At 42.9% G+C, this 288,358-nt stretch overlaps 5 protein-coding genes, 1 long non-coding RNA gene and 1 pseudogene across 15 annotated transcripts; 3 read left to right on the forward strand and 4 right to left on the reverse strand.

Moving 5' to 3' along the window:
- Positions 14,355–19,310, forward strand: IDH3B (isocitrate dehydrogenase 3 (NAD(+)) beta). Of its 3 annotated transcripts, XR_001919025.1 has the most exons (13): positions 14,355–14,464; positions 14,582–14,662; positions 14,788–14,886; positions 14,979–15,099; positions 16,883–16,943; positions 17,021–17,153; positions 17,258–17,391; positions 17,484–17,586; positions 17,667–17,813; positions 18,013–18,107; positions 18,215–18,275; positions 18,883–19,078; positions 19,174–19,310. XR_001919025.1 is itself a non-coding variant. In XM_018057444.1 (12 exons), the coding sequence occupies exons 1-12, from the start codon at positions 14,429–14,431 to the stop codon at positions 18,967–18,969; spliced, it is 1,158 nt and encodes a 385-aa protein (XP_017912933.1). In that variant the 5' UTR covers positions 14,355–14,428; the 3' UTR covers positions 18,970–19,310. The 3 variants fall into 3 exon arrangements, 2 of the variants coding, with proteins under 2 accessions (XP_017912933.1, XP_017912934.1); XM_018057444.1 differs by having other exon boundaries at positions 18,883–19,310; XM_018057445.1 differs by lacking the exon at positions 18,883–19,078.
- Positions 19,302–24,695, reverse strand: NOP56 (NOP56 ribonucleoprotein). The gene is made up of 12 exons (XM_018057443.1): positions 24,571–24,695; positions 24,327–24,416; positions 23,852–23,966; positions 23,080–23,241; positions 22,732–22,930; positions 22,205–22,392; positions 21,972–22,123; positions 21,685–21,785; positions 21,169–21,317; positions 20,827–20,948; positions 20,507–20,641; positions 19,302–19,758 (listed from the first exon to the last, which is right to left on the reverse strand). The coding sequence occupies exons 1-12, from the start codon at positions 24,571–24,573 to the stop codon at positions 19,384–19,386; spliced, it is 1,791 nt and encodes a 596-aa protein (XP_017912932.1). The 5' UTR covers positions 24,574–24,695; the 3' UTR covers positions 19,302–19,383.
- LOC106502761 lies at positions 24,253–45,289 on the forward strand. 6 transcript variants are annotated; one of them, XR_001919028.1, is made up of 4 exons: positions 24,344–24,441; positions 24,899–25,183; positions 38,225–38,373; positions 44,847–45,289. It is a non-coding gene; the product is annotated as an uncharacterized LOC106502761 (long non-coding RNA). The 6 variants fall into 6 exon arrangements; XR_001296407.2 differs by lacking the exons at positions 24,344–24,441; positions 24,899–25,183 and adding exons at positions 24,751–24,839; positions 37,655–37,766; XR_001919026.1 differs by lacking the exon at positions 24,344–24,441 and adding an exon at positions 24,751–24,799 and having other exon boundaries at positions 24,899–25,162.
- Positions 38,396–138,179, reverse strand: TMC2 (transmembrane channel like 2). The gene is made up of 20 exons (XM_018057442.1): positions 137,985–138,179; positions 137,381–137,428; positions 112,305–112,623; positions 108,804–108,956; positions 94,274–94,364; positions 87,519–87,600; positions 87,068–87,174; positions 77,685–77,783; positions 73,422–73,564; positions 70,768–70,915; positions 65,716–65,904; positions 64,255–64,434; positions 62,691–62,840; positions 60,328–60,456; positions 58,603–58,670; positions 57,381–57,620; positions 46,451–46,576; positions 43,121–43,199; positions 41,949–42,060; positions 38,396–39,239 (listed from the first exon to the last, which is right to left on the reverse strand). The coding sequence occupies exons 1-20, from the start codon at positions 138,016–138,018 to the stop codon at positions 39,022–39,024; spliced, it is 2,715 nt and encodes a 904-aa protein (XP_017912931.1). The 5' UTR covers positions 138,019–138,179; the 3' UTR covers positions 38,396–39,021.
- SNRPB (small nuclear ribonucleoprotein polypeptides B and B1) lies at positions 163,296–171,938 on the forward strand. 2 transcript variants are annotated; one of them, XM_018057447.1, is made up of 7 exons: positions 163,296–163,431; positions 166,100–166,251; positions 167,949–168,060; positions 169,493–169,645; positions 170,369–170,507; positions 170,816–170,941; positions 171,634–171,938. In XM_018057447.1, exons 1-7 carry the CDS (start codon positions 163,429–163,431, stop codon positions 171,642–171,644), a joined length of 696 nt encoding a protein of 231 aa, XP_017912936.1. In that variant the 5' UTR covers positions 163,296–163,428; the 3' UTR covers positions 171,645–171,938. The 2 variants fall into 2 exon arrangements, with proteins under 2 accessions (XP_017912936.1, XP_017912935.1); XM_018057446.1 differs by having other exon boundaries at positions 171,778–171,938.
- LOC102173670 lies at positions 172,908–173,270 on the reverse strand (annotated as a pseudogene).
- TGM6 (transglutaminase 6) lies at positions 194,152–230,210 on the reverse strand. 2 transcript variants are annotated; one of them, XM_005688223.3, is made up of 13 exons: positions 230,053–230,210; positions 221,629–221,802; positions 220,889–221,131; positions 219,978–220,096; positions 218,679–218,807; positions 216,815–216,992; positions 216,151–216,289; positions 213,029–213,132; positions 212,710–212,952; positions 203,906–204,247; positions 197,231–197,385; positions 196,809–196,942; positions 194,152–195,663 (listed from the first exon to the last, which is right to left on the reverse strand). In XM_005688223.3, exons 1-13 carry the CDS (start codon positions 230,057–230,059, stop codon positions 195,510–195,512), a joined length of 2,121 nt encoding a protein of 706 aa, XP_005688280.2. In that variant the 5' UTR covers positions 230,060–230,210; the 3' UTR covers positions 194,152–195,509. The 2 variants fall into 2 exon arrangements, with proteins under 2 accessions (XP_005688280.2, XP_005688281.2); XM_005688224.3 differs by lacking the exon at positions 218,679–218,807.

Consider the following 288,358-nt stretch of genomic DNA (forward strand, 5'->3'; position numbering starts at 1 on the left):
TATAAGGATGGCTCAGCCATGAAAATGTTTATCAATATATACTAACAAACATAGAGATAAATTTCATTCACTCATTTAGCAGATACATATGAGCCCAGGGTTGACAAAAACGACAAAATTCCAGTCCTCATTGAACTTACATTCAAGTGGCAGACACAGACAAAAAACAAAGAAACAAAATATGACATCTAATAGTGACTGGTATAACTAAGAAAATAAAACTCCAGTGAAGTGATGGATATCAGCAGTTTCACATTGTTTGACCTAACATATATGTGGGAATGCTCAGTCGTGTCCGACTCTTTGCGACCCCATGGACTGTAGCCTACCAGGCTCCTCTGTCCATGGGATTTTCCAGGAAATAGTACTGGAGTGGATTGCCATTTCCTTCTCCAGCGGATCTTCCCGACCCAAGGATTGAACCCAGGTCTCCTGCATTGTAGACAGATGCTTTACCATCTGAGCCACCAGGGAAGTCCATATGTGGGAATTTAATATTTGATAAAAGTAGAAGTTCTTATCTGGAGGAACAGATAATAAATGATGCTGGGGCCATTAGCTAAACTTTCAGAAAAAAATAAAGTTAGATATTTATATTTCACATTTTATATAAAACTACATTTCAGATAAATTAATGACCATTACAGCATTTGAAAAAACATTGGAAAATAGACCTTCTGAAATGAAAGCACGGAAGACTAAGACTGACACGTTGCTCTCTGTATCATGTGGGAGGAGAGGAAACGTGGTGTGTGCAACTGGCAGGAAGTGTCATTAAAGGACTGGGGCCTCTGCTCTCCTCCCCTGTCCTTCTTGTTGGCTGGAATATATAAATGGTGGCTGGAGCTGAAATAACTGTTTTGAATAAAGTTGGGAATGGAGGCCTTACATGGTGGATCTACAAGATAATGAAGTCTGAGCCTCTGACAGGATGGAGGCCAATCTAGCCCTGAATCAACTATCACTGAACTTTTACATGAGCAAGAAGTAAACCCTTTTCTTGTGTGGGTTATGGTTATGTTGCACATGGTCGCTTGCACCTGAATCTAATCCTAACTGATAAATCTCAGCCCCAGGAAGAAGATCATGATTGGTGTAAGCCACTGGGTCTCAACTCGGATTGACTTTTTAGTCATACAGGGAGTTTTTAAAAACACCAGTATCTGGAACTCACCCAAGACCAAGTTACATCAAAACCTCTGGCAGTGGGGTCCAGACATGGGTATTTTTAAATAGCTCACCTATGAGGCTAATGGGCTTCTCTGGTGGCTCAAATGGTAAAGAATCTGCCTGCAACATAGGAGACCCAGGTTCAATCCCTGGGTTGGGAAGATCTCCTGGAGAAGGAAATGGCATCCCAGTTCAGTATTCTTGCTTAGATAATTCCATGGACAGAGAAGCCTGGTGTGCAGTATAGTCCATGGGGTTGCAAAGAATCAGACACGACTGAGTGACTAACATTTTCACTTCCATATGAATCTAATATGCAATCAGACTGTGAAGAATTGGTTTAAGCCAATCAGGACAAGTTTCTTCCCTCTTTCTGAGTCTCCATTATAGTAGGAGAGGTCAGGGACCTAGTTCTGGCCTGCAATACCAAAGTGGAAATTTATTGAGATTGTTTCTTGGACAGTATTTGTACTTCTGATAAGAAGGACCATAAATGGCTATGATCTTTCTTCCCCTTTCTAGCTCTGATCCCAGAAGTGATGTCCAGAGCTGCTGCAACCATATGGTGAGTATGAGGCACCAAGGATGAGGATATTAGACAACATACGAAAGTTGGCAGAGTGAAAAGTTAGACAGCCTGGATCTCAGGGTGCATCACCACACAACTAAAGCAGTCCCAGTTACTCCTTACCTTCAGAAAAGAGGGGGAAAAGCCCAACAACCTTATTTGTTTAATGAGTTTCTTGCTCATTGCAGCAGATCATATTCATAACAGAAACATATACATGGGTGTAGGCATTTTGGATGCACTTTGTAACATTTTTCATGTGTACAAAGAAAATCGTACAGGGATAAGCACAGCATCATCACTGGTGATGGCCCAAACTAGAAATCACCTAAGGTTCCATCAACTTGAGAAAGGCTCAATAAATTTAGTAGATTCACACTATAGAATACCATGCAGCAAAATAAAGCAACAAACCTGCCCATTTTCTGAAACGTGGTATCTTAGATCTCTAAGACATGATGTTGAGGGGAAAAAAGCAAATTACAACACAGTAAGTGCTGAAAAAAGAGCAAATATATAGAGTATGAAACATTTTATTCTGAAACACACACCCATGCACTAAAAACAATACTTTATTCTGTGTGTGTAAGGGGGAGGGTATACACACATAGGAAAAAGGTTTCAAAGGAGACAACCAGCTGCATATGGGGAAAGGGCAAAGGATTGGGGCTGTGGCTGGGGTGGTAGGAAACTTTGGCCTTATTTATAATCTATACAATTAAAAAAATAAGTAATGTGATCATTTACCTACAGTCCAATTAAAAATACTCAAGCAAAAGTTTATATTAACAGGAAGGGAGGTGTTGAAGATGGTGGAGGAGTAAGATGTGGAAATCCTCTTTCTCCCCCAAAACACATGAAAAATCAACTGCACGTGGAACAATCCCTACAGAACACCTACTGAACGCTGCCAGAAGGCTTCAGACTTCCAAAAAGGCAAGCTGATCCCTATAGCTAATCTTAATAAAGTGGTAGGGAAATAGCAACAAGAGAAAAAAATAGCGACAAGGAAAATGGGAGGAATCCTGCACCTCAGGGAGAGAGTCGTGAAGGAGGCAAAATTCCTCTGAACCCTCCTCACAGGAGCTTCGGAACCTCAGAGGGGAATGCAACAGGTGCTCTCAAGGCAAATGGGAGAAAATTCAGCACAGAGGTTTTTGCTGACCAGCACTTCCAGCTGAGAAGTAGTTTTCATGCCCACTGCAACAAGTGAGGGTTGGGTGCTGAGGCTCAGGCTTCAGGAATCGGACCCCAGGATGAGGACTGGGGTTGCTTGCCATGAAGTTACTCTGAGGGGACTAGTACAACATGCAGAAAGAGCCCAGGAAAAAGCCTGGGCCTGCCAGAGAGGCAAGAGATCATCACCACTGGGACCATCTAACTCCAAGTGCTCACAGATTGCAGGACTGTGCCTATGTGAGTGTCATAAGCTGGGATGAGCTGGTTGTGGGCTGTGACTCCAGAGGTGGGCATGCCCGTGGACCTACTGCCATCAAGGATGGCACGAGTGTCAAAGGAGGCGGGGCGTGGCATGAGGGTATGGTCTGTGACACCAGAGGTGGCTGTGACGGCTGCCACAGTGGCTGCCAAGCTGTGAGTGGGCGCAGGTCACTGTCCACAACTGCCTGGAAGATAGTGTAGCTTGGTTCTTCCAAGGGACCCAGGGTCAGTTCGCCTGGGAGAGCAGGCGACCCATTTCTGACTCTAGCAGCTTCCAGCAGATCTCTAACTGCCACAGGCACTCCCTCATTGTGTCTGCCCTACACCTTGCACTCCCTAGCCTGACTGAGCAAGTGAGCCCTAATAAGCCTTGGCCTTATTAGGCCCCTCTTGTCTGTGGCCTACACGCAGAGGTGGGGCCAAAACCAAAGCAGAACACCAGGGGCTGTGTGACCAAAGGAGAGGAAGGGAATTCACTCCTGCAGCAGCAGATGCAGCAGATTAAATCCCCGCAATTGGCTTAAGACTGTGAGCTTTGGGGGCAACTGTGAGCTTTGGGGGCAACTGTGGACTTTGGGGCAAGTACAAGTTGGAGTAAGGCCAGATCTCAGTCGGAAATCTGGCCTTATCACCAACATCATATCACCAACATCAGGTCCAGAGACCTTCTGAGAACTTTGCAGCCTGCGGAAAGGAGACCCCAAACCCAGCAAATTAAACAAAATGAGAAGACAGAGAAACATGCAGCAGATGAAGGAGCATGGTAAAAACCACCAGACCAAACAAAGAAAGAGGAAATAGGCCATCTACCTGAAAAAGAATTCAGAGTAATGGTAGTAAAAATGATCCAGAACCTTGGAGATAAAATGGAGGCAGGCACAGATAAATAGAATGGAGACAAGGATGGAGAAGACACAAGAAATAATTTACAAGGACCTAGAGGAACTAAAGAACAAGCAATCAACAATGAACAACATAATAAGTGAAATTTAAAATACACTAGAAGGAACCAATAGCAGAATAACTGACTGAGCTGGAAGACAGAGTGGTGGAAATAACTGAAGCAGAACAGAATAAAGAAAAAAGAATGAAAAGAAATGAGGACAGTCTCAGAGACCTCTGGCACAACCTTAAATGCACCAACATTTGACTTATAGGGGTCCCAGAGAAGAAGAGAAAAAGAAAGGGTATGAGAAAATATTTGAGGAATTATAGTTGAAAAATTCCCTAACATGGGAAAGGAAATAGCCACCCAAGTCCAGGAAGCCCAGAAAGTCCCATACAGGATAAATCCAAAAAGAGCAACATGCCAAGACACATATTAATCAAACTAACAAAAATTAAGCACAAATAAAAAATATTAAAAGCAGCGAGGGAAAAGCAACAAATAACATACAAGGGAATCCCCATAAGGTTAAAAGCTTAATCTTTCAGCAGAAACTCTGCAGGCCATAAAGGAGCGGCAGGATATACTTAAAGTGATGAAAGGAAACGCCTACAACCAACAATACTCTACCCAGCAAGGATCTCATTGATATTTGACAGAGAAATCAAAACCTTTACAGACAAGCAAAAATTAAGTGAATTCAGCACCACCAAACCAGCTTTACAACAAATGCTAAAGGAACTTCTCCAGACAGGAAACAAAAGAGAAAGAAGAGACCTACAAAAACAAATCCAGGGCACTTGCCTTTGGCAGTGGCCCACACTCTGTCTGTGGAGTGTGCTTCTCTCTGAGTCTGAATAAATTCATTTCTTACCTAAAAGAAAAACAAATAAACCGAAATCAATAAAGTTAATGGTAATAGGAGCATACATATCAATAGTTACCATAAATGTAAATGGATTAAATGCTCCAACCAAAAGACACAGACTGGCTGAATGGATTGAAAAAAAAACAAGACTCATATATATATACTGTCTAAAAGAGACCCACTTCAGATCTAGGGACACATACAGACTGAAAGTCAGGCACTGGAAAAAGATATACCATGCAAGTAGAAATCAAAAGAAAGTGGAAGTAGCAATACTAATATCAGATTAAATAGACTTCAAAATAAAGACTGTTAGAAAAGACAAGAGAGGACACTACATAATGATCAAAGGATCAATCCAAAAAGATATAGCAATTATAAATATATAATATGCACCAACATATGAGCACCTCAATAATAAGGCAAAGCTATTACCTATAAAAGAGGAAATAGACAGTATCACAATAATAGTAGGGGACTTTAATATCCTACTCACAACAATGGGCAGATCATCTGGACAGAAAATTAATAAGGAAACACTAGCCTTAAATGACACATTGGATGTGATAGACCAATTGATATTTATAGGGCATTCCATCTAAAACCAGCAGAATACACTTTTTTCTCAACTGCACAAGAAACATTCTCTAGGATAGATCACATCTTGGGTCACAAATCAAGACTTGGTAAATTTAAGAAAATTGAAATTGTATCAAGCATTTTTTCTGACCACAATGCTATGAGATTAGATATCAGTTACAAGGGAAAAAAAACTGTAAAAAAACCCCAAACACATGAAGGTTAAAAAATATCCTTCTTAATAGCCAAGGAATCAGCTAACTAAAATGGACTGGAATGGGTGAATTTAACTCAGATGACCATTATATCTACTACTGCGAGCAGGAATCCCTTAGAAGAAATGGAGTAGCCATCATGGTCAACAAAAGAGTCTGAAATGCAGTACTTGGATGCAATCTCAAAAATGACAGAATGATCTCTGTTCATTTCCAAGGCAAACCATTCAATATCACGGTAATCCAAGCCTATGCCCCAACCAGTAACGCTGAAGAAGCTGAAGTTGAACAGTTCTATGAAGACCTATAAGACCTTCTAGAACTAACACCCAAAAAAGATGTCCTTTTCATTATAGGGGACTGGAATGCAAAAGTAGGAAGTCAAGAGATACCTGGAGTAACAGGCAAATTTGGCCTTGGAGTACGGAATGAAGCAGGGCAAAGGCTAATGGAGTTTTGCCAAGAGAACGCACTGGTCATAGCAAACACTCTCTTCCAACAACACAAGAGAAGACTCTACACATGGACATCACCAGATGGTCAACACTGAAATCAGATTGATTATATTCTTTGCAGCCAAAAATGAAGAAGCACTATACAGTCAGCAAAAACAAGACTGGGAGCTGACTATGGCTCAGATCATGAACTCCTTATTGCCAAATTCAGACTTAAATTGAAGAAAGTGGGGAAAACCACTAGACCATTCAGGTATGACCTAAATCAAATCCCTTATGATTATACAGTGGAAGTGAGAAATAGATTTAAGGGCCTAGATCTGATAGACAGAGTGCCTGAAGAACTATGGAATGAGGTTCGTGACATTGTACAGGAGACAGAGATCAAGACCATCCCCATGGAAAAGAAATGCAAAAAAGCAAAATGGCTGTCTGGGGAGGCCTTACAAATAGCTGTGAAAAGAAGAGAAGCGAAAAGCAAAGGAGGAAAGGAAAGATAAAAGGATCTGAATGCAGAGTTCCAAAGAATGGCAAGAAGAGATAAGAAAGCCTTCCTCAGCGATCAATGCAAAGAAATAGAGGAAAAGAACAGAATGGGAAAGACTAGAGATCTCTTCAAGAAAATTAGAGATACCAAGGGAACATGTCATGCAAAGACGGGCTCAGTAAAGGACAGAAATGGTATGGACCTAACAGAAGCAGAAGATATTAAGAAGAGGTGGCAAGAATACACAGAAGAACTGTACAAAAAAGATCTTCAAGACCAAGATAATAACGATGGTGTGATCACTCACCTAGAGCCAGACATCCTGGAATGTGAAGTCAAATGGGCCTTAGAAAGCATCATTACGAACAAAGCTAGTGGAGGTGATGGAATTCCAGTAGAGCTATTTCAAATCCTGAAAGATGATGCTGTGAAAGTGCTGCACCCAATATGCGAGCAAATTTGGAAAACTCAGCAGTGGCCACAGGACTGGAAAAGGTCAGTTTTCATTCCAATCCCAAAGAAAGGCAATGCTAGAGAATGCTCAAACTACCACACAATTGCACTCATCTCACACGCTAGTAAAGTAATGCTCAAAATTCTCCAAGCCAAGCTTCAGCAGTACGTGAACCGTGAACTTACAGATATTTAAGCTGGATTCAGAAAAGGCAGAGGAACCAGAGATCAAATTGCCAACATTCGCTGGATCATGGAAAAAGCAACAGAGTTCCAGAAAAACATCTATTTCTGCTTTATTGACTATGCCAAAGCCTTTGACTGTGTGGATCACAATACACTGTGGAAAATTCTGAAAGAGATGGGAATCCCAGACCACCTGACCTGCCTCTTGAGAAACCTATATGCAGGTCAGGAAGCAACAGTTAGAACTGGACATGGAACAACAGACTGGTTCCAAATAGCAAAAGGAGTACGTCAAGGCTGTATATTGTCACCCTGCTTATTTAACTTATATGCAGAGTACATCATGAGAAACACTGGGCTGGATGAAGCACAAGCTGGAATCAAGATTGCTGGGAGAAATATCAATAACTTCAGATATGCAGATAACATCACTGTTATGGCAGAAAGTGAAGAGGAACTAAAAAGCCTCTTGATGAAAGTGAAAGAGGAGAGTGAAAAAGTTGGCTTAAAGCTCAAGATTCGGAAAACGAAAATCATGGCATCTGGTCCCATCACTTCATGGGAAACAGATGGGGAAACAGTGGAAACAGTGTCAGACTTTATTTGGGGGGGGGGCTCCAAAATCACTGCAGATGGTGATTGCAGCCATGAAATTAAAAGACGCTTACTCCTTGGAAGAAAAGTTATGACCAACCTAGATAGCATATTCAAAAGCAGAGACATTACTTTGCCAACAAAGGTCCATCTAGTCAAGGCTATGGTTTTGCCAGTGGTCATGTATGGATGTGAGAGTTTGACTGTGAAGAAGGCTGAGCGCTGAAGAATTGATGCTGTTGAACTGTGGTGTTAGAGAAGACTCTTGAGAGTCCCTTGGACTGCAAGGAGATCCAACCAGACCATTCTAAAGGCGATCAGTCCTGGGATTTCTTTGGAAGGAATGATGCTAAAGCTGAAACTCCAGTACTTTGGCCACCTCATTTGAAGAGTTGACTCATTGGAAAAGACTCTGATGCTGGGAGGGATTGGGGGCAGGAGGAAAAGAGGATGACAGAGGATGAGATGGCTGGATTAGGTGAACTCCGGGAGTTGGTGATGGACAGGGAAGCCTGGCATGCTGAGATTCATGGGGTCACAAAGAGTTGGACACGACTGAGTGACTGAACTGAACTGAAAATTGAAAAGCTTTTGCACAGCAAAGGAAATTATAAACAAGATGAAAAGACAACCCTCCGAATAGGAGAAAATAATAGCAAATGAAACAACGGACAGAGGATTAATTTCCAAAATACATAAGCAGCTCACACAGCTCCATTTCAGATAAACAATCCACTCAAAAAACGGGCAGATGATCAAAACAGACATTTCTCCAAAGAAGACATACAGATGGCCAATTAACACATGAAAAAGATGCTCAACATTGCTCATTATTAGAGAACTGCAAATTAAAACTACAAAGAAGTACCACATCACATCAGTCAGAATGGCCATCATCAAAAAATTCTACAAACAACAAATATTGGTGAAAATGTGGAGAAAAGCAAAATTTTTGCACTGTTGGTGGTAATGTAAACTGATACAGCCATTATAGAAAACAGTATTGAGATTCCTTTAAAAACTAGGAATAAATCTATCATATACCCTAGCAATTCCACTATTGGGCATATAGCCTGGTGGTGGTTTGGTTGTTTAATCTCTAAGTCTGCCTCTTGCGACTCCAAAGTCTGTAGCCCAGAAGGCTCCTCTGTCCTCTGTCCAAGGGATTTCCCAGGCAAGAATACTGGAGTGGTTTGCCGTTTTCTTCTATAGGGGATATTCCCGTTCCAGGGATTAAACCTGGGTATGCTGCAATGCAGGCAGATTCATTACCGACTGAGCCACCTTCCATGGACCATAGTCTGCCAGTCTCCTCTGTCTATGGAATTCGCCAAACAAGAATACTAGCGTGGGTGGCCATTTCCTCCCCCAGGGGATCTTCCCAACTGAGCGATCTCTCCTGCATTGTAGGCAGATTCTTTACAGTCTGATCTACTAGGAAAGCCCTTTTCACTTTTTCATATACCTTGCTGCATGCTAAGTCACTTCAGCTGTGTCTGACTCTTTGCGACCCCATGGACTATAGCCCGCTAGGCTCTTCTGTCCACAGGATTCTCCAGGCAAGAATACTGGAGTGGGTTGCCTTTTTCTTGTCCAGGGGATCTTCCCAACCCAGGGATCGAACACACTTCTTTTTACATCTCCTCCATTGGCAGGCAGGTTCTTTACCACAATGTGGGAGTCTCGGGTTCGATCCCTGGCTTGGGAAGATCCCCTGGAGAAGGAAATGGCAACCCACTCCAGTACACTTGCCTGGAAAATCCCATGGATGGAGGAGCCTCCATGGGGTTGCAAAGAGTTAGACACGACTGAGCGACTTCACTTCACTTCTTTACCACAGCACCACCTGGGAAGCTCTGAGAAAACCACAATCCTAAAAATCACATGTACCCCAATGTTCATTGCAGCAATATTTACAACAGCCAAAGCACATGGAAGTAATCTAGATGTCCATCAACAGATGAATGGATAAAGAATATGTCCTACATATATACAAAAGAATATTACTGAGCCATAAAAGGAAACAAATTTGAGTCAGTTGTAGTGAGGTAGATGAACCTAGAGCCTTTTATGAAGTGAAGTCTCTCAGTCATATCTGACTCTTTGCGACCCCATAGACTGCAGCCTGCCAGGCTCCTCTGTCCATGGGATTTTCCAGGCAATAGTACTGGAGTGGATTCCCATTTCCTTCTCCAGGGGATCTTCCCAACCCAGGGCTCGAACCCAGGTCTTCCGCATTGTAGACAGACGCTTTATCGTCTGAGCCACCAGGGAAGTCCACAGCGTGAAATAAATCAGAAAGAGAAAAACAAGTATCATATAGAAACACATATACATGGAATCTAGAAAAATGGTACTGGTGAACCTGGTAAAGAATGGAGTTGTGGACTCAGCAGGGGAAGGCGAGAGTGAAATGAATTGAGAAATTAGCATTGACATACATACACTATCATGTGTGAAACAGATAATTAGTGGGAAGTTGCTTTGTAACACAAGGAGCCCAGTCTGGTGCTCTGTGAAGACCTCAGCGGGTGGGATAGGGGGTGGGAATGGAGGTTCCAGAGGGAGGGGATATGTATGTATATATATATATAATTATGACTGATTTGTGTTGTTGTATGGCAGAAACCAACACAACATTGTAAAGTAATTTCCCATCAATTAAAAAAAATTAACAGGAAAAAATAAGTTTTATTTTGGGGGGCTCTTCTCACTGAAATCACCCTTCTTATTCTCTGCCATCTCTGACCTCTTGGTGTCTCCCGCTTGCCAAGAGCATACTCTAGAACCTGGATCCCAGCCTTTTTCCTCCTTCTGCTGATGACATTATCCTAGGTGACTGTCATGGTGACACATTACCCATCCAATGCTGTGGGTCTGAGTCCTTCTCTGCTGGAGTCTTTTCAAGATCTCTTCTGGATCCACTCCCATAGTCCCATCTGGTACTTCTTTTTCACTGGCATCTGCTCCATTTCCAAAGCAACTGGTGGAAACACCCTCCTCTCCTTCCATCTTACTTGCTCAGTGAATTCCACAAGGTCTTCTCTGATTATTTGGGGATCTTTGGTTCTTTTTTTCACCGGTCTATCCATTAGATCTCTTCTGAATGGCTTCACTTCCCTCCTGATCCCATTTTGCCAATGCCCTCAATGCTCTTGTACCTCTCTCTGGCAAAATACATCTTTAGATAAACCCAAGTTTGGCTTTCTTCATGAAATCACACATAATCATAACATGATAAATTCATGGTCACCATACCAACAGGGTCCTCAGCATTGCTCATTAATCCCTCTTCATTTCTCTTAGCCCTAGAACTTGAACCGGTCTTACTCACTACTCCTTACTGTACCTCATCTCCTCACACATGTCTGTTCTCCTCACTGGAACCATGGTCATTCTTATCTCCACAGAATAGTAGCTGCCTTGTCCAGCTTTTCTTTGCCAACTGATACATCCAGTCCCCCAGCTGCTTCAGGTGTTGGTCATTAACTGCTCACAACTACCCCTTTCTCTAGGAGGGTTGTCTGTGGCCAGTGGAGCCTCCAAGAGCCAAAGAGGCCTGGAAGATTAGGCAATGCAGGGCTGAAGCAGTTATTAAGCCCTGCTTCAAACTGGGACAACCCTGAGACATCATTCCTGCTCCAGGGCTCCCTAGAATAAGCTAAGGTAGACTCCAGCTGAGGTTATATCTTGCTGAGCTCCATCCCTTGTCTTCTTCTTAGGAAAGGATTCTAAATACATAAACTAAAACAAATAGGATTATAAATAAAACTCATTTATGTTAATAATAATATTAATGCAACCTTTTAACATAGTGCTATGCATGATGCTTTATTCATGCATTAAATAACAAAATCTCACATTAGGTCTGCTGCTGCTGCTACTGCTAAGTCGCTTCAGTCGTGTCCGACTGTGCGACCCCATAGACTGCAGCCCACCAGGCTCCCCAGTCCCTGGGATTCTCCAGGCAAGAACACTGGAGTGGGTTGCCATTTCCTTCTCCAATGCATCAAAGTGAAAAGTGAAAGTGAAGTCACTCAGTCGTGTCCGACTCTTCTCAACCCCATGGACTGCAGCCTACCAGGTTCCTCCATCCATGGGGTTTTCCAGGCAAGAGTACTAGAGTGGGTTGCCATTGCCTTCTCCGCACATTAGGTCAAATAATATTAAAGTAGTGATCAGAGTAAATAATATTTCAAGATAACTGTGACAAATGAAATGCAGCATGAATTATAATTCTTATTAGTGATAAAATCAAGGGTACTACAAATAGCACTACACTATCACTTTAAATTCATTTAAAAAATACATTTATTTATTTGGCTGAGCCAGGTCTTAGTTGTGGCATGCAGGATCTTTCTCTAGTTGTGGTGCTTGGACTCTGGAGAGTGCAGGTTCAGTAGTTGTGGTGGTGGGCTTAGTTCCTCTGTGCATGTGAGATCTTAGTTTTCCAACCAGTGATCAAATCCATGTCCTCTGAATTGCAAGGCAGAGTCTTAACCACTGGACCACTAGGGCAGTCCCTCACTTTACATTCGTAATGATAGGAAACACTAAGTTTCAGTTAAAGGTCATTGAGAATAAAGAAGGGATTTTTAAAAAAATTTTCCCCATCCAGGTTCATGGTACTGATTTCTACTGATGGATACCTGGAGCTCTGGTTAGGACCCCTGAACTGGAGTATTTATAGGCCTAGGAAAGTGACATTCAAAAACTATTTTTGAATAGTTTGAAAACTATTAGAACACTAATATATGCTTCATAACAACTCAAAGGAACAAGATGGTTTAACTTCTCTCACTTGTCCAAGAGTCTGGTTAGGGAACTATTCAAGGGTCCAGACTGAACTTCCCTATTCTCAGGTAGTATCAGTAAGAGATGCCTTAATAAGAACTCAAAGTCCAGGAGAGCTCACCAAACTCACCAGAATACAATGACCTGGAACAGTGATGATCACACATTTCCTTGGCCTGAGTCATTTGGTACCATTCATCAATTCCTTTCACTCTTTTGACAGCCACACAGCTTGATATCATGAGCAGATGTTGTTTGTCAGACTGGGCTCAGATTTGTGCAGAATTTAGGTATGGAAATAATGTAGTTGCCCTCAATGAAATTAATATTTTCTGGGATGAAAATTAGATTATCAGAGATTAGACTAAGATGGCACATCTCCTTTCCCGCCCTCAATTTCCTAAAGTAATGGAGGACATAGCTTTGAGAAATTGTAAATCTCCCACTTTTTCTCTACTAGAAAGAGCAATGTTTGGAAGAAAAACAAATGGTGGCAAATGGCAAGAGCAGTGTGTAACTTGGGACTAGGGAGTCTATGAAGGCAAGATGGTCCTGTTCTCTGGTTTCTATTCTGCAGATGGAGGAGTTTGTCACATTAATATTAACATTGATAATTATATTATCAATTATAATATCAATTAGCTATGTTATTAACAGCCTTTTATTGACACAGAACTTTTCATGTGTTCAAGTTTCTTACACATTTATTTTCTAATTTAAATCTTTTCACCTCACAACAGTAGAGAATGCCCTGCCTAAAGGAATGCAAAGAAGAGGCACAAAGCCTGTTCTTGGTCCCCAGGATTGGAACCACTGCATTCTTTCCCTTGGCCTGGGAGAATGCCTTGCACGTTTTTGGAAGGATTAGGTACATAAATCACAGACAACCTAGTTAGTGGTTCTTAAATTTGCGTGTATCATCTGAAGGAGCCTGTTGAATATGCTTTCTGGGGACCCAATCCTGAAATTTGGATTCAGCGAGTCTGGAGTGACCTAAGTCTGCATTTTTAACAAGTGCTCCATGTCCACTTGGGTCAGGTGCTTTAGGCATGTGACTGAAATTTAGAAAATTGGTCTGAATTTTCCTTTTAGGGTCACACTAGATTGAGATAATTTGTCTCTAATTACTAACCTGCTCAGGGGAGTTCAATCCTGGGCCACACTATTAGAAAACAAAGGTCAGAGCAAAGAATAAGATCACCTAGGAAAAAACAACGAGGAAACTTGATTAATACAGATTAATAACTGCGCAGGCTCGGAGACTGAAGAAGCCAGGCGCACACACACCTTCGTCTATGCATTGTGTGGTGTTCATTAACGTCTTCAGTGTCGGACACACGATTGTTCAGCGAGAATTGATGAAAAGAATAACAAATACGAGGACACAAAAACATATAAGACATATTCTCCAGTATTGTTTTTCAACTTGCCCTTAAACTTAGGTCCCCGTTTGATAAAAATGAAACCTCATATTCGCCTTTAATATTATTTTCAAGTTTCAACATAAATACGGTGACTGAAAGTAAAGTAATACATAAAGCAGCTCTCTGCCGCATCAGGGGGTACCGGAAGAGGTGAGCCCAAGAGGATGCCAGCGGAGGAAAACCACCGAGTTAGCTGTTTTGGTTGGAAGAAATAAGGGGTACCGCCCAACATCCCTGCCGGGCCGGAAATAGGGGCCCCGGGCCGCTCCAGCTTCCGGCGTCACTTCTCCGCGACTTCCTGCGAATGACATGGCTGCCTTCAGCCGCGTCCGCTGGCTGACCCGAGTGAGGCCCGGGACCCAAGGGCAGGCGGGAGGGCGGGGGGTTTGTACCGGGCTCACAGAAGTACTCGGGGCCTGAGGCGCCCAGATCCGACTTAAAAGGCTTGTGTGTCTGTTGCAGGCACTGGTCGCCGCTCCGAATCCCGGAGCATGGAGGAGCCTGTGTACCTCAACCGTGGCGCAAGCCTCCTCGCGGACCCAGGTAAGTGCAGGCCTGGCTCCGGTCTCGCCCAGGCCCCTGACATCTCCTCTCCTGGCCATGCCCTCCACCCCGCCCCAGAACCCCTTTCCTCGCCCCAGCTCTAGCTCTGCTGCCCCTGCTCGCAGGGCGAGGACGTCAGGGTGGAGGGCGCCTTTCCCGTGACTATGCTGCCAGGAGACGGCGTGGGGCCTGAGCTGATGCACGCTGTCAAGGAGGTGTTCAAGGTTAGTGGCCTGGGGCGTGACGGGGACGATTGCTTGAGTCGGAAAGGACTTACTCAATTCTGATCCTGCGATGTTTGGCACCGTTCTTGAAGGCTGCCTCTGTCCCAGTGGAGTTCCAGGAGCATCACCTGAGCGAGGTGCAGAATATGGCATCTGAGGAGAAGCTGGAGCAGGTGCTGAGTTCCATGAAGGAGAACAAAGTGGCCATCATTGGTATGTGTGCCGAATAAATGCTCATTAAGCTTCCCTCAGCACACACCGATACATTAACTCTTCTGAGTTCTCACCACTGATTGGTAACCATCAGTGGGAACCCAGTTGGAAACCCAGGAGCTGAGGGATCACGTGCCTCATGCTCTATGCAGGAAGGCTTTATGAATTTGTAGTCTGTCGTGGGGCTACCTCGTGGGTCATCGTGCTCAGTCCCGTCAGACTCTTTGCTTGGACTGTAGCTCGCCAGACTCTTCGGTCCATGGAATTTTCCAGGCAAGAATACTGGAGTGGGTTGCCATTTCCTTGTCTAGGGAAATGGTCCTCAAGTCTTGTTAATTGTGTCTCAGAAATGCCATTTCTAGCTGCCTCTTTTCTGTCTTTCCTTCCGCTTTCCTACTATAACTGCTTCATTAGACTTTTTGGCTTTCAGTTCTGCCCCTACAGTCCATCCTTTACAGCTCTTCTCTTGGAAAGACCACCATGACTTTGCCAGTCCCAGCCGTAGGGTAGGAAAGTAAGTTCGTTATGAGTTTTTCTGCCTTTGTTTATGCAACATGTGTTCTGTTCTTTGGTCACTCCAGACTGTGTTAGTTTCCAGATAATGTGTATTGTCTTGACTTCATCTGTTCCTTCTGCCCACAGTGTTCTCCTTTTGGCTCCTTTTGGTTCCTCCTGTCAGAATCTTCCTTACTCACTGTATTAGTTTCTGAGTGCTGCCACACATTACTATAAACTTGGTGGCTTAAAGTAATAGAAATTTTATTCTTTCCAGTTCTGGAGGCAGAATCCCAAAATTACGGTGTTGGCCGAGCTTCACCTACAGACTTGAGGGGAATCTTCCCCAGCCTCTTCCAGCTTCTCTGGTGGTTCCTGGGAGCTACTGGCATTCCTCAGTGTTTCTTGCCTTGTAGGTGTATCACTTCAGTCTCTGCCTCTGTCTGGATCTGGTTTTCTCCACTCTGTGTCTGTGTATCTGTTTCTCCTCCTTTTCTTGTATAAGGACTTGTTACTGGGTTTAGAACCTACAAAGATCCCGTGGGAATCCATCTCAAGCTCCTTTACTTACTATCTCTGCAGACACTGTCTTAACAAATAAGGTCACATTTACAGGTTCTGGGGTTAAAACATGGACATATCATTTTGGGGATCACTATTTAACCTGGTACACTCACTCAAACTAAGGTCTGGCTGAAGTGCCAGATGTTCTGTGATACTTCCTGGTACTGCCAGATCCCTCTGTGCATCCTTTTCTTCTCTGTGCTCCTGTGCACGTTGGTAATACCTCTCCCATGGTATTTATCATGTCCTTCCTAGTAACTTCCTTCTCCCAGTGCATTGTTTGCCCCTTGAAGACAGGAGTTTGTGTTGTTATTTGGTTGGTATTCGTAGTGCCTGGCACATGATATGTGTTGGTTGAAAAGATGTCACATATGTAGACACAGAAACATCAAGAAGGGTCACAGATCTAAGTTGTTTCTCAAGCTATTTAATCCAGGCCCTTTGAGAACATGAGAAAATTTTTTTCTGTTCTCCTCTTAGGTCATTTTGAAGTTTCAGCATACATCTGGTGACTAGAAATGAAACAGTGGACACAATGTTTCTGGTTTTAACTACATTATTCTTGTTTGCCCCTTGCCTCCAGACACATTTAAGGGTCACTTATTTGGGAGTGTGAGGTGGGAGTCTGGGTTGCATTATGTCACCAAGGGGACACCACTCCAGGTTTCCTTGAACTTGACCTGTGCTTGATTCTCTCCTCCCAACCTCTACTTTGTTTGTGCAGGAAAGATCCACACCCCAATGGAGTATAAAGGGGAGCTAGCCTCCTATGATATGAGGCTGAGGTAGGTGATGGGAGGCTGTTGGTGAGTGGGGTACTGGGGCACCAGGCACAGTATTTATGGCTCTGCCCTATCCCCAGGCGGAAGTTGGACTTGTTTGCCAATGTAGTTCATGTGAAGTCACTTCCTGGGTACAAGACTCGGCACAACAATCTAGATTTGGTGATTATTCGAGAGCAGACAGAAGGGGAATACAGTTCTCTGGAACACGAGGTGAGGTCCTAGCAACTGTGGGGAGCAGGCGTGAAGAGGGGAGAGAGGCCTAGCTCCTTCTTCGCTTCTTTCCAGTGTCACCCAGCTGCTTCTCTCTTATGCAGAGTGCGAGGGGTGTGATTGAGTGCTTGAAGATTGTCACTCGAACCAAATCACAGCGGATTGCAAAGTTCGCCTTTGACTATGCCACTAAGAAGGGGCGGGGCAAGGTCACGGCTGTCCACAAGGCCAATATCATGTGAGGGACATAACTTTGCATGGGATAGGGTCCTGGGAAGGTAGCCCCCAGCACTCTCCCAGCTGAATCTGTTCCCTTTGGCCCATGAACAGGAAACTGGGGGATGGGTTGTTCCTGCAGTGCTGTGAGGAAGTTGCTGAACTGTATCCCAAGATCAAGTTTGAGAAAATGATCATAGACAACTGCTGCATGCAGGTAAGGCACTCCCAGTGTCTCTATTCTCAGTGAGAAGCAAGGCAAGGGCTTGGATTCATGTCTTTTCTCCATGCCCCCAGCTGGTGCAGAATCCTTACCAGTTTGATGTGCTGGTGATGCCCAATCTCTATGGGAACATTATTGACAATCTGGCTGCCGGCCTGGTTGGTGGAGCTGGTGTGGTCCCTGGTGAGAGCTACAGTGCAGAGTACGCAGTGTTTGAGACGGTGAGTGAGGGACCTCCTCCCTCAGCCCTCTTGTGTGTGCCCTTATCTGACCGCATATCCCCAATAGCTCTCCTCCAGTGCATCCCCCTGGCCTGCTCTTGTCCCCCCAACCCTTGCATCTTCTCAGTGTTCCTGGCCTGACCTCAGATTCTGCAGAATGTGTGCTGCTAGTGACTCTGGCCTGCTCATCTGTCCACAGGGTGCCCGGCATCCGTTTGCCCAGGCAGTGGGCAGGAATATAGCCAACCCCACAGCCATGCTGCTGTCAGCTTCCAACATGTTGCGGCATCTCAAGTAGGTCACTGCCAGGCTAGGATGGTGGCTGGGTGGTTTGGGGAGCATGGGTGGGGGAAATCAGGAAGACGACATGGGGGTAATTTAGTTTCTGTCCACATTGGCAGTCTCGAGCATCACTCCAACATGATTGCAGAGGCAGTGAAGAAGGTGATTAAAGTTGGCAAGGTGAGTTTAGAAAGGCTGTGGGGTTTAGGGTCTTGGCACTAATTTCTGGGAACCTGAGTTGGGGCCTCCTTTCCCTCCAGGTCCCCAGAGCCTCTGCTCTTTCCCAAATCCTGTCAGGGCTGTTCATTTCTCTTCTCTTGGCTGTCTCATTCTCTTGATCATCTTTGCCTCCTAGTTTCCCATCTGCTATTTCCTCTTCCATCCACTGGCAGATCTTGTAGCTTCCTATCTAGCGTGGGGGGAGATGGAGGAGCAGAGGGAGATAGCTGACAGGATGAGGCACCACTTTCTCCACACCTGGAAGCCTATCCTTATCTGCCACTCCCCTGCAGTTAGGTATCTTCCTTGCATTTCCCATCTCATGCTGAGCTTCTTAACCTGCTGAGGCTGCAGCAGAGCAGGAATAGTGGCTCTGGCCCTCAGAAGACAGAACACAGGTTTGTGCTTTTCCAAACCTGGCTGCCTCCTTGCATCTCTGCTGCATCGCATCTTGTTTTCCTGGCCTTGTCACCCTCTTTGGATTCCATTTCCATCACATTGCCCTGCCCCTCACCTTCATGGGCTCTCTTCTCTTCTTCACCACGGTTATCGCCGGTGGTGGCTGTAGGTACGGACTCGAGACATGGGCGGCTACAGCACCACAACCGACTTCATCAAGTCTGTCATCGGCCACCTGCACCCCTATGGGGGCTAGAGCCCTTTATTCCCTCCAACCTCACAAGGACCATACACCTCCCTTCAGTACTGTGGACCAGAGAAGAGCCCTATACCTCTAGACCATAAATCTTCTGGGCAGAGCCTAGGTTGTCGGGAGCTGGCTTCCTTAGGGAACAGTTAGGTGGTGGGGGGTTAGGGATGGGGCCCAGGCCACAGAGATGATAACAATTCTCCCCTACAGGTTCGAACTTCTGACATGGGTGGTTATGCCACCTGCCAAGACTTCACTGAGGCTGTCATTGGTGCCCTGTCCAACCCATAGGTCCCACCCACACCCATGTTAAGGTATCCAATAAAACATGGTATGACTCTTGTGAATTTGTTTTTATTTTTATTGGGCTCTATGGGGAATGCCTCTGTTGAGTTATGCCCCACTAGGAAGATGTCCATTCTAACTTTCCTGGGATAGCTTTCGGAGCTTTTTCTTTTTCTTGGAGCCGCTGCTCTTGCTGGCAGCAGCCTCTTCAGGTCCACTGCTGAGTGGCTCCTCCTTGGAAGACAATTTCCGCTTTTTCTTGGGGACCCTCTTGTTTTCTGACTCATCAGGGTCAGTAACTGGTTCCTCTTTGGGAAAAGATTTCTTCCTCTTGGGAAGACTTCCAGTACCAGCTGTCTCTTCAAGATCACTACTAACTAGCTCTTCCTTGGAAAAAGATTTCTTTTTCTTGGGTTTGGAAAAAGAGACAGATGGGTCTTCCACTCCATTCTCCTGAAGAGCCTCCTGGGGCTTTTGCTTTTTCTTCTTTTTGGGTCTTTCACTTGTCTCCTGATGGCAGAAAGGGAAAAATGGGCATGAAGTAGTATCATCTGTTTTATGTACACATACTCATGTTAGAATTCCAGCTGTTAAGTACTCAGGGAACAAAGACTAGTGAAAATGGCATTAAAATTGCCCAGTGTTTCTGGGATGATTTTTAATGAAATGGCTCTAGCTTTGGAAATCCATGTCAAATCAAAGGTAACCCGTCCTGCCCCCCGTCACTTAAAAGGTAGAACACACCATTATCCTTAGGGAATTTACAGAAAAACCTCACCATGCTGGTCACAAAAAAGAATCACGATGCCAAGTTCCAGAGGGGACCCTGAGACACCGGTACTGCTGACAATCCTAGGGAGACTGATTTGACGACAGCAGCACATTGGAGCCCTCCCTGTTCCTCAATCCCAGTATGAGATGCTGTCATCTCTAGATACTTCTGAGAACAAGCAGAGCAGTCTGCACTACCCCTGGTTAAGAACTCCTGGAAGGCAGCAGAGGCAGAACACACTTGCCCAGGGAATGAACAGGTGTTGCTACAGACCAGCTCTCTGGGCTCTTGAATATTCAATTTCTCTCAGCACCTATCTCCTTCCTATAGAATCAAGAGGTAGATTTTGATACTTCGTCTTTATTTCAATCCAAAAGCGTGTACTCTAGACCCTGACTTGAGATGCTATATTCTCTGTTCTGCTGCTTTCTGTCCTACAACCTAAGATCTTTACCTAGGGCTGAGGGCTGACAGTTTACTACTGACCTCACACTCCTCCGGGGCACTGCTATTTTCTGAAGAAGCCAGGGCAATTGCAGCCAGCCTTTTCTTTTCCTTCTTCAAGCGTTTCTTCTCCTGTTTCTCGAGCTTCCTAGTGATCTCAGCAGCCGCTTCCTCTGCCTGGCCAAAGAAAGATGCTGAAAAGGCTCGAAGACTTCTGGTTCCCCAGGTCTCTCTCATGGTTTTGTTGGATCAGGCTCATTAAATCAGTTTTTTGCCTCCACTCTACATGGTCAGGTTAAGACAGTTCATCACCTCCAACAGCCAGCTCTTATTCTACCTGACCCGACCCGACCCAAACTGACCTGAACCATTGCCTCCTTCATGACATCCAGATTCTTTCGGGGAATCTCTCCAGTCTCATAGAAGGACAGCCGCTCCTCAACTTGTTCTCGAAGCTTCTCCCCAAAAACACTGGTGGGCACCTCTGGATGTGTTTATATAAGTAAACAAAGCACATCAGCCCCTAGAAGGACAAACTATTAGTTCAACCTCCAGTATTCCCTCTACCCTCAGCTTTACTCAGACCCAAAGTATCAACACTCACTAGGTGAACTGCTGTTGACGAAAAATACTGCCATCATTGTAGAAGCTGCTAGGGTAGTCAGCCTCCCCACCCTCCCAACTGCCCACTCCCCCACTCATACCAGAGAAGCAATCGATTCGTGAGGCAATACTGCATTTGTTTGCCAGGTATCGGGAGATGCGACCTTTGTTCTTGGCAGCTGCTCGACCAATGAAGGTAGAGTGGAAAATGAGTCCATACTTTGGGGTGTTACCCCTTGTCTTCAAGGCTCTGGGAGAAGAATATTCAGCGGAGACTTTTAAGATCAGAAATTTCAACGATGTTAGCTAAGACAGTGCCTCCCTTCCCTTTCCCCGCAGTTTCCAGAGTGAGCCTCAGGCCAGGTTGGGTTTCTACCCCACCTCATGCCAACCCACCACTCCCAGAGGCAGAGGGAAGGCATCCAATGTCGCTGACCTGGAAACTTGGTCCCTTTGCTGGGCCCAGGGAATCACTCAGACACCAGGACTGGCCATCACCCCCATAGCAGAGGCCTGTATAGGTCAGGGAGCCCTGGTCAACCATCACTGTGATCCCCAAACAAGCAAGTGGGCACCAGAAGTGGCACCTGAGTGTGAGCAGGTGCCCTCACTGGTACCTGAACAGGGCCTTTTCAGCCCCAAGGATCTGCACTGTGGATGCTGGATACTTGGCCAGATTGGTGAGACTGCCAGCGTGAGCAATGAGACGTGCACCTACCTAGAGAAAGAGTCAAGGAGTCAAAGAAGCTGGAATTGCCAATGTACCAACTGCGTAACGTGCTTCAACCTCCTCCCCATCAAGTTCAACCGGGGAAGATATGATAGGTCATGAAATACAACAACAATATGATGACTATAGATGGTAATCCCATAGTCCCCCATCTTTTGGTTTCCCATGACGCACCGCTTCCCCAATTAGGGCAGACAGGCTGGGCGCTACTTGGCTCATCTTGGATCGCAGGTAAGTGTGCAGACTTTGGCGGTACTCTGACAAAGACACCACACGACTGGAGAAGCTCTCGATGTTTATCAAGTCAATGGCTGATATGTCCATGCCTAAAGAACATCAAATATGAATGCAGAAGCCCAATATTCAGAGCTCCATACCTTATTTTCACTGCTAGGCTCTGTACTGACCCATGGAAGACCGCGAGGCATCCAAAATAGCCTTAGCCTTGGCTGCATCCATTGTCAGCTCCTCCAGCTTCTCCAACTTTTCTTCATTAAGCTCCTTCCGGTTTCCAATGAACTGAGCAAGGCGGCAGTACGTAGCATTGTCATTGATGATCTTTACCAGCTCAGGAAAGTGATACCCATACCACTCCCTGCAAAGAACACAATCACTCCCTGGCCCAGCTGCCATGCTTCAAAGCTACACTCAGCCCTCTCCACATCTACTTTATGCCTGGAGGAAATTGGAACAAATCAGATCCAAAAACCTCCATGTCTCCCCATTCACAATACAGACCAGGTAAAGGGCCTGCCTGGGCTGAGGTGTATATGGGGTGGGTTTACTCTGCCTCCTCTTTCTATACAGTCAGTGTAAGAACACAGCCTGTGGTAAGCATCAGGAGGTCCAGCTCTACCAGTCCTGATTTCAGGATTCAAAATTAGCTAACCCACAGACCCAAGACCTTGTTTCTCAGGTCACCCCTGCACTTTACCTGACACGCATGGAGAAGGTATTGATATCCTTATCCAGCTGGTCCAGGAGGCTAATGGACTGGATAATCATATTGTCCACTCGGTTCACATTAAACTTAACTTTGGCACGAGAATAGCTGTGTCCCAGCCCCAGTTGGGCTTTACAAGCAGACAAATCGGTCAGACCTTTCACCAGGTTGTGGAAGTGCAGACGAACTCCTAGAAGAGGGTGAGACTGTGAGTAAGGAAAGGCTCTGAGCTAGTACCTGCATGCATAGGTACCAGACAAGCAGGAGGGCTTCTAAAAAGCAACCTGCTAGGTTTCCAGAACCACCGCCCCCCCACCAGCTCGATTTCAAAACTCTCACCTCGAAGGATCTCGGCTATGACACCTCCAGTCTGGCAGTTGTACCCTAACTCCTCTTGTATAGCCGCACCTATCTTGGGGTCCCCAACCCCCAGAAGTACTTTCTTCTTTTTGGGTGGCAGGTGAGTCTCCAAGAGCAGGCGGAGGTCCTCATGAACAACACCTCAAGGCAAAGAACAGAGCTCCCACTAACATGCTGAAGGACATTTAAATCGTAAAAAGGGATCTTGTCACCTCAACTGCGGATCAGTGAGACTGATCTTACACTGGTCTTGCAGAGCATGCTAAGATGGCCTGTGCCTAGAGCCCTCCTCTTACTCAGAGGCTTTGCTCAGAGACATGGAGACATCAGTGATTACACTCACTCAGGGGATTGACAGACTCAAGTCATCACTGCAAAGCCAGCATCAACCATAGGAGAACAGAACTCAGGCCCCATAACCTAAGTGTAAAATATATTATTGAAAGCTTGAAACACACCCTGGAGCACAATGGATGCATTTAGTACCAGATCTGCCTTCTGGGACTAAAACTTCCTCCAGGTTTTTGGCATCAAAATTGCCCTTTGCAATCAACTGAACAAACTAGCAGAGAACCACATTTGATTGGATCTACCATTATACCAGCCCCTCAACCCCAGCCTGATTTCACTTAAAAATCACTACTACAGTGCCTACAAGAAATAAAGCGTACATCCTAGGTTGTTAAAGGGTTAACAGTAGCAAGAACTACATCTAGGCTCATCTCTCTACAATATTTAGTGGCCAACTCACCTTCAGACACAGCGTTGGCATTTTCCAAGGCAACTTGGGACGAGGAAAAGGGACAAAAGGCCACAAGACGAACGATGTTGTGGAATTTGCCAAGGTTCAGCACGCACTCCTCCACCTGGGGGGAGAAAGGTGATATTCTTCCCTCCCTCTTGCCTCTAGGGGGCAGTAAAGCAGCAGCAGCTCTTGGACCTGAAAGCACTCTTAGGACCAACCGAACACTAAAAATGGACAGATCATGGGTCCCAAATCCCGGTTCCGCTTCATCGGTATGGGGTGGAATCTGGGAAGCTTACTTTTTAATGCTTCTAACGCAATTCTAATCACGAATGCAAGTAAGGACCACCTACTTTGGAACTGTCAGGCCCAGCGCACCTCCCAACGCGCGGCCGGCCACGTGGGAGCGCGCGGTGCATGCTGGGGCCCGCGCGGCCCGAGGGGCTGCGGAGCCGCCGGCTAGCCCACCATGTCCACCCACCTGCGGCAGCAGAAGGCTGATCTCCTCCACCTCCTTCAGCGCCAGAAGCGCGTAGCCGACCGCGTGCTCGAAAAGCACGTGCAGCAGCACCTGAAAAGGGAGCCGGGATACCAGAGTAAGCGCTTATCTCACGTTTGCCCAGCCCCGTCCCCGGGGAAGGCCCTGGTCCCGGCCCACGCTCCAGCCCAAACCCAGGCCTAAACCACGGCCTCCACCTCGCCCGCAACCTACAACCACCCCTCACCATGGCGCTCGCTCCTGGTCCGGCTCGCACTGTGGCGAGCGCGCTCTGGCGCGCGGAACCAGGCTCCGGAGGCCACGCCCCCGCCTCGTCGGCCAATCAGAGGCCAGGGACGGTACCATCCCTTTCCTCGGGAGGGGTCGCCCGGGGTGGTACGGCCCGCAGGCGGGGATAGGGGCGCGAGCGCCGGCAAGTCTGCCTTTTCCGGTCTCTGCTGCGGCATGGTTGCTTGGTACGCGCCGGCCGGAATGGGCCCTGCAGGCTGCAAAACGGTTTGGAAAGGCGCGCTTTTCTGGTTCATTCACTCTTGTTTTCATCCTGTAAATTACAGGCAGCAGAGCTTGGTGGGATCCGGGCTGGAGGCCCCCGCTCTGATCGCGGCCACACTTAAGAGCAGAAACTGTTGCGGAGCCGTCTCCACAGCGCTAGGCATCTCAGGACCTAGGCCCCGCCCCACGCCCCCAGGATTCCAGGACCCCCTGCGTCCCCACCCAGCAATAGGGGTCTACCCTCTGCCGGGCCAGGATTCTGCGCTGGCTTTCCTCATCACTGGGGCGGAAGCTGGGCCTGAGGCGCTGGCGCGGACTCTGAAGTGGTGATTCCCATTGCTGACTTGGTGCTTTTCAGTTTTATTTTTAAAAATACAGGCTTCAGGCGCTGAAGTAGGAAAGAAAGATGATTCCCATCTTTTTCCAGTTCAGTTTATTGTTCCCTGCTTCGGCGGAACCTTCCTTTTGCGGGGCCAAGTGTCATTCGCCCTGGTGCACTGCCCAACTTGTTAGTACACTGTTAGTTCCAAGTGAACGGGAGCTGCTGTCGTGTCCTCTGGGCAGCTTTAAGGCACTCAGGAGACTGTTTTGAAATTATTGATACTTTTGCTTTAATAATGTCTAAGTTACAAGTCCAAAACCTGGTTACCCCCAAATGGTATATATATGTTGGTAAATTTAAAAATAAATCATCTTAAGGGGATTTTTACAACTTAAAATTCCCACAACTAGCGTGCATTTATAAATTCAAGGTATTTTCTTAAGCAGTTCAGTTATTTGACAAGATTCAAGTACTGAGCTCTTAAAATCTAGTAGATTAAATTTAATCATAAATCTTAAAATATCATAGTCTTAATATTGCTTACATATGTGCTTACATTTTTTGCCTGTATCCACTTACAATCATGAGTTCAGACTCCATCTCATGTTTTAAAATGGAATTGCAAAATTAATCTCTTACATGAGAATGTTAAAGCATTATAAATGCCAAATTAAATAGAAGTTTCCAAAATGTACTGGAACATATTAATGCTATGACTGATTTACTTGATTACTTCTATACTTAATCCTAAATATTCCTGGGGTTACAGGTTCTTGTCTACTAAAGTAGGGAATTTCAGAGGAGAGGTTGGAATCCATTAATCGGTTTGCAGAATTAATTTAAACAGTCTTGGCCAGCATTAAAAAAAGTAGGATGAAAAAATAAGGAAATAATAGTCTATCACATAGAGTAAGGAGTATTGATTTGTAAAATTTTTGTTTTAAACAAATATATACATACATATACACCATATATATGTTATGTATATGCACATTTCTGTGGATTATGTACTAGAAGCTTGAAAGTCACTGAGCTGAAAGTTTACCTCATGGCTTTAGATAGATTTGAGTCCTCTGGTTATAAAGGAACTGTGTTAAAGCAATTTGCTAACTTAGAGGGGTAGCTGAAGAAAAGTGCACTTCAACTAGTGAGGTAGAAAAGCTTATAATTAGATAAGTGAAAGTGAAGTAGCTCAGCTGCGACCCGTGGACTGTAGCCCACCAGGCTCCTCCGTCCATGGGATTCTCCAGGCAAGGATACTGGAGTGGGTTGCCATTTCCTTCTCCAGGGGACCTTCCTGACCCAGGTATCAAACCCAGGTCTCCCACATTGCAGGCAGATGCTTTAACCTCTGACCCACCAGGGAAGCCCATAATTAGATAAGCTTAGGAAAGTTGGGTGATTAACTTAAGGTCGTGTTGTAAGCAGCAGAGCTCAGATCTGAACCCAGGTTTGCTGACTCTGATTCATATTTACTGCTACTTAAACATTTTACTGAACATAGGCCAGGTGTGACACAGGTGTGGTACCTGGCATGTAGGAGGAACTCAACGAATATTAGTGGACTTTTTTTTTAATCCCCTTTATCAGTGAATAGTGATAATTTTTTGTCACAGTATTTCATTTTACCTATTCTCAGTTGAGTCCCAGTTCTCCCATCACTTCTCATAAAATCTACTAAAACCCCAATTTTTATAAACCCAGCTACTCTGATTCATTTCTAACATTAACTTACACACACAGACAGAGCACTTCTAAAACTGAGTTTCGTTTCACATGGTAAAACAGTTACGCATTCTGTTTTTCAACTTCCAGTGGCAGTAGATAGACAGTTTACTGATTAAATGTTGAAACCTGGAAAATATGTTCAGTATATAAACCTGCCAGTTATTGGTATCTTGGTTGTTTTTTTTTTATTTAAACAGGGTTGCTAAGAATCTTTCAGGTTTCCTCTGTCTTCTTCAGGTCTTTTCAAAATGGCAGTGGGGTTTGTGGGAGCACTCTTATATCTTAGTTGCAGGGGAAGAGGGGGCATTTCTCAGTTCTCTGTGCTTAGGATCTGGTGCTGTGTCTTGGGACACCATCAATCCCTGCTATAAAATGGCTGCTTTGGACTGGTCCCTGGACCTGTACACTTTTGTCCTCTGAGCCACACTGATCTTAGCCAAATACTTGAAATCTCTGAACTGTATCTTCTTATGTCAGGCCTCTATTGGTGGAAATACTCCTCACTGAGGCATCTGTGGTCTTTGGGGTCACCTGTCTGCCATGTATAGGCTGGGAGGACCATGCTTATTACCAGAGGAACTTTTATCTTAACCCTTTGCTCATGAAGGACATCCCTGGTGTCTCAGACAGTAAAGACTCTGCCTGCAATGCAAGAGATCTGGGTTCCTGGGTTGGGAAGATCCCCTAGAGAAGGGAATGGCAACTCACTCCTCATGAATGCTCTGTAAGCCTTCCTCTGATGCACTGACCGTTGCATTGGGTTGAGTGTGGGACCTCTAGAGCAGGGTTCAGCAAACCATGACCATGGGGACTAAATCTGGTTTGTGGCTTATTTTTGTAGGACCTCAGAGCTAAGAATGATTTTTGCATTTTTAAAGGGTTTTAATTTTGGGGGGTGTGTGTGGCAGAGACTAATGTGGCCCACAAAGTCTCAAATCTTTATTATCTGACAATTTATGCAAAAGGATTGCTAGTCCCTATTCTGAGATCTGATGAGATTGGGCGTTTTCAGGGTCGTATGGCTGTCCCTGTTCTTGGAGGTAGGCAGTTTCATCTGTGCCATGTTTGGGGAACATGGCAGAAGTGAACAGATAGTGATATTTGTAGAAATGAAAAACTTGTTGAAATTTAAAAGAAATGCATTGACTCATTAGCAGATTAGGCACGGTTTAAGAGAGTGTTAGTGAACTGGAAGATCTAACCAAATAATTTATTGAGAATGCAACAAAGATAAAGAGGTGAAAGAGCGGTTAGGAGATGTGGAATAAGTCTAGCCCAGAAAGCAGGAAGGATTTTAGTGAGGGTTCTCTTCAGAGAAACAGAAGCAATAGGATATAGCTATAGATAAAATGAATGGGGCTTCCCTGGTGGCTCAGAATGGAGTGAAGAATTTGCCTGTAGGGCAGGAAATAGCGGGTTTGATCTCTGGAGGATCAAAGGATCGGGAAGATCCCCTGGAGGAGGGCATGGCAACCCACTCCAGTATTCTTGCCTGGATAATCCCATGGGCATAGGAGCCTGGCTGGGTACAGTCTATAGGGTTGCAAAGAGTCAGATGTGACTGAAGCGACTTAGCATGCAAGTACATAGATAGATACAGATAAGAGGGAATTTATCATAGGAAATGGCTCACATGTTTGTGGAAGCCAGGAAATTTCTCAGTCTGCCATCTGTGGGCAGGAGAACCAGGGAAACTGATGATGTTAACTCAGTTTGAACCCAAAGGCCTAAGAATGGGGTTGAGGGCAGCTGATGTAGGCCCAAGTCTGATACTGAAAGCCTAAGAACCCAGAGTGTCCGAGGGACAGGAGGAAATGGATGTCTCAACTCAAGCAGAGATAGGACTAATTTGCCCTTCCTTCACTTTTTTGTTCTATTCTTGTTCTCAGTGAATTGGTTGATGACCGTCCATGTTTGGGAGGGCCATCTGCTTTACTCAGTTGACCAACTCAGATGCTAATCTCTTCCGGGAACACCCTCACAAACACAACTAGAAACAGTGTTTTACCAGCTGTCTGGGAGTCCCTTAGTCTAGTTGAGTTGACAACATAAAATTAACCATCATCAGGAGGAACAATATTTGAATAGCTGGTGGATGTAGTTTCCCAAGAACTGATGGAAAACGCTGAGCCGAAAGGTGCGGGAATGCATCTCAAACAGGATAAAAAGAGATCCGGGCTTGTACCCTTGTAACAAACCAGCAAAACACCAAGCACAAAGAGAAGATCTTGAAAACATTTTAAGTAATTCAAATTTATAATGGTCACAAATTGTTCAGGATTTCTACTTTCTTGTACCATTTTTGTTAGTTTTCTGGGAATTTGTTCATTTCATATATTTTGTTGTTAGTCGTGTCTGACTCTTCATGACCCCACTGACTGCAGCACACCAGGATTCCCTGTCTTTTACTATCTCCTGAGTTTGCTCAAACTCTTGTCCATTGAGTTGGTGATGCCATCCATTTCATCCTCTCTTGTCCCCTTCTGCCTTCAGTCTTTCCCGGCATCAGGGTCTTTTCCAGTGAGTCGGCTCTTCGCATTAGGTGGGTATCGGAGCTTTAGTTTCAGCATCAGTCCTTCCAATGAATATTCAGGATTGACTGGTCTGATCTCCTTGCTGTCCAAGGGACTTTAAAAAGTCTTTTCTGACACCACAGTCCAAAATCAATACTTCAGCACTCAGCCTTTTTTATGGTCCAACTCACATCTATACAGGACTACTGCAAAACCATAGCTTTGAATACACGGACCTTTGTAGGCAAAGTAATGCCTCTGCTTTTTAGTGTGCTGTCTAGGTTGGTCATAGCTTTTCTTTCAAGGAGCAAGCGTCTTAATTTCATAGCTGCAGTCACCATCTGCTGTGATTTTGGAGCCCAAGAAAAATAAAGCATTTCATCTGTGCTTTCACATTTTTTAGTATAGATTTGAATAGATTTTTTTGTGTTTTGTGTAGCATATATGGCTGTGATCTTTTTTATCCTTAGTATTTATTTTTACCTTATTTTCACCATTCTCAAAAAAATGTTAATTTTATTTTCCTTTTCAAACATTGAACTTTAGATTTTGTTGATTCTATTGTATGTGTATTTTTTTTTAACTTTTATTCTTGTATTTATTATTTCCTTCTACATGATGGCTTTATTTTGCTGTGTTTTATTTCTTAATATGGAAGTTTGTTCTTTGGTTTAAAAATTTCTCCTTCAATATGCATTTCTTTCTAGATACTTCTTTAGCTGTATTCACTAATTTGGCATGCAATACTTATAATTCAAATCAAGTTTATTCTAGTTTTCATTATGATTGCTTCAAGGACCCACACGTTGTTTAGATGGGTATTAAAGGGTGAAGGTATTAAAGCTCCTCCTTGCTTTCCATTGCTGCTTTCTAAACATTATTTCCTGTTTCTCTGAGAAAACCCCCAGCCACCCATTACTGCCTGGTAGCATTAGATTTCATACTGGGAAGGACTGTACTTTTTGGATGAGGAGGCAAGATGCTATTGATCAAAACAGTTTTGGGGTCTCTATGCTGTTGTACTTCCTCATCTCAGATTTACTATCCTGATTGTATTGTTCCAGCTTCTGTCAGTATCCACCTAGTTCTCTCTTTAAGTGCTGGTGTGGCCATGACAGCTGGCATCATTTTATGTGTGTGAGGCCCAGGGACTCATTGTAGTCTGCAGACACCTCACAGACAGGAAGCTTGAACTGGCGGGGCTGGTGGGAGGGTGCGTGGAGAAATGAGCCTAAAGCTGCATCTGTTCATCTTCCCAGAAACCTAACTAAGTCATGTAATTCAACTGGTCTTTTTTGGGCCTCTGAGAACATAGCTAAGTTTTGAGCTAGTGGGCATCTTGAAGACTACGTGATCTAACATCTTTTGTGGATGAGGTATCAGCTGTAATGATGTTCAAGAAGCTACAGAATCAGTTTTTCCATTCCTTAGGAGAAAAAAAAAAAAAGGTTTTTATGTGCCCATTGTATGCCAAATATCTTTGTAGATGCTGGGGGTACAGTAGTATACAGAGTCAAGTCCCTGCCACCGTGGAGTTTACATCCTAGGAGACAGGAAATCAAGTAAATATGTAGTACATACTTGGTACCATAGATGTTGGTACATGTTAAGGAAGGTTGCATTGAGTCCCTCAGTGGAGGGGCAACATTTCTAGCAGAGACGTGGAAGGATGATGAAAGCAGTGATAGTACGAACCCGTGGCCTCTTCATTCAGAGACTTCACTACCCATGTGCTAAGATGTAGCAGTGTGGGAGGCTGACCAGGGTTCCTGAGGAAGATTTCAGGGGCAGGAGGTAATTTAGGTATTCACAGAAGGGTGTGTAGGTCATTTAGAGATGGAGGGTGGAAAGAGTTGAAAGCCAATCCAGAGAGAAGAAACTCTTGGAGGTGTGAGATTCATCCTGCTCGGGAGTTGGACGAAAGACGGAAGGATCTAACGTGAAAGATCTAGAATGTATGAAGCCTTGAATGAAGGCCAGGGTGAGGGGCTTGGGCCTGATGACTCTTACTCTCCATAAGGCAGTGTTTGATAGCAGACTAGTTTGGAGGTGATGTGCAAAACATTTCCCACCAAGTTCCAGCTGAGGGAATGGCAGCAGGTCTGAAGGAGGCTACTGGCTTGCCAGGTGTGCTCCAGGCTCAGCTTTGAAAAGCCATGTGGGCCTTTCTTGTCTCTGTGTTCACCCATTGGGAAGGATAATACACTGCAGCATCTCTTCCCCTTTTTATTTAGCCTGGTGTATGGCTCACTGTGTCATTTTGGTGTAATTAAGCCGGAGGTTTTACTCTGAGCAGTGTTAATGGGGACTTACGGAAATGAATGTGCTATTTAAGTTCAAAGGACTAGGCAGAGCTTCAGGAAAGGAAATTACATGAAACAACCACAGGATGGCAGCACTTAACACTCATTTCCTGAATTTTTCGCATCAAATTTCAAAGGTGTCTGGCAATTCCCAGGCCAAATAAACCCTGCAACATTCTTTGGTAACGATTTATACATATTTGCAGCATTTCTTTACAGAGACACATAAGAATGGGAAGCCTTCTAGAAAGATCGTTTAGGAATACTGGGTAAAAGTTTTAATCAGTCAATGCTGTTTGTGTTCATTACCTGAGCCTGAGGATATTTGATCTTACCAGGCCTATGATGATATCTGTTACTTATTGAGAACTTAGCCTAACGCTTGGCACTTAGTCTTATATGTGTCAGCTTGTTGAAGCTTCACAGCAGAATCTGGAGGTCCCTGTGCACCTGTCCTTAGGTTGCTGCTGCTGCGTTGCTTCAATCGTGTCTGACTCTGCGACCCCATAGACGGCAGCCCACCAGGCTCCTCCATCCATAGGATTTTCCAGGCAAGAGTACTGGAGTGGGTTGCCATTGCCTTCTCCGGTCCTTAGGTTAATTCCTGATATATTTTGATTTATTTCTAGTATCATACATGCTTTGTATTTGTGCTGTTTTTTGTTTCTTTGTCCTCCTTTTTCTTAGAGGCACTAGTAACCTAAGATCACTTTATTTTTAATTTTTTAGTAACGTATTTTTTCTTTTTTATTGAGGTATAGTTGATTTACAGTGTTGTGTTCAGTTCAGTTCAGTCGCTCAGTCGTGTCCAACTCTTTGCGACCCCATGAATCGCAGCACACCAGGCCTCCCTGTCCATCACCAACTCCCGGAGTTCACTCAGACTTGAGTCCATTGAGTCAGTGATGCCATCCAGCCATCTCATCCTTGGTCATCCCCTTCTCCTCCTGCCCCCAATCCCTCCCAGCATCAAGTCTTTTCCAGTGAGTCAACTCTTCACATGAGGTGACCAAAGTACTGGAGTTTCAGCTTTAGCATCATTCCTTCCAAAGAAATCCCAGGACTGGTCTCCTTCAGAATGGTCTGGTTGGATCTCCTTACAGTCCAAGGGACTCTCAAGAGTCTTCTCCAACACCACAGTTCAAAAGCATCAATTCTTTGGTGCTCAGCCTTCTTCACAGTCCAAATCTCACATCCATACATGACTACTGGAAAAACCATAGCCTTGACTAGACGGACCTTAGTCGGCAGAGTAATGTCTCTGCTTTTGAATATTCTATCTAGGTTGGTCATAACTTTTCTTCCAAGGAGTAAGCATCTTTTAATTTCATGGCTGCAGTCAGCATCTGCAGTGATTTTGGAGCCCCAAGAAATAAAGTCTGACATTGTTTCCACTGTTTCTCCATCTATTTCCCATGGAGTGATGGGACTGAATGCCATGATCTTCGTTTTCTGAATGTTGAGCTTTAAGCCAGCTTTTTCACTCTCCTCTTTTACTTTCATCAAGAGGCTTTTTAGTTCCTCTTCACTTTCTGCCATAAGGGTGGTGTCATCTGCATATCTGAGGTTATTGATATTTCTCCTGGCAATCTTGATTCCAGCTTGTGCTTCTTCCAGTCCAGCATTTCTCATGATGTACTCTGCATAGAAGTTAAATAAGCAGGGTGACAATATACAACCTTGACGTAAGGTTTCAGGTATATAGCAAAGTGATTCAGTTATATACATATATTTCAGATTCTTTTCCATTAGAGTTTATTAGAAGATGTTGAATATAGTCTCCTGTGCTATACAGTAGATTCTTGTTTATAGCACTGTGTATCTGAGGCTCCAATACTTTGGCCACCTGATGCGAAGAGCCGACTCATTGGAAAAGACCCTGATGCTGGGAAAGATTGAGGGCAGGAGGAGAAGGGGATGACAGAGAATGAGATGGTTGGATGGCATCACTGATTCAATGGACATGAATCTGCACAAACTCCTGGAGATAGTGAAGGACAAGGAAAGCCTGAGGTGCTGCAGTCCATGGGGTTGCAAAGAACCAGGCACAACTTAGCAACTGAACAGCAACAACTTATCTGTTAATTGCAAACTTCTAATTTATCCCCCCTTCTCCTTTGGTAATTATAAATTTGTTTTCTATGTCTGTGAGTCTTGTTTCATAAAGAGGAAGTTTATTTGCATAATAATTTTTTAGATTTCACATATAAATGATATAATAATATGATACTTGTCTTTCTCTGTCTTAGGGTGATAATCTCTAGGTCCATCCATGTTACTGCAAATGGCATTATTTCATTTTTTATGGCTGAGTAATATTCCATTATATATATATAGATAGATGTGTGTGTGTGTACTGGCTCCTTGTATTGAGAGCATGGAGTCTTAGCTATTGGACTACCAGGTAAGACCATATCTTTATATCCATTTATCTGTTGATAGACCTTCAGGTTGCTTCTGTATCTTGGCTGTTGAAAACAGTGCTGCTATGAACAGTGAGGTTCATGTACCTTTTGGAATTAGAGTTTTTGTCTTTTCTGAATACATGCCCAAGAGTGGGATTGCTTGGTCATATGGTAACTCCTTAGTTTTTAAAGGAACCTCTCCATAGTGGTTGCACCAGTTTATAGTCCCAAAAATATTTCAGGAGGGTTCCTTTTTCTCTATACTCTCTCCATCACTTATTATTTGTAGTCTTTTTGATAACGGTCATTCTGACAAGTGTGAGGTGATACCTCATTGTAATTTTGATTTGCATTTCTGTAATAATTAGTGATGGCACATCTTTTCATGTGCCTATTGGTCATCTGTATGTCATTTTTGGAGAAATGTCTACTTAGGTCTTCTGCCCATTTTTTGTTTAAATAGTTTTTTCCTTTTTTTCTTGATATTGAGCTGTATGAACTATTTTGGTATTTTGGAAATTAATCTGTTGCTGACCGCATTGTTTGCAAACATTTTCTCCCATTCTGTAGGTTATCTTTTTGTTTTGTTTATGGTTTCCCCTGTTATGCAAAAGCTTTTAAGCTTACTTAGGTTCCATTTGTGTATTTCTGCTTCTGTTTGCATTACTCTAGGAGATGAACCCAAAAAACTACTGCTGTGGTTTATGTTAAAGAGTGTTTTGCCTATGTTTTCCTTTAGGGGTTTTATAGTATCTGGTCTTACATTTAGGTCTTTAATCTATTTTGAGTTTATTTTTGTATGTGGTGTTAGAGAATGTTCTAGTTTCATTCTTTTACACACAGCGGTCCAGTTTTCCCAGCACCATTTATTGAAGAGGCAGTCTTTTCTCTGCTGTGTGTTCTTGCCATCTTTGCCACAGACTAATTGGCCATAAGAGCAGGGGGTTGCTTCTGGACTGTCTGTCCTGCTCCACTGGCGCGTATGTCCGTTTTTGTGCCAGTACTGTGCTGTTTTGATTATTGTAGCTTTGGAGTATATTCTGAATTCAGGGAGCATGATGCTTCCACCCCTGTTTGTCTTCAAGATTGTTGTGTCTATTCAGGGTCTTTTTGTTTTTTTCCATACAAGTTAAAATTTGTTTTTGTTCCAGCTCTGTGAAAAATGCCTCTGGTAATTTGATAGAAACTGCACTGAATCTATAGTTTGTCTTGGGTAGTATGGTCATTTTAACAATATTGATCCTTCCAATCCAAGAACACTGTAGATCTTTCCATCTGTTTGTGTCATCTTTAATTTCTTTCATCAGCATCTTATAGTTTTTTGGAGTACAGGTTTTTGCCTCTTTAGGTAGGTTTATGCCTAGGCATTTTATTCATTTTGATGTGATTGTAAATAACCTAAGGTCACTTTAAATTAAATTTTCCATTTGAACTTTTTAAATATTTATTTTTTTTGTTTATTTGGCTGGGCTGAGTCTTGGTTGAGGCACATGGGATCTTCAGTCTTTGTTTCAGCATACAGTATCTTTATTTGAAGCATGTTGGATCTAGTTCCCCAATCAGGGGTCAAACCCAGGCCCCCTGCATTGGGAGCATGGAATCTTAGCCACTGGACCACCAGGGAAGTCCTCTTGAGTTTTTCTGACACACAGCTGGTATGGGGATTTTTGATTCTCTGTGTGAGGGGTGTCTTGAGATATAATTTCTCAAAGGAGATTTTTGTCTTCCACTTTCTGCTGAGGTCAGAATAGACCAATGTCCCTTTCTGCATGGCAGGTTTATTCCTTATTGTCCCTTTTACAGCATATGGAACTTTGTTGTCCCAGCTTTGAGTGGGCTCTACAAAGCATATCTGAATTGAGGGTCACCAGTGTAGTGGGTGCTGTTGGTACCCTGCCTAGGTTCCTACTGGCTGGTGCATCACTTCTAGTTTCTGTGAGTATCTGAGTCATGGGGCAATCAGGTGTCCCCCTTGATCTTCAGCAGGAGTGTGTTTTTACTTATATGCTTCTTTGTATAATGGGCCTGTTTATGGACACTAACCATGTAGATTCTTAGAAATGAAAAAATCAGCCTTCAAAAATAGTGTCTGACAGAAAATTTTAGTGTCTTTCATTTCCCTCCAGTAAGGAATGTGCAGACAAACTAAGGTAATATCTGTAAGATAACAATTATAGTTCTCTGGATAAACTATTAAATAGACTTGCTAGTTCAATCAGGCTTTCCTGGTGGCTAGATGGTAAAGAATTTGCCTGCAAGGCAGGAGACCTGCGTTTGAGTCCTGTGTCAGGAAGATCCCCTGGAGAAGGAAATGGCTATCCACTCCAGTGAAAAGCAGAGATAGCACTTTGCCAACAAAGGTCTGTATAGTCAAAGCTATGGTTTTTCCAGTAGTCATGTACGGATGTGAGAGTCGGACCATAAAGAAAGCTGCACGCCTAAGAATTGATGCTTTCAAACTATGGTGCTCGAGAAGACTCTTGAGAGCCCCTTGGACAGCAAAGAATCAAACCAGTCAGTGCTAAGGAAAACAGCTCTGAATAATCATTGGAAGGACTGATGCTGAAGCTGAAGCTTCAATACTTTGGCCACCTGATGCAAAGAGCTAGCACGTTGGAAAAGAGTCTGACGCTGGGAAAAATTGTGGGCAGGAGGAGAAGGGGGTGACAGAGGATGAGATGGTTGGATGGCATCACCGACTTAAGGAACATGAGTTTGAGCAAACTCTGGGAGATAGTAAAGGACAGGGAAGACTGGTGTGCTGAAGTCCATGGAGTCGCAGAGAATGGGGCACCACTTAGTGATTGAACAGCAACAAAATTCAAATCATTCTTAGGTGAATTGAGGAAAGAAAGAGAAAGGAAAGAGGGACGGAAGGAAGGGTGCTCTTCATGGTTGATGATCCCTAGGCTGAGTAGTGAAGCTTTACGATGGAATGAGCTGGAAGATCAGCCCTGAGAAGGCAGAGATGAAACTCCCCTCACACTGTTTTCTAATGAAATGTCCCAGCTATGAAGTCATACCAGATGAACATCCCTTCTCTCTTACCCATGCCTTCTTCCTCTACCCATCTCCCTAGCTCATTTGAAGTTTCCTTTTGCTTGATGGTCCTAGGATCCACCATTAACGAATCCACTGATGGATGTCTTTCAGAAAAGCTTTAGTGTTTTCATGACAGAGATCTGGTAACTATTTAAATTAAGAAACCTGTTAAAATGTGTCCAAAAATTCTTTGACCACTCTTCATTCAAGAGCTGGAGCCTAATTTCCATCTCTGAGTGTAAGCTAGACTTAGTGACTCTGTTCTAATGAACAGAAACTGGTGGAATTGATAGTGTAACTTTTGAGAACAGGTTATAAGCGGTGTTGTGGCTTCCTCCTTGCTGTCAGATCACTGGGGGGAAGTGAGCTGCTGTGTTGTGAGGATACCTAAGCAGCCCTATGGAGAGGTCAGTGTAGGGAGTAAGCAAGTCTGTGGATGGCCAGCAAGGAACCAACACCTCCTGCTAGCAGCCACGAGTGAGCCACTTGTGAATGTATCTTCCAGCTCCCGACAGATGTTCTGATGGCCGTAGCCCTGCCTCAGATTGTGACTGCAGTATGCAGAACCAGAATTTCCTGGTGAAGCCAATCCCGAATTCTTGATCCACAGAAGCTGTGTGAGATAACAAACGTTTACTGTTTTAAGCTGTTAAATTTGGGGGATAATTTATTATGTAACAATAGATAACATACATTCCTTCACATAAAGTTATGTGTCATCAGAACAGGATAATTTGTGTTTGTGGTGGGTGAGTAGGGATATTGGTCAGCCTTGGAAGCCTGAGGGTAACCTCTGGGAGTCCTGGACTGAGACTGGCACCCTGCTGATACTTGTGCCATGCTGGCAAGGCCTCCTCAGTGGTCTGGCCTCCCTGGCTGATGCCCCCACGAGACTTCTGCACAGAACCAGGATGTGACATGCAGGATGTGATCACCAGAGACGAGGCTCTGCACTGTACTCTGCAGAACTCCTCCCCCTCCCCCAAACCCTTTACAGTAAACAATCATTCATTTTAGAATTTCGTGCATGAGAAAGATTTTTCTGCCCTGAGCAATATTTTGTTTCCTTTACCAGGTCTTCCCTGATGGCCAAGAATGTAAAGAATCCATCTACAATGCAGGAGGCCCAGGTTTGATCTCTGGGTCAGGAAGATCCTCTGGAGAAGGAAATGGGAACCCACTCCAGTATTCTCGTCTGGAGAATTCCATGGACAGAGGAGACTGGTAGGCCACAGTCCATGGGGTCTTGAGTCAGACACGACTGAATGACTAACACTCTCAGTTAGGTCAGAGGAACCATGCTGCTCTCTCTTTGTCTTGCTGCCAGCGAGGCTCCAGTGCCCTTTTGATGCTTGATGGCATCAGCTCTCCTCCAGCTAGTTTCTGGAGAATCACCATTTCCCACTCACCAAGGCTGGACTTCATTTTACTTTTATTTTCATTGGCTTCTTGAACCTTTTGTTTACACTGCATCACCCCCTTTGGAAGGAAGTGGTTGGTGGTCAGGAATGTGTGTCCCTCTGCAACCTCTTCCCAGTTGGTGGAGCTGGTAGAAACCTGTCCCCACCCCTGCCCCCTCTCCCCGAGTCTGGAGCTGAGGGAATCTGCTGTGAGTGCAGGGTCCAGAGCTGCCTGAGCCAGGACTCTGGGATGGGTAGTTAGTGAGGGGAAGGCTCAGCCCTCCTAAGAGGTGGGTGAAGCCATTGTCCTCTGGGCGGCTAACAAGAGCCTGAGACTGAGTCATCAAAGTCCCCACAATCGGTGAGAGTAGAGAGAACATGCACGTGTATGAGAGAAGAGAGGAGGAGGGAATGATTTGGGGGGTGGGGTCTGAGGATCAGCCCCAGGACCATGCTCCATTAGTCCCAGCTGTCAGTGGGGTGGTCTCCAGGCCTGCTTTCCAGATGTTGACCTCCAAGGATGAGCCTGAGGCCGGGCTTGGCCAGAGTCTGGTCTGACACCAGGGGCCCGAGATACAGGGAGGTGTTGGGAGGCAGGCAGCACAGTCTTGCCGGCAGAACTGGAGGCCCCAGGGCCCTGTGCCTTCTGGTCCAGGGTCTGGCTTTGGCTAGCAGAGTGATGGGCAGTCCCTGGAAATGAACAAGACAAGAATGAGGATATAGGAGATTTCCCTACAGTGTCCTGGTGTGGAATTGGAGTTCTTGGAAGCTGCCCTGTGCTCTAGGTAGATTCCAGTCCTATTTGGTGTAAGAATGGCTGGATCACCCTTGGGCACCTGGGGGCGCCTTGGCCCATTCTTGGTATAACAGCTGTGTTGGAGGAGTATGATCTGCTGGATAGAGAGCTAGATTTTGAGCTGATCTTAGGCTAGACTCTCTGAGCCTGGTTTTGTTGAGAATAAAATCAGAGCTATAATAACAGCTCATAGATGGCTACCAGGGTCAAATATGATGATAGAAAGGGTTGTAGAAACTGGGTCAACCCCAGGACAGTGCCCTGCTAGTCAGATCCATTTCCAGCTCTTTCACCTACTTGTTTCCCTCCTTTCCTTAACTCTGAGTTGGGGACAATTACTGGCTTGTTCTTCACCAAACCCAGTTCTAGGACACAGAAATAGACTAAATTTCCATTGTGGATAGTATGGCCTGTGGCTGAAGTCCAGGCTTTGATGGGCACTGTATCCATGAGTGACCTCTAGGCTCCTCCCACTCCCAGCCTGATGCAGGACAGGATGAACAGAGCCAGAGTTCCCCACATCACTACTTGGGAGGAGAGTGGCCATCAAGTGGAAATACCCAATTTGGGCTTTATAGAGTGAGAAATTTTTATTGTGTTTGAGCCATTAGCTGTTTTAGGCCTGCTTGTTAGAGCAGTGTCAGTGAATACTTCAAGAAAGAGAGGGCTTCCCTGGTGGCTCAGATGGTAAAGAATCTGCGAGAGACCCAGGTTCAGTCCCTGGATTGGGAAGATTCTCTGGAGAAGGAAATGACAAGAGAAGTTAAATGAAGGCCGTGATAGATGCTGTTGGGAGTTTTCCAGGTGAAAGTTTAACACTCTTCAGTTTCCCCCTACATCCTAGTCCCACTGATGTGTTCTGATAGCCCGTTCATTAAAAAAAAAAATCAAACAGTGCAATATTGATTTAATCAGCATAAAATCGAAAGAGCTTCAGATCTGTAATAAAAAATTCAAATTTGGAGAGGAGCAAACTTTAGATCAGCAGCCAGGAAAGAACGTAGGGGACGGGAGTGGATAAGGGGTACAGGAACCCTGGGACTCTGGGACCATGAATGGACCACTGTCAACCCAATGTTAATTTTTTGCTTTCTCATGGAAAATGTTTTATAAACCTATTTTTTCTTTTCCATTGATGTTCAAATCCATCCATCCATTTTTTGTCTTTTTTTTTTGTTGTTGGTGATATGGCAACATAATGTCGCATTTACTCCATTTCCTACCCCTTGTGAAAAAAATCAGGTGAATTCAAACACTTTCTTCAGGTCCATGATAAATACCAACCACTCGCTCTGCTGCACTTCATCTCTGAACCAGCTGTGGACAGACTGCAGCTGATCTTGCTAAGAGGGCTGTAGCTTTGAAATGCCTTCCTTACATTTTTGAGACTCACCAGGAATAGGTTCTATGTTCACACAGACTTCTTGTCCTCTTCTTGCAACCCCCACTTGTTCATGGCTTATTTTAATACCTGTTGCTATTCCAGTATCAATGAGCATTTGCTAGGAATATCCAAACAGGTGCCGTTTTTCCTCCTGACTTGCTTCCACAGTCACTCTCTGCACTATTGCATCTGGGGAACTGAGGGTTTTCACCTTTGGGGAAATACTGCTGTGGGGCTAGATTCTTCTTGGTTCTGTTTCCTAAAGTCTAGCCTATATGTTATAAAGGCAGCAAATAAATGATAAGTAATTTCCGTACTATAAATTCTAACTAACTCCTAAACTCTCAGCAATTTCTTGTGCATCTCATTCAATTTCCACATGAAAGGTCAAAATTACTGCATACTGATACTTAAATTTTGATACAGGGACAATCCTTGGAAAACAAGAACAGCTCAGAGACGGTCTCTTTCAGTTTGCTTTCCTCACTCCGAAGTAGAGGTGGTCTGTGATTACTCCCCTTTGAAGTTCTGTCACCCTTTGGAACGTGTGTGGCCCTTCCTCACCATGTTACTCTAGTTGTTCTAGTGCTTCTTGTCTTTTAAGAGAATGTGAATTTGTTCTGGTGGGAGTAGCAGCGGCTAGATGCAAATGTCCCTATTTCTTCTCTTAAAAAATGCTCAAAACAGCACAGAAAACAAATAGCTCCTCCATCCCTGGCAGCTGCATTCCATATAAGCCAACCTCAGGGCATCTTAAAGGGATCTGAGTGGGACACCAGCCATGCTCCTACAGTGGTTTAAGTAGCCAGATACTAAGAGGATATGACATGGGAAATGACAGATGTGGAGTGAGATGCAGGCAGAGTCACTTCAGAAATGAAGAAATAATGAAGAACCATCACCATAGACAATGTGGCACGAGACTCAGAATGAGGGAAACAACCCTGGGACTTCCCCATTTTACAGACATTCCTCCTCCCACTGGTTTCAGGAAGTCTGTAAGCACTTCACATGCGTAATCCCACCTCATTTGCACCACCCTGGGAGGCTACCTATGATTTGCTCTTGATTCTTGCTTCTATTTGCCCAACTTCATATAGCTAGTTAGAAGTTGTCCGAATTCTGACTTCAGTCCCACCTGCATCTGATTTCATAGCATTTGCTCTTTTCACTTTCCATGTCTCCTTGTAAAAAGTAATCATCGTGAAATAGAATATACCTTCTTTGGTGAGCTGGGTGTCATTTTTGGAGTTGCTTTTATCCGTGTCCTCTGAATCTCTGGCTGTGGCTCTGCTTTTGACAGATTTATGGCTCTTCTCAACTTCACGGAGCTGCAGGAAAAAAAATGAATGGTTGGTCCTGGCCAGGGAAATGGGTGTTTTGAGTTTCGGACCCCGGGATGGTAAGATCCAGAGGGCAGCCACCTTAAATCACTGGTTCTTGTTCTCACCGCTGGTCGGAGAGGGCACCCAGGACTCAGGTTTGCATAGCATTTGAAGGGACATCTGGCCAGGGGAAGACAGACCCTCAGCCAATCCTGTATTTCAGTGCTTTTCTACACCTGGGCAGGAGGACAGTGAGAGGGGCAGAAGGAAGTGTGGGTGGGGACTGGCAGGGAGGCTGACTTGAGATTAGTTCCAGAAGAGAGGGTGAGAAAGCAAGGAGGACAGGGCTTAGGGAGGGTTGGGGTCCAGCTTTTTCTACATTAAAGGGGTGGGTGTGGGTGTTGTGAGAGCAGAAGAGTCAGGGTGTCATCAGATGTTGAGAGAGGCTGCGCTAGTGTGGAGGGGACTCAGAGAGGCTCCTTAGGCCACGGGGCCCAAGCACTATGTCGTTCTGACAATGTTGTTTTCTTTAGTATTTCTAGTACTCGTTTTAATCAGTAGGAGTTATTGTGGGTACTAGTTTTATTATGTTTGAACACTGGTTTAACCCATTGACTTTTTCCTGTTCTTTAGCAGCTGCTCAAAATTTAAGTCGTTGAAAGAAAGTGAAGTGGTTCAGTCATGTCTGACTCTTTGCGACCCTATGGACTATTGTGTGCCAGGCTCCTCCATCCATGGGATTTTTCAGGCAAGAATACTGGAGTGGGTTGCCATTTCCTTCTCCAGGGTATCGTCCCAACCCTGTGATTGAACCCTGGTCTTCCGCATTGCAGCCAGACTCTTTACCATCTGAGCCACCAGGGAATCATTACTGTCATGTATTCCCAATTACCCTCAGACTATAAATGGGTGTCACTGAATCTCTCAAGGCTGCTTCCTACCATACAGATAACTTGGGGTTTGGTTTAGAAGAAGGCCTTTAAAGAACACAACTTGGCTTAAAAGGTGAATTAGCAAAAGCCAAAAACATAACATTTTGTTTAATGAAAACTCCCGACAGACTTACCGCTTGGATTTTCTTTCTCAGCTGGGCATTTGCTCGAGAAAGGCTTTTGGAAACTGAGTTCAAGTAGTAGATGGCCAGGCTGCAAGAGAAAAGAATGCTCCAGGGGTACTGTGATCTTGGAAAGTGATGAGAGCTGGACACCTTACCTAGGAATCATAGCTGGCTTCTGGGAGTAGGTGACCTACTTTGCCTCTGGACAGGGTGGTGGGAAGTCTAACCATCGTAAGTTCCCCACCTAATATCAAGAAGGTCATGGATATCCCTGTTCTTTCTATTTTATTGAACACAATTTTAGTTCTCTGAGTGTTTAATGAAGGTTAGCTAGAGGAATCAGTCCCCTTCTTGGAAATCTGAAGAGGCAGGGGAGAGGCAGTGTTTCTTGTCTGCAGGAACAGCCTGGGTACCAGGCTCTGTGCCATGTGGATCCCACTCCACATCTCCATGGTTTTGATGAAACCCTATAAAGAAGAAATGATGACTTCCATCTTTAAGGGTCAGCATCCTGGAATGCAGAGAGTTAAGTCATTTGCCCAAGGCCACCTTATCTGTTAGCACTTGTCAGAGGCCACATTTGATACCAAAGCCCTTTCCACAGTCTTCAAATGCAGAGGGAGAAGAGAGAGGTGCTAGGTGACCTGCTTCAAGTTTGCTTAGAAACACAACTGCATAGACCCTGAAGGCCCTCCCCCAGGGTACACGGACAGGAATGTCTGTCCTGGACTTGTGGTTTTCAGAGGCCAGCCCCCGCTGGCTGACTGGGTGTCCTTAAATCTGTAGTCTGGTTTCCCTTTCATGGGACCTGGGATTTGGGGTTATGACCTGGATGTACCACTTGAGAGTGAGGGGCCACAAAAGCCTGGGATGCCTCCTGGACTAGGTGCTCTGACAGCTTGTCCTTATCTGTCTCTTTTCTTCCTGCCTTTCAAGCCTCAGCTGCCCAGCTTGAGTCTTCTGATCCTTGCCCTGGGGCTACCCTGAGCCACTTCAGCAGGGTCCAAGAGCTCTCTTGCAGGCAGAAGGGAGGAACTACATTGCCTTTGGCAGAGTATAGGTCAGAGGTGTCCTGTGAGCCTCCTCAAGCAGACTCAGAGGACTATGGGTGATGAGAGGCCACAGGGAGGACAGGTGAAGGGACCACCATCTGTTGGGAAGGCGCCCGGCAGGCTTTGCCTGCTCTCCTCATTCACAGCCCATTTTTTAGGGAGGAACTGGCTGTTTCTTTTGAGGCTGTTTCCTGTGCAGCCTGAAAGGTCTGGTTTGGCATTTGGGTTGCAGCATTTCCTCAGGTGGTGGTCCTTACCATGTCAACCTTCCCTCACATTCAGACTAGACACAGAAACCAAGGATGTAAGGAAATATACCTGTTTTGGAGAGCAATTCAGCACTGTCTACAAAGATTGAAGAAACACATACCACTTCTGGAAGTGGTCATTCCACTTCTGGAAGTCTGTTTTAGAGAAAACTGTGTACAAGGAGACATATATAAGGAGAACATTTGCAATAGCACAAGAGTGGAGACAACCTACTCTATGCAGAGAAATGGGTAAATTATGGTTTATTCATACAACTGATAAAAGCAATTTTCACATATTAAGGTTTGGGGAAGTCATTCTGGCTTTAAGATGAATTAACTTGAATTTTATGCTAACTGAAATAGCCTGTTTGTGGCCTATGAAGCATACATTACATCTGCTTTCTTTGTTTCTTTTTTTCTCTTGGCTTATAGGATCTCAGTTCCTGACCAGAGATTGAGCCAGGGCAATGAAAGTCCAGAATGTTAACTACTAGGCCACCAGCGGATTCCTATATCAGCTTCAATTATGAAATAAAAGGGTGCATTGACTAGAAGGAAAGAATGTCTATGTGAAAAATAAAGATTAAATGTCTCCTTTCCTAGGATTCCAATTCCAGTCCTCCTTCAATGATAAGACTCCCTTCCCAGGTGCCAAGGCCATACTGACTCATTGTGTATGTGCTGATCTATTTCTTTTTTTTTTGAAACCTCGAAGGAATGTATCCCTGATTTGTTTAATGTTCTTTGTTCTGATAAGATATAAAACTGTGCTGAAAACCAGGATTCTCTGGAGCAGCTTCTCAGAGTTATCTAAGAGGCTGTCTTCTGGGATATATTCTTCAGTTTGGCTCAAATAAAATCCTTTTCTCTTCCTATTATAGATTGTTTATTGATTATTTTTGAGACACCGTGGAACACAGAAGAGTCATTAAAATGTGTGTTCATGTATCCACATGAGAAAGTCCCCCAAACATAATGTGAGTGAGGAAAGCTGTGTAGTCTGAACCAGTCATGAAAAATTTTATAACTCAGAAGCAATAGTACATACATGTGATTAAATGGTTCAGATTGAAAATGATTAAAATTAATCCAAATAGTGGTTACCTTTGGAGAGGGAGGGAGAGAGAAAGATTAGATGGGCTTGAACTGTAATGTTTATGTCTTTTAAAAAGAGACCAATTGGAAGCAAATATTGCTAAATGGTAACATCCGTTGAATCTTGTGATCTTGCACATGATTGTCTGCATATGTCTGTGTGTTGGGACTATTTCATACTGCCCTCTTACTTCCTTGAACGTTCATTGTCTGCTATGCCCCAGCCATGGAGCTGGTACTGGGGACACAGATCACCAAGCCCACTCACATGTTCAGTCTGTGAGGATGATGGTGACAGATGCACTGAATGCTCTCGTGTATGGGGGGCTCTGCAGAGAGATCCTGTGAGCCCAGCAGGGACAGGCTGCATTAGCCTCGGCTTTCTCGAGGGGTGGGTCTTTGTTCTGGTGGATGTTTTGGAGAGAGCGGTAGCTGCTGCCAGACTCCCCTTATCCTTGGGCCCTGTCTTCACTGTGTTCCCTGAAAGACATACATTGCCAGTGCCTGATGCCTCCTCTCCAGCCTGCACAGAAATCATTCTGCCCATGGATGCAGCTGGCCCAAACTGCCGGGAAGTTAACCAACACCTCTCCCCTGCCACATCTCCCAGCAGCACTCAACCCATGATGGATGGGAACTGATCTAAAATGTCCCGATCTTTCACCCTTGAGCAGGATAATTCAGAGGCACACTGTTTCCCAGAGCTTCCATCAGGATTAAAGTCACCGCAGGAGTTAGAATGCACCCTCCTGTCCCTTCTCTGTCTTATGTCCCTACACACACTGCCCCCTCCAAGAAACTACTTGCACTTAAATCCTTGTCTGAGGATCTACTTCTGGGAAATCTAGATTGAGAGGGCAAGAAAGAAGGACCTGCCAAGGAAGTCTCAACTGCAAGGGGAGGTCTCCATGAGGCAGGGCCATGGCTCCTGGCTAACTTACAACATCAGCAGGATGGCTGGAATGATCAGGCCTGGATTGGCGAGGAAGGCAAAGATCTTGCCCAGGAATGTTGGGAAATCATTTTCAACTGTCTCTTGGATGACGTCATACATTCTGTTTTTCCCACTGGAAAGAGGAGAGGATACATTATAGCATATGTCTTAACTCATATGGCATGAATGACTGTGTCCATACCTGGAGGGTCCAGGTTGCCACTCACCACTGCTCTCCTGGAAGAACAGAGCTCTTCTGCATAGGGACTGCAGTGAATTGACACATAGACATCACTATGTATGAAACAGATAACTAATAAGAACCTACTGTGTGACACAGGGAACTCTGCTCAGTGCTCTGTGGTGACCTAAATGGGAAGGAAATCCAAAAAAGAGGAAATACATGTATACAAATGGCTGATTCACTTTGCTGTACAGCAGAAAATAACACAACATTGTACTCCGATCAAAATTGGAAAAAGGAAAAAAGCCCCATGAGGGGATGTCCTGTATGTGAGGGCTCAGGGCTGCTCCAGCATCCTGACTCCCCAGCCCACAGTGCCTTACTATCTCTCAGACTACCTTGGTCTCCTGTGCCTGGCCCCTTTCTTGGCAAGATGAACATGTTTGTTTTTTTCCTTGTGTACTCTCATAGGAGAAAATGGTCTGTGATGTGGCTTAGAGACCAACATGGAGCTTCCTCTGGGCCCCTGGACTTGGGGGCAGCTCTCCAAAGACTGATGTGATGGACACTCTCATGGTGACTCAAAGATACCTACAGTTAGTCTTCAGGTTGTAATTCTAGGAGATTGATTGCCTAGGGTAGGCTCCTGGACAGTTTACAACAGTAACTTTTATATTCTTTGAATGTCTAACAACCATTTTGTAGACTGTCTTCCATAAATACCCGCCCAGAGATTACTGACTGCTGTTGGCTTTTGATTGGTAGTTTGGTGCCAAGAAATGAAATTTGTGTTTTGAAATTCCTGATTTAAATCCTCATTTCTCCATTTATTAGCTGTGGGACACCATAGACAATTTTCTGACCTTCTGCCTGTATTCATACAGTCACTCTCCCTGGTAGAGCTATACTGTCCAATGTGACTATTAAATTAAAAATTCAATGTATTAGTCACACATTTCAAGTGCTCAGTAGTCGTGTGACTAATAGCTCCTATATTTGAGGAGCCGATGTGAATTTTTTCACCTCATCTAGTTCTATTAGGTAGTGTTGCAGAGATTTGATATCTTTGGGTAAGATACTAAAAATTTCTCTGCCTTGGTTTCCTCATCTATATAATATAGTGCAATAATGATATAGTATAATATGGTATTATAAATATAATTACAGCATTTGCCTCAGACGATTGTTTAGAGAATATAGACATGAATTCATATGAAATATTGAGGATGGGGCAAAAGTGCCCTGCAAAATGTTGCATCTAGAAGCTTTGCCTTTCTCTTATGTGTCAGTTAGGACTGGCCAACCAAGGGCCATGGACCAAATTCTGCTTGTTACCTGATATTATAAGGCCTGGGGGCTAAGAATGATTTTTACATTTTAAAATAATTGGAAAAGATAAAAGAAGAGTAACATTTTGAGACTCATAAAAATTCAGTGTCTGTAAATAAGTTTTTTTGGAACACAGCCATGCTCATTTATTTGCGTATCGCCTGTGGCTGCTTTGTACTATAATAGCAGAGATGAGTAGTTGTGTTAGAGATGGCGTGGCCGTCTCAATGTTGAGCACTGCTGCACAGCATACTATAAATTGCAGTGATGCAGTTGTAACATGACAGCATTTCAAGCACCATACATATCACCATATTATGACATTTATTATTTTTAAAATTACCAGTGCATACCCATTTTCCTGTTTGTAAAAACAGGAAAAGTGGACTTCAAATGGTATGCTTAAGTCACAATAGAGTGTAAATTATTTTTTCATTGAATTATAATGTATTAGATGATGTATCAGTTTTCAGTGATTACTGTATAACAAATTACTACATAGGTGGCTTAAAACAAGACAAACTATTCTCTTACAGTTCTGGAGCCCAAAAAGTCTGAAATGGTTTCACTGGACTGAAACCAACGTGTTGGCAGGGCTGCTCCCCTTTCAGAGGGAGGCTCTAAGGAAGACTGTTTCCTTTTTCAGCTTTTAGAGATTCATTCCTTGCATTCCTAGGCTCATGGCCCCTTTCTGTTTTCAAAGCTAGCAGGATAAAAGCTTCAAATCTCTTCCTGCTTTCAAAGTCACACCACTTACTGATCTTTTATAGTCAAATCTCCCTCTGCCTCCCTCTAATAAGGACACTTTTAGGGCCGATCAGGGTAATTCAGACAATCTCCCCGTCTCAACATCCTTAATCAGATAATCAAAGGCCATTATGATATATAAGGTAACATTCAGGAATTAGGACCTAGATATTTTGGGGAACTATTATATAACCCACCAGTCTGCTCTCTGGGTTCAAAGACTCATACTCATTCTACCTGCAAAATACATTCACCACCATCCCTACATGGTTGAAGTCTCAGCTTATCTAACTATCATGGACTCAAAGTCCCAAATCTCATCATCTAAGGCAGATAGTGCAGGAATGCCTAGAGGAGCCATCCCACGTTGAAGGTCAGGAAGGGTGGTGGGAGGAGATACCCCTCATCCAAGGTAAGGAGCAGTGGCTGTGCTTTGCTGGAGCAGCCGTGAAGAGATACCCCATGCCCAAGGTAAGAGAAACCCAAGGAAGATGGTAGGTGTTGCAAGAGGGCATCAGAGGGCAGACACACTGAAAGCATACAGAAATCTAGTCAATCTAATCACACTAGGACCACAGCCTTGTCTAACTCAATGAAACTAAGCCATGCCCGCAGGAACCCAAGACGGGCGGGTTATAGTGGAGAGGTCTGACAGAATGTGGTCCATTAGAGAAGGGAATGGCAAACCACTTCAGTATTCTTGCCTTGAGAACGCCATGAACAGTATGAAAAGGCAAAATGATAGGATACTGAAAGAGGTACTCCCCAGGTCAGTAGGTGCCCAATATGCTACTGCAGTTCAGTGGAGAAATAACTGCAGAAAGAATGAAGGGATGGAGCCAAAGCAAAAACGATACCCAGCTGTGGATGTGACTGGTGATAGAAGCAAGGTCCAATGCTGTAAAGAGCAATATTGCATAGGAACCTGGAATGTCAGGTCCATGAATCAAGGCAAATTGGAAGTGGTCAAACAGGAGATGGCAAGCTCTATACAGTCATCAAAAAAAAACTAGGAGCTGACTGTGGCTCAGATCATGAACTCCTTATTACCAAATTCAGACTTAAATTGAAGAAAGTAGGGAAAACTGCTAGGCCATTCAGGTATGACCTAAATCAAATCCCTTATGATTATACAGTGGAAGTGAGAAATAGATTTAAGGGCCTAGATCTGATAGATAGAGCGCCTGATGAACTATGGACATGGATCATGGGAAAAGCAACAGAGTTCCAGAAAAACATCTATTTCTGCTTTATTCACTATGCCAAAGCCTTTGACTGTGTGGATCACAATACACTGTGGAAAATTCTGAAAGAGATGGGAATCCCAGACCACCTGACCTGCCTCCTGAGAAATCTGTATGCAGGTCAGGAAGCAACAGTTAGAACTGGACATGGAACAACAGACTGGTTCCAAATAGGAAAAGGAGTATGTCAAGGCTATATATTGTCACCCTGATTATTTAACTTCTATGCAGATTACATCATGAGAAATGCTGGACTGGAAGAAGCACAAGCTGGAATCAAGATTGTCAGGAGAAATATCAATAACCTCAGATATGCAGATGACACCACCCTTATGGCAGAAAGTGAAGAGGAACTAAAAAGCCCCTTAATGAAAGTGAAAGAGGAGAGTGAAAAAGTTGGCTTAAAGCTCAACATTCAGAAAACGAAGATCATGGCATCCGGTCCCATCACTTCATGGGAAATAGATGGGGAAACAGTGGAAACAGTGTCAGACTTTATTTTTGGGGACTCCAAAATCACTGCAGATGCTGACTGCAGCCATGAAATTAAAAGACGCTTACTCCTTGGAAGAAAAGTTATGACCAACCTAGATAGCATATTCAAAAGCAGAGACATTACTTTGCTGACTAAGGTCCGTCTAGTCAAGGCTATGGTTTTTACGGTGGTCAAGTATGGATGTGAGAGTTGGACTGTGAAGAAAGCTGAGTGCTGAAGAATTGATGCTTTTGAACTGTGGTGTTGGAGAAGACTCTTGAGAGTCCCTTGGACTGCAAGGAGATCCAACCAGTACATTCTAAAGGCGATCAACCCTGGGATTTCTTTGGAAGGAACGATGCTAAAGCTGAAACTCCAGTACTTTGGCCACCTCATGGGAAGAGTTGACTCATTGGAAAAGACTTTGATGCTGGGAGGGATTAGGAGCAGGAGGAGAAGGGGATGACCGAGGATGAGGTGGCTGGATGGTATCACTGACTCGATGGATGCGGGTTTGAGTGAACTCCGGGAGTTGGTGATGGACAGGGAGGCCTGGCGTGCTGCGACTCGTGGGGTTGCAAAGAGTCGGACATGACTGAGAGACTGAACTGAACTGAAGTCAGATGTAGATGAGACTCAAGAGTATGATACATTTTAGGGGCAAAATTCCTTTCTGTCTGTAATGAGAGCTGTGAAACTAGAAAGCAAGTTGTACATGCATGCTCAGTCACTTCAGTCATGTTATTTACTTCCAAAACACAATGGTAGGCCAGACATAGGAGAGCAGTTATAGACATTCCAATTCAAAAAGGAGAAAAAGGATGGAAGAAAGGAATCACAAATTCCTAGAAGTTTTGAAATCCAATTGGCCAAATTCCATTAGATTTCAAAGACCTGAAAATAATCTTTCCTTGGCTTGACATACCTGCCTGTAGCTCTGCCTTCCCGGTCCAAAACTCTGGCCTTGGAATTATCCTTCCTTTTTCTTGAAGAGTAGCGCATGTTTCTGCTAAGGAGATTTAATTAGCCTGTTTACTGTCTGTAGAATATTTGGAGTCTAACAGCTTCCTTCGTTTTGTCTTTTTTCTTCCTCTTTCAGTCCGAGCTGTGTTACTGCTCATAACACATTCTCAGATACCTGGTGGATCTTCTACCCATGTCATGGGAATTCAGTTCACTACACAAGAGAGTCCTACACAGATCATTCCTGGATATTCTGTTTCTGGCTTCTGCTCAGATGGTTGAGAGGATCTGAGTTAAACAACCTTCTTTAAAGATTCTTAAAAGAATCCTCTGTGAATGAATATTCAGATCTTATGATCCTTTAGAAGTGCTAGCAAAAGGTTGTCCAGCTTCCCCCTTGACTTTCTCCTTAGAGCATGCTTTCCCGACAGAGAATCTGCTCTTAGTGTCTTCTGCAATCTGACTAGGCTGAGAATTTCTAAAATCATCAAGTCCTGGTTCCTTTTTGCTTATCAGTTCTTTCCTCAATTTATCTCTTTCTTACATTTTAGTATAAATGGCAAGAAGTGACAAGGCTGCACCTTCAACACTGCTCAGAAATATCCTCATCTATAATCTCCAAAATATACAAACAGCTTATAAACTCAACAGCAGAAAAACAAACCACTCAGTTGAAAAATGGGCAGAAGATCTTAATAGACATTTCTCTAACGAAGACATACAGATGACCAGTGGGCACATGAAAAGATGCTCACTATCACTAATTATTAGAGAAATGCAAATAAAAATTACAGTAAGGGATTTCCTTGGTGGTTCAGTGGGTGGGAATCTACCTGTCAATACAGAGGACACAGGTTCAATCCCTGGTCCAGGAAGATTCCACTTGCCTGCGAGCAGCTAAGCCGATGCACCACAGCTTCTGAAGGTCGTGTCCCTGGAGCCTGTGCTCTACAGCAAGAGCAGCCTGAGCACTGCAACTAGAGAGCAGCTCCCACTCTCAGCAACTAGAGAAAGCCTGCACACAGCAACGAAGACCCAGCACAGACAGAAATAAAACAAAAATTAATTAATTAAAGAAAACAACAATGTGGTCCCACCTCACCCTGATCAGAATACCCGTCATGAAAAAGTCTACACAAATGCTGGAGAGGGTGTGGAGAGAAGGAAACTCTCCTACACTGTTGGTGGGAATGTAAATTGGTGCAGCTACTATGGAGAACATTATAGAGGTTCCTTAAAATAACTAAAAAATAGAACGACCATATAACCCAGCAATTCCACTCCTGGGCATATACCTGGACAAAACTGTAATTCAAAAAGATACCTGCAGCCCTGTGTTCATAGCAGCACTATTCACAATAGCCAACATGTGGAAACAACCTAAGTATCCACTGACAGATAAATGGATACAGAAGATGTAGTACATGCATACAATGGAAAACCACTCGGCCAATAAAGACAATGAAATAATACCACGTGCAGCAACACGGACACCATTGGAGATGATCACACTAAGTGAAGTGAGTCAGAAAGAGAACTATCTTGTGGTATCACTTATACGTAGAATCTAAAATATAACAGAAATGGATTTATCCACAAATCAGAAACAGACTCACAGACACAGAGAACAGACTTGCGGTTGACAAGGAGTGGGGGTTGGGGGACGGATGGATTGGGAGTTTGTGGTTATGAGATGCAAGCTATTACATTTAGAATGGATAAACAAGGTCCTACTTTATAGAACAGGAAGTTATATCCAATCTCCTGGGATAAACTATAATGGGAAAGAATATTTAAAAGAAGAATGTATGCATGTATATAACTACTTTGCTGTACAACAGAAATTGGCACAGCATTGTAAATCAACTATACTTCAATTAAAAAACAGAGAAAAATAGTTTTTACTAAGATTGATCTTGAAAAAACATCCTCAGCTAAACATTCAAGTTTATCATTTACAAATTTATCTTTCCATGTAATGGAAGGACATAGTTTAGCTAAGCTCTCTGTCTATACAACAAGGATCCCGTTTCCTCTAGTTTCCAAAATCATGTTTCTCATTTACCAGTGATGAAGTAATTAAATTGTAGGAGCTAAAGAAATGTGTTCAGAGAAAATAAACTTAAAACTTCTAGATTTTCCACCAAGAGCAGCTGCTTGAGGAGTTGAAAACATTGAGAACAATGTCCTATTCAGACACAAGGCAAGTGATCTCAAGTGGTTTTCCTTGGCTTTTGGTGAGTCAACATATGTAACTGATACTGCTTGGTTATTTGAGGAGTTAATGCCAAGTCTGAGGTGACTCGAGAATTAACTCCCATGAATATTCTGTGCAGGACATATATGGGTGAAAGTTTCTCAAAGAAATTGAAAACACTAATTTAGTACAACTGAATTGACTGGGATTCAGCACAACTGAAATAAAGGAGAATCTGCTATGATGAGCTATAACTGACAATGGTCAAACTATATACAGTGAAGAAGAAGGCACAACTGAGCAAATTAACATAGCTTGTGAAATTTTCAGTTTGTGCAGACTATGGTTATTCTTATTCATCACTAAGTAATTTGCAGAAAACATTTGAATCTATCATGTACAACTGAATCAACAATGTCAATGGTAAACATTTTCTCTCATGACTTTTAATCATTTTAATATCTGTACATTTTTATTAGGAATAGGAACTGAATATCCTTACTTGTTGCATAGCAGTTCAGTGGCTTGGCAATAATGAAGCTTGTGTCAGTTTTTTTCCCTATGGTGGTAGATGTGTTGCCATGTTACTAAAGTGGATCCAGGCAGCAAAGGCAGCAGTCTGGGCAGGACAATTGACTTTTTTGAGGGGGGCGCATGGCCTGTGGGATCTTAGTTCCTCAACCAGGGATTGAATCCACACCCCCGCCCCCCTGCAGTGGAAGTGCAGTCTTAACCACTGGACCCCCAAGGAATCCCCTAATTTTTGATGATAGAGAATAGCAACTTTGACCTTCTATTGTGTGAAATATCACCTCCTTTCCCTCAGAAGAATTCCATTCTTCTCATTCATAGCCCTGTACTACAAAAAAATTATACTCTATCATTATCATATTTTTAATTTTGTCAATATAAACTTTGTGGATGTTTGTTCCTCTCCTGTTATATAAGTACCTACATAATAGTCTTGATTTTTGCCTCTTGATCCTCAAAGCCTAAAATATGTACTTTCAGGCTCTAAAAGAAAAAGTTAGCTGATCCTTGGTATAGATAATGCTTACCACCTCATAGTATTGTTATGACTACCAGCTACCCCGGATTTGGGCAGGACTGAAACTAACAAACTTGTATATATGTCCTACAATGGATTAGCATACTTCTCCAAGTACTTAATAGATAATAGCCCACTAAATCCTTACAGCCACCCTATGAAGAAGGCACTACCATTATTTCCATCTCAGAGATGATGAATTTGCAGTGTAACTTGTTCAAGATGACCCAGTTGGCAAACAACAGACCAGGCTCTAAATCAAGGGGGTGGCAATTTTTCTCTGAAAAGATTTTAGACTTTGTGAACCAGGTGGTCTCTGTTGGAGCTATTTAAATTCTGCTGTTGTAATTAGAAAGCAGTCATAGATTATATGCAAGCAAATGCATGAAGCTGTGTCCCAATAAAACTTTATTCACAAAAACAAGGGGTGGTCTGAATTTGGTCCATGGCTGTAGTTTGCCAACCCTTACTTTTAACTTCATGCTATACAATGCTGTCCACCTCACTCATTTATGTTGCCTGCCTGGATTTGGTCCAAACCGTAAATCCCTCCCTGGAAAAATGAATTTCTGCAAGGTGAAGGGGCTGCTTCAAGAACTGACCATAAACCAGGTGTTTTCTCCTAGATACTGGGTGTAAACCAGGGAGAAAGGAAGAATAAGAAAATCACACCTTCATGGAGCTTATGGTCTGGTGGGGGAGATGGGCAACAAATAAGATTAAAAAAGGAAAAAGAGTGGCATGCTAGATGTTGATGAAGAGATGTGATCATCAGAAGTAATGATAAGGTGTATGTATGTGTGTGTGTGATTTTAGTTACCATCCCTAGGGAAGGCCTCACTGAAAATGAGCCCACTGAGTAAAGCTCTGAAGCAAGTGGCTTCCCTTGTAGCTCAGTTGGTAAAGAATCTGCCTGCAATGCAGGAGACCCTGGTTCGATTTTCGGGTCGGGAAGATCCCCTGGAGAAGGGATAGGCTACCCACTCCAGTATTCTTGGGCTTTCCTTGTGGCTCAGCTGGTAAAGATCTGCCCACAATGTGGGAGACCTGGGTTCAATCCCCGGGTTGGGGAGATCCCCTGGAGAAAGGAAAGGCTATCCACTCCAGTATTCTGGCCTGGAGAATTCCATGGACTGCATAGTCCATGGGGTCACAAAGAGTCAGACAGGACTGAGACTTTCAATTTCACTGAAGCAAGCGAGAGAACAGCTGTGATGAATGTTCTAGCTGTTGGTGGGTCTTGATCAGAAGAGGGATAGGAAGGAGGTGGCAGCCATATGCTCTCCTGGGCTCCATTTTTGGGTCCCTTCCTCTGCTATCTGGGGGTCGGCTATCAAGGGCCTCAGGAAGCAGATGAAGCAAGAGTGGGGCAGGTGCTGAGGGCCAGACGTGGTACGGGCCCACTCTCTGACCTCCTGCCTGGGACAGGTGGGCGGTCTGGAAAAAGGGGCACCAGCGTTCACTTCCAGAGCCCATCCTTCCAAACCTTGCTCAGGAAGAAGCCAAAAGAGGCTTCTGCCACTTCTGCTTCTGTGGTTGTCCCTCAGCCTGGCATGCAGGCCTCCTACGGCTCAGTTTGGTGCTCCACTCTGGATTCAGCCCCCCTTTTTCTTCTGTCTGGACCCCTTTTCAGCCCCATCACACTCTGCTGTGAGCCCTCCTGCCAAGGACTCCTCCCTTGCTGTGGGGCACAACCACAGGCTTTCTCAAGGTCAGTCCATTATAAACTAAGTTCCAGCTCAGCATTTCCCAAAGCGTGTGGACCCACATTAGCAGGCAGGGCCAGGACTGGAGTGAAGTGGGTGAGGCCTTGGGGTGCACAGCTTAAGGAGGTACTGCCCTTGGGGTTGAACAAGTGCAGGGTGGACACCTTACTTGCCTCACCCTCCTCCTGGCTCTGGATGGTGTTCTGTGAAGCAAAGGTCTGTGGTTAGCGGGCATAGAGGCACCAGCTTGCACACCATATCTCCCTGCACGTTACTACAGAGCCTTGAATAAAGGAGTGTGCACTGCGTATTTCTAAGTAAGGAGGTGGCCGATAAGAGGGGCAGCACCCCAAACTCTTGAACCACAGAGTCTTTTTTTACACAGGAAAGAAAGGGCTTTGTTTTCAGAGGGTGTTGCATTTGGAAGCAGAGCAGTGGATACACGTTACCTCTCCATCCACCTCTTCACATAATTATCTCTTTAAACAGTGTCTCTAAACCTAGTCTGGCCCATACTGCTCTGTAGAGCAGGGGGACCCAGTCAAGAATCTTGGCAGCTGCTTCACATTTGAGTGGCACTTGTAAACGGATGGTCATTTCATTTTCAGAATACTCCCTGTTAACTCATCCTAAGGCAATCCAGGGCAGTAGATTATCCATATGTTAAAAAGTTAGAATTGCACTTTCCAATATGAGTTGGAGAACTATAACCATACCATAACAAATATGGCAGCCATTAGCCACTGCTGGTTATTTACATTAAAATTAATTAAAATGAAATAAAATTAGAGCTTGAACTTCTTGGTCCTCATTTCGAGTGCTCCACAGCCTGATGTGGCTGGTGGCTACCACACTGGATAGCACAGACATAAAACATCTCCCTCCTGCAGAAAGCTCTGTTGACAGTGTTAATAACTTGCCCAAAGCTCCACTCCATGGCCTTTTGCAGGCTGATGTGATATCAGAACTGGAATTCTGGGCCTGAGACCTCTGAGCAGACTGCCCCAGGAAAGGAGCTGCTCCCCTCCAACCGAGACCGTGCACCTGAAAGGCCCGCAGTCGAAGGAGGGCGGAAGGGACATGATGGTGTAGGCCACGGGCAGGAGGCTGAGGAAGAGCACCAGCAGCAGGAGGCCCATGTAGAAGTTGTTGGAGCGGGAGGCCTTGAACACGCGTTCGTGGGGGACGTTGCTGCTCATCACCGCCCAGCACTGGAAGTACATGGAGGTCAGCAGGCGCAGCACATTAATGCCCACCAGTCCTGGGGCATAGAAGGAACCCATCCTGGAAGGGCAGAGATGGCACACCTGGTTGACTAGACAGCAGGAGAGGCCAGGGAAAGATGGCAGAAGGAAATGGGGCCGGTGGGCTAGGGGCAGGAGGCCTTGCTACTTTCCTTGTAGGTCCCAAGGGAAGGGATCTCCCTCTTAACCAGGACCTTTATCACCAAGCCATAGCCATCTATTCCTCAGGACAGGGATGCTCTAAGCATTATTGGCTTGGGTTCTGGCCAGGACTTTACCACTGCCTCACTTCCAGCCACGGAGCAAATTACATGGCTTCTTGTTACTCTGTGGTCTCCATTAAACTGCACTGCTGCTCGGAAAAGTATCTGAAATCCCTAAATTAAAAGAATTGGATATTGGCTTGCAATGAGCCCTTGAAAGCCTTTGCCAGGTTCCCTGGTGGCTCAGATGCAGGAGACCCAGGTTCAATCCTTGGGTCAGGAAGATCCCCTGGAGAAGGAAATGGCAACCGACTCCAGTATTCTTGCCGGGAGAATCCCATGGACAGAGGAGTCTGGTGGGCTACAGTTCATGGGGTCACAGAGTCGGACATGACTGAGCGACTAACACACTTGAAAGCCTCTTGCTGAAGTCAGGCAGCTTCCTTGGTTCAGGTGTCTCCCTCTTTCCTATCTTTCCTCCCCACTGCTTCCTCCTGCCTCCCTTTCTTTCTCTTCCTTCCTACCCATCCTACTTTTTCCTTTTTTCTTTCTTGCTTCTCTCCTCTCTCTTTCCTCCCTCTTCTTTTTTTTCCTTCTCTCTCCTTCACTCTTCTCTCCCCTTGCTATGTACATAGTAGCAGCAGAGTGGGCCAGACACCATCCTGGTTCAAATCTAGTCCTGCTCAAGTGAAGGAAAGGAGCTCAGAGAGGCCAGATGACTTGTCCAGCCTCTCTCCTGCTGACTGAGAGGCTAAGCCTGCGATTCCAGCTTTTTTATTTCCCAGATGAGGTGATGCCCAGAGGAAATGGATAACTCACCAGATCATTCCTTGGTTGAAGATCAAACCAAGCACATTTCCACTAATATCAAACTCAGCATATGAGGGCTGGAGGGAAAGAGAGAAAGAGGAGAGAGAGAGAAAGTCTGTTAGGCGGTGTCAGCCAGATCCCACTCCCAGCCAACTGACCAAGCCACTCCACCCCAAAGAGCCTGCTCTGGTGGCCAGAGAGGAACCTCAGATTCAGGTTCTATTTCTTTAACATGTTTTCAGCTTTTTAAAAAGAGGTTTTTTTTCCCCTTAAGATTTAGTTGTTATTTATTTATTTTTGACTGTGCTGGGTCTTCATTGCTGCTCGCGGAGAGCTTGTTGCTGCTCTTCGGTTGTGGCAAGCAGGGGCTACTTTCTAGCTGCAGTGCGCGGGCTTCTCGTTGCAGTGGTTTCTCTTGTTGCAGAGCACATGGCTTTGCAACGTGCCTGGGCTTTGGTAGTTGCGGCTCATGGGCTCAGTAGAGCACAGGTTCAATACTTGTGGTTGAACCACGGGCTTAGTTGTCCCGAGGCACATGGGATCTGGCCGGACTAGGCACTGAAATTGTGGTCTTGAACTGGCAGGCACATTCCTTACCACTGACCCAACAGGGAAGCCACTAAAAAGAGTTTTAAATTTCTCAAACTTGAAGCATTCTTCAATGTCTTCTTCAATTTAAAAAATGAGAATTTTTTTTTTGGAAATTCCATGGCAGTCCAGGGATTAGGGCTCCACCCTTTACTGCTGGGGGTCCAGGTTCAATCCCTGGTAAGAGAACTAAGATTCCATAAGCCACAAGGTGTAGTCAAATTTTAAAAAAAATGAGAGAGAGAATTTTACCTTTTAGGGCCTGTAGGTTGACAGTGTGTTCTCGGGAGACCCCCTAAGAGAATGTTTTATTAATGCTTTAATCAGAAATGTATCTTGAAATTATAATCAAGTAATCTAAAGTGTAAATAAAATAAATAACAAAATGCAAATAATTAAACGAGGAGTCAAATGTAAACAAAGCTTTAAAAGCAAACAAAATAGATCAATCACTCTTCCAATTCTCTTTTCTCCTTCTCATCTTCCTCTTGGAAAGGAGTGAGCTCAGACAGATCCATATTTTCAACCTTACTCTGATTTTCAGAGTTCTGGAGATTAGCCAACTGTTTGAAAGGACACAAAGTGTGTGAGCACTGGGGAGCTGCAGTGGGGAGCTGGGGTCTTTGTGAGGCCAGCTTAAATCTGCTTCCTGATTTGTCTTCCAGATACGGAGATAAAAAGTGACAGGAATGAGAGAAGAGGAAAACAAAGTGAGGAGAGAGAAAAGGAAAGTCACATGAGCGTGGATCAAAGGAGGAAATATGCCAAATCCCTCCATGGGATTTTCCAGGCAAGAATACTGGAGTGGGTTGCCATTTCCTTCTCCAGGGGATCTTCCCGACCCAGGGATCGAACCCAGGTCTTCCACATTCCAGGCAGACGCTTTAACCTCTGAGCCACCAGGGAAGCCCAAATCCAAATACAGGAAGGTTAAATCTTGGGAATTTAAAATTTGAAAATATTTTTTAAAAACTTCTTTATCTATTGAATTTTGCATCTTGCCTAGAAAAAACTGAAATACTTTACTACTTCACAGAGTGGAGATTGACATTAAACATCTAAAGAAAATAATAGAATGCATCTAACTATATCAGAGAGGATGGTTGGAATGCCTTTCTGCAGAATGTTCAGGAAATGGTGACCTACAAATCCAGCCTCCAGGTCCCAGCACCAGCAGTAGTTCATGAACCGGACAAAACAAGCCCGCAGGAAGTCGCCCAGCAGGATGGTGATATACGTCACCAGCATGTCGGACACTGTCAGCCTCATGAATTCCTGCAAAAAGGAACAAAGCGAAAGGGAGTGGTCAGGGTTTGACCATGCCCACTTCTCCCAACTGACTGCAGCCATGCCATGCCCCCCAACTACATATCCTTTTTTGTGACTCTCTGATTGACGGTAGCAGAATGGTGATGGAGATAGGACTCCATGCTTGAAAAATGCTTACCACAGGTTCCAGTTAAGTTAGTTACAAGTTACTAATTTATTGCTTTGAATAGTCTCTGAACATTTTGATGTTGACATTACCCTTGCAAGTTTACTGGGAAGCTTAGTGATTATGCATACAAATTTCCCGGCGGTTGGCAACACCCAGTATTTGGCAGGTATCAGCACTATTGCACAAATGAAAGATCTGAAGGCTTACTCCTTGCTTCCCCCACCTGCTCTGAAGTACCATCTGTACCAACTAAGACTGAATCTGACCAGTCTCCTTGGGGACAGCTGCTGACATTCTTCACCCCCTGCTGATTGAATTTTTTTTTTTTTTTGGGGTATGTAGAGAAAATAACCTAGGTTTTTTACAGAGGCACATGGAATAAGAGCTCAAAGCAAAGAAACAAAGTTTTCTCTGCTTTGCAGAGTACATATAATTTATTATTTTTAAAAAAAGTTGAAAAGATCTACCAGACATCATTAAAACCTTCAAGACATCCAATAGACTTGGAGTTCCCAGGGGCATAGGGCCTGCTTTATTCATTTTTGTATCTTCCAAGATGATTAATAAATGTTTGCTGGATGAACAGCTGATGAGTTTTTATGGTTTTTCCTCAATCCTAATACTCTTAAGTAAAAGACAAACCAACTTGTATTTGGTCTCCACACCTGCGCAAGGTGATGCTCTGGGGCTTGGGTTGGAGATGAACATGGGTAAGCAGGACATAACACTTCAAACCTATAATCACCAGCAAGCTCAGAAAGAAGCAAGGTTTAATCAGTGATGGGCATTCAGGGAGGAAGTCAAGAGAGATGCCCTCCAAGGATGTGAGGTAGGAAAAGAGAAATTCTACAGCAGAATATTCCAAAGAAATCACGTAGGTAATGAACTCTTCTGTCTTCCAAAGAGGGTGGGTTTTACTCATGTGAAGACTTTCTCTGTTACACAACTGTGATGGGTTTAGAAATGTGAGTTGCTCTTCACATTAAAAATGAAGAGGATTTAATGACAATGGGGGAATCTGGACCAGAGGAGATGAGAAGCAGTGAGTCTTAGCGCTCCATGAAGCAAGTAGAGAGAAAATCCTCCAGAACCCCATGGGAAAGAGACTGCAGCAGGAAAATATCTGCTGGTGGACCTGCAGGCAGTGTTTGTCAGGGTGTGTGATGTAATCCCCTCTTCCACTGGACTTCATTACCCTCAATTAAAAACATTATTTTCTAATGCTCTGCTGCTGCTAAGTCGCTTCAGTCGTGGCTGACTCTGTGCGACCCCATAGATGGCAGCCCACCAGGCTCCCCTGTCGCTGGGATTCTCCAGGCAAGCTCACTGGAGTGGGTTGCCATTTCCTTCTCCAATGCATGAAAGTGAAAAGTGAAAGTGAAGTTGCTCAGTCGTGTCCAGCTCTCAGCGACCCCATAGACTGCAGCCTACCAGGCTCCTCCATCCATGGGATTTTCCAGGCAAGAGTACTGGAGTAGGGTGCCATTGCCTTCTCCGTCTAATGCTCTGGGGGAGTGGATTATTCAGCAGTGACAGGTGAATAGAAACCCCATGCAAAGAGATGCAGCTGAGGAGGAGATGGCAGCTGATCCCTATGTTACCCGTGAATACTTCAGATTTCCGCCTGCGAAAGCAAGGAACACTAGCCTTAGAAATCTGTACTGTGAAAGTACAAGGACAGTGTGAAAGTGGCTAAGCGGAAATGGTTGTTGTTAATTTTTGACTTTCTAATGAAAACCTTTAATTCTCTTTACAGAAAAATGCACAGATGCATATACACACAAAATCCTGTGCCCAGTTTTTACGATTATGTATTTATGATTTCCAGGTGGAGAACCTCAGGCTTTCAGTGAAATCTGCAGTAAAACTCTAAATAAATTCAAGTGGTAAAGATTGGCAGATGGAGGACATAGAGAAATGTGTGGGATGCTGAAAAAAAAGGGCAATGGGAAAAGGTGGAACTTTCCTAAGAAATGCTGGCTTGACATTTTGGAGACATGGAAACATCAAGAAAGGGATAACAAAGAGCTGAGAATAGGGACCACCTTTTCAGGAGAGCATAATTACTCACAATGCCCACAGCCGTCTCCCAGCAAGAACCCCGGGGCACATCAGCAGGGTGCAAGGGGGGCCGGGGGACACTCTCATTCCAACCTGAGGAGTTGTAGTAGTGAAACAGAGTCCAGTGAGTGATATTCTTTATCGTCTCTTCATTAGAAAGCTAGAAGGGAAGATGGAGATGTGGGGTTGGAAAGAGCCAGGGAAGGTTCAACAGTTTCTACAGAAAGAACAATTTAAGCCAGCATATGCCACAACCCTACCATCTAGCCTGTGCCCTATCCCTTAACAGGGTCTCTCCAGAACTGCCCTCCCCAGCCTTTCAATCTACAGAGAAGGGGGAGGGGCAACCGGCTGAAGTTCCTGGGTTTTCTTCCAGGAATTTTTCTTCTTTAAGTTATTACTCATCCATCCAAGTATTCATTCTTATTTTGAGATTAATTTATTCTGGGCATATAAGGCAAGGGAGACACAAGAGTGACGAAGGAGTGAACGGAGTTTAGCTCAGAAAATTGCCAGCCTAGTAAGTGACACTTACACTTCCTCAGTCTAGCAGTAAGTGAGAGAGAGGAACAGACACGTGCAGAACAGAGTGATAAAAGCTGTGGGGAATTTCCTCTGGGGACTGAGGAAATCCACTTCAGACCATGGGGCCCTTTCCTGGAGGTGGGGACATCTGAGCCAAACTGCAGAAAGATAACTCAACTAGTCAAACACAGGGAGGAGAGTGGAGAGTGAGGCAAGAGGGGAGGAAATGTGAGCTCAGAAGGGTGAAGCAGTTTATTAGGGTGGGAGGGAAGTGAGAGACGCAGATGGAGGGCAGGCAAGGGCCAGATCCAGTCACTACTATGCTTAGAATCTTCCAGCAGCTTCTTGTTAATCTCAGGAAAATTCATGAGGAGGGAGGCATGGGAAAAAGGAGCATCACCATCTGATCCTTGCCCAGTTTCATCGTTCACTTCCTGCCCTTCATGCAATTGTTCAGCTAACTCACAGTTCTCTATTTGCATAAGCTCTTCTGTCTGATTTTTTCCGGTGTCTGCTAAGATCCCTCATGGTGGGGTCTGCAGCGCCTCCTGTACACTGTCCTGCTTCCCTGGGCTCACCCCCAACTGAAGCACCTGGCCAGAGGGCTGTGATGAATGAGTCTGTCTCCCCTGGAAAAGGACTGTGTCTTGCTCTCTGCTGTATCCCCAGGGCCTGACTTGGTGGATGTGCCATAACTGGTGAGCAGGGATGAAAGGGTAACTCAACCATCACTTTTCATTTCAATGGACACTTGTCAGCTAGTAAACATATGGCAGCTAAGAAACAGTACTGGAAAGGCTACAGACAAAATATTAAGGTTATCAAATGACTGGAGGAGGATGTGAAAAAAGATAGCCTAAGAAAAAGACAGTAAAGAACTGAAGCAAAACGTTAACAGTTGGGTCATAAGAATCTGGTGACATTTTTTCATTTTATTTTTCTGACCTTTCTAAAATTTACTTAATATAAATCATACACAAGGAAATTATTATATTTAAACAAGCAACATGGTGGACACTAAGAATTGGGAAGAAGTTTGTGGTCTCTACCTTCAGCTGGACATCATCCATCAGGGCCAAGAGAAAGGTGTAGAGGTTTCCCAGGAAGAGTGCAAAGATGCGCCCCAGCTGCCACTTCAGTCCAATGCGTGGGTGGTAATTCTCCAGGGTGGCAATAGTTTCAAACAGAGGGGGACAGAACATCCCAAGCAGAGACATCACAATTTCTACCTGGGAAGTCAGGAGAGCTGGGCTAGTTTGTCATCAATGTCACTTGCTTGTCCACCGTCTCTGTACCCTCAGGGTCATGCATCTCCATCTCCCGGTTGCCTGCCCCCTCCTCTGCCTCTAGAAATGCCCCACCTGGGGTCTCCACAACATGCTGTGTGACCCTGACATAGGAACCAATATGTTCTGGGACTGCTTGTCACAATGATTGTTACCAGTAGCATTGATAGAAATAGCAATCTTTGAGAAGGAAATGAATTAACACATGGGACAGTGCTTTGTGTTTGGTAAAAGTTGTGAATCATTAAGAGTCATCTCATCTGCAAGGAGATCCAACCAGTCCATCCTAAAGGAAATCAGTCCTGAATATTCATTGGAAGGAGTGATGCTGAAGCTGAAACTCCAATACTTTGGCCACTTGATGAGAAGAACTGACTCACTGGAAAAGACCCTGATGCTGGGAAATATTGAAGGTGGGGGAGAAGAGGACGACAGAGGATGAGATGGTTGGATGGCATCACCAAGTCGATGGATGTGAGTTTGAGAAAACTGCGAGAGTTGATGATGGACAGGGAGGCCTGGCATGCTGCAGTCCATGGGGTTGCAAAGAGTCGGTCATGACTGAGCAACTGAACTGAACTGAACTGAACTCTATCATGGTTGTTATTGTTTCACTGACTAAGGCAAGGGATTGGGAAACAGATTTCACCTCTTCATGGGAGGGGCTATAAAATCACATTTCAGAAAAATGTGCATATAAGAATGTGAAGAACTTGTAGCCATTTTTTGCTAACTACCACAGATGTCAAATTCCTGAGATTTATAGGTTCAACACAATCACAATAAAACCTTAATATGTTTTATTGTGAATCTTGATGAGAGAACTCACTCTATCAGGTATCAAGACATACTATAGAGTCACAGTTTATCAATATGTTATTAGTGCAGGAATAAACAAATAGACCAGTGGAACAGAAGGGCAGCCCAGAATCACACCCATGCAGTACTATACAACTGACTTATGATCTACGGCACTGTGGAGACCTGAGGAAAGGACCATCTTTTTTAAAAATTTATGTTACGACAACTGGCTACTTAGCTGACTGACATATTAATTAAATCCAGCTTTATCCAGCTATGAAAGCCTAATAACAGGTGACTGTTCAAGATGTTCATGTACACTTTTAAAAATAAGTCCCACAGTCCAGAATTCAATAATTCAGCTGAATGGCATAGGAACAGGGCAATTTCAGGATATTCACTTCAGCAGGTATAACATCTTACCTCATTTCTTTCATACCAGCTGACATTCTGCATTTTGGAAAATTCCTGGGATCGCTTCACCACAAAGTAAATGAGGTACCCACTTCCACACAAGCAGCAAATGATGAGGAAGTTGGCCAGGACGCGGAGAAATCTTGTCAGATGGACATTTTCTTCTTTGCTACTCTCTTGTTCATCCACTATTGACTCCTGGATGTGCGAAAATGAAATGTGAATAATAACAAGGAATCGTTCGGTTGCTGAGATGACTACTTTTTATATTTTCAGAAATTAAGTAATTGGGGTGGTAGCATTGCGGTCTTGCGGGAGTTAGTACTTTTCTTCGAGAAAATATATTTTGAGTAGGTGAGGGAGATTAAGAGGCACAAACTTCCATTTGCAAAATAAGTGAGTCATGAGTATGAAATGTACACATGTACAAAATGTACAAATATCTTTGGTGACATATTATAACTAGACTTACCATGGTGACCATTTTGAATTGTATAGAAATATAGAATCACTATGCTGTACAACAAGAAGTAACACTGAATTGTAGGTCAGTTATATTTAAACAAACGAACAAACTTATAGAAAAAGAGATCAGATTTGTGGTTACCAGAGGTAGGGGTTGGAGGCAGAGGGAGAACTGGAAGAAGGAGTCAAAAGATACAAACTTCTAGTTATAAGATAAAGAAGTCCCAAAGTACAACATGATGAAACTAATTAACACTACTGTATATTATATTTGAAAGTTTTTAAGAGAGTAAACCCTAAGCTCTCATTACAAGGAAAAATTTTTTCTTTTAATTTTGTATCTATACGAGATGATGGATGTTCACTAAACTTATTGTGCTAGTCATTTCATGATGTAAGTTAAAGGATACACCTTAAACTTGTACAGTGTATAAGTGCTGTACACCTTAAACTTATACAGTGCTGTCTTTCAACTGTATTTCAATAGAATGGGAAGAAAAAAAAGGAATCAAAAACTTACACTTTTTGTTGTTACTGCCATTTCGGTACATGTAATGACAAAAGCTTAGATTTATTGGAAACTTACTGCATGTCAGCTGCAGTGCTAAATACTTTCCATGCATTATTCTTCTTAATCCCAACAACAAACCAATAGTAGTTACCTTTATTACCCACATTATAGATACTGATGCCCAGAGAGATTTTTCTAACCCATTGGGATTGTTTTAAATCTACAGATCAAATAGATTAAAATTGAATCTTAAAAATATCGAGTCTTCTAAGCCAAGGGCTAGCTTTTTCTATAAAAAAGTTCTGGTCAAACTTTTTTCTATAAAAAATCAGAAAGTAAACAGTTTTGGCTTTGCAGGCCACATCGTGTCTTTCATAACTACGTAACTGTGTTGCAGTAGCATGAAAGCAACTATAGACAATATATAATAAACGGGCATGACTTTATTTCAATAAAATGATATTTATAAAAATAGACAGCAGCTGGATTTGGACCCTGGGCTATAGTTTGTTGATCACTGTTCTAATCCATGGGCATGGTATATTTCTCCATTTATTTAGAGTTTATTAATTCCTTTCAGGAATGTTTTATACTTTTTTGGTATAGGCAGCTTTGCACGTTTTGTATGTGTGTGAAATTCATTCCTTGGAATTTTTTATACTTTGTGTCATTTTATTGTACTTTATGTCATTTTATTATAAATGGAATGAAATTGCCTTCTAATTGTTTGCTGCTAGTGTATACAAATACAACAGATTTTTTATTATTAAACATGCCCTGCATTAGTACGTTTTTTATAGTATGTGAAGTTAGAATGTGGCACAATTAGTATGCGGCAGAATAAGGGTGGAAAACGAGGTCCCCTGGACACAAAAGTCCTGGAAGGAGGTCTTTCTTTACTTTTTTAAAGTTGAATATAATCTACAATGTTGTGTTAATTACTATTGCACAGCAAAGTGATTCAGTTATATATGTATACATTAAAAAAATTCTTTCCATTATTGTTTATCACAGGATAGTGAATATAGTTCCCTAGGCTATACAGTAGGACCTTGTTGTTTATCTATCCCATATATAAAAGCTTGCATCTGCTGAACCCGAACTCCTACTCTACCCCTCCCTCAGCCCCCTCCCCCTGGGAACCACAAGTCTGCTCTCCACGTCTGTGAGTCTGTTTCTGTTCCAGAGGTAGGTGCATTTGTGTCATACTTGAGACTCCACGTATAAGAGATCTCACATGGCATCTGTCTTTCTCTTTCTTAGTATGATAATCGCTAGTTGCATCCATGGTGCTGCTAATGGCATTATTTCATTCTTTTCTATGACCAAGTAGTATGTGTGTGTATATATATACATACATATTATATTACATCTTCTTTATCCATTCACCTATAGTGGGACATTTAGACGTTTCCATATATTGGCTAATGTGAATAGCGCTTCTATGAACACAGTAGTGCATGTATCTTTTTGAATTATAGTTTTCTCTGGCTATATGGCCAGGAGTGGGATGCTGGATCATATCATAATTCTACTTTCAGTTTTCTGAGGAACATCTATACTGTTTTCAATAGTGGCTATACCAACTTACCTCCCCACCAACAGTGAAGGAGGGTTCCCTTTTCTCCATACCCTCACCAGCATTTGTTATTTGTAGATTTTTTCATGATGGCCACTCTAACTGGTGTGAGGTGACACCTCATTGTAGTTTTGATTTGCATTTCTCTGTTAATTAGCAACGTTGAACATCTTTTCATGTGCCTGCTGGCCATCTGTATGTCTTCTTTGAAACCGTTCAGAGTTCTTGATAGTCCAATGCTTCCCCTGTCTGGTCAGTCAGACTTTGTTACTCCAGGACCTTCCAGGGGTCAGATCTACACCACAGCAGTGCTTGATGGCCTTGTCTTCTTCCCTCTCCTCTCTCTTGGCCCTTCTGGGAGGAGAATGGACTGCTGCCCAGTGATACCAGTTGTTGCTTGCAGAAGGCAGGTACACCCACCAGGGACAGGGCTTGAGTCATGAGCCCCAGAGTCCTCTAGGTTTGGCGGTTGTCGGAGCAGGGAGCTGGCTCAGTTTTCCTGTCCACAGCAATGGGGAGCCTGTGATGGAGCATCTAAGGGCAGGGTAGGGGTCAACAGGGGTTTTGACCCTTCCTCCAGGACTACTAGAGAGAGGCAAAGCAGGTCAATGTCTATGAAGCACTTTGAACATCTAGGAAGGAGAAGGCTTCTCTGAAAACGTTAAAAACCAAAATAATATAACAGGACACATGTCGTGAGAACTGTGTGCATTAATGTATTTTAACTGCCTGATGAAGCTGAACCTGAACACAATAACTGTTAGTTGATTAAAAAATCTCCTTCCTTCTCTTAAGGCAATAAAAATAACAAAACAAAAATAAATAAATGGGGCCTAATCAAATTATAACTTTTGCACAGCAAAGGAAACCATAAAAAAACATAACAAAAAGGCAACCTACAGAATGGAGAAAATAACAAATTTTGGAGAGGGTGTGGAGAAAAGGGAACCCTCCTACACTGTTGGTGGGAATGTAAGTGGTTGCAGCCACTATATGCATGCATGCTAAGTTACTTCAGTTGTGTCCGACTCTTTGTGACTCTATGGACTGTAGCCCTCCAGGCTCCTCTGTCCAGGGGATTCTCCAGGCAAGAATACTGGAGTGGGTTGCCATGTCCTCCTCCAGGGGCTCTTCCTGACCCTGGGATCAAACCCACATCTCTTATGTCTCCTGCATTGGCTACCTGGGAGGTGTCACTATGGAGAACAGTAAAACTAAAAGTAGAACTACCACATGATCCAGCAATCCTGCCCTTGGGCATATATTTGGAAAACATGAAAACTTTAATTCAAAAAGATATAAGCATCCCGATGTTCAAAGCAGCACTATTTACAATAGCGAAGATAAGGAAGCAACCTAAGAGTCCATTCACGGATGAATGAATAAAGAAGATGTGGTACATATGGAAAATTATATATTGAAAAGGATGAAAATTTTAAAAGCCATAAAAAAGAATGAAATAGTGCCATTTGCAGCAACATGGATGGATCCAGAGATTATCATAGAAAGTGAAGTAAGTCAGAGACAGACAAATGTCATGATAGTGTTTATATATAAGTGGAGTCTAAAAAATGATAAAAATAAACTTTTTTTTTTTCTCAAAACAGAAACAGACACACAGAAAACAAACTTATGTTTACTAAAGGAGATAGCAGGGTGATAAATTAGGAGTTTGGGACTAGTAGATGCAAACTACCATTATATATAAAACATAGGTCCTACTGTATAGCATAGGGAATCATATTCAATATCTTGTAATAACCTATAATGGTAAAGAATATGAAAATGAATATATATGTATAATTGAATCACTTTGCTGTATAACAGAAACTAACACAACGTTGTAAATCAAATATACTTCAATTAAAAGTAAAGAACCCTGAGTGGTATATACGGTCATGGAGGGAAAAACTAAGATGTGCAGGGCTTCCCCCTTCATTCTGACTGCTTACCCTCAGGCTTGTTTTTGTCCTTTATTCTGTGGGCCACCTCACATCTCTCTTTTGAGCAAATTAATAAGATAATTGAGTGTGGAATTATACATTTAACTGATTCATTTATTCCCATATCCCCAAACCAGGGTTCTGAACTCTCTGTGGGTGTTCTAATTGCCTGGGGAAGTTTTTTAAAAAAACCAATGCCAGGACCCCACCCTAGACCAATTATATGAGAGTCTCTGCGGGTGGGGCCCAGAAGATTTTTAAAGCACCTCAGATCATGCAAATATGTGTAAAAGTTGAGAACAGCTGCCCCAAGTGAGTCCTTTTCACTTCCTCCAGCAGAAAGCAGTTCTGAGAGGAAAGAGGCAGGGCCCAGCATCCATGATTCTCAACCACATTAAGAAACAGATGGTGAGTACCACCCATGAGCATTCTTTCTTGAAGGCTTGAGGATCTTGGAGACTAATTGGGGATCTTATTTCCCATGCCCCAGCTGGGAGAACTCTCCCAATGACCGGAGGGACTCAGAGTTCCCCAGGAAGTGGAAACGGCCCCGAGGTGACTACCTTGAAGCTGGTGGTGATGGAGGCATATTTGTTGTCAGCGGTCTCTGAATTCCCAATCAGGTAGTCCCAGCTGGTGAACATCTTGAAGCTGAATGTGAAGTTATCACTGTCCCCCTCGCTCGTGCTGCCCTGGTTGTTGCTGGCCATCCTGCAGGGCACAGACTGCTGTCGTTAGGGCTGCTGTGTCTGCTGTGTCAGCCCAGTCTTGGGCACAGGTGGCAGATATCCAGTGAAGGAAAAGAGCTAAGACAGATTTGAGTCAGGCCACTGCCAGCCAGAGCACCTTCCCCTCAAAGTCAGAGTGCCCTGTGAGCGTACATGGTGTCAGCTGGATAACAAGAAGCCGGCATGGGTACAGGACACATAACCATGCGTTCTACCCTGATGTCTGAATTCTTGTGCCAATATTTTAGAACTCATCTCACAGAGAACATCCCCTCCTTTAAAAAAATTTATTGCCATTACTTCTTTGCACATGTATTTTTTTATTTTTAAACTTTTCTGTTGGGATATTCTATTGGGTTGGGAAGATCCCCTGGAGAAGGGAAAGGCGACCCACTCCAGTAGTCTGGCCTAGAGAATTCCATGGACTGTATAGAGTCTTTGTGACATGGAATCACAAAGGGTTGGACACAACTGGGCAACTTTCACTTTCACTTTCATTGGGGTATAGCCAATTAAAAATATTGTGATAGTTTCAGGTGAACAGCAAAGGGACTCAGCCATATATATACATATACATGTATCCCTTCTCCCTTGAACTCTCCTTCCATCCAGGCTGTCGTATAACAGTGAGCAGAGTTCTTTGTGCTATACAGTTGTTCTTTGTTGGTTATCCATTTTAAATATAGCAGTGTGTAGATGTCTATCTCCCTAACTATCCCTTCCCCTCATCCTTCCCCCTAGCAACCATAAATTCAAGAACATCCCCTTCTAATTCATCTATTTTTTTGGATAAAAATTATATTTTTCTGATATAAAATTCAATAAGCCCTGAGGCAGTTGGTATTGCAGCCAGATCAGACACACATCTTTTCTTAAGCAAGCTTGCAGGAAAGTACCTCGGACCTGCTTCAATAGCCCCCTATTTCAACCTCCCTGTCCTCATCTTCTGTTTGTGCTTCCTGGAGATCCACCCTGGGAGAACCACGGAATCCAAGACAGGGGTTCCATCATATGCAACAGGGGGGTTTGCTTCTCTCTGACTCTGTCTGACATATTAGCTTTTGGGATTTGCTGTTTCAGGGGCCTGGCTGCCTTAGCTTTTTGGTTCAACAGGGAAACATTCCATATCCTTACACTTTGCTGGGAAAAATGTAACAATGCCAGGGCTAAGAATAAAACCAACCCTGTCTCGCCTGCCCCCTTGTTTTTCTTCCTTTTGCTTGATAGAGCTGGGTAGCCACATGTCATGTAGTGGTCACTGTCTCATGCCAGACAGGCTCTCATGAACAGCAGCATTTTCCTCTCAGTGGATGAGAGAGAAAACCCAGCTGGGCCTGTCCATCGCCTTGCGGGGGTTCTGGTCGGGCTTTGAGGGCTCTCTGTTTCTGCTGCGTACACAGCTGCTCTGCTCTTCCAGGATACGTGACCTCCGGTGGCCCTGCTGAAGCGGGGGCGTGGTGGTCATGTCTGTGCACAGACTGCCCCCATCCTGCACAGCCTGTGCTGACTGGGATTCCCTGACTTAGAAGAAGGCAATCTGGGAGGTAACCCAAGTTTTTTTCTTCAGAGAATATGAATTAGGAGGCACAAACGTATTAAAGCGCCATTTCTGACCACAGAGAAAAGCAGAGTTGGGGTTGGAGAGGACACCAAGGTTAGTCACTGCCACAGACGCTGGTTTAGCCTCATTGCTGTATGTTTGTAAGTGCCGCCTCAGCTTTCACATGAGCTTACAGCAGAAGGTTTTTCTGAGGAAGCCAGGCTCTGAGGAAAACAGAAACAGGCCTCAAAAACTTCTCCAGCATTTCATTACCAGGTACCATGTTCCTCTTCAAGCCATACTGTTTTGTTTTGTTTTCTTTTTAAGATTTTAATCATTTTTTTTTATTTATTTATGGCTGTCCTGAGTCTTCATCGCTATGTGGGCTTTCTCTGGTTGTAGACAGCAGGGACTACTCTTTGCTGTGATTGCAGTGGTTTCTCTTGTTGCAGAGCATGGGGTCTAGGGCATGCTGGCTTCAGTAGTTTTGGCTTCCAGGGTCTAGAGTGCAGGTTCAATAGTTGTGGCACATGGCTTAGCTGCTCCATGTCCTGTAGGATCTTCCTGGATCAGAGATTGAATCTGTGCTTCCTGCATTGGCAGGCGGATTTTTTACCATTTAGGCACTAGGGAAGCCCTGCATTGGTTTTTTGACCGTTTTGGGGGCTCAGTAGGATATTCACTGGCTCAGGGCCTTTGCACATGCTCTTGCTTTGTCTAAAGTACTGTGCCAGCTTCTTGTAAATGAGTGTCTATCCCATTTTCCAGAACTTCCCACATTAACCTGTATATATCTTTCATGCCTCATATGACAATCTGCATTTGCTTTATTTGTTTCCTTGTTTTCTCTCTAAATCCCTGAGAAGAAGGTAAGTAGGCCCAGTGTGACCATAGGAGTGGGCTGTTAGTGGGAAGATTAAATGCCTGTAAATGGGATAATCATACTTACGATCTAATGACGATCATCAGACTGTAGCCGAACACGCTGACCCCCACCATGAAGTAAGCCATGGGCAACCTGTACCTCAGCCACCCGATAGTCCTCTGGTTGTTGTAGTAGCCATAGAAGAGAGCAGAATACTTCATGTAGCCCTGGGTGTCAGCAAAGCAAATGTCCTGGGTTAGTGAGCTTAGAGTGACAGTCATCAGACCCTCCTGTCCAACCTGGGGTTTCTTTTTCAGAGGTATGATGGGAGCTGGAGGGGAGGAGGAAGGGCTCTGGACATTCTTGTTCTTCCTTTCACTCCCCTGGTTTGCTCCTGAGTCTGTGCAGGTCCCCACTCTCCCCTCTTTCCTTTCCCCTTCTATTTCTCCATTACACTGAGTACAGAGGACACCGAGATACAGAAGGGGGAGGAGATTATGGTTAACATTTGGGATAAATTAGGGATGAGGGATGTTTGTGTGTGTGTCTGTGTGTGTGTGTGTGTGTGTGTGTCTGTGTGCAACTGCACACACCACTCCAAGTTCCCCTCTGCTCTGCCTCCTGTGCCCAGGGTCTTAACTGAACACTCTGGAACTAGATGGAAATCCATGAACTTTCTCAGTGCCTCAAAACTTCTAAAGAAAACTGTGTGATAAAGTTCACAATCTAACCTGAGTTTTAATTTCAGTTTGGTTCTGGGTATAATTTACTTTCCTGAGGGAGAGCATGGCAACCCACTCCAGTATTCTTGCCTGGAGAATCCCCATGGACAAAGGAGCCTGGTGGGCTATAGTCCATGGGGTCGCAAAGAGTTGGGCATGACTGAGCAACTAAGCACAAAAGCATAAGTACATAATTGACTTTAAGTGTAATTAGCACACTTTTGGAGAAGGCAATGACACCCCACTCCAGTACTCTTGCCTGGAAAATCCTATGGACGGAGGAGCCTGGTAGGCTGCAGTCCATGGGGTCGCTAAGAGTCAGACATGACTGAGCGACTTCACTTTCACTTTTCACTTTCATGCACTGGAGAAGGAAATGGCAACCCACTCCAGTGTTCTTGCCTGGAGAATCCCAGGGACGGAGGAGCCTGGTGGGCTGCCGTCTCTGGGGTCGCACAGAGTCGGACACGACTGAAGTGACTTAGCAGCAGCAGCAGTAGCAGCACACTTTCTAAGTGTGTAGTTGTTTAGGTATAATATTAACTTAGAATTTTAGTACTTCTTTTATATCTTTGCTGAATATGGGATTATTCTGGCTTCACACAGATGTGTAGCTGGAGAGAGGAGCCAGATTTTCATAGTATTTTTCATATATTTGTGACTATTTCTTTGTTATTTTATCTCAACCCCGTAACTAGTTCTTAAAAGTTAGCTATCATGTGGAATATGAATCATATAAAGAACTTTTTATACCTTAAGATCCTTTGCTCTTCCCCAAGTACTAAGTAATTGAAAAGGGAAAAATACTCACTTTACAGCAGAGAACTCTGGCAGACACAACTTTAACCAAGAGCTCAACATAGTGTAACCCTGAGTTGACACCCTGAGAAAGTCACGTTACCTCTGTGGTATCCTTCCCAATGATGCATAACCTTAATACAATCATGAGAGAACATCAGACAAACCCAGATTCAGGGGCATTTTCCAAAAACAACTAATCAGCTATTCAAATGTGTCAAGGTCACTGAAAGAGAGCAGTCACTGGTTGGAGGAGAGTAAAGAGACTTGACAAATCAATGTGAGATTTTGAATTGGGTCCTGGGACAGAAAAAGAACATTAGTGGAAAAACAGGTGAAATCCAAATAAATACAGTATTTCAGTTAATAATACTGGATGAAGATTAATTTCTTAGTTTTGATGATTGTTCTATGGATATCATAAGGTGAATGGGTGAGCGGTATATGGGAACTCTCTGTACTATTTATGCAACACTTCTATAAGTTTAAAGTTATCTCAAAATATAAAGTTTAAAAAATCAATCGCTCTATCTTTTACTATCAAGATGTGGGATCTTTCACTCACACATCATTTTGTATTGGTCATCTGGAAAGTTCACTGAGTTATGAACATACACCAAATGTCAACACATTTCTTATACAAGCAGTTTTCTCTTTTGTTTTAGCTTTGGCTGCGCCTCATGGCATGTGGGATCTTTAGTTTCCTGACCAGGGATTGAACCTGTGCCCCCTGCAGTGGAAGCAGAGTCGTAACCATTGGACTCCCAAAAATCACATTGGTAACATCTCCATTGATCTCATCAGAAAAGTATTTAACTACTGAGAAACTGCCATTGTCATGGTGACGGATGTAAGTTTTCCAAAATTTCTATTTTTGCTTGAAAAATAAAAATTTATCCTTGGCAACAACAACAACAATGTAGGATTATTGCTGAATAAATTGTTGGTTTGGGGTTCTTGGGTGAAATAAAGAATAAAGAAGGGTTTTCCTGATGGTCCAGTTGTTAAGAATCCTCCTGCCAATACAGGGGGTGTGGGTTAGATCTCTGGTCTGGGAAGATTCCACATGCCATGGGGCAACTAAATCTGTGCACCCCAACTACTGAGCCTCTGTGCCTGGAGCTTGTGCTCTGCAACAAGAGAGTGAAATTTGCTCAGTCATGTCCAGCTGTTTGCAACTCCATGGACTAATACAGTCCATGGAATTCTCCAGGCCAGAACACTTTCTCTTCTCCAGGGTATCTTCCCAACCCAGGGTCTGAACCCAGGTCTCCCTCATTGCAGCTGAGCCACCAGAAAAGCCCAAGAATCCTGGAATGGGTAGCCTATCCCTTCTCCAGTGGATCTTTATGACAACAGGAATCAAGCAGGGGTCTCCTGCATTGCAGGCGGGTTCTTTACCAACTGAGCTAACAAGAGAAGCCACCGCAAATAAGAAGCTTGTGCACCAGAACTAGAAAGTAGTCCCCATTTGCTGCAACTAGAGAAAGCCTGCACACAACAAGGAAGACCCAGAGTAGCTAAAAATAAATAGATGAATAAATAAATAAATATTTTTTAAAAAAGAATAAAGGAAATTCTCAGTAGCAGCATATAGTAGTGGTGATGGTGTGTGTGTGTGCTCAGTTGCTAAAGTTGTGTCTGACACTTGTGACCCCATGGACTGTAGTCTGCCATGCTCCTCTGTTCATGGGATTTCCCAGGCAAGAATACTGGAGTGGGTTGCTATTTCTTTCTCCAGAGGATCTTCCTGACCCAGGGATAGAACCCGGGTCTCCTGCATTGCAGGTGGATTCTTTACTGCTGAGCCACCAAGGAAATCCGCATATAGTAGCAATAGTATGCAATTGTTAGTGGTATAGTAGTTATCTGAAACACTCCTTTCCAAATAACTTGGAAAAAATACTCCAACTCACTTTCACACTTTTGTGAGGGAGGGATGGGCACAGGACCCTGAGCAAAGGCACGGGGCACTGGACTTCCCCCCAGGTTGATAATATTGTGACACAAAATATGAGGTGTTAGACATGGGACTGGCAAGGCAGAGGGCAACTGGGTCATGAACAATTCTTTTGTAAGCCCAATTCAGAACACTTGGTTTTATTCCAACTGGGAATGGGAATCAATGAATATCGACGATGGGGAGTCACAGGGTCACGTTTGTATTTTAGAAAGGTCCCTGGCAGCAGAAGGATGGAGATGTGAGGAGCCAAGAAAAGACTGGAAGCACAGGCAGAAGATCCTGACAGTGATCTTGGTACAGTGTTATTCGGAGCAGAGGTCCAAGGGAAAGAGAAAAGGAGACTAAGAAATATTTAGTAGACAGGCTCAGATTTAGTGATTCATTGGATGTGAGGGGTGGTAGTGATGACAGAAAAATGCGGGATGACTTTCAGGTTTCAGACCTGAATGACTGGATGCCTGGTGGTTCCCATAAAAGAGATGAGAAAAGATGATGTGAGTTTGGTTGGATAGCTGTTGAATTTGAGAAGCAAATTTGATACTTAGTTGAAGATGTCAAGTGAAGCTTGGGGCAAGGTTGGACTGGCAATAGCCCTGGGGTCTTGCTGGGTTACAGTGAGATAAAACCATCCTGCAAGATTGCCTTACATAGATCTGGCAGAATGGGGGGAGCAGTGATCTCGTGGGGAACTTGTGCCCCTCAGAATGTGTGATGGAAAGACCCATGAAGGGGACCTAGGCGGACATGGTTGGCTAGCTTATTCTGCACAGTGCCAGGATCCCACTGGTTGAAGCACTGGTCTCCAATAATTAAACATTTCACACTTATCCACAATCATAATATTGTGCACATTGGCAATGGTACCTCAAAATCCCAAAGAACAGAAAAATCCATGGCTTTTTCTTCCTCAGCCCGAGGCACCGTCTTTCTGGGAATACTTCCATAGGGCATGCCCATTAGCACCTTGTGTTGAGACAGAATGACACAATTACATGCGGAGGAGATACAACACACAGAAATGTGTGCACAGTGGGTTAGATCCCTTCTCAGAGCGGGAACACTCATCAAAAAAAAATAAAATTAATCACTTTCCTGAGTTAAAATAGTATATACTCATTGCAGAAAATGTGAAAAAGTATAGAAGAGTGTTTAAAAAATTACCTATCACTTTCACATCTTAAAGATGATTGATGGCTATTCATATATTTTCTTTGAAAGTTTCTGAGTTTTATGTATGCTTTAGCTTGGTTATTTAGCTTACCAATATTTTATGACCAACTCCTTATGGCATACAGTATTTTTCAAAATAAAATGACTTCGAAATACCTAATCACATGTATGTACCCTAAACCTATTTTAAAAATCCCGTATTGTTGGATTAATTAGAGTATTTCAAGTTCTTTGACTATTTCAAGTTCTTTGTTGTTGTTGTTTAGTCACTAAGTCGTGTCCCACTCTTTGAGACCCTATGGACTGGAGCATGCCAGGAAACTGTCCTTCACTATCTCCTGGAGTTTGCTCAAACTCATGTCCACTGGGTCAGTGATGCCATCCAACCATCTCATCCTCTCTCACCCCCTTCTCCTCCTGCCCTCAATCTTTCCCAGCGTCAGGGTCTTTTCAAATGAGTCAGCTCTTTGCATCAGGGGGCCAGAGTATTGGAGTTTCAGCTTCAGCAACAGTCCTTCCAATGAGTATTCAGGAGTGATTTCCTTTGAGATTGACTGGTTTGATCTCGTGGCAGTCCGAGGGACTCTCAAGAGTCTTCTCCAGCACCACAATTCAAAAGCATCAATTCTTCAGCGCTCAGCTTTCCTTATGGTCCAACTCTCACATCTGTAGGTGACTACTGGAAAAACCATAGCTTTCACTATATGGAGCTGGTGGTATCATTTTGTCAGCAAAATGATATCTCTGCTTTTTAATTTGCTGTCTGGGTGTACATAATTCTGTTATCTATCTATCTATCTGTCTATCTATATATATATATGCCTTGATTCACATTGCTATTTATTTAAAAATCAGAATTATATTAAATTTTCATATTGATTCAGAAAGAATTGATCTTTTTTTAATGATATTAAGTCTTACCTTCCACGAATGTGCCTCCTGTTTATTTGGTGATATTTTTGTCCTGCCTTGCTTTATAGTATTCCTCACATAAATCTACTTTGTTAAATTTATTGCTAGTTATTTTATAGATTTATTACTATTTTGAGTATGAACATTTTAAATTTAATTTCAAACTTGATACTGAGAATGTAGAAAATATCACTGATGTTTGTTTATTTAAAATGACTCTCAGCTCAGCTAGTCCCTCAGTCATGTCCAACTCTTTGTGACCCCATGGACTGCAGCACGCAGGCTTTCCTGTCTATCACCAACTCCTGAAGCTTGCTCAAACCCATGTCCATCATACAGTGATGCCATCCAATCATCTCATCCTCTGTTGTCGCCTTCTCCTCCTGCTCTCAATCTTTCCCAGCATCAGGGTCTTTTTCAGTGAGTCAGCTCTTCGCATCAGGTGGCCAAAGTATTGTAGGTTCAGCTTCAGCATCAGTTCTTACAATGAATATTCAGGAGTGATTTCCTTTGAGATTGACTGGTTTGATCTCCTTGCTGTCCAAGGGACTCTCAAGAGTCTTCTCCAACCCCACAGCTCAAAAGCATTGATTCTTTGGTGCTCAGCTTTCTTTATAGTCCAAATCTTCTGGGAGAACTCCAAAATTATAACTCGCTGCTGAATAACTGTTGATAGGAGAATGTTCTGTTCAGTTCAGTCGCTCGGTTGTGTCTGACTCTTTGCAACCCCATGAACCGCAGTAAGTCAGGCCTCCCTGTCCATCACCAACTCCTGGAGTCCACCAAAACCCATGTCCATTGTGTTGGTTATGCCATCCAACCATCTCATCCTCTGTCATCCCCTTCTCCTGCCCTCAGTCTTTCCCAGCATCAGGATCTTTTCAAATGAGTAAGCTCTCCGCATCAGGTGGCCAAAGTATTGGAGTTTCAGCTTCAACATCAGGCCCTTCAATGAACATCCAGGACTGATCTCCTTTAGGATGGACTGGTTGGATTTCCTAGCAGTCCAAGGGACTCTCAAAAATCTTCTCCAATACCACAATTCAAAAGCATCAATTCTTTGGCATTCAGCTTTCTTTATAGTCCAACTCTCACATCCATGCATGACCACTGGAAAAACCATAGCCTTGACTAGATGGACCTTTGTTGGCAAAGTAATGTCTCTGCTTTTTAATATGTTGTCTAGGTTGGTCATAACTTTCCTTTCAAGGAGCAAGCGTCTTTTAATTTCATGGCTGCAGTCACCATCTGCAGTGATTATGAAGCCCAGAAAAATAAAGTCAGCCACTGTTTCCACTGTTTCCCAATATATTTGCCATGAAGTGATAGGACCGGATACATGATCTTAGTTTTCTGAATGTTGAGCTTTAAGCCAACTTTTTCACTCTCCTCTTTCACTTTTATCAAGAGGCTCTTTAGTTCTTCACCTTCTGCCATAAGGTTGGTGTCATCTGCATATCTGAAGTTATTGATATTTCTCCTGACAATCTTGATTCCAGCTTGTGCTTCTTCCAGCCCAGCATTTCTCAAGATGTACTCAGCATATAAGTTACATAAGCAGGGTGACAATATACAGCTTTGACGTACTCCTTTTCCCACTTGGAGCCAGTCTGTTGTTTCATGTCCAGTTCTAACTGTTGCTTCCTGACCTGCATACAGGTTACTCAAGAGGCAGGTCAGGTGGTCTGGTATTCCCATCTCTCTCAGAATTTTCCACAGTTTACTGTGATCCACACAGGTCAAAGTCTTTGGCATAGTCAATAAAACAGAAATAGATGTTTTTCTTGAACTTTCTTGCTTTTTTGATGATCCAGAGGATGTTGGCAATTTGATCTCTGTTTCCTCTGCCTTTTGTAAAACCAGCTTGAACATCTAGAAGTTCATGGTTCACATATTGCTTAAGCCTGGCTTGGACAGTGTTGGATCCCACCCAAAAAAGATACCCCACGTCCAAGGGCAAAGGAGAAGCCCCAGCAAGATGGTAGGAGGGGCGAAATCACGTTTAGAATCAAACCCCATAGCCATCAGAGATGCCTGGAGGGCTCAAACAAAACCATGTGTACACCAGGAGACCCTACAGAGACTGAGCCAGACCTTCCTTTGAGTGTTTGAGTGTCTCCTGTGGAGGTATGGGTCAGGAGTGGCCTGCCTCAGAAGCAGGGGCTCTGGGTACAGCAGACTTGGGTATGGCGTAAGCCCTCTTGGAGGAGGTTGCCATTAACCCCACCATAGAGGTGCCAGAACATACAAAAGACTGGGGAAACAGACTCTTGGAGGGCACAAACAAAACCTTGTATGCACCAGGACCCAGGAGAAAGGAGCAGTGACCCCACAAGAGACTGAACCAGACTTGCCAGCGAGTGTCTAGGAGCCTCCAGCAGAGGTGTGGGTTGGCAATGGCCTGCTACAGGGTCAGGGGCACTGAATGTGGCAGCCCCTGCACAGGATCTTTTGAAGGGGGTCACGATTATCTTCATTACCTCCATACCTTCATTACCTCCATCACCATAGTTTGGCCTCAGGTCAAACAACAGGGAGGGAACACAGCTCCGCCCATCAACGGGAAGTTGGATTAAAGTTTTACTGAGCATGGCCCTGCCCATCAGAACAAGACCCAGTTTCCCCAACAGTCAGTCTCTCACATCAGGAAGCTTCCATAAGCCTCTTATCCTTATCCATCAGAGGGCAGACAGAATGAAAACCACAATCACAGAAAATGAATCAAACTGATCAGGTGAACCACAGCCTTGTCTGACTCAATGAAACTATGAGCTATGCCATGTAGGGCTGCTCAAGATGGACTGGTCATGGGGGAGAGCTCTGACATGGTCCACTGGAGAAGGAAATGACAAGCCACTTCAGTATTCTTACCTTGAGAACCCCATGAACAGTATGAAAAAGAAAAAATGACTCTAGTCATCCCCACATATTTTTTTATTAATTCAAGAAACTTTTGATGCACTCATTGGTACTTTGGGGGTATATGATAATATCATCTGCAAATTTAAAGAATTTTATATTTTTTGCATAAAATGTATAAGTATATTTTTCTTTACTTATTGCATTAGGTAGAAATTTGAAAATAAAGTTGAAAAGTGCTGGGATGGGCATTCCATATTGCTCATGATTTTTACTAACACAGGCTTTATTGTTTAGTATTTAATGTAACATTTGTTTTTTAATTTATAGGTTCATAATTTTTAGGTAATTCACTCCTAGTTCTTTTTGCTTGCTTTAAAATTTATATTCTTATTGGGAAATATATTGTATATAAAATAGTATATATATATGTATATGTATATATGTCTGATCATAATGAAAAGAAAATTAACTAGTGTATATTCACTACCTAGTTTAAGAAACAGAATACCACCTGGTTTTCATAACACCTTGGATAAGCCCCTTCTAATCCACAGAAATTGTGAAATAAATGTTTGTTTTTTAGTAAAAATTTCGGGATACCTTTCTTACTCAGCAATAGATAACTAATACAAACTCAAAGAAAGACATGAGCGGGAAAGAAACTATTAGTTTATGAGTAGAAATTAGGGATGTAGAAAATAGAGATACATAAGACACAGGCCTGAAAGGTGAATGTTTACAGTAGTCCTCACCATAGTCCTCAGCTGGAAACAACCCAAATATTCATGGACTGATGAACAGATAACAAACTATGGTACATCCATACAATAGGATATGACTACTAAGTCGCGTCAGTCATGTCCTACTCTGTGCAGCTCCATAGATGGCAGCCCACCAGGCTCCCCTGTCCCTGGGATTCTCAAGGCAAGAACACTGGAGTGGGTTGCCATTTCCTTCTCCAATGCATGAAAGTGAAAAGTGAAAGTGAAGTCGCTCAGTCGTGTCCGACTCTTAGCGACCCCACGGACTGCACCCTACCAGGCTCCTCCATCCATGGGATTTTCCAGGCAAGAGTATTGGAGTGGGGTGCCATTGCCTTCTCCAACAACAGGATATTACTCAGCAATAAAGGGACAAACTATCTGATACATGCAACAACATGGATGAATCTCATTGACACTGCTAAATGAAAGAGGCCAGGCACAAAAAAGCTACAGAGTGCATGATTCTATTCATATGATATTCTGGAAAAGGCAAAAATTTAGGGTCAGAAATTAGATCACTGCTTGTCAAGGGCTGGAGGTAAGGAGAGATTTCTTGCAAAGGGGACAATGGGGAACTTTCTGGGTGATAGAGTTGTGGTGATAGTTACTTGACTCTATATATTTGTCAAAACTTATCAAACTGTATACTTTGAAAGAGTGAAGTTTACAATATGTAAATTATGTCCTCCTCAACGTGAATTAAAAAAAAGACATGCCAGAGAATCATCAAAGCCAGTTGTTTATTTAATAAAATAACTAAAAGAGACAAACCTTCAATGTAAATGAAAGAGGAAAAAAATTACACTATCATGCAAAAGGGAATATAACTTCAGATACATGAGTGATTAAAAAAGACAAGAAACCATGTTATTTAACTTTAAGCCAATATATGTTAACATGTAAATTGAAATGGGAAGTTCAGGAGACTGATTACATGTGAGAATTTTGTGGGTAATACAATTGGGGAGAAGCAGATGGAGGACTTTAATGTGCATATAACTTTTTATTCTTAAACTTAATAGAAGGTGAGTGGGCTCATTCTTTATACCTTTCTAAATATCTGAAATTTTTAATAGTTATGTTTAGAAGAAGTATCAATATGAGGCTTCTCTGTACTGGAGAGTGACAATGGCTTGAGAATATAGGACGAAGTGGACTAACTCATAATCCTTGAGTGCTGCCTATGTGAATCCTAGAGCAGAACTTACAAGGTATTTTAAAGAATTATTTAGTTTAATTAATTAATGTACACCAGCAATGTACACCCTGGCTGCACACTAGGATCCCCTGGGGAACTGGATCCGACGTCTGCTGCTGTGCATCAAATTACCATACAACTGTCTCTTGGTTTCTGCAGGTCAGGAACCTGGGTTTGGTTTATCTGGGTCCGTTAGTCTCATCTGTAGGCCTGGTGGGGAGGATCTGATTCCAGATTAACTAACATGGTTACTGGCAAGATTTAGTTCCTCGTGGGTTGTTGGACTGAGGGTCACAGTTCCTTACTGGCTCTTGTCCAAAGGTCACATCAGTTCCTTGCCAGTGGGCTTCTCCAGTCTGGCAGATTGCTTCATCAAATCATGTGAGCCAAGAAGGGAATCAAGAGAGAATGCCAGATGGAAGTCATGGTTTTTTATAAGTTAGTCCTGTAAGTGACAGTTTGTTATTTGGGTTATATTCTATTTGTTAAAAGCAAGCCACAAAGTCTAGCCTTTACTCAAGTGAGGGGATTATACAAAGGCATGATATCAGGAAAGGGGGATCACTGGGGGCAATCTGAGATGCCTGCCTTCCATAGGAGCATTTAACATAGGGGTAAAATTTCATCATCATAAAATTTCACCAAATTCACAGGTCCAGTCCATATTCAAGAGAAGGAAATTCTACACAAGTGTGGGTCACTGGGGGTCATTTTAGGGTTCTGTCAACCAAAGATAGACGAAGACTTCTTAGATTGGACACAAAAAACATGAATCATTAAAAAAAAGTAATTAATCTGTGGCTTCCCTGGTGGTTCAGTGGTTAAGAATTCAGCTTGCAATACAAGGACACTGGTTCGATCCCTGGTCTGGGAAGATCCTACATGCTTTGGGGCAACTGAGCCCATGTGCCACAACTAATGAGCATGCACTCTGGAGTCCACAAGCGGCAACTACTGAAGCCAAGCACCACAGCTACTAAAGCCCACATGCCTAGAGCCTAAGCCCTGCAACAACAGAAGCCATCACAATGAGAAGCCCTTGCATGGCAACCAGAGTAGCCCCAGCTCACAGCGAGAGAAAGCCCACTTGTAGCAACGAAGCCCAGCACAGCCAGGATAAGTAAATCGATATCTTTTCAAGTGATAATTTGAACTTCACCAAAATTACAACTTTCTGCTCTTTGAGAAACACCATTCAGTTTAGTTCAGTTCAGTTGCTCAGTCGTGTCCAACTCTTTGCGACCCCATGAACCGCAGTATGCCAGGCCTCCCTGTCCATCACCAACTCCCAGAGTCCACCCAAACCAATGTCCATTGAGTCGGTGATGCCATCCAACCATCTCATCCTCTGTCTTCCTCTTCTCCTGCCCTCAATCTTTCCCAGCATCAGAGTCTTCTCAAGTGAGTCAGCTCTTCATATCAGGTGGCCAAAGTATTGGAGTTTCAGCTTCAACATCAGACTTTCCAATGAACACTTAAGACTGATCTCTTTTAGGATGGACTGGTTGGATCTCCTTGCAGTCCAAGGGACTCTCAAGAGTCTTCAACACCACAGTTCAAAAGTATCAATTCTTCGGCGCTCAGCTTTCTTTATAGTCCAGCTCTCACATCCATACATGACCACTGGAAAAAACATAGCCTTGACTAGACGGACCCACTACCCTAATTGAGGGCATTTTGAGATACCCTACATTCTCATCTGTGGTTGTCCAACCTGTCATCAAGTCCTCTCTGTTCTATTCTTTCCCTATCTCTCTCTCTCTCTTCTTTCTTCCATCCTATTCCAATACAGTTTCCTAAACACCCGCCAATCAAATCAAGGTACTCTTGCCTGGACAGTTAAGGTCTTGCCGTCTTCACTGGAAAGCACCAATCACTAAATTTTCATTTTTTTCAAACAAATGTCCACTGGATATGAAATACTTATAAATTATATTAATTTACATAAATTATACAATATGTAAGGTCTTCTTTGAGAAGAAAAAATCCTCAGTATTTTAAAAATTATTCAACTTCCCTAACACACAGCCTTCTTGGACCATTGTACAGCAAAACTCTAGAGATGTCTCATAGGTTTACAGCATTTAAATGTACTCTCTTCTCATGGAAGTAAATCCGTTTGGAATCAAAAACTCCCAAGAAAAAAGCAAAGAGTCTGTGAAGATAAAATTCCTCACTGACTACTGCAGAAAATTCTAACTTCCTAGGTTATGGGGAGGAGAAGTGAAACTTAACTTCTGACAATATTTTCTACTTGAAGAAACCAGATTTGTTTCAAGAGCATTTGCATACATTTTCCAGAAGGTTAAAATCCTTTTCTTTGTATGGGAGAGTGACAGTGGCTTAAGGCTATAGGACAAAGTGGACTGACTCATAATCCTTGATTTTCAGGTGTGCACTCTTTAGGTAATGTAGAAAAGAATTCAATGGTTTTGTAAGTAATATAACACTCCTTTCCTACCAAGTATTAATACTATTATAATAGATCCTCAATGTTTTCTAACTAATTTGATTTAATTAACATTCTGTGGAAGTCTTTTAATTTCATCAAAAATAGATATTTAGGAAAGTTTCCCAAGGATGTGACTACAGATAGAATTGACTCTAATATTCTCATGGAATTATTTGTAATAAAGTAGGAATCAGTAACCTATCATAGAGCCGATGAATAAATCTGGAAGGAAAAACTACTAAATTCGTAAATATCATTACCCTCTAAGCTGTAGAGGTAATCCGCTGGTGTACCCAGCACTAGTGCCAGGAGGTTCAGACGGGACAATAGCAATTACTGTGCTGAGTGCTAGTGGACCACAGTCACCCCTGGAAAGGGTCCCAGGACAGCACTCTGGAAACCTGGGATCTCATTCACCACAAGTTTATCATGTAGATTTGCACAGGTCATTTGCTCATTTTTTGTCTCTCTATTCCTCATTTATAGGTAAGGATCTACCTACATCCATAATAAGATTGTATCTGGGAGAGCAGTGAGAAGTGCTATTCAAAGGCAGGGTTTCTTTGGGGTAATAAATTATAATGTAATGCATTCTCTGTCTCTTTCTTTTTCAGGGTAAAAGAAAACACCTCACTGAAGTATTAATTCTTGACTAATCTCAAAGTAAAATAAAAGGTAGAAAAATGTAGGGTCCACATATTTATTCAGACATGCAAGTATTCTGGTTCCATTCTTCGTACTGGGTTCTCTGGGCAATTGATGTGAGCCTCAAATTAAAAACAAATGATGGAGTCTTTGTAAAACAGAGTATTTGTTTCATATAAATGAAGATGGAAGTCATGATAAGCCTCATAACACTATCCAGAGTTATAGGCAGTTCTCTTCTTACCTCTGGGATTATGACTAGACCAAATATTAAGCCAAAAAGGACAAGGTTAACTCCATACATCCATCGGAGGAAGATGAAATATGATGCCACTGAAGAGCCAAAGTGACCTGCAGAGAAGAAGACAGTAGGTGTAAGTGCTGCAGGAGGAGGGTGGTAACACTGCCAAGCACTGTGTGTGTGTGATGGATACGATCTTCATGTCAGTCTGTGGAACACACATCTCTTCTCTCTCTTTTTTTTTTTTTAATAAAAAGGACCGATCTGCCTGAGTTCCTACAATCAGAAAGTGAAGAAGCACAATTTAAATTCTGGTCTAACTTGTCCAAAGCCCATTCCTTTTTCTAATACAATAGAACCTATGATAAACTAACCAGTTGGTCCAGAACACAGTCCAAACCCTTGGAAAGCCCTTCAGCAAACCAACTAAAAACAGTGACACCAAAATACTCACTTTCAATGTCCTTGATCTTCATTTCCCAGGGGATACATTGAGTCTTGAAATTATCAAAGTCTCTTTTAAACTTGACCCATTTCTGAAATTAAACAGACAACACCCTCAGTTTATTAACATGCTGCTTTGGGGCTTGGAGGTGCATGTGGATGCTGACATGTTAACACGAGGTCAACAGGTGAGTGAGGCTGTCACGTTGGAGCTATTGAGACCAGGCTGTCTGAGGTGGATGCTCACATCTTCACTTTCAAAGTTAGGTGTGAGTGAGAGAGAAGCCAGGGCAACACAATATCTTGCAGTTTTCTGTAATGCTGATAAAATTTCAGGTTTGGACAGTTTACATATAAACTTAGAAAGTCTATTTTTAATTTCTGATTTGGGGAATCAAATTGGTTTAGCAAACTCTTATATAACTTCCTTCATCTAAAACCAAAAATTCAAGGGAAAAAAAAAATCTCACACCTACAATTGGCAGACAGTCGAGTGCCTTAATCTGATAGGAACTGTTGTTAAACTATAAGACTGAAGGCAGTGGTAAAGAGATCTCAGCCCCAGGTTTCCCACTCTTCTTCCACTGAAACGGCAGCCTGGTTTTTGTTTTTATTTTTTTTATCCCTGCTAACATTAGTTAGGAAGGCATTATGTCCCTTTCCAGGGTCTACTCCAGATCCAACACTCACTTTTAACCAGTCAGAAACCTCAGCAGCTGTCTGCTGGCTGCATGAAAATCTGTCAACTCTTTCAGGGGATGCTCTTCAACAGTCCTCCCCCTGAAAATAAATCCATTTGGAATTTTTAAAAAAACTTCTAGAAAATAGCAGGCAAAGATGAAGTACAGAGAAAATTCTAAGATCAGTTTCTATTGTTACAAAGGTCTCAGAAGAACTTGTTCATGAAGGAAATGAGATTTTCCTTTGTAAATTCACTAAAGCATAAAAGGGAAAATTTATCTGAAGGAACCAGATGGACTTCCAGATGTAAAGGCTTTGGCTATATAGTTATTGGATAATTACTGTATAAGGAAGGAAACCACCTGTCAGAAGGGAGATGGTCACAGATGCCAAGGAGAAGAGGGACCCATCAGCAAAGGACAGGTTCATAATAATGGCAAAGATCTTCCTAAGACGAGCAGGGATGTGGGGACACTGGCTACCCCAATCCCATTGCTTCTTCTACCTTTCCTAGTTCTGATTCTGTGCTTGAAAACCATCTTTGGTTTATTTGGCTTCTTATGCAGGTCTGTCTATAAGGCAAGCATTTACCCATCACCTGGGCTGTGAATATTTTTATTTCTATGGCAGTAATTTTTTTTCACTGCAAATTAGTAGATTAGAATTGGGATAATAATTCATGCATGCATGTTAAGTCATGTCTGACAACCCCATGGACGGTAGCCCACCAGGCTCTGTCCATGGAATTTCCCAAGCAAGAATACTGGAGTGGGTTGCCATTTCCTACTTCAGGGGATCTTCCAGACCCAGGGGTTGAACCTGCGTCTCCTCCAGTGGATTCTTTACCACCGAGCCACTTGGGAAGCCTGGGATTATTGTTTAGCTTCCCATAAAACTGTGCTGGGATTCCCTGGTGGCTCAGATGGTAAAGAATCTGCCTGCAGTGTGGGAGACCTGGGTTGGGAAGATCCCCTGGAGGAGGGCATGGTAATCCACTCCAGTATTCTTGCCTGGAGAATCTCATGGACAGAGGAGCCTGGCGGGCTACAGTTCATGGGGTCGCAAAGAGTCAGACACGACTGCGCGACTAAGCACAGCACATAACTGTACTATCAAAAATAAAGGACACTGTTGATATGGACTTCAAAATTTTCAGTTCTTGCATTGGTTATTCCTCCTTGTAAATTAGTAAGCTGGTATTTGATTTTATATATTTGTCTCATAAGCTTTATTAATGTCAGTCCTCCCCTGAGAGACAGATCCTCTGTCAGGGTGCTGATAAAATCAGTATAAAATATAGCTTTGCAAGGCTGAGGATCAATGGAGTAATGAATGTTGCCAGGGGAGGCCCTTGGAGATACAGTCTGCCAGTCTGGTCACTTGGCAACCACTTGCAGCCCCTCAAGGCTGAGGGCATCTCAGCCTAAAAGTGATGCCTGGAGGTGGGGGGCATAGGCAGAGAGAGGCCTGGGAGAAGCTCAGCATTGAAACTCTTATCCTTCATTGATTTAGAACATCAGAAAACTGAGCCTGGGTGTGGGCGGGAGAAGACCGCAAACTCAGAACTGTGTGAGATGGTAGTTGCCCCCTCGGATGGGGTTCCTGGCTGTGCGTGTCATCTTGCTCTTCAGCTGTATATAGGAGAAAAGATTTCAAACAGCAGTCAAATGAGACACAGGTACATTCTGCCTGTGGATGATGTCCGAATCTGAATAACCAAAAACAACCAGTGAAGCCTGAGAAATAGCATGCAAAACAAGGAAAAAGAGATCCCTTTCTCTGAGGTTTTTAGAAAGTATCTCCTCCAGGATATATGATTAAATTTTGAGAGATGGTTCAGTATTCTTGCTTGTATATGTGCTTAGCCACTCAGTCATGTCCAACTCTTTGTGACCCCATAGACTATAGCCCTCCACGCTTCTCTGTCCATGAGATTTCCCAGGCAAGAATACTAGAGTGGGTTACCATTTTCTACACCATCAATATTCTTAGCAGGATACAAAAAACATGGCTTCTAAAGTACAGGATGGCAATTAGAGTTTTAAAAAAGAATGGGGTGTGTGTGGCGGGGGGCAGAATTCCCTGGCAGCCCAGTGGCTTCGGACTCTGCATTTTCACTGTGGAAGGAGTGGGTTCAATCCTTGGTCCAGGGAACTAAGATTCCACAAGCCTTGTGGCTGGAAAATAAAAGAATACAGGTGAAGTATGGAAGAATTGATTGCAAGATTGCTAAAAGTTCAGTAATAGAATGAAAATAAACATTATACTTTAATTGAGACAAAAGAAAATTGATCCAATGATGCTGAAAACAAACCTGAGAAATTTCTGAGATGCAAAGAGAGAGTAAGCAGAGAATTAAAAATCATGAGGGAAAGCAAATACAAAGAGTGAGGAATTGGCAGCCATCCTTCTCCTAGTGAAAAAGCTGGAACTGTTTGAACAGACACAAATTAGATCATTTATCAGACATATTTGAAGAACACGTTCCTCAGTTGAGAAGAAAATTCTGAGTGTGCAGTTATTAAGCGATAAATGGTTTTTAGATAAAAATTAATGTGACCCATAGATAGTTGTCAGGCAACTATAACAGAAAAGAAAGAAAAACTAATATTAGGGATAAAAAAGATTTAAACTCAACATATATAAAATGTAATTACAAAAATTATGAGACTATCTATATGCAATTTTCTGTTAATACATATGAAACTCTTAATGAAAGGATCAAGTCTGGGAAGATAAAAAATATCAAAATGACCCCAAGAAGAAGTTAAAACTTGACTACCCCAATTGGAAAAACATTAAAAAATTATCAAGATACTCTATAAAACGCTTCCTGACCTGTATACTTTTGAGGAGGCCATCTCTCAATTTTCCAAAAAAAAAAAAAAAAAAAAAATCATGCTCCTCAAGCTGATTTACAGCATAAAAGGGAGGTAATGCTATTCCTTTAATGTTACAAAGCAAGTACAACCCTAATATTAAAATATGCCAAGATAGCATGCGTGTGTGTGTGCACACATAAATTCAATCAATCTTGTGAAATTTTATGTAAAAATTATAAATAAAATACTTGAAAATCAGATGTACCTGATAAAACTAAGTTTATGAACAGATGGGAAAGGTATTTGAAAAAATCTAACATCTATTTATCTTAGGAAGTATCACTATGAACAAAGCTAGTGGAGGTGTTGGAATTCCAGCTGAGCTATTTCAAATCCTAAAAGATGATGCTATTAAAGTACCTCATTCAATATGCCAGCAAATTTGCAAAACTCAGCAGTGGCTACAGGACTGGAAAAGCTCAGTTTTCATTCCAATCCCAAAGACAGGCAATGCTGAAGAATGTTCAAACTACTACACAATTGCACTCATCTCACATGCTAGCAAAGCAATGCTCAAAATTCTCCAAGCCAGGTTTCAATAGTATGTGAACCGAGAACTTCCAGATGTTCAAGCTGGTTTTAGAAAAGGCAGAGGAACCAGAGATCAAATTGCCAACATTTGTTGGATCATTGAAAAAGAAAGAGAGTTCCAGGAAAACGTCTATTGCTTTATTGACTATGCCAAAGCCTTTGACTGTGTGGATCACAATGAACTGTGGAACATTCTTAAAGAGATGGGAATACCAGACGACCTGACCAGCCTCTTGAGAAATCTGTATGCAGGTCAAGAAGCAACAGTTAGAACCAGACATGGAACAACGGACTGGTTCCACATTGGGAAAGGAGTTCATCAAGGCTGTATATTGCCACCTTGCTTATTTAACTTATATGCAGAGTACATAATGAGAAATGCTGGTCTGGAAGAAGCACAAGCTGGAATCAAGATTGCTGGGAGAAATATCAATAACCTCAGATATGCAGATGACACCACCCTTATGGCAGAGAGTGAAGAAACACTAAAGAACCTCTTGATGAAAGTGAAAGAGTAGAGTGAAAAAGCTGGTTTAAAACTCAACGTTCAAAAAACTAAGACCATGGCTTCTGGTCCCACCACTTCATGGCAAATAGATGGGGAAACAGTGGAAACAGTGACAGACTTTATTTTCTTGGGATCCAAAATCACTGCAGATAGTGACAGCAGCCATGAAATTAAAAGATGTCTGCTCCTTGGAAGAAAAGCTATTACAAACCTAGACAGCATATTAAAAAGCAGAGACATTACTTTACTGACAAAGGAGGTATGTTTAGTCAAAGCTATGGTTTTGACTATACTGGAAAAACCATAGCTATGGTTATGTATGTATTGATGTATGTATGGATGTAAGAGTTAGACCATAAAGAAAGCTGAGCGTGGGAGAACTGATGCTTTTGAACTGTGGTGTTTGAGAAGGCTCTTGAGAGTCCCTTGGACTGCAAGGAAATCAAACCAGTGAGTCCTAAAGGAAATCAGTCCTGAATATTCATTGTAAGGACTGTTGATGAAGCTGAAGCTCCAATACTCTGGCTACCTGATGCAAAGAACTGACACTGGAAAAGACCCTGATGCTAGGAAAGATTGAAGGCAGGAGGGGAAGCGGATGACAGAGAATGAGATGGTTGGATGGCATCACTGACTGAATGGGCACGAGTTTGAGCAAGTTCCGGGAGTTGGTGATGGACAGGGAAGCCTGGCGTTTTGCAGTCCATGGGGTCGCAAAAAGTTGGACACAATTGAGCAACTAAACTAAACTGAATTGAACATCTATTTGGAAATTCCAATAAAATGGAAGTCTTATTAAACTAGAAATAAAAGGATAATTTCTTATTGTGAGAAAGAAAATCTATTTCAAAGTTGTCAAGGTAACAACTCTCATCAATCTAATGTGAAATGTTGGAGTCATTTTCATTAAAGTAATGGAAAAGCAAAGAGACTTATGATCACCATCATTGACTGAAACTGTTCTATTATTGCTAATCTGCAGTTCAGGACAGGAATGACTTAGAACTCAAGAAAAATATCTTTACATACACAATTAGACGAAAATGATTAAAACGAATAAGGAAGTACAATAGAGGAAGCAGATTAAAAATGAATATTCAAATATACAGTTTTCCTGCATACCAGCAATATCTAGTTATTAAATAAGAGGAAAAATGATCTCATTCACAAAAGCAACCAAAATATAAATTTTGTAGAAATAACATATAACATAGAAAAGATCTATATGAAGAAAATGACAAACTTTGTTGAAGGATATAAAACTAAAGCTTGAGAAATTATGATATTCTTAGATGTGAAGACTGAATATTCTACAGATAAGTTTTCCCAAATTAAATCAAAGATTAAAAAAATTTCCACTCTATTTTGTGGTTTAAGGAGAATAAAATTGACTACATTAAAAAAAATTTCCAATCAAAATCTCAATGGACTATTCTGGAAATTGGCAAAGTGATTTTAAAATTGCATATGGAAAAAAAACAATGCTAATAAAACATAACAAAACGCAAATGGAAACATTGGAAAGACTGGCCAAGACATTTTTGAGAAAGAAAGGTAAAAAGAGGAAGTCTTATGAGCCATTAGACTGAATCAATAGTTGAAATGATGAATTCAAATAAAAGTTCCAAAAAAGGCCCTATATAAGAATTAAATGAATGAAAATGATAGTTTTTCAGATCAGTAGGTAAAGGAAAGATACTTCCATAGTTTCATAGTTAAATATCCAATTAGAGGTCATTACTTTAACTTGAATCAGAAGCCCAGGTTATGACATAACACACCAGAGCTGTCCTTGACGCCCTGTTGACATCACTGTCTTCTGTATGACTCTGATTAAACCATGGTGCTTCTGGGTCTCCACCAAACCAAAGTCTTGATTTGGGGGCTTGGAAAATAAGATCCCAGTAGATTCAACACCATTAATTCTGTGAGTTTAGTTCTTCACTGGAGGGGAAACAAGTCTCCAGTATATTGAAGCCCTCACAGTTAATCAGAGAGAAATGAACAGTTGGTTTCATTCCTGGATCAATTAGAATGACTGACTGGACCTCAGACTCAGGATTCTGGGGGAGGTGGACACAAGCTGTGAAGCCGGGCAGGTGCCTGCGATGGTCAGGAACTGAGCAACTCCTCGCATAGGTTTGCAGCCTCCGAACCACACACCTTAGCCATCAGCATCCTATAGGCGTAGAGTCGCTTGCCTTTGCCCTTTCCCAAGGCTCCTTCATACTTCTCCAGAAATTCTTGGGCCTCCCTGGTTAGAGGAGGGAATAAGGCAGAAATTTAATTAACACTCAAGCAAAAGAAATCTGAACTATGAAGGTATATATATGGCCGAGGGCCTTGAGTGTTTTATACCCCTAGTTTAGAATGTAAGTTCCATGAAGGCAGGACATTTTGTCTGTTTTGTCCACTGAGATTTCCCAAATGCCAAGGACAGTGATTGGTACATGGCTGGCACCTGTAGGCAGAATTCTGGCTTCCATGACCTTCACCCCCTTGTGAATAGCAAAAGGAATTTTGCAGATATAATTAAGATTACTGACTTTAACCTAGCAAGATTACCCTGGATATCTGGAAGGGCCCATACATCACATGAGCCCTTAGAAAAAGAAGAGGAAGGCAGAAGAGTCAGAGAGAGATGTGGCAAAAAAGGAAATCAGAGAAATTAGAGTCAAGAGAATCATCTATTCTCTGTTGCTGGGGCCCTTCTGGAGGATGCCACATTGGAGAGCAAGAGAAGAAAATAAATTTCTATCAAAAGTCAGTGAACCAGGAAGAGGACCTTGAGTCCCAGGTAGGAGGGAACCACAGCCCTGCTGATACCTTGATTTTAGCCTGGTGAGACCCTGAGCAGAGAATCCAGCCACACTATGTGGCTGAACTTGTGACCAACAGGATTGTGATCTAATAAACTGTCTTAAGCTATTAAACTTGTAGTATTTTGTTAGAGCAGCAATTAAAAAAAAAAATACAGCATTCATTAGATATTTGTAGAGGGCATGAGCATTGGATGAGTGAGTGAACATCTAAGGAAGACCGCATGAGAAACACATGGGTAGATCTCTCTGTTAAATACTTTGGGTCAAATGCTGGAGCTAGTGAGGGCTGGCTTCTGAGAACTGATTGTTAGATATTCAGAAACTTGGTCCACCAATTATTAAACTATTGATAAGTTGAAACTGGCCATGGTGGAAGTATTTAGACTATGGGAATCAGCAAGTGTTCCATATCAGGGCTCTCCCATGCCAACACCCAAAGAATCACTTATCAGCAATCACTGGATAAGACCATACAAGAGGATGAAGAATTAAATCCATCTCAGCATGGGTGGAAGAAGACATTGGGTGTCTGGGTGCTGTTGCTCAGGCTCTCCTGCTGGCAACATAACCTACCCCACCTCCAAAGTGCAAATGCAGGTAGTTGCTACCTGTCAAAGTTACATTCTAACCTGAGGTTAATTCCAAGACTGGTTTTATTAGGATGTCTCAATGATGTTCCAATGTTAATGAGGCCATCTGTGCAGCTTCTGGGTCCAGGGTGAAAAGCGGGGCTATATGAGATTAAGGCTCCTTTATGGGGTCAGCCCCTGCTCCCCCCAGGCTGCAGTCATTCTGGCAGTGAGTTGTCTGTGACTACCAATGACTCCAGGACAACAAAGAATGTTTTCACCAAACTCATCTTTGTCCTCTTCCTATATTTCCCAAGTGGGTAGGGACTCCTAAGCATTCAGGGTTTGTGAGTTTGAATGTGACAACGTTTAAGATTTGGTAACTTTGGATAAAAAAAATCTCAAAAGTAAGAGTCAGATCTTATGCCTGAGCCATTGAACCTGACAACAAATGCTTCTTTTCTTGACATTCAGACTGTGTCCAGAAACCCAGAGAGCCCTCAGAAGAATAGAGGGCCCCGCTCAGAACTGGTTACAAACTGTAAGGATCATTCACTGCAAACAGACCAAGCGGTCTAACAATTTTGATGGATGCAACAAGCTTTTTTGGATCAGTAAAAGTGTATAAATAATCACAACTAACATTTTAATAGCAAATCCTTTTACACCCATTATCTGTGATCCATGTGCTTCCTTACTAGAAATAGTAGTTAGTTCATGGAAACACTGGCTCTTGCCCTGCACTTCCCAACTGTTGCAAATCCTCTCTTTCTTTTTTCACACTGTGTGGCTTGCAGGATCTTAGTTCCAAAACTAGGGATTGAACCCATGACTTTGGCAGTGAAATTGTGGAGGTCTAACCACTGGACCACCGGGGGAAGTCCCTGCAAATCTTCCCTCCGTAGGGTGCTCCTTTCCCCTCCTTTTCCCCTCCTTTCAAACGGGGAACTTCATGCAAGCTCATCTCTCCTCTTCCTCAAACAAGATGGTGTGTGATAAATGAAGTGAAAAGGCAAAAGAGGTGGGATCCTTTGCTTTGTGGAAACTTCTAGGGGCCTGAATCTCAAGGTCATTTTTGACAGGTGGTTATCAACCCCTCAGGCCCCTCCAACACTCAGGAGAGGAGGAAGTCATTGAGGCATGGCTTTCCTGGGTAGCCACCCACAGACAGCACTTCAGGAGCCCCTCACATTGCCCTAGAAAGACCCTCCTTGTTGATAAAGTGGCCCAAATAACAGTGAAAGACACAGTCAGGGTGGCCAGTGATTACTGCTGGGAGAAAAGGGTTTATTGTGTGGCTTTAGTGCCAGAGAGAGCCATGCAAGGTTCTGTGCCTCCTGGGGTGGCAGTTTTCATCTAGAAATGGGCATGATGTTATGAGATTTAAATGTGTGGATGCAGACCACGTGAGCACAGTGGTTTCATTTAGCAAGCAGTCACTCTTCTCCTTCTGGGGAAATAGCAGCTCCTAAAGTGGACAGCTGATAAAGTCTTTGCTAGCACAGGCGGCTGCTGTGAAGGGCCTTCTCCACAGGGGTCTGGACAAGGGACTCAGCAATGCAGCCTTCCACAACAGGGATACTCTGAAGTTGACCTGAAGTATCTCTTAGAGAGACCACATACATCCAAAAACCCACTGCTGGTGAAGCAGATCAGATTCAAAATCACACTTAATTTTGCAATGCAGAGGTACAAATAGACACAGGGCAGCCTGAGTTTGACAGTATCCTTACAGAGCTTTGCTGTCCCATGCAGGACACCGGTAAAGTGTATGAGTCAGCCAGAAATCCAGAAGACACATAGATTAATGCAGGGGACACAGATGGCCAAAGAGAGGTGGCCGAAGGTTGGAGATGGCCAGATGTTGACGGTAACCTGGGCTATGCTGGTTTGGTGTCTCCCTTTGCCTCCAACCAGTTTTTATTTTTCAGTTGTGGAGGCAAAGATCAAAGAGATGCTGAACTCACTCTGAGTGGAAACTCAGATAAGCCAGGCCTAGAGATATCACTGAATCAATCTAAAGGTACCTGAGGCTAACCAAGCATACCTGACTTCCCATATGTGTTGGTTTTCAACTATGTCAACAGATTTCTTGACATTCCTCCCTTTAAAATGGAGAAATGAATTTTTCTCCCCTTGAATGTGAGCCAAACTTAGCATTGTGCCTCCAATGAACAGAAAGTGGTAAAAGTGACAACTTATGACTTCTGAGACTAGGACTTCTGAAACTAGGTGTTGTGACTTCCCCCTTGAAATCGCCCTCTTTTGGAGGAAGCTAGCTGTCATGTTATGAGGATACTTAAGCAGCCTATGGAGAGGCCCATATGGAGAGAAACTGGGGCCCCTGCTAATAATCAGAACCACCTTGTCATCCATGTATATGAGCAACCTTGGAAGTGGCTTCACCAGCCCCAGTCATCTGAAGGCTGAAGCCCTGACCAAAATCTTGACTCAACCTTACGATGCTGCTGCTGCCAAGTCACTTCAGTCGTGTCCAACTCCGAGCAACCCCATAAGACGGCAGCCCACCAGGCTCCCCCGTCCCTGGGATTCTCCAGGCAAGAACACTGGAGTGGGTTGCCATTTCCTTCTCCAATGCATGAAACTGAAGAGTGAAAGTGAAGTCGCCCAGTCGTGTCCAACTCTTAGCGACCCCATGGACTGCAGGCTACCAGGCTCCTCCATCCATGGGATTTTCCAGGCAAGAGTACTGGAGTGGGGTGTCATTGCCTTCTCTGCAACCTTATGAGAGAGACTTCAAGTTAGAGCCACCAGCTAATCTGATCCTGAATTTCTGACTAACAGAAGATAACACATGTTTATTACTGTTTTCAATTATTAAGTTTTAGGGTAATTTATTACATAGCACTGGACAATTAATAACCTATAGAATCCAAACCAGTGATCTCTTTGGTGCATATACATTTAGGATTGTTCTGTTTGCTTGGTATATTGACCCTTTTATCATTAAAAGGGTTTCTTTTCTTGCTCAGCTGTGACCAACTCTTTGCAACCCCAGGGACTGCAGCATGCCAGGTTTCCCTGTCCTTCACTATCTCCTGGAGTTTGCTCAAACTCATATTCACTGAATCAGTGATGCCATCCAACTGTCTCATCCTCTGTTGTCCCCTTCTCCTGCCTTTAATCTTTCTCAGCATCAGGGTCTTTTCCAATGAGTCAGCTCTTTACATCAGGTGGCCAAAGTATTGGAGCTTCAGCTTAGCAAGAGTCCTTCCAATGAATATTCAGGGTTGATTTCCTTTAGGATAGACTGGTTTGATCTCTGTCAGGGACTCTCAAGAGTCTTCTCCAACACCACAGTTCTAAAGCATCAGTTCTTTGGTGCTCAGCCTTCTTTATGGTCCAACTCTAACATCTTTACACGATTACTGGAAAAAACCATAGCTTTGACTATATGGTCCTTTGTCGACAAAATAATATCTCTGCTTTTTAATATACTGTCTAGGTTGGTCATAACTTTTCTTCTAAGGAGCAAGTGTCTTTTAATTTCATGGCTGCAGTCACCATCTGCAGTGATTTTGGATCCCAAGAAAATAAAGTCTGTCACTGTTTCCATTGTTTCCCCATCTATTTGCCATGAAGTGATGGGATTGAAAGCCGTGATCTTAGTTTTTTGAATGTTGAGTTTTAAGCCAGCTTTTTCACTCTCCTTTTTCACTTTCATCAACAGGCTCTTCAGTTCCTCTTCACTTTCATAAGGGTGGTGTCATCTGCATATCTGAGGTTATTGATATTTCTCCCAGCAGTCTTGATTCCAGCTTGTGCTTCATCCAGCCTGGCATTGCCCATGATGTACTCTGTATATAAATTAAATAAGCAGTATGACAATATACAGCCTAGATGTTCTTTCCCAATTTGGAACCAGTCTGTTGTTCCATGTCTGATTCTAACTGTTACTTCTTGAGATGCCGACAGGTTTCTCAGGAGGCGGTAAGTGTTAGTCACTCAGTCATGTCCAACTCTTTGTGATCCTATAGGCTATTGCCCATGAGGCTCCTCTGTCCATAGGATTCTCCAGGCAAGAATACTGGAGTGGGTTGCCGTTCCCTTCTCCTTGGGAGCTTCCTGACCCAGGGATCAAACCAAGGTCTCCTGCATTGCAGGCAGATACTTTACTGTCTGGGCCACCTGGGAAGCCCAGGTAAAGTGGTATTCCCATCTCTTTACGAATCTTTTATAGTTTCTTGTGATCCACAAAGTCAAAGGCTTTAGTGTAGTCAATAAGGCAGAAGCAGATGTTTTTCTGGAATTCCCCCTGCTTTTTCTATGATCCAACAGATGTTGGCAATGTGATATCTTGTTCTTCTGCCTTTTCTAAACTCAGATTGTATATCTGGAAGTTCTCAGTTCACATACTATTGAAGCCTAGCTTGAAGGATTTTGAGCATTACCTTGCTAGCATGTGAAATGAGTGCAATTGTGTGGTACTTTGAACATTCTGTGGCATTGCCCTTCTTTGGGATTGGAATGAAAATTGACTTTTTCCAGTCCTGTGGCCAGCGCTAAGGCATATTGAAAGCAGCACTTTTACAGCATCACCTTTTAGGATTTCAAGTAGCTCAGCTGGAATTCCATCACCTCCACTAGCTTTGTTTATAGTGGTGCTTCCTAAGGCCCACTTGACCTCACAGTCCAGGATGTCTGGCTCTAGGTGAGTGATCACACCATTGCAGTTATCTGGGTCATCTAGGCCTTCTTTGTACAGTTCTTCTGTGTATTCTTGCCACCTCTTCTTAATATCTTCTGCTTCTGTTAAGTCCATACCATTTCTGTCCTTTATTGTGCCCATCTTTGCATGAAATGTTCCCTTGGTATCTCTAATTTTCTTGAAGAGATCTCTAGTCTTTCCCATTCTATTGTTTTCCTCTATTTCTTTACATTGTTCACTTATGGCTTTCTTATCTCTCCTTGCTATTCTTTAGAACTCTGCGTTTAGACGGGTATATCTCTCCTTTTCCCCCTTTGCCTTTTACTTCTTTTCTCAGTTGTTTGTAAGTCCTCCTCAGACAACCATTTTGCCTTGTTGCATTTCTTTTTCTTGGGGATGGCTTTGATCACTGACTCCAGCACTCCATCCATAATTCTCTGGCACTCTATCTATCAGATTTAATTTCTTGATTCTATTTGTCATTTCTACTGTATAATCATAAGGGATTTTATTTAGGTTCATGCGGTTTTCCTGGCCTAGTGGTTTTCCCTACTTTTTTCAATTTAAGTCTGAATTTTGCAACAAGGAGTTCAGTCAGCTCCTGGTTTTGCTTTTGTTGACTGTATACAGCTTATCCATCTTCAGCTGCAAAGAATATAATCAATCTGATTTTGGTATTGACCATCTGGTGACATCCCTGTGTAGAGTTGTCTCTTGTGTTTTGGAAGAGGGTGTTTGCTATGACCAGTGTATTCTCTTGGTAAAAGTCTTGTTAGCTTTTGTCCTGCTTTATTTTGTACTCCAAGGCCAAACTTGCCTGTTGCTCTAGGTATCTCTTGACTTCTTACTTTTGCATTCCAGTCCCCTATGATGAAAAGGACATCTTTTTGTGTGTGTGTGTGTGTGTTAGTTCTAGAAGGTCTTGTAGGTCTTCATAGAATCACTCAACTTCAGCTTCTTTGGCATTAGTGGTTGGGGTATAGACTCGGATTACTGTTATTGAATGGTTTGCTTTGAAATAAATCGAAATCATTCTGTCATTTTTGAGATTGCACCCGAGTGCTGCATTTTGGACTCTTTTGTTGATTAGGAGGACTAGTCCATTTCTTCTAAGGGATTCTTGCCCACAGTTGTACATATGGTCATCTGAATTAAATTTGCCCATTCCCATCCATTTTAGTTCACTGATTCCTAAAATGTTGATGTTCACTCTTGCCATCTCATTATATAGTGTCCCTCTATAACCTTGGTGATTTTCTTTGCGCTGAAATTGACTTTGACATTTACATAGCTTCTCCTACTTTCTTTTGGTTATTTTTTCATGGTGTATTGTCTGCCATTCTTTACTTGCAACTTATGTATATCATATTTAAAGTAAATTTCTTATAGACTGCATGTACTTGGATCATCTTTTAAATCCAGTCTGCCAATCTCTATCTTTTAATTGATATATTTAGATCACTAACATATTATTTACATGTTACAGTTTAAATACATCATTTTATTTCTTGTTTTCTGTTTTTTATTTCTATTTGCCTTCTTCCCTGTCTTCCTGAACATTTTCTTAGAATTCAATTTTGTTTAACCTGCAGTGTTTTTCAGTATATCAATTTGTATAGCCTTTTCAATAGTTGCTCTAGGTATTACTATGTGTCGACCTATATCTATCATCCATCTATCTGTTATCTACCTATCTATATGTATTATCAAAACCTACGGATTCATTTTACTAGCTAGAGTGAAGTGTAGAGCCTTATTTCTCTTTATGTCACTTTATCCTACTCATTTATAATGGTTTTAACCATTTCCTCTGCATTTTTGAGAATCACATTAGGTAGTGTTTTCATTTTTGCTTCAACTGTCAAATATAATTTTAAAAATCAAGAGGAGAAGGGAAATGCATGGTATTTCCCAAGATTTTTTTCTCTTACCATGTTCTTCCTTCCTGATGTTCCAAGATGCCTTCTTTTATCATATCCTTTATTTTTAGAAAACTTTCTTTAGTTATACTTTAGGGTAGACCTGGTAACAGATTCTTCTAGTTTTCCTTCCTCTTGATTTTTCATTTATTCTTGAAGGATGTTACTGCTGGATATAGAATTCTGGACTGACAATTCTTTTCACTTAGTACTTCTGTTCTCCATGGTTTCTGATGAGAAATATGCTGTCTTTCTATTTTTTTTTCTTTAGTAATGCATTGCTTCTCTCAGACTCTTAAAAGTATTCAGAAGTTTGACCATGATGTATATTAGCATGGATTACTTTGGATTTATCTTACTGAGGTTTTGTTTAACTTCTTGAATACTTAAGTTTTGTCAGATTTGAAAATTTTTCAGTCCTTATATATTTGAAGACTTTTTTCCAGCCCCACTCTATCTTCTTTTGACACCTCCTTTTTTTTTCTTTCATATCTAGGGATTTGGAGGGGACACCAAGGTTAGATTTTTTAAAATAATGCTACATGTCCCGGAGGCTCTATTCACTTTTCCCCCTAGATTATTCTCTTGCTATTGTTCAGATTGAGTGATCTGTTTTGTTCTACCTTCAATGATAATCTACTCAGTTTTCTCCATTCTGCTGTTGAGCCCATTCAAAAATTTTTAGTTACTATAGTTTTTACTTCTAAAATTTCCAGTTGCTCTCTTTTATATCTTCTATTCATTTTCTGAGACTATTTTTTTAATTTGTTTTGTGTGTTCATAAATGCCACTGAAACATTTTTATGATGATTTCTTTAAAATCTTTGTCAGATAACCCTAACATCTATATAATCCTGATGTTAGCATCTGATGATTATCTTTTATCATTCAGTTTGAGATCTTTCTGGTTCTTGGTATGATGACTGAGTTTTCAATTGAAGCCTAGACATTTGGGATTTTATGTTATGCGACTCTGGATCTTACTTAAATCTTGTGTTTTAGCAGCCCTCCTCTGACACTGCTTCAGTAGGTGAAGGGGGATGCTGCCCGGTTACTTCTAGGTAGAAGTCCAGATTGCTCACTTGGCCTCCTTTGACACCTGGGACTGGGCTGGAGCTCCTTGTTACTGGTGAGTCAGGGTGGGAGTTCGGGCTTCCATAAGCCTTCCAGTCATATCATCCTGGCTTGAAGGTATAATTTGTCACTGCCTGGTTGCGGTGAAAGTCCATGCTCCCTGTGTGGTCTCCACTGACACCACAGGGAGAGGGAGGGCTTGTTGCTACAGTGGGTATGAATGTCCCTGCTCCTCATTCGGCTTTCTCTGATAATTTATTGATGACGGTGTTGGGATACCATGTTAAATCCTGGCAACAGAGGAAATATAGGCTTCCCAACTTGACTTGTGCTGCCAGGAGCGGGGCTAAAGATGTTTTTGGTTTATGGTGTTTGGTTGGAGAAGGATTGTTTTCATTCACAAGTATTCTGTCTTTTCTGGTCCTTTGGCTAGAAACGGCAGACTTTTCTTGAGGTGCTTTTGTGAGTATCTGTCCATGTTTTGGGGCCGCCAGCTTCTCCAGTGTCTCCGGTATCCAGTTTGGATACATAGACAAAAAGGAAACCTAGAACTTGATGCCCTGTCATCATTTGGCCCTGAGGTCCTTAGCCAGTCTGCTGTCTTTTCTCCACCTTTCTGAGTCTCTTATGTTTGCTTTACACATAATATCTGGGGTTTCAGTTGTGCTTCATGGGAAGACTATGGAGAAGTATGTCTATTGCATCTTTTTGGAAGTGGAATTCTTCAGATCTCTCTGAAGAGAGCAAGCACTTGGCTAATTTTCTAGCACATTGGGTTTCTGACAAAGCTGAGTGACACACCTAATTAATTCTATGATTAAAGCAAACATCCCTGACTCAAGGGCACTAGAAACTCTTTTACCAACATCAACAGCCTGCCTTGTGCCGTTGTTAATGCGCATCACTAGTGAAGTCTCCTCTGATTCATCTTTGTTCCCCATCCTCATTTCTCAGGGTTTAGCACAGTGTCTGGCACAAGATGTTCAACCATTAATAATAGCAATAACTACTATCTATTAATTGTACATTACATGCTGGGCCCTTAAATAAACATTTTGAATTTGTCAAAACAACTCTGAAGGTAGATAATATTATTCCTAATTTACAAAAAAGGACTGTGAGGCTCAGAGAGGTTAAGGGAAGGAAGCCAGACTGAGGGGGATTGAATAGCTAGTCAAATCAACCAGATATGGTAGCAGTGTGAATGCAGGCTTGCCCCAGTTCACTGCTGTTGCCCTTTATCCCTTACCACCCTTGTTCAATTGTCTACAACAAGTATGCCAAAGTCAGCCAGCTGCCTGAGTCAGCCAAAGACTGGGGTCCCCACACCATTGCTTCTAAAAAAAGATGTAGTCTGGGGATGCTGTCTGCAGATCTGCAGTTGAAGACTTTATTGTCAGAAGAGGAAATCACACAGGAGGCAAAGAGTGTATTCTAGAATGTCTAGGAATTCTAGAGAGGCAATTATAATTCAAGAGTGCAAGTTCTGGAGCCAGAATTCCTTAGTTCAAATTCTGGCCAGGCCTCTAAACTCACTGTGTGGCCTGGGAAAATTACTAGATCGCTCTGTATCTCAGTTTTCCATCAGTAAAATGGGGACAATAGCAATAATACCTACATCACAGGGTGATTAAGAAGTTTAAATGAATTTTTACACATCCAGGCTCAGAACAATATCTGGCACATAGGGAGCATGCAGCAAATGTTGGCAAAATATAAAAAAGAAATAAATTAAAAGATGAATAAGACACAGCTTTGCAAACTAGAGTAGCCAGTCCAGTGAGGGATAGGGTCTTAAGGCTCAGAGAGGTGGTAACTAACTCAGCCTGAATGCAGGGAGGGCAGTAGGGACTTCCCTGCAGAGGCGACACTTGGCCTGAGTCTCAAAACGTAGGACCTAGCCAGGTGGGCAAGGCAGAGGCATCACTGGAGCTGAGACCCAGAGGCTGGAGAGCCTGAGACTTGAGTCTGGGATAGGGAGCCTTGCAAGAGGGAAGAGGAAGGCAGGCAGGCTGGAGGGAAGAGATCACTATTGTCAGGAGGACTTGCTCCAGTGGGAGAGATGAGAGTCCTTTCAGCTTCTTGGGCCTTAGCCACTTCCCACCCTGACCAACTCTGCCCCTAGCCTGGAGGAGATGCAGACTTCTCCTCTGGGCAGCTCAGGGATTTTCATGGTTCCTGAGAGTTCCAGTCAGCTGGATCTCTTATTTCCATAAACGGCAAGGTTGCTCTTTTCCCACTGTTAATAAAAGATGTGTCCCAGTGACACTTGACTGGGGATGAGGTTCTGTTAGAGTGACAGATGGAAGGAGGAAGAACTTGGCCCTGGGGGAGCAGGAAGAAGAAAGTCAGAAAAAGGGAGCTGGAAAGGCAGACAGCCCACTGCCTGAAGCTGTACCTACCACTCAAACTGTCACTACCTGTGACTACCTGCTGCTGCCGCCAAGTCACTTCAGTCGTGTCCGACTCTGTGCGACCTCCCCCGTCCCTGGGATTCTCCAGGCAAGAACACTGGAGTGGGTTGCCATTTCCTTCTCCAATGCATGAAAGTGAAAAGTGAAAGTGAAGTCACTCAGTTGTGTCCGACTCTTAGTGACTCCATGGACTGCAGCCTACCAGGCCCCTCCGTCCATGGGATTTCCCAGGCAAGGGTACCAAAGTGGGTTGCCACTGCCTTCTCCGTGTGACTGCCTAAGTTTAAATAAGTTAAAATAAAACAGAAATTCAGTTTCTCATTTGCGCTACTTTCTAAGTGCTTACTAGTTAGGTGTGACTGGTGGCTACTCTATTAGCATAGCGTTAGAATTTTTCCACTATCTCAGCAAGCTCTGTTGGTCAGCACTGGCCTGGAGGCACTGTGGGGAGGCATTTCTCCCAGCAGCTGACTTTGAGAGAAGGTAATGTTCTCAGGGCAGTGGCGGGTGTGCTCACTCAGTCATGTTCGACTCTTTGCAGCCCCATGGACGGCCAGCCTCCTCTGTCCGGGGCATTTTCCAGGCAAGAATACTGGAGTGGGTTGCCATATGCCCTTGCAGGGGATCTCCCGACCCAGGGATCGAACCCACACCTCCTGCACTGGCAGGCGGATTCTTTATCACGGCACCACCTGGGAAGCCCTCCACACGGTGGGGTAAGCTCTATTTACCAGATTGCTTGTCAGGGCCGGGCCCCATTTGCAGAGCCACCATCTTCGCTGTGCCTTGGAGACACACACAGAGAGGCTGAAGGTCAAAATGTGGCTGCCAGATTGTTCTGTGATAAAGGGAGGGGCATTCGAGCAGTGAGGAAACTCAGGTGTGAGAAGAGCTGAGGGAAATAATAGCTTTATATAGAGGGAACGAGGAAGGGAGTCACCCAATCTTATGGCAGAAAGATCGAGGCAGGACTTGGGGGAAGATGGTAAAATCAGATTATAGTTTTCTATTAGAAACATCCTGCTCTTCTTTCAAAACTGCAGCAGAGACTGAAGAGCCATAACATGAGTGATGAGTTGGCCGGTCACATGGAAACCAGGGAAGCAGCTGAGCTTAAAATAGAATTCAGGGGCATGGGCACAAGGCCAGGCAATATTTATGGAGTATCACTGCAAACTACTTCACAACTGCACTCATCTCACACACTAGCAAAGTAATGCTCAAATTTCTCCAAGCCAGGCTTCAGCAATACGTGAACCGTGAAATTCCAGATGTTCAAGTTGGTTTTAGAAAAGGCAGAGGAACCAGAGATCAAATTGCTAACATCCGCTAGATCATGGAAAAAGCAAGAGAGTTCCAGAAAAACATCTATTTCTGCTTTATTGACTATGCCAAAGCCTTTGACTGTGTGGATCATAATCAACTGTGGAAAATTCTGAGACAGATGGGAATACCAGACCACCTGACCTGCCTCTTGAGAAACCTGTATGCCTGTCAGGAAGCAACAGTTAGAACTGGACATGGAACAACAGACTGGTTTCAAATAGAAAAAGGAGTACGTCAAGGCTGTATATTGTCACCCTGCTTATTTAACTTATATGCAGAGTACACCATGAGAAACGCTGGACTGGAAGAAACACAAGCTGGAATCAAGATTGCCAGGAGAAATCTCAAAAACCTCAGATATGTAGATAATACCACCCTTATGGCAGAAAGTGAAGAGGAACTAGAAAGCCTCTTGATGAAAGTGAAAGAGGAGAGTGAAAAAGTTGGCTTAAAGTTCAACATTCAGAAAACGAAGATCATGGCATCCGGTCCCATCACTTCATGGGAAATAGATGGGGAAACAGTGGAAACAGTGTCAGACTTTATTTTTTGGGGCTCCAAAATCACTGCAGATGGTGACTGCAGCCATGAAATTAAAAGATGCTTTACTCCTTGGAAGGAAAATTATGACCAACCTAGACAGCATATTCAAAAGCAGAGACATTACTTTGCCGACTAAGGTCCGTATAGTCAAGGCTATGGTTTTTTCTGTGGTCATGTATGGGTGTGAGAGTTGGACTGTGAAAAAGGCTGAGCACTGAAGAATTGATGCTTTCGAATTGTGGTGTTGGAGAAGACTCTTGAGAGTCCCTTGGACTGCAAGGAGATCCAACCAGTCCATTCTGAAAGAGATCAGCCCTGGGATTTCTTTGGAAGGAATGATGCTAAAGCTGAAACTCCAGTACTTTGGCCACCTCATGTGAAGAGTTGACTCATTGGAAAAGACTCTGATGCTGGGAGGGATTGGGGGCAGGAGGAGAAGGGGACGACCGAGGATGAGATGGCTGGATGGCATCACTGACTCGATGGATGTGAGTCTGAGTGAACTCTGGGAGTTGGTGATGGACAGGGAGGCCTGGAATGCTGTGATTCATGGGGTCGCAAAGAGTCGGACATGACTGAGTGACTGAACTGAACTGAACTGAACTGCAAGCTTGGCCCCGTGTTAGGCCTCCGGGACACAAGTGTAGGTAAGACAGCCCATCCTCCTGCTCTCCACACTGCAAGGGTCAGTGTGTGACAAGGGGAGAGATTCTGGTGCTTAGAGAACACAAGAGAGGGAGGAATTTGCTGAGGTAGGGGATCATAACTGCCCCCCACCCCACCACCACCACCAAGGAAGGCATGGGCTTCCCTGGTGGCTCAGATGGTAAAGAATCTGCCTGCAATGAGGGAGACCCAGGTTCGATCCCTGGGTCAGGAAGATCCCCTGGAGGAGGAAACGGCAACCCACTCCAGTATTCTTGCCTAGAGAATTCCATGGACAGAGGAGCCTGGCGGGCTACAGTCCATCGAGTCTCAAAGAGTTGGACACGACTGAGCAATTAACACACACACACATACAAAGAAGACATGTCTGTTTAGTTGTGAGGGAAGTGCAGAAGCCACCAGATGGGGCGGGGTGTGAGACAAAGGGGTGATGAGGCAGCGGAGGCAGGGTGTATAGCCCAAGGGCCATGATCCTCCTTGTCTCCTACTAGGCCTGGCTCGGTGCTAACCAACAGCAGGGCCGGTAGCCAGTCGTGTGCTGGGGACAGGGGGACCGAAGCAGGGTGGAAGGGTGAACCCCTATTCTTGTCGAGCTCTTTGGGTGAAGAGGAGAAGAGAAGGGATTCCCAAGACCATTAGAGGAGCTGAGCCTTCTCAACTGGGAGAGCCCTGGCCAACTGCCACCACTCACCTGAGCTCTGCCAGCTTCCTCGACATGGGCCAGGGCTTGCTCCGCATGCTGGCGATCAGCTTCTTCTTATCTTCCACCTGCTCCAAGATATGGGCCAGTTCCTCCTCAGACAGAGACTCCCCACTGGAGGTGCTGGAGGCCATGGAAGATGACCTGGAGCAGAGGAGGGGTGGAGTGGAGGAGAGCGGGGAGGAGGGCAGGGTCCTCGGGGATTCTGTGGGATGCAAGGAGCCCCACTGGAGATGCTCCCAGCTGCCACCTTACACAGGCCTGCCCTGCTCAGAACCCTCTGTGACTTCACCCACATGGCAGAGGAGGCCACTATTCTTCCTGCAACCCAGAGTGCCTTGAGGGCTGCCTCCCTAAACTCCATGCCTCTGAATCCTACCCAGACATCCTCACTTGCATAGGGTTGCCCAATGGAAATATATCATAATTTAAAATTTTCTAGTAGCTATATTATAAAATAACATGAATATATTATTAATAATTTTAATAATACTTCATTTAACCCAATATATTAAAATTTTATAATTTCAACATATAATCAGTGAAAAAATTATTAATGAGACAATTTACATCCTTTTTGTACTGTCTTCAAAATCCAGTGTTCATCTTGTACTGTCAATTCAGACATGAAATTTTCATTGAACATATTTAATCTGTATTTGGATTTCATAACATTTAGTTGAAAGAGTAGATTCACATATCTAAATTGTTTTAGGCATACTTAAAAATTTCCTCATAAATGAATCAAGTAATAGAATATCATTTTCCTTTGATGTTCACATCTGTACTGACAAAACTGTCTTTTTTTGGGCAGAAGAAATGCTTTAGTTTCAAAATTAAATCAACCTCAAAACTACCTTTGTCTGTCCAAGTAAATTTACTGATTCTTGTTGTGTGTGTGTGTGTGTGCACGCGCGTACACGCTCAGTGTGTCCAACTGTTTGCAACCCTTTGGACTATAGCCCACCAGGCTCCTGTATCCATGGGATTTTTCAGGCAAGAATACAGGAGTGGGTTGCCATTTCCTCCTCCAGGGGATCTTCCTGACCCAGAATTGAACCTGCATCGCCTGCATTTCAGGATGATTTTTTACCTGCTGAGCCATTGGGCAAGGCTAATTCTTGTTTTAACTCAGTAGTATTAACATCAGATTAAAGTTAAATTGAATTAAAAGTTCAGTTCCTCAGTCACAGCAGGCACATTTCAAATGCCCAACATGTGGCTAGTGACTACTGTATAGGACAGCACAGCTGCAGAACCCTTCCAGCTGGAGGGTGTGATGACCCTCACTATCTCACAGACTGTGCGCTCAGCTGCCACAAAATCCAAGTTCTCGTCTGTTGGCTCACAGCCTCCTTCACTCATAAAAACTGTGACTCTTAGCTGAGTTGGCAGCAACTGACAGGGGGTGAGGGAAGGGCTGGAGAAGGGTTCTCCTGGGCAGCCTGCTTAGCAAGTTTCATAATTGGAAATATCAGGATGTGGACTTGGGTTACCATGGGCTTTGGAGACCAGTTTGCAGCAGACTCTGTGAGTTTAGCTTCTGATCAACTCCTGAAGAGCAAGGAGCGGTCATAGGAATGAGGTGAAGAGGAGAGACCCTAGCTCTTGAATGCTGGGAAGCCTAGAGCACAGGGGCTTTCTGCCATGCCTCACGCACACCTCAGGACATCTGTCCTTGAGTCTCTGTGTAAAGGGTTCCCTTAGTTTGGGTGGTGGTGGAGGTGCGACATTCAGTCACTGTTCAAATTCCACCTGGTCTTCAAAGTCTTACTGAAATGTTTAACTTCTCCATAGAGGAACCCCAGCCTCCCAGCAGTACACTCTTCATCACATCCTTTCTGGTATACATATTGCTTTCTGTTTTGTGCTATGATGATGGCTCAGACGGTAAAGAATCTGCCTGAAATATGCAGGAGACCCAGGTTTGAACGCTGGATCGGGAATATCCCCTGGAGAAGGGAATGACTGCCCACTCCAGTATTCTTGCCTGGAGAAGTCCATGGACAGAGGAGCCTGGTGGGTTACAGTCCCTGGGGTCTCAAAGAGCTGGACACAACTGAGCAACTAACACTTGTGCTATGATAGCTAATAAGTGAAAGTGAAGTGGCTCATTCGTGTCTGACTCTTTGCGACCCCATGGACTGCAGCCTACCAGGCTTCTCCGTCCATGGGATTTTCCCAGCAAGGGTACTGGAGTGGGTTGCCATTGCCTTCTCCAATGATAGCTGATAACCCTGTCTTTTTTCACATGTCAGACTGTCAGCCTCTGCGGAAGAAGGCTGGATATTTTTCATCTCTATGCCCTGCTATGGCATGAAGCTGAAAATGGCACAATTGAGTCCTTATCCTTCACTTTGCATCTGCCTTCCAGACAGGATGGGACAGCCTCCTTCTAAAATTCAGGACACTCTGGCAATGATGTATTCAAGTTCTAAGTTGCTAGGGGCACCATGCATCCTGTATCCCATTAGTCCAGGGCTAGGGACAACCAGACAATAGACAAAAGCCCTAAGGGAGCCAGGGATGGCTGGCAGGGGTGATGGAAGAAATCAGTGGCCCCTTTTGAGGGCCTTAATTTCCCCTCTGTAAAGTTGGAGATGTACAGTGGAATATCTGAGTGAGGGTGTGGGCAAATAAGGTTTATTAGAAATGGGTGGAAGGAGTATCAACTCTTTGCCATAATCCTAGTATCTCTGTTTCCAAAGCCTGTTCACCCATTATCAATGGGGATTCTTAAAACATCCTGAGAAGTGACGCAAAGTAAAGTGGAAGAGGCAGGCAGAGAGAGGGAGATGGTTCATCAAAATTGGTAGCAAAAAAAATGAAACTAAAACCCCAACTTGTTGATTCCATACACTGACTCTGTCAATTAACCCCCCGTATGCCAATGCTAATGTAACAAAGGAAATATAGCAAATAAACCCCCTAATCCTGGAATTTCAGAGCTTATGGGACTCTTGAAGTTCTTCTAGATCAAAACCATATTTCACAGAAGAGGATGCAGGTCAGGTTGGGAAATGGCATGCTTAAGCCCTCTTATGACTCCTAAATTCAATTTTAATTTTTAATTTCCAATTTTAACTAGAAATTTAGAATTTTTAATTTTTAATAATTAATTTTAAAGTTCTCTCAGCTCCTCTTCAAGAGCTGTAGTGAGTCACCACTACGACTGAAATTCAGGAGATCTGGGATCTTGTCACCTCCCCATTCACAGCCTCCGCTTGCACCTGCCCTACTGGAGGGGGTTGGGACAACAGTGGGCAGGGCCACGCCACCTGGGATGAGTGTGATCCTCATCCCGGTTGGCCCCAGCGGTGAGCTGGGCAGGGACGAAGGTAGAGGCAGAGGGAGGCTGGAGAGAGCAAGGGCCGTCCATTCGTGGGAGTGGTAGGGAGGATGAAGGCACCTGACCCTTATCAAGGGAGGGAGCAGGGCTGGCAGGAGGGAGAGGGCGCTTTGAAACGCGCCTGAAGTCGGGTCACAACACACCTGTGTTTCTTCAGCTGCTTCCACACCTCTTCCTTCCTCCGAACCTCCTTTTCTTTCTTTGAAGGAGCTCTCTGCTCCCTGAGGGAAGCCCTCCCATCCTTCTTCCTCCTCCCTCGGCAGATCTTCTCTGCTGACCCCCGCTCCCGGTCCCCCAGCAGCTCCCGGCGTCCCCTGCGCTCGGCCTGCTTCCTCCGAGGAGACCCGGACCCCGGGCTGCCCCCGGCCCGCTCCTTCTGTCCTGGCTGGGCTCTGCGCCGGCCTGGCGCCTCCTCGGCTCGATGAGGCCGCTTCATCGAGGGGCTCCTCCTGGACCTGTCACCTGCAAGGGCAGAGAATAAGTAGTTCTGGCCTCACGGGCCTCCTCCCCAGGAAAGTGCCCCCAGCTGTGAGAAGTCAGACATTCAAGAGGCTCCCTTTGAACTCCTCTGGTGGTCCAGTGGCTAAGACTCCTGCTCCCAACCAGAGAGCCGGGTTGCATCCTTGATCAGGGAACTAGATCTCACCTGTCACAACTAAGAGTTAGCATGGCAACTAACAGATCTTTCACGCCCACGACCAAGACCTGGTGCAGCCAAAATAAATGAATAAATAGGTTTTTTTAAAAAAAGATGCTTCCTGGAGCTTACTGGTTCCAAAGGCTCTTTCAGATAGAGCCTCTGGTCTGGGGTGAGAGCTAAGGTCTCTCTCCCCTGAGCAGCAGGCACTCCCACACTCTCATCTAAACCTCAGCTAGAGACCCAGGCCTTCCTCTGCTTGGGGTGCAGTCCCGTGGGGTCACAGCTGAGTCCTCTCCTTCTGCCCAGGGCCAAGGCCAAGCGTGGGCCTCTTGGTAAGGCTGGACCACTGGCCTGCTGGCTCCACTCTCCAGGGGCTGTCCCCTCATGTGTCCTGCCTGACATGAGAGACAGGACAGCTGTCAGAGCCTATCCTGTTCCTCAGCACTGCCCCAACCTTGATGCTGTTATTTTATTTTTTGATGCTGCTATTTTAAACCACTACTTTATAACACTGGCAAAAGGCCTGGCTAAACAGAATCTGCTCTACAGTGTGATCTTTCTGCAATAGTTTGCCCAACCCCTTGTTTAAGCACAGCTATCCTATGTGGGCATTTACAACATTAAACACAGGAAAAATTGTAATGCGGTTTTAGTATTATTTAGTAGCCTCTCCATCACTTACTAGCAGGATGTCTTTGAGCCAGTCACTTAACCTCTCTGGTTCTCAGCTCATCTCTAACATGGGGATGTTGCCACTCCAACAGCTTGTTAATGAACATGACACAGTGACTGACATCTGAGAATAGGCATCATTACTCTGATACTCTTATCCAGAAATAAGATCTTACTTGTAAAAAGAACACAGGTTTGGAGTTAGGCCAGTCTGCATGAACATATCAGTTCTATCTTTTACTTATCTCTGTGACCACAGATACACTACTTAGCTTTACCACACCTCAGTTTTCTCATCTGTAAAATGGCTCTAGTAGCTGCTATTTCCCTACGTGGTTGGGTTAATTTAAATAGGAATAAAGGATCTGATTCATGGGAAGTACACAACAAAGGCCTCTCCCTCACTGCCCCTCCAGCCTGCCTTGCCACGTTTGTGCTCTAGGTGGGCACCTGGAACCCGATTGGCTGCAGAGCACAGTTTCTCACTGCTCACAGTGGCTCCCCACCCAGGCTTTTCTGCCTGATTATGACCAGGCTGATTTTCCCAACAGAGTTGTGAGAGCCCCAACTTTGGGCAAAACAGAACAGAGTGGAGTTTTGTCACCCAGCATCCCCAGTGGCAGTCGCATCAGCGATGGAGTACAGGACAAGGAGTCCCAAGTTCTCAAATTCTTGCCTCTGTCCCACTCCCTTTCCAGCTTCTCAAGGTTATGCATGTAATGTAGCAGCCACAGAGAGTTTTCCTCACTGCTTCCCTGATCCCTGAGCTTTACGAATGAGAAGCAAGCCACCCTGTGAAACAGCAACAAAAACTGGTCACTGGTGGATTTGGGCAGACTGAGCTGGGGATTTAGAGTCTGGATATCTGAGCCTGAAGCCTTGTTCTGCTGGTTATTACCTGGGTAACTCTGGGCAGGTTGCCTATTCTCCTGAGTCAGTTTCCTCGTGGGTATGCTGTTGGTGGTCTAACCAGACCTCCATTATCTGCATTGTTCCTTAGCTGCTCTGCATCTTGGCCCTGACAGTTCATAGCTTCTCCCTTCCCAAGGGAGCCCAAGGTTGATGGAAACCGTTTTGCTGGTAAATGCCTGGGAGTTTACATTTGTCCCCTCTCTTCAAGTCAGTTGACAGACAATTGCTAACTGATATGGAATACAAATGTCCAGTCCTCTGGCCTCCAGGCAGAGTAAGGCTGGTGGTTCATTCATGTTCCAGGGCTCCCCATGGGATCAGGCAGAGGCTAGACTCCAGCTGAACACACATCTTTGCTCAGCTTCTTCCCTTGATCTGTCCTGCTTCCCTTACTGCTTATCTCCTGAGAACTGCCCTCAATAAATCACAGGCATCAGGAATCCCCATCTCTTCCAGGGGACCTGATCTATCTATAGACACCTACCTCAAAGTGTGGTAGGTAAATTCAACTGAAAAAATATGTCTACAAGTGTGATATAAGCTGCAACATGCTGGATTTAGCAAGCAGAATTTACTTAGAGTTTCAAAGAAAAACTACCCAAAATTCTCTTCTTGGATCTCAAGGTAGGATATTGTAGGATTCAAGAACTACTGTGGTGAGTTTTACCCAGAACTGAGAGAGATATTCTGGAGGAAGAAACTTCTAAACTAGGACCTGAAAACAGAGTGTGTGTGTGTGTGTGTGTGTGTGTGCAGTGGGTGGGTATAGGGGAGGTTAGGTAGTGAGTGGGTGGGAAGGACCCAGAAATATTTTCATCAGAGAAGAGATGGTCAATTCATACTTTTATAAAGGTCCCCTTCAGTATTCAAACCCCAATGGAGGGAGTTTATTGATAAAGATACTTGGAGAAACTATAACCACAAAGGATACTGGAAAAAGAATTGTTCTGCCTTGGCTAAGAAGATAGAGAAAATAGGTAAGAAAATTAAATGATTGGGCTTCTGGGTTTCACTCCAATATGTAAAGAGCTCCATCCTAACAATAAGAAAAAAAATCTGAACAAACTAAAAAACAATTATAAATAGATCCATCAGAGAATTGGGTTTGTAGGGCAAGGTACTGTCCAGAAACTGGAGAGAGAGGCAGAGAATCGTAGCTTATCTTGAGCAGAAGCCCTCCATGGAAGCCAGTACTTGTAGTGCTTAAAGGAAGAGTTGTTGTTGTTCCACTGCTAAGTTGTATTCGGCTCTTTTGTGACCCCATGGACTGTAGCCTGCTAGGCTCCTCTGTCCTTGTGATTTCTTAGGCAAGAATACTAGAGTGGGTTGCCATTTCCTTCACCAGGGGATCGTTTCAACCCAGGGACCGAACCCTTGTCTCCTGCACTGCAGGCGGATCCTTTACCGCTGAGCCACCAGGGAAGCCCAACGGAAGGGCATTCAGGGCTTATTTTAATTAGATATGGTAAGATACTCAGACATGGAAATGATCGTCATGTACTTACAGATCCCAAGAGACACCATGCCACATAGGGCCACATGAGGCAGCAGCAGCTTCAGTCAATGGCAAGGCAGAGAGGAAAGATGTGGGGAAGAAATGTTATAGTTTCGAGGGAAAGGAAGGGATCAGCCAGCATATGCAGAGTTAGGATTGGCTATTTTGAGTAATTTCAGTGGGCCCTGAAGCATAGGGACTTTCCCTAGTTTTCTGGTAACAGGTCCTGGGTTGAATAAGGTGGATGGATAGAAGTCCAGCATATGAACTTAATAAGGAGGTGGTTGAGCTTATAAGCTCTGGGTTGGTGGGTTTGCATATGAAAGGAAAGCTTGTAGATGACTTGTCTGCTGTCTGTAAGAATTAGCTAAAACTGGGAGGGCTGTCTTTCCAGGGCCAGCAAAGCCTCAAGGTGCTATAGGATCAGACTTTAGAAGATAAAAAGCATGGCTATTACTGGTAGGAATACAAACTGTAATGGATGAAATGCTGGAGGTTCAGTGTGGACTAACTTGAGAGTTAAAAACTGCAGGGTCCAGTCTTTGGAGGAGGTTCAGTTCAGTTCAGTCGCTCAGTTGTGTCTGACTCTTTGTGACCCCATGGACTGCAGCACATCAGGCTTCCTTGTCCATCACCAACTCCCAGAGCTTATTCAAACTAATGCCCATTGAGTTGGTGATGACATCCAACCATCTCATCCTCTGTCACCCCTTTTCCTGCCTTCAGTCTTTCCCAGCATCATGGTCTTTTCAAATAGGTCAGTTCTTCACATCAGGTGGCCAAAGTATTGGAGTTTCAGCTTCAACATCAGTCCTTCCAATGAACACTCAGGACTGATTTTCTTTAGGATTGACTGGCTGGATCTCCTTGCAGTCCAAGGGACTCTCAAGAGTCTTCTCCAACACCATAGTTCAAAAGCATCAATTCTCCGGCGCTAAGGTTTCTTTATAGTTCAACTCTCACATCCATACATGACCACTGGAAAAACCATAGCTTTGACTAGCCAGATCTTTGTTGGCAAAGTAATGTCTCTGCTTTTTAATATGCTGTCTAGATTGGTTATAACTTTACTTCTAAGGAGTAAGCGTCTTTTAATTTCATGGCTGCAGTCACCATCTGCAGTGATTTTGGAGCCCCCCCCAAAAAGTCTGTCACTCTTTCCACTGTTTCCCCATCTATTTCCCATGAAGTGATGGGACCGGATGCCATGATCTTCGTTTTCTGAATGTTGAGTTTTAAGCCAACTTTTTCACTCTCCTCTTTCACTTTCATCAAGAGGTTCTTTAGTTCTTTTTCGCTTTCTGCCATAAATGTGGTGTCATCTCCATATCTGAGGTTACTGATATTTCTCCTGGCAATCTTGATTCCAGCTTGTACTTCATCCAGTCCAGCATTTCTCATGATGTACTCTGCATATAAGTTAAATAAGGAGGGTGACAATACTTGACATACTCCTTTCCCTATTTGGAGCCAGTCTGTTGTTCATCTCCAGTTCTAATTGTTGCTTCTTGACCTGCATACAGATTTCTCAGGAGGCAGGTCAGGTGGTCTAGTATTTCCATCTCTTTAAGAATTTTCCACAGTTTGTTGTGATCCACACAGTCAAAGGCTTTGGTGTAGTCAATAAAGCAGAAATAGATGTTTTTCTGGAATTCTCTCGCTTTTTCTATGTTCCAACGGATGTTGGCAATTTGATCTTTGGTTCCTCTGCCTTTTCTAAATCCAACTTGAGCACCTGGAAGTTCATGGTTCATGTACTGTTGTAGCCTGGCTTGGAGAATTTTGAGCATTTACTTTCCTAGCGTGTGAGATGACTGTAATTGTGTGGCAGTTTGAGCATTCTTTGGCATTGCCTTTCTTTGGGATGGGAATGAAAACTGACCTTTTCCAGTCCTGTGGCCACTGCTGAGTTTTCCAAATTTGCTGGCATATTGAGTGCAGCACTTTCACAGCATCATCTTTCAGGATTTGAAATAGCTCAATTGGAATTCCATCACCTCCACTAGCTTTGTTTATAGTGATGCGTCCTAAGGCCTGCTTGACCCCACACTCCAGGATGTCTGGCTCTAGGTGAGTGATCACACCATCGTGATTACCTGGGTCATGAAGATCTTTTTTGTATAGTTCCTCTGTGTATTCTTGCCACCTCTTCTTAATATCTTCTGCTTCTGGTAGGTCCATACTATTTCTGTCCTTTATTGTGCCCATCTTTGCATGAAATGTTCCCTTGGTATCTCTAATTTTCTCGAAGAGATCTCTAGCCTTTCCCATTCTATTGTTTTCCTCTATTTCTTTGCATTGATCACTGAGGAAGACTTTCTTATCTCTCCTTCCTATTCTTTGGAACTCTGCATTCAAATGGGTATATCTTTCCTTTTCTCCTTTCCCTAGGGGGCACACTTAAATGAGTTTTACCTCCTGGGAGCCCTAACAGGTTCTCACTGTGGAGACTGGAGAAAAATCCCTGGTGCTTCCAGCAGGGGGAGGAGAATGTTATTACTTTAAAATATGAAAAGTAACTCAGAGTGTCTCTCTTTAGCAAAGTGTTCTCTTTAAGAAAGAGTGTTCTCTTTAACAAAGGCCCATTGTGAGATAATGGAAAATGTGTATTGGTCTCTGTCCCCACTTTCTGGCACAGAGGTCCTAAAATCTCTGTAAAACCCTAAAAGCGCTAGGAGCATCTATTGTTCTAAAGACGTGACTCTGGAGGGCTCCTGAATGGCTAGATGGGGGCTGATCACCAGAAAAACCACTCCATGATTAGAAGCTTGGAATTGTCATCCCCACCCCACTCCCATCCTCAAGAGCTAGGAGAAGGGCTAGAAAGGAAGGTAAAAATTGCTAATGTCCATGTGAGGAAGTCTCCATAAAATTCCAGTAACAGTGGATTTGGAGAGCTTCCAGATGAGTAAACACATCCACAGACCAGGAGGGTGACATACCCCAACTCCCAGACTTGCTGTCTGTATCTCTTCATCTGTATTCTTTATCATGTGCATGCATGTTAAGTTGTTTCAGCTGTGTCCAACTTTTTGTGACCCTATAGACTGTAGCCTGCCAGGCTCCTCTGTCCATGGGATTCTCCAGGCAAGAACACTGGAGTGGGTTGCCATGTCCTCCTCCACGGGATGTTCTTGACATAGGGATCAAAACTGCGTCTCTTATGTCTCCTGAATTAGCAGGCAGATTCTTTAGCAGGCTTTCCTGGTGGCTCAGATGGCAAAAAATCTGCCTGTAGTGTTGGAGAAGGAAATGGCCACCCACTCCGGTACTCTTACCTGGAAAAATCCCATGGATGGAGGAGCCGGGTAGGCTACAGTCCATGGGGTCACAAAGAGTCACACATGACTGAGAGACTTCACTTTCAGTGTGGGAGACCTGGGTTCGATCACAGGGTGGGGAATATCTCTGGAGAAGGGAATGGCAACCCATTCCAGTATTCTTGCCTGGAGAATTCCATGGGTAGAGCAGCCTGGCGGGCTGCAGTCTGTGGGGTCACAAAGAGTCCGGCACGACTGAGTGACTAATTTTTCTTTACCACTAGTACCCTGGAGAGCCCATTCTCTACCCTGTTGTTGTTGTGTTAGTTGCTCTGTCGTGTCTGACTCTTTGCAACCTCGTAGACTGTAGCTCACTAGGCTCTTCTGTCCATGGAATTCTTCAAGCAAGAATAATGGAGTGGGTGGCTATTCCCTTCTCCAGGGGATCTTCCTGACCCAGGGATCAAACCCACATCTCCTGCACTGGCAGTCAGATTTACCATCTGAGTCACCAGGGAAGCCCATTCTTTATTACGTCCCTTAGTAAATTAGTAAACGTAACTAAATATTTCTCTGAGTTCTGTGAGCAAGGAGATACAACCAGTCCATTCTGAAGGAGATCAGCCCTGGGATTTCTTTGGAAGGAATTTTGCTAAAGCTGAAGCTCCAGTACTTTGGCCACCTCATGTGAAGAGTTGACTCATTGGAAAAGACTCTGATGCTGGGAGGGATTGGGGGCAGGAGGACAAGGGGATGACAGAGGATGAGATGGCTGGATGGCATCACGGACTCGATGGACATGAATCTGAGTGAACTCCGGGAGTTGGTGATGGACAGGGAGGCCTGGCGTGCTGCGATTCATGGGGTCGCAAAGAGTCGGACACGACTGAGCGACTGAACTGAGCTGAACTGTGAGCTACACTAGCAAATTAGCTGAACACGAGGAGGGGGTCTTTGGAACCTTTGATCTATAGCTGGTTGGTCAGAAGCACCTGGGCTTGTGATTGGTGTCTGAAGTGGGTTGTAGTCTTGAGGAAATGAGTGTGGGGTCTGATGCTATCTTTGGGTAGGTAGTGTCAGAATTGACTTATATTGTGGGACACCCAGCTAATGTCATAGAGAATTGTTTGTTATAAGGAAAAATATCCACACATCTGGTGAAATGTCAGAAGTGAAATATTCTGTGTAAGTGATCAAGGAGACAGACAGGGAAGAAACTCACAGTAGGGAAGAATTGGGTATTTCCCTAAGTGGGAAAGAAAAAATTGAGTTTTTCCTTTACACTTAGGCTCCAGGGAAACTATTTTCCCAGAGTGAGCCTAACTGACCAGAGTTTACCAGTTTAACTGACCTGGAGGAAGGGAAGTACCCCACTCCAGACCTCTAGATAATTAGTCTCACTGAAGGCTAGCAGGAGAAGGCTGAGAAACATTTGTGAAGGTCACAGCCTAGAGGCACAGGCTCAGGAAAGACTGAAATCTAGTCTCAAGATTATAGAACTTCCCCTGCCCCTTATCTCACCACTACATCAACAGGACTCTGATATAATGAGAGGAGATGACAATGGAAAGAACTGCAAGGCTCAGACCAAAATAAAAAGGAGTTCCCAAGTAAACTCAAAACATCTGGAGAGACAAGAACAAGAACACGAAAGGAAACTGAGTCCTCTTACACCTACAACTACAATGAACAATGAACACGGTCTAACACCTAGCCAGACAAAAATAAAACCTCAGGCTAAAGGCCTATTTACCTCAATTCCTTTTAACCAGTACGTCATGCTGACTCTCAACAAACATTACAAGGCACACTAAGAGGCAAAAAAAAAAAAAAAAAAAAATTTATAGAGGAGACAGAGAAAATATCAGAATTAGACTCAGATATGGCAGAGGTTTTAGAATTATCAGACCAATGGAATGCAGAATGAAGCAGGGTAAAGATTAATAGAGTTTTCCCAAGAAAATGCACTGGTCATAGCAAACACCCTCTTCCAACAACACAACAGAAGATTCTACACATGGACATCACCAGATGGTCAACACTGAAATCAGATTGATTATATTCTTTGCAGCCAAAGATGGAGAAGCTCTATACAGTCAGCAAAAACAAGACCGGGAGCTGACTGTGGCTGAGATCATGAATTCCTTATTACCAAATTCAGACTGAAATTGAAGAAAGTAGGGAAAACTGCTAGACCATTCAGGTATGACTTAAATCAAATCCCTTATGATTATACAGTGGAAGTGAGAAATAGATTTAAGGGCCTAGATCTGATAGATAGAGTGCCTGATGAACTATGGAATGAGGTTCATGACATTGTACAGGAGACAGGGATCAAGACCATCCCTGTGGAAAAGAAATGCAAAAAGCAAAATGGCTGTCTGGGGAGGCCTTACAAATAGCTGTGAAAAGAAGAGAAGCAAAAAGCAAAGGAGAAAAGGAAAGATATAAGCATCTGAATGCAGAGTTTCAAAGAATAGCAAGAAGAGATAAGAAAGCCTTCTTCAGCAATCAATGCAAAGAAATAGAGGAAAAGAACAGAATGGGAAAGACTAGAGATCTCTTCAAGAAAATTAGAGATACCAAGAGAAAGATGCAAAGATGGACTCGATAAAGGACAGAGATGGTATGGACCTAACAGAAGCAGAAGATATTAAGAAGAGGTGGCAAGAATACACAGAAGAACTATACAAAAAAGATCTTCATGACCCAGATAATCACCATGGTGTGATCACTCACCTAGAGCCAGACATCCTGGAATGTGAAGTCAAGTGGGCCTTAGAAAGCATCACTATGAACAAAGCTAGTGGAGGTGATGGAATTCCAGTTGAGCTATTTCAAATCCTGAAAGATGATGCTGTGAAAGTGCTGCACTCAATATGCCAGCAAATTTGGAAAACTCAGCAGTGGCCATAGGACTGGAAAAGGTCAGTTTTCATTCAAATCCCAAAGAAAGGCAATGCCAAAGAATGCTCAAACTACCACACAATTGCACTCATCTCACATGCTAGTAAAGTAATGCTCAAAATTCTCCAAGCCAGGCTTCAGCAATACGTGAACTGTGAACTTCCAGATATTCAAGCTGGTTTTAGAAAAGGCAGAGGAACCAGAGATCAAATTGCCAACATCTGTTGGATCATGTAAAAAGCAAGAGAGTTCCAGAAAAACATCTATTTCTGCTTTATTGACTATGCCAAAGCCTTTGACTGAGAAATCTGTATGCAGGTCAGGAAGCAACAGTTAGAACTGGACATGGAACAACAGACTGGTTCCAAATAGGAAAAGGAGTACGTCAAGGCTGTATATTGTCACCCTGCTTATTTAACTTATATGCAGAGTACATCATGAGAAACGCTGGACTGAAAGAAACAGAAGCTGGAATCAAGATTGCTGGGAGAAATATCAATAACCTCAGATATGCAGATGACACCACCCTTATGGCAGAAAGTGAAGAGGAACTAAAAAGCCTCTTGATGAAAGTGAAAGAGGAGAGTGAAAAAGTTGGCTTAAAGCTCAACATTCAGAAAACAAAGATCACGGCATCTGGTCGCATCACTTCATGGGAAATAGATGGGGAAACAGTGGAAACTGTCAGACTTTATTTTTTTGGGCTCCAAAATCACTGCAGATGGTGACTGCAGCCATGAAATTAAAAGACGCTTACTCCTTGGAAGAAAAGTTATGACCAACCTAGATAGCATATTCAAAAGCAGAGACATTACTTTGCTGACTAAGGTCCGTATAGTCAAGGCTATGGTTTTTCCAGTAGTCAAGTATGGATGTGAGAGTTGGACTGTGAAGAAGGCTGAGCGCCGAAGAATTGATGTGTTTGAATTGTGGTGTTGGAGAAGACTCTTGAGAGTCCCTCGGACTGCAAGGAGATCCAACCAGTCCATTCTGAAGGAGATCAGCCCTGGGATTTCTTTGGAAGGAATGATGCTAAAGCTGAAACTCCAGTACTTTGGCCACCTGATGCGAAGAGTTGACTCATTGGAAAAGACTCTGATGCTGGGAGGGATTGGGGGCAGGAGGAGAAGGGGATGACAGAGGATGAGATGGCTGGATGGCATTATGGACTCGATGGACATGAGTCTGAGTGAACTCTGGGAGTTGGTGATGGACAGGGAGGCCTAGCATGCTGCGATTCATGGGGTTGCAAAGAGTCGGACACGACTGAGCGACTGAACTGAACTGAACTGAATATAAGCAGAGATATTCAAACTTTTGAAAAGAATCAAAAGGAAATGATAAGAACAAAAAACACTGTAACAGAGATGAAGGATAACTTTGATGTGTTCAGTAGTAGACTTTTCATAGTCAAGGGAAAAAATCAGTTGAGTGAAAGATACATCAATAGAAACTTTCCAAACTGAAAAGCAAAGAGGAAAAAAGGATAAAAAAGATAGAACAGGATATCACAAGAATTGTGAGACAGTTACAAAATGTGTAATGTAGGGTGATGGGGATGCCAGGAGAAGAGAGACAAACATAGAGCTATCTGAAGCAATAATGGCTGAAAAATGTCCCAGATCAATGACAACCACCACACCACAGATGCAGGAAGCTCAGAAAATAACAGGAAGAACAAGTGCCAACATGCTTCAATATAAAGGCATATTGTATTAAAACTACAGAGAATCAAAGACAAAGAGAAAATCTTGAAAGCAGCCAGAGAGAGGAAGAAAAAAACTCATTTTACCTATAGAGGAGGAAAAATAAGAATTACATTAGATTTCTCTTCAGAAACCACACAAGGAAGCGGAGAGTGAGGTGAAACATTTTAAAAGAATAAAAAGCCCCACAGCCTAATCTTGTAGTAAACAAAATGATTCTTCAAACATTAAGGAGAAATAGACTTTCTCAGACAAAGTTGAGTCAGTTTACCTTGCAAAAAATGTTAAGCTCTTCAGAGAGAAAGAAAATGACATAGGTCATAAAGAAAGCGCACTTAAGAAGGAACAAAGGACATGTAAAATATTTTATTTTTCTTATTTTTAATCTAACAGATGAGTTTGTTTAAAATAATAATAGCAACAATATATTAGATGATCATAGCTGATAGGTAAGTGAAATGAATGACAACAGTGTTAAAGAGATGAGAGAAGGAATTGGGAACACTGTCATAAAGTACCTGCACTACCCAAGAAGAGGTATAGTTTTGTTTGAAAGCGGACTTGGCTTTGTCCCAACTGTATATTGCAAACTCTACGACCACCAAAAAAAAGTGAAAAAGGAGTGTAATTGATATGCTACAGAGGAAAGAAACTGGAGTCATATAAAATGCTCAATCAAAACCACAAAATGCAGAAAAAAGAGTAGAAGACAAGAATAGGAACAAAAAACAAGGGCAATGAATAGAAAACAGCAACAAATATGGTAAATGTTGTCAATGGTGTAAATATAGCAATTAAAGACACAGATTGTCAGAGTGAATTTAAAAAGACAACTATATGTGTCTAGAAGAAATCCACTTAATATAAAGACACATATAGACTAAAAGTAAAGGAATGGAGAAAAAATATGCTAACGGTAACCAAAAGAAAGCTAGAATAACTGTACTAATTTCAGACAAAACAGATTTCAGAGCAGGGAAAGTTACTAGGGATAAAGTAGGGCATTAGGGGGATTTGGGGGAGAATGGATATATGTATATGTATGGCTGAGTCCCTTTGCTGTTCATCTGAAGCTGTGACAACACTGTTTGTTAGCTGACTATACCCCAATACAAATAAAAAGTGTAAAAAAACTAATAAGCAGGTTGGTTCTCCAAGACGACATAACCATCTCTCATATCTATGCACCTGACAACAGAGCACCCAAATATGTGAGGCAAAATCTGATAACACTGCAAGGAGAAAGGGACAAGTCCACCATTACAGCTGGAGACTTCAACACACATCTACCAGTAACTGAAAGATACAGCAGGCAGAAGATCAGTAAGGACATAACTGAACTGAACAGCACCACCAATCAAGTGAATCGAGTTGACATTTATAAAAAATTTCATCCAACAACAGCAGAACATACACTCTTCTTGAAGAACTTACCAAGATAGACAACATTCTGGCCCATAAACATAAGTTAACAAATTTAAAAGAATAGAAATTATTCAAAATATGCTGTCAGATCACAATGGAATTAAATTAAAAATCCCTAAGAGAAAGATCACTTAAAAAATACCAAAATGATTGAAGATAGAACAAAACACTTTTAAATAACATATGGGATAAAGAAGTCTGAAGAGAAATTTTAAAATACTTTGAACTAAATTTAAATGAAAATAAAACTTATTAAAATTTGTAGGAGGGACTTTCCTGGTGGTCCAGTGGTTAAGAATCCACCTGCCAATGCAGGTGATATGAGTTTGATCCCTGGTCTGGGAAGATTCCACTTGCTGCTGGGCAACTAAGCCTGTGCATCACTACTCAGCCTGCTCTCTAGAGCCTGTAAGCCACAACTTCTGAAGTCTGCAAGCCTTAGAGTTCAGGCACCACAAGAGAAAGTGCACAAGCAGCCCTGAAGATGCAGTGCAGTCATAAATGAGTGAATGAGTAATGATAAAATAAAGGAGCTCATTCGATTGGTCCGTAAGATATCAATGTATTTATATAAATTAAATATTCCAAAAAATCCTAGGAAGTAATAAGCATTTGGCAAATGAATTAATTTAATGCACGTGTGTGCATGCTCAGCCACTGAGTTGTGTCCAACTCGTTGTGATTCTATGGACTGTGGCCTGCCAGATTCTTCTATCCATAGAATTTTCCAGGCAAGATTACTGGAGTGGGTTGCCATTTCCTACTCCAGGGGAATTAGTTTAATACTTCTGGCTTAATAAGAACAAATATGTCTTCTTTGATTTTTCAGCATTAAATATAATACAATATTGCAGCTTTATTCTACTTAGGTTCTTCCTAAACTAAAATTGGTTCATTGATTAAATATGCTAGCATTATTTCTGTTGTTGTTCAATCACTAAGTTGTGTCCAACTCTTTGCGATCCCATGGACTGCAGCATGCTAGGCTTCCCTGTCCCTCACTATCTCCTGGAGTTTTCCCAAGCTCATGCCCATGGAGTTGGTGATGCTATCCATGCTATCCAACATCTCGCTGCCCTCTTCTCCTTTTGCCTTCAATCTTTCCCAGCATCAGGGTCTTTTCCATTGAGTCAGCTCTTCACATCAGGTGGCCGAAGTAATGGAGCTTCAGCTTCAGCATCAGTCCTTCCAATGAGTATTAGGGGTTGATTTCCTCTAAGACTGACTAGTTTGATCTTGATATCCGCGGGACTCTAAAAAGTCTTCTCCAGCGCCACAATTTGAAAGCATCAATTCTTTGGCACTCAGCCTTCTTTATGGTCCTACTCTCACTCCTACATGACTACTGGAAAAAATGTAGCTTTGATTATATGGACCTTTGTTGGCAAAGTGCTATCTTTGTTTTTTAATACACTGTCCAGGTTTGTCATAGCTTTCCTTCTAAGAAGCAAGTGTCTTTTAATTTCATAGCTGCAGTCACCATCTTCAGTGATTTTGGAGCCCAAGAAGAGAAAATCTGTCACAGCTTCTACTTTTATCCCTTCTATCTGCCATGAAGTCATAGGACTGGATGCCATGATCTTTGTGTTTTGAATAGTGAATTTCAAGCCAGCTTTTTCACTTTCCTCTTTGACCCTCATCAAGAGGCTCTTTAGTGCCTCTTCACTTTCTGCCATTAGAGTGGTATCATCTGCATATCTGAGGTTGTTCATATTTCTTCCAGCAGTCCTGATTCCAGCTTGTGATTCATCCAGCCCAGCATTTTAGATGATATACTCTGCATAGAAGTTAAACAGAGTGACAATATACAGACTTGTACTCTTTTTTCTGATTTTGAACCAGTCCATTCCACGTAAGTTTCTTACTGTTGCTTCTTGATCCTCATACAGGTTTCTCAGGAGATAGGTAAGATGGTCTGGTATTCCCATCTCTTTAAGAATTTTCCACAGTTTGTTGTGATCCACACAGTGAAAGGTTTTACCATAATCAATGAGACAGAAGTAGCTGTTTCTCTGGAATTCCCTTGCTTTCTCTATGATCCAACAAATCTTGGCAATTTGATCTCTTATTCCTCTGCCTTTTCTAAACTCAGCTTGTACATCTGGAAGTTCTTGATTCAAGTACTGCTAAAGCCTAGCTTGAAGGATTTTGAGCATAACCTTACTAGCATGGGAAATTAGCAAAACTGTCTGGTAGTTAGAACATTCTTTAGCACTGCCCTTATTTAGGGTTGGGATGAAAACTAACTTTTTCCTGTTCAGTGGCCACTGCTGGGTTTTCTGAATTTGCTGACATATTGAGTGCAACACTTTAACAGCATCACCTTTTAGGATTTGAAATAGCTCAACTGGAATTCCATCACCTCCACTAGCTTTGTTCACAGCAATGCTTCCTAAGACCCACTTGACTTCACATTCCAGGATGTCTTACTCTACGTGAATAACCACACCATCATGGTTATTCAGGTCATTAAGACCTTTTTGTATAATTCTTCTGTGTGTTCTTGCCATCTCTTCTCAATCTCTTCTGCTTCTGTTAGATCCTTACTGTTTCTGTCCTTTATCATGCCCATCCTTGCATGAAATGTTTGTTTGATATCTCGAGTTTTCTTGAAGAGATCTCTAGTCTTCTCCATCCTATTGTTTTCCTCTATTTCTTTGCATTGTTCATTGAAGAAGGCCTTCTTATCTATTTTTGCTTTCATGTTAAACTCTGCATTCAGTTGGGTATATCCTTCCCTTTCTCCCTTGCTTTTCACTTCTCTTCTTTCCTTGGCTACTTATAAAGCCTGCTCAGACCACTACTTTGCCTTCTTGCATTTCTTTTTCTTTGGGATGATTTTGGTCACTGCCTCCTGTACAGTGTTACAAACCTCCATCTGTAGTTCTTCAGGCACCCTGTCTATCAGATCTAATCCCTTAAATCTGTCACCTTCACTGAATCATATGAGATTTGATTTGGGTCATATGTAAGTGAGCTTGTGGTTTTCCCTACTTTCTTCAATTTAAGCCAGAATTTTGCTATATGGAGCTGATGATCTGAACCATAGTCAGCTCCAAGTCTTGTTTTTGCTGACTGTTTAGAACTTCTCCATCTTCAGCTGCAAATAATATAATTAATCTGATTTTGGTATTGAGTGACGCCCGCATGTAGAGTCATCTCTTGTGTTGTTGGAAAAGGGTGTTTGCTATAACCAGCATGCTCTCTTGACAAAACTCTGTTAGCCTTTGTCCTGCTTCATTTTGTAGTCCAAGGCCAGAGTTGCCTGTTACTCTAGGTATCTCTTGACTTCCTACTTTTGCATTCCAATTCCCTATGATGAAAAGGACATCTTTTTTTTGCATTAGTTCTAGAAGCTCTTGATAGGTCTTCATAGAACCAGTCAGCTTCAGCTTCTTAGGTATTAGAGTAGTTGGAGCATAGACTTGGATTACCATGATGTTGAATGGTTCGCTTGGAAATGAACTGAGATCATTCTGTCATTGTTGAGATTGCACCCAAGTATTGTATTTCAGACTCTTTTGTTGACTATAAGCGTTACTTCACTTCCTCTATGGGATTCTTGCCCACAGTAGTAGACATAATGATCATCTGAATTAAATTTGTCCATTCCTGTCCATTTTAGTTCACTGATTTGCGCTCCACTCTTCCCCAGCAGCATATTGAGCACCTTCCAACCTGGGAAGCTCATCTTTCGGTGTCATACCTTTTTGCCTTTTTATACTGTTTGTGGGGTTCTTGAGACAACCACTGGAGTGGTTTGTCATTCACTCCTCCAATGGACCTCGTTTTTTCAGCATTATTTCTGCATCATGTTTAAAATTATGAAGTACCTAAATTTGTGCTTAATTAAATTGATTCATTATTATGAACATTTGATTTCAATAGTATTTATATTTTATAGTATCCCAGCTGCAAGATTAATTTCCAAGATCTAGGACTTACCTGGTGGTGCAGGGGTTGCCAATGCAGAGACATGGGTTTGGCCCCTGGTCTGGAAAGATTCCCCATATTGCAGGGCAACTAAGCCCATGATCCATAACTACTGAGGCCTGTGTGTTGTACAGCCAGTGCTCCACAACAAGAAGAAGCCACCACAATGAGAAGTCTGTGCACTGCAAGTAGAGAGTAGCCCCTGCTCCCTGCAACTAGAGAGAGCCTGAAGGCAGCAACAAAGACCCAGCACCAAAAATATAATTAATTAATTATTTAAAAAATTCCAAGATCTATAGGTCTCTTGAAACTTTGGACTGATATTAAGGGGAATTAATGAATATTCATTGAATGCTTAGCTCATTCTAAATAAGATGGAATTCCAAAACATTGATTGTGCTACATGCTAAATTGCTTCAGTTGTGTTCAACTCTTCACGACTGTATGGACCATAGCCCGCCAGGCTCCTCTGTCCATGATTGCTAAGCATTATTTTAAGTATGGGCTTCCTTTATGGCTCAGTCTGTAAAGAATCTGTCTGCAGTGCAGAAGACCCAGGTTCAATCCCTGGGTCGGAAAGATCCCCTGGAGAAGGAAATGGCAACCCACTCCAGTATTCTTGCCTGGAGAATCCTATGGACAGAGGAGCCTGGCAGGCTACAGTCCATGGGGGTGCAAAAGTTGGACAGGACTTAGTGACTAAACATCACCATCATTTTAAGTATATATACTTCTGCTTCTTTTTAAAAAATATGCTACATAGAAGAGATAGCTTCGTGTCTATAAATGAACATGTACATTCCTTTCCCTTTGAAAATTATGTGTGGGTTAAGTTTGTATAAAGTTGTGTTATGTGTACTCATGAGTTCTGCTCATCTAAAGTGCCGATGTGTGACACCTGACAAGTCTCCATCTTCCCAGCTTGTTTTGTGAAACAAAAGCTTCTTCAGTTAAGGGTTATAACTCAGTGAGACTCTACTATGATACGTTCTGACAGAAAGGTACAACTCTGTATGTAAAGTAAAGAAATGTACTTTTGTTAAGGGAAAAGGAATATGTTTGTCCTAAAATGAAATGACAGATTGTTGCAGAGAGAAAGGAGCATGGTGAAGGGTAAAACCTGAATGGATACAGAAAATAAGAGAAGGTTCATGGAAAGTGAATTTTATTGGCCTCGGATTACAGATGAGTAAATAATGAGTCTGAGAAGCTATTAAGCATGTTAAAATTCTAACAAAATCTGCTCAATTTTGATGGGCTTGTTTCTGTTTATTTTTATTGTTTACTGTTTGTTGCCTTCGTCTACAATATAAAGGATCCTCCCATCACTTATCTGCCTATATAGCAGAGATTCTGAGTCTTCCCACAATAATTATCTGTGTTTTGTCTTGATTTCATTATGGCTTTGGTTATTTAGGGGAAAAAAAATCTTTGTTATTTTTGAAAGTGCTAAGGTTCTTGTAGGTGATCACGTTACCTTCTAAGTATATATATATTTTTGAAGTCTTTTTGTCACTTTCAACTAAATAGCCAAATACTGTTTCCAAGGCACCCATGATCCTATCTTGCATTCAAATCCTATTTGTGTGTGTGTGTGTGGCTGTACTGCGTGGCTTGCTGGATCTCAGTTCCCTGACCAAGGATTGAACCTGGGCCCACGGCAGTGAAAGTGCTGAGTTCTAACCACTGGATCACCAGGGACTTCCCATCAAATCTGAAAACTTTTTATTTCATTTTTCTTCCTAAGACTGATTTGGAAGTGTAAAATGAAGTAAAATTACTTTCAGCATATCTTTTGTATCTAAAAGTATCTTTGTGATGTCCCAGACGGCCCTGGGACGTCACAGAGATTTGCTCTTCCATTTCCTAAAAAAGTGATGTACCAGAAACAATTAAGGTTATTTGATATGTTACTGGAGTTATTTGGAGTTTCATGGGAAGAGGCGTCAATCAGAACAGATGCTGAGACTTTTCTAGGTTAAACTGGTAAAGTCAAATGTTAATAAATATTTCAGCAATTGTATGCTCTACTGGCTGCTCCTAGAGATTTGTCAGTGACTTTTCTGCCATGATTTGTTCCTATTAATCAGAGTCCTGGTGATGATTTTCTCCTGTTAGGCAGTATTATAATTATCAGTCACAATTCAGTTATCATTTAAGATGTTTATTTGATAACAATTTAAAATTTTGAATCTAACTTTTTAAGGTCAGTGTTTCATCTGCCTCCAGTGTTCAACTGGAGATGAACATCAGCCTTACCTATGGAGTTTCATTAAAATACAGATGCTTAGGACCTACTTCAAATTTACAAAATCTCTTTACTTGATATAATCTTGAAATATTTTTCTTATATGCTTGGTATGTCTTGGTATGTGTGTATATGTTTTAAATTGTGTATTATACTTCAAGATATTTTTATCTATAAAGACATATCTTTATCTGTTCAACCATCTATAAATCGGACATAACGTTCATTGTCTATAAAAACATACTTAATCATTATAGATATTTTGTTCAAAGATTGCCTTAACTGTGTTTGTTCTGTGTGCTATGGAAGCAACCAAACCCTTGTCAATTTCATTATTGCTATGAACTATTTCACTTTTGATGGTTAAAAGTTAACCTAGCCATTTTACGTCTCTGTTATCTCCAGATACTATTTGTATCCCCAAAGCTTCCTTGAAACCTCAGCTGTGGGCCAGAATTTCTATTTTCTACAAAGAAAACTTTGTAGAGGTTTCTACTTTCTCAGAACCCTGTCTGGAAGGACTCTGTCAGGTACTGTTAACAACTAGCACAGTAATGAAATGCTTAAGCAGTTTGATTCTTAGATTCATGTCCTTCAACTCAAGAGACATAAACCATCCTCAAATTATTGGAAGACTGCCCTTACTGGTGACCTCAGCCTGAGGATTCTCAGGAAACATCCTAAAATAGACAGCCTTTGGACGTAGACAGCTGTGCCCAAGATCCGTGGCACAAGATCCCAGATTGTTACTTTATAATCTGTGCTCCTCGGCTTTCTGTTCCTTTACCTATGTTCCACTCCTCTTATGTAGACTTAAGTCTACATTTCACTGTGTTCTTTATAATCCCTATTTCTAATATTGCTGTTTGCATCCTTATCCTTCCTTGGTATGACTCCCATGTTGCTGTTGTTTAGACGCTCGGTCATGTCCCACTCTTTTGTGACCCCATGAACTATATTCCTCCAGGCTCCTCTGTCCCCATGAGATTTCCCAGGCAAGAACACTGGAGTGGGTTGCCGTTTCCTCCTCCAGGGGATATTCCCGACCTAGGGATCAAACCTGCATCTCCTGTATTTTTCAGGTGGCTTCTTTACCACTGAGCTACCTGGGAAGCCCATGACTCTCATATCAGCTACAATCTACCCATGAACTGGTGAAAATGCCAGCTTCTCTTGGGAACCAACCAGCTTTGCTTGGACCCAGTTCCTTGTAAAGAATCAGTTTATTTCCTAGGTAGTTGGACTCACTTTTTAGTTGGCAAACTCCACAGCAGGCAAAGTGGCCAGAAATCCTGCCTCTGTGGAAACAATACTTGGGGTCCTTTTGTGATAACTAGTCTTTGCAACTGAACTTTCACTGAAATAGAACTTGGAAGGGGATCAGGGAACAGGTGGTGGCAGGGGAGTATCTCACACTCATAGATGTTACAAGTTAAGATATATCATTTTTCTTTTCACACTTCCCCACCCCCCCCAGCCAATGATCTTTGATACTACAAAATTCACTGCCTGACACCAGACTACTCTTCATGAATGGTGTCAAAATTTTACAGCATTATTTGATAATCCCTTAGGAATATTTGGCCAAAACCAGATTAGTGGGTGACTCCCAATGACTGGTATTGAATCTGGCACAGAAGTCTACTAGCTGCTACCCACAAATTGGACAGGAACTTGTTACATTGGTACACTAATCCCTACTCTTAAGATCACCTCTGACATTACCCAAGGTCCATTTTGGCCCATTGGTTTGTCTGCTAGGAAAGAGATCAGTTGGTAGTTTCACTGAAAAAGGACAAACAGTGGCCCTGATTCCAGAACTGAAACCCTAACTACTCTATAGGAATTCTGAATTCCTCTCTTCTCTCTTCAGAACTCTTCATTTCATACTTTACAAGAAGCCCAGATAGTACGATGAACCTTACATGCTAACACAGAGAGGGAAAGCTATAGGACTCATAGAGTGCCACCAAGACTGGAACCTCTGGAGAGGTTCAGAATGAGAGGTTATGTGAAAGAATGTTGTACTCACATTCCTACAGACCACTCAGAGATCTTGAACATTACTGAAAAGATCCAGGAAGTAAATGAAGATATCATAAAGCTGGATAACACGCCTAACGGCCCCATGTATAGTTCTGTGGACTCCTCCTCATGTTGGGCATGAGATCTGTTCTCTTGTTCAGTCTGAGCACTTGGCTCCTGCCTGACAAGTGAGCTATACAAACTCTGGCCACAATCCTCTTAATCCAGAGTTTTGAAGCTGTTGCACAGCTGCTGTGTGTCAAATGATCCAGCAAAGCGTCCTCCATCAGAAAGAACTGGAAAACCCGACAGACACACAGGTTGAAAGGACCATCAGCAGATACTTGACACACAATTATGACACCTTAAACAGTAGTGAAGATCTGGGCTGATACTCTCAGCTATTAGTGGCTAGTCCTTCAATTCAGGCTGAAGAACTGAAACCATTTCCTCACACTCAGCCTGGACACAGAGAAATCAAACTACACTTTAGTGTCTGTATGAAGATGACATTGTGCTATGCTTCTGTCTTCATTAGCATGACTGTTTTTTCCAGGAATATACTGCCTGGAAAATGGCTTGATTGCTCATTATAGAATTTTCTCAGACACCCATCAGCTCTTCAGCAGAAAGCATCACAGACTCTAATTTGCCCCCTAAGATCCTTTTGATGCTTTGATTCAAAATCCTGGCCTTGCTGTTTGTTGTGGACTGTTATACTGTGATTCTTACCCAATCCTAATTAAGCCCTCATTTTGAAAGTCCTATCCTAAACCAAACTTTTATTTCTTAATAAATTCTGACCTTATTTTCCTTCTGTGAGATATTGTCAAGACTTTGCTTGCTGTAAGCATTAAATCAGTTTTGTCTTATCAACAGACTGTGTTGATGATATTTAGGGAGCCAGCTCTTGACAATAATTTAGGTAAATATCTTTTAAAAAGAAGGAAAAAAGATTTTGGAAATATAGAGGAAGAGTGATGCATTATGGCTAGGATGGTCGAAAATGTTTCACAAAGAACTCATGTTTTCCCTGAATCTTGAAGGATGAACAAGGGTTTGTCAAGAGATGAAAGGGGTGGAAATAGAGAGCTGGTGGTAAAGTGGGCAGATTCCGGACAAAGGAAATGGGGGTTTAAAGGGCCCCAGTGGAAAGGCCAAGCAGTCTGGAGGTGTAGGTGACCAGGGCAGAGCTGAGTCTTGGTTATGACTGATGCTGCGGCAGGGAGCATGGGGAGAGGAGGTTGCCCAGAGAGCAATGCATACCTGTGGGAGCAGGGGGAAATCTGCAGGGAGAGAATATAACTCTGGAGCATCTACCAGATATGATCACATCAAAGGATCATGACAGCAGCACTGAAGAAGTTGCTGAGGGTGGAGACACCTGATGTAAACACACTGAAAAGTACCGAGTGCTAGTTACAGACTCAAAGATAGACAATCACATGCTTGGCAGGAAGGTTTTCTTCACCCACTCCTGCCCTAACCTCTTCTCCTTCTCACCTCTTAGGGGAAGAGGGTTTTGGGTAAGACAATGTGACAACAAATTGTTTAGGTGTAATAATAACTCATCAAGTTAGGAAGCTGGTCAGCATTGGCCAGTGAAAGATGGGTTTGTCCTACAGATGCTCTTTGCTGTGCTTGGCAACGCTTTGGACAGAAACAAATCTACTCTTTCCAAAGATGTGGGAAGGAGTGTGAAAAAGTGTGTGTCACCACAGCTGTGATCTCAGGGAAGAGTTCTAGAACTGAGCTCTGCTCTCAGAGAGGGCAGAGGAACAGAGACAGGGGGGCAAGGGATTAATGATTCATCCAAGACTGCTTCCAGTCTTGGTTGAAAAGACTGGATAAGAAAGTCCATATATGTCTGTGTTCTCTTCTGAACTGTGTATCCTCAGTTAGCTAAGAAGTGGTTTTCTCTTCAGCAATGAACTGTCCCAGGCATTCTTCCAAGCATTGTAGACATAACTAGAGGGTTCATAAATTTTTTCCAAACTGTAATTCCTAATGTAATCTCATTTCCCAACTGAATGAAATTCATGTGGAAAGCAAGCCAGAATTTGCCTTTCAGTCTTCTCTAACCTTTTTTTCACAGAAAGCAAGCTGCTTCCGTTTTTCTTTCATAGTCAGTTTTCAATAGACTTCACATAATGCATAATTTAGGAGCTAGGAGAACAGCTGTCACATTAGGAAGACCTCCAAGCCCTGAATGCACTCACTCACACTTAACAGGCCTCCTCACGTTTATGCACCTGACTCAAGTGAAAAATTCAGAACGAAAAATAGGCTGAAAGGAAAATAGAGAAGCTGGGAGACCTAGTGGGTCTGGCTCACCCTCCAGTTCCTCACAGTTAAGTATGTTCACCAAAGGATACAAGAGAAGGGAGAATTCTGACCCTCTTTTTTGATGGATGGAATAAAAAATTGTAATTATTTTGAGAAACACACTTTGTGTTCTCAGACATATTTTTTCCTTCTTGTAGAACAGAAGCTGAAGGAGTAGGATTTGGGTCCCTCAGAGGTCACTCCAGAGGAGATTTAAAATGGAAATCTTTATGTAATTGGGTTCCAGTTCATTGAATGAATTCCCATTATTTAACTTCACTGCATGCCTTGACCACTGGCATCCCTGAAGTGGAAATTTTGACTCAATTCCTTTTTTCTCTGCACAAGGGAAAATGGCAAGGGGGGGGGGGGGGAAGAGATGTGTATGTGGCATATTTCAGTAGAAAAAGGTTTGTGTTTTAGGCAAAATGACTTTGCATTGCAGGACCATTTGCCCACAGGTGGCCCCCACAAGGCCCACCTCTTCAGGGGGGCAGAGGGGGAGTCGGGATGGGAGGAGAATGGACAGAAATCGGAAGAGAGCAGGGAAATGGAATGTGGACCAGACCGGTATCAACACAGTGTTACCAAGGGCTTGGACCCTCCATGAGGAGAGGGCCTCATCCAGGCCCATCGGGATACTGTGCTCTTTCTCACACTCGCTCCTGACACTCTGGAGGGATGGGAAGACTAGACAGGGAGGAGGTGGGGTGGGGAGGAGGGACAGCGGCCATGTGGCAGCTCCGGGGGCAGGAAGGAGTGTTGAGATGCGTGGTGCCTCCATAGCCTCTCTCTGCCCAGAGTCATAGCTCTGCTATATACCCTGCTCTTGGGTGTACCCCCAACCCCATTTTGGACTGCCTCACCAAGGGCTCAGGCCCCAAGTAGTGGTGAGTAGTAGGTGCAGGAGGGAAGGGGTTGGCAGATGCAATGGGGTAGATCCTGGGGCCAGCTCCCCTATGCTCCGTGTGCCAGCATGGGGTCAGGACATGTTCTTCTCCTGGGAATGAGGAGGGGAATCTCTCCCAACATCCTCCCCCAAGAAGTCCATTACTTCCTGAGACTCTGCTTCCTCACCTACAAGCAGGGCCCTGCCTGGGATGCAAGGAGGAGAAAACGTACCATAACCACATGTCTCCTGACCTGAAGTGCAGGATGCCTGACCCCTGGGTGTGGCTCAAGCTCCCCTGATGGCATTGGAGGGCTTTCCACCTGTGACTTCAGCTCCTCCTGGAGCAGGTTGTCCCCTCTGGGTAAACCTCTCACTGTCTCACAGAGGAGCTGTGTCCACATTTCAGATGGGAAGGTGACCCACTGCTGCTGGCACTTTGTGAGGGTGAGAGCTTGTCCTCTGGAGTCAGGGTGTGAGCTCTGGCTTCACTCCCTACCGGCTGCCTGGAATGGCATCCCGACCCCACAAGCTGGTGAATGTTCACTGATCTTTGAGGCTCAACTCAGTGTCACTCACTCTGGGCCTGTCCCTTGACTCTCGGGGCTGAGGGCAGGCCCTCTCTGAGCAGCCCTCGACCTCCTCCCCAATTAAACTATTATACCTGCCTTGGGAGGGCTCCTTACAGTGAGTGGGGGGAAGGCAGGAAGCAGGAGGGTGGAAGAGAAGGTTGAGTGGATGGCTAGACTTTCAGCTCCCCAGGATACCTCACCCCTTCTCACCTGTGCCCAGAGAGCCACTCCTTGCCTGCCCCCTCGTGCCACCTCCTCCTGTAAGAGATGGAACAGGTGTGAATGGCTGACCTCTGGAGAGTGCCCTTCCCTACACTGCCCATCTCACCACAAGGACCCTTAGCAGGTTGATCCCTATCCGAGGGATCTGGGCTCCAATTGTTTAGCTCCACAAGCTCCAGGGGCCCTCGTTCTGACATTTCTCTGGCACCCTGGAAACTCGTGAGGTCAGAACATCTCCACAACCACAGAGAGAAAGGGAAATCTGTGGAGAGGATTGCTAAGGAAAGGTGACTGTTACCAAGGCAGGGGAGGCTGAATGAGCCCGGTGGGCACAGATGGCCTCTGTCATTCAACCTTAAAGCAGGCACAGGCTGTTTTTAATCCCTCCAACAGCCCTTCAAGGAGGCTATCGCTGCCTTTGCTCATGGATGAGGCAGGGAGAGTTTGGATAACCAGACTGAAGTTGCTCAGCAAGCAAGTGGCAGGCCCTGCAACTCAAACCTGGATCCCGCAAAACATCCCGTCTGCTTCCCTGCCCCCTGCGGCCCAGGAAACCTGGGAAGGGGCTCTGCAGAGATGAGGATAAGCTCACCTTCCTCCCCTCGGCCCTTCAGCTGATGGCTCATGGTCCGCAGGGCTCTGTCAGCCCCCAGGAGGGCTCACAAGGCTCGCTCATCCACGGACACCTTTGGCCTGGGGTGTTTTGGGGCTCTCATGGTGGTTGGCTTCCTTTCCTGGTAGCCGAGGCTCCTTGGCTTGTTTGAGATTGAACGTGGAGGCTGGTGAAGTTTGGGAGAGAGGTGGAGCAGGAGGCGGTGAGTTCCCAGCCCTTCAATCCGGCTGCACAGTCCTCTGCTCAGGTTTCTCTGCATAGAGGCGCTGTGGTCTCACATTTCAGGCATCACTTACACACGAAGGGGCCCTGAAAGGGCCAGAAGCTGCTGGCTCATTTCCTGGCAGGGATGCCACTTTCACTCCAGCCAGGGGAGGTGTGAGGAGCTTCCCAGGGCTCTTTCCCTCTATCTTGGGTCCTTGGTTGGGACAGGCACTGGGGAAATAATAGGATATTTGTGAAAGTTATCACCAGGACTTATACTTAAAACACAAACTCCCAGGGTACCAATGGGCATTCAGATTAGTCTGAATCTGAATCCTGATAAGGGAGTCCTGAGCCCACTCTGATGAACTGTTCCTGTTCGCACCATCTGCTCACTTGCTCGCCAGCTCTTCCCACTGCTGCCTGGCTTCAAAAAGGGCAGATTTGGCTGGGTTGGAAACCACCTTTCAGGGTGCCTCTGAAAGGTGATCACAGTCCTCAGTGTGCTCTATTCTTAACCTGAGGTCCCTGGCACTCCAAGAGTCATGAATGGAATTTTGTGGGTCTGAGAACAGGAATGGGGGAAAACATTGTATTTTTATCTTCCTTGCCTTAAACCAAAATTTAGCATTTCCCTAAAAAAAAAAAAAAGTGTGATTTTGTCCCCAGTAGGAGTCACAAATATTTTCTTTTCTTTTTAAATTGAAGTATAGTTGATGTACACTATTATATGAGTTATAGGTGTGCAGTACAGTGATCCACAATTGTAAAGGTTATGCTCCACTTATGGTTATTGTAAAATATTGGCGATGTTTCCTATATTGTGGAATATATCCTTGTAGCTCATTTCATACATAATAGTTTGCGCAGCTTAATCCTCTTCCCCTATGTTGTCCCTCCCCCCATCCGTCTCTTCACAGGTAACCGCTAATTTGATCTCTACATCTGTGAGTCTATTTCTTTTGTTATATTCACATTTGTTATGTTTTGCAGATTCCACATGTAAGCGATATCATATATCTGACTTATATATGATATCTGTTTGTCTTAATTCACTTAGCATGAAAGAAAGGTGAAAGTTTTATCTGACTCTTTGCGATCCCACGGACTGTAGTCCACCAGTCTCCTCTGTCTATGGAATTCTCCAGGCAAGAGTACTGGAATAGGTAGCCATTCCCTTCTCCAGGGGATCTTTCTGACCCAAGGATCAAACCCAGTTCTTCCACACTGCAGGCAGATTCTTTACTGTCTGAGCCACCAGGGATGCCCTTCACTTAGCATAATACCCTCCAAGTCCGTCTGTGTTGCTACAAATGGCAAGATTTTATTCTTTTTTATGATTGAGAAGGATTCCATTGTGTATATAGACCGCATCTTCTTTATCCATTCATCTGTTGATGGACACTTAAGATGCTTCTACATCTTGGCAATTGTAAATAATGCTGTGATGGACATTGGAGTGCATATATCTTTTTGAATCAGTGGTTTTTTTTTTTTTTTTTAAGATAAGACCCAGGAATTATACGGTAGTTTTTGGAAAACCTCCATACTGTTTTCCACAAAGGCTGCACAAATTGACATTCTTACTACAGTGTATGAAAGTTCCCTTTCCTCCACATCCTTGCCATCCTTTGTGTTCTTTTTGATGATACCCATTCTGACAGGTGTGGTGATATTTCCTGATTGTTTTGATTTGCATTTCCCTGAGGATGAGCATCTTTTCCTGTGCCTGTTAACCATCTCCATGTCCTCTTCGGAAAAATGTCTATTCAAGTCTTCTGCCCATTTTTTTTTTCTTTTTTCTTTCTTTTTATTTTTACTTTATTTTACTTTACAATACTGTATAGGTTTTGCCATACATTGACATGAATCCAGCATGGGTGTATATGCGTTCCCAAACATGAACCCCCCTCCCACCTCCCACCCCATAACATCTCTCTGGGTCATCACCGTGCACCAGCCCCAAGCATGCTGTATCCTGCGTCAGACATAGACTGGCGAGTCGATTCTTACATGACAGTATACATGTTACAATGCCATTCTCCCAAATCATCCCACCCTCTCCCTCTCCCTCAGAGTCCAAAAGTCCGTTATACACATCTGTGTCTTTTTTGCTGTCTTGCATACAAGGTCGTCATTGCCATCTTTCTAAATTCCATATATATGTGTTAGTATACTGTATTGGTGTTTTTCTTTCTGGCTTACTTCACTCTGTATAATTGGCTCCAGTTTCATCCATCTCATCAGAACTGATTCAAATGTATTCTTTTTAACGGCCGAGTAATACTCCATTGTGAATATGTACCACAGCTTTCTTATCCATTCATCTGCTGATGGACATCTAGGTTGTTTCCATGTCCTGGCTATTATAAACAGTGCTGCGATGAACATTGGGGTACATGTGTCTCTTTCAATTCTGGTTTCCTCGGTGTGTATGCCCAGCAGTGGGATTGCAGGGTCATAAGGTAGTTCTATTTGCAATTTTTTAAGGAATCTCCACACTGTTCTCCTGCCCATTTTTTGATTATTTGTCTTTTTATTGTTGTTGAGTTGCATGAGCTATTTGTATACTTTGGATGTTAACCTCTTGTCAGTCATATCATTTGGAAATACTTTTTCCATTTCTGTAGATTGTCTTTTCATTTGTTGATGATTTCCATCGTTGTGCAAAAGTTTTAAGTTTAATTAGGTCCCATTAGTTTAGTTTCTCTTTTATTTCCTCTACTTTAAGAGATAGACCTAAAAAAATATTGCTGTGATTTATGTCAGAGTGTTCTGCCTATGTTTTCTGCTAGGAATTTCATGGTTTATGATCTTACATTTAGATCTTTAATCCATTTTGAGTTTGTTTTTGTGTGTGGTATGAGAGTATATTCTAATTGCATTCTTTTACATGTAGCTGTTCAGTTTTCCCAGCACCACTTTGAGAAATAACGTGTTTCTTGTCATGTCAATAAACAAACGATGTCTCAGTCAGAAGTGATTGCAGCCCTCCATTGTGAGCCATTGAGTACTGTGGGAACTCAGGAAAGAAACAAAGAATTCCTGCCATCTAGCTGCCATCGGACTGCAGCCATTCCCAATGGTGAGCCCTGGGGAAACTCAAAATAAGAAAACACAGGATCCTGGCCCCAGATAGCTTAGGTGCACAGCAAAGGAATGATTTCAGTGAGCCCAGACTCTTGTATCTTCTCATATACAGAAAAGCACTAAATTCCTTAACTTGAGATATCTGGTTTTCTTTAATTAATGATAATAATTTGATGTTCAGACTACCTGCCCTTGGTTGCAAAACTTCTATATATTTTGGCTCCCCTCCTTTGCTCCTTGGAGCAGTTCCTTGAAATGGTGCTCCTGGGACTGAACTCCCCAGTATGTCTGCTGAATAAAACAGAACTCTCAACTTTTAGGTCGTGCATACTTTTTTAGTCAACAACTTATTGATAAGACTGTCTTTTCTTTATTGTACATTCTTGCCTCCTTTGTTGTATATTTTTGCCTCCTTTGTTGACCATAAGTGTGTGGATTTATTTCTGGATGGAGTCACAGCTATTTTCACATCATACCTTCCAGGGCCCAAGAGTAGGCTTTTGTCTATCACTTAGAAATGAACTGTCTGAGGAAACACATGTGCTGACAAAACAAGACAGATGAGGCGTCCCTTATTGGGAAGGGGAGCCTTGGCAGAGAGCAGGGGTGTCAGGGAACCCAGGAAGGCTGCTCTGCCATGTGGCTCACAGTCTCAGTTTTTATGGTGACAGGACTAGTTTCTGGGTTGTCTTCGGCCTATCATTCTGACTTAGGGTCCTTCCTGGTGGTGCATGCATTTCAGCGAGGATGATTCTGGGAGGTGGTAGGACACATGGCATCTCCTTCTGACCTTTCTTGAATTCTTCCAGTTGGTGGTGGCGTATTAGTTCTATGTTCCTTACCAGGCCTCCTGTTGTAAAATAACTCAGACAGATGGTTACTATGGTGCCCAGCCAGCATGGACAGTTTCAGTCAGTGTTTCCTCTAACAACTATAAAGCTGTTGGAGATCTCTCAAAATATCATTTATGTTTATCACCACTTTGAAATTATGATAGTTTTATATTTTCCACTAGATCTTGCTGCTTAATTTTGAGGAAGCACATATGTCACTGTTGACAGATTTTAAAAATTATTTCAACACCGATTTCAGGATCATTAGTCTCCTTTGTAATCCTAATAGTACTTTATCACATGGAATTAAAATCAATGTTCTGAGAAGGGTAGCCTATATATCTCACCAGGATTCTCACAATAGGATTATGAACCTACTCCAGGGCAAGTCTTACAAGGGTGTTGGAACAGACCCAATCTGGGACTTTTATGCCCCTAACAGGGTCAAGAGTAGGACTGTGTGCCACATGGGGACCTTGGCAAATGGCAAGGGCAAAAGAACCACCAACTGTGGTAAAACATCTGAAATGGACACAAAAATTCAACTCAAGCTTTAAACTTTTTCTCTTTGTCACTGATGCTCTTCTCAGATCATGTTGCTGGTTTCTGCAGCATGTCCTTGCCCCCCTCTGGGGTTCAGGGATGTGAGGGGACTCTCAGTTGCATTCTCTGGCCTCTGCTGCCTCTTGCCATCTGCTGATGAGGAAGACCCTCCCAGCAGACATACCCTGCCCTTCCTTATTCTCTACCATTGGAGGAGGGATGATTTCTGCCTCACCTTCCTCTCTGGAGGAGAAATCCCTTGTGTTTCAGCACTTGCCCTGTTTACACCATGAAATACTCCCCTTCTCTGCTTCCCTCAGAAAATTTCAAGCACTCACTAGGGCCAGACCCAATTCTAGGCATTTGGGGATTCATCAGTGAATAAGACTGTGAATAATAAGTGACTGTGAATAAGACAGTGAATAATAACTTTGGCCTTGGGAACTGGTGTGTTCCTGACGTGTAAGGTTGTCAGTTTCAGCCTGTGGTGTCTCAACAAGTGATCTGAGATTTAGGGATTTCTTCCCTCTCACAATAGTGTCTATTTTCCACAATTATTTCTATGGAATTCCAAAGTCAAGTTTGGGAGTCAAATAAATAATATGAGTATTTTGCTTTATTTGTTGCATGGCACTTACATCAATTTCAATATTTCTAGAGGAAAACACATCCAGGGGAGAGTGAGAAGGTTCCTGAGGAAGGGAGGAAGACATCTTTGTCTCCATGGGGCCCACCCACAGGGTTCCTAGGCTGCAACAGGGATGCAGAAGGCTGATGACGTCTTGTGAGGCAAAGGGACCCAGGTTAGAGCCACTTGCTCAAGGAGTGAGAAAAAGAGAACAACATAGGTACTTTAAAACTCTTACCCAGGTAGCATGTGTGCTGTCTGCTGCTCTTTGCTGGGTCCTGCCCAGGAACCCTCTGCAAGACCCCCATGTTCTTTCTGCCAGGCTGTTGGCAAGGACTTATTTAGAGCAGAAGCAAGAAGAACTGCAACTGTAGCCTCCAGAACAAAAACCTCAATCACAGAAAGTTAAAATGAAAATGCAGAGGATTATGTCATAGATGAAGGAACAAGATAAAACTCCAGAAAAACAACCAAATGAAGAAGAAATAGGCAACCTTCCAGAAAAAGAATTCTAAGTAATTATAGTGAAGATGATCCAGGATCTTGGAAAAAGAATGGAGGCAAAGACTGAGAAGATGCAAGATATGTTTAACAAAGGCCTAGAAGAATTAAAGAACAAACAGAGAAGAATACAATAACAGAAATGAAAAATATACTACAAGAATCAATAGCAGAATAATTGAGGCAGAAGAATGAATAAGTGACCTAAAAGACAGAATGGTGATAATCACTGCTGCAGAACAGAATAAAGAAAAAAGAATAAAAGGGAATGAAGACAGCCTAAGGGATCTCTTGGACAACTTTAAATGCACCAACATTCACATTATAGGGGTCTCAGAAGGAGAAGAGAGAAGAGAAAGGATATGAGAAAATAAGTGAAGAGATAATAACTGAAAACTTTCCTAGCATGGGAAAGGAAACAGTCAACCAAGTCCAGGAAGTGCAGAGAGTCCCAGGTAGGATAAACCCAAGGAAGAACACGCCAAGACACATTGTAATTAAGCTGACAAAAATTAAAGACAAAGATAAAATACTAAAGGCAACAAGGAAAAAAAATGACAAATAACATACAAGGGAAAGTCCATAAGGTTATCAGCTGATTTCTCAGCAGAAATTTTGCAAGCCAGAAGGGAGTGGCATGATATATTTAAAGTGATGAAAAGGAATACTCTACAACAAAGAATACTCTACCTGGTGAGGCTCCAGTTCAGATTTGACAGAGAAATCAAAAGTTTTAGATAAGCAAAAGCTAAGAGAATCCAATACTACCAGACTAGCTTTGCAACAAATGCTAAAGGAACTCCTCTAGGTGGGAAAGAGACTAGCAACTTAAAAACCAAAAAACAAACAAAAAAATCTGGTACTTACATGTACTGTTATATCAAAACCTCATGAGAACAGCAAACACCAAAACTACAATAGACAGACACACACACAAAAGGAAAAGCAACCCAAACACAACACTATAGACAGTACTCAAACCACAATAGAGGGAACAAAAGAGGAGGGGAAGAAAAAGACAAACCCAAAACGATTAAGAAAATGGCAATAGAAATACACATATCAATAACTACCTTTAATGTAAATGGATTAAATGTGCCAACCAAAAGACGTAGACTGGCTGGGGGGGTTGAAAACAAGACTTGTATATATGCTGTTTACAAGAGACCCACCTCAGACCCAGGGAAACATACAGACTGAAAGTGTAAATGGAAATCAAAAGAAAACTGGAGTAGCAATACTCAAACCAGACAAAATAGACTTTAAAACAAAGACTGTTACAAGAGACAAAGAAAGACACTACATAATGATCAAGGGATCTCCAAGAAGAAGATATAACAATTATAAATATATATGCACCCAACATTTGTTGTTGTTCAGTCAGTAGGTTATATCCAACTCATTGTGACCCCAAGGACTGTAGCATGCCAGGCACCCAACATAGGAGCACCTCAATACGTAAGGCAAGTACTAACAGACGTAAATGGAGAAGTCAACAGTAACACAATAATAGTGGGGGAATTTAACACCCCACTTTCAATGGACAGATCCTCTAGACAGAAAATTAATAAGGAAACACAGGACTTGAATGACACATTAGACTGGATGGACTTGATATTTGTAGAGCATTCCTTCCAAAAGCAGCAGAATACACGTTCTTCTCAAGTGCACATGGAACATTCTCCAGGATTGACCACATCCTGGGCCACAGGGTGAGCCTTGGTAAATTTAAGAGAACTGAAATCTTATCAAGCAGCTTTTCTGATCACAAAGCTATAAGATTAGAAGTAAACTACAAGAAAAAACTATAAAAAACAAAAACACGGGGAGGCTAAACAATCTGCTACTAAACAACAAATGAATCACTGAAGAAATCAAAGAGGAAATTAAGAAAAACTACCTAGAGACAAATGAAAATAAAAGCACAGTGATCCAAAATGTGTGAGATGCACCAAAAGCAGTTCTAAGAGGGAAGTTTATAGCAATACAGCCTTAAGGACTTGAGACGCCATGGACTATAGCCTAGCAGGCTCTTCCGTCCATGAGATTTTCCAGGCAAGAGTACTGGAGTGGGTTCCAATTTCCTCCTCCAGGAGATCTTCCTGACCCAGGGATTGAACCCGGGTCTCCTGCATTGTAGGCAGACGCTTTACCATCTGAGCCACCAGGGAAGTCCCTATTCAAGTACTACAACAACCATTTGAAGTGGGCAGTCTCATCCTTTTTTTTGTAAACAGATAGGAAATTGAGGCTGAGATAGTAAGTGTCCTTCAGTCCCTGGAGGCTGCTCTTACTCCAGGGCACAAGCTTTTACTCCCTACACTCTCTGACCTCTCAGGAAAAATCTGGGTCACACCCCATCCTTCCTTTCAAAAGACCCTGCCTTTGCCTCCCACTTGGGAGGCCTCTAGAGCAGAAATCTGACTGCATCTTTCCTCTGCTTAAAGCTCTGCCCTAAAACCTCACGGCCTGGGGATGAAACTCAGACTCCTTACTGTGCCAAGCAAGGCCCCTGAGAACTCGGGTGTCGCCAGCCTCCTCCGCCTCTCCATTTCAGGCCAGCTTCCCACCTTGAAAATGCAACTGGCTCTTTACTCCCGGTGCTATTATCTTCCTTTGCTTTGCTTCCTCTCAGCTGAGGATCCAACTCTGAAGGATGCTGCCATGAGGGCTTGTGGCAGAGCCCTGGGCACACCAGCCATTCAACATTTAAAAGTAAGTCTTGGAATGGTGTTTCCCCGCAGAATTTTTGAGTGCTGAACAAGGGCAGTGTATGAAGGTGATTTAGAGCATGAGCTGGGATATCAGGCAGAGTTCAGTCCTGTATGACCTTATGCATGTTATTTATCCTTCTTGAGCCTGTTTCTTTATCTGGGAAATGGGGTTAAGAGGACTCCTTCTGGGACTTGTGAGGGACAGATGGATGAAGGTAGGTAAGGGAACCTGCACAAGCCAGAGAATTCCAGTAAATGAAGAGCATGCCCACTCCCACTTATGGGAGGTGCTTGCTTCAAGCTCTGAGCCCTATGGGGCCTCATTTATCTCCCCTCACTCCATGTGCTCTGTTCATGCCCCTCTGTGCCCTTGGCAGCAGGGCAAAGAGGGCTGTCTCTTACTTGGCACAGGAAGATCCCAAGGCTGGTGCTGGATCAGCCAAGAAACTCTGCTCGCCGTCAGTAGGCAAGCATCTGAACTCAACCCAAGCCAGAATCCAAGAACAGCTCCCCCTAAAAACTGTAGCCAAGCCCAGCTAGAGTGGATTCTCCATTTTGAAGTGCATTTCTTAGACTTCGAGTAACATCCTTCCCAACCAGAGAAGAACCTTGTTAGAACAGCAGAAGCCACATCAGGGCTTCTCAAGATCACCTGCATGCAGTCTGTCTCCTGCTCTTCCTGCTGGAAGGGCTTCACGTCCTTCCATATTGGTTTCTTCTTGTCTTCCTCCTGCTGGAGGACAGTGGGGTTCTTGTGAGCAGGAGTCCAATACCTCAGGATGAGGAGCTTACTCCCTCTTTAAGCTGTTCTTTTCACCAACGCCCACATGGGTTTGGGGAAGAATTCACTCTGGGCCCTATTTATGAAAGCTTCACAAACACAGAGGGCTAACCATCAGAAGCACCCAGTGTACTCCTTCCCAAGGGATCAGCCACACACATGGTCGCTTGCATCCATAATGCCTATGCCAGCCCCTAACCCACTTTCCACAACTCTTTGATCGCACTGACCACATTTGACAACTTGAATCTTCCTCCTCTGTGTTCCCTCAAGTGTGAGGCAGTTCTTAACCCTCCACAACGTCGGGAAAAGGAGGTAGCTTGTCTCGTTTGTGGGGAGGGATCAGGGACCCCCAGGAAACAGTGTGCTGAGCTGAGTTTTACTGTGAGACAAAGGGAGAGTGTCTTGGGCAGAGCTAATGGCTAGGGCAGGGCCAGAAGCCCAGTATGTGCCCTTTGGTTGGTGCTGCTGGGCCAGGGGGAGGTGAGGCCAGGAGGAGGGTGAGGCTGACAGGCAGACCGGGCAGAGAGTGAAGGAGACCTAAAATCATCTTTCAAGGACACAGAGCACCCAAGCGTTTTGATCAAGGGCATAAGAATCTCAAACAAACAGAGAGTGGTTAGAAGCAGGTGAGTCATAATGTCTGTGATACTGACTCATGGAGTTCCAAAGGTTTTGCTGTCCTTGAGGCAATCCAACCATGGGATATGGAATATCAGAAAACAATATCCAACCCCAGCTACCAGCCTGAGAGAACAGGCATCCTGCTTGGTGGTTGCAGGGCAGGTGGGGCAGCCAGGGCTTTGGAAGAGCTCTCTGGGTGGCAGCGTGGGTATCATAGTTACACTGTGTCCACATCCTTTTATATCTTTCCTGTGGAGCTTCCAAGTCTACTTGGGATGGTCAGCACTTTGCCAAATGTCTGATTCTGACTTATATCCTTCTTGTATCATTGCCACTGTTCCAGGCTGGTGGATACATGAGCACTCAGACACACAGCTCTGCTGGGATAGGTGGCAGGTTTCTTTCAGCGGATGAGAAAGTGGTGTACCTGATACCATCTTGAGAAGTTCTGTGAGAACTTCTGCTCTTTACTTGGGGAGACGCTGCAAGGCAGAAGTCAACACTCCATCCACGGGAAGGAACTGCATCCCGGCTCATCACATGGCGGCCTGTGTCTGAGATCCTTTGAGCCTCTGGGAAGATTCCTTCTCCCCTTTGCCCTTGAGTTTTGGCTCAAAATTTGCCTTTTCTTTGTGGTGATTTCACCATGACTATAAGGTGAAATCTCTTGATTGCACATATTTGCAAGTTTTCAGAAAAGCAATCTACTTTGTAGACAGTAAGACCAAAACAGGTGGTGCAAAAACATATCTTTTAACTTTTCATACATATTCTTATTTTTCATTCTGCTCAACACAGGCTTTAGCTAATTAATGCATGAGTTGCATTTATTGGACAGTCAACTCAACATAAATAAACATTGCTCTGAAGAGTAATAACGTTGTGAAACTGCTAGATGGTATTTTGGGGGCAGCTCTAAGGAGCTCCAGTACTTCATGTCTCAGCACAGTAAGAATTCAGTGGGAGGCAAAGTGATAGATAAGAAGTGATTTAATAAGAATAGGATGCTTGTGAAGCTTACAAGTGGGTGGGCGGGAGGGTGCCTCAAGCAAGAACTTATTGGTTACAGTGTTATAATCAAAGGAAAAGAGGGGAGAGGGAAAAGACCATCTCCTTCCTCATTCCTGAAGAGATGTCACACTTCAGCCATCGGTTCCACCTCCATGTGGGGCGGGAGATGGGGGCGGGGGGGAGTTTCCTTGTCCCTTTGTGGTCAAATAAGGACTGTCATGGCACTATGGGAAAATCGTTTCAGGTCTCAGTACAATGAGGGTCTTTCACTTTGAAAGACCTTTTACCTTCCCATAAACTATTGTTTTTCATGTATGCACAGAGCATGTTCTAGGGATCATCAACTTCCTTAGCTCACTGGGCAGCAGGTGGGTCTCATGCCCACATTGTTTTATTGTCTTGGGGCCTCTCTTGCATGGTTTTGTTGCTAAATAAGCCTGTTCGATTTTGTGGTTAAGCAAACCTGGTTTCTAGAGTGATCATTAACTTACAGAGTCTCCTATACTTTTTTCTTTTCCTACAATCCCCTAGAGGAATTAACTATTTAATAACTTACTTTGTCCTTTTACTCTGTCCTTATCAATTGGAATAGTATTTTACCATGATGGTGAATATGCCTATTGCTAAGGTTACAGGTGGTAAGCTCTATAGTAATTCTCTTTCATGAGTGTGGCTTGATCTGAGAAAACCCTAAAACCCAACAAAACAACAAGATGACATGTGCAATTTCAACCAAAAGTCCCTGGGCATCCAAATCTGGTGGTGATTTTGTCTCAGAACCCCTCATTAATTGGGAACTTCTTAGATCACCTTGTTAATTTAACTCCCCAATTAAAAAAACATCTCTCTATATATAATTAGCTATGGGTATCTTCTTACAAACATCCAGTATCGCTCACAGAATGTTGTAAACCAGCACAATGGAGAGGCTCCAGTGACAGGAGGGAATGCCTTCTCTGGATAAGGTGAGCTGGTGTGATGGCCGGGCTCTTCCCCTCCACCTACAAGCTGCACCAAAGAGCTTCCTACAGGGAAGTTTGCAGGGGCAGGGAAGCCACGGGGCCATGGAGATCTGGATGGCAGCCACGTACGTGTCCCTGCAAGTTTTGCAGACTGTATTATGAACGGCTGATTCTAAGGCTCCTTTGTACAGGCTCTTAGTTGGTCGACTTTCCTGAATCAGTAGGAAAAGGGTGGGGCAGAGCACTGAGGGTATTTATAAGGATCTGCCTGCCAGTCTGGCCTCTGTTAGGAAGGGAGAGCCACATCTGGTATTTGGAACCTGAGGGCGCACTACTCCCAGGGAGGGGATGATTCTGACCAGATATTAGCTGGGCAGATGAAGAGATCTGGCTGGGCATGGTTCACAATCCATGAAGAAAACTGCAGCCAGGTGGTATCTGGGGCCATGGGTTTTATGCACCTGCTTCTTTCCCCTCCTCCTCAGGAGGCAGTCAGGCAAAGAGAGCTGGGAACCAGGGTTCCAAGGCCTTGTTACTTCTGCCCATAGGGGATAAGGACAATTAATAACTGGAATGTGCCCCACAAGCTAGCTGATTACAGATGTCACCTGGATCAAACAGGTAACAAATCCCTCTTCAGCCCCCATTACATACAGGACATAAGCAAGATACTTGATTTCTTCATCTGTTTGGAAGAGGTAATTTTGCTACGAGTCCTACAAGGGTGCTTTGGGGGTAGAGGGTGTCATGTGGCTATTAACAGGAACACCCTGAAGCCCTGAGGTGTTCAGAGGGGTTCTCTTGCTCACAGCCCCACTTTTAGGAGAGCACGGACCAGGCCCTTTCCTCTGTTCCTCCATGCACCTGCCTCGATGCTCTTCACCAAGGCAGAGAGGGGTTAAATTCACTCTGCTGCTGCTCACCTCTGGCCTCTGCTGTGCTTGCCTGTGTCCATGTGGCTCTGGCGGAGGCAGGGGTAGGTGGGTGAGCAGCTTCTCCTCCAACCCACAGAGCAGCACTAAGCCCAGGATGTATCGCCTGTCATCAGCAGCTTGCAGATAACCAGGTGTGGCTGTAACAGAGCCCAGGGCAGGAAGTCTCAAACAGGGACAACTCAACAGCTCGAATTTTCTTGGCGGCTTGTGCCCTCCCCCCTCCCCAAGTGTTTCAATGCTACCTGCCACTTGGTTTCCAGAGCTCAACCTTCCTAGCAAGATGCCTCTCATCTGATAAACTTGATGACCAAGTTGATCATGCACAGATTGGGGTGGAGAAAAAGCCCTTTACTGAGCTGTAGACTCTCCATGGTTTAAGATTCCTGGGAAACTACAAGTCATGTGGTTGGAATGCTGCTTGCTTGGTGAGCAGGGACCATGGGAAGGAACTGGGAAGGGTACAAGGGGACTTCACTTGTTGGGATGCAGGTGTCTGCCTCAGTAATAATTGAGTGAGGACTTATGGGTAAACTCACCGGTAAGGTCTCATGAGTCCTCACTCTTTTGATGTTTGTTTTTATCATCTAGAGGTTTTGGCTATCTGTTTATATTTAACCTTGAGGTACTAAGAAGCCCAGGGAAGCTTTCTGTCCATGGGTGGGCCCTGCTGACTGGAGTGGGGGGGTCGCTCACTTTAGGACAGGGTTACTTAACCTGCACATTATTGACATTTAGGACCAGATAATTCTTTATGTGGGAGCTGTCCTGTGACTTGAAGATGTTAAGCAGAGTCCCATGAGCGATACTGGATGTTTGTAAGAAGATACCCATAGCTAATTATATATAGAGAGATGTTTTTTTAATTGGGGAGTTAAATTAACAAGGTGATCTAAGAAGTTCCCAATTAATGAGGGGTTCTGAGACAAAATCACCACCAGATTTGGATGCCCAGGGACTTTTGGTTGAAATTGCACATGTCATCTTGTTGTTTTGTTGGGTTTTAGGGTTTTCTCAGATCAAGCCACACTCATGAAAGAGAATTACTATAGAGCTTACCACCTGTAACCTTAGCAATAGGCATATTCACCATCATGGTAAAATACTATTCCAATTGATAAGGACAGAGTAAAAGGACAAAGTAAGTTATTAAATAGTTAATTCCTCTAGGGGATTGTAGGAAAAGAAAAAAGTATAGGAGACTCTGTAAGTTAATGATCACTCTAGAAACCAGGTTTGCTTAACCACAAAATCGAACAGGCTTATTTAGCAACAAAACCATGCAAGAGAGGCCCCAAGACAATAAAACAATGTGGGCATGAGAGTCCCATGAGTCCCACCCCCACCTCAGGTAAGACAACCAACAGGGTCTCCAGAGATTGCCAAGTGTCTCCTGGGGGCAAAAGTGCCATGGGGTTGAGAGTCACTGTCCTAGAATGATGAGGCAGGGATAAGAGACACCCATTCAGTGTCCGTGTGCCTTTTCTTTCCCAGAGAGAAATCTTCCCATCTCCTGCCTGAGGAAGATAACCTTGGCTGCCAGTGTGGGAAGCTGAGGAAGAGGAGGCTGGGAGTCCCACTCTTCAGCATGTGGTTTTTCACTCCAATCTGTCCTCTTTGTGGTGCTTTGTCTTGCTCTCAGTCCAGAGCTCCCCTCTGTGTCAGCCTCTCCAATCAATGCTGAATCTTTTGCAGGGGTCTAAGATGGTGACTGCAGCCATGAAATTAAAAGACGCTTACTCCTTGGAAGGAAAGTTATGACCAACCTAGATAGCATATTCAAAAGCAGAGACATTACTTTGCCAACAAAGGTCTGTCTAGTCAAGGCTATGGTTTTTCCAGTGGTCATGTACGGATGTGAGAGTTGGACTGTGAAGAAGGCTGAGTGCTGAAGAATTGATGCTTTTGAACTGTGGTGTTGGAAAAGACTCTTGAGAGTCCCTTGGACTACCAGGAGATCCAACCAGTCCATTCTGAAAGAGATCAGCCCTGGGATTTCCCTGGAAGGAATGATGCTAAAGCTGAAGCTCCAGTACTTTGGCCACCTCATGCGAAGAGTTGAGTCATTGGAAAAGACTCTCATGCTGGGAGGGATTGGGGGCAGGAGGAGAAGGGGACGACCGAGGATGAGATGGCTGGATGGCATCACTGACTCGATGGACGTGAGTCTGAGTGAACTCCGGGAGTTGGTGATGGACAGGGAGGCCTGGTGTGCTGCGATTCATGGGGTCGCAAAGAGTAGGACACAACTGAGCGACTGACTGAACTGAACACTGTTTTAAAATAACAGCTTTACCAAAAAATTCACCTTTTTAAAGTGTACAATTCAGTGGGTCTCAGTACACTCACACATTTGTCTCTGGTTCTCGGAAGAGATTGCTTCATTATTCTTTTCCAAATTGGTGCTGACTGTGATCATAGTTAACACTTTCCCTTTCTGGAAAGGGAAAGGTGGAAACCCTTTCCTGGTGAAAGTTCTGTTAGCTCCCCGTGCCCCAAGTCCAGAAGAAGAGAGGGAGCAGAGCTGGCTGGTGTGTGGGAAGGGTGAGCCTTGTCTGGGGCTTCCTCTCCTCTTGGTTCAGGAACATGGCCCACCCTCATCTGCTCTGCACTTTGTGCAGGGCCAGAGTTCACAGCCATCTTGTCCTTTCCTGGCTGTTTGGTCGGGCGCTTTCCTACAGAGGCTTGTAAAAGTTGTGACAAGGAGGACACCAAGGTAAAAAAAAGTGGGGACCTTGCCTCTGGGCAAAAAGTAGGGACTAGGTTGGTGGCCACTGGCACTTAGCCTCTGGTGGTGGAGTATGGGGAAGGTGACATACGTCTTAGTCTCTGGAGTGGAAGGTCAGGACTTAGACCTTGGATAAAAAGTTCTGAATTCAGGTTATGGGGTGGACAGTTAGAGAGTACTGAGGGAACAGAGGGACCGTAGCCACTGCAGGGAGAGTGGGACTAGGCATTGGGAGTGGTCACTGGGGATTCAGGTGGACTTTGGGAGGGAGACTCAGTGTCTAAGTTGGAACCAGGAAACTTGGCTTCTGGGACCAGCTTGCAAGGGTGTTCCCTAGAAGGCCCTGTGAGCGGGGTGGGCTCCCCCGGAGGTTTGCAGGTCAGACTCAGTGCTCTCCATCATTAGAAGGGGTCAGGAAGGGACCAGGTGAGGGAGGCCCCTGGTCTACGGCCCTGGGGAAAGCAAGCGGCCAGACTGAAAGGTCCTGAATCCTCTGTGAAGGCCCCTTGGCTTCCCATGTGGTTCCAGCTGCTCTCCTACCCCAAGGGGACAGGAGAAATTGCGCTTGGGTCCTGGCGGTCGGTCGGACGCCCCCTGTCGGCCAAGCCGGGACTTTGCCTCTGTGGCGACGCGGGGGCGACAGGCCAAACCAGAACCAGAAACAGCTTCTACAGGTGCAACGCAGCCTATCTGGGCCTTGGCGGCTGGAGATTCCACCAGTGTTTGTACACTGGTGAAAACAAATTAACATTTGTTCCTTGCCAAAGTAAGAATCTGTTGTGAATTAGAGGAACTTCACCTGAATCTAAGCAGTATAATTAGAAGAAGCTCAGTCAGATCTTTGATCTCAAAAATAACTTCTTGTGAATTAGAGCACATACAAATGTAACCAAGCAATTTACGTTGAAATGAAAAATAAGCTATAGTGACTTCCTTGATTTCTTATAGTGAGTTATAGCACATTAGCTCAGAAACACACATCTCAAACTAAAGATCTTTTAACAAGTTAGAGCAAATTAATACACATCTAAGAAGTATTCCTAAACCAAATTTGGCATGGAAAATTTGGAACAAATTTTCTATTTATCAAACTTAAAATACTCATTTAACTCATTTATTTTAACACATTTAAAATAAAATGTCTTATCTTTAAAGTGCTATATAAAATTTTTGGTTTCTGGTTCAAGATGGCAGAGTAGAAGGGCGAGCGCTCATCTCCTGTGAGCCAAAACTGCAACTCGCTGTTGAACGCCCATAGATAGGAGTATGCTGGAACTCACCCAAAAAAGATACCCAACGTCCAAAGACAAAGAAGAGGTTGCAGTGAGATGGTAGGAGGGGTGTGAACATGATAAAATCAAATCCCACAACCCACTGGGTGGGTGACCCACAAACTGGAGAACAATAATACCAAAGAAGTTCTCCCATTGCTGTGAAGGTTTTGAACTCCATATCAGGCTTCCCAGCCTGGGGATCCAACAAAGGGACTGGGAATCCCCAAGGAATCTGACCTTGAAGGCTGGTGGGATTTGACTACAGGACTTCCACAGGACTGGGGGAAACAGAGACACCAGTCTTGGAGGACACTTGAGCACACCAAGAGCAGTCAAGGAGCCGTCACCTCACAACAGACTGTCACCCAACAAGTCACCCCACAAGACCAAAACCACCTGCTAGTGTGGGAGGGTCTCCTCTGGAGGCGTGGGTTGACAGCGGCTCACCACAGGGACAGGGGCACTGGCAGCAGCAGTCCAGGAAGATCCCTCTTGGCACAAGCCCTCTTGGAAGTCACCATTAACTGCCATGCAGCCCACAGACCCCAGGGTGGGTTGTCTCAAGCCAAACAACTACCAGGGAGGAGCTCAACCCCATCCACCAGCAGATAACTGGATTAAGGCTTTGGCTTCCCTGGTGGCTCAGACATTAAAGAATCTGCCTGCAATGCAGAGACCTCGGTTTGATCCCTGGGTTGGGAAGATCCCCTGGAGAAGGGAAAGGCTACCCACTCCAGTATTCTGGCCTGGAGAATTCTATGGAAGAGGAACCTGGAAGGCTACAGTCCATGGGGTAGCAAAGAGTTGGACACAACTGAGTGAATTTCACTTTTACTGAGCAAGACCCTGCCATCAGAGTAAGACTCAGTTTTTCCCACCACCAGTCCCTCCTATCAGGAAGCTTACACAAGTCTCTTAGCCTCCTCCATCAGAGAGCAAACAGAAGAAGCAAGAAGAACCACAGTCCCACAGTTCAGTTCAGTTCAATTCAGTTGCTCAGTCGTGTCCGACTCTTTGCGACCCCATGAATTGCAGCACGCCAGGCCTCCCTGTCCATCACCAACTCCCAGAGTTCACTCAGACTCACGTCCACGTCCCACAGGCTATAACAAAAACCACATCATAGAAAGTCAATCAGGATGAAAAAGCAGAAAGTTATGTCCCAGATGAAGGAACAAGATAAAACTCCAGAAAAACAACTAAATGAAGTGGAGATAGGCAACCTCCAAGAAAAAGAATTCAGAATAATGATAGTGAAGATGATCTAAGATCTCAGGGAAACAATGGAGAAGATGCAAGAATTGTTTACCAAAGACCTAGAAGAACTAAAGAACAAACAGAGATGAATAATACACTAGAAGGAATCAATAGCAGAATAAGTGAGGCAGAAGAATGGATAAATGACCTGGAGAACAGAATGGTGGAAATCACTGCTGCAGAACAGAATACAGAAAAAAAAGAATGAAAGGGAATGAAGGCAGCCTAAGAAACCTCTGGGACATTAAATGCACCAACATTCAAATAATAGAGGTCCCAGAAGGAGAAGAAAGAGAAAGGACCTGAGAAAATATTTGAAGAGATAATAGCTGAAAACTTCCCTAATCTGGAAAAAGAAATAGTCAAAAAAGTCCAGGAAGCACAGAGAGTCCCAGGCAGAATAAAAACAAGAAGGAACACATAGAGATAGTGTAATCAAACTGACAAAAATTAAAGACCAAGATAAAATATTAAAAATGAGGAAAAAAACCCACCAAATAACATACAAGGGAACTTCCATAAAGCTATCAGCTGATTTATCAACAGAAACTCTACAAGCCAGAAGGGAATGGCATAATATATTTAAAGTGATGAAAGGGAAGAAGCTACAACAAAGAATACTCTACCCAGTAAGACTCTTAATTCATATTTGATAGAGAAATCAAAAGTTTTCCTGACAAGCAAAAGTTAAGAGTATCTACTACCACCAAACCAGCTTTACAAAACATGCTAAAGGAAATTTTCTAAGCAGGAAATGCAAGAGAAGGAAAAGACCTACAGAAAAGAAACACAATTAAGAAAACGGTAATAGGACCACACATATCAATAACTACCTTAAATGCAAATGGATTAAATTCACCAATCAAAAGACACAGACTGGCTGGGCGGACGAAAACATGTGAATGTATGCACTTACCACATCACTCTGCTTGACTCACCAAACTGTATGTAATTATTTTATATTGTTAGGTTAGTTATGTTCCCATTATGGCTTGCAACTGTAATTATCTTTTATTTTTTGTCTGGTTATTGATCGTGAAAACAGATAAACATCTTTTCTACTGTGATTATGTAACTATTATTCTCTTAATACCATTGTATCATGATTGGTCAACAGAAAAATAATAGAACCCTATATCACAAAAAGTACCATTTAATAGAAAATCCTGCAGTCACTTTTTAAAATCCAGAGGCATATCACAATTATCTTGGAATTTTTTGAAAACTACAAATGCCCAGGTATTGCTTTTTTTCCACCAGAGCTTCAGATATGTTTGTAATGAGCAGTCATGTTTAAAAACAGCTGGACTATATGCTGACCTTTTACTTTTATCTAGTTTCACTTTTTCTATTTCATATTCAGTGCTTCCTTTTCATTTAGTTTGTTTTCCATTTTCTCCTCTCTTCTTTCTTTTAAAGTGTTCTTTCTTAAGCCTTTATCAAGTGTAGTAGAAAAGCTTTTGTATATGTATATATAAATAATATGTATAATATATATTAGAAAATTTATGAATTTTTGCCTAACCAAAAAAATTTATGACATTTTGATTCCACTTGTTTGACTTAGTATGCATAGACTGCTAGATTTCTAACTAAAAATAGATATGCAACAAAAAAAAAGGTTTACTGTATAACAAAGGGAACCATAGCCAATATCTTGTAATAAGCTGTAATGGATTATAATTTCAAAAATAATATATGTGTATATGTATAATGGAATCATCTTGTTGTGCATCTGAAACACTGTAAGCCAACTATACTTCAATAAAAATATATATATTTAGAAAAAATTTAAGAAAAAATCTTTTTATGTGCAAATAAGTTCAGAAACACACCATCACCTCAAAAGTACTATTTTTGTGCAAATTAAAGCAAATTAAATTAATTTATAGCAAATTAAGTAGATTAAGTAGTATGTTAATCATACACTTTTACTTATAAAGTAAATCAAAAGTACCTTATTATGTTGAGTTAGTGAAAATAAAGATGAAACTATACTATGTCTACAAACAAACAATATGTTTATAAACAATCTAAGAATCAGACATTGCCTTCTAAGGAAATTTCTAATGGTGAGAGAGAGCAAATAAGAATGAGTTAGAACTAATTTAGAGAAATCTAAGTAGTATTAGGGAATATGTCATTATTCTTTAATTTACCTTGTGAGGAATCAGAGTAAATATAGTCACTTCTAAGCATTTTAGGTGAAATCAAGCTCATAATCACTCATTCGTTTCAAATGAAATTTCTTATTGCTCCTTAGAGATATTCATATGTAACAGTTGATATATTAAAAACAAGTATAGACTCAAGTGTCATCTAAAGGACCTTCTTGGGATAACTTAGAGTGTATCTAAGAGTTTCTGTGAAATCAAGATAAAAAATCATTCATTCATTTCAAACAGCTTCAGAAGTACTTCGTAAATTTTATGTATGCAAACAAGCTCAGAAAACACATTCATCTCAAAATTTCCTGCTTCCCTCAATCACCAGGGGGAGCTCCTCAGGCCTGGCACAAAGGCCACTCTTTTCCTCATGACAGACAGAAGCTGATTTGACTGCTGCCAAAATCTCAGCTCTCTGTCCCCCTCCAGAGGCTGAGTCCATATTTCAGCTCCAGAAACTAAGTCTTACTCTTCCATTTCAGAAGCTAAGACCCCACTCCCCACACCAGAAGTTAAAGATCCCACTTCTCCATCTAGCGGCTAATTTCCCACCACATGCCCTACTGGCTAGGTCCACACATCCCCTTACAGAGGCTGAACCCCAGTTTTGGCTGCAGAGGTCACCTGATGCCACAGAGACTACATCCGGCTTCTCTCATCTGAGTCGGTCTCTGCTTCTCCATCCAGAAGCTAGGTCCTCAGAGCTCTCATTTGAGGTTAGGTCCACACTCCTCCTTCTAGAGGCTGAGTCTAGACTTTGGCTCCACAAGCAGTCCCTAGCTCTCACCTGAGAGGTGGTGCCCCTGCTTTCTCTCCAGAGGATGAGAACTCACTGCTGGCTTGAGTCCCTGTCCCTCTTCCAGATGCTGAGTCCCCATTTCAGATCCAGAGTCTAGTGTCAACTTGTGCTTCTAGTGACTGTCCCCATATTCTGCTATATATGTGCCCCTGTCCCATAGTCTTAAGTTGCTACTTTTCCCTGCAGAAGACAAGTCCCTATATTCACAAGTACTTTTAACGGGGTGCCAACAAAACTACTGGAACCAGAGCCAATCAGTAATCTTCCCAGTTCGCTTCTCCTTAAGGTGAGTAAGAGTATATTTAGTCAAAATTAAGCACCATATTAATAAATATAAGCTCAGGATCAGACATTGTTTCCAAGAATAACTGTAACTTCTTAGGCAGTTAGAGTATTCAGTTCAGTTCAGTCACTCAGTCATGTCTGACTCTTTGCGACCCCATGAACTGCAGCACACCAGGCCTCCCTGTCCATCACCAACTCCCGGAGTTCACCCAAACTCATGTCCATCGAGTTGGTGATGCCATCCAGCCATCTCATCCTCTGTCGTCCCCTTCTCCTCCTGCCCTCAGTCCTTCCCAGCATCAGAGTCTTTTCCAATAAGTCAACTCTTCGCATGAGGTGGCCAAAGTACTGGAGCTTCAGCTTTAGCATCATTCCTTCCAGGGAAATCCCAGGGCTGATCACCTTCAGAATGGACTGGTTGGATCTCCTGGTAGTCCAAGGGACTCTCAAGAGTCTTCTCCAACACCACAGTTCAAAAGCATCGATTCTTCGGCACTCAGCTTTCTTCACAGTCCAACTCTCACATCCATACGTGACCACTGGAAAAACCAAAGCCTTGACTAGATGGACCTTTGTTGGCAAAGTAATGTCTCTGCTTTTGAATATGCTATCTAGGTTGGTCATAACTTTCCTTCCAAGGAGTAAGCGGCTTTTAATTTTGTGGCTGCAATCACCATCTGCAGTGATTTTGGAGCCCAAAAAAATAAAGTCTGACACTGTTTCCACTGTCTCCCCATCTATTTCCCATGAAGTGATGGGACCAGATGCCATGATCTTCGTTTTCTGAATGTTGAGCTTTAAGCCAACTTTTTCACTCTCCTCTTTCACTTTCATCAAGAGGCTCTTTAGTTCCTCTTCACTTTCTGCCAGAAGGGTGGTGTTATCTGCATATCTGAGGTTATTGATATTTGTCCCAGCAATCTTGATTCCAGCTTGTGCTTCTTCCAGCCCAGCATTTCTCATGATGTACTCTGCATATAAATAAGCAGGGTGACAATATACAGCCTTGACATACTCCTTTTCCTATTTGGAACCAGTCTGTTGTTCCATGTCCAGTTCTAACTGTTGCTTCCTGACCTGCATACAGGTTTCTCAAGAGGCAGGTCAGGTGGTCTGGTATTCCTATCTCTTTCAGAATTTTCCACAGTTTATTGTGATTCACACAGTCAAAGGCTTTGGCATAGTCAATAAAGCAAAAATAGATGTTTTTCTGGAATGTTGTTCTTTTTTCCATGATCCAGCAGATGTTGGCAATTTGATCTCTGGTTCCTCTGCCTTTTCTAAAACCAGCTTGAACATCAGGGAGTTCACAGTTCACGTATTGCTGAAGCCTGGCTTGGAGAATTTTGAGCATTACTTTACTAGCATGTGAGATGAGTGCAATTGTGCGGTAGTTTGAGCATTCTTCGGCATTGCCTTTCTTTGGGATTGGAATGAAAACTGACCTTTTCCAGTCCTGTGGCCACTGCTGACTTTTCCACATTTGCTGGCATATTGGGTGCAGCACTTTCACAGCATCATCTTTCAGGATTTGAAATAGTTCAACTGGAATTCCATCACCTCCACTAGTTTTGTTTGTAGTGATGCTTTCTAAGGCCCACTTGACTTCACATTCCAGGATGTCTGGCTCTAGGTGGGTGATCCCACCATTGTGATTATCTTGGTCGTGAAGATCTTTTTTTGTACAGTTCTTTTGTGTATTCTTGCCACCTCTTCTTAATATCTTCTGCTTCAGTTAGGACCATACCATTTCTGTCCTTTATCGAACCCATCTTTGCATGAAATGTTCCCTTGGTATCTCTAATTTTCTTGAAGAGATCTCTAGTCTTTCCCATTATGTTGTTTTCCTCTATTTATTTGCATTGATCGCTGAGGAGGCTTTCTTATCTCTCCTTGCTAAGAGATATAGCTCGTCTAAATTAGTCAATGTATGTGAAATCAAGCTCAAAATCATTCACCCACTTATAAATGAAATTTATAAGCTTCATAAGTGATATGTAAATTTTATATGTACAGACTTACTCAGAAATACATGTATGACAGAAATATACAATCCCACATCACTCTACCTAACCCTCCAAACTGGATGTAATTATTTGGTATTAGGTTAATCATATTTCCATTATGGCTTGTAATTGCAATAATCTTTTATTTTTTGTCTGGCTACTGATTGTGAAAACTGATAAACATCTACTATTGTGATTTTTGCTTAATACAATAACTGCATCATGATTAGTCAACAGAAAATAGTAGAATTCTATATCAGTAAAACTACCATTGAATAGAAAAACCTGTGGTCACTTTTTAAAATCCAGATGCATATCACAATTATCTTGGAATTTTTTGAAAAATACAAATGCCCAGGTATTGCTCTTTTTCCTTCAAAGCTCCAGATGTGTTTCTAATAAGTAGCCATGTTTAAAAACAAGTGGACTATATGATTATTTTTTACTTTTATCTAGTTTCACTTTTTATATTTCATATTTGGTGCTCCCATTTCTTTTAGTTTATGTTTTCTAATTTCTCTCTTTTTTTTTTTTTGACGTTCTTTCTCAAGTGTTTACCAAGCATAGCAGAAAAGCTTTTGTATACACAAATATATACATAAATAGTATGTATAATATATACATATTTTATAAAACTTGTGAATTTTTGCCTAAATAAAATATTTGACATTTTGATTCCACTTCTTTAACTTAGCCTTAATAGAATGCTAGACTTCTAATTTATATTCACTTAAAATTCTGAAATACTTCCATGTATTTTGGCATCTAGAAAAAAAGTCTTAAATGTTTATTAACTTAGTGATTAAAAAAAATTTGAATTAGGCTTGACACTTCTAATTCAATTCTGAATATATAAATATGTTGCCAAAAAACAAGAAAATTAGCGTGTGATATAGTATCACTAACTAAAGTACAGATTTTGTCCAAATCTCAAAAATACAAAAAAAATTATGGAAATTCAAAATATAAAAAAATTAAAACATTAATTTTCTTTTTTGTGTCTTTACCTGAATGGTCATATTTTCTGTAATGCACTGGAAATACATTGTGTGTGTGTGTGTTAGGACATTTTAGTAAAGGTTATCATTGAAAAAAAAGTCATGGGACTGGATGGGACTGACTGATAAATTCATTCATTCAAATATATTAAGCCCTTGTTTTGTGCTAAGCAGTGTTCTAGGCACTACAACAATGAACAATGGACAAAGAAAAATTCATATCCTTTGAACTCACATTCTAATGCGGAGGGATAATAACACACATACAGTATGCTAGCAATCAATGTTAAGGAGAAAGGTGTTAATAAAACAGGGATTGGTGGGAAGGTTTCAGTTTTAGAAAAGGACGGCCAGGAAAGCCCTCAGTGGGAAAACGTTACTTGAACTTAATTCATGAAGGTGAGGCTGTCAGCCGCGCACATACATGGACGACTAGCATTCTAGGCAGAGGCAACAGCAAAGGTGCTGTGCAGAAGCAGGTCGAGTAAGTTCACGGAAAAGCAGGGACTGTGGCTGTAGACAAGAGATGAAAGTGAAAGTCGCTCAGTGGTGTCTGACTCTGCGACCCCATGGGCTGATACAGTCCATGGAATTCTCCAGGCCAGAATATCGGAGTGAGTAGCCCATCCCTTCTCCAGGGGATCTTCCCGACCCAGGAATCAAACAGGGGTCTCCTGCATTACAGGCAGATTCTTTACCAGCTGAACTACCACGAAAGTCTTGTAGGCAAGAGAGCCGGGATAAAGTGCTGGGAGATGAGGACCGAAAGTTAACGGGCTGGGACGCGGGGGAATGGGTGGCAAAGGTGAAGAGGCACAGCTCTAAGTACCGACTGAGCCAGGAAGCAGTCCAACAGAGAGGATCCGAAGATAGCACCGCCCAAAGTTCCGCCCTGCTCTAAGCTCATAACTCAGCGCCTCGGCCGGAACTCAAGGCCCAACTCCGGGACCGGAAGCAGCTTTCTACCCGACCCCATTTTCCCCGCGGTTACATTTCCGGTAGCGGCGGCGGGAAGCGAGTTACTCGCGGGCTTTTAGGCCTCCGCGAAGGCGAATCCGGCGGGAATCTGAGCCATCAGAACCGCCACCATGGTGAGGAGGCGCAGACCAGCAGCACGGGAGCTCCTGAGTCTCTTGTGGGGTGGGGATCGCGATTAACCGGGAAGGAGGTCATGGGTTGGCCGCTCAGGGGGTGAAGGCCCGGGCCGCGGCGCCTCCGTCTGCGTAGGAAAGACTCACACCGTCGTCCCTCGGTGGACTGGGCGAGGGGGTCGGGGGTGGGGGTGGGGGAGAAGGCTGGAAATAAGGGACCGAGGCCAGAAGTCGCTTGGTGCGCGCGAGGTTAGCGCTGGGGCTCTCCAAGCCGCTGTGGGATCCCATAGGCGCTGAGTAAACTTAGCGGCATGTGTGTGTGTGTGTGGGGGGGGGGCTTCTGAGCAAGCACTAGCGCCGTAGAAAGACTGAGTAAGAGCGAGTGAGAGGCTCAGACTTGTGAAGGGTGAGGGTCCGAGGAGTTGCGGAAAGACGTGGAAGGGCTTGTGGCCGGAAACAGTCTTGATTCTGGTAGATGGGGAGGAGGGAACGGAGGATGAGTGAGGGGAGGAAAAGTTCAACTCTTTTGTTCAGCATTTATGCTTGAGTACGCCTGACTTTTCAGGCCCTGGGGCTACGCAATGAAGTGTTTCCTTTCTTCACTGCGTTCACTCTTATTTGGAGACACGGGTAACATAATTCGGAGTGGTAATTCAGCGTTAAGTAAAAGTAACAGCGGGGAGCGAGATAAGAATGTTTTCTAGACTCGGTGATCGCTGTCAGAGTCCTAAGACTCAGGCGAAAATGGGAGAGAATGGTATAGATCCGAAGAACTGCAAGAACAAAGCGTGAAGGGTAGCATTGTTGACAGTTCTTAGAGGGGAAAGGGAAGAATGGTGGTGGGAGGAAATGGCGGGAATCTGATTATTAAAGGCTTTACATGCTACTTAATTTTGTTAGTGGTAAGGGATGGCATTGAAGGATTTATAACAAACAAAAGGACACGTACTTATTTGTGTTCAGAAAGATAACTGTTAGGTAGCTGTTATATTTCGGGTGAACCGGAAGCAGGATGTTGTGTAGAGAGTTGGTTAGAAAAGTAGGCACTGGATTCAGGCTGACTAGCTTTCAGCACAGCTTGACCTACAGCCTTGTGACCTCATCTGTAAAGTCTGGTTTTAAGGATTAAATGAGATAAGTAGTGTTTGTGGCAGTGCCTGCCAGTCAGCGCCCAGTGCGAATTAGCTGTAGAAGACAAATGGAGCGGTAAATGTTACTGTAAAGGTTCAGACCCGAGTGGTTAGAAGCTGTGGTTACATTTTGGTTAAAATGGTCATGTAGAAGAAACTGCACCACATAACTTGAGTGTCTAGGGTAACAGGAGTCAAGATTCTGATCCATGCATTTGTACGTTCAGAAAACCTGTGTGTGTTCAACCTCACAGAGATGAATAGCAAGCACAGTGCCTGGTACCTCAAAGGCTCTTGGATGAGTTAAGACTGGTCAGACTAATGGGAGGCTGATATAACAAATGCCAGGTTGTTTATTCATAGAGATGTAACTGCCAAGGGCACTTGACAGTCCTCTTGTGAGGTCTGTATATTTTAGCACAACTACATATGAAGCCAGGCTGTGAAGGAGAAAAGGTTGTTGGGTTAAGGAGTATAGCAGCTTGTATATTCTCATTGTGTGTTGAAACTCATTAGCACTCTGACTACTAGGAAGTTTTGGCGTTGCTGAATATAGTCTTGGAGACACACTAACAAATCACTGATTCGGGGGTTCCATTCTCCTCTTCTAAGCTGTTCATCTCCTTTCTGATAACAGGCTCTTCATTGATTGGGTTCTTAGTGCCAGTCCCATTCCAGCTCTTTTACTCAGTCTTTTTTTTTAAACTCAGTCTTTTTAATGGGATGGTGGTGTTCCACAGCACTGGAGTCACCTGTAATTTGCACAGTGGCAGATGGCCACTGATCTCTAATATGCATGGGTTTCAGTAGTTTGGAGCCATCTTACCCTCTCACTTGTGAAACATATACAACATTCAATCCAGTTCAGTTCCTCAGTTGTGTCCAACTCTTTGTGACCCCATGGACTGCAGCACACCAGGCCTCCCTGTCCATCACCAACTCCCGGCGTTTACTCAAACTCATGTCCATTGAGTTGGTGATGCCATGCAACCATCTCATTCTCTGTCGTCCCCTTCTCCCACCTTTAATCTTTCCCAGCATCAGGGTCTTTTCAAATGAGTCAGTTCTTCGCATCAGGTGGCCAAAGTATTGGAGTTTCAGCTGCAGCATCAGTCCTTCCAATGAATATTCAGGACTGATTTCCTTTAGGATGGACTGGTTGGATCTCCTTGCAGTCCAAGGGACTCTCAAGAGTCTTCTCCGACTCCACAGTACAAAAGCATCAATTCTTCTGTGCTCAGCTTTCTTTATAGTCCAACTCTCACATCCATACGTGACTACAGCATAGACAAAGATATACAACATAGACAAAGGCAATTGTTTTATGAAAAAGATGATTTTACCAGAAGGGACAAAAACAGGTCAGGTTTGAAAACAGGTGAGAGAATTCCTAGGAAATGGCTGTGGTTGAAAGATAGAACTGAGAATACTGAGAAAGACAAACAGAAAATAAAGCTGCAGCAGAAGTTTTAAGGAAAGACAACAGTTTTGTGGGTCCAAAAGAGCTGAGTCTCATTCCTGCTGATTTCTCCTTGCAGACGGTGGGCAAGAGCAGCAAGATGCTGCAACACATTGACTACAGGATGAGGTGTATCCTGCAAGATGGCCGAATCTTCATTGGCACCTTTAAAGCTTTTGACAAACATATGAATTTGATCCTCTGTGACTGTGATGAGTTCAGGAAGATCAAGTAAGGAGTGGGCTGTGGGGGGAGGGGTTGAGTGGATGGGGAGTGGATCGGGTGGGTGGGCCAAGTGATAGGTGGTGAATAGCTGGCTGGTTCCTCTCAGTTTGCTCTCCTGTTTTACAGGGCAGATTAAAATGGAGAGTTTCTTAAATCTCTTTCCTTAGTCTTGCTCTTTACTTCTAGCAGAGTACAAGTTGTAAGTAGGGCTGCCAGGCTTTTTATTTCTCTGATTTTGTGTGCCCGGGGGTACTGGGGTAAAGGGCTCTCATATTCTCCCCACAGGTGTGTAAGGGGGGAGAGCTTGATTTTCTGGCCTCATTGCCTATTTGTAAAGCTGTAGCCTAAAGGGCTCTCACAGTGCAGCCTGGTCTGAAACTGCTTTAAGAAGCCTCTGACCCTCTTCAGGGTAAGTGCTCAACTCCCCTTGTGGGTTTGGGGCCAGTGATTTTTGTTGTCATTTACAGAAACAATTGGAGAATACAATCCCATAATTTGTTAGATAATTCCCTTGTCTTAGGACTCACTGATCTTAAGCTTCTAGCCTGGTAAAAGATGTGGTCTGGTGTTTTATACAGTAAAGGCATCTTGAGGCCCAAAGAAGTTATGTAATTTCCTTGACCATCCAGCTCTCTTTTGCCACTGGAGTGTCCATAGTGTGTTGCCAGTGGCTGTCAGTTCCCTTTAATTCTCTTTGGGACTTTTGTTTTCTTTGTGGCATGAGGTCAAGAAGTATAAGACAGAAAATGGTAGTGATGGCTGAGTGCCAGCTGTACATTAGAGAGTGGCCAACATTTTTAAATGAGACTAACTTTATTCTGATAATGAAAATGTGCCCATTAGAAAATATTTTGTAAAAGTACATAGAAGTATATGAGAAAAAACTTAAGATACCCAGAAAGGATTTTTTTTTTTTAATTGTGAAAGGGCAGTACATGCTTTTTTAAAAAAAATAAGAACTATAGATAAGTTTTTAAAAAGAGGAAAAAATGACCACCTATAGAAAATTTATATAAAATATCATTAAAATGAAACCTTTAAGTAATTTTTTAAAATCAAGATATTTTGTATTTCCTTTAACTTTAGGATATTGGCTTTGACTTTCCTTTCCCTGTCTTGTTGCAATTACTTTTTCCCAGTCTATCTCGTTTATATTTTGCTCATCCTTTTCTACTTGTGGATATTTGGAGATTTGTTTTTGTTCTTTGAGGATAGAAGTGTAATTTCTATGTAGCTAATCTCTTAACCTTTTCCTTTATGGCTTCTATTTCTAATATGAGGTGAGAGACAGAGTTATAGTTCTGTGGGGCTGAATTAATACTAGAAGGATACTGCATGTAAGTAGAGTGAATGGGATTCAGTTGACTTGAGGAATTGTTTCGACTACCTTCCTGACATTGTTAAGGCCTTAAACTGAAGGAAGAAAAAGGGTAATGACAACAAAGAGTTGACTGAGGGAAGGCTTTCACAGTGGCTTTGTGAGTGAGCCAGGGCTGGGCTTTCTTGAATCTTGTCCTGTCTCTTGGTCTGTGCATTTTCTTGGCATGGGAGACAACCATCAAATGGGGGGAGGTTACAAGTTTAGCCTGTCAGTAGATTCAGTATAAAGTCTCAGAGGGCCCCTAGGTAGGTGAACATGAAGTTTACCCTTTTTCTAATGCTGTTTTGCTTTGTTTTGTTTCTTCTCCTAAACCTGTCTTTAGACCAAAGAACTCAAAACAAGCAGAGAGAGAAGAGAAGCGAGTCCTCGGTCTCGTACTACTTCGAGGGGAGAACCTGGTCTCAATGACAGTAGAGGGACCACCTCCAAAAGATGTAAGTCAGAACTGAGAGCCAGTGCAAGGCCAGGAACCTTGTGCAAGGGAGGTGCCACCCTGACCTGGGCCCTGTGTGGGGTTCTCTGTTTCATTGCAGTTCTCATAGGTATCTTCTGGTTTCTGTTTCCCTTATACAGATAATAAACCAGAATCTTAAAGGGGTTCCTTTGCAAGTCAGAAGTAAGGAACTAGGATTTGAGGGTTTGTAACTTTAAAGCCCTCTTTTCCTTAGTTGATGTACCTAGTCAATAGAAGAGGCACTTAAGGCCTCCTGGATCAATTCTTAATGTGATGACAGTCTAGTTGGACCATAAAAAATTGTAACTCCAAACAATAGAATACATGTATATTTTTTGTATAGTTATAGAATAATAGTTAATATTTAATTGAGCATCTGCTGTTTGCCACGCCCTTCAGTATTTAATCCATGTAACAGTCTTTTGAGATAGATTATTCCCACTTTATAGATAATGCAAATTGAAATTTAGTAACCTGCACAAGGTGGCGCAGCTGGAAAGTGGTGAAACCGTCATTTGATTCCAAGCAGTATTGGTTCATTAACATCAGCCTCCCTTTAGAAATTGAAGAGGCTTTAGAGAATCTAACCAAATTTGTTTCCCCTTTTTCGTTTTAAGATAATGTTTGTTAAAGGAATAATCTTGTTACCTTGTGTTAATTTTTGTCCACATATATATATGTTGGGTTTTTTTTTACTTGTAATAGGTATGTATCATTCTGCTTTTTAACTTAACATTGTAAACATTTTTCCAGTTGCTGTATTCAAAAGTCATGTTAATGACTTAAAGATACTTTCAAGTGAGTGCAGAGTAGTTTATCCTAGTTATTTCCTTCTGTTTAGACTCTTATATGCAAAGGATGTTACCATGTTTCTGATTCAAGGCCTAGGTACCTATTCATAGCTTTGGTATCTATTTCCAGTAGAATTTGCTACTCTAATGTAGCCGATTGTAAACCTTCAGGACCACAACCAGTTTTGTTAAAACCTCTTCATTGGTAGATGAGGAAGCAGTACTAGAATGGTGGGATTACTTGCCCACTATCCCCACTATTACCCACCAAGTGAGAATCAGAGCTGGGACTGGACCTCATATCTCTTTGTCGGGTCAAAACACTAATCTAACATAGATACCCTTTGGGGTGGAGGCTTGGCTGTTTATTTGATTTTCATAGGAATGCATATTGGTTGAGTTGTACCTGTTTCTCTTGACTTAAAACCCTTAAGTTCTTTTAGCCTGCTAGGCATATAATCTTGGATGGAGGAAGAGTGGTGTTAACAGGAATGGATAGTGTTTATAAGAAGGTGTTTTGATGCCCTGTAAATCTCAGGGGTTCTCTTGGCAGTGATATTCCAAAGTGTACTTCTTATTCTCTAGGCCACAAGCATATTAACATATATATTTATTTTTCAGACTGGTATTGCCCGAGTGCCACTTGCTGGAGCTGCTGGGGGCCCAGGGATTGGCAGAGCTGCTGGTAGAGGAATCCCAGCTGGGGTTCCTATGCCTCAGGCTCCTGCAGGACTTGCTGGGCCAGTCCGTGGGGTTGGTGGTCCATCCCAACAGGTGAGGAGTTGGAGGAAGGGGCGCTAGCTTCTGTAGTTAAAATAGAGGATAGAGTGAAGATCTGAGTCCAGAATGACCAATTAGGCTGTGATTGTCAAGGACTATCAGTATTTCACTGTGCTTCATACGTGGTTGGAGAGTCAAGCAAAAAGGAAAGCTTGCTATTATGCATTTTGATGATGCTGTAAGAGATGCGTGAAGTTTCTGACCAACTGCATTAGAGTAAAGTATTTCCATGACAACATTTGAAATCTTGACCCTTGAACAATATGGGGGTTAGGAATGCCAACTCTGCAGGTGAAAATTTGTATATAACTTTACAGTTGGCTCATTATGTCCATGGATTCAGGCCAAGATTGCGCATAGTACTATAGTATGTATTTAGGGAGAAGAATGCATATAAGTGGACCCTGGCAGATTAAAACCATGTTCAAGGATCAGCTGTACTATAGCTTTTACAACCTATTGTCAGTCCTGTTTGAGCATGCAAATGCCTTATCTAATTTGGATTGGGCATCCTTAACTTAGGCCTGGAAAACAGGAAATGAGCTTAAGATCACGCTTGATCTCCTCTGGCATAATAGGTTTTGATAGAAGTCTGATGCTTTGAGTTGTAGCTCAGCGGATTTGGTGTCTGGTTTTTCTTTACCAAGTTGGAGAGGAGAGAGGGGCACTGCATTGCACTGTACTGTTCTGCCTAACTTCTTTCCTGTGTCTTCCTAGGTGATGACCCCACAAGGAAGAGGTACTGTTGCAGCAGCTGCAGCTGCTGCCACAGCCAGTATTGCGGGGGCCCCAACCCAGTACCCACCTGGCCGTGCAGGTCCTCCACCACCTATGGGCCGAGGGGCACCCCCTCCAGGTGAGGAGCCCAGGAGGAGTCCATTGTTAATTGATAGAAGATGCCTTAGCTGGATTTATGATGAGACATAAGCTTGACTGAAACTAATGACGAGTTTGTGTAATTAAGCAGGATTACTCTGAGATCCAGCTTGGTTGACTAACTTTGGAACTAGCCAGACAAGAGCTCTATCTCTGGCTCAAGTCCTAGTGCTAGGAAGGACTGGAAGGGTGGAATGGTCCCTCTGTCTTAGAATGTGGTGAACAGTTTTGTACTTTTCCTGCTATGATGGACACTTGAGCTGTATTCTTGGGATTTTTCTCTTACAGGCATGATGGGCCCACCTCCTGGTATGAGGCCTCCCATGGGTCCCCCAATGGGGATCCCACCTGGACGAGGAACTCCTATGGGCATGCCGCCACCGGGGATGCGGCCCCCTCCCCCAGGGATGCGAGGTAAGTGCCTGTAGCAGTGGTGTTGATTGCCTAGAGCTGTGTTGGGTTAGGAACTGGGGAGAAGGTTGGATTTTGACCATACGTTCTTGGCTTTTATGCCTTAAGTTTAGAGAAGTGAATACTTAGAGGATAGCTTTGTTCAGAAAGGAAAGAGGGAACAAGCACTTCTTAAATGGACCTTACCTCCCTCTTAGAATAGTGAGACCCTCCCTGTGCACAGTACTTCCAGTGTCTAAGGCAGTATTCCCTGGTCACTGTAAAATAGTGCATTTTGTTGCATGACCGAGAAAGGTCTTAGGCCCTTTGGTTTGGGAGTGGCTAGTAATTAAGGAGGGACTCTGGGCTTTGGTGTACTGTTTATTATGGATTATCTGTTTAACTCCAGTTTGAGAAATGCTGGCGTAGATCAGTTCTCTTGTTTTATAGGCGAGAAACAGGCCCATAGAGAGCTCAGTGTCCAGGCCAGTGTTCTTTTCATGAAGCCATAGTGGCCTATAAGTTAATCTGTGGCCAAACTGGCTGATCAATGTATTTATAGTTTTCCATTACTGAGCTTTATAAGCTTAGGAGCCCATGGCCCCAGAGAAGTATCCCTCTGATCATTTGGTAACTGCCGGGTGCGGGAGGCTGGGGTAGGGTGCGGATTTGAATTGCAGATCAGGCACTGACTAAACTTCTTACTCTTACTTCAGGCCTTCTTTGACCTTGGCCACAGAGTTATGGAAGTAGCTCCACAGAGGCTTGGGCCCGATTCTCCAGGGCCACGTTACCACACCTGTTTGTTTGTTAAGCCGTTGTTCGCGGAGTCTCACCGGATTGTCTGGTTTCCCTTACAGGGCCCCCTCCCCCGGGAATGCGCCCACCAAGGCCCTAGGCTCATCTTGGCCCTCCTCAGCTCCCTGCCTGTTACCCGTAAGGCTGTACATAGTCCTTTTACTTCCTTGTGGCCTGTGACACTAGTTTATAATAAACTCTTTAAGAGAATATTAAAAATGCACCTAGTATGTTTGTTTATTTTCAGAAAAGCTGTTGATGTATTGGGTGCTTGGTAAGAATCAAGAAGGGTTGCCTTGGAAAAACTAGCCCTAGTCCTTAGCTGTTTCCCTTGTGAAATACTGTATTCATTTGCAGGGATGCACAGTCTCATTCAAGAGAATTACAAAATTGAACTGTAAGCAGACATTTTCACCTGTTATACTGGCAAAAATCATTTTGTTAACTTTAATACTGTATTGGTGAGGATTGTGAATTGGTATATCCTCTTTGGAAGGCACTAATCAAGATAACTTCTTAAGCAGCACTTTATTTTCTTTAGAAACTAAATTTATAATTCCATCTTAAAGTTGAAAGTTGGCAACAAGTCTTTACAATTTAGGATCTTCCTCCATAGCCTCTCTAAAGATCTTAATTCCTAAACTACACCATGAGCTCTGAAATGTTGTTCCCCACACCATTCTGGAAGTTTTCACATCTTAATGTGAGATCTGACACCTCTTGTTAACGAAGGGAACTGTTAAAAGCCGTCTTCCTCTTGGCTAACGCAGTCCACCAGCAATGTTAACAATTAATTTACTATTTAAAAACAAAACTACTCTCAAGCATTGCTTGAAACTGTTATGCTGGGAATCCTTTCCAGAGATTTCACTCCCTGAGAGAAAAGAGATCCTAACCAGTTGCTTCTATGGACAATAACCCTAGTTCGGTGTATGTAATGTAATGTCCTTTGAAGCATAACTCAAAAGGTCAGGAATCCTTGGTCATTCTGACAAACTTAACAGTATTTACATAGAAGATATATCTAAAACTGATCCCAGACCAAGTATTGCAACCATAATCTCAAATAATTCCATTATTTAGCACATGAAGTTCCTACTGAGTTGCCAGAGCTAGCTAGAAGCAAAGAGTGATGGTTCATCATCTTTTACAAGTAAGAAAAAAGCAAGAAGGAAAGGAAACTTCTTCCTAAATTTGTCAAATTGATGGCTGTCTTCAGGTCTCTGATATGATTGAGAGTCCTCAATTTCTTGATTTGAGGAGTCCATTTTCAAAGTTACTGCCAAGATCAGAAAGCACTTTCAGGTTTTTCTTTGCCATGGCCCAAGAGCCCCAGTCCTTCAATAAGAATCTCCTCCTTCATTGCTTTCTAAACACACTGCTGGTAGCACTTGAAGAGGCCAGTGCATGGGTCCCTGGAGCCATCTGCCTTGAGGAAATTACTGGCAAACCAGTGATTGAACCACTGGTTGTATTCAGCTTTCGAGTTGGTGCAAGCCTCCCCTACATTGTTCACAATGTCAGTGTCTGTGGTGGTTGAGCAGTGCTTTATCATTTTTCTACAATAAACTATGAAGCAAATACTGAGACGTCCCTGATCCAGTGGCTGAGAATCCGCCTTCCAAAGCAGGGGACAATTCCTGGTTGGAGAACTAAAACCCCATAGGCCTTGGAGCAACTTAAGCCCATGTGCCTCACCTATTGAGCCTGCATGCTCTAGAGCCTGCATGCCCTAAGAGAAGCCTGTGCACTGCCAAGAAGACCCATCGCAGCCAAAATAAAGTATGAAGCAAGTAATAAAAATGGAAATGAATCCTATTGAAAGAGGAACAATTTTGGTATAACTTTCTCCTGTGGTCATATGCATGTATATAATCTGATTTTTGAGTTGTGGGGTATCAATTTCTTCACCCAAAGTCTGTTTGGTAGGTCACTAAACTACTCTGTTAGTACATCAAGCTTAAAAAGGCTGCAGAAATAAAGTGAATACTTTAAAATTACTGCATGGGATGGAGGACCATCCTAAATGTAAAAGAGAACTCAGTGGAAAAGGAGAGACTACTGTTGTAGAATGAAGGTGTTTGTCCAGGGAAATAAAAGTGGTTCAGTATAAAAACAGACAAATGTACCAAGTTAATAGGACAAGGAAAAAGCTGTATGGTCATCTCAGTAAGAAGACATTGGATAAAATTCTAACACATTAGGAATAGAAGGGAAATTTATAAACATGATACAGGGTTTTTTTTTTTTTTAAATGAAAAAGAAAAACAACCCACAGCTAACATAATGAAAGGTTGAAAACTTTACCCTTAAGACCAGAAATAAGTGTCCCCACTTCAACCACTGCTATTTAAAATTATACTGGAAGGTCTAGCCAGAGTAATTAAGGAAGAAAAAGCCAAATTGGAAAGGAAGATTGTATAGATACAATTCTGTATGTGGAAAATCACAGAGAATCCGTAAGAAAGCTCCTAGATGTGATAATTGAATTCAGCAAAATTGCAAATTATGAGAGTGCACATAAATTGTATTTCTATATACTATCTATAATCTGAAAAAAGGTTAAGTCCATTTAAACAGCATCCAGGAGAATAATATACTTAGGAATCAATTTAACCAAGGTTGTGGAAGATTTGTATGCTGAAAATTAAGAACATCCTGAAAGAAAAAATGGAAATACCTACCTTATTCATGAATTGAGACAGTATTAAAATGGCTGTATTTCCCGAAGAAATATAGATTAGATGCAATCTAACAAAATTCCAAGAGATCTTTTTGCAGAAATGAAGAAGCTCATCCTCAAATTCTATGAAGCTGCAAGGGACACTGAATAGCAAGAACAATCTTGATATCTCACTTCTTAATTTCAAAACTTTTAACTACAAAGCTTGAGTAGTCAAAACTGTGGTATTGGCATAAGGATAGATACAGACCAATGGAATAGAATTGAGAACCCAGAAATAAGGCGTTGCATATTTGACCACGAAAGTATCAACAGCTTTCACTGGGAAAAGGATAGTTGTTGGACAAGTGGTGCTAAGACAATCGGAAAACCACATAGAAAAGAATGAAGTTGGTCACCTGCCTCACTTCATAAATCACTCATTAACTCAAAATGGATTAACAGTTTATAAGAAAAACTAAATCACCAGAAGAAAACAAGTCTTGATGACCTTGGGTTGCATTCTTATATTTGACACTAAAAGCTCAAGGAAAAATAAGAAATGGATTTCATCAAATTCAGAAACTGCATCAAAGGACATCAAAAATGTGAAAATGTAACTTACAGAATGGAAGAAAATATTTGCCAAGTATATATCTGGTTTGTGTTTAAAATCCAGACTACTAATTGTGTATAAAGAACTTTCAAAACTCAACTATAGATAAACAGCCTAATTAAAAAGTCAACAAAGGAATACACATTTCTTCAAATGGACAACACATGAAAAACTTCATCATTGGTCATTAAAGAAATTCAAATCAAACCCACAATGAGATATCACTTCAACCCACTGCTGCTGCTGCTGCTAAGTCGCTTCAGTCGTGTTCGACTCTGCGACCCCATAGACGGCAGCCCACCAGGCTCCTCTGTCCCTGGGATTCTCCAGGCAAGAATACTGGAGTGGGTTGCCATTTCCTTCTCCAATGCATAAAAGTGAAAAGTGAAAGTGAAGTCGCTCAGTCATGTACGACTCTTAGCGAGCCCATGGACTGTAGCCAACCAGGCTCTTCCATCCATGGGATTTTCCAGGCAAGAGTACTAGGATGACTTTAATGGGGGAAAAAAGCTGGCAAGGATCTGGAGAAATACTGCATTACTGGTAAGAATGTAAAATGTTGCAGTGACTATGTAAAATGATTTGGTGGTTCCTCAAAAAGATAAACAGAATTACCATATGATTCTACTCTTAAGTATGTATTCAAGAGAAATGAAAATATATGTCTACACAGAAACTTGTATAGGAATGTTTGTAGTAGAATTCATAACAGGCAAAAGGTGGGAACAGCCCAAATGTCCATCACTGAATTAATTGATAGGTAAATTGTGGGCTGTACATATAATGGACTATTATTCAGCCATAAAAGAAATGAAATATTGATACTGCTACTTCTTGGATGAACCTTGAGAATATTCTGCTAAGTAAAAGAAATTGATCTCAGAGAGACAGCAGTGAGCAGCCCTGAAGAGGGATCTTACTTCCCTGCCCAGGAATTGAACATGTGTAGCCTGGATGAAGGGGCTTCCCAGGTGGCACTAGTGGTAACGAACCCATCTGCCAATGCAGGAGACATAAAGAGATGCGGGTTTGATCCCCTGGAGGAGGGCATGGCAACCCACTCCAGTATTCTTTCTTGGAGAATCCATTGGACAGAGGAGCCTCGTGGGCTACAGTCCATAGGGTTGCAAAGAATTGGACGCAACTGAAGTGACTTAGCAGCAGCATGCAGCCTGGATGAAAACCAGGAATCCTAGCTACTAGACCACCAGGGGCTAGAGGTTAGAAGCAAAGTTTCTCTCTTACCCTTTTGAAACAATGTTTCAAAGAGCAGAAACTGAAAACAGGTGTGAAGTTTATTATTTGAGACAGAATGAGATGTGGGAGAGCACAACAGAGAAGCAGTTTGTTTATTTAAGACAGGTGGACGAATCTAGAGCATGTTATACAGAGTGAAATAAGTCAGAAAAATAATGTATTAACACATATGGAATCTAGAAAAATGATATTGATGAAGCTATTTGCAAGGAAGGAATGGAGATGCAGGTGTAGAGAATGGACTTGTGGATGCAGTGGGGGAGGAAAAGGGACAAAGAGAGAAAGTAGCATCAGCATATATATGTATACTATCAGGTTTAAGATGGATAGCTAGTGAGAAGTTGCTGTGTAGCGCAGGGAGCCCCTTCTGGTGCTCTGTGATGACCTGGAGGGGTGGGATGAGGGGAGAGAAGGGAAGGGTTGTGTGTATAATTATGGCTGATTTGCGTTGTATGGCAGAAACCAACACAGCATTGTAAAAAAATTTTTTAAAATTATATATACTGTATGGTGTTAAAAAAAGGATACTGTAAAACAAAAACAAAACAAAAAACCTGAAGCAAGCCAGAGATACACAGCTAGAGAGAGAGAGTATAGGCACCCTCTACTGAGGCAGGACACAGATTAGAGGTGATTTGTTGTTCAGTCAATCAGTCATGTCCAACTCTGTAACCCCATGGACTGTAGCACGCCAGCTTCATCTCCTGGAGCTTGCTCAAACTCATGTCCATTTGAGTCAGTGATGCCATTTAACCATCTCATCCTTTGTTGTCCCCTTCTGCCTTCAATCTTTCCCAACATCAAGGTCTTTTCTAATGAGTCAGCTCTTTGCATCAGGTGGCCAAAGTATTGGAGCTTCAACTTCAGCATCAATCCTTCCGCTGAATATTCAGGGTTGATTTCCCTTAGGATTGACTGGTTTGATCTTGCTATCCAAGGGACTCTCAAGAGTCTTCTCCAACACCACTGTTCAAAAGCATCAATTCTTTGGTGCTCAGCCTTTATAGTTCAACTCTATGGTTCAAGTCATCCATACATGACTACTGGAAAAACAATCGCTTTGACTATACAGACCTTTGTTGGCAAAGTAATGTCTCTGCTCCTTAATACACTGTCTAGGTTTGTCATAGCTTTTCTTCCAAGGAGCATCTTTAACTTCATGGCTGCAGTCACCATCTGCAGTGATTTTGGAGTCCAAGAAAATAAAGTCTGTCACTGTATCCATTGTTTCCCCATCTATTTGCCATGAAGTGATGGGATCAAATGCCATGATCTTCATTTTTTGAATGTTGAGTTTTAAGCCGGCTTTTTCACTCCTCTTTCATCTTCATCAAGAGGCTGTTTAGTTCCTTTTCATTTTCTGCCTTTTCATTTCTGCCATAAGGTGTCATCTGCATATCTGAGGTTATTGATATTTTTCCCAGCATTCTTGATTCCAGCTTGCGATTCATCCAGCCTGGCATTTTGCATGATGTACTCTGCATAGACGTTAAATAAGCAGGATGACAATACAGCCTTGATGTACTCCTTTCCCTATTTGGAACCAATCTGTTGTTCCATGTCTGGTTCTAACTGTTGCTTCTTGACCTGCATACAGGTTTCTCAGGAGACAGGTAAGGTGGTTTGGTATTCCTGTCTCTTTAAGAATTTTCCACATTTTGTGATCCACACAAAGAGGTGATTGAAGTCACTCATATAGGACAGTCCTTCCGTGTCTTTGTTTACATTTGGCCAATTATCTTGTTTCTTTCTTCACTCTTAACTAGTCCTTGGACCCTCCCCCAGATGCCTATGCAACATTTTTCTAAGATGGATTCTACCACAGAGGCTTGTGGGTACATGTTTACACTTATTACGGGGAGGTGTTGCTCCCTACCCCCACCCCACCCCCCACTTTTTTAAGCTTTTCTTTTTTTTTTTTTTTTTTCCCCACTGTCTGTCCCTCCTTGATCCTCCCTCTGTTTGTCCTGGTGTTTCTTTTTTTTTTTTTTTGGCTGTCCTGGGTCTTCATTGCTGCCAGACTTTTCTCTAGTTGCAGTGAGCAGGGGCTACTCTCTGGTTGCAGTGGACAGGCTTCTCAGTGTGGTGGCTTCTCTTATTGCAGAGCACAGGCTCCAGGGTGCACGAGCTCAGGGGTAGGGTTCCTAGACTCTAGAGCACAGGCTCAGCTGCTCTGGCATGTGGGGTCATCCTGGATCTGGGATTGACTTGTGTCTCCTGCATTGGCAGGTGTACTCTTTACCACTGAGCCACTAGAGTAGCCCTTCTTCCCTTTCTGACCTCCAAGGAGCCTTCCTCTGCATGTGCAGACAGGGAAGTTTCTCTTGACCTCAGGAATGGTCATCTTATCTCCACTTTAGCAGAGCTCAGCTTCTGCCACTAGCTTTGTCCTTGGAGTGTCTGGGTGGAACGAAGCTCCAATTTTACTCCACTTAGCGATCACCATCTGTCTAGTGCAGGGGCCTATTTATCTCTTCCCTCAACACTAGACCCAGCAAGGCATATGTGGCTCCTTTTTCTTTTTAGTTTGCATGTTCTTTTTTTTTTAATTGAGATATTTGTTGTTGTAGTTGTTGTTCAGTCACTAAGTCATGTCCAACTCTTTGTGACCCCATGAACTGTAGCACGCCAGGCTTCCCTTCCTTCACTATCTCCTGGAGTTTGCTCAAACTCATGTCCATTGAGTTGGTGATGTCATCCAACTATCTCATCCTCTCTCACCCTGTTCCCCTCCTGCCCTCAATCTGTCCCAGCATCAGGGTCTTTTCCAATGAGTTGGCTTTTCACATCAGGTGGCCAAAATATTGGAGTATGGGCTTCAGCATCAGTCCTTCCAATGAATATTCAGGGTTGACTTCCTTTAGGACTGACTGGTTTGATCTCCTTGCTGTCCAAGGGACTCTCAAGAGTCTTCTCCAGCACCACAATTCGAGAGCATCAATTCTTTGGCACTCAGCCTTCTTTATGGTCCAACTCTCACATCCATACATTACTACTGGAGAAACCATAGCTTTGACTATCTGTACCTTTGTTGGCAAAATGATGTCTGCTTCTTAATATGCTGTCTAGGTTTGTCATAGCTTTTCTTCCAAATAGCAATCATATTTTAATTTTATGACTGCAGTCACCATCCAAAGTGATTTTGGAGCCCAAGAAAATCTGCTGTTTTCATTTTTTCCCCATTTATTTGCTATGAAGTGATGGAACCAGATGCCATCATCTTTGTTTTTTGAATGGTGAATTTCAAAGCCAGCCTTTTCACTTTATTCTTTCACACTTATCAGGAGGCTCTTTAGTTCCTCTTCATTTTCTGCCTTTAGGGTGGTGCCATCTGCATATCTGAGGTTGTTGATATTTCTCCCAGGAATCTTGGTTCCAGCTTGTGATTCATCCAGACTGTCATTTCACATGATGTACTCTGCATAGAAGGTAAATAAGCAGGGTGACAATACAGCCTTGATGTATTCCTTTCCCAATTTTGAACCAGCCCGTTGTCCCATGTCTGATTCTAACTTGCTTCTTGTCTCAGAAGGCAGGTTTCTCAGAAGACAGGTAAGGTGGTCTGGTATTCCCATCTCTTTAAGAATTTTCCACAATTTGTTGTAATCCACACAGTCAAAGGCTTTAGTGTAGTCAGTGAAGCAGAAGTAGATGTTTTTCTGGAATTGTCTCACTTTTTCTATGATCCACTGAATGTTGGCAATTTGGTCTCTGGTTTCTCTGCCTTTTGTAAATCCAGCTTGTACATCTGGAAGTTCTCCGTTCACATACTGTTGAACACTAGCTTGAAGAATTTTGAACATTACTTTGCTAGCATGTGAAATGTGTGCAATTGTACAGTAGTTTGAACATTCTTTGATATTGCCCTTCTTTGGGATTGGAATTAAAACTGACTGTCTTATGTACCTGTTAAATTGTTACCCCTTTATTGCCCTCACCTCTTTCCTCTCTGTGTTGGTAACCATGAATTTGCTCTCTGTGAGAGAGTGAGTCTGTTTCTTTTTGTTATGTTCACTAGTTTGTTGGGTTTTTTTAGATTCCACAAACAGATGATATCATACAGTATTTGTCTTTATCAGATTTATTTCACTTAGCATCAGTTCAGTTGCTCAGTCGTGTCCAACTCTGCGACCCCATGAATCGCAGCACGCCAGGGCTCCCTGTCCATCACCAACTCCCGGAGTTCACTCAAACTCATGTCCATCAAGTCGGTGATGCCATCCAGCCATCTCATTCTCTGTCTTCCCCTTCTCCTCCTGCCCCCAATCCCTCCCAGCATCAGGGTCTTTTCCAATGAGTCAACTCTTTGCATGAGGTGGCCAAAGTATTGGGAGTTTCAGCTTTAGCATCAGTCCTTCCAAAGAACACCCAGGACTGATCTTTAGGATGGACTGGTTGGATCTCCGTGCAGTCCAAGGGACTCTCAAGAGTCTTCTCCAACACCACAGTTCAAAAGCATCAGTTCTTCAGCACTCAGCTTTCTTCACAGTCCAACTCTCACATCCATACATGACCACAGGAAAAACCACAGCCTTGACTAGATGGATTTTTGTTGGCAAAGTAATGTCTCTGCTTTTGAATATGCTATCTAGGTTGGTCATAACTTTCCTTCCAAGGAGTAAGCGTCTTTTAATTTCATGGCTGCAGTCAGCATCTGCAGTGATTTTGGAGCCCCCAAAAATAAAGTCTGACACTGTTTCCACTGTTTCCCCATCTATTTGCCATGAAGTGATGGGACCAGATGCCATGATCTTCGTTTTCTGAATGTTGAGCTTTAAGCCAAACTTTTCACTCTCCTCTTTCACTTTCATCAAGAGGCTTTTTAGTTCCTCTTCACTTTCTGCCATAAGGGTGGTGTCATCTGCATATCTGAGGTTATTGAGATTTCTCCCAGCAATCTTGATTCCAGCTTGTGCTTCTTCCAGCCCGGCGTTTCTCATGATGTACTCTGCATATAAGTTAAATGAGCAGGGTGACAATATACAGCCTTGACGTACTCCTTTTCCTATTTGGAACCAGTCTGTTGTTCCACGTCCAGTTCTAACTTGCTTCCTGACCTGCATTTAGGTTTCTCACTTAGCATAGTGACCTCCAAATCCATTCATTTTGTTGCAAATGGCAAAGATTCCTTCTTTTCTATGTTTGAATAGTATTCCTTTATATATACATGCATATGATATATATGTATACTATATATACCACATCTGTAGGTGTATCTGTATGAAAGTGTTAGTTTCTCATTTGTGTCTACTCTTTGTGACCCTGTGGACTGTAGCCTGCCAGGCTCCTCTGTCTGTGGAATTCTGCAGGCAAGAATACTGGATCAGGTTGCCATTCCCTTCTCCAGGGGATCTTCTCAACCCAGGGATCGAACCTAGGTCTCCTCTATTGCAGGCAAATTCTTTACCATCTGAGCCACCAGAGGAGCCCTTATCTGTATCTCTATGTCTATATCTATATATAGCAGTTCAGTTGCCTGTGGGAAAAGAAACCTAGTTTAAGGGAAACAAGTGGATAGGAGAGTTTCCACTCTATACCATTTAGAACTTAAAATATTTAACAGTGTGAGTTCATTACCTAGTTTAAAAATTAAATGCATTTTAAAAATTCAAAATTGTAAAATAATGAATGTACTTAAAAAAGTAAATCCACTAGGAGGCATCCATGCTCTGTCAGGAGGAAGGAAGCAGTGGATATGTGAGCTCAGTCTTATTCATGGATGCTGGGATTGTCGGTTTGTTTTTTTTTTTTTTTCCTCCCTAATACTCTGTATTTTCTAATTTTCTACAAAGACCCATACAGAAATAAAATACACTTAAGGAAAGAAGGAAGTGTCAAACCCTGCCCCTTTATAGCTATGTCTGTATGTATAAACTCCTGAAAGTAGGGTTACCGAGGGAGAGTGAGGCTGCATTTAAAAAGTTGATAGACCTACCAGGTATCCCTCCAGTGGTATTACCCTACACCACTCACAATGGTGTATGCAGGTGCTGATAGTGTGTAGTTACAGTGTTACATTTTATTCAGTTCAAGTTAAAAATAGCTCCTTGTTTTAATTAGTATGTGTTTAGCTAAAGGGATACTAGTTATATTTTCATATATTTAAAAGTAACTTACATTTATTTTTCAGTAAACTACTTCCTTCGCTCTACCAAGGGCTGGAAATCAGTCCATGCTGTTTCCTACTTTGTGCACTGAACACATGCTGTTGAATGAATTAATGATGAGTAACTTTTCTAAGCTCACTTTCCTCATCTATTGTGTCTTCTTATTGTCTCATGGGGGGCAGCACTGTGCCCTTCATCAGCTTTGATTTGGATATCTGAGACTGATCTATCTGTGCACCACAAGTGTTTGTAATGATTTATTATAGACATAATGAGGCTTTCTGGGGAGGCAAGGCAGGGTCCCAGACAGGTCTGAAAATGTTTTGAGAGAGCAGGGTGGGGCAACTCTCCCATTTCATGTGGTTGTTGGGGTAGGGGATGCTGTGGTGAGGTCCCATAGAAGGGCCAGGGCATGTATGGATTGGACATCCCACAGGTGCCAAGGGAGGGTGCCCATAATTTTCTTATGAGCTTTGAAGCTGTCAGCAGTCAAACAGCAGAAATGAAGGGGGCCTTGGTAGAACCTTATCTCTTGTCGTTTAGTCATTAAGTCGTATCCGACATTGACTCCATGGACCGTAGCATGCCTTATACCACTGAAGATTAGATGAGGTAATATACACAATAAGCTTGCCATAGAGGAAATGGTCAATAAATATTTGCCATTATTATTGTTATTCTTGAGTCTTTCAATTGTAGCTTTGTAAGAATTTTTTTTCCCTTGTTTTTTCATTTTGAATATAACCTTAGAATTTTTTTTCTACTGATCTGCTGTCACTGTAGATCTCATTATAGAGTGAGATCTACAGGGACAATATTGACAGGTCTTCTTACATATCATACGGCTTACTTTGAACAATACTTACTTTGAGTCTTTGTTTCATCCCACTGAACCAGGTACAGTGCTTTGCATGGAGTCTAAGAAAGAAAATGCCTGTTTCCAGAATCCTCATACTGAACCCAGCCCAATGCTGGGTGCTTCATATATGTCATGTCAGGGAATGTATTTGACATGAATGAAAGAGAATATCCCTGTGGTCTTGGCTGAGGAAGCTGGCTGATAAATCTGAATATGGTATATCTGCTCCTAGATAAACACCCAACAGAAATTCTGACATATGCTCACAAGAAGACATGTATAGGAAAACGCACAGTGACTCTATTCATAACAGCCAAAACTGGGAAGTACCCAAAGATTCATTGACAGTTCATAAATAAACTTGTAGTATATTCATACATTGGAATGTTGCACATCAAGGAGTATGAAAGATACACAGTAAAACAACGAAATATGGATGAATCTTCTATAAAAATGTCAAGTGACAGAAACCAAAGACCAATGACAAAATACATATTGTGTAATTCCACTCATATGAAGGACAAAAACTAATCTTTGATTCTGCAATCTAGGATAACATTTACCCTTTAAGGGGGCACAAAGGGAATTTTTAGGGTACTTGGTATTGTTCTATTTTTTTGATCTGAGTGCTGGTTACCTAGGGGGTTCAGTTTGTGAAAATTCAGAAAGTTTCACATACAAATGCATTTCTGTGCCTTTGTTAAACCCCTAAAAAAATCCTCATAGGGGAAATTCTGAAAGGAACAAAATATTAGTAGAATTCTTTGTACTTGATGAGCTAACATCCTTGAACGTGGAGAAGGATAATAAATAATAAATACCCAAGTAAATAATTGCTTTGGAGAAAGGATGAGGTCTGAGTTGCAGAGTGCTGTGAGTATGGTGCTACTTAATGAAGTTGGTTAGAAAAGGCCCGACCAATAAAGAGCAATTTGAGCAGAAACCTGTTGGATATAAGGGAGCAAGTCATGCAGGAAAGACTGGGGATCGAGAAGAAGGATTCCAGATGGAGGGCACAGCGACTGCAAAGGCACTCAGGCGGGAGTGAGTTTTTCAGAGACTATCAAGAAGGTCACAGGCCACTTATCAATTGATTTCAGTTGTTAAGGTTTGTCAGTGGAGGGTACTTGAAGAGACATTGCAGGAAAAGAGGGCTTTCTGTCCTGGTTCTGCTGTGCTCTAGAGGACTTCTGCAGGGAAAGTGACTTTTAAAAAAAATTTATTTTTAATTGGAGGATAATTGCTTTACAATGCTGTGTTTGTTTCTGCCATACAACAGCATGAATCAGCCATAAGTATACATATGTACCCTCCTCTTAAACCTCCCTGCAACTCCCACCCCATCCCACCCCTCTAGGTTGCCACAGAGTACGAGGTTGAGCTCCTTGTGTTATATAAAGTCTGAATGATAGCATTTCTGGATAGAGTATTCATGCTTATAGATTTCTTCCTTTCATCATTTAGAGGGATGGACCCTATAGGGAGGACTCCAAAATGGCACCAGCCAACAGTACTGTCCTTGTAGTAGAACAAACTCTCAAAAATGGTCATCATGAACATCCCTTTCCCCAAGGGGAGTCCCAGTTGCCTCCTGCTTCTCCAGGAGGCTTTCCAAGATCAGCAAATGGGTCTGACCTAGGATCCTCATATTATTCTTTCTGAGTTGGGCCTCAGATTTTGAATGAAGATTTTGAATGAAGTCTCTGGTTCCTACAGCCCTTGCTTTCCCATACTCAAGCCCCATTGGTCTTCAAATCCAGGCTTCTGGGAGCTCATCTTTCTGCTTCAGGACCTCCAGACTAGGGAGGTTGATGTGGGCCTCGCAGCCCTTTTTCCTTGGGCGAAACCTCTCCAATTGTGGTTATGCTTCTGTTTGAGGTTACCTACCCAGGTGGGTGGGTCTTGACTATACTGCATCTCCACCCCCTCCTTCCCTTCTAATTGTAGTTTCTTTTTTGTGTCTTCAGTTATAGAAAGTCTTTTCTGCTATTTTTCAGGTCATTCTCGTAAAGAATAAATAGTTGTAATTTTGGTGTGCTCATAGGACAAGGTAATCTCAGGGTCTTCCTACTCCATGATCTTGGCCACATTTTGAATAATTCCAAGGTTTTTGACCTGAAAAGCTGGAAAGAAGGAGGTTCCACTAATAGTGGGAAAGGACAGGAGTCAGAGATTCAGTTTGATATGTTATGTTAGAAACAACAAATTGAGAAACATTTATTGAAGAACATCTGCCAAGCCTCGATATGAACAATGGGAATCCATGGCATATTAGCTGTTCTCCCACTACCCACCACACCCACCTCTGTAGTCCTACGAAGACATGGTAGGCCATGAGGGCTAATGAAAGGGACAGACTTTATGGGAGAAGAGTTCAGAACCACTTGCCAGGGTGGTTGTAAAAATCAACAGTGACATCAGTGGCAAATAATTAGAGAAGGCCAACAGCACAGCTAACCTAAGGTCTCTGTAATGGCTGGGGCAAGCAACAGACAGATAAACCAGCCAGAAATTTAACAAGGGAGATCTAGGTAGGAGTCAACCAGAGTGGATCTTTGTAAGATCTCTGCTTAATTCCTGGAGGTCTGAAAGGCTGTGCTCATGCTCAAGGCTGTGAGCTCCTAAGTAGAGACCAGAGAGGACACCAGCCAGCTACTCCTTTCTTGTTGAAGGTGAGGTACTGTAAACACAGAGCATAAAATGTGAACCCCACTTGAAAGCTGCTTGAACTTTAAATGCATTCTCTAAACTACTCACAGATCCATCAGCAAAGAATGGGTGTCTTACTGGCTCAAGGTGGTTTCAGCACAACCTCTGACTAATCATATGTTGGCCAAGAGTGACCTCTAGGCAGTCAAGCTTAAAAGTAAAAGCAAGAATTGAAAAGAACCCTAAGTAAAGACATCAGCACACAACGTGAGGGAAATAGATTTCATAGAATTAATCCAGGCAAACAAATCCAGGACACACACAAAAAAACACTATTAACAATCACCCCTCCTGGTGGGATTACAATTCAGAGTTGCAATGATACACAAAATGTCCAATCTTCAACAGAAAGTATAAGACATGCAACACATACATACACACATACCCACACCCAGGAAAGTGTGACTCCTACAGAGAAGAAAGCAGTCAATAACACAATCTCTCTGGGGGCCCAGATGTTAAACTTAGCAGAACGAGACTTCAAAGCAGCTATTATCATTATGTTGACCTAACAAATCTGTGGAACACCCAGCAACAACAGAACACACATTCTTCTCAAGCACACATGGAACGTTCTCAAGGACAGACTAAATGCCAGACGACGAAAGAAGCCTCAATCAATTATTTTTCAGATTAAACTTTTTATTTTGAGGTAAGTATAGATTCATGTGTAAGAAGCAATATGGAGAGATCCCACGTATTCTTTACCTAGTTTCCCCTAGTGGTAACATCTGGCAAAACATCTTGTATGGTATCACAACCAGGATATTAATGATGTAGTCAAGAGAGAGAATATCCCATCACAAAGATCTTTGTTAAGCCCTTTTATACCCACACTCTTTCGCCTTCAACTACCTCCATAACCTCTGGCAACCACTAATCTGTTCTCTATTTCTATGACTTTGTCACTTCAAGAATGTTACATACTGTTGGCTCTCTGCATCTGTGGTTCCACTTTCATGGATTCAACCAACCATGGACTGACATTCTGCAATTGGTTGAATTCATGGATGCAAAATCTCTGGATGAAGACAGTTGACAGTACTCTGTCGTTCTGTACAAGGGACTTGAGTATCCTTGGATTCTGGCGTCTGAGAGGGTCGTGGAACCAGTCCCTATAGATACTGAGGGATGATTGTAGATAGGATCAGATAGCAGGTGACCTTTTAGAATTGACCTTTTTCACTCAGCATGGTTCTAGGAGATTCTTCCAGGTGTTGCATGTATCAAGTCTGTTCCTTTTTTATTGCTAAGTAGTATTCCACAATATGGATGTACCACAGGTTAACTACTTACCAGCTGAAAGACATCTAGGCTGCTTTTCATTTGGGTCTACTACAAATCAAGCTGCAATAAATATTTATGTACAGGTTTTTATGTGATCACATTTTTCATTTCTTGGAATTAGTGCGGAGAGTACAATTGTTGGGTCATGTTAGTTGCATGTTTTTTTAAAAAAGTTTTTTGTTGTTGTTTTTTTGTTGCCAAACTATTTTACAAAGTAGCTGTAACATTTCATTTACCCTAGCAATGTAGAGTTATCATGTTCCTCAGTATCCTTGCCAGCATTTGGCATTGTCACTGTTTTTAAAGACATTTTGTTGGTATGTAGTGCTATCTCATTGTGGTTTTAATTTGTAATTTCCTAATGTCTAATACTCCTTGGAAGAAAAGTTATGACCAACCTGGACAGCATATTGAAAAGCAGAGACATTACTTTGCCAACAAAGGTCCATCTAGTCAAGGCTATAGTTTTTCCAGTGGTCATGTATGGATGTGAGAGTTGGACTGTGAAGAAAGCTGAGCACTGAAGAATTGATGCTTTTGAACTATGGTGTTGGAGAAGACTCTTGAGAGTCCCTTGGACTGCAAGAAGATCCAACCAGTCCATCCTAAAAGAGATCAGTCTTGGGTGTTCATTGGAAGGTCTGAGGTTGAAGCTGAAACTCCAATACTTTGGCCACCTGATGTGAAGAGCTGACTCACTTGAAAAGACTCTGATGCTGGGAAAGATTGAGGGCAGGAGAAGAGGACGACAGAGGATGAGATTGTTGGATGGCATCACCGACTCAATGGATATTGGTTTGGGTGGACTCCAGGAGCTGGTGATGGACAGGGAGGCCTGGCATGCTGCAATTCATGGGGTCACAGAGTCGGACATGACTGAGTGACTGAACTGAACTGAACTGAATGTCTAATAACATTAACATCTTTTCATGTGCTTGTTTGCCATCTCTGTCCTACTCAAGGAATAGTTTATAGATTTTCAGGTTTTCTTAGAGAACTTTTATGCTGTTCTTTACATATTCTATATGCTAGTTCTGTGTCAGATATGTGGTTTGCAAACATTTTCTCCCAGTGTGTAGCTTGTCTTTTCATTCTCTTAACCAAATCTTTTTGCAGAGCAAATGTTTGATTTTTGATGAAGTCTAATGTATCAGTTTTTCTTCTTGGAATTTTGATAGAAATTGCATTAAACCTGTATATCAGTTTGAGTAGAACTGACTTTTTAATTATGTTGAGGCTTTCAATTTATGAACATGGTATGTCTCTCCATTTGTTTGGGTCTCCTTTGATTTCTTTCACCAACATTTTATAGTTTTCAGCATATAAATACATATGTTTTGTTAACTTTACATCTAATTTTTTTTAGTGATTATAAATATATTTTAAATTTTAGTTTGGATTAGTCATTGATGGTACATAGAAATGCATTTGATTAAGGAATTGGCTCACACAGCTATGGAGGCTGACAAATCATATATATATATATATATACATCCTATTGATTCTGTTTCTATAGAGAACCCTGACTAACATGAGCATCACCACTACCACAATCACCCTCTGCCTTTTTTGCTTCAATTCAAGAAAGAGTCATAAATTGGAGGGAAGGGACTGACTACAGAGGGGCATGTAACGATTTGGGGGAGATAGAAAAAAAAGAGTCTGATAACCCACTCGGCCAGACTAATAGATAGAATGCCAAAGATCTTTCTGAGGGACAGCCTTTTAGGCCTACTGAAAAGATGACACAAATGAGAAGCTATTGAAGTGATCAGGTTCAAGGTACTGTCCTCTGAATCCCCTCTTGCTGGTGGCTATACAGGAACTGAAGATCAGGGCCACTGACCACTGTTAGAAGGAAGGTACTGAGCTGCACGACACTTTGGGTGCACTGGCTTTCACTTTGTCCCTTGGACACATCGTGCTTATTTCTGCCTCTACCTCACTGCCTGTGTGAGTCAAGGTTCTTGGTTGCAACCAATAAAAACAAAAACAAAAACTGACTCTTGCTGACTTAGGCAAGAGGCGATGGAGTCGAAATTATGTATAGATTAGAGAGGATGCTAACAGGCCAGACATAGGGAACTATGGGATTCCATGAGTATCCACAGAATTAAAAAGCAGGCAGCAGGTAACAGTATGGTAGGCAATATATTTTCAGAAATATCTACAGCAGTATTTCCAACCCTATAAGCTCTTCCAGAATCTTTCCACTTCTTATCATGAATTGGGTCTACTTCTCCTCCCCTTGAACCAAGAGTAACTTTGTAACCTCTTTGATGAATAGAATGTGGCAGAGTGACACTGTTGACCCCCAATCCTAGGTCATAAGGGCAATATGGCTTCCATCTGACTCTTTCTTGAAATACTCCCCTTGAAACCCTACCACCACATTGTGAGGGAGCCCAGGCTATGTGGAGAGGTAGTAGGTACATGTTTTGGCCCATGTCCGCAGCCTAGGGTCAGCCAACAGCCAGCACTGACCACCAGAAATGTGAGTAAACAAGCCTTCAATTGATCCCAGACCTAGTTTTCGAGCAGCCTCAGCTTCATTAGGTTGAGCAGAGGTAGCTGTCTCTACCAGTTCAGTCAGTTCAGTTGCTCAGTCGTGTCCGACTCTTTGTGACCCCATGAATCGCAGCATACCAGAACACCCTGTCCATCACCAACTCCCGGACTTCACTCAGACTCATGTCCATCGAGTTGGTGATGCCATCCAGCCATCTCATCCTCGGTCGTCCCCTTCTCCTCCTGCCCCTAATCCGTCCCAGCATCAGTCTTTTCCAGTGAGTCAACTCTTCGCATGAGGTGACCAAAGTACTGGAGCTTCAGCTTTAGCATCATTCCTTCCAAAGAACACCCAGGGCTGATCTTCAGAATGGACTGGTTGGATCTCCTTGCAGTTCAAGGGACTCTCAGGAGTCTTCTCCAACACCACAGTTCAAAAGCATCAATTCTTCGGTGCTCAGCTTTCTTCACAGTGCAACTCTCACATCCATACATGCCCATGAGAAAAATAATTATGGTCATTATTTTAAGCCTTTATGGGTTGGTTTGTTACACAGCGACTGGTAATAGGAACATTCACAACCATGTCATAGAATAAATCACATGGTTCCGACACTGCCCGGGGCTCTACCACCTTTAAATAAGTTAGTATGTGTAAAGTACTTGAAACAGTTTCTGGCATGTAAGGAACTCTCTAGGAAACACTCATTTAGATTTTGATCATTATTTTTATTATCAAAACTTCAGCTTAAACGTCACTTCCTCAGAGAATCTTTCTCTGATGCCATTATCTCCCCACCATCTGAGGACAGATGGCCTTCAGTTTTATTTATTTGTTTTTTGTCATGTGTCACTAAATTTAATTAGCTTCAGTTCAGTTGCTCAGTTGTGTCCGACTCTTTGCGACCCCATGAATCGCAGCACGCCAGGCCTCCCTGTCCATCACCAACTCCCAGAGTTCACTCAGACTCACGTCCACTGAGTCAGTGATGCCATCAGCCATCTCATCCTCGGTCGTCTCCTTCTCCTGCCCCTAATCCCTCCCAGCATTAAAATCTTTTCCAATGAGTCAACTCTTCGCATGAGGTGGCCAAAGTACTGGAGTTTCAGCTTTGGCATCATTCCTTCCAAAGAAATCCCAGGGTTGATCTCCTTTAGAATGGACTGGTTGGATCTCCATGCAGTCCAAGGGACTCTCAAGAGTCTTCTCCAACACCACAGTTCAAAAGCATCAATTCTTCAGCACTCAGCTTTCTTCACAGTCCAACTCTCACATACATACATGACCACAGGAAAAACCATAGCCTTGACTTGACGGACCTTAGCCAGCAAAGTAATGTCTCTGCTTTTGAATATGCTATCTAGGTTGGTCATGACTTATTTACTTAAAATCTTGCTTACTTATTTACCTGTGTCTCTCACTTTACTTTTTGTACTTTTAAGAATGTGATTGAATACCTCTGCATACCAGCTGGAAGGCAATCCCCTTAGTGCAGGGAACTTGGGATCTCACCACTCTGTCCTTGCGTTGAGCAGACTGCAGGGTGCTGGACAGGCAGATGTGCTATCCAGACCATCCATCAGTGGAGGACTTCTTTCCCCAAATGCTAGAAGTGCTGTCTGCAGACAACCCTTGGCTATCGGCCACTTTCAGAATGGCCTTAGCTGTAGAGCTGCCCAAAGTCATGCTCATTTTGGGCCAAATTGGTGGCAGATGATGGCAGATAAAAAGGCCCAGCCATCTCAGCTAAAGCTGGGATAACTCTGACAGGTCATTCTAGCTCTAGAGCTGCCCATGGATGCACTCAGGCTGTCACTAGGCCTGCATCATGGGTTGACTTCTCCTCTGGTCCCTTCTCCTCCTTCCAACCCCCTTCCATGAGGTTGATCCCTAAGTCACCCCTCAGTCAACACCCTGCACCTTAAGTTCTATCTCAGAGTCAGCTTCCTGGGAAGCTTAGTCTAGGACAGCTGAGCTTAAGGGAGATGGGCATCTGGTGTTTGCAGGGAGACTGAGGTATCTGGGGCCCCCATAAGATGAGACCATCTTGGATGACACATGGAGCCTCCCTGCTGACAGGAGTGTCCTTTGTAATAAGAGTGGGAGATGATCTTCTGCCCTGGTGGCAGGTGTTCAGCAGAGCTCCTTCTGTTCTTGGCAAACATGTAAGAGAAGTGAACGCACAGGGTGGAGGAGAGACCCTGGTCAGCTGCCAGGCTTTTCTATTTATTCCTGGAGAAGTGGGCTGTGAGTGCACACTCTCACAGAACAACAGAGCTGGAAGGATCCAGGACTTCACCATGCTTCTCAAATATTTCTCCCCAAGTACCTCAAAGGAAAACGAAGGTGAACTCAGACCCCGGTGCAAGAAGACAGGTCGTGTTTGCTAAATGACATCAAATATACTGAAAGGGTGTGTGGCTCCCCATTTGAGAAGCTTGGATCTGGATGAGAAATCCAAAGCCAAGGCCTAGAGTTCAATCTGGCTGGGGTCTGATGGAGGTCAGGACTTGAAATGAGGCTGGATCAGGGCTTAATGTGGGATCAGAGTTCTGTTTGGGACCAGGATTCAGCCTGGGTTCAGGAGTTAATCAGAGGTCAGGATTAGAGCTGTCTGGGACTAGGATTATCTGAGGCTAGGTCAGGGTTTGATCTAGGGCTAATCAAGTCATGGTTTAGCTGTGATAGGAGCCAGGACTCAATGTGAGGCCAAGATCTAGGACTCATTCTAGCATCAGGGTCTAACCCAGTCTAATCAATCATGACTAGTGACGGTTCCATCTAAGGTCATGAGCGCAAGCTGGAACCTCATCTGAGTTCCTTGTGAGGCCTGCTCAGGGCTTGGACTCAGCCCAGGTAGGGGCTTGATCTTAGCCTGAGTGTAGCCTGGCATCAGGACTCAGTCCTGGAGCAAGCAGGTAAGCCAGCCTGTTGTTCTGCAGCAGAGTCAGCAAATCACAACCTGTGGGCCAAACTTAGCATGCCACCTATTTTTATAAATACAGTTTTATTGCAACACATCCACACTTATTTGTCTACCTCTTGCTTATGGCTGCTTGCATGCTGTGACAGCAGAGTGAAGTAGTTGGAACAGAGATCAAATGGCCCGCAAAGTCCCAGATATTCACTATCTGGTCCTTACAGTAAAAGCTTGCCAACCCCTGATCTAAAGGCTTGGAGGCCTCTCTGGCATGAGAAAGCTAGATCAGGCCCTAACTCAAGTGTTGAGAGCCTCCCTAAAGGTTATGGCGATGTTTAAGAGACCATTCAAAGGACCGTGGAGGCCTGAGCCATGGCCCCACAGCCAGCTGACTAAGGTTCTGCAGTCTTGAAATCCCCATTTGGCCTTTCTCCATGAAGGGTGCTGTCAGGGTGTTGCCCTACCACCTGACAGGTAATCCCTACCTGCGCATTTTTCTTTGCAGCTTCCAAAGTAGCATTTCCATTCACACTCTCCCTTGGGCCATCTTCTCTCAATGTCCCCACATATCCAACCTCTGACCATGGTGCTCTCATTGGCTGCTGGGGTGTCTTCTGCTTTTAGTTGGAGCTGGAAGGACCTGGTCAGGTTTGTCCCAGTGAAGCACTACCTTGGCCCAGCTGAGAGGGTAAAGGGGTCAAACTAGAGACATGAGTACCTGGCAGGTATCCCCATCACCTTCAGCTACTTTCCCTTCTTCAAACACACACACTCTGAGAGGCCATGCTAGCTCTAGAGCTGCCTGTGGGTACAACCAGGCGGCCACTGGGTCTGTATCATGGTTTGATATCTCCTTTCTCCTTCTTCCTCCCCTTCCCTTCCATGAGGGTTGATCCCAAGGTCACCCTTCAGTCAACACTCAGCATCCTAAGCCCCATCTCAGAGTCAGTTTCCTGGGAAGCTCAATGTGTAACCATTGAACTTAAGGAAGACAGACAGTTGGTGTTTTCAGGAAGAATGAAGTATCTAGGGCCCCCAGCTCCCAAGGCCCCTTCCTGTTGCTCAATCTTAAGGAAATGGCTGCCTCCTCTGAACCTCCACCTGCCTTTCTTATATGGGTTGTTATTTAGTTGCTAAGTTGTGTCTGACTCTTTTGCAACCCCATGGACTGTAGCCCGCCAGGCTGCTCTCTCCATGGGATTTCCCCGGCAAGAATACTGGAGAGGGTTGCCATTTCCTCCTCCAGGGGATCTTCTTGACCTAGGAATAGAATTCATGTCTCCTGTGTTGTAGGTGGAGAAGGCAGTGGCACCCCACTCAAGTACTCTTGCCTGGAAAATCCCATGGACGGAGAAGCCTGGTGGGCTGTAGTCCATGGGGTGGCTATGAGTCAGACACGACTGAGCGTCTTCACTTTCACTTTTTACTTTCATGCATTGGAGAAGGAAATGGCAACCCACTCCAGTGTTCTTGCCTGGAGAATCCCAGGGATGGGGCAGCCTGGTGGGCTACCATCCATGGGGTCACACAGAGTCAGACACGACTGAAGCGACTTAGCAGCAGCAGTGTTGTAGGTGGATTCTTGAGCCACTCTATAGATCAGCATTCAAAACCTCTGGATGGTTTGGAGGGGGGTCCTGGAACTGAGGACCTGATTCATTAAATGTACCCACTCATCCAGATTCTCCAAGCTGTCCCCGTGTTGTATGGAATCATCAGAGAGATGTCTTCATAAGGCTTTGGTCACTAAGATCACCCATCAGACACTGTTTATGTGTTTGTCTGACCACCTTTTTGCAAAGACGCACTGCATGAATTGTTCTCACCCAAATCATGTCCAGGAGGTGTCTCACTGCAGATGCGCCTGTTTTGTTGTTGCTCAGATTACTTAAATTATATGCTTAGTCACAATTCCTTGGCTATCTAGAGCATTTCGGAGCCGATTTCCATGTCTGATGCACTCATCTTCAGGGCCTTGTGGTGTCCTCTCTAGTCCTCAACCTAGTAATTCCTGTTCTGCTTGTCTTAGTGTGTAGGGTAAGCTGCTGGGGAGATTTTTCAAAGTCAACACTACTCTAGTTTCTAAGAAGTAAATAAACACTTGGTGTACTGAGCTGGTCATATGTGACCACAGCTAGATTAGATTTGGGGCTCCATCCCTTAACACGCGATGATCCTTCCTCTATCTTCAGCTTCTTTCAGGCAGCAGTAACGCTCCCCCCAGCCCCTGGCTGCTAGGCCTGTGTTTTCACTGAGGGAAATTCTCACATCACTTTAAGCCCAATGCTTTTCAGGAACATGACTTTGGGGTATAATTTTGTGGGTGTAAATGGCATGTACATGGGCCCCAGATCTGCCTCTAGCTCACCCCATGGTCATAAGCAAGGTTCTCTCTTCTGTGTAGGATGGAAGTGTTGAGGAATGTTTAGGTGTCACTGCCAACACTTTTGGGTTCTCTGTCAGAGCTAGGAGGAGTTTCTTGATCTGGCTGTGGTCAGAACATTGAAGAGTTGTGAGACAAGCAAGGTGAGCGCAGGGATCAGCCAGGGTGATGGTGAACTGGCAGCAGGTGGCACAGCTGGGTGGGCCAAGGTTACTGTGACACGCAATTCATCAGTCTCCCAGCAGCGAGGGTGATGAGATGGAGGTGGGAGACCCAAAGTTTAAGGGTTACTGAGTCTAACACCTCATTTTACAGATGAGGAAACTGCGACTCAGGAAAGGAGGGACTTGCCCAAGTTCACAGAGTAGGGCAAAAGCTGAAGCGGGACTGGAATCCAGGCCTCCTGACTCCCATATGGGAAGAGCAGAGAAGTGGACAGGAGAGGAATAGGGACCTTCTCCTCCCTCCTCAGCCCTTCATGCCTGTCATTTAGCTGTGGCCACGTGGATGATCACAAAGCCCTTGATGTCCGGGAAGTGGGGGCTGACGAAGTCTACCTGCAGCTGCCGTGGGCCGCTCTTGAAAGGAGTGATCTTGAATTGGACCGAGGCCTTCTCTTCGGGCTCCAGGCTGGGCACACTGGGGAAAGAAGATGGAAGAAAGACAGGCCATCAGTCATGTCTCCTTCCTGAGCCTGGTCTGCCGGTCCATGGCACTCCAGAGCCCTCAGGATCAAGGTCATACTTTGTGGCTTGACGATCAAGCCTTTCAATATGCTTTCAGCTTAGTCGTCCCTTCCACTGCTTCTCACTTATTTCAACCAGTCAGGCTAGTCTCCTCCCTGTGCCCTGAACATACCTTACACTTACCCTCCTCTAGGCTTTTGGATGGATTGTTCCTCCTCCCTAGGGTGCCCTTCCCTTCCCAATTACATCCAAGGCCCAGATTAACTTTTTCTTCTTCCAGGAGACTTTCCTTGACAATACCAGCCATAGAGACCTTTGACTGGGAAGGTCTCCACCCTTCTTGATACCTGAAAAGCTCCCCAACCCATCATTTAAAGCCCATTTTAAATATCAGTTCCACTGGGGCTTTCCCCTGGTCCCACCCCACTCCCACTCAACGGCTGCCTCTGAGCCCCTAGATTTTGGGGAATCCATCCTTTTGCACAAATCACACTGTCTTCATTTGAAGGGCCATATGTTGCTAGAGTCCTTCTCCAGGCAGAACTCCATCTGTTCATCTTGGTGTTTCCAGCAGTTGACACATGAGTCAGGGTACAAGACCATATGAGTGTGACTGAGCAAATGAATGAATGAATGGCTGAGAATGAAAGCAAATAAGTGAGTACATGGATAATTCAAATATGTGTGAATGAGTGAACGAATGTATAAATGAATGAATGAGTGTGAATGAGTAGGTAAATAAGGGAGCACATTAAAGAAATGATATGGATGAATGAACCAGTGAAAGCTGAGTTGATCAGATAAATGAATGAATGAGTGAAGACATGAATAGAAGAGTGAACGAGTGAGTGAAGGAGAGAGTAAATGAGTAAGAGGAGTAAATGAATAAATAAGTGGGTAAATGAGAGAAAATATGAATGTGGACGAGTGGATGAGTTACATGATTGAATAAGTTAAATGATTAAATAAATAAATGAAGAAATGAAAGACTAATATGTCTAGGCAGTGGGCTGGTTTCTCCCTCCTGCCCTTGCTGGCAGTGTTTTTATGGCCCATTTTACACGCAAGGCAGCCCTCCCACCCTGGGCTGACACTTACTCGATGCTGAGCTGTCCCCGGAGAAGGCCACTGCCCTCCACCATTAGCGTGCAGTCTTCCACTCTCTCCGAGAGAGGGTTAAGCACCATCACTTCTACTGTGACTGCCACCCCCACCACGGCTGGGCCAAGCACCTAGAGGGAAAATAGCCATAAGTCATACTCCCTCCTCCGCATTCTCCCAGGAAACCCATGATCCTGGCTGGGTTAGGGAGTGGGGAGCTAAACTTGGCTATCCTTTGCTTCTACCTACCCCATCACTGAGACCTATCATTATATCCACCCCCCTCCATTCACACCACTTGCCCTCACCCTTGAGAGCCGAAGCTAGAGCTAAAAGCACAAATCCCCAGCCTCTGATGCCCTCCTTCAGATCTGAAGGGGACCTGCCAGGAACAGGTGTCAGATTCAGACAGTAGTCACCTTGATGGTAATGAAGTCCTCCAGAGTAATGTCTTTCTCCACCAGGAGCTTCTCTCCTTTGGTCACAAGGCACATGGCAGCCAAGAGGATCTTCTTGTCCTCTGTCAGGCCTTCCTTGTATTGAGAATAAGATATTGCAATTGGGATCTTTTTCTCTGGAAGGGAAAGCAGAGGTGGGAGTTGGGAGTCCAGTGTTCTTTTTCAAAGAACCCAGAAGAGGAACTCTATGAACCTTGCAACCAATGTGAGACAGTCATTGTTATCATCAGTTCACAGATTAAGAAACCTAAGGCTCAGAGAGGGCAATTTCTTGTCTAGTGTCACATAGCAAGTGCATCAAGGGGCCAGGATAAGGTAAGATTCAAATTCAGGCCAGTCAGCTACTGTGACACCAGACTGTCTCTCTAAGAGCTTCTGGAGATGAGTTTAAAATTCCCCCAATCATTTCAAATGGAGATATCACAATGCATCAATGATTCATCCATCAGGAATTCACTCACTGTTCAATGAGCACCTACTATGTCCCAGGTGCAGAGAAGAAGGAGGCCAAAGGCCTCCCTCAAGCTTCCTACTCAATGAGGAGGCCAACTCCTTACAGCTTCACTAAATCCTCTCTCCCCATTAAGGCCCAGTTCCAGTCAGGCCCACCACCTGTGGAAAGCCTTCACTGATGCACTTACCCAATGATCTTGTGCCTTCTGCCTTCGGAGCGCATATGGTTCTGACCATTTCTGTCTCTTTCTCAGAAGCCACAAACTCCCTGCTTATGTAATCTCTTCTTTTGAGCATGTGTGTGTATATATATATCTGATCACTGTATATTTTTTGTTTAAGGTACAACACATTCTTTACAGTTTGCCTAAGCTCTACCATCCCCTACTGTTCTATTGCCACTGCTTCCTTTATTTCTGTTTCCTTCCTGTCCCCAAAGGCATCTGAGTATTCACCCTGTGGAAAAGATCCATAAATGTTTCAAACTCTCTGTTCCTCAGAGCTTTGCGTATACTACATGCTTCTTGAATGACCCACGAGTCAAAGTTCTACCTTAACAGGTTCTCTAAGTCTAACACATTCTACCAGGAGAACCTTTACTACAACAACAATAATAATAATTAATAATTTTAAAAGCTAAATTTTACTGAGAGATTAAAGTATGCTAGGGACTTGCAAGCACATTCAGGGATTATCTCATTTAATCCTCACAACAATTGCATGAGCAAGTATTATTATCCCCATCTTATAATAACATCAACAATACTGAAGATCACTACCATAAATTAAATGTTCTTTAGTGGTAGGAACTGTGAGAAATACTTTATATATGTTATATCATTTTTTCCTTGTATGGTAGGAAATGAGTGGTTCTCAAAGTGTGGTCCCGGGGCCAGCAGCATCAGCATCTCTAGGGAACTTATTAGAAGTGCAAATTTTACGGCTCCAGAGTGAAGAATCGCCAGATGCTCCCAATTATGCACATGAAGAGAGCTTTGGATATTAGTTCAGACCATGGGAGAAGGGAAGAGAAAGACTGTTCCATACAATATTCAGAACAGAGCTTCATTAAGTTCTCTGGGTCATGAACTCCATTGACAATCTAATAAAAGCTGAGATTCTTTTCATTAACAAATGTTCTCAACAGTCCCATCAACCATTAGATAGAACTGATAACTATAGACTACTTCATCCAACAAGAGCAGAATACGCATCCTTCTCAAGTTCATACTGAATGTTCCCCAAGATCACACTGTGGGCTATGAATAACACATAAACAAATTTTAAAGAATAAAAATTATGCAGTGTATCCTCTCAGACCACAATAGAATTAAACTTGATATCAGTAACAGAAAGATAGCTGGATGACTCCAAAATATTTGGAGATTAAGCCACATACTTCTAAATGACACTTAGGTTAAGGAACATACATCAAAAAATTTAAAAACATTTTGAACTAAATGAAAATATAACAGTTTGTGGAATGCAGCAAAGCATTGCTTATGTAGAAATTTGTAGCACTGAATACAGATATTAAAAGAAGACCTAAAATAAACAAATCTTAAAATTTCCATCTTAAGAAATTAGAAAAAGAAGAGCAAATTAAATCCAAAGTAAGCAAAAAAAAAAGAGAAATAAAATTTAGAAAAAAATTAAATCAGAAATCAATAAAATTGAAAGCAAGAAATCAAAAGAGAAAATCAACAAAACCAAAAGCTGTTTTCTTAAGAAACAATCAATAAAACTGATAAGTCTCCAGCCAGGTTAAATAAGAAAAAAAAAAGAGAGAAGACACAAATTACTAACAACAGAAATGAAAGAGGTGATTTCACTATAGATCCCATGGACATTAAAAGGATAATTAATATTATGAAGACCTATATGCCCACAGATTTTATAACCTAGATGAAATGTACCAATTCCTTGAGTACATTGTCTGCCAAAAGTCACAGAAGAAGAAATATACAATCTTGAACAGGTCTATTTTTATTTAAGAAATCAATAGTGAATCAAAGAATCAATAGTGAATAACCTTCTAAAACAGAAAACATTGTGCCCAGATGAGTTCACTGGTGAATTCTTCCAAGCTTTTAAGGAAGAAATGCCATCAATTCTCTACAAACTCTTCCAGAAGATGGAAGCAGAAGGAATACTTCCTAACCCATTCTATGAGGGCAGCATTACTCTAATACCAAAACCAAGGACATTATAGGAAAAGGAAATTGGAGACCAATATTTCTCATGAACACTGATGCAAAATCCTCAGCAAGATGTTAGCAAATTGAATCCAACAATGTATAAAATGAATTATATATCTCGACCAAGTGGGATTCATTACAGGAATATGAGGTTGGCTCAACATTCCAAAGTCAACTGATGTAACTTATCACATCAATAGACTAAAGAAGAAAAGTCACATGAACATATCAGTAGATGCAGAGGAAGAATTTGACAAAATCTAGCACCATTTCATGACTAAAATTCTCAGAAAACTAGAAATAGTTGAAGTTTTCAACTTGACAAAGAACATCTACATTAACTATTACTAAAAAAAAAAAAAAAACAAACAAAAAAACAAACCCTACAAAAACCTAGGCCTGGCTTGCTACGATTCATGGGGTGGCAAAGAGTCAGACACGACTGAGCGACTGAACTGAACTGAACAACATACTTAATAGTGAGAAACTCAAAGCTTTCCTACTAAGAAGGAACAAGGCATGGATGTCTCTCTCACCACTCCTTTTCAACACTGGACTAGAAGTCCCAGCTAAGACAAAAATACAGGAAAAGGAAATAAAAGGTATATATATTTGGAAGAAAGAAATGAAACTGTGTTTGTTCACAGATGACATGACCATCTATGTAAAAAATCTGAAAGAATCAGCAACAAAAAACTCCTTGAAGCAATTATGCTAATTACTAATTATAGCAAGGACACAAAATATAAGGTTAACATGCAAAATTCAATCACTTTTTAAAAATACCAGCAATAAACTAGTGGAATTTGAAGTTAAAAATGCCACTTATATTAGCAGCACCAAAATGAAAAACTCAGGCATTAATCTAACAAAAATATGTCAAAGATATACATATATGAGGAAAACCAAACAAACAAAAAAACTGATGAAAGAAATAAAAGACTAAATTAGTTAATGGAGAGATATTCCATGATGTCAGTTCTTCCCCACTTGATCTACAGACAAGGTAAACCCATCAGAATCTCAGCAAGTTATTTAATGTATTTCAACAAACTGATTCTAAACTGATTTATGTGAAGAGGCAAAAGACCCAGAATAGTCAACATCATATTGAAGGAAAAGAAGAACATCAGAGGATCAACATTACCTGACTTCAAGACTTAGTATAAAACTATAGTAATCAAAACAGTGTGGTATTAATGAAAGAATAGACAAATCAGTGGAACAAAATAGAGCTCAGAAGTAGATCCACACAAATATAGCCAACTGATCTTTGACAAAGGAGCAATGCAAATAAAATGGAGAAAAGATAGTGTTTTTAATATATGGTGCTGGAACAGCTAGACATCCGCATTTACAAAAAAGATTCTAGACACATACCTTACACACTTTATGAAAATGAAATCAACATCGATCTTAAGCCTAAATGCAAACCGTGAAACTATAACATGTCTAGACAATAACAAATGAGAAAACCTAGATAATCTTGGGTATGATGAGGATGACTAATTTTTTAGATACAACACCAAAGGCATGATCCATGAAAGAAAAAATTGATAAGTTGCACTTGATTAAAATTAAAAACTCCCGCTCTGTGGAAGGACTGTCAAGAAAATGAGAAGACAAGCCACAAACTGGGAGAAAATATCTGCAAAATACACATCTGATAAAGGACTATTATACAAAATATACAAAGAACCCAAACTTCAACAATAAGAAAATGAACATGATTAAAAGATGAGCAAAAAACCTATACAGACAACTCACCAAAGATGTATACATGCACAAGAAAAGATGCTTACATCATACATCACTGTGAAATTTCAAACTGAAACAGTGAGATAGTACCACATATCTATTAGAATGGCAAGAATCCAAAACACTGACAACACTAAATGCTGGAAAGGATGAGGAGCTCTTCATTCATGAACTGTCATTCATTAATGGTGGGAATGCAAAGTGTTACAGCCACGTTGGAAGACAACTTTGGCAGCTTCTTAGAAAACTGAACATATTCTTATCATACCGTTAGCAATCATACTCCTCAGTATTTACCCACATAAGTTGAAAACTTATCTTCACACAAAAACCTGCACGTGGATGTTTATAGCAGCTTGATCTATGATTGCCAAAACTTGGAAGCAATCAAGATATTCTTCAGTAGGTGAGTGGGTCAGTCAACTGTGATGTATCCATATAAAGGAAATTCAGTGATAAAAAGAAATGAGCTGTCAAGCTATAAAAAGCCATGGAGGAATCTTAAATATACATTCCCAAGTGAAAGAATCCAATCAGAAATGGCTACACACTATATGATTTCAGTGATATGACATTTGGAAAAAGCAAAACTGGTGACAGTTAAAAGATCAGTGGTTGCCAGAGATTTGAGGCAAGGGAGGGAGAAGTAAATAGATGAAGAGCAGGGAATTTTAGGGCAGTGAAACTATCCTGTGTCATATTCTAGTGCTGGATACACGTCATACATTTGTCACAACCCACGGAATGTACAATACAGAATGAACCCTCATGTAGATTATGGGCTTTAGTTAATAATAATAATCTACCAGTATCAGTCAGTTGTAACAAATGTACCACACTCTTGCAAGATGTTAGTAACACGGGAAGATGGGAGGTCGTGAGGGAATATATGGAAACTCTTGGGACTTTCTGAGCATTTTTCTGGAACAAAAACTCCTTTAAAAAGTCTGTTAATTTAAAAATTATAAATTTTTAATAAATTACATATATTAATAGTTACACCATTTGGCTTAGCAATTCCATTTTGGTGAATCTATTCTGAAAAAAAGCAGTCCAAAAATCTAGACCAGAATACAGAATTTTTTTTTCACCAGAGTGGTTACTTTAGTCTTTTTAAAAAAATAGCAGGATGGGGGGCACAAGTACACTCATGGCTGATTCATGTCAATGTATGGCAAAAACCACTATAATGTTGTGAAGTAATTAGCCTCCAATTAAAATAAATGCATTAATTAAAAAATAGCAATAGATAATAACTACCTCAAAGAAGGTAACAAATAAAATAAGTCACCATATATTTATTTACAGATTATATATCTATTAAAATGATGTGAGTGAAGAGCTTATAAAAATATTTAAATTACAATGTAATATGAAAAGAGCAGAGCACTAATGAGTGTTTGTGATATCATTAGAACTGTTTTTCAAAAAGCAACAAGCTTTAAAAATTTGGAAGGAAAACATGTTAACAATTTGTAGGTGGGTGGCAGGATCATAGGTGATCTTTCCCTTGTGCTAAATCTTTAATGGATATGCATTCCTTTTAATAAGAAAAAAAGTCAGGAAAAAGTGTATGTTAATTAATAAATCCTTGTGAAGTGTTATTTTGTGATTTAGATTTTGTGAAAAATAAGTGAGAGGAAAGCTAAAAATATGGGACACCTCCTTCACATATTTTCACACCTTGTCAAAAAACACAAGCTTCACTTACTGGAAAAGTGGTTCAGAGAACAATCTCTTTGATTGAATCCTTGGAGTTCAGAAAGTGTATGAGAGAAAGAGGGAGACAGAGAGAATATATGGGACGAGAGGAGAGGGGAGAGGATTCAGGGTGGTTGTAGGTTATGGCTGATGCCTACAGAATTCTCAGGACAAGGTCTCACATATGTAGGCACTTAATAAACACCTCTTACTGGTCTCTTGAGAAACACTGGAGCCAGATGACCTCCAAAATTTGTTGGATTTTAAAAAGATATCATAAGACATATTCCACATGTTATGAAATGCTCCCAGCAGGTATTTATTCATTGCTAAGTATTCAAACTGAGTGGGAACACTTGAGCATTACATGTTTGCCACTAGATGATTGTGCACTTTTATTATTATCCTTATTATTCAGTCCCTCTGAACCTCAGTTTTCTCATCTGCAAATGCTCAGAAATATCCCCTTCTCTCCTGGGAAAAGAGGCTGGGCCGACCAGGTCCCATCCAGCTGGGGCATTCTTACCTTCTTCTGGCCCTAGCTTCACTGTGTGGGATTCGTGCAGGATCTCTGCCACTGGCCTGCGGGTGTAAAGGATGGTGGCACCGCTCAAGTTGACTTGGACCCGCTGGGCCCGGGAGGTGAGGCTGGTCAAGCACAGGGCCAGCTTCAGGTCATGGCCCAGCACGGGTGGCTCCAGCACCTTGAACTTGCCAGTGATGCTGGGCTTGGTGGCAGGCTCCAGGAGGTCATCACGCCAGAGTCTACGGCTGCCCCCTCTGCGGACCCGGGCCCTCCTTGCAGAGGCTTCCACACTGAACAGCTTCTTCACGGCCTTGCTGTACACCTGCCTCTCCTTCCGAGACCCTGCAGGGCATGGGACATCATGAGGCAGGCCCCCTCTTCTCTGCCACCTCTCCCAGGGTTAGCTCTTCTCATTTCCCTCTTCTCTAAAAACAACCACTACTCCATCCCCACTTTAATTGACAATGGCTGTCGGTGGTCTCAAATTGGCAGCCCAAGAGCCATATGCAGACCTCAGCCATATGCATTGTGTTTGGATCTGGGACTACTTAAATAAATTTTTAATCAGTTACCAACTTCAGATTAGAAAATGTCACATAACAATAGAGATTGGTAGCCCTCTCTACCAATGACATATGGATGTGAAGTCTCATATAATAAAGATAGCTGACACTTTTGTAGACTTACTATGTGCCAGGCACTGTAGTTCTAGATGATATATATATGTGTATATATATATGTATATATATATATATATACACACACACATAGATATATATTTCCTCCCTGGCCCAGGATGAAGGTACTATTATCATCCCGATTTTACAGATAAGGACCCAAGGTACTGGAAATGAAGAAAACTTGAGAGAGCTAAAATTTGAACCCAGGCAGTCTGGTTCCAATTTCTGTGTTCTTAATAACCCCCTCTTCCCAGTCTCTACATGGCAGTCATGGTCTCTAGCTGAGGAAGCTGTGCTTTCTCCGGATGGGAACATACTTGCTGGTTCTCCACAGTCTCCACCCGTAATTCTCCTGCTGCTGGTCTGCCACACTGGGGTGCCATCTGCAAGCTCCTGAAGACAAGAGTTTAGGATCCCTGATCTCCTACTTTCCCCGTTGCTAGCACAGACCTCTCTTCTCTTTTTTGATCTCCAGACCAATATATGACTGGTCCACTGGCCCACTTCCACCCCCAGGATGTCCCACAGGCGCCTCCAACCCAACCAAATATGCCATCTTCTGGCTGGCAGCATTCCCATGTCAGCAAATGGCTCCACTGTTTACCCAGCATACAAGTCAGAAACTGGACATGTCCTTGACTCTTCCCTCAACCTTACTACCCACAACTGGTCAGGCGATAATAAGTTCCACACAACATCCTCGCTGGTCTCTGGAATCTGCCCCCTTCTCCCCTCACTCCTTTCCCCTCAGACCACCATGTAAACTGTCTCATCCTCAGGTCAGTTTGCTGCCAGGCGACTCTGAACTTTATTATCATTTACAGTCCCTCCAAGTCTCCGTTTCCCGCCTATGAAGTGGGGAGAAGAGCTGCACAGGCGAGGCCCGAGCACAGTGCTCAGGAATGTTTCTCCCTTCTGGAGGATGTAGGCTCCACGCCCACTCCAGTCATTTTTCTACCCTAATCTGTTCAAGAACCAACTCTGACGCTTCCTCTTCCTTGAGCTCTGGGCTGTGCTCCTTCCCAAACATTCTCCCAAGTACCTGACTACTGTGTGGCCTGGGCTTGAAGGGACTCGTGTGGACCTAAAGGTTCTTTAACATTTCATGTTTTATTATTAAAATTTATGTGAAGTTTTCACTTTCCTCCATAACTTACTTATAAAATATTTTTATTAAGAAAATGTTTCCTTTCTCTGCCAAAAATTCTAGTGTGACTTTCTCAGGGAGGCCTTCTCTGACCACCTGATTTTTTTAAAACAGCTTTATTTGGATATATGTTAATTTGCCAACACACAATGTACAGATTTAAAAGGACACAAGCCAATGTTTTTTTAATACATTCACAGAGTTGTGTACCCATCACTACAATCTAATTTTATAACAATTTCTGTCACCCTTAAGAAACTCTATAACCATTAGCGGTCACTTCCCATTCCTCCCTGCCCTGCCCCAACCCTAGGCAACTGCTATTTTAATTTCTAATTTGCCTATTCTGGGCATTTCACATAAACGGAATCATATAATGTGTGGCCCTTTGTGACTGGCTTTCTTTTCACTCAATATTTTTAAGGTTCATCCATATTATGCTATATATCAGTACTTCATTCCTTTTTATTGCTGAATAATATTGCATTATTGGAGAAGGCAATGGCACCCCATTCCAGTACTCTTGCCTGGAAAATCCCATGGATGGAGGAGACTGGTGCGCTGCCATCTATGGGGTCGCACAGAGTCGGACACGACTGAAGCGACTTAGCAGCAGCATTGCATTGCGTTATGCGGACAGACCACACTGTGTTTATCCACTGAGGTCAGGGTTGTTTCCACTGCAGCTGTTTTGAATAATGTTGCTGCGGATGTTCATGCGGAAGACTTTGGTGGGTGTTTGTTCTCATTTCTCTTGGGTGTATGTCTGAAGTGCATCTGTTCGCTGGTGTGGTGCTCTGTGTTTAAGTTAACACTGTGAGCAACTGTCAAACGGTTTTCCAAAGTGTTTGCACTGTTTCACATTCCCGCCAGCAGTGTATGAGTGTTCCAGTTCCTCTACAACCTCACCAGCTCTTACTGCCTGTCTTTTTGATTATAGCAGTTCTAGTGGATGTGAAGCGGTATGTTGTTGTGGCTTTGAATATTATTAATGATGTTAAGCATAATTATTAAAGATGGTAAGCATCTTTTCACGTTTTTTGGACATTTGTATATTGTCTTCAGAGAAAGGTCTATTTAAATCCTTTGCCCATTTAAAAATTGGGTTATTTATCTTTTTATTATTGAGCTATAAGGATTATTTATACATTCTAGATACAAGTCCTTTATTGGATACATGATTTGAAAATATTTTCTGTTCCATGGGCTATCTTTCTTTTTTCTTGATGGTACCATTTGTAGTACAAATTTTTAGTCTTAATGAAGCCCAATTTATCAATTTTTTCTTTTGTTATTTGTGTTCTTGATGTCATATCCAAAAGGCTCTGTTAAACTCAAGTGTATAAAGATTAACTCCTGTTTTCTTCTAAAACCTTATAATTTTAGTTCTTTGATACAGATCAGTGACCCATTTGAGTTAATTTTTGTGTATGGTCTGATGTAAAAAGCCAGGTTTATTCTTGCGCACGTGGATAATCAGAGGTCCCAACACCATCTATTGAAAAAGGCTATTCTTATTCACCCTTCATGGAATTGCCTTGACATCCTGTCAAAATCAATTGAGCATAACTATAAGGGTTTATTTCTGGATTCCTCATTCTTTTCTATTGATCTGTATGTCCATTTTCATGACCATATCACACTATCTGGGTTATTGCATATTTATAGTAAGTTTTGAATTTGGGAAGTTTGAGCCATCCATTATTCTACTTTTCTAAGATTGTTTTGGTTATTCTGGGTCTCTTGAATTTCCAAGTGAATTTTAGAAACAGCTTGCCAATTTTGGTAAAAAAAAAAAAACTCAGATGGTACTTTGATAAGGGTTTCATGGAGACTGTAGGTCAATTCTGGGGTATTGCCATCTTAAAAAAAATCTCTCAGTCCATGAAAATAGGGAATCTTTCCATTTATAATTTCTTTCAACAATGCTTTGTAGTTTTCAGTGTACTAGTCTTGTTCTCCTTTTGTTAAATTTATTCTTAAACATCTTATTCTTTTTTTTGCCATGCTGTGTGGCTTGCACAGACCTTAAGTTCCCCAACCAGAGATTGAACCTAGGCGCTGCCAGTGAAAATACCAAGTCCTAGCCACCGGACAAACTGCCAGGGAATTCCCAAAGTATTGATATTTTATTCTTTTGGATACTATTGTAAATGAACTTGTTTTCTTAATTTCATTTCATGTTATACATTTTTAGTATCTTGAAATACTATTAATTTTTAAAAATTGATTTTGTTTTCCACAATTTTGCTGAAATCATTTATTGGCTCTGTTAACTTTTAGTGGATTCCTTAGAATATTATGTGTACAAGATTATATCATGTGCAAGAGATAGTTTTACTTCTTCCTTTCCAGTTGGGTTTTCTGCGTCTATTGAGATGATCATGTGGTTTTTGTCTTTTGTTCTATTGTTATGGTATATTATATTAATTAGTTTTTAATATTAAATCCATCTTGCATTCCTGCAATAAATCCCTTCTTCATGGCATATGATCTTTTTTATACGTTGCTAGATTCAGTTTGCTAGTATGTTGTTGACAATTTTTCTTCTATGCACATAAGGGATATTGATCTCTAATTTTCTTTCTTGTGATGTCATCATCTGGTTTTGGTATCAGGATAATACTGACCTCATAGGACAAATTGGGAAATGTTCCCTCCTCTACTATTTTTTGAGGAAAAGTTTGTGAAGAATTGGTATTAATTCTTCTTTTAATGTTTGGTAGAATATTCACCAGTGACATGTGGGCTTGGTCTTTGTGTGTGTGTGTGTGTGTGTGTGTATTTTTAATTTACTACTGCATTCTATTTATAAACCTATTCAGATTTTGTAATTCTTCCTAAGGCAGTTTTGGTAATTCTTAGAGAAATTTGTCCATTTTATCTAAAGTTATCTAATATGTTGGTATATAGTTGTTCATAGTATCCCCTAATGAACTGTTTTATTCACAACTCTTCTGACACCAAATGTGTGGTAGTTTCCCATACATACACAAGAAGGAAGGGAGGGAGAAGGGCACAGCCCAGAAGTGGAGAAACAGATAGCAGAGTAACAGAGAGGGAGGGAAAAGGTGGAAGGGGAGTTCCCTAGGGGCTGGTCACTGGGTCGCTATGGATCAGCCTCTGAGCTTCAGCCCCACAATCACTGGAGGCACTGTCCTCTGCCTGCCTGGCTGGCCAGGGCCTGATCAGCATGTGCTGGGTCTCCCCCCAGGCTGCAGTGGACAGAATAGTGTCCCCCTAAATGGTATGTCAAAGTCTTAATCCCTGGTACCTGCGAATATAACCTTATTTGGAAATAGGGTCTTTATAGATGTAATTAAGACTCCTGGGATAAGATCCTCCTGGATTTAAGGTGGGACCAAAAGTCAGTGATTGATACCATTGTAAGAGAAAGGAGATGGTGATTTGAGACACATAGGAGGAAAGAAGGAGTCAAGATGGAGGCAGAGACTGGAGTGATGCGGCCACAAGCCGAAGAATGCAGGGACCACCAGCAGCTGGAAGGGTCAGGGAAGGACTCTCCCCTAGAGACTTTGGAGGGAGTATGCTAACACCTTGGTTTTGTACTTCTGGCCTCCACAACTGTGAGAAAATAATTTTCCGATGTTTTAAGTAGCTACATTTGTAGTGATTTGTTATGGCAGTCATAGCAAGCAATATGCAAGCTCGGAGGCAGATGGCTGACCTGCCAATCTGGCTCCCTTGCAAGCCCCTGGCACCAGCCTCTAACTGAGATCTTGCCTCTGTGCTTAGAGCCTCTGACTAAAGATCAGTGCGGGGAAACTGCTTTCCTCCTCTCTACTCTACAGCCTGTTGCAGAAAGCCCACCTGCATCTGAGGACAGCCAGTGCGTTCTTTGTAAATACAGTTTCCTTTGCTTGGAAAGCTGGTTCTTTTTTGCTCGGCATCCAGGCTGACACAGGGGTAGGGACAAAGCACATTGCCCCAGGGGCTCTGAATCTTTATGCTTCAGTGAATGGAGCAAGTAGACAGGCCTTAGCATTTCATTCATGGAATGGGATGCCTGTGATTTGTTTGAATAGCACTGCTCAGAGTGAATCTGGAGTCAGGATGCAGAGGGTCCTGTCTTCCCAGAATGCCTTCCCAACCCTTTATCTCCTGGCGAAATCTTGCTCCCTGTAGATGCTCTTCATGAACTCTCTGCCCTGGCTGGATTAGCAACCCTTTCTCTGTGCTTCTCCAGCCTTCAGGTCTCCCCTACACTGCGCTGATGACCCTGCACTGTCCTTACACTTACTGGATGGTGAGTTCTCTGGCTCTTCTCTTTCTCCCTTGCCTCTGAATCATGCCTGATACTTAGGAGGGTTTTATATTCTGGAATACATAAAAGAACCTGGCACAGTGCATGGCACATTGTGGGTACTCATGGAAGAGACAGCAGTCTAGCAGAGTGGAGAACCAGAGGCTCTCAGATTAGACAGAAGCTCTAGTTAGCACCGTGCTCTTCTAGGCTTTGGAAACTTGGAGAAGCTATTCAACTTGCTTACCTGTAAGATGGGATATTTATGAATATTAAATGAAAGAAGTCATAGACATTGCTTACCACGATGCTTAACACAATTTAGATACTATTATTAGCCTAGATGTAAAATCAACTGCCCCACAGTGGGCAGTCAATCAACAGTAGATTATATTATGATTAGATAGTGCAGCCAAGTGTAGAGGAAGAGCATCGTTGTGTTCCTTGGCCGAGTCCACTTTCCTCTCTGCACCTCTGCCTTTCCCTCTGTCAAATGAACGTTATACAAGTGTCTACCTTACAAGTTTGTGGGGACGTCTTTGTAAACATTTGTTAAATAAAAGCATTAAGTAACATGTGAACATGGCCAGCCCACAGTCGGCACCCAGCAGTGGTGACTGCTGTTATTGTCATCACACAGCAGGATGTTGATTTCTCTCATCAGCCATGGCTGATGCTTAGGACAGAAGGCCCCAAAGACCTTGTATTCTAAGTTCTAGAAACTCCCAGCAGATGGGACCAGGCATCAAACTGCGGGACATATGAGAGAGGTAGGAGTTTAGAAGGGGTCTTGCCACATACCACCCCTCTACTCCCCACCCCGTGACAGTGAGGAGAGGCCTGAGGAGGAGAAGGTCATCAACATCAAGGGCCATGTTTCTAGACAAGGAACTGAGGGAATATGTTAGTGTGTGTGTTTACGTGTGCATGTGTGTGCATATGTGTGTGGGGAGGTGTTTACAGACAGAATCAATGTTAAAGTTTGGGGTGTTTTCAATAAGAAGGAGCTGGCTGGTAAAGGCTGGTGGTGCCTAAAGGAAGGGGAAGCTGGCATTTCATTCTGGTGGCATTTCATTTCATTCAGCTCGTTACTGAGCTGTGTATTCCCTGAGCACAGAGGAGAAAACTGAAGGAAGATGGCAGGTGGATCACAGCCCATCAAGAACTCTCTCCCCACCAGCTTCTGAGGGGGACACAGCAGCTGGATGAGTTTGGAGGCCACAGCCCTCTAGAATCTGGGGACAGAAATGACCACGCATCAGAGAGAAGCTGTGGGATGGCCAGTGGAGAGGGAGGGGGTCTGCTGCCAGAGGGGCCAGTGTCTCAGGAATCAGCAGTGCCTGGGGCCAGTGCAGGCGTGAGTCCCGAGACTGCAGGCCGTAACAGAGCCACCACCTGTCCTCCCAAAGCTTCGGAGTGAGTAAGACAGCAGCACCTGCCTGTCTTCAGGCCTTGAATCCTTGCCCCACGAAGTCAAAGGCGTTTCTTCTCTCCTCTCCTCCTTGGCCTAACACACTAGAAGACAGACTGGTGTTCTCAACTTGGCTGCACATTGGAATCCCCTGGGGTGCTTTTAAAAGTCCTGATGGCTGGGCCACACCCTCTAGAGACTGCAATTCAGTTAGCCTGGGTGCAGTCGGGTTGCTGTGGTAGGTTAAAATGGCCATAATACTTCCTTTGCAACTCTTCTCATCAAGAGGTAGAGTGTACTTCCTGTCCCTTCCATCTGGGGTGGTTGTTTATTGTTTGACCAACAGAATGTAGCAAAGGTAAGTTCTAAGTAAAGCCTCAAGAGACCCTGTAGCTTTAGATGTCACCCGCTGGGCACACCTCCAGGATTCTGTGGGTCTGTAGTTGACCCACAGAATCCTGAGCAGAGGGTAATTGTTGTTCAACCTGTATAACTGAGACTGTACCCTAGGTGACTCCAATGTACATCCAGTGCTGCAAACCACCACACTAGAGGGAGATAGTGGACGGCTGGAGGCAACCCGAGCACACGCTGTCCCCTCCTTATACAGCAGCCTTCCGGGGTCACCACCCCAGTTTGTGCTCAGAGGAGGGGAGGAGGCTAGCTCTGACTCAAGTTTGAACTTGAAGTCTTGATTACCCAAACAACATCCTTTTAACAGGCAGAAATGGCTGACAAGTGCACAGTCAGATCACAGCATTATTAAGGAACCTGTTACTTAGTGGGAAAAGGTGATTTTTAAAGTTTATAGCTGGAGGCAGTGACCAGAAAAAATACATGTGTTTTGTGTTTGTACCCCAACAAGCACAGAATCTTCAGTAAGCCAGTGATCCCCTAAATTAGTGACCATGGCTTAGGCCTTGGCAGCTGATAAACAGGAGTTACTATTATTATTATTTGGTAGGGCCTACTGGTATGTATCCTAAGTGTTCAATAAATAATACATGTTACTTTCATCACTATTATTAGTGATTATTATTATCATATGTCAGAATACCTGGCACAGTACATGCAATATATATGTTAAAGGAAATGTAGCTATTGATATTGTCAGATGTGAGAAATCTATTTAGTAAACAAAAGAAGCGGTTAATATAAGCTAAAGACACTTGGCTCAAAGCATAGAGACAGTGCCTAACCGGGCTGTCACCAACACATCTTATGAGAAAGGGCCTGGCCATGTTGCCCATCTGCAGCAGCCTGGTCACTGGGAAGGCTGATGAGGCCACTATATGCCCTTACCTTCCGGATACTTGTAGAGGCTGGTGATGTCCACGCGGGAGTCGCTGCCCACCGCCTTGGTGCTGATGCACCGCCCGATCTTCTTCGTGTCTGAGTACACACGCTCCCGGCTCTCATCCTCATTCCAGAGCCAGGTGATGTAGTCTGCGTTGACCTCCGCAAACACGAAAGGACCATCATGCGCCAGATGCACGTCGCCCTCGCGGATGGCGGTGACTGAGGCTGGGCCACACCGGAACACGCCTGCGCAGGACGGGTGGGCGTGAGCATCTCCAGGAGTCAGAAAGCGAGAGTCGGACCCACCCAGCTGAGCCCGTACCTTCGCTCTCCTCCTGGGGGGTGGCATCCAGAACCTGCCAACCATTGTAAGAGGGGCCCAGGTCCGGCCGGGCAAACCAGCTCTCATTCCAGACATGGAAATTCCTGCCGCAGAGAGAGGAAGGGGCAGGGTGGCCACTGGTGAGCACGAGAGGTTCCCCAGAGAGAGCAAATGCCTGCTGCCAGCCAGACCCTGGGCCCTGCTCTGTGGTTGAGCTTGTGAACCGTCATTCAGCTGTATTGATGAATACATATCATCCACACAGGTACAGGCAGACCTTGTTTTATCCTGCTTCATTCACTTTATCCCGCTTTATAGATAACTGTGTTTGTTTTTCTTAAAATAAATTGAGTGTTTATGGCAACCCTTCCTCACGCCTGTCTCACCTGTTTTCCCAGTAGCATTTTCTCACTTCGTGTCTCTTTGTGTCACATTTTGGTAATTTCTGCACTATTTCAAACTTTTTCATTATTATATTTTTTATAGTGATCTGTAATATTTGATGTTACTAGTACAATTCGCTGAAGGCTCAAATGATAGCATCTAGCAATAAGTATTTAAAAATAATGTATGTATATTGTTTTTTAGACATAATGCGATTGCACACTTATTAGACTATAGTGTAAACATAACTTTTATATGCTCTTTTGGATTAAAAAATTGATGTGACTCATTTTATTGTGATATTCACTTTGTTGAAGTGGTCTAGAACCTAACTGGCAATAGCTTCAAGGCCTACCTTTATGTATACATATATATGTCTATATCTATACCTATACCTATATCTATATCTAGATCACCTATATCTATATCCTGTTGTTCAAGGTCCAAAAATGCAATAGCCAATAAGACAGAAGATCCTTGTTCTCATGCAGCATACATTCTAAGGAAGGAGACAGATAGGAAGACAGGAAAAATTAAGTAATCAGATAATTAATAAAACAATAAAGTAACAATAAATGCTGTGAGGAAAGAGAGGAGCTTGAGATAGAGAATAACTTCTGGAGATCTTCTCTAACTAAATGACATCTAAGATGGGACTTAGAGTAGAAAGAATTAGTCATAGGATGAGTGAAGGGAACAGTGGTCTAGGAGGAGGGAACAGCATGTGCAAAGGCTCTTGAGACAAGAAAAAACTTAGTGTATTCAAGGAACAGAAAGTATGTGTCTTTGGGCTATGTCAAGCACTAGGACAGGTAGGTTTCAGATTATGCAGAGTTCTGTAGGCCTTGGTAGGGACTTTAAGCTTTAAGTTTCCTATGTTAAAGATGAGAATATGAGGCTAGGAAAAGTGACACCATTTGCACAAGATCACACGTAGGAAGCAGCAGAGAGAAACCCTGATTGGCCTGAGTTGGTGTCTTTTGTCTTTACAGCTGGCCTCCAAACTTCTTTGGAAAAATATTATAAAAAGCCTTTGGAAGTAAAAGGGAGAACATGTATAACCTGCAAGGCGACAGAGATCCCAATAACAAAAGAATGGCCTGTCCATTCTGCATAAAAAAAGAGAAGAATGAAAATGTTTTTGGTGCTACTGAAAAGAGAGGGAGTGAAAAGAACCAAAAATAAGAGAAGAAAAGAGGAGAAGAGAGGCAGAGAGATGGTCTGAGGCTGGACACTAACTAGCTTGGGGAGAAGGGGTCCTGGGCATGCTCCCCTGGGGAGCTGAAGGACATCTTAAGAAGAGGGATGCTGAGGCTGGCTGTGTTTCTTTCCGTACCGTATGCTCTTCACTAGTCCCCTGCTCTTTAGAAAGTTGGTTTTTCTTGGCAACTTTTATGAATAGACATTTGTACAAGGTTATTCATGGAAGCCTTGTTTGTAAAGGCAAATGTTTGGTCTGGCTTCATAGCAATGGTTTTGCTGTCCAATTGAAAAGCAGGCCAGGTTTGTAACTTCTCTTCCACTCACTGTGTGGCCTTAGGCAAGTTACTTGATCTCTCTGTGCCCTGGTTTTCTCATCTGCAAAATAGAGACAATAATACTACCTTGCTCACAAGGTTGTTTGGAGAATACATGAATTTGTACACAGGTACGCCTTGGAGGTATAGTGGACTCAGTTCCAGACCACTACCGACATGTGGATAGTTCAATAAGGTGAGTTACACAAGTATTTTTGGTTTCCCAGTGTGTATAAAAGTTATACTTGCGCTATGCTGTCATCTATTAAGTGTGCAATAGCTTTCTAAGAAAACAATCTACATACATTAATGAATCTGTTGAAAAAAAGATGCTGATAGACTTGCTTGACACAGGGTTGCCACAAATCTTTGATTTGTAGAAAAATGCAATATCTATGAAGCACAGTAAAAAGAAGAGTAATAAAATGAGGTAAGCCTGCACTGCAGCACTTAGAACTGGGCATGGCATAGACTGTGCTCACCGATTACGGTGTTATTAAGTTTAAAACACTATAAAAATAAGGAAACTTTGTATGTACTGATATGGGATTGTTAAATGTAAAGCAAGATGAACAGTATTACATTGTGCTGCTGATATTAAGTAGGAGGGGGAGGTGGGGGTGCGTGGGGACTGCGCATATGTGTGCCCCTATATCTGCAGAGCTTCTCTCTGAAGACATGTAAGAAAGTAGTTTCAGCCTTGCATCCAGGAGGATGGGGAGGCTTGAAATGGGGGAGGGAGACTTAAACACTGTAGCCCATTTGGTACCTTTTGAATATTAAAGCACTGAATGTATCTTCTACTTTAAAAAATTAAATTAAAATGAATTTTGTGAAGCTTTGTGCAAAGAGTTTTGTTTGAGCTGAGACAGGAGCTTGTTTCCCACACAGCACAGTGCACAAGCAGCCCAGAGAGCAGGAGCAGGCTACAGGGGTGACCCTGCAGAGGCAGTCACGTCACCAGAATCTAGGGGACGGCCCAGAGTCCTGCAGAGCGGAGAGCTGGGGGTACAAGGTCATTCAACCTTGAGCCCTGTTCTTGGCCTCTGAGTTACATGTCCAGAGCCCCCTGTATCTCAGAAGAGTCATCCTGCTGGGGACCAACCCCTCCTCTGCAGGGTGCCTGTCACCCCTTCCCGAACTGGCTCAGACCCAGTGAGCTGGGCTGCAGATCTGGGTGGGCCACAGGGTGCCCCTGGGACCCAATAGCCGGGGACTCACCACGTGCTGTCTTCCGTCAGGTCTTCCAGCGTTCGCCCGAAGGAGTCCACGTACTTGTCCACACTCAGGTTCCTGTCCGTGTCATGGGCTGAGTTAAAGTTGGACACAATCCGTGTCGCGATTCCCAAACACCTGAGGACTGAAGAACAGGGTGCTCACGAGGCTCCAGGACAGGCCGGGACCCAGCCTCAGGGATTGGGGGTCTGGCCCCACAGCAGGCAGCCTGCCTCTCGTCTGGCCACAGCCCCTTCCCTGTCTCTCCCAGGGCTGACCCCTGTCTCCAGGCTCAGAAACACCTCCATCTCCTGGACATTCTCTCAGGGCACTTCGAGAGTCACCCTGCCACCCCCATTTGAATAGATGGGCTCTGAAACTGAGAGGACCTTGGAAGCTGTATAATAACCCTATAATAGCCGTAACAGCCTATGAGGACTGGGGGCCCAGGACCACAAGACTCTCTCAAAGGCACTCAGTGAGCCTGAGATTCCTCAAAGATCAAGAGTCGCCTAAATGAGGGATCTGGTTTCTCTCTTCATTAACCTGTCTTCTAGTTCCCCATCACTAATAAAGATTTTCTGATGTGGGGGAGGGATTCTTATGAAAATATATGCAACCAAATGCAGCTGAGTTGATCAGGGGCTGGGGATCTTCTTTCTTGGGGCACCTGTGCACATGACTCCAGCGAAGACCCAGCACTGGCCGTATTTGACTGGCTTGAACCTGCCCTTGAACCACTTGTGCAGAATGGTCACGCTGCCGCTCCAGTGCAGAGGGCTGGTGCCGCCGCCGTACTTGCCCCGCCACTGGCCTTGTACCACGCCCCGGTCGTTGTTGCTGTTCACCTGGACAGAGGAGGCCACAAGTCCACCCTCTGGCAGAGCTTCCCCCTTCAGGAACTTCACCATCGTAAAATCTCCAACTTTGGGCCATCCCCTTATTTGGGGCTACTCCTTCCTTTTAAACTGTCTGAAAATTGGGACCATCTGCTGTCTCAAAATACTTACCTTTTGGTGCCATTTATCATTTTCAATTACCTTCCTTCGGGGTGTTTTATTGTTGAAAATCAAATACAGTTTTTGAGCATTTCTTGTTTTAAGTGATCTGTTTTGGGGGACTGTTGGTGGTAATAGTTATAGAGACACTTCGTTGTTGTGGTTTTTAGTCGCTAAGTCATGTCCGACTCTTTTGCAATCCTGTGGATTGTAGTCTGTCAGGCTCCACTATCCATGGGATTTTCCTGGCAAGAACACTGGTGTGGGTTGCCATTTTCTTCTCCAACAGATCTTCCTGACCCAGGGATCAAACTCACATCTCCTGCACACATCTCTTGCACTGCAGGAAGATTCTTTACTGCTGAGCCAAATGTTCACTAGGTACCAGACCCTGTTCTAAAGGCTTAGTACACACTATATTAATCTTTTAAACCTACGATGTACACTCTATTATCTTCCTTTTTTTCAGATGAGTAAACTGAGATGCATAGAGGTTAGGGAACTTGCTCAAACTGCACAGAAAGTTAGAAAGAGGTGACCTGCGAGTTCAGTCCTTTGACTTGGGAGTCTGTCAAATCCCACAGGCTTGTAATGCTCTACTGTTTGGGACTGGTCACTGCTTTTGATTCTCTGTGCTCTGACATCTCTCTGAAATCTTGAGGAACTGAGAATATCAAATATGAAAAAATCAGTTTTATCTGTTTTTGGAATCACAGATACCCAGGCACTGACTTTAACAGCTACTTGCTATAGAGAGAGTTAGTAGGCCCTGTGGCTACCTTCTGAGGAGGAAGCACTGGCCTGTAACAGATTAAAGATGGCACTATTCCCACAGCAAGGTGGTTCCATGTACCCTCTCCCCGAATCTGGGCTGGCCTGTGACTGCTTTGACCAAGGACCATGGTGGAAGTGATGCTGCGCCTGTTCCCAGGCCTAGGCTTTATGAGACTGGCAGCTTCTACTTCTTCTTTTTAGAATAATTGCTTGGGGAGGCACCAGCTGCTTTGTCTGATTACTCTGAGACTGCCATGCTATGAGGAAGCTCAACCTGGTCACATGGAGGCACTACATGGAGAGAAAGGGTGATGACTGGCCAGCCCCAGCTCATGCAACCATCCCAGCCCAGGGGCCAGACATGAGAGTGAGCAAGCCCCTGGGCATTCCAGCTCCAGCAGACATGGCATGGAAGAGACCCAAGGAAACACTGACTGCTGGAGCCAAGGCCCTAGATATATAGTCCCCACAAACCATCCCACACATCTTCAGGCATTCAGACACCCCAGCTGAAGCATCTGGGAACAGAGATGTTCTGTCTTCCCAGTGCCCTGCCCAGTTCCCAATTCCTGCAAATCACTGATTTGCAAAATTGTCAGCATAGTGAATGGCTGTTTTACACCACTGAGTTTTGGGGTGGTTGTTTATGCAGCAAGAGAGGATTAAAACAAGAGGTGACAGGAAAAATCTTAGGCTTGTTCCTGAGGTTTGGCCTGGGGACCTACGAAGGAGAGTGTGAGCAGGGATGGCAGGGCTCCTCACCATGGCACTGACAGCTCTGGTGATGTAGATGGGGTCATGGCGGTGGGACACGTCGGTGGCTGGGTCGTCTTGGTAACTAGGGGTTCGGTCCAGGATGGAGAGGCAGATGTTCAGGATGTCCTCCTCAAACTGTCCCCAGAGAGGCTGCTCTTAGAGGTCAGAGTCACACCCACACTTCAGACCCTCTCACAACCTCCCCCAGTCATTTGTGTTGTGCAAGGGAGCTTGCCTACACTTCCTTCCCACCCCCCCCGCCCTACTCCAGGGACACCACAGAGGACTCCCAAGTTTCAAAAACCCTCCCTCAAAGAGTTACCAGGAACCATATGCTCAGCCTGAATCACCTTTTTCCCCATGATTTTTTCAAATACACTTGAGTTAGTTGATAACAGTTAAGAACTGGGAGATTTTTCACATACAAATTAAGATTTCTGGTCTTTGAAGATTTGGAAGGTCTGGGGACCCTGGGCTGATTTTCCTGCATGTTGAGATGGCGTTGCCCCTTAGATGGAATTAGACCTTCTGGTGTGTCATCCCTGCCCAGTCTCAAACCTTCAATGCTTTCAACCCCTGCCCCTCAGCCTGAGAGTCAGGGTTCTCTACTTGCCCGGAGCCCAGGCAGACAGAGCTCCTCCACAGAACCTCCGCTGCTCCCTGACTCCCCTCCGCTGCTCTGTCTGCTCCTCCTCTGCCTGTCCAGATCCTGCCTGACTTTGGAGACCCAACCCCAATATCATGAAGTCTTCTGTACTCCCTGAGGTGGTTTTCCTTGGCAGTCTTTTAAATTCTTTCTGCTGCCATCTATACCATTCTGCCCACGCCACCCCCCCTCACAACATTGCATCTTGCACTGTAACTGTTTATCTAAGCCAGTGGCTCTTGAAGTGTGGTTCCAGACCAGCAGCAGCAGCACCTGGTGACTTGGTTAGGAATTCAAGCTCTCAGGCCACCTCAGATCTAATGAATCAGCAACTTGTTGGGGAGGCACATGGATCCCAGCCACCTGTATGTTTTAATGAGCCCTCTGTGTCCTTCCTGTCCACACACAAGACTGAGAGCCCCTGATCTAAGCTATTTATGTGTACCCAATGTACTTTCCCTTCCCAAGGACCCAGTGTGGGCCCTGGTACAACTAATAGTAGAGACTGGATAAGTGGGCTTGGTCTAAGAGTCGGTCTAGTTGTACCTCTTGGGAAGAAGAGGACACACAGAAGGGCTCCTGCACTGACTTCTCATGTCCCCAGCCCTCCTTCTCCTCTCATGCCTCTCAGCCCCTTTTTGGTCTGGGCCCCTGGAGACCTGCCCGAAGTTCCAGCCTTGGGCTCGGATGCGCTTCTCCACACCCCGGAAGATGATCCCGCTGTCGTTGAGCACATACTCTTGTCTCTCTTCCTCTGAGTCCAGGAACACATCGTCCTCTGAAAGGCAGTGGTCAGGCCTGGTGTGAGGGATGGGAAGGTGGAGCCCTGGCCTCACCAGCCTGGGGAAGGGGCTACATCAGGCATCAGGTGCAGGATGGTGCCTAGAGGCAGCTGGAATAGGAGCGGGCAAGAGGGGCTTGCTGGCTCCCAGGCTGCCCCCTGGCCAGGCCCTATTCCGCCTGGATGGTCTTTCCTTAGGAAGGGACCAACCCCACCCCAGGCCCAGATGGAAGGAATTTAGGAGTCCTGATGTCTTTGGATAACCTGACTTAATGCCAATTAAATGTCAGTAAGAATTGTCATTCAAGTTACTGCTTACTGACTTAACCCTTAATAAGAGTACTGACCCCAGTACCCCTTATGATGTACCTTGCATATTACAAGCATTAGCTCAATGGATTCTCACCATAACCCTAATAGGTAGACACTATTATTATCCACATATTACAGATGAGGAAACTGAGACTCACAGAGGGCAGCAACTTAGCAAAGCTGGGACTAAACCAAGGCTGTCTGATGGCTAAAGCCTGGTACTTACCGACTTTTAGGTCTTTCCTGCCATTAGGCCCCATCTTTGCCCCCTGGCCTCCACACACTAATCCCTGTCCCTCTGGCACAGCAGCTTTGGAGTGTCTGCTACCAACTTCCTCTGCCCAGGCCTGCCCCCACCTGGGCCCCAGGCTCTTGCCAGGCCTTAGCACTCATCCCCCTGTCCCCTAACCTGCCTCCCAGACTTTCCTGAAGGACAGTTTCTGGGGAAACCTCAGCCTCAGACTCAGGAGCTCCTACCTGGGCACCATGGGTTGAAAAGGAGAACAAACTCGCCCAGCTTCCGGTCACTATGCTTGCGGCGAGAGGAAACCCTGGCGCTCAGCTGGTAACGGCCAATGATGGCATTTGGAGGGCTGGCAAGGCTGAAGGTCGTGGTGTTCTCTGTCTGAGCCTCCTTCACTGCCATCCAGGTGTCACCCCGCTCCAGCTCTGACGTCTGGAACACGGCTTTGGTGCGGAGGGCCTCAGAAGCCTGGGGTCCTGGCAGAGAGGAGAGGGAATCAAGAGAGCCAGTCGGCTCCAGGAAGCTCAGCTCTGGAGAAATGGAAAAGCCACAGGCCCGGAAGGCCAACCTTCAGCACCTGAGCTGCTGGACACTGCTGTGGGGCAGGACCTGACCAAGACGCAGGCTGGCCAGTGGCAGAGTGGAGTCCACCTTGGCTCTCCTGACTCCCGCCCACTTTCCTGATCAAGGAGGAAGTAACAAGCCTCTCTGAAACCATAGAGTGCTTAAGGAACTTCCATACCCTCCCAGGACCCTGGACTTCTTGGTGTGCATGGAATTCCAGAGTTGCCATCTCACCTGTCCTACTGCCTGCTGGCAGCACCTTCCAACCACCCCAGAAAGCTCAAACCACCTCTAGGGACTTGTTTTCCGCAAAGTCTGGGCTGATGACCGCAGGGTTTCAGGTTGCTGGTCACCAGACCCATTTTTAAGACTGCAAATTAGCAGCAGGACGCACTGACCAGTCAGGTACCTGTCTCCACGGTGAAGATGAGGGTCTCCTCGCTCTCCAGGGGTCTGCTCAGCTCCAATGTGAAGGTGAACCTCTGGCCCCTGCGCACCACCAGCTCAGGGCCGGGGTACTCCTGGGTGTGGTGTGCAGTGCCGTTGCTCAGCCGCTGCCAGTCCACCTCAGTGACTCTGAGCCCTGGGCAGGGAGAGCACAGGGAGATGGGACGCAGCTCTTGAACATTTCCCATTCACGCCTGGCTCACCTTCCGACAGCCGCAGCCTGCCTGTCATTTGCTCTTGGAGTCACTATTTACCAGGTACAGTAGTTTCTGGTGTACCAGAAGTAGTTATTCTTGGTTGTTCTATACTGTTCATGAACTAACTAAGTCTGGGTTGATGTCCACTGGGCTAAGCTCTGAACTAGCCAGTACTGAACCATTGTTCCAGGACGAAAATACAGAGCTTGGTTCCTGTGAGCCCCTGGTCACAACTTTTTCATCAACTGAACAAAACATAACCTTGTTTTATGTGTTTCTGTTTAAACACACCTTATTTAGTAAATTGTTGATTCATTAATATTGAACTCATGACAATAGTGCTGTCATTAATGTCTGAACAAAGCTTATCCAACACATGTGTTTTCTCCATAAGGCATGTCACACCCTCCTGAGCTTAGGAATACTGGACAGCACTTCAGAGCTAAACATGGAATCATTTCAAACAGCAAAAATCAGCAACAAAAGGGACAAAAATGCAAATTACATAGCATCAGATAGACCACGAAAGCCACTTGTCTGAGAGCTGAAACAGCAAGGCAGAGTGTGCTCATCTCTGGAAGGTACTCAACGGACATGTCTGGGATGAATGAAGATACTGGGGCCAAGGGAAGTGAAGCCACTTTCCAAAGGGCACACAGTCAGGCTCAGGCCAGAGTTGAGTCCGTGAGCTGGTTTCCTACTTTTGACCACTGGTCCGGTGGCTTTCATGACCTTCATTTCCTTCATAACCCACTGAAGAAATAGTGTTACCTGCTGCCCCAGTGCCTGCAAACATATAAACACGTGCAGATACAGATAAATTGGAAGTTTCACTAATATCTTCCCTTATTTATTATGATGAGTAATGAATGCTGAAGTTTTATGTCCTTTTCTGTCAAAGCTCTTGAGCCACAGACCACCAGGGACACAGTAGAAGTTGAACTAGTCTTGTGGCAGTGAGGAAGCTCCAACCCCCTGGGGAACCAGGAAGCACCTCAGGAAGGGGGTCCTGGAGAGGGCTTATTGTGAGATTTGGGCTGTTTTTAGGTGGTTTGGGTGAGAGTTGAAGGAAGCAGGGCTTTGATCTGGACTGAATGCTGTCAGGAAGGTAGACAAGTCTATGTTTATCTTAATTATTCTTATGTAGAAGGTGGGAGGGACGAGTGGAGGCTGAAGCTGTCGGTGGAGTGGCAGCACTCATTAGCCAGAATACAGGGGTGTTTACTCATTCCAGGGTGTGGACAACATTCGTGCTTTTGTCTGGTTTCACACAGGATTATGGAGTGCTCTTTTTTGTCTTGACCCGTCACGGCCGCATTACATTGGTGGTGGTGGTGGTGATGCTGCTGCTGCTAAGTCACTTCAGTCATGTTTTCTCTACTTCAAGAGGGGGAGAGAGAAAGTCAGCTTAGAACAGATTTTATTTGGAATAAATTCCCTTGAGTGACTTCCATTACTTACATCTGTCTTTGGGCACCAGGTACCCACTCTCTGGGGTAAGGCATGCAGAGCCTGTGTGGCCTGGCAAAGATGGCTCTTCTAAGTCCTGCTTGGTATATGAAACTAGACAGGTTGCAGGTGCATTTACAATACGGAGGATCTCAGGAGGAAGAGAATCGAGGTCCCTAAGCTCTTGCCTTTTGAGGTTCAATATTACTGGAAGTTTTTTGATAAAATGAATTTGTCTTGATTGAGGTTGGCAGCTGATGCTGCCCAGGTTACATCTCTACTCTGACTTTGAAATCCAAACAATATATCAATCATCTACTTGCAGTCTCCATTTGGTGGTCTTCTAGGCAAATCCAATCTAATGTGCTCAAAGCAGAACTCTTGATTTCATCCTCCCTGACCCCCAAATCCATGCTCTCATGCACCTTGGTAGACAGCACCCCATCTGCCCTGATGCTCAGGCCCAGAACAAAGAATCTCCTTTGATTCCCCTTTGCTCTCACATCCCTCATCCAAATCACCATCAAGCTCAAACGGCACCACCTCCAAAAGTGTGTGCTCAGTTGCGTCTGACTCTTTTGCAACCCCATCGACTATAACCTGCCAGCTTCCTCTGTCCATAGAATTTTCCAAGCAAGAATACTATAGTGGGTTGCCATTTCCTTCTCCAGGGGATCTTCCTCACCCAGGGATCGAACCTGTCTCTTGCATTTCCTTCGTTGGCTGGCAGATTCTTTACCACTCCACTGCATACCCCAATGGCTCAGTGCATAAAGAAGCTGCTGCAGTGTAAGAGACACGGGAGATGTGGTTTGATCCCTGGGTGAGGAAGATCCCCTGAAGTAGGAAATGGCTCCAGTACTGTTGTCAGACACGACTGTAGCCAGTGACTCTAACTCACCACCTCTAAAACCTGTCCCCAATTCATCACAGGCCTCCATCTCCACCACTAGCCTGGGCCAAGCTACCTAATGTCTCTCTTGTCTAGAAGGCACCAGCCTTCTAACTGCTTTCTACTTGTGAGCAGCTGGGCTGGTGCTACCATCTCAAACTCAGGCCTGGGACTCATAGAAAAGGCTACTCTTGCTTGAGCTCAGCTGGCAGGCTTAGACTGACATCATGATTTGTGGGGAATGACTGAACATGAGGAGGGAACTTTCACACTGACATGTGTCCCAGGTTGAGAGCTCCTGCAGCACCACTGTGGTGAGTGAGTGAGGATTGTGCAGGACCAGTGTTCAACAGCAACCCCATGACTCAGGAGCCCAACACTAGTGCCAGGGACTTCCCCAGAAGCTGGCCCATTCTCCCATTTGAAAGCAGAACTGAAGCCTTCACATGTAGTGAGTCCAGTAGCTCTTGGGCAGAATAGACCACTCAAGCCCCAGAAATTTGAGCTCAGATGGTCTCTGTTTTGTCTGAAGACACAGGAAGAAACTCCATTTACCTTGTACATAAGGTTGTCTAATCTAGTACCAGCAAAGTTGGAAGGGCCACGAGAAGCCCAGGTTTCCATTTTATTGATGGAAACTGAGACCCAGAGAAAACAAAAGAAGGACTTCCTGCTTGGGGACAGATCGGAGCCACAGCCTATGAAACTGAGCAGCTTCCTCGGTGGGAACAGGCTGGAAAAGAATGCAACTTCTGTGTTGTTTTTTTTTTTTCTCCAGAAGATGAGTCAGGAGCAGGGAATGAGGCTATTATGTGATAATTATCTCCAGCATGCCCCAGGGCTGCTTGGTGGGTGTGGAGAAGGGCTTAGGATGTGGTGAGTGTTCCTGGACCCTGGGTCATGGGATCAAGCCCTGAGGAGTCCATCTCAGCATCCTCTTTCCCTGTCACAGCCCAAACCGGCTCCCACCAGCCTAGGGGCATCTGTAGGCTCATCATAGGGAGTGGGGTGCATTTGGGGTTGATGAATAAGAACTGCCGTCATCACTATCCTCAAACCTCAGAGACTGTCTCTCTCACAACTTCTTGCCCAGATCAATTCCCTCAGCCAGATTCTCAATGGAAACTTGATCATAGTTCCAGCTTCATACATCCAAGAGGTGGCTCATCTGCTGCCCCAATGTTAAGAAGTCTTTCCTTCTGCTGAACCAAGGTTTGTTTTCTTACATGTTCTCCCCACTTGTCCCCACTCTTACCCTTACGCCCACAGAACACACCTGTTCCAACTGCCCCTTGATGATTTTATAGTGCTATTACTGAGAAGTCCTGACCTGTCACCCCCTCCAGTTCTACATTTGCCCAATGGCATCCCACTCCAGCACTCTTGCCTGGAAAATCCCATGGACAGAGGAGCCTGATAGGCTGTAGTCCATGGGGTCGCTAAGAGTCAGACACGACTGAGCAACTTCCCTTTCACTTTTCACTTTCATGCATTGGAGAAGGAAATGGCAACCTACTCCAGTGTTCTTGCCTGGAGAATCCCAGGGACGGTGGAGCCTGATGGGCTGCCATCTATGGGGTCGCACAGAGTCGGACACGACTGAAGCAACTTAGCAGTAGCAGCAGGAGGTTACAGATCTGGTCCCTGGGTGATCCGTCCCTGGAGCTGCTACTTAGATGATCTAAGTCACCTGTACTGGTCAACATTACTCTCCTATGACTTGGTGGGCTGATGGTCAGGGCTAGGGGCCAGGACCCTACAGGGAGAAAGAAGCAGGTCTGAAGTTACAGCCAATTCTTCCCTAGGAGAGTCCTCCCCAGCCCTCATGGGGACTGATGGACTCAGGGGAGGGGAGTTCTATGTATGGGGCAGCCCAAAGCAGGGAGATAGATGTATATGTAGGAGGATTTCTGAGCCCATCAAAATAAACCCAGTGATTACCTCCTCCATGTGCTCAGCTTGAATTTTCCTCTCTGAGACATAAGTTTCTGTCTGCAGAAAATCATCAAGGCAGTGGGATTATAGCTGTTTGCCTACACATTTCTCTCCTCCACTGAAAGGTAAGCCCCATGAAGGCAAGGTCTGCGTCTCATTCTTTGTGGGTTGTTAGAGCCTGGCTCAGGGCCCAGGGAATAGTGGATGATCGGTGAACATGGCTGGAGTTGGGATAAGAGCAGCTGATGCTCACAGCTTCCTAGCGCGGCCTCAAGGATCAGCATCCACGCCTCTCCACCTGCGCTTGCCCCGGCTGCCCCACCCATCCATAATCCCTCCTTCTCAAGCTGTCACATTTCAAAGCCTGCCCTTCCTTCCAGACTTCCTTCCCTCTGCGGCCCTCCTTCCCTTCTCCATCCCAACTTCCTCTCTTAGCCTCCTTCCCACACTGCATAGTGGTTAGGAGCCTGATTTCAGAGGCTGTGTGACCTGAGGCAGGTGACTGACCCTTTCTGAACTTCAGTTTCCAGATGAAAATGGTGGTGATAATAGCTGCCTCCTTGGGTGGTGAGGATTAAATGAAATAATTCACACAGAATAATTAGAAAAGCACATATGAGGTGCTCAGTAAATGTGCATGTTATTAATCATATTATTATTGTTATATTTGCACAAGAACTCCTGGCTGCCATTCCAGGGTTCTGATAATCAACGCAATTCTGAATCTTTCACTTATTGGCTATGTGACTCTGGATAAATTAGTAGACCTTTCTGAAGTGGCTTCCCTGGTGGCTCAGACAGTAAAGCATTTGGCCTGCAGTGCGGGAGACCTGGGTTCGATCCCTGGGTTGGGAAGATCCCCTGGAGAAGGAAATGGCAACCCACTCCAGTACTCTTGCCTGGAAAATTTCATGGACTGAGGAGCCTGGTAGGCTACAGTCCGTAGGGTCGCAAAGAGTTGGACATGTCTGAGCGACTTCACTACTTTCACTTGGCAAGCAGTGGTGGCTCAGAGGTTAAAGCATCTGCCTACAATGCGGGAGACCTGGGTTCAGTCCCTGGGTCAGGAAGATCCTCTGGAGAAGGAAATGGCAACCCACTCCAGTATTCTTGCCTGGAGAATCTCATGGACGGAGGAGCCTGGTGGGCTATAGTCCATGGGATTGCAAAGAGTCGGACACCACTGAGCAACTTCACTTTCGCTTTCTGAAGTAGATTTCCTTACCTGAAAAGTGCCAGTAACAATACTTTCCTCATAGGATTTTGGGGGAGGATATGATTAAATAGGGTAATGGGGAAATGCATTACCTAAGTCTGTAAATTCTGAGAGTGAAAGGAGAACCCATTAATAAACGCCCTAGGACAATAAGCTTCAGCCAGGTGAGTGGTCTCCTTACTTAGAAGGTACTTAGCACAGTGCTTGGTTCACAGTTTCCAGATCTGTAGATGGGGTTTTATATCATCACCTCTTCCTTTCTCCCCCACCACTTTGGCCCTCTTCTCCCAATTCCTACACACATTGTTTTTCTTTTTGTTCCCTCTTCACCTCTTGCATAAATTACTTCATGGTCCCAAGAACCTGAGAACATTTTCAACTGTTTGACCCAACCCGTTACTATGGAGAAATTGAGGGTCAGTGGGAGAAGGGATTTCCCTGTTGCATGGGGATCAGCATGTCATTTCCCCTGCTCAAGAGCCATCAAACCCACAACCATTATGCTGGCATTCAAGGCACACCTACCACTACCCCCCCTGCCAACCTCGCCTTCTGCTCCCCAGCCCACTTGCTCACCAGCTGGCCTAAGGAAGAGTTCCACTTAGAGAGAAGGGTCCGTGTACAGAGGACTGCCTGCCAACCACAGCCCTAGCTCACTCCAGCTGTTTTTCCTCTTTCCCTTGGGCGACACCAAGCAGCTGATGATGCTCTGCTCCCCGGATCTCTGCTCCAGCCAGGGGATGGAACTCAGTGAGACCAAACCCAGGAGTCTCTGCTAAAGCCAGCACCATTTCCCAGACTCTGGCCTCCACATAATTGGTTTTTAATGGGTCCCATTATGACTCTATCCTTACTGTGCATTATGGGTGCCTGACCTTCGCACTAAGGGATTGAGGAGTTGCTGACCTCAGAAGTTGCTGACCTCTCTCTCATCAGTAGGCAGTGGCCCATCAACTCCAACCCAGTGTCCCAGACAGACAATCTCCATAGAATATCCTTAGAATTTCTGAGCTGAAAGATTGTTGTAATTCAACAATTACAAAAAGGGTCCGATTTCATTTGCTAATCAACCAGTAGGGACCACCTGAAGAACTATGTTGAGAATTCTGGGGCCACATCCAGGCTCTTGTAGGGAAGAGCTCTGGCATCAGCTAGAGATGTCTGTCAGGGACAGTATGAAGGAGGGTGAGAGGAGGAGAGGCCTGCAGGCCACAGACTTTAGATCCAGGGTCTGAGATCTCAGTCTTTCACACGCAGATTGCATAGTAGGCTTGGTCTACCGCTCTCAGGAGCAGGTTCCCAAGAAGCCAGAAGGACCCAAAAGATTGGGAAACTGAATTCAACCTACTAGTCAACTTATATACTAGGCATGATGGATCAAACCTTGATATTTTACAGGTGGAGAAACTGAGGTTCAGAGAGAGGAATGATCACCTAGCAAGTTAGTAATGACCTGACATGGAGCCCCCAGTCCCCAACTTTGCTCATAGAAGGATCCTTTCTCAGCAATTAAACTTGGCCAGATTTAAGGCTGATAGTATGCTAAATACTGAGGGAAGAGGGACCTCTAGGTGAGTCCCAAAATATACATCCTGAAGGAAGCAAAACCAGTATCTCTCATCCAGGACTAGAGAGAGAAGCCGCCCCAGCTCTTGAAACTGAAGCCTGGGGTAGCAAGGCCTGGTCATCAGAGAGCAGACCTTCCCAAGAGCCAGAAGGGCCCAGGATGCCAGTAATGTTCCCAATTGCCAGGCGACAATAAGAAGAGGAAGTTCAAATATGATAAGGAAATTAAAATACCAGCCTTGAAAGTCAAAGAGTAAACAGGACTTGATTCATATAATTGTTACATAATACTGAACAATCGAAAATAGAAACATAGAAACATCTTTTAAAAACCTGTGAAAACAGGCTCCCTGCTTCCGCTGACCTGCTCATCACTGGAGCCCAGCTCCCAGCACAGAGTAGGTACAAAGCAATTATTAACTAAAAGACGTATTCCTGGGGAAGGTGGGGAATCTGCCTCTCCCTGTATTGGAGCCCCAGGGGGAGGCACATGTTCTGAGCGTTATGTTGACAAGGGCCCACATGAGATACTGCTGGGGCTGTGAATACTTGGTCTCATCAGTTTCTCACTGCAGGCCTGTGAGATGATCTGAATTATAATACCCATTTTACAGATGAGAAAAGTGGAGGCACCAAGGGCAAATTCTCTTGTTCACACTCATATTGTTCTTTTCACCTTGGCTAGAGCTGCACTTACCCTCAGCTCTCTGGAGTGGGGATTAGAAGAGGATGCAGCCCATGGGTGCCTCACTCTCCTCACCCAGCCTGCAACCCCCAGCTCTGCCCAGACATGCTTCTGGATCCTTGTAATGTACACAGAGTGTGAGAAGATCTCAGACCTTCTACACTTCCCTTTCTGCTCCCCCTCCTCCAGTCAGTCCCACAGCATGTGTTGGGGAGGCCTGGCCCCAGTTCAGGAAGGACTTGCTTGCTGGGTGGTTGGGGCAGACTCTTACTGTCTCTGGGCCTCTACATCCTTATGAACATGAGGGAATAGCTCATGGACTGGCCAGCACCATGGTGCTAAGAAGCAGTGACCCAAGTGTCTTTCCACAAACACCTGCTTCCCAAAGTTCCTCTCATGGGCCTGGTGCCCCAAGGCCCCAAGGCCCCCAGGCCCTGCCCACTCACCTGCCATGACAGGGCTGCCCAGCTCCTTGCTTCCTCTGCTTGGTGGTGTGTGAACCGTCAGGACAGCGTTTTTGAGCAGCCAACCAGACCCACATTAACAAGGCAAGTGTTGGGACACTCCTAGACAGGACAGTCAGAATTCAGAAGGAGGCGTGGCCCTGCTACCCCAGCCGTGACACCTATGAGGCACCTAATCACCCAGTAATTGCCTTGGTTTGCACCTAGAATTTGTCCAGTGTGGGAGGGGCTCCAGCTAAGAGGCTTCCAAATGTAAAGTTGAGAGCCAGACTGTGAGAGAAACAATCCCACAAGCCTGGGAACAAGTTTTATGGTCTGCTGTTCTTACAAGAAAACAGAGGCTCAGAGAACGGGCCCTAAATGTATGTGGCAGAGCAATGTACCAGTTGCAGAGCCGAAATGGGCCAGGCCTCATGGCATCCAGTCCAGGGCGGTTTTCTCCCCTCCTGGTTGAAAACACAGTTCTCCTTAAAAAAAAAAAAAAAAAAAAAAAAGCCAGAAAGAAAAACACCAATACAGTATACTAACACATATATATGGAATTTAGGAAGATGGCAATGACGACCCTGTATGCAAGACAGGGAAAGAGACACAGATGTGTATAATGGACTTTTGGACTCAGAGGGAGGGAGAGGGTGGGATGATTTGGGAGAATGACATTCTAACATGTATACTATCATGTAAGAATTGAATCGCCAGTCTATGTCTGATGCAGGATACAGCATGCTTGGAGCTGGTGCATGGGGATGACCCACAGAGATGTTATGGGGAGGGAGGTGGAAGGGGGGTTCATGTTTGGGAACGCATGTAAGAATTAAAGATTTTAAAATTTAAAAAATAAAAAAATAAAAAATAAATAAATAAATATTCAGCAAAAAAAAAAAAAAAAGAAAACACAGTTCTCTCTTTTGTGGGCTCCAGAAGCGTCTACAAGAGCTGTGACCTACCTTCCTCTCCCAGGGATGTGCCCCCACCACGCCAAACCCTCCTACACACTTGCACGTTCCCACCGGTAGGCTCAGCCTCCACAGAGGAGCCCTTAGGTTCAGAGGAATAAACTTTAGATCCAGCTGGCCCAAGTTTGAAGGCCAGCTCCTGCCCCTGGTCACTCTGATCCTGCAGAGGTCTGTTATCCCCTGAGTCTTAGTAAAATGAAGACAGCAACCTCTCTTTATCTGATGACTAAAGGAATGAGAGGGGAAACTCTGGGGCAGGGCCTGGGTGCTTGGAGAGCCTGGCTCACTGGTCCCCTGCTCTTACAGTCTCCCATACTTTGGAAGTTGAACCATTCCTGAGCTTGTCTGGCCCTTCAGTGTTGGGATCTCTGAGCTCTGTAGAACAGAGGTGGGGACATCATGCTGCCTGGGCAAATCTACTCTGGGGATTGAAAGGAGACCCTTGGCCTGAGTTCTTGTGGGATCTTCTATCCTTTGGACTCCTTGCAGGGCCTCCCTGTGACAAGCCAACTGCCTGGAGTGGTGTCAACCTAGGCTTTTGGGAGGAAGTGAATAATAAAGAGGGGAGAGGCCCTCTGGTTCAAAGCAAGGCTAATTCACTGATCTTTGTGAGCTGGCTCCAGCCTGGAACTTAAAGACCTGAAAGCCGCAGGTGCCCCATGACCTTGGATAGGACCTCTCCATCTGAGAATGCTGTCTTCCCACCCTGTGAACTAAAAAGGACTTGGCTAAAGTATTCTCAAAGGCATTTCTAGCTCAAAGTCTAAGATTCTAGGGCCCAAAGACTCTAGACTTGTGTGGAATAAAATGGGGAGAAATTTATTTTCAGGGGAGCTGGGAGAGGAGTTTCTCTTTGTTTGGAAGTGCCTTGAGAGGAGGCTCTGGGGCCATCAGAGGCCAAGTAGGGTGGTTCAGGGAGGAAAGAGGAAGTGGGAGGGAATAGACTTCCTGAGATGGGCACAGACGGGCAGGCAGTGGTCTATGCCATGCACCCTTGCTCCCCCGTTGCTTGTGTGATCATCATTTGGGAAAGTGTATAAAAATCCCAAGGTGTTTGATGTGGTTGGTTTTCTTACAGAAAGTGGCCAAGTGGTTGCGTTCTGCCTGCTGGTTTGATGCAGGCCAAACATCTTTATGGGCTCTTTGCAGGCTCACATGCCTTTAATTACTGACATCTGGCACCTGGCTCCTTCTCTTACGCCCTGCAGCCTGCTGCCCTGGGTGCTGGGCAGACCTGGGCCCTCCGAAGCTGTTCTTCTGCCTATATAGGGTCAGACTCCTCCCTGCTAATGACAGTCTCACTCGGGGCCCTTTTATCTTTCATCTTGGGTTTGCTTGCCTGGACTGGGGCTTCCAGAAGATGACAGGGCATTCCAAAATCGCACCTTCAACAAACCCAAACAATTCATTGTTAGATTTAGGGGAAAGCAGCCTGGCAGTAGAGCCCTGGGATGAGAGCCAGGAGACTGGGTTTTGTATCTCTGGGCCAAACTGGCTGTGTGGCCCACAGCAAGTCACTTACCATCTCTGAGACTCTGTGTCCTCATCTATGAAATAAGGGTGTGAGCTGGATCTTATTGGTTCTAACATTCTCTGATTGTAAATGATCAGACTAGAGATGGCAGACAGGAGCCAAAGATTGGGAAAACTCAGGATACTCCAGGGTCTACCATATAGCGGGTATTTCACAAGCTAAAATCTGTGCTATGGAACAAATATGCTTTAAAATAATTTAAAGCTCAACATTCAGAAAACGAAGATCATGGCATCTGGTCCCATCACTTCATGGGAAATAGATGGGGAAACAGTAGAAACAGCGTCAGACTTTATTTTTTTGGGCTCCAAAATCACTGCAGATGGTGACTGCAGCCATGAAATTAAAAGACGCTTACTCCTTGGAAGAAAAGTTATGACCAACCTAGATAGTATATTCAAAAGCAGAGACATTACTTTGCCGACTAAGGTCCATCTAGTCAAGGCTATGGTTTTTCCTGTGGTCATGTATGGATGTGATAGTTGGACTGTGAAGAAGGCTGAGCGCCGAAGAATTGATGCGATTGAACTGTGGTGTTGGAGAAGACTCTTGAGGGTCCCTTGGACTGCAAGGAGATCCAACCAGTCCATTCTGAAGGAGATCAACCCTGGGATTTCTTTAGAAGGAATGATGCTAAAGCTGAAACTCCAGTACTTTGGCCACCTCATGTGAAGAGTTGACTCATTGGAAAAGACCCTGATGCTGGGAGGAATTGGGGGCAGGAGGAGAAGGGGACGACCCAGGATGAGATGGCTGGATGGCATCACGGACTCGATGGACGTGGGTCTGGGTGAACTCTGGGAGCTGGTGATGGACAGGGAGGCCTGGCGTGCTACGATTCATGGGGTCGCAAAGACCGGGCATGACTGAGCGACTGAACTGAACTGAACTGAAAGAAAACTATACTCATAGAAAATCCAAGCAACACAGAGGAAGAAGAAAGCATACATGCATATTGCCTCAAACATATGTAAAATAAATTTACATAAATCCCATTGTCCAGAGAAGCTTGTTTGTTGCCTGCGCTTTATGCTTAACTGTATAAATGCTCACGTGAGGCTTTCTTTTCAAATCACGGACTGCACACGCACTGTCATCTGCAGTGGTGTCTCTTGCGTGAGTATACAGAATTTAGTTAAGCCTCCCCAAATCGATGGGGATTTAGTTTGTTTCCAGTATTTTTGTCCTTATAAAGAAACATAATACGATTTTTCCTGGTATTTGTGAGTGCTTCCTGTTTCAGTCTCCTTGACTGAAGAGCATCTTGAGGGCTTTGGAGTTACCTGCTCCCAGCACCAAACCCTAGATCTGGTGGAAAGGAGGTCCTGCTATGTAGCCCTGTCCTTTTGGTGGTGGTAGTACAGAAAAACAGAGGACTCTTGGTGGGCCTTGGAGAATGGGGAAGAACTTTCTCCAGGAAGCGAAGCAGCTAGAGGTCTAGGCAGGGCTCCTGCCCTTTAAGCAATAATGGATTATCCACATGCTTGAGACCAGCAAAATGTGAGCACCAAAAGCAATGTAAAAAATCATTAACAATTTAAAAAATCAAACTGATCAGCTTGAGAAAAATAATTTTGTTGGGTTTGTTTAATTTCAAATTTACTTGTGTTTTAGTTATAGGGATATTGGGAGGGCATCATGGCTTTTCCAGGACTCAGGGCAACTATCTGGCCCTGCCTCAGAGAGTGGCAGAGACACAGCTGAGAATCTGTGAAGGTGGTCTGCAGACTAGCAGCATCAGTATCACTTGGGAGATGGTTAGAAATGCAGGCTCCTGGGCCCTACCCCGGAACCCCTGAACCAGAATCTGCATTGTGACAGGTGATTTGCATACATCCTAAAATTGGAGGAACTCTATTCAGACCTTCCCTGAATGAACAGAATTGGAGGAATTCTATTCAGACTCTATTCAGGGGCTTCCCTGGTGGCTCAATCAGTAAAGAATCTGCCTGCAATGCGAGAAACCTAGGTTCCATCCCTGGGTTGGGAAGATCCCCTAGAGGAGAGCATGGCAACATAGCCCAGAATTCTTGCCTGGAGAATCCCCATGGACAAAGGAGCCTGGCTGGCTATAATTCATGGGGTCGCAAAGAGCTGGACGACTCAGTGACTAAGCACACACAATTCAGACCAGCTATTCTCAAAAGAAGGTCCAGGGTTCCGAGGACTCTTTTGGCTAATCTGCATGTTCAAAACTATTTTCATAATATTAAAACTTTCTGGGGCCTATTTCACTCTCATTGTCTCATGAGTGTACAGTGTTTTCCAGAGGCTACATGACATTGCAAAAAATTGAATGCAAAAGCAGATATGAGAATAGAGCCTTCTATTTAAAAAGATTTGCAAAAAGAGTAAAACAATGCTATTTTTATTATTTTTTGTTTTTGAAAATTTAATTATTTTTCATAAATATGTGTTATTTGTCTTAAGATGCAATGAGCTTATTAGTTTTTAAATGAGTTAATGAATAAACATTTTATAAGTTTCTCAGTGTTAATTTCCAACTTCGTAACTATCCAGAAATATAACCCACATAAACAAGCGCTCTTTGGAATTCTCAATAATTTTTAAGGGTATAAAGAGGTCCTGAGACCAAAATGTTGGAGAACTGCTGGACTAGAATATGGTTCCCCTCTAGGATTTCAGTTCTGTCCCTCAAGAGAAAAGCCATAAACTGACAAATCAGAGAGGAGGGGCCTGAGGCCACACCCTCAAGTCAGGATGAGGCCATAGGACAGACAAGTCCAGGGGCAGCTGTGCTGTGCTTGGGGCAGCCCACAGAGCGCCCTGGTGCTGGGAATCTTCATTTCCAGAGCCCCGTGGCTCCAGCAAATATGGACAGGTGCTGCTCATGGGTAAATCCAAAGGTCTGAGCAGTCAGCTGGAAATATGAGTCCCTGTGTGCTTAGGATAGAAGTTACCTCCACTGTCTTGGGAACTCGTCCTCATAGGATCATGGGGGGTCAGCGGAACCCACCAAGACTAGACCTGGACTGGTCTGGTGGCAAGCCATCCCTTCCCCTCTCTGGGCCTCTGCCAACCCAGCCTGTAAAATGGAAGATGATTCTGTTCCCCTCCCAGCACTGGGTGAACTCACTGGACAACTAAGACTGTGAAGCTCTAACTCATCGCTGCAGCACCTCCTCCTAAAAGCAATAACTGTGGTGATGCAGAGTTCAGACTCTGAGAGGGAAGTTCTTGCCCAGTAAGAAAGCAAGTTCCTCTTCTACTCTCATCAGGAGAACTTGTTACTGCCTGCTGTGTGTGGACCAGCAGCTGCAGGGCAAGCCAGGAGGTTAGAGGTGGCCTTACCTGGCCCTCAGTGTCCAGGTAATACCCTGTTCATCCATCTGTACTTCTGTCTAACATCACTGAAACCACCAGGTGGTGTTTCAGGGGGCTCCAAGGAACTCCACTCCTTTGTGCTTCAGTGAAGAAAGAATTCAGCAAGAGGCAAAGAGGAATTTGTTAGAATAGGGCACTTGTGAGGCTTACACGTGGGCGGGTGAGAGGGTGCCTTACCCCGACAACTTAGTGGGCTACAGTTTTATAGTCAAAGGAAAAGTGGGGAGGGGGAAAAACCCACTTTCTTCCTGATCTTTGAGTAGATGTCATGCTTCTAACATCAGCTCCTCCCCCAGGTCAGGCAGAGGAGCATTTTTGTCTCTACGTGGTCAAGCCAAGACTCTCATGGCTCTATGGAAAAATTATTTCAGGTCTCAGTACAACGAGCATCTTTTATTTTGAAATATCAGCTTTCTATAAATTATTATTTTATGCATGCAGAGAGCATGTCCAGGGATTATCAAGTTCCTGAGCTCACTGGGCAGGATGTGGGTCTCAGGCCACCATTATTTTACTGTTTTACAATATGTCTCAAGCGTCATGGTTTTGTTGCTGAACAAACCTGCTAGGTTTTGTGGTTAAGTAAACCTGCGGCGGCCGGGAGGAGCTATCCCATGCCTGAGGTCGGGGCGGCGGCCCAGAGGAGCAACCCCACATCCAAGGAACGGTGGCTGTGCGGGCGCAGGAGGGCCAAGAGGAGCTACTCCACGTTCAAGGTCAGGAGGGGTGGCAGTGAGGAGATACCCTTCGTCCAAGATAAGGAGCAGCGGCTGCACTTTGCTGGTGCAGCCATGAAGACATACCCCATGCCCAAGGTAAGAGAAACCCAAGTAAGATGGTAAGTGTTGTGAGAAGGCATCAGAGGGCAGACACACTGAAACCATAATCACAGAAAACTAGGGAATCTAATCACACAGACCACAGCCTGGTCTAACTCAATGAAACTAAGTCATGCCGTGTGGGGCCAACCAAGATGGGCGGGTCATGGTGGGGAGGTCTGACAGAATGTGGTCCACTGGAGAGGTGAATGGCAAACCACTTCAGTATTCTTGCCTTGTGAACCCCATGAACAGTATGAAAAGGCAAAATGATAAGGTACTGAAAGAGGAACTCCCCAGGTCGGTAGGTGCCCAATATGCTACTGGATATCAGTGGAGAAATAACTCCAGAAAGAATGAAGGGATGGAGCCAAAGCAAAAACAATACCCAGTTGTGGATGTGACTGGTGATAGAAGCAAGGTCCGATGCTGTAAAGAGCAATATTACATAGGAACCTGGAATGTTAGGTCCATGAATCAAGGCAAATTGGAAGTGGTCAAACAGGAGATGGCAAGAGTGAACGTCAACATTCTAGGAATCAGCAAACTAAAATGGACTGGAATGGGTGAATTTAACTCAGATGACCATTATATCTACTACTGTGAGCAGGAATCCCTTAGAAGAAATGGAGTAGCCATCATGGTCAACAGAAGAGTCTGAAATGCAGTACTTGGATGCAATCTCAAAAACAACAGAATGATCTCTGTTCGTTTTCAAGGCAAACCATTCAATATCACAGTAATCCAAGTCTATGGCCCAACTAGTAATGCTGAAGAAGCTGAAGTTGAACGGTTCTGTGAAGACCTACAAGACCTTTTAGAACTAACAACCAAAAAAAATGTCCTTTTCATTATAGGGGACTGGAATGCAAAAGTAGGAAGTCAAGAAACACCTGGGGTAACAGGCAAATTTGGCCTTGGAGTACAGAATGAAGCAAGGCGAAGGCTAATAGAGTTTTGCCAAGAGAACACACTGGTCATAGCAAACATCCTCTTCCAGCAAAACAAGAGAACATGGACATCACCAGATGGTCAACACCAAAATCAGACTGATTATATTCTTTGACCAAAGATGGAGAAGCTCTATACAGTCAGCAAAAACAAGACCAGGAGCTGACTGTGGCTCAGATCATGAACTCCTTATTGCCAAATTCAGACTTAAATTGAAGAAAGTAGAGAAAACCACTAGACCATTCAAGTATGACCTAAGCCAAATCCCTTATGATTATACAGTGGAAGTGAGAAATAGATTTAAGGGACTAGATCTGATAGATAGAGTGCCTGATGAACTACGGACTGAGGTTTGTGACATTGTATAGGAGACAGGGATCAAGACCATTCTCATGGAAAAGAAATGCAAAAAAGCAAAATGGCTGTCTGAGGAGGCCTTACAAATAGCTGTGAAAAGAAGAGAAGTGAAAAGCAAAGGAGAAAAGGAAAGATATAAGCATCTGAATGCAGAGTTCCAAAGAGAGATAAGAAAGCCTTATCAACAATCAATGCAAAGAAATAGAGGAAAAGAACAGAATGGGAAAGATTAGAGATCTCTTCAAGAAAATTAGAGATACCAAGGGAATATTTCATGCAAAGATGAGCTTGATAAAGGACAGAAATGGTATGGACCTAACAGAAGCAGAAGATATTAAAAAGAGGTGGCAAGAATACACAGAAGAACTGTACAAAAAAATCTTCACGACCTGGATAATCACAATGGTGTGATCACTCATCTAGAGCCAGACATCCTGGAATGTGAAGTCAAGTGGGCCTTAGAAAGCATCACTATGAACAAAGCTAGTGGAGGTGATGGAATTCCAGTGGATCTCTTTCAAATCCTGAAAGATGATGCTGTGAAAGTGCTGCACTCAATATGCCAGGAAATTTGGAAAACTCAGCAGTGGCCACAGGACTGGAAAAGGTCAGTTTTCATTCCAATCCCAAAGAAAGGCAACGCCAAAGAATGCTCAAACTACCACACAATTGCACTCATCTCACACGCTAGAAAGTAATGCTCAAAATTCTCCAAGCCAGGCTTCAGCAATACATGAACCGTGAACTTCCTGAGGTTCAAGCTGGTTTTAGAAAAGGCAGAGGAACCAGAGATGAAATTGCCAACATCCGCTGGATCATGGAAAAGCAAGAGAGTTCCAGAGAAACATCTATTTCTGCTTTATTGACTATCCCAAAGCCTTTGACAGTGTGGATCAAAATAAACTGTGGAAAATCCTGAAAGAGATGGGAATACCAACCACCTGACCTGCCTCTTGAGAAACCTATATGCAGGTCAGGTAGCAACAGTTAGAACTGGACATGGAACAACAGACTGGTTCCAAATAGGAAAAGGAGTATGTCAAGGCTGTATATTGTCACCCTGCTTATTTAACCTCTATGCAGAGTACATCATGAGAAATGCTGGGCTGGAAGAAGCACAAGCTGGAATCAAGATTGCCGGGAGAAATATCAATCACCTCAGAAATGCAGATGACACCACCCTTATGGCAGAAAGTGAAGAGGAACTAAAGAGCCTCTTGTGAAAATGAAACAGGAGAGTGAAAAAGTTGGCTTAAAGCTCAACATTCAGAAAACAAAGATCATGGCATCTGGTCCCATCACTTCATGGCAAACAGATGGGGAAACAGTGTCAGATTTTATTTTTGGGGGCTCCAAAATCACTGCAGATGCTGACTGCAGCCATGAAATTAAAAGACGCTTACTCCCTGGAAGGAAAGTTATGACCAACCTAGATAGCATATTCAAAAGCAGAGACATTACTTTGCCAACAAAGGCCCATGTAGTCAAGGCTATGGTTTTTCCAGTGGTCAGGTATAGATACGAGAGTTGGACTGTGAAGAAGGCTGAGCCCCGAAGAATTGATGCTTTTGAACTGTGGTGTTGGAGAAGACTCTTGAGAGTCCCTTGGACTGCAAGGAGATCCAACCTGTCCATTCTGAAGGAGATCAGTCCTGGGTGTGCTTTGGAAGGAATGAGGCTAAAGCTGAAACTCCAGTACTTTGGCCACCTCATGCGAAGAGCTGACTCATTGGAAAAGACTCTGATGCTGGGAGGGATTGGGGGCAGGAGGAGAAGGGGATGACAGAGGATGAGATGGCTGGATGGCATCACCGACTCGATGGACATGAGTCTGAGTTAATTCCGGGAGTTGGTGATGGACAGGGAGACCTGGCGTGCTGCGATTCGTGGGGTGGCAAAGAGTCGGACACGACTGAGTGACTGAACTGAACTGAAACCTGCTTTCTTGAGTAATCATTAACTTACAGGGGTCACCACATTTTTCTCTACTTACAATCCCTTAGTTGTTCACTTCAGTCCAGTTCAGTTGCTCAGTCATGTCCAATTCTGCGATCCCATGAATCGCACCATGCCAGGCCTCCCTGTCCATCACCAACTCCTGGGGTTCACTCAGATTCACATCCATCGAGTCAGTGATGCCATCCAGCCATCTCATCCTCTGTCATTCCCTTCTCCTCCTGCCCCCAATCCCTCCCAGCATCAGAGTCTTTTCCAATGAGTCAGCTCTTCGCATGAGGTGGCCAAAGTACTGGAGTTTCAGCTTTAGCATCATTCCTTCCAAAGAAATCCCAGGACTGATCTCCTTCAGAATGGACTGGTTGGATCTCCATGCAGTCCAAGAGACTCTCAAGAGTCTTCTCCAACACCACAGTTCAAAAGCATCAATTCTTCGGCGCTCAGCCTTCTTCACAGTCCAACTCTCACATTCATACATGACTACTGGAAAAACCATAGCCTTGACTAGATGGACCTTTGTTGGCAAAGTAATGTCTCTGCATTGAATAGCTGTCTAGGTTGGTCATAACTTTTTTTCCAAGGAGTAAGCGTCTTTTAATTTCATGGCTGCAGTCACCATCTGCAGTGATTTTGGAGCCCCAAAAAATAAAGTCTGACACTATTTCCACTGTTTCCCCATCTATTTCCCATGAAGTGATGGGACCAGATGCCATGATCTTCCTTTTCTGAATGTTGAGCTTTAGGCCAACTTTTTCACTCTCCTGTTTCATTTTCACAAGAGGCTCTTTAGTTCCTCTTCACTTTCTGCCATAAGGGTGGTGTCATCTGCCTATCTGAGGTGATTGATATTTCTCCCAGCAATCTTGATTCCAGCTTGTGTTTCTTCCAGTCCAGCCTTTCTCATGATGTACTTTGCATATAAGTTCAATAAGCAGGATGACAATATATATCCTCGACGCACTCCTTTTCCTATTTGGAACCAGTCTGTTGTTCCATGTCCAGTTCTAACTGTTGCTTCCTGACCTGCATACAGATTTCTCAAGAGGCAGGTCAGGTGGTCTGGTATTCCCATCTCTTTCAGAATTTTCCACAGTGGTATTAACTGTTTAATTATCTACTTTGTTCCTTTACTGTTTTCCCAACATCATCAGGACCTAGAAGCTGCTATGAAAGTATTCAGAGCTCATTGAGTTCTTGCTTTGGTGCTCATGATCCACTCATGATTAATTTTTCATTCATTCACTCCTTCCAAATTAGTTTGACAAATACTTCTTCATTCCCACCAAAGGGCAAATCACTGTGAAGTCTCCAGAGATACCAGTGGTTGATGCACTTTTTCTATCAATGTCTAGATAGCAACTGATTTCAGCTTCTCCCCTTGGTTCATGTTGGTTTACTCATTCTGTAGTGGGGACAGTGTTTTGAAGTATTTTGAACTGCATTTCCCATAAATTATGCTGCCTGGAAGCCAAAGATGGAGGAGGATGAGAACAATGGGCTACTGTTAGGCACTGGCTGCCTGATGGAGTGTTTTGGTTTCTGTTTGTTTTGTCCCTCACAAGACAATGGTCTTCTGGCTTTGCTGGAAAAGGGCTTAATTTACCCTAAACTTGTATTAAGAAGAGCCACACCTAATGGATTTTACCCTCAATGTTACTATAAGCCAAGGCCAGAGGTCTCTGGATGTACCATTTAAAGGAAATTCTTTCCATCCAGGGAGGGAAAGAAACCAACTTCTGTTGACTGTGAGAGGAGGAAGGGGATCAAATGAGACAAAGCAGACAGATTTATCCACCTGACTTCAGCTCTCTGGACCAAGTTTCCAGAGCAGCAAGAGGGCAGGTGGGGAAGTGTTGGTAGCTCCTACTTCGAGGGAAAAGCCAAAATTAAAGGGTTTCGCCAACTAACTTTTGATGGGAAAAGATCAGAACAGTGGTTGCCTTTGGGGTGAGTTGTTGATAGGGGTTGACTTGGAAGGGTCAGGAAGGAATTTTCTGCTGTGATGGGTTGATTGAGACAGTTGATTGGGAGTCTCAGGCATTTGTCAAATTTCAATAAATGTACACTTAGGATTTATATATTTTGTTGTATGTAAACAATATCCAAGAAAAAAGCTGTAAGCAAATTTCAAGCTTTAGTTAATGATAGGCATGCTGAAGTGTTTAGAGTGAAGTGCATCACCAAAAAATGATATGGATGGGCAGATGTCTGTTAAACAAATATAGTAAAATGTTAAAGGAGAATCTGGAGGATGGTATACAGTACTTAATAAACAATTCTTTTAACTTTACTGCATGTTTGACAATTTTCATGAAAAACTGGAAAAGGTTTTTTGCTTCATGTGATATAACCTGGTATAGCTGCTGAGCCCATTTTGAATGCCTTTGGTGTGTTTTGTGAATTTCCAGGCTTGAGTCCCAATATCCAAAGGCAGGACACAAAAAACTGAAAGCCCACCCTCCTTTGCAGCTAGGATACCAGCCTGAGACCCAGATGCATCAAATTACACCCAGACTCTAGCTCGGAAGTGTGTGATTTGATGACACTGACTCCTCACACGACCTGTGTTTATTGGCATGGGTGGTGGCAGGATGAAGCTGAAGTTTTTCAGCTTCTGTGGTGATTATGCTTTTCCAGACACTGCCAAGATGAGTTCCTGCCCCAAAGGTGCTACTGGCAAGGTGGGGAGGTGGGAGCATCAGTAACAACTGTTGTTTCTTTTTGTGAGGCTAGTTGTGAGGTTCCAGACATTATTCCTGGAAGCTGAGTACTTCTGATGATTCTGTGGGTCCTCCTTATACTTTAAATAAACTCATTTTCTGCTGAAAACAGCAGTTGCAGAAAGAGGATGCCTAAGAGGCAGGCCTGAAACAACCTTGTTTTATATATCAGGTAGGAATCCAGAAGTTCCCACATATCTCAGGAAGTAGAGATGCTGAAAGGGCCCATGGAGGAGGTCTTCTGGTTACCTGTATGGCATGTGAGGAGCTTTGCAGTGCTCATGATGTCCTTACAAAAAGTAAACAACCCCAAATCAACAACTCTACTTAGATCCATCAGAGAAATGAAGTTACAGGGAAAACTGCTGTCCCTTTGAGTTCAAGGAGCAGACAAGCAGATACAGAGAATGACAATTTACCAGAAAGAAACCCACCAGTAGAAACCATGGCAACCCATCCTGGAATAGAAAAACCTAAACTGTGATGGATGAATTTCTGGAGGCTCAGTGTGGATAAGATTGAGAGATACAAACTCCAAGAGGCTCAGTCACAGGCAGGACCATGCACTTTTGTGAGTTTTACATCTAGGAGCCCCACTAGGTTCTCACAGTGAATGACGGAGAAAAAACCTCTCAAGTTTCAGACAGAGGGAGAGGAAAAGGAAGCATTATGAAACATACCCTAGCTTTTCATCCTTAACAAGGCTTGTCTGCAAGAGAAACTGTTTCATTAGATGCTAATCTACTGGATAAGAACCTGACTGATCTGGGGCAAGGGAAATACCCAACTCCAGCCCACCCTAGCCATCCTGACTAAAGGGGTGGGGGAGAGACTGAGAAGTGCTTGTGAAGGTCAAAACCCAGAAACACAGGCTTCCTAAAAGAGTGAGACCTAATCAAAGGATAATAGAATGCCTCCCCACCCCCTCAGCTTTATTTATATCAATAAAGGTGTATTTTATCAGAATTCTTTTTAACCAGTCCAACTTTCAGCAAAAAATTTTACAGCATACTAAAAGGTGAAAACACAGTTTTTGAGAGAGCAAACATTATAACCAGATGTTTGATACAACAAGGATTTTGGAATTATAAGACTGAGAATTTAAAATAACTAAGATTAATATGCTAAGGGTCCTAATGGAAAAAGTAGACAATAAGCAAGAACAGATGGAGAATGTAAGCAGAGGGATGGAAATCCTAGCAAAGAATCAAAAAGAAATGTTAGAAACACTATAACAGAAATGAAGAATGCCTTTGAGGCCTCATTAGTAGACTAGACACTGCTGAGGAAAGAATCAGTGAGCTTGAGGTTATGTCAACGGACACTCCCAAAACGGAATAACAAAGAAAAAAAAGTGAAAAAGGAAGAGAACAGAATATTCAGAATTATGGGACAATCACAAAAGGTATAACAAACGCACGATGGGAATGTCAGAATACCAGAAAGAGGAAAAGGAACAGAAGAAATAGTTGAAGCAATAATAAGTGAGAATATCTGAAGCTCCAAGGGCACCAAGTAGGCTAAGTAAAAGGGCCAATTGAACTGAGGTGGCCTAGGACTGAGACAGAAGCTGCAGAAAGCAAGAACTTCTAACTGGACGCACATGGTTGGAACCACAGCCTCCGGTCCTGGGAACCAGCTTCATGCCCAGAAGGCCAGATGGGGTCATGGACACATCAGCTGTCACCAGTAAGGACTTATCAGGCCAGATAAATCTCTCTATAACAGAGAACTCCCTGGGGTAAGCCCCCACCCCAGGGCTCCCAGGCAGACCTGGAGAGGAACAGGAAGAGGAAAAAGATCCAAGAGGCTGAGCATTTGTCCGTCCTGCAGGGGCTGGATCATTACTGTAGGTCACATGAGCTGGAAGTGTCTAAGGTATGGTTGATCCAAGTTTAAAATGTATTGTTCCTGGGATTCAGCAGGACCAGGGCTCATGAAGATTCGATCAATGATAGAAAATTTTAAAGCCATATTTTCTTATCTTTTGAGAAATTATGATAGCCACCATTTACTGTGTGCCACTGCTCTAATCTGCTTCTTAGAGATCATTTGGCATGTGTTGTCCTCATTTTTCAGAAGCGGAGACTGAGGCTTGGAAAGGACACACATTTCTTAGAGTCACAAATCTAAATATTGGTGGAATCAAAATTTGAACCTGTGTAGCCTGAGCTTAGAGCCCATATTCTAAATACAGTGTTACACAGTGAATTAACTTTCCAGCCTCACTGAAATTCTTCCATTTCCTTATATCTGCAACAAAAAGCAAGTGCTATTTGTTGGGAAAGGAACAGGTATAGCTGGAATACAGCAGGAATACAAGGAGGTAGCCATGATCTTGCCTCTCTGGTCCAGTCATCACTGTTTAAGATTCCTCTCTTTCTCTTGCCAGCCACCAAACGTACTAGATCTTGTGTCAGGAAGGACACTGTGGAAGGTTGAGTTAGACACACTCCTGCCACCAGGCATTATATAGTTTAGAATCCCTTAATTAATTCACGCACTCATTCTGAGACAAGCTGGGAACCCTGTGCTGCAGTGCTAGAACTTGGACAAATATCTCCTTGAGCAGCAAAATGCAAAGAAACTATAAGTGACTAAAAATAACTACATGCATGCAGAGTTGGGGCAAATTATGGACAACAAGATATGAAAGACCAAAAAAACCCAACTGCTACTTCTGAAGAATCCAGAGCAAAAGCACAGTGATGGGAGGAAAAGCAGGGTACTGTACATGACCCGTGAACACAACACTGCCAAAGCAGCGGGCAGACCACTTAAACCACCCCTCTGGCCTGACCCCTACCCTCATCCCATGTAAGGTACCAGCTCACCCCCACCTTGGGGAGTGAGCAAGCAAAGGAAGCTGTTACTTGTTCTCATTCCCCCCTGCTGCATCAGGGGCCCCAGTGAAACCTTGCCTGAATTTATCTGGCCTCCTATCAACTTCTGTTGATTTAGGAGGCCAGGTAGGCTTCCTTGGTGGCTCAGATGGTAAAGAATCTGCCTTCAGTGTGGGAGACTTAGGTTTGATCCCTGGGTTGGGAAAATCCCCTGGAGAAGGGAAAGGCTACCCACTCCAGTATTCTTTTTTTTTTTTTTTTTTAAATTTTTTTTTTTTTTTTCACTCCAGTAATCTTACCTGGACAATTCCTTGCACAGAGGAGCCTGGCCAGCGAAAGTCCATGGGGGTCACAAAGAGTCAAACACAACTGAGTGACTAACACACACGCACAAGGAGGCCAAGAACAACTCAATCATTTATAAAATGCTTATTAACACCTGCTCTTGGCAAAGTGATAATGAAGGTCTGGGGAGGTGGGGGAGATAAAAATGAGTAAGACATACTCTCCAGCCTTAAGGAAACTCAAAGTTTATAAGAAAGAGAACACAAGTACATAAAATAACTATGGACATGGTAGAAATGGATAATTCCTAAGAAGTGCATAATGTGTTAGTTCAGAGGTGGGAGAGGCCATTACCAGTAAAAGTTTCTTGGGAAACAGAAAAAAAGTAATTTAATTCTACTTGGAAAATTATGTTCTTTTTGTGAGTCCTTAAGTGCTCTTTTTTTTTTTTTAATTAAATCTCAAATCTAAAATACTGTTGCACCTAACTTCCCACTTTTCTGTCCTGAAACATTCTTCAAGCTCTCAAGGAGATGAAAACGTAAGAAGATGATGAAACAATTAAAAGTGATAGTCTTTGGCTCTGACCATGTTCAGGCCAGCACAACCTGGACGGTTCTCAGACCAGTAACTTCAGAAAGCCAGATTCTCCTCTCAGAACCTTATTGAGTACTCTGCGGAACAGAGAGGTGTGAGGGGGTGACTTCCAGGTAAAGATGTTGAGTGAATGTGTACAGTCATTTCCTGAAACCCCACCAAAATGGCAGGAAGGAATTCCTATGCAAAAATCATAAATGCACAAGGATGGATAACTAGGGTGAAGGTCACAGCAGCAAAACTTTAAAATCTAAATAACAGAAAGAAGAATGGCAACTTACTGCTCCTGCTGCTGCTAAGTCACGTCAGTCGTGTCCAACTCTATGCGACCCCATAGATAGCAGCCCAACAGGCTCCTCTGTCCCTGGGATTCTCCAGGCAAGAATACTGGAGTGAGTTGCCATTGCCTTCTCCGGGGCAACTTACTAGCAGATCTGAAAAAAAGAAAACCTATTCCTTACCTGGCAATCGAGAAAGCCAGGCAGTGGAGGAAACCAACCCAACAGTCATTGTGGAGTTTCCAGAACTGACAGCACCAGGCACCTCTGTAAATGGAGGCTGGAGTTGGGGCTTATGGTAATAAAGTAGGAATTGGTTGAAAATCTGTTTATGAAGCAGTCAGCCCCAGGTCCCTCCCTCACTGTGTGAGCTGAATGATTTCTCCTTCCCTTTGCCAGGAAATCTTTACTCTTTGCATAGAATACAACAGCATGCACATTTGAGGTCAAGGGTCTTGCAATGAAGCTATGGGTTCTGAGGGGATGTTTCCATACTAGATGTTGAGATGCTGAGATGCTGGCCCATCACACCTCTACCTTCTTCTCACACTTTCTACCTATGATGCTGGCAGCTGGGAGGAAGCACTTCTCACAAAGCTGACCAGCTCAAAAGATCTAAAAATACTGAGTTGGAGTTTCCCCAGTGAAACAGGCCTAAGTAGTCATCCTACGACACTTGGTCCACAAGCTTCACCTACCCTCTTGGAGCTTCCCATTACCAATCACCACTTCAGTTCCCACTCTTTTTTTTTTTTTTTTTTGAAACTGATGTATCATTGATTTGGGCTTTCCTGATGGCTCAGCTGGTAAAGAGTCTGTCAGCAATGCAGGAGACCCAGGCTCTGGAAGACCCTCTGGAGAAGGGAATGGCAACCCACTCCAGTATTCTTGCCTGGAGAATTCCATGGACAGAGGAACCTGTTGGGCTACAGTCCACGGGGTTGCAAAATGTCAGACATGACTGAGCAATTAATACTTTTACTTTCCATCATTGATTTACAATGTTGTATTAGTTTCCTGTGTACAGCAACATGATTCAGTTATGTATATGTGTATATGTACACACACACACACACTCACGCATATACAGGCTTCCCAGATGGCTCAGTGGGTAAAGAATCAGCCTGCAATGCAGGAGATGTAGGTAAAGAATTCCTGGGTTGGGAAGGTCTCCTGGAGGAGGGCATGGCATCTCACTCCAGATTTCTTGACTGGAGAATCCCATAGACAGAAGAGCCTGGAGGGCTACAGTCCATAGGGTTGCGAAAAGTTGGACACAACTGAAGCGACTGATCACACATGCACGTATAAATATATTCTTTTCCAGATTCATTTCCATTATAGGTTATAGAAGATATTGACTCCAGTTCCTTTGCTATGCTTCCCTGGTGGCTCAGACGGTAAACACGTTTGTCTACAATGCGGCAGACCCGGGTTTGATCCCTGGGTGGGGAAGATCTCCTGGAGAAGGAAATGGCAACCCACTCCAGTATTCTTGCCCGGAAAATCCCATGGACGGAGGAGCCTGGTAGGCTACAGTCCATGGGGTTGCAAAGAGTCGGACACGACTGAGCGACTTCACTTTCCTTTTCCTTTGTTATGCAACAGGTCCTTGTGGTTTTCCTATTTTATGCATAGTAGTGTGTATCTGTTAATCTCAAACTTTCAGTCTATCCCTCCCCCCTTTCCCCTTTGGTAACAGTAAGCTTGTTTTCTCTGTGGGTCTGTTTCTGTTTTGTTCATTTGCGTCATTTTTAAAGATTCTACGTATAAGCGATGTTGTATGATATTATTCTTTGTCTGACTTATTTCACTTGGTATGATAATCTCGAGGTTCATCTATATTGCTGCAAATGGTATTATTTCATTATTTTTATAGCTGAGTAATATTTCATTGTGCAAGCATACCACATCTTCTTTATCCACTCATCTGCTGATGGACACTTATGTTGCTTCTATGTCTTGGTTATTGTAAATAGTGCTGCTGTGAACACTGGGGTGCATGTATCTTTTCAGATTAGAGTTTTCATCTTTTCTGGATATATGCCATGAGTGGGATTGCTGCATCATATATGTAACTCCACTTTTAATTTTTGAAGGAACCTCCATACTATTCTCCATAGTGGTTGCACCAATTTACATTTCCACATTTTCTCCACACCCTCTCTAGCATTTATTGTTTGTAGACTTTTTGAGGAATGTCATTCTGATTGGTGTGACGTGATATACCTCACTATAATTTTGATTTTCATTTCTGTAATAATTAGTGATGTTGAATATCTTTTTCCATGCCTGTTGGCCATCTGTATGTTTTATTGGAGAAATGTTTGTTTAGGTGGTTTACTCATTTTTTGATTGGGTTGTTTGTTTTTGATATTCAACTGTATGAGATGCTTGCGTATTTTGGGAACTAATCCTTTGTTGGGTGCATTGTTTGCGAATATTTTCTCCCATTTCATACATTGTCTTTTCACTTTATTTATAGTTTGCTTTGTTGTGCAGAGGCGTTTGCATTTGATTAGGTCACGTTTGTTTACTTCTGCTTTTATTTCTTTGCCTTGGAAAACTGACCTAAGAAAACATTGGTATGATTTATGTCAGAAAATGTTTGCCTGTGTTCTCTTCTAGGAATGTTATGGTGTCATGTCTCCTATTTAAGTCTTTAAGGCATTTTGAGTTTATTTCTTTGTGTGGTGTGAGGGAGTGTTCTTACTTCATTGATTTACATGTGAGTATCCAGCTTTCCCAGCACCACTTTCTGAAGAGACTGTTTTTTCTCCATTGTATAGTCTTGCCTCACTTATTGAAGGTTAATTGACCATACATGTATGCGTTTATTTCTGGGCTCTCTATTCTGTTCCACGTGTCTGTTTTGGTGCCAATACCATGCTGTTTTGATAACTATAGCTTTGTCCGTATTTTCTGAAGTCTGGGAGGGTTATTCCTGCAGCTTTGCTTTTTTCCCTCAGGATTGCTTTGGCAATTCTCAGTCTACTTGAAATCTGTAGATTGCTTGGGGCAGTGTGGCCTTTTAAACAATATTAATTTCTTCCAATCCAAGAGCATGGACTATCTCTCCATTTCTTTGAATCATCTTCAATTTCCGTAATGTTTCATAGTTCTCAGTGTTTAAATCTTTCACCTCCTTGGTCGGGTTTATTCCTAAACCTAGGAATTTTTTTTGGTGTGATTTTAAATGAGACTGTTTTTTAATTTCTCTTTCTGATGTTTCATTATTAGTGTGAAGAAATGCAACCAATTTCTGTATGATAATTTTGTATCTTGCCACCTTGTTGAGTTCATTTATCAGTTCCAGTAGTTTTTGTGTGGCGTCTTTAGACTCTTCTACATAGAGTATCTTGTCATCTGCACATAATTATGATTTGACTTCTTCCCTTCCAATTTGGATATCTTTTATTTCTTTTTCCTTTCTGATTGCTATGGCTAGGACTTCCAATACTATGTTGAATAAAAGTAGGGAGAGTGGGCATCCTTATTCCAGAATTTAATGGGAAGGCTTTCAGCTTTTTTTCTTTGGTGTGTTGGCTGTAGGTTTCTCATAAATAGCTTTTATTATGTTCAGATATATATTTTTTTCTACCCACAGTTAGGCAAGAGCTTTTTTTTTTTTTTTTACCATGAATGAATGTTGAATTTTGTGAAATACTTTCTCTGCATCTATTGAGATGATCATGTGGTTCTGTCTTTTCTTTTGATGTGCTGTATCACAGAGATGGATCTGCATATGTGGAACCACTCTTGCGATCCTGGAATAAATCCAACTTGATTATAGTGTATAACCCTTTTTGTATGTTATTTGAGAGGATTTTTGCCTCTATGTTCATCAAAGATATTGGATTGAAAATTTTCCTTTTTGGTAGTGTCTTTTTCTAGTTTTGTTATCAGGGTGATAGTGGCTTCATAGACTGAATTTGGGAGAGTTCCTTCCTCTTCTGTCTTGTGGAAGAGTTTGAGAAGGAGTCATAAAAATTCTTCTTTGTATATTTGGTAGAATTCCCAGTAAAGCCATCTGGTCCTGGACTTTTGTCTGTAGGGAGTTTTAAAATTACACATCCTATTTCACATTTAGTGATTGATCTGTTCAAATTATCTTTCTTCTTGATTCAGTTTTGACAGGCTGTATGTTTCTAAAAACTTGTCCATTTCTTCGAGGTTGTCCATTTTTTGTTGGCTCTTTTGATATTTTGTGGAGAAGGCACTGGCACCCCACTCCAGTACTCTTGCCTGGAAAATCCCATGGGCGGAGGAGCCTGGTAGGCTGTAGTCCATGGGGTCACTAAGGGTCGGATATGACTGATCAACTTCACTTTCACTTTTTACTTTCATGCATTGGAGAAGGAAATGGCAACCCACTCCAGTGTTCTTGCCTGGAGAATCCCAGGGATGGCGGAGCCTGGTGGGCTGCCGTCTATGGGGTCGCACAGAGTCGGACACGACTGAAGCGACTTAGCAGCAGCATGGTATTTTGTGTATCTATAGTATAGGTTGTTATTTTTCCTCTTTCAATTCTTCTTTATTTAGGTCCTCTCTTTTCTTGGTGAGCCTGGCCAGAAGTTTGTTGATTTCATTTATCTTTTCAAAAGACCAGTTCTTGGTTTTATTGATTTTTTTTTCTATACTTTAATGTCTATTTTAATTTCTCTCTAATCTTTATTATTTCCTCCCTCTGCTGTGACTTTAAGTTTTGTTTGTTATTCTTTTCTTAATTCTTTTAGGTAGTAGATTAGGTTGCTTATTTTGTATTTTTCTTATTTAAGGAAGGCCTGTCTCACCATGAACTTCCCTTTTAGTATGGTTTTTGCCACATCCCATATTTTGTATGGTTGTGCTTTCATTTTCATTTGTCCTATGGCATTTTACAATTTCCTCTTTGATTTCATTGTTGAATTACTAGCTTTTTAGTAGCATGTTTTTTAGTCTCATGTAATTTTCTTTGTTTCTTGCTTTTCTTTCTGTGGTTGATTCCTACTTTCATGCTATTGTGGTCAGAAAATATGCTTGAAATAATTTCTATCATCTTAAATTTGTTGAAACTAATTTTGTATCCTAGCAATCAGTCCATTCTGAAGGAGATCCACCCTGGGATTTCTTTGGAGGGAATGATACTAACGCTGAAACTCCGGTACTTTGGCCACCTCATGCGAAGAGCTGACTCATTGGAAAAGACTCTGATGCTGGGAGGGATTGAGGGCAGGAGGAGAAGGGGACGACAGAGGATGAGATGGCTGGATGGCATCACTGACTTGATGGATATGAGTCTGAGTGAACTCCGGGAGTTGGTGATGGACATGGAAGCCTGGCATGCTGTGATTCATGGGGTCGCAAAGACTCGGACATGACTGAGCGACAGAACTGAACTGATGTGGTCTATTCTTGAGAATGTTCCATGTACACTTGAAAAGGATGTGCATTCTGTTTTCTCGGATGTAATGTCCTGAAGATTTAATTAAGTTTAACTGTTCTATTGTGTCATTTAGGATTTCTGTTGCCTTATTGATCTGTCTGAAATATCTGTCTGTTGAAATCAGTGAGAATGTTAAAGTCTCCTACTATTATTGTATTCCCATCAATTTCTCCCTTTACATCTCTGTTAGTATTTGTTTTATGTGTTTAGGTGCTCCTCCATTGGGTGCAATATGTTAATAAGTGCAATACTCTCTTCTTGTATTAATCCTTTTGTCATTATATAATGTCCTTCTTGATCTTCCTTTGTGGCCTTTGTTTTAAAATCTATTTTGTCTTACATGAATTTGGCTATCCCCACTTTCTTGTCATTTCCTTATGCATAAAATATCTTTTCCCATCTTCTCACTTTCAATCTATATGTGTCCTTTGCCCTAAGTTGGGTATCCTTTGGCAGTATATTGTATATTTTTGTTTTATTGTCCAATCTTCCACTGTTTGTCTTTTGATCAGAGTATTCAGTCCATTGACATTTAATGTAATTATTGATAGATGTGTGTTTATTGCCATTTTAACTTGGTTTTCCAGTTGACTATGTATTACTTTTTTGTTATTTTCTTGTTTTTCCTTTCCTGGTTTGATTTTTTTTTTCTATTATGCTTGAGTACCTTTCTGTTTGGTTTTGTGAATCTATTGTATGTTTTTGAGTTGTAGTTACCCTGGTTTTCAAGTATATTAACCTGTCATTATATCTGTGTACTTTAGACTGGTATTTATATAAGCTCAAACACATTCTAAAAGGCCTACATTTTCTTACCCCTTTCCCAACATTTTGTAATTTTCATGTCTTATTTTACATCATCATGTTTATCATCTTGCTGTTCACTGTAGTTAAAATTGCTTTCACAGAATTTTCTAATTTTTTTAAAAAAATGTAGGTCCTGGCTAATTTAAGTGATCTTCAATCCTTAAACATTTTTACCTTTCTTATTGTCATTTTCACTTTCCTATAGCTTATCTGTTTCTTTCTTTAGGTTTGAGAAGTTTTCAGTCATACTTTCTTCAAATAAACTTTCGATCCCTTTTCTCTTCCTTCTCCTTTTGGGATCCCTATTATACATAGACTGTCATGCTTTCTATTATCCCATAGATGTCATATATTATTTTCATTTTTCTTTCTGCTGTTCTGAGTGGTGGTTTTCACTATTCTACCTTCCAGATCACTTATTCATTCTTCTGCACTATTCAGTTAGTTATTTATTGCCTTTGGTTTGGTTTTCATCTTGGCAATTGAGTTGTCTAATTTTGATTGGCTTTTCTTTATAGTTTCTAGTTCCTTGTTACAATGATCCACGTTTCTGTCAATAGTCTTTCTTAATTCCTTCAGCATTCTTACTGCCTCCTTTTTGAATCTGGGATCTGGTGGTTTGGAGAGGTCTGATTCACTGTTCTCTCCGGGGATTTCCCTTGTTCTTTTAATTGAGGGTGGTTCCTCTGCTTTTTCATTTTATTTGTACATTTCTGGCTCTATGAATTTAGAAGAAGCCGTTGTCTACTATGGTCTTGAAGGGCTCCTTTTATGTAAGAGTGTCCCCGTTGCCTATGTGAGTCCAATAGTTTTGGCGCAAGGATTGTTTTTGGTGTGGATGCCTACCGCTTCCTTCTTCCGGGTGTGCTGGCCATTATCTCCTTGATAGGGGTATGTTGTGGTGCTGTTGGCAGTGCACACTGGATGCTGGATGGGGCCCCCTCTTAACTCTGTGGATGCCATGGCCCTGTTGGGGGCAGGGTCTACTCCCAAAATATTGTAGTAGAAGTCCCCAGATCCAGTTCTAAACTGCAGTGTGAGGTAGGTGGGCTTGGAGTGCTCATGCTGGGAAAGGAACTGCTGCATATTCCTCCCCAGGAGCTGTTCCCTGGGTTATGCACTCTGTGACACCACCTGCCACCTGGTATGTGTGCCCACAATATACACTGTTATTCACACTGCCCTTAGCCCCACCCCTACTGTGGGAATGTTGATACTAAGCTTAGATGTCCCTCAGGTGCTATGCTCACAAATCCACTGGTATAACCTGCTGAAGCCATGTGCCCACACCTACTATAAGAGTGCTGAAAATTGGCTTGGATTTTGGCCCTACTTTCACATGTGTGTATGCCCTCAAAGCCTGCTGCTGCTGGCTCCAGACGTGCCTCAGCTACAGGCACCAGTAATCAGCTTGGATGTCTCTGTCACTTTGGTCATAAAGCTGCTGGTATAAATCCACTGAAGCTGCATGCCCACACCTGCTTTAGGAGTGCCAGAAGCTGGCTTAAACTTCAGCCCTGCCTCCACTTGTGAGAAGCCCACTGGCTCTTGTGTGGTTCCAGAGCTTGCAGCTTTGGACTCATTCCCACTGTGAGCACGCAGAGAGTGAGGCTGCTAAGGCAGGACCACATATGTCCTTTGACAGTGGAGTTCTATGGTGGACCTGGACTCTATCCTGCACACACCCAGACCACACTAGTCTCTTTGGACTGGCTCTATGCAGCTAAACTTAGTCCTCGCCCTGGGTTTGTCCACTGAAGCTGGAGTTTTAGCATCCAGTTGCTGTGCACTTTTCAGGCTGGGAAGTGAAGCCAGATGGCTAGGACCATCTGTGCTGGTTTCTTTCTGTCCTGCCCACTATGAAGAGGCTGCTGTTCTCTCCTCTGAGTCTCTGAAGCTCCCCATCCATCCCAGCTGACCTTCCAGTTGGTGAAGGAGGTTCCCAGGGTGAAGGACCCTTCCCTTTTGGGAGGATGGGGAGTTGTGTCTACTTCATTTCATCCTTGCCCCTGTTCTCTTTGCTCCCTACAATAATGAGTGGATCCTTTGGTGAAGTTGGCAACTCATCCTGAGTTTTATAGGTTGCACTCTTCAAGAGAGCAGGTTGTTGCCTTTCTTGGAGAACTGCCTTCTGAAACAGCCCAGAGAGACTTGGCGGCTGTCAGGTGGTGACTAGATAGAACAAATTCACTTTCTCTGCCTCTCTTGTGTAAGCCCATGGCAGACAATGCCCAGGTGTTGGGCAGGCCTGGCACAGTTAATGTCAGGAGGATGGAACAAACCTGCCCTTTGAGCTGGGTCCTGAAAAATGCTTCCAGCAGGTGCAGGATCATCTTCATGACCCTGTCTTTGGTTTTCTTCTTTTATTCTCAACTCTATAGATAAATGTGTTTCAAAGAACAAATAAAAGTGTATTTAAAAACAGGAAGTGGGGAGAATAAGATGGGGGAGGAGTAGATGTACGTGGAGTACATCTCTCTCCACAGATGCCTCAGGAATACACCTTCAGACACAGAAATGCATGCAGAACACCAGTTGAGAGCAGACAGGAGTACATGACCAGTGGAAAAGAATATATAGAGCCACACAAAACTCAGTAAGATGAAGGAAATAGGGGGGAAAATAGGAGTGTTACTAGGACTGGACTTGCCCTTGGTGGGTGGGGAACTAAAGTAGGGGTCTGACCCCCACATTGGGATAATTGTCTGAGTCAGAGGAGAAACATTTAAGGCTGAGAGTGAAACAGCTGATCTGTGGCAACCTAAATGAAATGAGAATCAGACAGTCCTTGCCGCAGCCAAATGTACCCCAGACAGGGATACAGGTTCCCTAGAAGGTGCAGCAGCTGGGAGTTGGACCTTAGGGATTGTGGAGCAATCCCAGGGCAAGGGCTGCTGTTGACTGCAGCAGAGATGGACTGAGGGGATGTGAGGGAGGAGATTGTGGTGGGAAATGCCTGTGGAGAAAAAGCCAGGCAGCCATGGAAGCGAGGCGATACTGCTGAGTCATGTGGAGGGGGTGGAACCATCACCAGAGCTTTTCTTTCCCCACACACCAGCTTCAACAGCGGAACTATAGAGAGGCTGGCCCATCACCTGCCTGATGCAGGGAACTACAGAGTAGGACCCCACCCAAGGTGCTCCTTTAAGTGACTGATGCACCAGTCTACAGAATAGGACCCCAGTCAGGGAGGCCCTGTATGTGCCTGATGTGCTAACAACAGAGAAGGACCCCAGGCAAGGGATCCCTCTAAGTGACTGAATGGGTGGAGCTACAGAGAAAAACTAGTCAAACAGTCCTTCAGATCACCAGCTACAAGAGGGTTGAAAAAAGACTCTGATAGGGCCATAACTCCAGTGACTGAGGCAGTCCATATCCTTGCACACTTGGAGCCACCGAGGTCCCCACAAACCAAGCAGCTGCACTACCTTCATGCTCAACCCTCCCTGGGACAGAGCTGCCACAGGCAAAAAAAAAAAAAAAAAAGTCTTGTGTCTATGCGTGTGGGGTTGCCTTGGTCTTGTCCAACTCTTTGTGACCCTGTGGACTGTAGCCTGCCAGGCTTTTCTGCCAGAGGGGTTCTCCAGGCAAGAATACTGGAGTGTATTGGCCAATACTGGTTGCTATACCCTCCTAGAGCACTATATTTCCTGCTGCCCTAGCCACCAACTCCCCTGAGTACCTGGTGCTGCCAGAACCCCTGTGACCCAAGTAGCTTCACCACCTTCACACCTGGCCGTCAGCGCGGCAAACCCAAGTCCTCCAGAGCAGCCTCAGTAGCAAACACCAGTGGATGACTCACATGCAGAGATGGAAGTAAAACCACAATTGAAACCCAGGGGCAGTGTAGTTAAGGAAGAAGACCCAAAACGTTCCCACTAGCTGTACAAGCTGCAGATTAAATCCACATGATCAAACTGTGTCTACAGAATATGTAAAAGGACACTGAGAGCTCCCACAAAAGAAAACTCACTAATTCTGATAGCTGTGGACATTGGAGGCAAGAACACACAGGAGTAGGACCAGATTAGAATCTGAGCTGCCCCCACAGCAGGTCCAGAGACCAGCACAGTATTGGAGGGCATCCTAGGGAGGTGAGATGGACTATGACTTCCAGTGAGGGAAAGGATCCTGACAGCAGTGACTCAAGAAAAACATTTATTATTCTTATGCTTTGACTTGTTCTGTAGTTTCATTTGGATTTTTAATTTTTCTCCCCTCGCCCCCAGTTGTAGTTGTCAATTTTATTGGCAGTATGAAATCTAATTAAGCTTTTGAGCTTTTTTTTTCAGTCACACTTTTTATTGTTGTCATAAACCTCTGCCTCTATGTTGGTCTTTTGCAGTTCTGTGGAGTTTTCCTCCCCGCCCCCCCACTTTTTCTTCTTTTCTTTAATTTTTAATTTTTTAAACTTATTATTTTTTCTACATTTATTCCTTTGTTTGCTTTTCCTAATGTTCTTTCCCCCTTGCAATTAATCTTTAATATATATAAATCTTATTTATCTACCTCTATTTAGCTTTGCATGTCTATTCTTTCTTTCTTTTCTCTCTTATCCTCTCAACATATGTTAGTTTTGCTTTCATTGCTTTATTCCCCAATTGGCATCTTGCTTTAGTTTTGTTTTCCAATTTGTGCTTTAGTTAGTTTTGTTCTTAACTTGTGGATACACTTTTTGGTTTCCTTTGGGGTCAATCTACTGTACTTTATTTTTGTTGGACTGCTTTGATTTTGCTTATGGATGTATATGTACATATTCCATTATTTTAATTATTATTTGCTCACTTTTGTAATGCCATTTGTCTGGGGTTCATCTTTTGTTTCTCATTTTTGGATATGTGTTTTAGTCTCAATGCCATAACAAACTGCTTGTGGAATCTTCATTCCTGACCAGAGATCAAGCCCTGCACCTTTGGAGTGGGAGCACTGACTCCCAGACCCTAGACTACCAGAGAACTAACCACAGGGAGTATCAAATAGTGAGGACTCCCACAAAGGAAATCACATGAATACAAGACTCAGCATCACCCAACCACCAGTAGCACCCTGTGCAGGATGCCTCATCCAAACAACAAACAAAACAAAAATAAAAACCCAATCATCAGCAGACAGGATTACCACCTCACTCAGCCTTGCCCATCAGAGGAAAAACAAGCAAACAAAAAACTTAGAATAAATCTCACCCTATATGAAGTTTACACAAACCACTGCACCAACCTTAGGGGAGCAGAAACCAAAAGGAAGAAAGAATTCAGCCTTGAAGTCTGGGAAAAGGAGACCTCAAACACAATAAGTTTAAAAAAAATAATGAAAAGGCAGAGAAATACTGCACAAATAAAGGAACAAACTAGAAATACAGAAGTCCAAATAAATGAAGTGGAAATAGGCAAACTACCTGAAAAAGAATTCAGAATAATGATAGTAAAGATGATCAAAAACCTTGAAAACAGAATGGAAAAAATGCAAGTATCAATTTAAAAAGACCTAGAAGAATTAAAGAATAAACATACAGAGACAAATAACACAATTACTGAAATTAAAAATACTCTAGAAGGAATCAATAGCAGAATATCTGAAGCAGAAAAATGAATCAGAACTGGAAGATAAAGTGGTGGAAATAATTTTTGAAGAGCAGAATAAAGTAAAAAGAATGAAAAGAACTGAGGATAGTCTCAGAGACCTCTAGGACAATATCAAATGCACCAACATTCAAATTATAAGGGTCCCAGAAGAAGAGAAAAAGAAAGGGTATGAGAAAAATTTTGAAGAGATTATAGTTGAATTTTTCCCCAACATGGAAAAGGAAATAGTCAATCAAGTCCAAGAGTCACAAAGAATCCCATACAGGATAAACACAAGGAGAAACACACCAAGACACATACTAACCAAACTAACAAATATTAAACACAAAGAATATTAAAAGCAGCAAGGGAAAAGCAACAAGTAACATACAAGGGAAACCTCATATTTTAACAGCTGATCTTTCAGCAGAAACTCTGCAGGCCAGAGTATATAGGGAAAAATCTACAACCAAGATTACTGTACCCGGCAAGGATCTCATTCAAAGTTGATGGAGAAATCAAAAGTTTCTCAGACAAGCAAAAGTTAAGAGAATTCAGTACCACCAAACCAGCTTTACAGCAAATGTTAAAGGGAATTATATGGTCAAGAAATACAAGAGAAGAAAAAGATCTACAAAATCAACCCCCAAATGATTAAGAAAATGGCAATAGGAACATATATATCAGTAGTTACTTTAAATGTAAATTAAATGCTCCAATCAAAAGACACAGATTGGCTGAATGGATATAAAAATAAGGCCCATATATATGCTGTCTACAAGAAATCCATTTTAGACCTAAAGACACATATAGACTGAAAGTGAGAGGACGGAAAAATACATTCCATGCAAATAGAAAGCAAAAGAAAGTTGGAGTAGCAATCCTTATATCAGACAAAATAGACCTTAAAGAATATTGCAAGAGACAAGGAAGGACACTACATAATGATCAAGGGATCAATTCAAGAGGAAGACATAAAAATTGCAAATATCTATGCACCCATCATAAGAGCCCCTCAATGTATAAGATAAACACTAATAGACATAAAAGGAGAAATTGACAATAATAGTAGTAGACTGTTGTAACACAATAACACAGTAAAACAATAATAGTAGAAGACTTTAACAGCCCACTTACACCAATGGACAGATCATCAAAACAGAAAATTAATAAGGAAATGCAAGTCTTAAATGATACATTAGATGAGATGGATTTCATTGATATCTTCAGGACACTCCATCCAAATGCAGAAGAATACACCTTCTTCTCAAGTGCACATGGAACATTCCCCAGGATAGACCACATCTTGGGTCACAATTCAAACTTCAGTAAATTTAAGAAAATTGATATTGTATCAGGCATCTTTTCTGACCACAATGCTATCAGACTAGATATCAGTTACAAGAAAAAAAATGGTAAAAAACACAAACACATGGAGATTAAACAATACATTTCTAAATAACCTATAGGTTACTAAGAAATCAAAAGGGAAAATTTCTAGAAACAAATGACAATGAAAACACGACAACTCAAAACCTATGGGATGCAGCAAAAGCAGTTCTAAGAGGGAAGTTTATAGCAATACAATCCTACCTCAAGAAACAAGGGAAACATCAAACAGACAACCTGATTTTACACCTAAAACAACTGGAAAAAGAAGAAAAATAAAACTCCCAAAATTAGCAGAAGGAAAGAAATCATAAAGATCAGAGCAGAAATAAATGAAAAAGCAATGAATTAAATAGTACCAAAGATTAATACAGCTAAAACCTGGTTCTTTGAGAAGATAAACAAAACTGACAAACCTTTAGCCAGACTCATCAAGAAAAAAAGAGAGAAGAATCAAATTAACACAATTAGAAATGAAAAAGGAGAGGTTACAACAGACAATGCAGAAATACAAAGGATTATAAGAGACTATTATGAACAATAATGAACAATATATGGCAATACAGTGGATAACCTGGAAGAAATGGACAGATTCTTAGAAAAGTTCAATCTTCCAAGACTGAACCAGGAAGAAATAGAAATTATGACCAACCCAACTACAAACTCTGAAATTGAAGCTGTGATCAAAAATCTTCCAAAAAACAAAAGCCCAGGACCTGATGGCTTCACATGAGAACTCTATCAAACATTTAGAGAAGAGCTAATGCCTATCCTTCTAAAACTCTTTCAAAAAATTGCAGAGGAAGGAACACTTCCAAACTCATTCTACAAGGCCACCATCACCCTGATACCAAAACCAGACAGACAACACACAAAAAACTACAGGTCAATATCACCGATGAACATAGATGCAAGAATCCTCAACAAAATTTTAGCAGACAGAATTCAGCAACACAACAAAAACCATGATCAAGTTGGGTTTATTCCAGGGATGCAAGGATTCTTCAATATATGTAAATCAAGCAATGTGATACACCATATTAACAAATTTAAAGATAAAAACCATATGATAATCTCAATAGATGCAGAAAAAGCCTTTGACAAAATTCAGCACCCATTTATGATTAAAACTCTTCAAAAAATGGGCATATAAGAACCTACCTCAACATAGTAAAGGTCATATATGCTGAGCCTATAGCAAACATTATTCTCAATGGTGAAAAACTGAAAGCATTCCCCCTAAGATCAGGAACAAGACAAAGGTGTCCATTTTCACCACTGTTATTCAGCATAGTTTTGGAAGCCCTAGCTACAGCAAGAAGAGAAGAAAAAGAAAGAAAAGAAATCCAGATCGGAAAAGAAGTAAAGCTCTCACTGTTTGCAGATGACATGATACTGTACATATAAAACCTTAAAATTACTGTCAGAAAATTACTAGAGCTAATCGGTGAATTTAGCAAAGTCACAGGATACAAAATCAATACACAGAAATCACTTGCATTTCTATATACTAACAATGAGAAATCAGAAAGAGAAATTAAGGAATCAATCCCATTCATCATTGCAACAAAAAGAATAACTAGGAATAAACTTATCTAAGGAGACAAAAGAACTGTACCCATGGAGAGATATTCCATGTTCCTGTGTAGAAGGAATCAGTATTGTGAAAATGACTATACTACCAAAGGCAATCTACATATTTGATGTGATCCCTATCAAATTATCAATGGCATTTTTCACAGAACTAGAACAAAAAAATTCCACAATTCATATGGAAATACAAAGTACCCTGAATAGACAAAGCAGTCTTGAGAAAGAAAAGGAGCTGGAGGGATCAACTTTCCTGACTTCAGATTATATTACAAAGCTACAGTCATGAAGACAGTATGGCACTGGCACAAAAACAGAAATACAGACCAATGGAACAAGATAGAAAGAACCAGAAATTAACCCATGCACCTATGGGTACCTTATTTTTCACAAAGGAGGCAAGAATATACATAGGGGCAAAGACAGCCTCTTCAATAAATGGTGCTGGGAAAACTGGACAGCTACATGTAAAAGAATGAAATTAGAACACTTCCTAACACCATACACAAAGATAAACTCAAAATGGATTAAATGCCTAAATGTAAGACCAGAAACAATGAAACTCTTAGAAGAAAACATAGGCAGAACACTCAATGATATAAATCAAAGCAAGATCCTCTATGACCCACCTCCTAGTTCAGGTCAGTTCAGTTCAGTTCAGTCACTCAGTTGTGTCCAACTCTTTGCACCCTCATGAACTGCAGCATGCCAGGCCTCCCTGTTAATCACCAACTCCTGGAGTCCACCCAAACCCATGTTCATTGAGTCAGTGATGCCATCCAACCATCTCATCCTCTGTCGTCCCCTTTTCCTCCTGCCCTCAATCCAGCATCAGAGTCTTTTCCAGTGAGTCAACTCTTCACATCAGGTGGCCAAAGTATTGGAATTTCAGCTTCAACATCAGTCCTTCCAAGGAACACCCAGGACTGATTTCCTTTAGGATGGACTTGTTGGATCTCTTTGCAGTCCAAGGGACTCTCAAGAGTCTTCTCCAACACATTGATGCTTCTCCAAAAGCATCAATTCTTCTGCACTCGACTTTCTTTATAGTCTAACTCTCACATCCATACATGACCACTGGAAAAACCATAGCCTTGACTAGACAGACCTCCGTTGGTAAAGCAATGTCTCTGCTTTTTAATATGCTGTCTGGGTTGGTCATAACTTTCCTTCCAAGGAGTAAGCGTCTTTTAATTTCATGGCTGCAATCACCATCTGCAGTGATTTTGGAGCCAAGAAAAATAAAGTCAGCCACTGTTTCCCCATCTATTTGCCATGAAGTAATGGGACCGGATGTCATGATCTTAGTTTTCTGAATGGTGAGCTTTAAGTCAACTTTTTCACTCTCCTCTTTCACTTTCATCAAGAGGCTCTTTAGTTCTTCTTCACTTTCTGCCATAAGGGTGGTGTCATCTGCATATCTGAGGTTATTGATATTTCTCCCGGCAATCTTGATTCCAGCTTGTGCTTCTTCTAGTCCAACGTTTCTCATGATGTACTCTGCGTAGAAGTTAAATAAGCAGGGTGACAGTATACAGCCTTGACATACTCCTTTACCTATTTGGAACCAGTCTGTTGTTCCATGTCCAGTTCTAACTCTTGCTTCCTGACCTGCATACAGCCTAGAGTAATGGAAATAAAAACAAAAGTAAACAGTCGGACCTGATTAAACTTGAAAGCTTTTGCACAGCAAAGGAAACTATAAGCAAGGTGAAAAGACAACCCTCAGAATGGGAGAAAATAATAGCAAATGAAACAACTGACAAATGATTAATTTCCAAAATATACAAGCAGCTCATACAACTCAATATCAGAAAAACAAACAACCCAATCAAAAAGTGGGAAAAAGACCTAAAAAGACATTTCTCCAAAAAAGACATACAGATAGCTAACAAACACATGAAAAGATACTCAACATCACTCATTATTAGAGAAATGCAAATCAAAACTACAATGAGATATCACCTCACAGTGGTCAGAATGGCCATCATCAAAAAATCTATAAATAATAAATGCTGGAGAGGGTGTGGAGAAAAGGAAACACTCTTGCACTGTTGGTGGGAATGTAAATTGATACAGCCACCATGGAATACAGTATGGAGATTCCTTGAAAAACTAGGAATAAAACCATCAAATGACCCGGCAATCCCACTCCTAGGCAGATACCCTGAGGAAACCAAAATTGAAAAAGACGCATGTATCCCAATGTTCACTGCAGCACTATTTACAATAGCTAGAACATGGAAGCAACCTAGATGTCCATTGACAGATGAATGGATAAAGAAGTTCTGGTATATATACACAATAGAATATTACTCAGCCATAAAAAGTACACATTTAAGTCAGTTCTAATGAGGTGCATGAACCTAGAGCCTATTATACAGAGTGAAGTAAGCCAGAAAGAGAAAGATAAATATCGTATACTAATGCATATGCATGTATATCGAATCTAGAAAAATGGTACCGAAGAATTTATTTGCAGGGCAGCAATGGAGAGACAGACATAGAGACTAGACTTATAGACATGGGGAGAAGGGAGGAGAGGGTGAGATGTATGGAGAGAGTAACATGGAAACTTACGTTACCATATGTAAAATAGATAGCCAACAGGAATTTGCTGTATGTCTCAGGAAACCCAGACAGGGGCTCTGTATCAACCTAGAGGGGTGGGATGGGGAGGGAGATGGGAGGGAGGTTCAAAAGGAAGGGGATATATATATACCTGTGGCTGATTCATGTTGAGGTTTGACAGAATACAATAAAATTCTGTAAAGCAATTATCCTTCAATTTAAAAATAAACAGGTTTAATAATAAATAAATTAATTAAAAAACAGAAAGTGAAAAGCTCGTAGAAATAGTAGGAAAATGGTTGCTGGTGGCTGGAGGTGGGGGGTAATAAGAGGTCATAAAAGGGTACAAAGCTCTGAGCATCTAATATAAAACATGGTGGCTTTAGTTGATAACATTGAATTGTGTGCAGTGAGTCCTCTACATATGAACCTTCAAGTTGTGAAGTTTCAAAGACTGACGCGTGTATCTGGTTTCAGCAAGGAACCGGAACCTGTGCCATCAGTATCAGGCATGAGTGAAATTGCAGCGTGCCCTCCATCTCCTATTGCTGATGATCTTTCAGCTCTACCGTCTGTCGCCTGATCTCCCTCCTCCAGTCAGTAACTCTTCTTGCCTCTTCACTCTACGCCAGCCCTGTATGCCAGTTGTTGTACTATACTATTGTACATTTGAAGGCATTGTACTGTAAGATTTAAAATGTTTTCATTATTTTTGTTTGCTTTTTATGTATTATTTGTATGAAATGTATTATAAACCTATTATAGTATAGTACTATATAGCCAGCTGGGCTTCCCAGGTGGCACTAGTGGTAAAGAACCCACCTGCCAATGCAGGAGACCTAAGAGACACAGAGTTCAGACCCTGGGTCAGGAAGATACCCTGGAGGAGGGCATGGCAACCCACTCCAGTATTCTTGCCTGGACAGTCCCATGGACAGAGGAGCCTGGTGGGCTACAGTCCATAGGGTCACAAAGAGTCAGACACAACTGAAGCGACTTAGTACCCACGTCTCAATCTTGACTGTACATGGAAAGCACCTGGTTTCCGGGTCTGGCATTTGCTAGTTACTGTGTGCTGGAAGCTGACTCTGGTCTAGGTCTCCCTCTGTTGGTTATCAGAAGGATTGCAGTGGGTTCAGAGCAACCTTGAGTCTTTCAAAATCCAGGCTGCAGCTCAGCATCTATCCCTGTGATTCTTCAGAGAAGGAAGCCTTTGCTTTACTCTGGGCAGACCCTCAGAGTTCTGAGTTGAGCCCCAGCCGAAGTTTCTCCCTGGAGCCACAGATTCAGCCTTGATTAGACCTCTTCTGACCAAAGGAGAAATCAAATCTCATCTCCTTCAAAAGTCCTCCCTGTGACCTCTAGGCAGAATGATGGTGTCCTCCCTGGTACTCTCAAATCCCGGTGCTCTGGGGTGGGAGTGGGGATGGGGAGCTCTTTGACTAAGATGAATGCCTGACCCTGGCAATAATAATTAAAGTTGACCTTTTTGCTCCCCCCCAACCCAGATTTCCATGTCTTTATTTAGTGATGGATTATGAACCATCTGCTGTCAGGCTATGTAAAGGATTCTTCAAACACCTTATAATAGCTATTCTTTAGAAGCACATTCCTAGTTCTACTTCATTAAGTTAAGCTTCTGTCAAGAATTCCTTCCCATCTTTCTCTAGCTTACTTCTCACTAATTTTAAGTGCCTACCATGTGCTGAGCATGCTGCTAAAGACTTCACGTGGACTATCTCATTTAGCTCTTAGACAAGGCCTCTGAGTTAGATTCTACCATTGGCACCTGATGCAGATGAATAAATTGCAGTTTTGAAATGACAAATTGCTTCTTGAAGCTGTGTCGCTAAAGAAGAATGAAGGCAAAGACATCTAAGTAACTTAAATGTCCATTGACAGAGGAATGGATAAAGAAGATATGGTACAAATATACAATGGACTATTGCTTAACCATTAGAAAGAATGAAATAATGCCATTTGCAGCAACATGGATAGACCTGGAGATTGTCATACTGAGTGAAGTAAGTCAGACAGAGAAGGAGAAATATCATATGACATCCTTTATTTGTAGAAGCTAAAAAGAAATGATACAAATGAACTTACTTACAAAATAGAAACAGATTCACGGAAAATGAACTTATGGTTGCTGGGGGAAGGAGGGGGAAGGGATAGTTAGGAAGTTTGGGGTGGACATGTACACACTGTTATATTGAAAATGGATAACCACAAGAGCTTACTGTTATAGCACATGGAACTCTGCTCAATGTTATGTGGCAGCCTGGATGGGAGGGGAGTTTGGCGGAGAATATATGTATGACTGAGTCCCTTTGCTGTCAACCTGAAACTATCACAACATTGTTTGTTGATTGGCTACACCCTGATGAAAAATAAAAAGTTTATTTAAAATGTAAAATATAAGAATTAAGGCAAAACTAACGCAGTTCTTGATGATTCTAAAATTCTTCACTTTAGCTTCTATGGTCCTACTGAGGCTAATTAAGGAAGAAAGTTGTTGATATTAATAATATTAAGGGATATAAACAATAAAAACAAATCAAACAAGAAAAGTTAAATTAGAGAGTTGACTTGAGTATGCATTCCTGTCTGTATAATGGATGATCAGTGCAAGTTCAACGCGTGAAGTAGGGTACCCAGAGTCAGTGCTCTGTGACAACCTGGAGGGATGGAATGAGGAGAGGAGTTGGCGAGGGCGTCAGGATTGGGGAGACACATGTATGTACATGGCTGATTCACGTTGATATATGGCAAAAAAAAAAAAAGACAGCACAATATTGTAAAGTAATTACCTTCCAATTAAATAAGTTAAAAAATCAAGAAGTGATATTTTCAAATGAAGATTTTATATACCAAATACACACATTGTGTGTGTTTCTAGAATATGAGTAAGTCATTTAAGTAGGGAATGTAACCTTGTGCTTTTGAGAGTAAAAGAAAATTTAGCATTTGATTTTTTTAACTGGGTGTTTTGGAACCATTTGACTTACAGAATCATTTTTAAAATAGCACAGAATACATTGAAAAAATAGACACCGCTTCCCTGGTGTTAACATCTGTTAGATGTTAACTTCTTTCAGATTGAGAAATTAACATTGACGAATAAAAGGGGAAAAAATGGAATCAGTGACAGATTTTATTTTCTTGGGCTCCAAAACCTTCGTGGATGGGGACTGCAATCATTAAATTGAAAGATATTTTCTCCTTGGAAGGAAAGCTATGACAAACCTAGACAGTGTATTAAAAAGCAGAGACATCACTTTGCTCACAAAGGTCCAAATAGTCAAAGCTATGGTTTTTCCAGTAGTCAAGTATGGATGTAAGAGATGGACCATAAGGAAGGCTGAATGCTGAAGATTTGATGCTGGTGAACTGTGGTATTGGAGAAGACTCTTGAGAGTCTTGGACTGCAAGAAAATCAAACCAGCCAATCCTAAAGGAAATCAACCCTGAGTACTCATTGGAAGGACTGAGGCTGAAGCTGAAGCTCCAATACTTTTGGCCACCTGATGCAAAGAGCCAACTTATTGGAAAAGATCCTGATGCTGGGAAAGACTGAGGGCCTAAGGAGAAGGGGGTGACAGAGGATGAGATGGTTAAATGGCATCATCAACCAATGGACAGGAATTTGAGAAAACAGGGAAATAATGGACAGGGAAGCCTTTATGCTGCAGTCCATGGGATTGCAAAGAGTTGGACATGACTTTATAACTGAACAACAACAAATAACCTAAACTAAACCACAGACCTTGTTTGTACTTCACCCATTTTCCACTTCTGTCTTTATTCCAGGTTTCAACTCAAGATCTCAAAAAACTGACCTTTACTGAACACTTAGCTTTTTGCCAACTGCTGTTCTAAGTGCTCAACACATTTAAGTCACTGATCACAACTCTATGAGGTGGGTACCTTCATTATCTGCATTGTATGAATGAAGGAATTAAGGCACAGAGAGTTTAAGTAATTTGTCCAAAGTCGTACAGTTAGTTGTGAGACAAACCAGAATCTCTAGGCTGTCTGGTACTATAAATTGGGGTCAGATCCAGTAAAATTAAGACTGATGCAAGGAGATTACCACCTATTTTTTCTTCTAGGAATTTCATGGTTTCAGGTCTTATGTTCAAGTCTTTAATCTACCTTGAGTTAATTTTTGCGTATGGTGTAAAATGGTGGTCTAACATGTGGCTGTCCAGTTTTTTATCAACATGAATTTTAAAAAAGACTGTCTTTTCTCCACTGTATATATATATATATATTAATCATTTTATTATAAATTAGCTGTTTGTATATTTGTGGTGTTATTTCTGGGCTCTCAATTCTGTTCCATTGATACGTTTTTATTATTATGCCAATATCATACTTTTTTGATTACTATAGCTTTGTTATATAGTTTGAAATCAGAGCACATGATACCTTCAGCTTTGTTTTTCCTTCTCAAGATTGCTTTGGCTCCTCAGGGTTTTTTGTGGTTCCATACAAAGTTTATAATTATTTGTTCTAGTTTTGTGAAATATGCCTTTGAATTTTTTTTGAAAAAGTATTTATTTTCTTGGTTTTCCTGGGTCTGTGCTGTACTTGGTCTTTCTCTAGTTATGGTGAGTGGGGGGCTACTCTCTAGTTGTGGTGTATGGTCTTCTCATTTTGGTGACTTCTCTTGTTCTGGACAGAGAAGGCAATGGCACCCCACTCCAGCACTCTTGCCTGGAAAATCCCATGGACGGAGGAGCCTGGTGGGCTGCAGTCCATGGGGTCACTAAGAGTCGGATACGACTGAGCGACTTCACTTTCAATTTTCACTTTCATGCATTGGAGAAGGAAATGGCAACCCACTCCAGAGTTCTTGCCTGGAGAATCCCAGGGACGGGGGAGCCTCATGGCCTGCCGTCTATGGGGTCACACAGAGTCGGACACGACTGAAGTGACTTAGCGGCTTGTTCTGGAACATGGGCTCTAGAGCATGGGCTCAGAGGTACATGGGCTAAGTTGTCCCTTGGCATGTAGAATCTTCCTGGACTAGGGATCAAACCTGTGTCTTCTACATTGGTAGGCAGATTCTTAACCACTAGACCACCAGGGAAGTCTGCCTTTGGAATTTTTATAGAGATTACATTGAATTGAATTGATAGTAGATTACTTTGGGTAGTATGGACATCTAAACAAGTTTAGTTATTCTCATTTATGAGCATAGACTATCTTTCCATTTACTTGTGTCTTCAATTTCCTTCATCAATGTCTTATGGTTTTCAATGTACAGGTCTTTAATGTCCTTGGTTAAATTTTTCTTGTGTATTTTATTTATCTATTTTTGATGCAATTGTAAATTGGATTCTTTCCTTAATTTCTGTTTCTGATAGTTCATTATTAGGGTATAGAAATACCACTGACTTCTATAGCTGCTGCTGCTGCTAAGTCGCTTCAGTTGTGTCCAACTCTGTGTGACCCCACAGACGGCAGCCCACCAGGCTCCCCTGTCCCTGGAGTTCTCCAGGCAAGAACATGAGTGGATTGCCATTTCCTTCTCCAATGCATGAAAGTGAAAAGTGAAAGTGAAGTTGCTCAGTCATGTCCAACTCCTAGCGACCCCATGGAATGCAGCCTACCAGGCTCCTCCATCCATGGGATTTTACAGGCAAGACTACTGGAGTGGGTTGCCATTGCCTTCTCCAAGCTGACTTCTATAGACTGATTTTCTATCCTATAATTTTGCTAATAGTTCTTTTGATAGAATCTTTAGGGTTTCCTATAATATATAAAGTATCATACCATCTGCAAATAGTGACAGCTTTACTCCTTTCTTTCCAATTTAGTTGTATTTTATTTCCTTTTCTTGCCTAATTAGTATCATTAGGATTTCCAACAAAATGTTGAGTAAAAGTGATGAGAATGGACATTCCCGTCTTATTACTGATCTTGGAGGAAAAGGTTCCAGCTTTTCACCATTAATTATGATGTTAGCTGTGGATTTGTCATATATAGCCTTTATTATGTTGAAGTATGTTCCTTCAACTCCCACTGTGTTGAGAGTTTTTCTATAAATGGATGTTGAATTTTGTTAAATGCCTTTCCTGAGTCTGTTGAGATGATCATATGCTTTCCATCCTTTATTTTGTTAATGTGGTGTATCACATTGATTGATTTGTGACTGTTGAACCATTCTTGTGTCCTTGCAATAAATCCCACTTAATCATGATATATGACGCTTTTAATGTATTGTTGAATTGGTGTGCTAGTATTTTGTTGAGGACTCTTGCATCTATCTTCATTAAGAATATTGACTTGTAATTTTCTTTTTTTATGATATCCTTGTCTGGTTTAAGTAGCAGGGTAATGCTGACTTCATAAATTGAGTTTGGAAGTATTCACTGTTCTTCAATCTTTTGGGCAAATTTGAGGATAAGTATAAATCTTTTTTGAATGTTTGGTAGAATTCACCAGTGAAGCCATCTGGTCTGGAATTTTATTCATTAGGAGATTTTTGATTACTAATTCAACCTTTGTACTAGTAATTAGCCTATTCAGATTTTCTATTTCCTCATGACTCAGTCTTGGAAGATTGACTGTTTCTATTAATTTATCCATTTCTCCTAGGTTGTCCAATTTGTTGGCATATAATTGCGGCAGTCTTTTATCTTTCCATATTTCTGTGGTATCAGTTATAAGGATTCCTCTTTCTTTTCTTATTTTGTTTATTTAGGACTTCTATTTTTTCTTGGTTAATCTAGGTAAAGATTTGTTAATTTTGCTTGTCTTTTCAAAGAACCAGCTCTTAGTTTCATTGACTTTTTGTTTCTCTTCCATTTATTTCTACTCTTATCTTTATTATTTCTTTTCTTCTTCTAAAGTTGAACTTCATTTGTTCTTTTTCTAGTTCCTTTAGGTGTGAAGTTAGATTGTTTAATTGAGATTTTTCTTATTTCTTGCAGTAGACCTGTCACCTTCTCTCTCAGAACTTCTTCTGTATCCCATAGGTTTTGGTATGTCCCATTTCTGTTTTCATTTCACAAATGAAAGTTTTTATTTCCTCTTTGATTTCTTTGATGACCCATTGGTTGTTTATGTGTGCATGCTTAGTCACTCAACTGTATCCAACTCTTTGTGACCCTTTGAACTGTAGCTCACCAGGCTCCTCTGTCCATGGGATTTTTCAGGCAGGAATACTGAAGCTGGTTGCCATTTCCTCCTCCAGGGAATCTCCCCAACCCAGGGATCAAACCCACTTCCTCTGTGTCTCCTCCTGCATTGCAAGCAGATTCTTTACCCACTGAGGCATAGCAAGTTATTTAATCTCTACATTTCCCGGATTCTTCCAGTTTTCTTTTTGTAGTTGATTTCCTGTTTCATACCATTGTGGTCAGAGAAAATGCTTGATAGAATTTCAGTCTTCTTGACTTTATTGAGACTTGTTTTGTGACCTAACATGTGATCTATCCTGAAGAATGTTCCATGTGACTTCAGAAAAATGTGAATGTGTGTTTTGCTGCTTTTGGATGGAGTGCTCTATGTATATATCTACTAACTTAACTGTTGCAATGTGTCATTTAAGGTCAATGTTTCCTTGTTTATTTTCTGTCTGATCTACCTGTTGATGTATGTGGGTTGTTAATGTCCTCTACTATTATTGTATTGCTGTCAACTTTTCCCTTTAGGCCTGTTAACACTTGTTTTACATATTTTGGTGCTCTTTTGATGGGTGCATATATGTTTATAAATATTATATATTTTTTTCTGGATTGATCTTTTATCATTATGTAATTCCCATCTTTGCATTTTATTACAGTTTGTTTTTAAGACTTAAAATTTTTTTAAATTTATTTTTATTTATATATTTTTGGCTGCACTGGGTCTTTATTGCTGTGCACAGGATTTCTCTAGTTGTGGTGAGTGGGTGCTTCTCATCGTGGTGGCTTCTCTTGTTGTGTAACATGGGCTGTAGGTGCTCGGGCTTCCATAGCTGTGACACAAGGGCTCAGTGGCTGTGGCTCATGGGCTCGGAGTGCAGGCTTGGTAGTGGTGCACAGGCTTAGGTGCCCTGCAGCATATGGAATCTTCCTGGAGCAGGGATCAAATCCGTTTACTGTGCATTGACAAGCGGATTCTTAACCGCTGGGCAACCAAGTAAGTTCTGTTTTAATACTTTTTAAATATGATATAACTATATTAGCTTTCTTTTCATTTTCATGGAGTTTCTTTTTCTATCTTTAACTTTTAGCCTGTGTGTATACTTACTTCTGAGGTTAATCTCTTGTAGGCAGCATATAAATGGGTCTTGTCATTTACTTCACTTACCCATTCTATATCTTTTGATTGGCTCATTCAGTCCATTTACATTTAAAATTATTATCAATATGCATGCACTTATTGCAATTGCAATTTTGTTAATTGCTTTCTACTTTTTTTTCATAATTCTTCTCTGTTCCTTCTTCTCATTCTCTCTTCCCTTATGGTTTGATGCCTTTCTTTAGTGTTAAGTTTAGATGCTTTTCTTTATTTCTTTTCTATATTTCATTTTGTAACTACTGTGAGATTCATCTATAAAACCCTATATGTATGATGCTTTTGAATTGTGGTGCTGGAGAAGACTCTTGGAGGACTCTGGAGAGTCCCTTAGACTGCAAAGGTATCAAATCAGTCAATCCTAAAGGAAATCAACCCTGAAAATTCATTGGAAGGACTGATGCTGAAGCTACAATATTTTGGCCACCTGATGTGAAGAGCCGACTCATTGGAAAAGACCCTGATGCTAGGAAAGATTGAGGGCATGAGGAGAAGGGGATGACAGAGGATGAGATGGTTGGAAGGCATCACTGACTCAATGGACATGAGTTTGAGTAAACTGGAGAAGATAGTAAAGGACAGGGAAGGCGGGCTTGCTGCAGTCCATGGGATCACAAAGAGTTGGACATAACTTAGCAACTGAACAAATAAAATATTTATAACAATCTGTTTAAGTTGATAGCAGCTTAAATTTAAACACATTTTTACTCCCTCCCACCATGTCTTATATTTTTGATGTCTCATTTTACATTGTTTTATTTTGTGTATCCCTTAGTTAATTATTGTTCAGTTCAGTTCAGTTCAGTCACTCAGTCGTGTCTAACTCTCTGCGACCCCATGAATCGCAGCACGCCAGGCCTTCCTGTCCATCACCAACTCCTGAAGTTCACTCAGATTCACGTCCATCAAGTCAGTGATGCCATCCAGCCATCTCATCCTCGGTCATCCCCTTCTCCTCCTGCCCTCAATCTTTCCTAGCGTCAGGGTCTTTTCCAATGAATCAACTCTTCACATGAGGTGGCCAAAGTACTGGAGTTTCAGCTTTAGCATCATTCCTTCCAAAGAAATCCCAGGGCTGATCTCCTTCAGAATGGACTGGTTGGATCTCCTTGCAGTCCAAGGGACTCTCAAGAGTCTTCTCCAACACCACAGTTCAAAAGCATCAATTCTTCAGCGCTCAGCCTTCTTCACAGTCCAATTCTCACATCCATACTTGACCACTGGAAAAACCATAGCCTTGACTAGACGGACCTTGGTTGGCAAAGTAATGTCTCTGCTTTTCAATATGCTATCTAGGTTGGTCATAACTTTCCTTCCAAGGAGTAAGTGTCTTTTAATTTCATGGCTGCAGTCACCATCTGCAGTGATTTTGGAGCCCCCCAAAATAAAGTCTGACACTGTTTCCACTGTTTCCCCATCTATTTCCCATGAAGTGATGGGACCAGATGCCATGATCTTCGTTTTCTGAATGTTGAGCTTTAAGCTAACTTTTTCACTCTCCACTTTCACTTTCATCAAGGCTTTTTATTTTTTATTTATTATTTTTTTAAATTTAGTTTTTTATTTTTTTAAAATTTAAAATCTTTAATTCTTACATGCATTCCCAAACATGAACCCCCCTCCCACCTCCCTCCCCATAACATCTCTCTGGGTCATCCCCATGCACCAGCCCCAAGCATGCTGTATCCTGCGTCAGACATAGACTGGCGATTCAATTCTTACATGATAGTATACATGTTAGAATGCCATTCTCCCAAATCATCCCACCCTCTCCCTCTCCCTCTGAGTCCAAAAGTCCGTTATACACATCTGTGTCTTTTTTCCTGTCTTGCATACAGGGTCGTCATTGCCATCTTCCTAAATTCCATATATATGTGTTAGTATACTGTATTGGTGTTTTTCTTTCTGGCTCACTTCACTCTGTATAATCGGCTCCAGTTTCATCCATCTCATCAGAACTGATTCAAATGAATTCTTTTTAACGGCTGAGTAATACTCCATTGTGTATATGTACCACAGCTTTCTTATCCATTCATCTGCTGATGGATATCTAGGTTGTTTTAGTTTCTCTTCACTTTCTGCCATAAGGGTGGTGTCATCTGCATATCTGAGGTTATTGAGATTTCTCCCGGCAATCTTGATTCCAGCTTGTGCTTCTTCCAGTCCAGTATTTCTCATGATGTACTCTGCATATAAGTTAAATAAGCAGGGTGAAGTTTTAGTTAATTTTTACTATTTTTGTCTTTCAACTTTTGTATTTGCATTATAAATAATTGACTCACTATCTTTACTATATATTTATCCTTTTCAGTGAATTTTTACTTTTGTATGTTTTCTTGTTGTTAATTAGTGCCATTTCTCTTCAGCTCAAAGCAGTCTCTTTAACCTTTCTTGAAAGGCTGATTAAGTGGTGATGAACTTCAGCTTCTTATTTGGAAAGCTCTTGATCTCTCCTGATCTGCTGATAGCATTATGAGGTTTCCCTTGTATATAAGAAGTTGTTTTTCTCTTGCTGCTTTAAGATCTTCTCTTTAACTTTTACCATTTTAATATAATGTGGATTTCTTTGGGTTTATTTTATTTGAAACTCTCTCTCCTTCCCCACAATAGGAAAGTTTTCAGCCATTATCTCCTTAAATTTGTTTTCTGGTCCTTCTCCCTCTCTTCTTTGTCTGGGACCCCCCCTCCTCCCCCATAATGCAAATGTTTTTCTTGGTATTGTCCCAGAAGTCCCTTAAGAAATCTTCACTTTTTAAAATTCTGTTTTTATTTTTGCTGCTCTAGCTGCTTGATTTTCATTGTCTTCCAATGGGGCCCAGAAACACAAACCCTTCTGGCCACCAACACCTGATGTTCAAGTAGTGTCCCTTGTGTGGGGTGCATGCACCTTCTAGGTCTAGTGGGGCGAGGCTGCTGTGGATGAGAGCCAAGATGGGGCAAGCCCATCTGCTAGATCTGGTGGTGCAGGGCCTGTGCTGAACAAGCGCTGGACTGGGGTGAGGTCACACTCGGAGTCTGGTGGGATGGGGTCTGTGGTGGGTGAGCACCAGGCTGGGTAAGCAGTGCTAGTATAAGATCGAGAGCGCCGAAAATGATGCCTGCTAGCACCAGGCGAACAAGGCAGAAGTTGAGTTAGAAAACTAGCACCTGCCAGCACCTCTGTCCCTGGAGAGACCTCCAGAAGACCTTCACCCTCCAGTATACATCCTAGGGTGAGTTAGGGAGTCTCCCTCGCACAAGGCCCAGGTGCATCTCAAGCCACTGCTTCTGTGTCATGACTTGGAGAGAGTGAGTCTGTGTGTAAGCAAGAGTGGAGGCTCAGTTTCTGATCGTCCTCCTGCTCTCCTGGGTGTAAGCCCTGCTGGACTTCAGAGCCAGTCATTCCAGGGGCTCACTTTTCTGGATCAGGTCTCACAGGCTAGGGGCCCCCATGTGGGGCTGAACCACTCACTTCTTAGGGAAGAGCTCTGTGTTAGCAGCATCCCTCCTGCTTGTGGGTCACCGTACTGGGGGGTGGGGGTGAGTCCTAGGAAGATGGCATCTCTGCCTCTCTTATTCATCTTGATATGCACTTATCCTCCTCTTTTGTCTTTTGTTGTGGAATAGCTGTTTTGCCAATCTTCAGGTCTTTTCTGAGAGAATTGTTCTATAGTAGTTGAAACTTTAGTGTGTCCATGGGAGGAGGTGCACTCAGGATCCTCCTCTGTCACCATTTTAAACCCTTTCCCTGTGGTGAGGTTTTGACTGTCATGCCAGTTACGTGGCCATCATTTGCTCCTGCTCATTGTCTAAGCCTAGTCCTCCCTCTTCTCTCTTTAATGAGAGTTCCCTTTGTCCTTTTGACATTTTCTCTTCTCCAGCCAGCGTCATTTTCCTTTGCTTGCAGGCAGGTCTACTGTGCTTGGTTTCTTCAGGTCTCAGCTGAAACAATCCTGCAGAGAGACCTCCTCCAACCAGAGGGGAAGTAGCCTATTATTCCCCAGGACAACATCTGTGTTTTTCCTTCATTCCACTTATAATAAACTGTCATTATTTTATTTGCTTGTTTACCTGCTTCTGTCTGACTCCCCATTATGAACACATGAAACTTCATGAGGTCATGGATCATTGTGTTCTCATGTGTGCAGTGTAGTGCCTGACAGTATGTGTTTAAGATGGTTGTGACTGAATAAATGCATAGATGACTGAGGGATGCATGGATGGTTAAAGAGGCTTGTTTTGGGACAGAGCTGACCTGGGAGGCACCTGACGGGCAGATAAGCCTTAGGTCACATTCCTTCCTCCAGAGTCATCTCAAGTCTCCCAGTTCTCTTCCTCTACGATGAGCAGGCATATAATTTCTATAAGACAGCATTATGCAGAGAGAAACTTATTCTTAAGCAGAACCGCAAGGGTTCTTCCTGTCCTCCACTGGGAGTGTTCTTGCTTTCCCAATAAACAGCCAAGCACAAAGTGGAACAATAATAAGATACTATTTAGATAAAAGGCTATAATTGGCTTTAATGTTTTTGCATAATACCTACTTAGACATTGATAACCTTGTAAATGATAGGGGCACATTAATGACACTGGAAAATTATTCACCAGACTCACATGCACTGAAACTTGTGACAGTTACTATAAATGCATAACAAATTACCCCCAACATTTGTGGGGTAAAATGTTAATGTATTGTTCTCATGAGTGACGATTTCAGACAGGGCAAGGTGGGGATGGCTTGCCTGTGCTCCATGAAGTCCAGTGCATTGGCTTGAGGACTCGAGGACTGAGGGTAACTCAGTGTCTGGGGCTGTAGCTATTGAAGGTTCACTTACTCACATGGTTGGCAGTTGATTCTGGCTGGTGAACCTTAGCTGGTTCATGGTTACATAAGGCCTCTCCATGTGATTTGGGCTTCCTTACAACATAGAGTTGACTCATTGGAAAACACTTTGATGCTGGGAGGGATTGGGGGCAGGAGGAGAAGGGGACGACAGAGGATGAGATGGCTGGATGGCATCACTGACTTGATGGACGTGAGTCTGAGTGAACTCCGGGAGTTGGTGATGGACAGGGAGGCCTGGCGTGCTGCGATTCATGGGGTCGCAGAGTCAGACACGACTGAGCGACTGAACTGAACTGAACTGAACTGAACAACATAGAGGCTGGGTTCCAAAGATGAGTGCTGAGAGAGACAGAGAGAGAGAGGAAGAGAGAAAGAGAGCCAGGCAAGAGCCATATTGTCTTTTATGCTTTAGAAGTCACATAATACTACCTCTGCTGTATTCTGTTCATCAAGGTGGTCTCAACGGATAACTCTTTGACAAGGGGAGAAATTAGATTCTACTTTTTGATTTAGTCTGCAAGAACACATGAAACTATAATTGTGGTCTAGTTTGGAAAATATTATCTGCCGTACTGTTCCTCTCCAACTCTGCCCAGCCAAGTTGAAATGAACTCTGGCTGTTCAGAGTCAGGCTTTTCCAAGTCTTCATCTACTTGCCTCTCCAGCCTCACATCTGTCAAGTTTAGCAACACATCTTCCCTTCTCATGTCTCCCTATGCGAAGGTCCAAGGCCTCCTGCCTAAATATGAGGAAATCCCAACATCTTTCAAGGTCAATTCATCTGAGAAGTCCTTCTTGATTGCTCCAGTCTCCCATCTGCACCTCAAGTCTTTTCTCTCTGAAACCTGCTCTTCCTTCCAGGACTGCTCTGGAACTCTGAACACCTGGGACATCAATCAAAGAAGATGCTTCCTGTGTTTAGGCCAGGGTCCCAGCACAGTGGGTAGGGAGCTAGACACAGAGAGGTGGCCAGTGAGGGGGGGGGCTCAGAGTGAGCCTGGAGGGAGAGATAAAGAGCTTCTATTTTACAGTCCCCCACAGCTCACCTGGTGGTTGTTCAGTCACTCAGTAGTGTCCGACTCTTTGCGACCCCATGGACTGCAGCATGCCAGGCTTCTCTGTCCTTCACCATCTCCCAGAGTTTGCTCAAACTCATGTCCATTGAGCTGGTGATGCCATCCAGCAACCTTGTCCTCTGTCATCCCCTTCTCCTCCTGCCTTCAATCTTTCCCAGGAAGAGCAAAAGAGCTTGCTCCATAAGACCTGGAATCACTGAATTGCTCAGGCTAATAGGTGTTGGTGTCAGTTACATGCCTCCTTTCTTCATATCCCACATCTTATCCTTTGGGACATGTTATGGGTGCTGTTTTCTCCACCACTCCTCAGTCAAGGCATTGCTACCACCTCTGAGCTACCATCACCTGGTCTGAGCTACCATCACCTCTGAGCTACCATCACCTCTCACCTGGGTAGTTACAGTAACCTGATTACTGGACTCCCTGCATCAGCCAGAGGGTTATCTTTTGAAACACAAGTTAGATCCTGGCACTTCTCTGCTCAAACCCCCTCTGGACTGCAACCCCCATCTCACTTAAGATAGAAGCCAAAGTGCTCTGGTGGTCTCAAAGACCCGGTGGGATCTGTACCCCCCACCCCACCTCTCTTTCTTCATTCTGATTACACTCACCCCCCACTTCTCCCCTACCAGAGTATTGCTTCCTTATGTTCTGATTACATACCAGGGATACTCCCATCTCAGGGCTTTGCCCTGCTGTTCCTGGAACTTACCCTTTTAGATCTTTACATGGCATTCCTTCACAGTTAATTTTAGGTTTCTGTCTAAACATCATCTGTCAGAAGGTTGCCCTGCCCAGTCCCTCCCCAACCCATACCCCTATCCTGACTTTTATTCATTAGTGTACTAGTCGTTACTTAAAGATATATTTATTTATTGGACTGTGCATTTTATTATTTATCTTCCCACATCTACTCCCATACCTCTGTCTCCCCATGACAACAAACTTCCAGAAAACACAGATAATCATCTGTGCTGAGTCCCTAGAGCCTGATCACAGTAGGGGTTCATGAATCATCTATGATTCAATAAAATCTTGGAATTTAATGGCTTGGTGACCTGGGAGTTTACTTACATCAGGTGACATGGATCGCCCATGTTATAAACAAAAATGCCAAAATCTTGTAGAGTTATGCCCCCGGTCTCCACAGGGGTATCAAGATTAAACAGATGGTGGGACTTTCAGTCTGAAGTGTGGACCATCAGATGATTTTACAAAAGCCTGTAATTCTCACCACAGCACAGTGGGAGACTTTAACTTCCCTCCCTCAAGAGCCCAGAAATTGGAAGATGCATGCTCCAAACTGACAACTTATGTGTTTTCTGGAAAAAAAGAGCAGAAGAGTGGGGAAAAGAACTATTTTCCCACTCTCTTACTTGCTTAAGCATTTAAGGAATTTTTATACTGTGACTATATTTGTATGAAATATTTTAATAAATGTATCTGTATATGTTAAACATATAAAAATGTTGAAGCTGAAGCTCCAATACTCTGGCCACCTGATGCAAAGAGCCGACTCATTAGAAAAGACCAGGAAGCTGGGAAAGATTGAAGGCAGGAGGGGAAGGGAATGACAGAGGACAAGATCACTGGATGGCATCACCGACTCAATGGACATGAGTTTGAGCAAGCTTCGGGAGATGGTGAAGGACAGGAAAGCCTGGCGTGCTGCAGTCCATGGGGTTGCAAAGAGTCAGACATTACTGAGCAATTGAACACCACCACCAACAATTTACTACAGGTTGGCCATCAAGTTAAAATACATAAGCAATATTACTTAATTTTATTCCAGATTGAAATCACTTGGTTATGTCTCCTGAAGCATGCTAAAGCTGTGGGTTTATTCAGCAAAAGTTGGAGACACACCTGGGAAAGCATGCAGGACTCCTGGAATTGCTGTGTTAATGCTTTAATTTCACTGCAGTTTTGCAGAAGACAAATTATGCTGTACAATAATTCAAACATGTTGAACTTATGCAACATCACTGAATAGATCATACATTATAATATGATATAAATAAATCATTTTTATACACATTTGCCTATGTTTCTACCTTGCATAATGGCAACTATTGACAGATAAAGGACTGCAATAAAGGTGATCATAAAGGTATGTGAAGGCTAGTATGAGAGCAAAGAATGGAGAGAACTTGCTAAACCTCTGTTTCCATACTGGTATAAGGCGGGGGGTAAATAATGTCTGCCTAAGAAAGCTGCAAGGAGGAGAAATGACTTAATGGCAGGAGGACCCCTTACTTATGGGGTAGGTTCCAGGAGATGCTGGTCGAATTCAGCTGTTTGAGGTTTGCTTCTGAGGCAAATGTGATCAAGGTTGGGAGGAGAAGTGGCCTGGAGCCAAAATCAGGGCGGGTGAAGAGGCTGCTTCTGGGAAGAGGGACTCTTAGCTCCCCTGCTAATGGCATGTATTCAATGTGGAAAGAGAGAGCCAGGAATCAAGTCGTTGCAGGAAAGTAGCCTGGGAGGAGGCATCCAAGGATGCCTCTCCAGGGCTGGGTTCTATGGCAGAGGCACACTTCCTTGAGTTGCTCGTCTTTTGCCTCCTTATCTCTTTGTAAACCTGTGACGGCATTTATTACTGGATACCTTTTCAGAATTTGTGTAGGGAGTACAGCATAACATAGAGGTTAGGCACTAGAGCCAGCCTACCTAGGCACTAGCACTGCCACTTACTAATTCTCCTGTGACCTAATTAAGTCTTGAAGTCTTGGTTCCCTTATCTGTAAAGTGAAGATTATTGTTACTCCTTTCTTCAAAGATTTGTTGGGAAGCTTAAATCAACAAATACCCATAAAATGCTTAGAACAGACTTATAGCTTCCTAGTCTAGCATGTAAGAAGCTTAGAAGTCACCACTCTGTACTGTCAGCAAGTAAAAATCTGAACAAACTGATAAAAAACCCCTCTTCTTAGATCCATAAGAGATGTGAGGTCACACTGCAAACTGCTGTCCCCTAAATTGGAGAGACTGGTGAATACAGAGAAATCTATGAGCACAACCTCTATTGGAACCAGTGCCAGAGCAGGAAAACCTGAAATATGTGACTGTTTTGTTCTTTTTTTTTTTTTTTTTTGCTTTGTTTATAAGATTTTAAAGGTAACTCATCTTAAATGAAGTTAGTTTTTACAGGATTAATCTAAAGTAAGTAGCTACTGAAGGAGTGCTGTTCATCACAGCACTGTTTACAATAGCCAGGAAATGGAAGCAACCCAGATGTCCATTGGCAGATGAATGGATAAGAAAGCTGTGGTACATATACACAATGGAATATCACTCAGCTATTAAAAATAATGCCTTTGAACCAGTTCTAATGAGGTGGATAAAACTGGAGCCTATTATATACAGTGAAGTAAGTCAGAAAGAAAAACACCAATACAGTATATTAACGCATATATATGGAATTTAGAAAGATGGCAACGATGACCCTATATGTGAGCAAAAGAGACACAGATGTAAAAAACAGTCTTTTGGATTCTGTGGGAGAAGGTGAGGGTGGGATGATTTGAGAGAATAGTATTGAAACATATATATTATCATATGTGAAATAGCCTACCAGTCCAGGTTCGATGCATGAGACAGGGTGCTCAGGGCTGGTGCACTGGGATGACCCTGAGGGATGGGATAGGGAGGGAGGTAGGAGGGGAGTTCAGGATGGGGAACACATGTACACCTATGGCTGATTCATGTCAATGTATGGCAAAAACCACTACAATATTGTAAAGTAATTAGCCTCCAATTAAAATCAATTAATTAAAAAAAAAAACACTCCAGGGGGACCCAGTCATAGAGGATCCCAACACTTCTGTGGGCTTTCCCTCCAGAAGCCTTAACAAATTTTCTTGGTGAAGATCAGAGAAAATTCCCCTAATGATTTTATTGTTATTATTATTATTAATTGATCTAAAAGATAGTAGTTTATTCAAAATAATAATGGCAACAATATATTTGATTGTGTATTTATATATCATGTATATATATATATATATGCTTGCATAATAACAAAATGAAGGATAGCAGTGATATTAGGGACAGGAAGAAAGACTTTGGATTATTGTTATACTAAGGTACTTGCACTTAAAAAGAACAAAGGTTATGCTATGCCAGGAGATAAAATGGAATAATATAAAAGGATCAATTAAAAGCACAAGAAGCAGAAAAATAGTGAGAGAAAAAACTAGGAACTATAGACAAAGAAAACAAATAGAAAACAGTAATAAATATGGTAGATAGTAACCCAACTATATCTAGTTACTTTGAATGTCAATGATCTAAATACACAAACTAAGGCAGAAATTGTTAGAGTGGATTGAAAAACAAGAGGCAAATATACTTTGTCTAGAAGAAATCCACTTTAAATATAAAAATGTATATTAGATTAAAAATGAATGGAGAGAGATACACTATATTAACACTAATCAAAATAAACTGGGAGTAGCTATATTATTTTCAGACAGAAGAGATTTCAGAACAAGGTAAGTTATCAGAAATGATAGAGGGCGTTATATAATGATAAAGGGGTCCGTTCTCCAAGGAAACATAACAGTCCTCAACATGTCTGTGCCTGTCAATGGAGCAACAAAATATGTGAAACAAAAATGGATAGAACATGAGGAGAAATAGATAAATCCACTATTATAGTTGGAGACATCAGTATGTCCTTATCGAAATGGGCAGATCCAGCAAGCAGAAAAGCATAAGGATTTTCAACAATGCCATCAATCAACTGGATATAATTGGCAACTATAGATTAATATACCTAACAACAGACTACATGTTTTTCTCAAGCTTATATGGAATATTCACCAAGATATAACATATTCTAGACCATAAGACGAGATAGACCATATTCTAGACCATAAAACACCTAACAATTAAAGGAATAGAGATTGTGCAATGCATGCTCTCAGACAATACTAGAATTAAATTAGAAACCAAAAACAGAAAGATAACGGGAAATCCCAAGATGCATGGAGATTAAACAACACAATTCTAAATACATGAGTCAAAGAGGAAATTTCAAGAGAAATTTAAAAAAATTTTGAGCTAAATTAAAATGTAACTTAAAATTTGTAAGATGCAGCAAGCCAGTGCTTAGCAGGAAATTTACACAGTACTGAATGCATATATTAGAAAAGGAAGATCTATAATCAATAATCAAAATTTCCACTTTAGGAAACTAGGAAAAGAACAAATAAAATCCAAAGTAAACAAAATAAAGGAAATAAAACTTAAAGAAACTGAAAAATAAGAAATCAAGAGAGAAAGCCAACAAAACCAAAAACTGGCTCTTTGAAAAGATCGGTAAAATCAATAAGACTCTAGCCAGGCTAAATAAGAAGAAAGAGAGAAGACACCAATTACTAATATCAACATGAAAGAGGGGACATCATTAAGTCCCATGAGCACTAACAGGAAAATAGATAAATATTATGAATAACTCTATGCCCATAAATTTTATTAATATAATCTAGATGAAATGGACCAATTCCTTGAACACACAATCTGTCAAAATGCACAGAAGGATCTGAAAGGCTTATATGTATTAAATTTCATCAAAGAAATTGAATCAGTACAAAATAAAATGCAGCAGTCCAGATGGGTTCACTGGTGAATTCTACCAAACATTTAAGGAAGAAATTATACCAATTCTCTACAACCTCTTTTGGAGAGTAGAAGCAGAGAGACTACTTCCTAACCCATTCAATGAGGCCAGACGAATACCAAAACCAAACAAAGACTTTACAGGAAAAGGAAATTATAGACCAATATCTCTAAGGAACATAGATGCAAAAATCCTCAACAAAATAATAGCAATATAAATCCCACATTGTGTAAAAATAATTATGTACCATAATCAAGTGGGATTTATCCCAGGTTTGGGAGGTTGGTTCTACATTCAAAAATCAATTAATGTGGAAGGGATAAATTGGGAGACTGGAGTTGACATATACACACTGCAGTATAGAAAATAGATGACTAATAAGGACCTACTACATAGTGCAGGAAACTCGACTCAATACCCTGTAATGACCTATACGGGAAAAGGATCTTAAAGAGTGGCTGTTTGATCCCTGTGTCAGGAATAGCCCTTGGAGGAGAGAATGGAAACCCACTCCAGTATTCTTGCCTATAAAATCTCACAGACAGAGGAGTCTGGTGGGCTACAGTCCATGAGGTTGCAAAGAGTTGGACACAATTCAGCAATATGTATAGGTATAACTGATGCACTTTGCTGGGCAGCAGAAACCAACACAGAATTGTAAATAAACTATAATCCAATAAAAGTTAATTAAAAATCAATTAATGTAACCCATTACATCAATAAGTTAAAGAAAAATCACACAATCAAATCAATAGGTGTAGAAAAGGCATCTGACAAAATGCAATGCTCAATTCAAAGCTTCAGTAAACCAAGAATAGAGGGGAATTTCCTCAACTTGATTAAAAAAAAAAATCTACAAAAGCCTACAGATAGCATCATACTAAAAGTGTTCCCACTAAGAACAAGAACAAAGCAAGGATCACACTATAAGCTTTCCCACTTCTTTTCAATATTGGAAGTTCTGGCTAATGCAAGAAGAAGGAAAAAAAAAAAAAAAGAAATATATACAGATTGGGAAGGAAGAAATAAAGCTATCTTTGTTCATAGATAACATTATTATTTATGCAGAAAATCTGAAAGAATCAGTCACAACAACAGCAAACTGCTGGGACTAAGAATCTATTATAGCAAAGTTGCAGGATTTAAAGTTAATATAAAAGTCAATCATTTTCTTATATACCTTCAATGAAAAGCTGAATTTGAAATTTAAAAAATCCATAATATTATTTAATTCACCACCCTCCAAAATAAAAAGATAAAATTCTAAGAAAATAATACAAGGTCTATATAAGAAAAACTATAAAACTCTGATGAAGAAATCAAAATACTAAATATAGGACACATAGTCCATATTTATGGATAAGAAAACTTAATACTGCCAAGATGTAAGTTCTTCCCAATTTAATCTATAAATTCAAAGCAATTGCAATCAAAATCTCATTGAGTTATTTGGTCTATATCAACAAAATGATTCTAATGTTTATACAGAGAGGCAAAAGACCCAGAATAGCCAACACTGAAGAAGAACAGCCAGCATTGAAGAAGAAGAACAGAGTCAAAGGACAGACACAACTCAACTTTAAGACTTGCTGTAAAGCTACACTTATCAACATAGAATAGACAAATAGATCAGTGGAATGTAACAGAGAGCCCAGAAATAGACCCACATACATATGGGGTCTGTACACAAAACTAATCTTTGACAAAGGAGCAAAGACAATACAATGGAGAAAAGATAGCATTTTCAACAAAAGAGTCTGAAACAATTGGACATCCACATGTAAAAAAAGCGAATCTAAACACAGACTTTATACCTTTTACAAAAATTAACTCAAAGTGAATCACAGACCTATATTAAAGATGTAAAATGCTAAAACTCCTAGAAGATAACATAAGAGAAAGTCTAGATGACCCTGGGTTTGGCAATGGCTTTTTAGATACAACTCCAAAGGCATGACACATGAAAGAAATAATAAGCTGGACTTCATCAAAATTAGTAGTTGCTCATCTACAAAAGACTGTCAAGAGAATGAGAAAATGGCCACAGACATTAACAGAAAATATTTGCAAATGTTATATCTAATAAAGGACTATTATCCAAAATATACAAAGAACTCTTGAAACTCAGCCATAAGAAAATAAACACTCTGACTAAAATACTGGCCAAAGACATTTACCAGGCAGTATACCAGGGAAAGTATATAGATGGTAAACATGCATATGAAAGGATACTCCACTTCATATGTAATCAGGGAAATGCAAGTTAAAACAATGAGTATATGGAGCAACAGGAACTCTCATTCATTGTTGGTGGGAATGATAAGGTATAGCTACTTTGGAAGAGAATTTAGCAGTTTCTTATAAAAATAAGTATACTGTTATCACATGATCCAGCAATTAGGCTTTTTGATATTTGCCCAAAAGAGTTGAAAACTTATGTCCACACAAAACTCTGCCAATAGATGTTGACAGCCACTCTATTCATAATTGCTGCAAGTTGGAAGTATCCAAGATGTCCTTCAGTGGGTGAATGGATAAACAAACTGTGGCACATCTAGACAAAGGAATATTATTCAGCAGTGAAAATATATTAGCTATCAAGTCATGAAAACATACAGAGGAAACTTAAATGCATATTACTAAGTGAAAGAAGCAGGGCTGACAAAACTACCTATTGTATGATTCCAACTATATGGCATTCTGAAAACGGGCCAACTATGGAGACAGTAACAGGATCAGTGGTTGCCAGCCATTAGAAGAGATGGAGGGAGCACAGAGGATATTTAGGACAGTGAAACTACTGTGGTACTACAGTGGTAGACTGTACCACTGCATTATAAAATTATCTGAACCCATAGAATGTACAACAGCAAGTTCAGTTCAGTCACTCAGTCGTGTCCAACTCTTTGTGACCCTAAGAACCGCAGCACACCAGGCCTCCCTGTCCATCACCAACTCCTGGAGTCCACACAAACCCACGTCCATTGAGTCGATGACTCCATCCAGCCATCTCATCCTCTGTCGTCTCCTTCTCCTCCTACCCCCAACCCCTCCCAGCATCAGGGTCTTTTCAAATGAGTCAGCTCTTGGCATCAGGTGGCCAAAGTATTGGAGTTTCAGCTTTAGCATCAGTCCTTCCAATGAACACCCAGGACTGATCTCCTTTAGGATGGACAGGTTGGATCTCCTTGCAGTCCAAGGGACTCTCAAGAGTCTTCTCCAACACCACAGTTCAAAAGTATCAATTCTTCGGCACTCAGCTTTCTTTATACTCCAACTCTCACATCCATACATGACCACTGGAAAAACCATAGCCTTGACTAGACGAAACTTTGTTGGCAAAGTAAGAGTGAATCTTAATGAAACAGTGGTCTTCTGTTGATAATGATGTGTCAACATAGGCTCATCAATTGTAACAAATGTACTATTCTAGTTGTTGTTCAGTTGATTAGTCATGTCCAACTCTTTGTGACCTCATGAACAGCAGCACACCAGACTTCCCTGTCCTTTGCCATCTCCAAGAGCTTACTCAAACTCATGTCCATTGAGTTGGTGATGCCATCCAACCATCTCATCCTCAGTCATCCCCTTCTCTTTCTGCCTTCTTTCTAAGCATCAGGATATTTTCTAATGAGTTGGCTCTTTGCATCTGGTGGCACAAGTACTGGAGCTTCAGCTTCAGCATCAGTCCTTCCAATGAATATTCAGAGTTGATTTCCTTTAAGACTGACAGGTTTGATCTTCTTGCAGTCCAAGGGATTCTCAAGAGTCTTCTCCAACACCACAGTTCCAAAGTATAAATTCTTTGGCACTCAGCCTTATTTATGGTCCATCTTTCACATCCATACATGACTACTGGAAAAACCATAACTTTGATTATACAGACCTTTGTTGGAAAAGTAATATCTCTGTTTTTTAATATACTGTCTAGGTTTGTCATAGCTTCTCTTCCAAGGAGAAAGCATCTTTTACTTTAATGACTGCAGTCACCATCCACAGTGAGTTTTGGAGCCCAAGAAAATAAAATGTCACTGTATCCCCATCTATTTGTCATGAAGTGAAGGGACCAGATGTCATGATCTTCACTTTTTTAATGTTGAGTTTTAAGCCAGCTTTTTCACTTTCATCAAGAGGCTCTTTAGTTCCTCTTTGCTTTCTGCCATAAAGGTGGTGTCATCTGCATATCTGAGGTTATTGACATTTCTCCTGGCAATCTTGATTCCAGTTTGTACTTCAGCCAGTCCAGGATTTCCCATGATGTACCCTGCATGAAAGTTAAATAAGCAGGGTGACAATATACAGGCTTGATGTATTGCTTTCCCAAATTTGAACCAGTCTGTTGTTCCATGTTGAGTTCTAATTATTGCTTCTTGACCTGCATACAGTTTTCTCAGGAGACAGGTAGGGTGGTTTGGTATTCCCATCTCTTTAACAATTTTCCACAGTTTGTCATGATCCACACAGTCAAAGGCTGTAGCGTAGTCAATGAAGC

This window comes from Capra hircus, chromosome 13 (assembly GCF_001704415.2).
Source record: "Capra hircus breed San Clemente chromosome 13, ASM170441v1, whole genome shotgun sequence".
In the NCBI taxonomy this organism is placed as follows: Eukaryota; Metazoa; Chordata; class Mammalia; order Artiodactyla; family Bovidae; genus Capra; species Capra hircus.

Excerpts from the sequence above, each read along its gene's own strand:
- IDH3B (XM_018057444.1), top strand. The coding sequence starts at position 14,429 with ATGGCTGCCTTCAGCCGCGTCCGCTGGCTGACCCGA. Across the intron at positions 17,154-17,257 it reads ACAGTTCTCTGGAACACGAG|AGTGCGAGGGGTGTGATTGA; the intron begins GTGAGGTCCTAG and ends TCTCTTATGCAG. Across the intron at positions 17,587-17,666 it reads TAGACAACTGCTGCATGCAG|CTGGTGCAGAATCCTTACCA; the intron begins GTAAGGCACTCC and ends CCATGCCCCCAG.
- NOP56 (XM_018057443.1), bottom strand. Across the intron at positions 22,124-22,204 it reads TGCCTCGCGGTCTTCCATGG|GCATGGACATATCAGCCATT; the intron begins GTCAGTACAGAG and ends GATGTTCTTTAG. Across the intron at positions 21,318-21,684 it reads GCTGAAAAGGCCCTGTTCAG|AGCCTTGAAGACAAGGGGTA; the intron begins GTACCAGTGAGG and ends TTCTTCTCCCAG.
- TMC2 (XM_018057442.1), bottom strand. The coding sequence starts at position 138,018 with ATGAGCCATCAGCTGAAGGGCCGAGGGGAGGAAG. Across the intron at positions 87,601-94,273 it reads ATAGGATGCTGATGGCTAAG|AAATGGGTCAAGTTTAAAAG; the intron begins GTGTGTGGTTCG and ends GTTTAATTTCAG. Across the intron at positions 87,175-87,518 it reads GAAGATCAAGGACATTGAAA|GTCACTTTGGCTCTTCAGTG; the intron begins GTGAGTATTTTG and ends TCTTCTCTGCAG.
- SNRPB (XM_018057446.1), top strand. Across the intron at positions 166,252-167,948 it reads GATGAGTTCAGGAAGATCAA|ACCAAAGAACTCAAAACAAG; the intron begins GTAAGGAGTGGG and ends ACCTGTCTTTAG. Across the intron at positions 168,061-169,492 it reads AGGGACCACCTCCAAAAGAT|ACTGGTATTGCCCGAGTGCC; the intron begins GTAAGTCAGAAC and ends TTTATTTTTCAG.
- TGM6 (XM_005688223.3), bottom strand. Across the intron at positions 220,097-220,888 it reads TTTCAACCCATGGTGCCCAG|AGGACGATGTGTTCCTGGAC; the intron begins GTAGGAGCTCCT and ends ACTGCCTTTCAG. Across the intron at positions 196,943-197,230 it reads AGGACTTCATTACCATCAAG|GTGCTTGGCCCAGCCGTGGT; the intron begins GTGACTACTGTC and ends TTTTCCCTCTAG.